The sequence below is a fragment of the Crocodylus siamensis genome, chromosome 14, assembly GCF_052110815.1.
Source record: "Crocodylus siamensis isolate JL-2025a chromosome 14, ASM5211081v1, whole genome shotgun sequence".
Taxonomy (NCBI): domain Eukaryota; kingdom Metazoa; phylum Chordata; order Crocodylia; family Crocodylidae; genus Crocodylus; species Crocodylus siamensis.
In genome coordinates, this window is record NC_143408.1 from 21,180,367 (window position 1) to 21,467,207 (window position 286,841).

Sequence of the window (286,841 nt, forward strand, 5' to 3'; positions counted from 1 at the left end):
CGTTGTCTAACACTATTGTATAAGCCACAGAAAAGAACAGACACATGAGCCAGTCCATAAATTAATGCCTGGCATAAAGTAGTTACAGGAGCCAAGTACAGTCTCCACTCGCCATTCCTCTGAGAAGGGGAAAGGGATAAGGATGGTTTTGGCAGGCCAGCATTTCAACAACGGATGGGCAGGCCAATCGCTTTATTAGCCCTAATTGCTGCTTCAATACCTTACCCATGTCTCCACGTAAGCCTTCATTCTGTGGGAAGTTGTCAGTTCAAATCCTGAATGGGCAAGGTTTGTTATCAGCAAGCAGTTTACAGCCCCTGGGCTGTGCATTAATTAGAAAGGCTTTGTGCCGCGGCTAATTCATTAGCACGCCGCTCCTTTAATCATGCCTCTTCAGCCACCAGGACAATCTATAAATCTCCTCAAATATGAAATAATGAAGTGGAATGGTTCAATTTATTACAATGTAATAAGTCAGGATAATGTGGGGGTGGACAGGGCGGCGCCAGAGCTGTCTCCTTGCCCAGTCTTCCTATCTCATTACCAACGGCAACCATGGATCAGAACAGCAGAAGGAATCCAGACAAGACAGATATCTCTCTGTGCAGCAAAGAACGATGCTTGCCTCTGGTACCGTGCATTGCTGGCACTGATCCGCCTGGTCGCCAAGGCACTGCAGGGGGTTTATAAGGCTCCTAGGGGCCATGTAGAATTGATTTTGTTCTGGGGGAGCTGGGAGAAGTTAGGCTTCCTAGAAGCCATCCCAAAGTATTCCTAAAAATGAGTCTGTTGTTTTAAGGGAATGCTACAGGTAGGGACTGACATAAAAACCCTAAGGTAGTATTTGCGGGGTGAGTTGGGGGAAGGAGACCCTCCCCTGACAAATATTAACCCCATCTAGCCAGCCCACCTCCATTTGCTTCTTTCCACATTGTTTTAGTGCTCTTCAGAGGTACAAGCATCTCAAGTGACTGGTATTGGTAGGCAGAACTCAAGGCAATAAGGACCTTCCCACTTTGGGGAACAATGAAGCCCCAAAAGCAGCCCAAGTAGGGGGACAAAAGATGGATGGCATCTCACATCCCTGAAGAATGAAGTCCTCCGATTACCCATAAAGCAGGCACAACCCAGGAAATCATCCCACACTTGCAGCTGCATCCTTTAAGGCTCAAACAGGACCCCTTCTCTAAGGTCTGGAAAAGGAGCAGAGTCTTTCTTCTTGGTGAATACTGCCTCCCTAATGAAGCTGCCAAAAAAGGTGTGAGGACATCTGAGACAAGGACACCAGGGAATTGGACTGAGACCAGCAGCTTATTTCCCACATGCCACAGAATAGCTGCCAGGGAGTAACAACTCCTCCAGATTGGGAGCAACACATTCATAGCAGAAAGGCTCCTGCTACCCACACCTTTATCTTCTACAGCTAGCTGGTCTCAGCCCATCTGCACAGATACATCTGAAGAAAATGCTTACACCCAAGACCTAAGCCAGAAATCAGACTCCAACCTCACAGCTCCTGCATCTTGCTAAAACATTTCCAATCCAGACCCGCTTTCTGACTCTCCAGGTCAGGACTGTCATTAGAGTGACGGGCTAGATTCAACTCCAACATTTGACTGGGGCAGACTCAAGAGCTATGATGGGGAGGCAGTGGACAGAAGAGAGGACCTCCCCCACCTCTACCCCTTTCTTTAAAAAAAATACTGATGAAAATTTTCCAGCTGTATCCCAAGGTTGCAAAATTTCCCATGCCACTCACACATGCTCCACATCATAGCAATCACCTACTAGTCCTGAAGGAAGGAATCCCTGGTTTCTACCACATACAACAATACCTTATCACCACCCCACGCTCACCGTACAGACCTTTCCATAAAACAAATCACTTCCTAATTCTAATAGGTAGCCCAGACACTGCAGATTGCACCTGCAGACCACAAAGGGTTTTCATCAAGGCATGAGATTTGCTTGATATTTTAAAGCCAATTTGTCAAAACAGAAACTGTTCACAATACAAGATCACTTCTGATGAATTTCCCATTAAAAAAAAAAAAAACCCACAAAAAATCAAAATGGCTTGAACATCCCATTTTAGCATGTTCTAAATCAAGTGCTCCATTTTTATTTTTTTTAGCAAAACGACTCATTTCAAATTTAAGTTAAATTACAGTAAATAATATTTAAAAAAAAAAAAAAAAATAGATGAACCCTATTGAAACTCCTGGCTCAAAAACAATTGACTGCCACAGCCCCCATTTCTTTTTCATATTTTCAATTTGCAAAACCTTTCAAGGTTTTGGCATTCTGGCCTGACGCGGGATGAGGAATCCTGTCAACATGTAACTGGCTCTCACAGGATGGGGGGAAAAAAATCATTTCCTGCCCAGCTCTATTAAGCGTGTACGTGCCATTCAAAAAAACGCAGGCCCTTAATATTACCAAACCACTAAGCTGATAATTTATCAACATGGCACCTTTCATCTCAAAGGTTCTCAAAACACTTTTCATGTACAAGAGTCATTTCTCCTGCCACAGCAGCTATTTACCAGCAGGCAACAACGCGGCACCTCTCTTGTTTAGACTCCCCGCCCCCCCCCAGGAGTTCAGATTAAAGTTTGAGTTTGTTTGGGTTTCTTTCCCCGCTTCAAAGAAAACTCCTGCAAAATGATTAGTGACTAACCAGTGCTTAAGCAAACAAGTTAATCACCTCCTTGCTTAAACCCACTAAATCCTAGGCTGGTCCTGAAAATGAGCAGCATGTTGGGATCCTTATCGCTGTAATTCGTTATAACAAGCATTTTCAAAACCTTATCACCACCCCGCGCTCACCATACAGACCTTTCCATAAAACAAATCACTTCCTAATTCTAATAGGTAGCCCTGACATTGCAGTTTGCATCTGCAGATCGCAAAGGGTTTTCATCAAGGCAATTAAGCCCCGCTAATACAGTTTCTAGTTCCCTGCGAGAAACTTTTCTCAAGGAAATACTGGATACATTCAGTTCAATGATTTAGCAGGTGTTGGCTCACCCAGAAAAATTTACATTTCTTTTTTATGAGACAGTCTAAAATAAGCTTCTTTCCCAAAACAAAAAAAAGTTTTTTTTTAAATGGTTTTCAGCCATTTTCTGGCTTTCCCCCCCCCACTGGGAGAGGATTTTCAACCGGCTTTAGCATGGGTCACGTTACGAGGGGAGAAGGTTCTAGACCAGGCTGATAGGGAGAAAGCAATGGTCTCACACTGAGGACACCCATGGGCAGCCCCAGGGCGAGCGCTCAGCCCCGGCATCGGAGATGGATTGGCCTCAACTGCCTCCCAAGCACGCGCACTTTGACTCGAGGTGTGAGGGTCCAGAGTGGCCGAACTTTCACCTCGATGACAACACGGACCTACTTATGTCGACAGGACATGCGCAGCACCGGTCATTTTTGGCGGGAAAACTGCCCGAGGTAAAGCATCGACTGACAGATGGAGGGCTGTGTGCAGAACGAGAGTGACGAGTGCAGAGGTGGGAGAGAGGTGTGCACAGCGTTGCGATTGGTGGATGCTTTGAGTGACAGCCGGGGGGGCATAGAAAAGGTACCTGAAAGGCGGGTGCCGACTCTTTGGGAGACTATTTCGTTGCGACGTGGCATGAGGAAGAGCAGTGTGGAGTCCTCTGTCCTGGATTTGGTTAGTCGTGGGTCTGAGCTATCATTTGTGTGAACTGAGTGCGATGTGGATTCGGCCATCATGGACATTACGGCCTGGAAGGGATCTTGCGAGACCATTGGGCCCAGCCCCCCTGCCATAGGCAGGAAGTCTGCTGGGGGTCAAATGATCCCAGCAAAATCAGCATCCAAACCATGAACACTGCAGGGAGGGAGCACAGCAAGCTCCTGCAGGCAGTGGCACTGGTGGCGGCAAGCAGGGAGCTCCTGCAGGCAACCGCGCAGCGCTTTTTGCAGGGGATGCACCGCCACGCTCAGGGGGTGCACGTGCCCCTACGTGCACCCCCATGATCCAAATGCCTTTTCAATGAGTCCAGAGTAGGTGCTTGCACCACCTCTGGGGGGGGGGGTCTGTTCCACACCCTGGACACTCAGACTGTAAAGAAGTTTTTCCTTATGTCCAGTCTACATCCGTTAAACCTTGTTATCCCTTGGGGAGCCCTGGTGAACAGATGTTTTCCCAGAACCTGATGCACCCCCCTTATGTACTTATAGGCTGCCACCAAGCCCTCTCTCCTCCAGGCTGGGAGACTTACCAGACCTGAGGAGAAGTGGTCCTGAGTGACTGCCCACCCATTCTTCTACAGGGGATTTGGTAACATATCACCTTATGCTGAATAAGTGAAATACAAAGGACCAAAGCAAGGGGAAAGGCTGACAAATCCTCACCAGCTCGGTATCCCTCGAGGGGAAGAGATCTGGGACAGGACAAGTCGCTACCTCTGCTGGGCGGAGGTGGTTGTGGTGGTCTTGTAGATCTATGTTCTTACTGGTTGCTGTTTGATTAACACATGGGCCAGATTCAGTCTGCCAAGGGATTTTGTCTAGCCCACAGTAGGCCCCTTGGCCCCATCCAGCCCAGGCACAGGGGGCAGGCTGGGCTGTTCTGCGTGCCCCTCGGGTGCAGCAGCAAGGCTGGGGTGGTGCAGCGGCTGGGCTCACTTCCCAGCACCCCCAGCTGCCACCGCCACTGGACCTGGCCTCACTGCCTGGGCACCCTGGCCCTTCTGCCCCACACCCGCTACCAGGGGCACTGAATGGAGTGGGCCAGCAGGCTCTCTACAGAGACTGGCACAGGACCTGCGCAGGCAGGGTGCACTTGGCCAGGCAGGCAGGGATAGGGCCGTGGATAGGCAGGGAGCGGCACAGGCAGGCAGGGCCTAGATTGGGATCAAAGTAGGGATCATGGGGTGGTGACAGCCTGGGCCACGGCAGAGCCATGACTTGCACCCAGCATGTCCCTACAATGGGCACCAGCTCTGCAGGCAGGGGCGTACAGGAAGCAGATCACTGCTCTGCCCCAGCCCTGTACTGTTACTGCCCCGTAATCTCAGTCCTGCCTACCCATCCCACAACCAGACGCTGTTCCCCCCACCCACCCACCCGTAGGCCTCATCCCATCTACCTGGTACACAACCTGCAGCTCACCAAAACTCCCTAAGTGTCCTTCTGGCTCAAATAATTCCCCAATCATGAACTAAGGGGAGGTAAGGAAGTCTCAGAGGGGGAACGGAGGGCTCAGAGAGAGAGAGCAGGGGATAGAGGATTTGGAAAGAGAGTGGAGGGCCTGGGGAGCAGGTGAGGACAGGGTGTCCATAATCTCAGTGGCCTAGAAGCAGAGTCAGGGCTCAAGAGGAGCTGAAGGGCCACAGCCGGACACTGGTGGGGCTGGAGAGCCTATCAGTCTCAACTGGCTGAGGAGGGGGACCAGGGTCTAAAGAGGACCAAAGGCCAAGAAGGCCAAAGCCAGAGACCGAGGGAGCTGGAGTGACCATAAACTAGAGAAGGGCTGGTGTAAGGATGAACAGAGCCAGGAGCCTGTAGCCCAAAGGGCTGTGTGACATCTGTGAGGCAGGGGTACGGGTACTGAGGAGGACAGAGCCTATGTACTTAGCCCTTCAGGCAATGATCACGAGCACTTGTGTTCATGAGTGTGAGACCAGGCGTGGAGATCCCTGGGGCAGCCTCCCATTTTCTAAAATCATAACAACATCAAGGCATGGCAGATGAGGAGACAGGGAGATTGCCCAGAGACAACAAAAGAGAGCGAAGCTGATAAGGGCTGAGGGGGCTCCAGGCACATCACAGCCACCCTTGGAGCGGCACCTTGTTACACAGCTCCAAACATTCACACTCTGGTTTTGCTGGAAGAGATGATTCCATAAGTTGCTAACACTTCACAACAGAGACTGCCTGTTACTGCATGTCGGCACAGCACCCAGCGCCATCCTGAGGTAGGCCCCTGGGTATTTGAAGACAAAAGACAGAAAGAAAACAACTCTGACTCAAGTCATCTCCTCAAATGAGCAAAGAGGGACCGGGTTATCTCCCTCCTCCCGTAAACTGTCTCATCCAGCTTTCTTCTCACCAATTGATCTGGGAAATTGATCTGGCTTCTCCTTTAGGGAACCACATCTTTCCTTCTGTTTGAATAGCACTAAGCCATATGCAGCCCAAGTCACCTTCAGATACATGTGCACTGTTCCTATTGACTAGACTGGGAGCGACAGCTGTGGCCATAGAGTTAAATTTTGGCCCACGGTAGAACAAATATGTTCCCAGCAGGCAGTAAAGCTGAGTAAATCAGAAATGACAATAAAAGTATCTGGGAAATTCTCTGTCTGGGAGACGGAACATACTGAGCACAAGGTTCAACTTTAATTTGTTAAGAGACCTGTGAGCTCAAGAGGTTAGCACATGAATACCAGTGTAAATGATATCACCATGGGCACCAAACAGGCAGCATGCTCACAAACCTATTAACTGGTAAACACCAATCTTCAGTAATTCCAGCTATTAAAAACAGCTTAAAGAGAAATCAGATCTCATTTCGCAGGGAGCGTAGGGTCTCGACAACTATTTTAAAAGTTTTCTTTATTTGTTGGAGTTGACAGCCTCTGACTCGCAGATGCTCAGCTCTCATGCCGCTCCCAGGTTTATTAAACCTCCAGGCAGAGAGACAACAAGCTGGTCTTTCTTCTTTCAAAGACCCCCTGGAGGAAAGGAACATCTCTCAGACATCATTCTGAGTCACAACTGGGGAAAATATGAGGCCCGGAGGCCGTGTCCCATGGATCCACATGGAAAAACAAACAAACAAACAAACAAAACAGTATGACATTTTCTTATTGGAAAAAATCAATATATTTATTCCAACGTAAAGAAAATATATTTAGAAAAAAACCTCTCTGGATCCTCTGTTAAAATAGTTAAAATTCACAAATTAAAAAGAAAATTATCTTCAGCCTCATGGTACAGTAAGGAAAAGGCTAGCAAATCAGTTAACAAATGAGAAATACCGGGGTGGCATATATGCTGTCTTCCAGCTCAGATCCTCAGGAGTCCTATGATTAACCTATCAATCTCAGGTTCTCACCTACCCCCGTGCCCCCACCAGTCTCTCTGCCACTCCCAATTGCTAATTGCTAATCTTCATAGCACCCTTGTGAAGTAAGGATGTGCAGGGCTGGATTAACCCTTTATTGGGCCCTATGCAAACAAACTTGGTGGGCCCCGGGCCAGTAAAGACCCCTCTCCCTACCCTGGTGCTGCAGGCCACACAACATGAAAAAAGCTCCACCAGAGCTCACAGCATCATTGGCAGACAGTGGCAGCATACTCTGTTAGGGACTATGGGGCCCCTTTACATTTGTGCTACACCTATACCCCATCCCAGGCTCCTGAGCATACCCTGTCCACAAAGGGATCAGCTCATTATTCTGGGGGCATTACAGAAAAAGGATTTTTAGGAAAGATCCAAAAGTTGTGACAAGAAGGGTTCAGACTAAAATGACAAATCATGCGGATGGGGGAGTCCAGGGGAAGATACAGAGAAAGTAGGGTAAGGAAATGAAGAGGAGACTCAAGAGGCACCAGTGAAGAGGCTGAGGGCTGAGATGCAAGCTGAGGCTGTGTTGCACTGAAGCAGATGTGAAATTTAAACCTGACACAAAAGACAGGAAGGGCCAGATAGGTGGTGTGGAAGTCATGGAACAGCAGTGGTGCGGTCTGCGGAGAGAGGACACGTTAGCAGAAGTTTTAGGCAGACTAGCTAGCAGGTGATGAAGGTATCGGAGAGTCGAGTGGGCAAAGCAGGTTTAGACTGTGGACAAGCTTCTGAGCTGTCTGGGAAGGCAGGGAATGGTTGGATTTTCAACAGGCATTTCGGCAAGATGCAGGAAAAATCATAGTCGAGATGGGTGAGGAAAGGAGTAGAAAGTGGCCTTGGGAGGACTGTGAGCCCATGTGAAGAAGGCATAGGACAACGGTGTTAACAAAAGCAGTGGAGCAAGGTGGCAATGGGAATGCATTGGAAAGAGGAATCAGGAGCCTGAGGAACAGCGCCACTTCGTCAGCCAACAGAGCTGGAGGAGAGGGATGGACATAAAACAGTATCAGGACAAACCCACTAATTGGGCAATCTGTTCTGCTGAGGAATGAGGTGGCTGCAAAGCACTGCAACTCCAGCTATTTGCATTTGCAATTCTGCTGGAAAACGCACCCTAGGGTGCAGACATCTTCTCCTGACCAAAGGGAGGTGCCAGAGTGGGGCGCTGGGCTAATTTCTACAGTTCTTCACTTCTCACCTCTGTGCAGTGGATGGACTAAACCAAAAGGCAGCAACCTACTCAGGGCACAGATTATCAACAACTGTGATGGCACTGAAGGCAAAAAGGGATTTCTTTGATTTGAGAGATTCCCGTGAGGCTACGCAGGACCTGCCTGCAATACCAACTCTCAGGCTATATCCTGTCACCAGCTGGAGCCTCAGAGATCCTAGTGGTGCTGGAGTCATAATTTGAGTCAAGCAAGGTAAAAGCATGGAAACATTTCTTAAAAAAATATCCTGCTGCTATGTAAGTGCAAGATGTTTTTCCTGCTTCCTCTGCCCTCTCACATGTGGCAAGAAAACCTGCGAGAAGGCTGCCTACTTCCATTAGGACCAAACATCTACCACACAACACCAGAAATCAAAGCTAATAAATAATGAAGCAGTGGCCTTATGTGTACTTGGATATTTCACCCATGACTGTAAAAAGGCAAACAGCTACCACCATGTTTAACAAAATGGAAACCAAGGCAGAGATCAGCGATGCCATTCACCCAAAGTCAAAATACGGCAGAGAAGAGACTAGACCTCCAATATTAAGGATTGAGTCCAGTTTTCAACATACTTTCAAGGCCCTTGGACTCAGTTTACCTACTTTCTATAGACTGGTATAAGAAACATGTCAAGAAATCTCTCATTACCACTGCAGGTAGCTAGCACATCCAAGATGAAAATCAGAGAACAGAAAACCAACATTTGATAAAAATGACAATTTGGTTTCCACAGACAATTTTGATTTTGTATTGAAATACTGTGCAAATATTCCATTTTTTTTCCAATGAAAAACAATGCTTAAATGGAAAAATAACCTAGCTTCAAGAAAACATTTCTGATCAAAACAGGTTGGGTTGCTTATCCAAAACCCTGAAAACTTTGTCCAAACTATTTTTTTTTCTTTTGCAGCAAAAAATTGTTTTGGAGTGAAACTGTTTTTTATCCAGGTCTTGAGAAAAAGTCCCACCTTTGTTTCCGTTTAGTGTTTTTTTCCAGTAAGACTCTGCACACAAAGAAAAGATGTTTTATGACCCTGTGGTTTGTGTGACCCTGGCATCCTCCAGCTTTCACTCAGTGCTCAACTCAGTCAAACCAACAGTGACTTATGCGAATGGATGGGCTCCTTGGCCACCAGTAATAGGATTTAATGGTGCTAATTACAGCATGATACACATATTCTCTTTCTGATGTCCATGCAGGACTCCCATTCATTCCCTGGAGAGTTCCTGCGAGCAGTGAGAGTGGAGGAGTTACCCTGCATTATGACCTCGCTTTATACTAACCATTGACTTGCATTGTGCCTGTTTATGGGGTTTTTTGCTTAGTTTTAAGTTACTGGGAGATTAAAGCCTTTATTGTTTTCTAAACTATGTGATCTATACAAATATTTATGTTAGTAATCACCTGAAAATTTTCAATTAAATGTAAAAAACCAGAAACAAGTAAATCTATTCTCTCTTTTGACTGTTTTATTGATTAAAATGAATGTCTGAGCTGCAATCACTGAACCATGAAAAGCAATCTGTCTTAGATGGGTAGCAGATCGTTAGGAAATCATTGTGCCGAAGCAAGAGTAGCCATGTATGTACACATGTATATGTGCATGCGACCCTCTGCCAACAAAGTTCCACTATTAGAAGGTCACTAATTGAAAGTCAAGATGTTATTCTCAGTTGTGATCATGGCAGTTTTCAGGGCTCCTTCTTGAAGTCCCCAACAACTTTTTCAATTAAAGTTTGATTAAAATACCCATCCAGTCAACCTGCCCTCTTGTTTGAAAGATGCACACAAACAGCAAATGTAAGTGCACAGTCAGGGGAAAGTGTGACGCTGCCCATACACAAAGTGTGGTCAGCTGCACTTCACTACACGTAAAAACAGTAGGTAAAATGTTATTTAGGCTGACCTGTGATTTATTTTTATTTATTTATTTTTTTTACAGGCATGGCAAAAACAGAATGTTCCAACCTGAGCTCTGCCCTTTCTGGTGGAGAATTTGAGGTGAGCTGGGATTGCTGTGGTTTCGTGATTGCTGTGACTTCGTGATTCAGGCTGGAAATCAGCAAGGGCTTTGTGGAAGTGTTCTCCAGATGCAGGTTATACCTTCCCCATATGAGGATTGTTAGACCTTCCTTGGAAGCATCTGGTATCAGCTGCAATAGATGCTGCACTAGATGGACCACAGGACTGGCTGATATGGGAATTCCTTTGTTTCTTAGGCAGGCTATCCCAAATCCAGGTTTCATTTCATCTCAGCCTCCCATATCAATTAGCTCTGTGGTCCATCTAAAGAAGTAAACTAAAAGCTTCTATTTGTAACCCACCTTCATTTCAAACATGGAGGATGGCTGTGATTTTTTCCAAAGCATGGGGAGATGTGGTTTTGGTTTCTGAAATACAAGTAAATTAAACCTAAGCAAAAAACCCACTTCATGCAACAGACTGGTTGTTGATCCCCTGCATCTTCATAAAACACACATACGAGTAAAAACAACAACTGCAAGAAGTTGGGATTTCCATCTAAACTCAGATGCTTTTCCTGTAGAACAGGAGAGTCTGCTATTTCAGACAAGGGGTCAAGCTGTCCAAACCACCTAAGGGGCTTTGGAGCCTGGACCACTGACATTCAATGGGACTTGGGCTGGTAAACACTTGAATCCTCTTTGGCAATGGGTGCTTGGACTTCTCAGTCATTTAGACGCCTTTGGAAATCTTAGCCAAGGCCTTCCATTTTCATCTAACACAATTTAGCAAGATGGGCTGTTTTATACCACAGGAGTGCAGGGGGGTGGCACCACCCATGCAGACTTCCCTGCTCTGAACTGGGTTAATGTCCAGCAGGGAGGCATTTGCCTTTCCAGCTGTGGAATTGGAAAGACTGAAAACATAACAGCAGGATGCAAACCAAGAGGAAGTACCCTGCTGGCTGCTTTCACCTCCGGAGGGAGGGGCTCTGCACAAGAGATGGAGATGCTGGGAAGAAGTACTAATAACTTAATGAAGAAGACACAAGGGTGGGAGCATTCACTGAAAGGAACATTGCTAATGAACTTTCAACAGAAACAGGCTGTCACTTCAGATGGGGAAATATTTTCCCCCTTCATTCCTCACTCATTTGCGCTGTTTGTTAATGGGAAGGACACGCACAACAGCAGATTCCTCCTGATTCACATTCCTCCTGCTGTTTGCATTTTCATCAGGCACTTTTTTTCCAAGTGTGTTGTGCAGCAAAGCACACATGAGCAGACACCCTGTTCTTCAGCCACACACAAGGCAGGCAGATCAGGGAGCAAGGCGTCATAGACTGCACTTCCCCCAGGCCCTCCAGTCAAGGGCTGCACAGCACCAAGCAGACAACTGTCAACTCACGTGACACCCTTATGAGCACAGCTGGGAAGGCACAGGATTTTCCATTTCACAGGAAATGCCGTGACACTGAAGGCTTGTTCTTACAGCAGAGGAAGAGTAAGATTAACTTCCTTGCTTCAGTGTGTCAACTGGTCACCAGTGGGGTCAGGAAGAAAACTTACACACATCCAGCATAGAGCTGTGCACTGTCAGTGAAGTGCTTATTGAAGGACCTTTCCCTTTCCAGGGCACGGTGCAGCAATCAGGAACAATCAATCCCTTTTCCCACAGAGCAATTCCCATGTCTCAGACCCCGTAAGCAGTGCAATGCATTATTTATAATTATAGCACTGCTTGTACTTTAGGATAATTTTGGAATGTCCTTATGTAAATTTAGAGAGCTAAGTCTGGTGTTTCAATGCATTTCAGAGGCTAAAAACTGAATTGGGGGAGTGACGTGTATATATAGTTAATAACCATGAAAAAGGATTTCAGCAGGTGGGGGCAGCTGTTATGAAGTCTGTTTTAAGCATCTCTGCCAGTAATTTCTGACAATAAGAATATTCAGAGCAAATGTGGATGCAGAGCTGTGCTTTGGAGATCTTCCTCCCACCACCCGACCCTCACGTTTCACAGGTTTCCTTTGTTCGACACAGTTTATTTCCCAGAAACATGGACACAGTAGTAAACTTAATCCAATAGCACCACTGGTGGGAAAGCTGTTTGCTTTCCCTGTGGAAAACTGATTTACTGTGAAAATCCCCAAACTGGAATATTTGTCATGTTGCGATTCAGTTTTTCACTAAATGATTTTATTTTGGTAGAAAATGCCTTTTTTTTAAATCTGAAAACTAGAAGTTTTCAATATCCCATAAAAATATTTAGGGAATCATTTTCCGATGCTTGATAAACGTTTAAGAAATGCCCTTGCCCTCTCCCCCTCGCAGTCTGCTCTGTGTACCATGTTGCACAGATCATGGCTCCTGTTGACCAGACCATGATTCATTCTGTGGGTGAAATCCTAGACAGCCTTCATCTACTCAGTCTATTTGGTTGTGAGCTCTGAGCCAAGGGCTGTGACATATTTTCTGTTTGTACAGTGCCCAGCACAGTTGAACTTCCTACCATAATACAAATGAAGCATAGTAAGGAGAAATCTATGCTAAATACCCAAAAAGCACCCAAAAAGAATCCTTCGGCAGCCTATCATGTGTGCACAAGTAAAATAAATGCTTAAGAACACACTTAAAGTTAAGCAAACTTAAGTGAGGAGCAATAATTAAGTAGCCTCAGTGGTGCATACTGCAGTGACTCTGAGCTAAAAAGCTTTGGTCTGACTTCTAACTCTTCCAAAGTGCAGTGGAGTTTGGCTTGGGGCTCTTGGTACCACAACTCAGAAACAGGCTTATTGCAAACGGGAAAAGACACATGCAGTATGTGCAGACACGTACACAGAAGGCAGCGCTGAATGGGTTAGTGACTTAGATGCTTTAATATACTTTCCCTAATTAAGCCGTTCAATTCTCCAGCTTAAATAGCTGCCAATAGCTGCTACAAATTGATTTATCTTTTGAGGAAGGTAAAATTTGCTGGTAAAACTAGAAGCAAACAATGCATGGGTTTGCTGGGATTAAATTACCATCTATTGTGTTAAAAGCTGAACAAATTTTGGAGACAAGATGAATCTTTTTACACCTAAAATTGTTTTATACCATACGTGCACCTTTTTATATAAACAGAACTATCATTTAGGCTTGCATCTTCACAATACAGACTAGGAAGAAGCATGATGTACTTGGAGCCAGATCTCCTCATGGGTTAAGCCTGGACATACACGCATAAAATAAAAGACAGTGACCCCCTTGCAGCCATTTCTCAAAAACAGCTACAGAAAGCACTGGTGCACACGTTCTATGTGTAAGAGGTACGAGCAAGGGCAGTGCTGCTGACAGGTCACAAAAGTCAACTGGTGCGGTAGCGAGTTGCTGAAAATGTTATTACTTGCAAAGCAAAGAACGCAAGATTTCCAGAACACCTCTGGGGTAGCCAAAAACTTCAGTGTTTTTGTGAGGTCAGCCACCATAGCTGGAAGAGTGCTTGCGCTGCGTAGGCTCGTCACTAACGCTATGTTTACCCTTCTGCAGGAAATGTAAAGAGAGCACAACAACTTTGGTTTTGAATAACCCCAAAAGAATAACAGCGGAGTTTCCCTGTCTGCAATGAGAGGTTTTCCTAGGAAGAAGGGGCACTGGGAACAAGCTGAATGGAATAGGCAAAATAGCATGTTCTGATTCAAAGCAGCAACAAGCAAAGGACAAGGCTTTCAGACAGCCAGTCTTGGGTGGAGGGAGGCCCATGTTGGCCATGCAAAGATAATCTTACTCTTCCTCGCCCATTTTGGGTATATTTATTTTGTACATATGAACATGCAAAGGTGTTAACATAATAAATTGCAGGCACATGGTAAATACATTTAGCCATATACCTTCTCTGTGTATCACTAGTATGACTGACATCTGCCTGCTGAAACAGTCCCTCAAAACTTATCCTAAGTTACATTCCCAACTTTTCAGACAGCAACATTGGAAAAACAGCAATCTGCACACCTAGGACTGGGAGTTCTCCATTCCAGGGACATATCTGGCTTCTTAACATTTTTTCTAAAATCTGGAAGAATTTTAAAATCCAATTATAGGTTTAAAAAAAAAAAAAAAGACATTCTGGAACTCTTTCTATCCCCACTACCATTCTACTTGCCTGTGTTACAGCTAGAATTGCAGACCCCGATTCTTCAGTCCAGGGGACTGTCTCTCATTGTCTATATACTTTGCACAATGTGGGTGGTGCTCCGTGTTGGGAGCTCACTATTCTACTAGAATACAAATATCTGGAGCTGAACTAGAACTGGATTTTACATTTCATGGGAAATTCAGTTATGTTTAATATTTTTTCATTGCAAAATAGAACAAAAAACAGAAAAAGAAGTTTAAAAAAATTTCACGTTAAAGAAATCTTGTTTCTAAAAATCAAAAGATTTCAGTCTCATTACCACCTTTTAGATTCTTTAAAATACAAGAGGTTTGTTTCCAAAATGTATTTCAAAACAAAAAAGAAAAGTTCAATTTTTCATCCCTAAAATGTGAAAATGTGAGCTCAGGCTTTGTTTAAATTCAAGAACAGGAGATTGAAAGGAGAAATTATTGCAGTTTTCAAGAATTTCAAAGCCTGCCATGAAGGAGAAAGAGAAGAAATGTTTTCCCTTGCTACAAAGGGCAAGGCACAAAGCAATGATTTTAAATTGCAGCAAAGTAGATTTAGATTAGATCTCAAGAAAAACTTCTAGAATAGTAGGCAGTGGAATAGACTGCCTAGGAAATCTCCTTCATTAGAGGTTTTAAGGAAGAATCCAGGTAAGCCTTTGATAGGGGTAATTTAGGAAAAACATCCTTGCATCTGTGGTGGGGGTTATATGAAATGACACTGAAGTTCCCTTGCCAATTTGACCTCATTAAAACAATTCAAAAATATTCAAAATTGGCCCATTTAAAGTAGTTGAACTTCAGCAAGTACGGCATTTTTCACTGAAAAATTGGTTTGATGAAGCCCAGTTGCCCAGTCCTATGAATCCTATAAAGCAGGAAGGTATCCAGGTTGTAGCTATGTTGGTATAGTGCAGGGGCAGGCAATTGTTTGAGTCTCGGCAAGCCATCGAGGACTGCATGACAGGCAGCTCAAGGCAGATTAATATGAATTTGCTAAATTTTTTAGGGGCCCCATAGGCCAGATAAAATGGCCTGGCAGGCCACATCTGGCCCCCAGGCCACATTTTTCCCACCTGGCAGAAGGAATCAGGACTTGTGACAGAAGTGATATCATTTATTAAACCAACTACATGTTTGCAAAACAAATTCTTTCCTTGCAAGCTTTTTGGGAACAAACACCCTTCTTCAGGCATTGAAGAAAAGACTGTAAGAGTTCTCCACGGTAGAAATGAAAATTCGTATTTCAAAGGAGATGAAGCTATGGTAAAAGCTCCTGTTTGGAACAGTTCATTTGATGAAGTATGAACTTTCATTTCTACCCAGAAAAACGTCCACAGCCTTTTCTCTGATACCTGACGAAGGGTAATTTTTTTTCCAGCTACCTAGTTGATCTAATAAAAGATACCCCCTCTATCATGAGTCCTGATTCCATAAAATGGAAAGGCGGTGATGATGCGCAGGGAGAGCTCCGCTCTCCATGGTGCTGACCAATGGACTTGTTTGCCCAGGCCTGTGCTGTTCCTGGTACTGAATAGACTTCATAACTCCTAACAAATCCCAGGAGCACTGCAGGTTGAGGTGGAGGCCAGATATGAAATCCTCTTTTGTATGGGAAATAAGATAATAGCATTCTTGGCGTGTTCTTCTAGACTACATCGCCTTCCTGTTGCAAGAAACCTTCTCCTCTGCCACCTCAAAAATCACCCCCCATGTCTCTCTCTGTCTTGTTGACATTATCAGTGTTTCAAAACTCTGCTGAGAATATCTCCTTTCTTCCTTGACTAACTGCCTTACATCCTTTCCCTAGCCATTATTCAATATTTAACACTGTGACTACATTATTTAACTCAGCAAAGAGTTTGGGGATACAGCTTGCATGAAAGATTCTCTTTAAAGAAAGTTAGACAGTTCCATTTTTTGCAAGCAAGTAGAAGGATGCATTCAGAGATGACAACAAAGCAGCAGCCAAAGCCTCAACTATCCAAAATTATTCGTAGAGAAACCAGCCTGGTACTTGTGAAATCACCACTCATGGAAACAAATCACCAAACTCTGATGTTGGTAATTTTGTGACGCATAAAATTGATTCGTAGTTACAATCAACATGCATTTCCCTTGATAATGCGTGCTCGACATTTTAACATAATTATTTGTACAACAGTTTTAACATTGGCTGTCTTCTGTGGCTGTCAACCTGGAAGTAATAAAAAATAAAAATTTAAAAATACTCTTCTCCAGAGACAGGATTTAAAAAAAAAAAATCAATCTCAGAGCAGCCTCCTTTGTATTTTGTTGTGACAAGACTGAATTTAAACAGCCTGCAAAGTCAAAACAACAGGAGAAATATCAATACACATTAATTTAATCAAGAAACACTACTCTGCCATTCCAGTCTAAACTCAGATTTATTTCCACAGAGGCTTCTGTGCGAACTTTTGACATCTTGCTGTTTTCTCCACAGCAATCAGTAGGGGCTTGTGGTCCTTCAAAAGGTGATGATAATGCCTCAGAGTCCCTTCATCATTTGCATGAATCTTTGTTACATCAGTTTAAAAATGCGAATGCATGCAAAGTAAAATACTACCGCAGGCACATCCCTGTTGTCTTGTCTTCATAATCCCATCCTAAACACTGGTTTAGATAGTAAAATCCTCTATTCCCTCTCCCCTTCTAGCCCTGTATACCTATCCTGCTGGAGCTTCATTGTCCCCTGTGCAGTGAAACCCATTTTCAAAGGACAGCCAGTTAAAAGGATAACTATGTTCACACAAAATATATATTTACCACAACTGGTTTCATCAAATCCTGTGTGTGCAATGTAACACTTTGAAACAAGAATCTCATTAAGAAGGGAAGAGTTCAAAGGATAATGCAGAAATCAGATTTACGTGACCTTTCAAATGAATGTACATTTTCTGACTGACTGTTCCTGTCAAAGTAATTCAAGCAGACACCTGATAATCCTCTTAGAAGACTAAATTTTTTATACTGTATTGAGTACAATTCATTGCGATCTCCAGGAGGTCTGGTCTCAGGGGGTGGTCCTAGCTCCAGTACGGATTTCTTGAGACACATCAAAGAGGATGCCTCACTTCTCTTCAAGTCAGGCTCCCCATAGGTAAAAGTGTCACATTCTGACACAAGTGTTACCCTGATACTAAGCAATATAGGCTCCCTGAGTTCTTACAGGGTATGGGGGTTAAGTGTCATGGTTTCCACACACAGATTCCCAGATCCCGAAATAAAAATGTAGAACACTTCCTTATATCAGGAATCTCAGTTGAACAGCAACAGCCTGTGCCTTATGAACAACTTTAACTCCAGAACTGGCTCCTACAAGAGACCAAGGCAAAAAACAGATCAATTTGCCTCTTCCCATCACCTTGTAGAAGCAAAAAAAATTGAGTGCTGCCATTGTGCGACTTCCAGGACTAAAAGCTCCCACACACAAAGAAAAACATTTGAAACGTTCCCAAAAGCAGCACCTAACAATGCTGATCCTGTTTCAGACATACTGTGCTCTAGAAGTGGGATGCGGCTATACCCAGTTAAGACAATTATGCTATGGTCTACCAGGTACGTGAAACTCATGGATGATTTTCCGCCTGAGATCAGGCCTCCCTGAGATCAGCATAAAGTGAGGGACTGTCCCGGACAAACTGCTTACAGCCAACATAGACAAGACAGAGAAGGGAGGGGTGACCAGAATTACTACCCTCCGCATTTTACAGACAGGAAATTAAGGTAAAGGGAGAAACAAGGGTTTGCTCGAGATCACACAAGTCCTTTGCCAAAATAAGCCCAACATTCCTGAATCTTAGCCTAATTCTTCAGTAACTTGAGTCCTACCCAGGGGCTGGAGTTCATAAAGCTGGGTGGACATACAGTACATTGGAAAGCCGGGTTACTGGGGGTCTAAACATGGGTTAAGGCATCTGTCCTTACCCATCCACTTGCCAGAATTTTGGCTGTGTCCATTGGAAGCAGCTTGCGATCCACCAAATACTTGCACATGGACCCTTCACTCTCAAACTCCAGCTTTTCTGATGTAATTCTACTACAGGTCTAGACAGGGAGGTGCAAACAAGAAGGCCACAATACCTAGCAAAACTTCCTGTAACCAAAGGGGAGGTGAGAAACCAGGACTCCCAGAACTCCATAGGAGACTTTGCTCCACTAATTTAATTAAACTGGAGGTGGTGGGTGCTAATATGATATCCAGAGAGAGGGAGAAGAGGAAATAGCAAGCAGGAGGCACCAGGAAAAACAACAGAGAACTACTCTGCTTGCTCATCTTCACCAATACCTCATCCCCTGGCTCAACAATAAGGCTGTAAAAGTTTTAGTGCCTCCAAATGCGATTGCCGTACATCAGACAAGTAGAATATGGGCCATTCTGCTACGCACAGTGGAAAGGAAAGCAGGCGGCTGGGCAAGTTGTATCGTTTATTGCTGGAGTGGTGCTAAAATTTTCACACCTAATTAATCAGGCCTGCTCTGTAATCACTTTTCTGCCTGCAAAGTTGGTGGGGATTTTTGTTTTTTTACAGCTGCACTTTTAATGAGCCACCGTTTCCATTCTGACATTTGGAAATTTAATCTGGAGCAGTGATCCGATGGCTGGCAAGCGCCTTTCATTTTGCATGTTTATCTGAGCAGCATTTGCAGACCTCTGTGAACAAAAAAGGGTCAGTCCCTGCTTCCCAATCAGCGGATATTAATTACAAGCCAATGACAATGTGGTTCCTATAGAACACTGCTTTACTGGTGCCGTTCACGCCGAGGTCAGTGGGGCTAATGATGATTAATGCTGTGGCACTGGAGGCCTGTGAGATGAAAAAAGTATCAGCTGCCACCTATTTGCAACGTGTCACCCGTGGATTTAATTGCACAAAGGAATGCCCCATGCCTAACCACCCCCTGGCTCTGTTGTTTGCCTTGCTGCTGCAGTCAGAGATAGTAGGGTATTATGGGATGGGAATGTGACTCAAGCCCTGGCAAATGTGTTTGCAGACCTGGGGACATGGCAGTCTCATTGCTTGAGACCTCAGCCATTCATCTGAGAGTGGATTGGTAAAGCTGAGCAGACAACTCAGTGAACATCACCACTCTATTTTTATGCGAGACCCAGGAGTGTACAAGTGTGCAAAAGGCACACGGGTGGGGAGAAAGGCAGAATGCCTAGAGCTTAACTCAGGGATCAGGAGATCCAGTCCAAATCAGACTGAAGGAAGTGATTATTCCCCTCTACTCAGCCCTGGTGAGGCCACATCTGGAGTACTGTGTTCAGTTTTCGGGCCCCCACTATAGAAAAGATGTGGACAAATTGGAGATAGTTCAGCGGAGGGCAACAAAAATGGTTTGGGGGATAAGGCACATGACTGATGAGGCCAGGCTGAGATAACTGGGCTTATTTAGTCTGGAGAAGAGAAGACAGAGGTGGGGATTTAGTAGAAACCTCTAACTGCCTGCAGAGTGGTTGCAAAGAAGATGGAGCTGGACTGTTCCCAGTGGTAGCAGACAACAGAACAAGGAGCAGTGGGCTCAAGTTGCAGCAGAGGAAGTTGAGGTTGGATATTAGGAAAAAACCTGTCTCACTAGGCAGGTACTAAAACACTAGAACAGGTTATCCAGAGAGGCTGTGGAATTTCCAGCCTTGGAGGTTTCCAAGACCCAGGTAGACAAACCTCGGGTGAGATGATCTAGCTGGGGATGGTCCTGCGTTAAGCAGGGGGTTGGACTAGATGATCCCCCAAGGTCCTTTTCAACCCTAATTTTCCATGATTCTATGAAATCTCTGCCCTGCACAGACTTCCTCTGTGATCTTAGGCAAACCATGTAATGTCTTTGTGTCCCTGTCTCTTTCAAAGGGGTTTTTTCAACACTCTTGAAGACTGCAAGGGGCTTATACATCAGGGTAACAGGGACCTAGAATGCATATTTTTTTTCCCAAAAAGTAACTGTTGGAAATTGTACTGTGCATCATATGCAAGAAATATGGCAAGAGCAGTTTCTGCTGGTTACCAGGTAAAAGCCAAAGCAGAACCTGTATGAGACTCACAGGAAACAGAACAATGAGCAGGCTTGGCTCCCTCATTGCTGTTACTCAGTTACCTACTGCATGAAAAGATATTTTTTTCCTTCAGTTGGTCTTCCAAAAACAAGGTGCATATTTTATTTCAGGGTGTGATGTATACAATAAAGTTGGGTATGTACATTCAAAGATCAACCCCTGCCCTGGAGAGACCAACCAATGCTGCAACAACTGGCACATGAGGAAAGGGAACCAGCACAGACACAAAGGGCACAAACCCAGCAGACCTCATACAAAGGTCTGAAGGGAGAGGAGCAGGGAGACGCAAGGACTCTTCCTCCACTTTGGATAGCTCCTGCCTAAGCCCACCCCAGTCCCTGCAATCAGCCTGCTCCTGCCATGTGCCATGGGGCCTATGCCCCTTCCTGCCCAGGCCTTCAGCATCATATGAACACAGGGACTAATGCAGCCTGTACTCTCCCCTCCAGTGACCCAGCCACATCCCCACCAATGGGAAGGCCCCATAAGTTATATCTGCAAAACTGCATCTAAAACACAGAGCTGCTTCCTGGACTCAATTCCCAATGCTGTGATCAGAGCAAGAGTCCAGGGGACTTCTCAGAAGTCCCCATGCAGATTCTCGGCATCATGAGAACATCTTGGCTCCTGCCTTCCTGGGCAGGCTGGAGACAGTCCCTGCACCTCCCTGGGCCTCATTTCCCTTAAGCTGTAACATGGAGATGATGATGGTAACCAACCCCACCCTCACCAGGCATGTGGGACCTTCATAAAAAAATTCTACAGAACTGCAAAGCACTGGCAGGCCCAGGTTTCCTGGGGCAAAGGCACCAAGTGTTAATTTATGCCTGTGTTTATGCACAATTGTTTGAAGTGACAGACCATTCAGTGACTAATAACACTTTAGCTGCAGGGAACAGCAACATCAGCAGCCTGGTATTTCCAGGGAATTCTGCCTGCGTTCCTTCACCCATCAATGCAAAACCAGGAAACCCAACGGCTTCTGACTGATTCTGTAGCCAAGTAAATCACACACACACGCGCGCGCGCGCGCACACACACACACACACGGATGCAAACTCTCTCCCTGAAGAGCATAGGTGGCTGTTGCTCAGGCCCCACAGAGCCCACGCATCAAAATGCAAGCCTGGTATCAGATGGCTTCATAGCCCCTGGCTAGCCTGCCCTACCTATTCCCTTTGAGCTCCCCTGAATGTAATATTAACTGGTTAATATTTGTTTAGATCATTCCTGCCACACAATGCAGCTCTTTTCTTGGGTTTCCAGCCAAGGCACCAAGAAACCCTGACCATCCCTTTTGGAGCAGCCAGAGCCACGGGTGCTTGGCACCATACAGGCTCATGCACGCGAGTGCCCATCACTGCAGCATCCAGATTCCATCGCTGAAAGGAAGGGCATGAGCCAGGAAAGAGGCCTGGTGAGTACAGCTATTCCATATACAGATGAGGGTACAGCTAGCAGCCCTTCTCTCCAGCTACCACTGGGGCTCAGCAACGAGCCATGGCAGTGCAGATCAGATCTGCCAAAGCCAGGCTGATGGTCAGCATGAGCTTATAGTGCCTGTGCTCCATAGCATGAGAAAGAAGCAAAGAGCCCCTGGGGCAGGTCCTGCTCAGAGCCAGCCCAGAAGACTTTGCAAAGCTTTAACCCAAACCTGGCAGTGGCCTGTGGAGGGTTAGGAAAGAGGTTGTGTCCTATGCAGAGAGGCGCTTGGAAGTGGGACTTGCCCTCACCAGCACCTCAGCGAAGGAGGACACCTCTATCCAAGCTCCTCTGCCTTGCCCAGGAAGCTACAGAAGCAGAGCATTCAGAGCCAACCCCAGCTCCCAGGCTCTGACACGGCAGCAGCACTCACTACTCACATCCAGGCAAGCCTGGCTCCTGGTTTGCATGACCCTCCCCTCCAACTGCTCATGAAGTGTCAAACACCCTGTTGGGGGAGGCAGGGAGAGTCCTCATTAAGCTAATGGAGTGCTAATTCATTTGCAGGCGAAGGGGAGGGATCCGAGGCGCTGCCTCATTTGCTCGGTGGAAGTGGGTCATTAAAGCAAAGGGTGGCAAGCTCTAAAGATGGAGTGGGTGGCTGAGGCTGCCAGCTGCTGGAAGGATGGATGGACAGAGAGGCAGCTTCCAGGGGATGGCTGGGGTTAGGCAAATCTGCCTGAGCAGAGCGCAGCACAGGCCTGTCACAGCAGCAGATATCAATATACCTGCCCACTGGGCCTGGGCAGAGCACTGCCAGAAAACCCCTTCCCTGGTACATGGAGCCTGGGGTAGAAGCAGACGCAGACCAGAGACACAATGCAGCAGAGTGGCTAAAGCAGCAAGGAGCACAAGGAGCAGTGGCTAGAAGCAGGAACCAGAGCTGCCAGGGAGGAAGTGGGATCCCCACTCCTGCAGCAAAGCAATATGCAGGCTCCTGTTCCTCACGCAGCCCTTCACAGATCACGGACACAGGAAAATGCAAGCAAACAACCCTCTGAATGCAAGACACATGAGCCTGAGCAATGGTACAAGCTTCCTGAGCCACTGCTGGAAGCCCCTGGAGGGGGCCAAGGATCACACTGGGGAACAGCTCCCCGTGAAAACGCACTAGATGGCCTCGCAGAAATGGAAACCACTAGGCTCAGTCATGCCACTGGAACCCATGGCATCATGGAGACTGTCTCTGACAAAACAGATGCTAGAGAGGAAGGAGGAGGAATCCCCACAATGGACACTTAGGCAATAAACTCCTGTCCAAGAAAGGTGCTTCCTAGCTTGGTTTAGGACCTGGAGCCTGAAATTTTCCCATGTGAAATGCGAGGCATTCAGAAAAGTGATGATTATGCACAAATGGTACCCTTGCCCAATATCTTGCTGTCTCTGGATGGTTACTAGTACTTATTGAGTTGACACCTGGAGAAAGAGCCACGGTCATATTGCCCTAGGGCTGTGCACACACCTGAGCGGGCCGTACCTGCTGCAAAGGGCCTGCAACCTATGGGCTTGCTGGGTGACAGCAGGGGGGTATAACAGGCCAACAGAAGGTAACAGGGAGCCAGTTATGATCAGCGTAATACGCAGCAGTCACAGAACACCAGCTGTGTAGCCACTGCCAAGATTTTTTATGGGCATTACAGCAGAGGTGGGTTTTAAGGAGAATAATGGAGCAGCTTTGCAGGTGTTTACAGGGATCTGCTGGGCGCCGGGGAGGGGGCACAAGAGAAAGCTGGGAAATCTAATGGGCAGTGAAGAATGGCACCACAAGCAGAGGTCAGCAGCTTAGAAATGGGCACAGCCACACCAGGAGAAGCCACAATGGGGAAGGAAGGAAGTTGGTGTTACAAGTCACTCACGGTAGCCCTGCAGAGGCATGGGACAGAGGGCTAAGTTCCAGTCTGCCTCCCGTGTCACTAACATCAGACCTCTATATTCCAACCCAAGGCTGTAGGATTTCTTCAATAATGCTCATGCAAACCTTTTGCTGAGGTCGCACGGGTATAACGGAGGAGCAGACTGTGGCCACCAGTATGGTTACTACAGGGAATGCTGCATGAGCCAGGGAGCGCCCCCAGCTTGATATTCAGATGCTCGAGTGAGTTTGCAGGAAAAAAAATAAACAACTATATCATCTGTAAACTAAGCCACCACATTTGGGAAGCCAGTGAGGCACAAACATGGAACCCCCACGATGCCATTTCTGCAAAAAATCACTTCCCAGAGTGGAACTGAGCTTTAAGGATTAGCTGCAGCAGGGACAACTCGATGCAGCGTTATTAATGTCTATTTTTAACAAGTGCTCCCATTCCACCCTCCTCTCCCTCTTTTTTTTTAGACCTTCACTTTCAAGTCTTTCCAGTCCAACTGTGCATTGTGAAAGATTTTTGTTTTTTAAAGGGAAAAATATTTAAAAGCTTTAAATCTAGTTCTCTGGTCTCTGACCCCCCGAAGATTCCAGCACAGCAAATAAAGTACTTAGCCACCCTCCTTAAAAAGATTGAATCTATTGTATTTTCAGAGCTTGTGCGATTAAACCTCACTTCCATTTCCATTTCCAGAGCTGCTTAAAAGGAAAATGGCACAAGCCAATCTTCTTGCACTACAAACTGTGCAAACACACACAGGTGCTGCAGGCATCCCTGGCATCAAGTGTGTTACCAGAGAGGGAAATAGCTCTTCCCACAAAAATCCAGGCCCCAATTTAGCCTTCCCACTCGTTGTTTAAATTGAAGGGGGAAAAAAAAACCAACCAAACCCAACAACAATAAGAGCTGCAATAGACCAGTGTTGTATTTGCTGGACTGACATTTAAATGACTTGGTTGATTAGAAGGCAGTTCTGTCAGCAATTAAGTTTTCATACCCAAATATTAGCTGCACTGAGCCCAGAGCAGCAGAAGAGTTAGAGCCAGGCAGCCACAACAGGCAGGAGGACAAAGCTCCCAGGAGAGCCAGGGCGGAACAGAAAAAGCATCACGTCTAAAGCCCAGGTGAGACAGGGAGAGCGCAATCTGCAGACAAGAGTAAGAGGGCTGGGAGCAGGGGCATGGGGCACTGGGAGTCAAAGGGACCCTTCAAAATGGAACAATTTGAGAGCATGCTGGGAACAAATGGGGTTGACTGGCCTGGCTTAATTGCACTGTCAATGCAGCACCTCCTGATTTACCTGTGGAGCCTGCTGAACGGAGCCGCTCCAACCACTTGCTTGTCTTTGGCTTTACATTATTATCCACTGATATCAAGCCGTAAATATGAGCATACACAGGGCTGCCAAGGAGAACCTGGCCGCAAAATGTTTGTGAAAAGAAGGGATGGGATATTAGCAATGAAATGGCTAAATAAATAGCTTGTTATTACCGAACTAACTCCATGCAAACACTGCCAATGTCACCGGGTCTCGGTGTTTTATTATATGCATGGAGATTGTAACAACAAGGCTATAAGTTTATTGAAAACCTAGGGGAAATCGACTTTTCAATGAGACATGGCAGAATGACCTTCACCTGCTAATAGCATGGAAGGAGTTCAAGACCAGCTCTTCAATATGTCCAGAATCCCGACTAAGCAGCAAAACACATCATTGCTCAAACTGGAGATAAACCTTAGGAGAACAATGCATCAGCAAAGAACAAGATAATTAACATAATAAGTGTCTGTAGCACTTTTTCCAATCAGACAATTAAGGTCTAAACCCAACTGAAAAAAAAATATATATTCAATTTTTCTCTCCATTTTTTCCCTAATAATCTCATGACCATTCCTTGCCATTTCAAACATTTAAAGATCAATTGATGCTTTTGACCTGCCAAACATTAATTATTCCTTACCAGACCCGGGCAAGCAGTGTAATCATCTAGCAGTAATCAGAAAGCAATTAGTATTGTCCTCGGAAATTAAAACAAACAAACAAAAAGTTAAAAACTGAAAAAAGACCATGATACCATTTACAATAAAGTCATGGTGTTAACCATCTTAGTTTTGTTTTACTTTGCTTTTATTTTTTTAAGAGTTTCCCTGAAAAAAAAAATCATGTAAAAAGGCAATTTTTGGTTTATTAAAAAAAAAAAAAAAAGTCAACCACATCTATAATTATCCCCAAAGAATGGGAACACTGTGACTGAAGATGAAAGCTGACATTTCCAAACTTAGCTGGGTAAGTTAGTCACTCGCTGCCACTTAAAGTCAGCCTGCTTTTTTCAAAGGTGCTGAGCATGTTCCTTCTCCAGAAGCACAGGGCCTCGCAAGGCAAACTAGCAACGTCTCTGCTACCAGGAGAATGTCTAAGCCACGCAGCTGAGCATAAGCAGAAGCCATATGCCCACAGTGGCTGTACCAGGAGTTGGAAAGAGCGTCCCTTTCACCCCTACCTGGGTGGAATCCAGCTTAGAAGTAGCAACAAGAGCAGGTTAAAATGCAACCAGCCAAAGGAGGAAACACATCTATGACCTGTCTTCTGCCCCAAGGCAACTTTCGAGCAGAATGACTGCCTCAGGGATCTCTCCCAAGGGCGCCTGAGGAAACCTTTCTGTCCTTAGGAAAAGAAATACAGGGAGAGACTAAAAGGAAGAATGCACACACCTTGGAAACGGGCAGAGAAACTGTCTCCAGCCCAGCAAGTAGCACATAGCCATTTATCTCCGTTTCTTTTACCAATACTTCCTGGAGCTAAAAAAAAATGTGAGCTGCGTTTTCTGGTTCTCAGTTTAACCAGATACACAGGCAGCACAAAAGCTCCACCAAAGGGGAGCCGAGCAGACAATGCTCCCATGCTTCGTCCGAGTGAAACTCTTCTTGGAGACTCGAGAAGAGACACAGCGAGGAGATTTTTAAAAAATTGTTATTATTAATATAATTCCTGTTCCAGGTCAAATGAGCCAAATCAGTTCCAAATCGTATTGACTGAGCAGAACTCACTCAGCCCAAAATCTATATGGATTGAGCAGGCAGAACTCAACCGTTCCAAACACCACGTGTGGTGCTACAACCGGCGAGCAGCCTCCATCCCAGGCTCTCACCCTGGGACTTCAGATATTCCCAAATCCGTTGGCAGGCATCCTATGTGCAGGCCCAAGCCCAGAGCTGTTGGGATTCGGATACCCCCAATACCTCCTTATAGGACACCTCCTGGGAGCAGTAGCTCCAAGCTCCCTTTGAGCCAAACCATCTTCCTCACAGTGAGCAAGAAGGACAGGCAGAGAGGCGTTTCAAGAGTGACATTCAGAGGCATCCCTTCATTGTACAGGTGCAATATTGCAGCTACAAACCCCAGAGTGTACATCTTCCACCTGCAATTAATAGTGGGTACAAATGGCAGCATTTCCACAACTGTCTGACTTCAGCTGTATGCACATCAGCATTGGAAATCTAAACACTATCATTTGCTCTTGCTGTTAAACTCAGCCCTGAAATTAAAGGCAAGACTGCAGTCCTTTTAGAAACCCTTAATACGTATATGTTGCTTCCCTTTAGAAAAATCACTGCATTTGTTATATTTGGATTACTCAGATATACAAGCTTGCTAATGCCAATCAATTTATTGTCTCCTCACTGTGAATAAACGTGTCTGTGTGAAGAATTAAAAAAAAAGAAAAGAAAAGAAACGTCATAGTCACAGACACAAAAGAACCAAAGGGCAGTAAAATGCGGGATAAATGAACAGGTAGATGCACTTTCATTAAAATCGCTGCATTTAAATTACTCACAGACGAGATTGAAGACACGAGGTTAAAAACTTAATTGACTAAATCAGCTGAGACGCCAGGCACTGATTATATCGTTTAAAATAAATGTAATATTGGCCATCAAAAATTTCACAATATATTATTACATATCAAAAGCCATTATTCAAGAGGCACAAATAATATTCTCTCAACTCCCTAATGGATTTAAGGAAGACAATATCTCACACATTTTTATTTGGTTGTTTTGCTTCCCTTGCTGAATGGATTGGAGCAGCAGATGGTAAAAGTGGTTGAATAAGAGGAATTCTCCTTCCTGAAGCTGCACTCCCTCCTCACCTCACTTTTAAGAGGCTGGGAAAATTAACTTGGCTCTAAGGTTCTTGCACCTAGGTTTTACATCAGGACTGGGAAGAAAGGCAGCAAGACTCGGGACCAAAATCGAAACACTTTTAGTCAGCTTTGAAGCATCTAGATTTGGTCACTGTTGGAAAGGAGCATCTGACCGGACGGATGGTCAGTTGGTACTCGAGATGGCAGCTCCAAGGTTTTAAGGCCAAAAGGGACCATTCTGATAAAATAATCTGACCTGCTCCATAAAGCAGGGCCATGAGCCCCATCCAATTGTTTCTGAAACCAAACCCATAACTTCTGTTTGAGTTGTGGTATCTCCTTGAGCAAAGCCCCAGTCTGAATTAAAGCCTTCAAGTGACAGACAATCCTCTGCTTCCCCAAGCCAGTTGTTTCAGCCAAAATCCTTTTCTTCATTTAAGGGCTGTTCCAACATCAAATGCACATCTGGGCCTGAAACCAGGAAATGAACTCACCTTAGTGATGGACCCGGCTCAAAACTCTGGAGCCCAACACCCCTTTGAGGAAGTTCAAAATCCCCACCCAAATGCATGAATATGTTCCTGCATAAAAAGCTCATTTTGGTTTGCAGCTGTTCATAAAGTCAGGCCATTTGTGAGGTTTTGGTCCGTCACTGTAAGACCAAATGGGAAAATAGCGTGTTTGAGGTCACTCTGAATAAAGGCTCTGTTTGCTCGCATGTGAGAGGCCTGCAGTTCAGAACCGAAAAAAAAAAAGCAAGGTTTGATCCCTGTTGCTACTTGCTTTGGGAGATGGGCAGGGAAGATGTTACATTCATTATTCATGTGCTCTCTATTTCAAAAAAGAAGCTCTCAGCCAATCAAGAAACATAAGCATCACCTTGCAATTCAGGTGACCATCCACAGTACTGAAAATAGCAGAGGCTGTCAACAGCCCATAGCCTGAACAATAAAGACATCTTAAGAAAATCCAAATCCATTCACAAGTGATTTGCTAATCCAGAATGGGAGCTAAATTCAGAACAGACATCATCAGTAATGAATCGTTTGACTGGCTCTAGACTCGAGGGCTATAATTTTATTCGCATTGGCTCACTCGGCCCTGGTCAAAACTAGATCGCCCCCTATTTTCTTCCCTTTCTTGCAAAGTGTCAAGATTGAACGAGCAATAGTTTAATCCACTCCAACAGCAACTAAAAGATGCACAAAATGGGGGGTGGGCGGGGGGGAAGGGTAGCATATAACCCAACAAGTCTTGATGTGACGTTAAAAATATGCAAATCAGCCCCAACAAAAGGCCCTGGGCTCTCAGTTACACCAATTACATTATAATTACAAGCAGTGCCATCAAGGGCTTTTCAAAACCCACGTCTGTTCTTAAAGAATCTGTCAGGGAAAGGTTTCTGTACAGCAAGAGCAGTACATTAGTATGCACGCACTTTGCAGATGGAGGAAAGAGCACAGCCGCCCCCCGCACCCCAGCATGGAGAGCTGCGATGGGAACTGTAGGGAATACTCAGGGGGCAGGGTATTTACTGCGTGCTTCTAGAGAAACCTGCCACAGCCCCCTTTGTAGTGCTGAGCTTGGCCAGGCCAGCCAGCCCACGCTGGACCACTTCTCCTCCGACCCCTACTCCAAGAGCACCGAGTCAGGAGAGAAGTATGCAGTTAGCTGAAAGCCGTGTGCAGCACCCGTGTTATGAGGTTGTATCCTGCCTCTTCCAGGGGATGGGCTCCATGATGCACTGGGGCTTTTTGGCTCCATTTCCTTCCCCTACCCTATAAAGGGCAAATCCTCAGTGCAGAGACCACCACTGAAGCTTGACAGGGCACCACCAATCTCCCCAGAGCAGGGACTGTGGTGTGACAGCGGAGCCGTTCCACGTCAGCTCTGCCAGCTTAATGGTGGGAGCTGCTCCAGCCACATGAGGAGAGCACAGGCGGGTGAGGTACAGCAGCAGATCTCCTGGCCTCATGCCTCATCACTCTCTGCCCCTGCAGGAGGCATGGCTCCGTGCTATGCAGCGGGTATGCAGCCCCTTGACACAGCCGTTGGGAATCCTGCTCCCCAGCACCCAGCAATTGTCCCAGAACTAAGATGCCTGGCACCCTGGCTCTCAAGAGTCTCCGATTCCCAACAGCAACATCAACCTTGTTTCTGAAAGGCAGGGTGAACAGGTGGGGTGAGTCCTGCTGCTGATATAGTGGAAAGCAGAGGCCCTTGCTTTCAAGCCCTGATGCTCGAATTGCAGCCCATGGCTTTGGCCTGCGGCAGGAAGCTTCTGGGAACACAGGGAGTTATTGGAGAGGGCTTCGGACAACCTGGAAACCATTCTGGCTCACCTGGCTCAGGTAGAAAGTGTTCCCAGGGAGGCCTGAGCAGTGCACAGGGCTGGGGATAGGAGGCAGAGGCGTTAGCTCAGAAAACCCACTCCCACGCTCTGCTTTCTGAACCGCAGCTCCTGCGTTGAGCAAACTCATGCCAGCCAAGCCTGTGTGAAAACCCAACCCTTCCCCTGGGCTCCTTGAGGGGCCTGGCCTGTGGCCGCTGGTCAGGGTGATATAACCACTGCCCTCCCATCTTCTCGCTGATGCCCAGACCACCGAATTCAGCTCAGTCCCAGTAAGGGGACTATATTACAAGGCCGATTTACTGAAAATAAAAGGAAAAATGCTCATATAAAATGCCCCAGAACTGCAGGGTTTCTCGCTGTTTGGCTTCCTCAACCTGGATGATGAGCACTTTTCTAAACCGGGGTTCAGTGCGCCTCGGGCACCCCACAAGGGAAGCAGTGCCCTCCACTGCCTCTCCCACTCCCCTGAGCCAGCAGGAAGGGCTGCTGTCAGCCCTTTCCTCCCTCTGGCTGCACAAGATGCTCCTGCTCCAAGGCTGCACAAAGGAAGGGAAGCCAAGCTTCTTTAGGGAGCTCATCCCAAAAGCAGAGCATGTGCGGGGCCCATTTCATGCTACAGCCACCTCCCCAAACTCTGCAACCACAGCCAGCTCATGCAGAGGCAGCAAGGAGAGCAAAGCAAGGGCATGAGCAGCATCTAGAGGACTAAACACACCTGGATTGCCTTTTTTGTTGTTCTGCTTTTCCTTTCCCGATAGATAACACATCCCAGGCATGGATGCAGCTGGTGGGCCTAGGCCAAACCCACAGAGAGGTCCAGCCTGGCCTGGGAGCCTCCCTTGGACATCAGGGCATGGATGCCATTGGCTCACAAGCTTGTATATTCTCTCTACTGCCTGGAAGTTAAGGGAGTCTGCGGACCTGGCTCTTCTTTTCCCGACTCGTGCTCTGTGTTTCTTGACAAGTCAAGTATTTTCCACCCAGTTTCCCTATTTGTAAAATGGAGTCAAATCTATGGCACTTTCCAATGGTAGTCTCTGCCACCACCCCCAGGCACCAAGGCACCCATTGCATCTGCAAACAAAGAGAGAGGACAGAGAAGAAAGGTTCAACATCCCGTTTCCAGTCCTGTAGACTCCTCTTGTTCCCCAAACCATTTCTCAAGTATGAGTATGTCCTATTGCACATCAAACCCTGGAGAAAACTGCCTTCTCTCCATGCCCCTTCATATATAGGGATCTCTGCTCGTTTCTCTTATAGGATCATACAACTGGAAGAGACCTCAAGGGTCTAGTCCCATCCCCTGCACAGATGCCCATCCAGCCACTTCCCGAAACCCTCGAATGAGGGAGATTCCTCAACATCTCTGGGCAGTTTGTTCCCCCGCCCAACGGTTCTTGCTGCTCAGATTTTCCTGAGATTTGCCCTAAATCTGCTTGGCTGCAATTTAAACCCAACACCTTGGGTCTGGCCATCTGTGGAAAAGGAGACCGTCTCTTCTCCACCTCTACGGCAACCTTTCAAAGACTCGAAAACTGCTTTCGTCCCCCTTTATTCTCCTTTTCTCCAAAACAAACCTACCAAGTTCCTTCAGCTTCTCCTCCCATGGCTTGCAGTCTAACCATCCCTCAGCTCTGTCCTGATCGGGACGCATCACAGCACCACTGGGACCCAGCAGAGGAAATGGACCCCGACATCTCAGACATGCCACGGCCCCCAAAAAGACTACCACGACCTTGCCCCAGCATGCTCAAGAGCACATGACAAAGGCCCCTCGGCTCGATCCAGAATATAAAGGTACACGGGGCTGGCCCACGACATCTTCCAGAGAGCTCCTGTTCTGTCCTCTGCCCCCCGCTGTGCTGGCATGGTCCCCTGCCTCAGCCCCAGGTCAGGGCAGGCAGCGGGCAGGCTGAGAAGTTAAGATTCCTGGCACGGGCGGAGAGGCAAGAGCTCCAGCATCCTGCTGCAGCGCGAGCTAATCCTACCAGGTTAATTCTCTTCCTCAGTTCATTCCGGCTTATTAAAGCCAGCAGGCACCCTGCAGAGGATTCATTACCTGTGCCACTCGTCGGCAAGGCTCTGCTTTAATGAGCTGAGGAATGTGGGGGGTTCCTGGCTCTGCTGCAAGTCTCAAACAGGTGCATTTGTCCTGGAAACAGGGAAGCCCCCAGCCCCTGGGGTACACGTTCCCTTGAGTGGAGCAATTGCAAACAATAACAGCGACAACAACAACAAAAGAACAGGCAGGTGAGGCTTGCGGGGAATCATCTGGCTCCCTAGCCATCATGCTGGGGATAATCTCTCGCTCACACACGCCGACTTCATCCGTGCCCGGCTCTACATCAGAGCACGCAGCTCAGAGGCAACTTGCAGCTGATTTAAGGCCGCGCTGTGCCAGTAAATGTCCATTCCCCTGCCCTGCAACTTGACCCATCTCCCTATATCAGTAAGCACAATGCCTCTCTCTCACACATAGTGCCCTACACCTGTGGCCAGCCTTTATTTATTTATTTGCACTAGGGGTCTCTGTAAATTACCTGAGGGGGACGAGGGCAGGGAAGATGGATTTCCAAATAGGTAAGTGAAAAAAAAAATAAAAATTGAGAGAGAGAGAGAGAGAGAGAGAGAGAGAGAAGAGGCGGCAGATGCTGCTGTAAGTCTTCATCCCTTTAAATAGTTCCCAGCCATCCCTCTAGAGCCAGGCTGACTGCATAAAAGAGATCTCCTCTAATTAATCAAGTCCAGTCCACCTCTGGTGAGGACAACCCAGAGCTGGCAGATCACATATCACAGGAGCTAACAGAGGATGGCAGACTTGGGCTAGTGAGGCAGAAAGCAACTTGGTGGACTTCATTTGGAGGGGTGCAATTATTTTACCACCATGCTAAGCCTCTATTCCCATCACTGTCTGGCACGCTCGGGCTCCAGCATGCCTTTTTGATCTGGGTTTTATTTTTTCCCCCTTCTTTCTCTCCAATTCCCTTTTTCTCCCCGGGTAGCTGTTTAATTTGTTGTATTCCGTCTCTTTCCTTTCATGCACAAACTTGCATCTGCACTTTCTTTCTCCAGCTTCATTTCCAAAAATTTTGGTTTATAAAAAGAATGAAAAGGGGGAAAACGAGCAAATGCAAAAGCAGCCGGGAGATGAAAGCTGCTTTTACATGCAGCACGAGAGGGAGGGGTGCAAAGAAGTCAGAGGAAAGAGATGCCACACACCACGGCTTCTGGCATGAAAGGAGTGAGGGCTGAGTGACCTCAGCCAGTCTCCAAGGGCAGTAACAGAACCGCAGCTAAATGGAAACGTTCCTGAGAACGCAGACCCCGGCCTTGCACGGTAAAAAACCCCCAGAAAGCTCCGAACAGCTGGGAGCAAATCATACTGGAAATGCTGCTCGAACACTGTTCCACTCAGCTCTGTGCCCAGGGACCAGCACATGGCTGGCCTCCCACTCCCTGCCCCTGCTCTGCCGAACCTGTCTGCCTACCAGCTCTCTCCTGCCACCCGACTAACCAGCTCTGCTCGGCCCACTCTGCCCATCCACGCAGCGTGAGCTCTTCACCCCCGGTATACTCCACTCTGCCAAATCCACTGCCCATTTGTGTGCCCCAGCTGTCTGCTTCATGGAGCGGCTCACACACCTCCCATGCCCTTGTAAAACAGAGGTCCAAGCTCATCTCTTTCCAACTCCAACTCCCCTGCATAACAGAAAGCCAGCAAGCTCTCCGTTCACCAGAGCCCTGTGTGGACATGGACCGCAGCAGCCAACATCCACACCTTCCTCTCCATCTGCACCGATAGCCCAAATGAGCTTGCAGAGACACCTTCTAGAAGACTCATGGCCTAGGCTGGCTTTCCTTTGGCCTCGATGATATTAGGGGCAGCGCACTTTTTGGCAGCTTGGTTTTTGCCATGATGTCAATACACCTAGGCTCCTTGCAGGTGAGTTGCATCCTGTACAGACCCAGGCATGCTACTGGTTACCAGGGGTAGGCAATTATTTTGAGTGGAGGGCCGCTTACTGAGTTTTGGCAAGCCATCAAGGGCTGCATGACAGGCAGCTAGGGGCAGATAAATATTAATTCTCTAAATTTTTCAGACAGAATGGCCCGGTGGGCCACATCTGGCCCCTGAGCTGCATTTTGCCCACCCCTGGGTTAGACCAGTCCTTGAAACAGGTCCTGAAAGAAAGTGCTGTGATGCCGGGTATTTTTTTTCCAGGCTACACGGATTGTGCAGGAATATTCTGTCCTATAGAGGGTCTTGCGCTGGCCTTAGCACCAAAAAAACAGGCCTCCCAGTAGCGCATTAAATGACATGACTAATATCTGCCCTGTATTAGTTCTCTCACCCTGGGCCTGGAGGGAAAACCATATGCAGTGGCAGGTCTCCTGTTGGATGTTTATGACAGCTATATACAGAGGAACATGCACATCCTCCTATACTTTATGGACTGTAAGCCAGAGGCAAGCCCCTTGTGGAAGGGGTAAACACCAAGTGAAAGGGGATGGATGGGGGAGGTTTGTGACGTTTTCTAGACCTTTTGGGGAACTCATTCCAAGGCTGGGTCTAGCCCCCGATAAAGTTCTCTTCCCTGCAAAGGCCAACTTTGCCAACTCTATGCAAATAACAGCAAATATTTGAGGAAGAAAACCAGGACAATGTACTTCTATCTTGCAGAGCGATCGCCACGCCAACTGCATGCCAAAACGCTTTGCAGAATTAAATCCTACAGCGAGAGAGTCAAAGGGAAAGTCTGCAGAGTGAAAGAGAGAAAGAGGTGTTAGCAGGGGAGAAGAGAGACCGTGCAAATTGATGAGGAGGGAAGATAGAGGAGGGCTACCGCAGTCAGCACGGGAGCCGCAGCAGGGAGGGATACTGCAACAAGCAGGCACGTACGTTTGGTGATGAGCAAAAGGAAAAAGGAGCTCGTGACAGATGAGCAGGGAGGGCAGGAGGAAACAATGAATGCAAGATGAAAACAAAATCCCAGCACAATCCTCAAGTGAAACAAGGCGGCACAGTCTGCCACAGCGGGGGGGCCAGGCTCGGGTGAGGAGACCCTGGGTGGCAGGCCTTGTGGATGCTGGAACTGAACGCAACCCTCTCGTCCAAGTGGAACCAAACCTTCCACGCCCTGCCAAGCTGGAAATCCACCCAGGAGGCTGCTCAGGACCCAGCCCCTGCTCTCAAGCAAGTCTGGGAACAGGTGCTAGGGTTGGGACTGGAGCATGTTGGATGAAGGACTGATTGTGCAGTGTCATCAGGTGGCTGGAACATGCTCAGCCCCTTCCTCCCTTCCTAAGGTGCACCACTGATGAGATGGAGACAAGCCCCTGGGCTCTGCTCCCACCCCTGCCTCACTGTATGACCCAAGGCAAGCCACTTCCTCTCTCCCTGAACTGGACTCTTCTCCCTGCTGCCAGTTTAGAAGGGAAAAACCCTGTAAGGTTGCTGACACTTAAAATGAGATGGCTGAACCACACCCAGCAAAAGAGGGTCCTATTGCAGCAGAAGCCACCAGAGGAATCTGCAATACAGATGCTCAATAGGCCCAAAAATGTTCTGGGTCTGATGTACTTTGGGGGGACCCTGCCCCCCCCCCGCAGCAGGCTGCAAGCGAGAGCCCAGAGAGAAGCATCCGATACCCAGGATACTCCTGAAGGCTTAGCAGTCACAGCGGGGAGAAATCAGACCATCAAGGAGAGCTCATTTTCTAGGTGAGCTTCCAACGAAGAAGCCAGGCCTTTAAAAAATGGCCAAGCAGCCAGCAGCACAACAGAAAATCCCCTCCTTCAACCCCACTCAGGGTAATGGCAGCGGTGGGGAGCCAGGCACAGCAGAAACCCAGGCCTCTACTGTGGATGCTGCTCTCATTTAGGAGTCTGGCACCAGGCGGGAGGCCGTTTTCTCAGAACCGGGTACAAGCAGCGAGAGATGGAGCGAGGACTGCTGCCACGGCTGGACTGAGGTCTGGTCTCAGGGGCTGGGACTGCAGGACAGAGCCAGTGTACATGGAAGGGACTTGGAAATGTTTGAACTGGGCCTGCTCCGGCAGGGTCGTTATCTGCAAGAACCAGAATGCCTTAAAAACATCCTTGCCGGCGATCAGACAAATGGAGACAACAAACAGAGCGCAGGAGGGATGCAATCAGTCATTTAAACTCGAGCAAGGAATCTGGCTGCCACATCAGGGCTCTGCTGATGAGAGTATTTAACGATCAGTGGGAAGGCTCCGCAATACATACAGGGCCAAATTCACCCCGGGCGTACATGGCTGCCACTCCACCGCAAGAAATGAGAGTCCTGGCTGCTCCTACACCAACAGCCAATTAGGCCCTCAGGCGTTACAGCCAACCTCCTGGCTTTTTTTTTCCCCCTTCAGTCTTTGAAATGAGTATATATGCAGCCTGATACACACAGACAGACACCCATTTGCACCTCATGTTGCCTCTATTAGTGCAACGTTCGCATTTCCCCAGGTCTCTACAGGGTTAAAGATGACATCATGAAACTAAAAAAACAGGTGACAGCACCACATAAAAGATCACCCCACACAAAAGAGTTTGAGGGCTGCCTCGGAGACAGGACATGGAAAGAACAAGCCTTGCTTGCTCTTTTGCAATACCTACAATCTATTAAAAGCTCCTTTAGCCTCCTCCCTGGGTGCCCCTCCCCCAGCCCAGTTTTGTTTTTAAGAGCGTGCTACAGAGCTGGGACAGTGCTCAATTATCTCAGGGGCAAGAGATCATGTTTGCTTTTAATAAGTTTGTCCACAGGTCTGAGCGGCGGCATTTAGAGCCTGCACATCCTCTGATCTCGGCTGCACTGACTCAGTCTGGAGTAACGGCTTTGCCGCCCATGGAGCTCCTCTGGATGTAAGCCACCGTGCTCAGAGAGGAGAATTTGGGCCTGATCTGGGCTGTGCTGGCACACAGATCCCTCTCCTCCATTCCCTGGGAGGAGAATCAGACCTTCCCTGCTGCATTTTCTTCAGTTCCCAGGCAGAATCCAACCTGGCCTGTTGCCGTTGCATTTCTTTTTCCTCGGAAAGGAGGTACTTGGCATTTTGGTACTGGCTCCTCTGCTGCCCTGCCACCTCGTGAAGCTTGCAGGCCTGTCACTCTCTAGATCGGGGTGGGCAAAATGCAGCCCATGGGCCACATGCGGCGCACCAGGCCATCCTATCCTTAAAAATTTAGAAAATTAACATTTATCTGCCCCTGGTTACCTGTCATGCAGCCCCCATTGGCTTGCCAAAGCTCAATAAGCGGCCCTCCGCCCGAAATAGTGGCCCATCCCTGCTCTAGGTGGTACCGGCATTATTCTCCATTTAGCCAGGGCCACATTTCTCACTCAGGCATTGCCCATGTCACTGCAGAAGGATGGCTCTGGCCTGCGCCTCCCTCTGGAGCAAAGCAGGAGACAAGACTCAGTAATGCCAGAGGCTGCGCAGCAAATCAGGATAGCATGGACGTCAGCGCTACCCAGACCCTGAGTGTCCTGAAAAGAGGCAGTCTTACAACCCAAATAGACAATGTAGACTAACAGCGATGAGGAAAAATGGGCAGGGGAAAGCAAAGCGACTCCAACAAAACCTCAAGGTAAGAACAAGAAATAAAACAACCCAGCTATCCAGGGTCCCAGGCCACATGGCCTCCCACCTTGGCTCTCCTCTTGACTTGGTCCATCTCCACCCTAGCCAGCTCTCTGCTCAGGCTCATCACAACAGGGAATCCCAAGCCCCAAACCACAGAGCAAAGAGGGACCTTTCCATACTCAATCATCACAATTGCTTGGTTCAAAGGAAGAACAAGCTCTGCTGGCTTCCCAAGTGATTCCTTCAGCAAAGGGACGTGATCCAGAGCAGACACCTTTCAGGCACTCTTGTCCTGCACAGAGATAACAAACCCAATCCAGGTGATGCTTGCATCGTTGGCCAAATTCTTCACAGGCACAGCGCCATGGAGTGAATTTGCCCCTCAATCTTTCACTGTTTAGAAGAAAGCTGCCATGCTCTGGGCTCTCTTCTCTCCAGAAGAGCTGCATTCCTGGCAGCTGCGCTGGGACAGCCCTGTCAGACCACTGTCACATCCAAAGCGACGTATTCATCTGAGCGTGTTCCCTCTGGTCTGAAGGTTGAGGCTTGTCCTGCGAGTCTCAGGGTGCTTCAGAGAGCTGCTGACAGAGCCCATCTGGTTCTCGACATTAGTCTCTCTGTGCCTGTGATTACTGCTCGCTTACTTGTCCTTGAGGGAGAACATCTGTTTCTTCTCCTCTGTGCAATTCTTCTTTGCCTCACCACTGTCCCGCATCTAGCTGGCACGTACACTACAAGCATCACTCAGGAGAGCAGGGAACGCTATGCCTCCGTCAGCCATGCTCAGGCAGCACTCCCATCTCCATGCTGGAGATCGGACTTTCTAGAGCTGGTTTGACCTGGGACCAGTTTGCTTGGAAACACCGCAAATGAAAAGGTGAAATGAAAGACCGACAGAGCATCAGGCTGGCAAGGGTAGGAGCATGCCCGTTTCCAGCTTGAATGACCAGGTGCCCACTTACAGCTGGGTCCATGTGGAGCAGCCTCAAACTCACCCCTCCCGAAGGGTAGGAAACCGCTCGCTCACGGGTGAAAAGCAGCAAAGGTTTTGTCTAGGATTTCTCCTCCCTGTTTATGCCGTCAGTCCAACAAGAGCCACCTGCGCAGTGTGCAAACCCACAGCCTCTTAGGACATTGCATTTTCTGGCTACTTTTGGAGGCGTGTGAGCAAGCGTGCACAAGCTACATGCTACACAGGAGGCCTGGGAGAAGCGCGCTGTCCAAGTAGCTATCAAACCCTCAAACAGGACAGAGTCGAGGACAGGGAGAACGTGCTACCCCAGGGAAAGCTTGAGAATTGGCTCTCTGGAGGAAGAGAGACTTCACTGTGCCTCAGGAGGGCAACTGGCTGCTGGTAACCAATTACCATGAAACTTGTCTGTATCATCTTATTAAAATTATAGATGCACTTACATCTATATCTACACTGTGCCTAAGTCCTTCCTGCCAGAAACAATCACGTGCTCCAAACATCATGGTCCTCTGGTTCCAGCTGTCTAAGGCAATTGCTAGGCATTAGGAAGATTCATTAGGACACTTCCAAAACTACCGGAGTTTCATTACCAGCTCCTCTCCTTCAGCTTGCGAAAGCCAGTTCTTACATGTCAAAGTGTCAGCAACTGCTGGTGGTGTTTCACCTTGACCACATGACTGATCAACCTCCATGCACATGTACATACACACATACAAGATACAGCAAAAGAAGCATAATGCAAAGGAAAACACCTGTACATTCAGAAATGCTGAATCCTGGTTGCCTCTGGCCCCCAGGAGACCTGCAAGATTTCTGTAGGGCAAGGACCTACTTAGCACAGGTCCAACCCAACCAAGCACATGCAAATGGCACTATAACCACGGCATTATAACTGCCAAATCTGGGCGGATTTCCAGAGAGAAAGGCACCTCTCTGACCTCAGGACGATTGTCCAGACATTGGCCAATTCACACTGTAAAGCACAGAGGCTCTAGAGCTTTTTAAGCAGTTACAGGGAAGTGTTATCATTGGCAAAACCATCTATTTTTGCTTAACCTTGGGCTCAGAAATGGCCGGAGCATTTCTGCTGATATTTTCTAAAGAAATCCCCTCAGCCTGAGGCAGAGAGCAAGCCCAGACAATTTCACCCTGAAAGCCAGAAACTGGGACTTAGATTGGAAAGTATTAGGCACCTTTAACTCCAGGCATTACCAGCAGCTCCACCTGCAATTTTAGCAAGCAAGGGGAACGCTCTGATTAATTTAAAGCAATTTCACATTGCTTGCTTTGCTCTCCGAAAATCCCCAGCCTTTGGACAGATACCCAGGCACCGCAGCTGCTGACACGCAGGCATGAAGTACCTCAACCCACCAGGGTTGTCCCTCTGGTAAAGCGAGTTAGTGTGATGCCCCTCGAATCTCCCTTCTTCCAGTTCTGTCCGTACAGTATCTCAAGCCCAGACCTTGTGGGCATTGGTGTAGGCAAGCTGCTCATCCAGGGTAGATGTATGGTACTGGGGCTCTTACCAAGGGAAAACCCCCTTGTAGCACTAATAGAAGGTGAAAGGTCATTTGTATACAGCAGGGGTTCTCAAACGGTGGTACTTGTCCCCCTGGGGGTACTCAAGACATCTCTGGGGGGTATGCGGAAGAACTTTTGTAGTGGCGGATTTAATTTTCGTTACAATAATAATTGATATCGAAGTGCAAATATATGCTGGTAGGGGTACACGGACAGTCAGTAAATCTAGAAGGGGGTATGCAATAAGAAAACGTTTGGGAACCTCTAGTATACAAGACTGCACATCACCACCCAGGCAAGAGGCTCTTGCCCAGGCAAGGTTTTTTTTTCCCTGACCCACCCTTTGCCCTGTAGGAAAGCAAAGCGTTTCCCCTTCTCCTGAACCTCAAGCAAGCTACAGCCTTTCAGCTCCACCACTCTGGACTGTCTGCCCAGGCCAACGACTCCAAGTGTAGAGGTGGGTGGAGGAAGTCACTAGCCTAAGCAAAAACTGTTTGATTGTCCTACCCACATATGTAGAGAAGAGACCATCTGCTCCTTTTTTGGAGAAGGGAGAGGGCAGGATGGAAAAATCCAGCCTCCCCATCTGCAGCCCTCACTCTGGAGAGGCTGTGCCTGTTTCCCCACACATCTCAGTCTGAAATGAACCTCCACATTTCACTCTAAGCAGCCAAGGAAACAAATTAAACAATGTTTTGTACCGCGTCCAAATGTGGCTGCTAATATCACCTGCTTCCATCCCCCCGCTGCCAGACGCATCTGCTGGGAAGTTCAGGTGAAAGGCTGGCAATGCCCTCAGTGGGAGAAGTTGCCGTAATTAGTTTGCAGATGCAGTTCCTCTGGTGCCATTATTTCCCGGTGCCCTGAAGGTCGTAGTGCTAGTTGAACTGTGACCAAGTTCTCCCTCTTCCCTTGCTCAGCTCACACCTTCCCTTCCCAAAACAATGTAAGGATGTGCACATTTCAGATCTGCCCCTAACCTAGCCCTGCTCTGCTTGCAGGCTTCTGGCTCTACGACCCAGCAGTCGGTTGTGTTGTCAAGTGCAGAGCTACTAGCTACAACACACCACTGTGTCCCTCTTGTTCTTTCCTGCAGTATAACACCTAGGGGCTTACAGCTGTGTGCAGCCCAACTGTCTGGCCTCCGTTCTCTCTCCAGCAACATCTGGGCAGCACAGCCTCACTGCCCCATCATACGGGAGCATGGGGAAACTTACACAGCTGTGAGATCAGCCTCTGCTTTCCTGTGCAGTGGCAAAAGGACCCTTCCAGTTGGGAGGCACAGCTGTGCGTTGCTTCTGCTAATCCACGCAGCCCAGCAGCTGAGAAACAAGCCTTTATCAAGTGCCACTTCCCTGCCATACAGAAGAGGTAAACCCGGAGTGAAAACCTAGCTCCAGACCTGATGTCTGGAGAGACTAATTCAGGCCCCTTGCATAGTTTCGCTTTTCTGCCTGCCATTCAAGAAGCTTCCAACTACCAGAAATGCTCGGTGCTGCTTTTCTGCGAGCACACAATCCCACCGATTCCTTGCTCTCAGCACATCCCTAGATTGTGATGGATGCGGCATGCAAGGTCCACAACCTCCACTCCACCACCCTTTCTGGAGTCAGAGCATCCCAAGAAAGGCTGATAACCAGCTTGGCTCCCCATCAACCTCGGCAAGATAATGACAGGACAAGAATTTTAAATTACGCCACCAGTGTCTATCAGGTGGATCTTAAGTCCCCTGGAAGGGAGCGGGTGATAAATTCACCCACAGAATCACAGGCGCAGCACACAGGGTGACGACTTATCCTTCACATACATACAGATTTATTAAAAATTTAAAATTGCTACATAGATCTAAAGAGCTGGGTTATTTATTTTTGCAGGGGCTGATCAATCACCTGCATCCCCAAAGGATACCAGACCTTTAACTACTCATCTGATTCTGTCTGCTGTATCTGTGTCACTCCAGCCTTTGTGCTTAATATTTTATCTGAATGGCTCCCAGGCAAAGCTGGCGTGGAGTTGGATTTTCTGAGAACCGGTATTGGGCTGGGGGGGTGGGGGTTATCCCGCTCTCTTCAAAAGGGAGAAAAGAAATCACTTCCCTTTGTCCACCCCTGCCCTTCACATGGTAACCACAGATTTACTTCAATAATCACGATCCTAAATATAAAGGGCATTAAACTGCAAGCCTGACATGTGCTCTGCAAACCTTCTGCAGAGTTTAGCGACTCAGGTAAATGATACTGCGGGGGCAACTTTTAGCACCTGTGATGCTGTCCCTTATTTCAGCCCTGGGACTGTGCCGCAAATCAGGAGTGCTGGTAATCCAACCAGGTTTAGCAGCTCAGCTCAGCTGCGGCAGGGCAACAGGTAAGCAGGCTGCTCGCTATGCCTTTGGGGGAAAAACTGTTGGAAGGGCAGGTGTTTGAGCATAGACAGGCAAACTGAGCCAACAGGGAGTGGGAAGCGACTTGCTTGATGTCACGTAGCAAAACCACAGCAGACCAAGGAAAGGAGCCCCGGCCCTTGCTCCAGCTGTTCCAGAATTTCCCTTGAAAGGAGGCAAACAGACCCAGATAATCCTGCTTGCTCACCTTCTACTCACTTCTGTCTGCCATCACATGCTCAAATCAACTGCTCCTCCAGGTAGGCACTGCTTTTCTACCATGCATGGGCACAGCAGCCAGCATATGAGGGTCCCAATCCCCATCTGGGGCCCTCTGACCTTTACCACAATACAACTAAAGCTATTTCAGGCTACAAAGGGAAATTACTAGGGTTCACAGTCACTGTCAAGGGATAATGCCGATCCTTGTACTCTAGCCTAGGGTCCCCCTTCTCATGACCACACTTTCAGACGGAGGACAGGATTTCCCCTGCAGAAGGTGAGCGGTGTCTGCTAACTACCAAGACATGCAGCACATCTCAGGAAGAGCCACGTTCCCTCAGCAGGGTGCTCAGAACAGGACAGAATGGCTTTTAAGTAAAGGCCATATTATTCCAGTACATCTCTTTTGTGGGCCTGGCTTAATTGAATGGTTATGGCAGTACTAAGCAGCCCTTGCGTTCCAAGTCCGGAGTCGGCTGCATCTTTGAAATCATGTAATTTTTTGCATGACTGAGCGTGCAGATGTAATAAAAAGGGGGGAAAAAAGAAAGGGGAAAAAAAAGCCTACCCTGGACCGTAAATGAATCCACAGCTGACAAAGACAAATAGGTAAAAGGAGCTGAACAACAGACCTGCTGGTGTTGGAGCCCTACCCCTCTGCCTGAGGAGCCAGGAGATGCTGCTTGGATAACCCAGACTCGCATCAGAGCCCCAGAGCAGAGGTGAGGGGCACCTGTACGTAAAGTTGTGCTTGGCTCTGTAGTAAGCCAGGACCCCTCAGGGAAAAGAGGAGTCATTAAATTAGTCTTCGACCATGACACACTGTGCGGGGCCTGCCCAGGCATCCAAGGAGATGGGGTGGAAAGACAGAAAGCTCTCAAAGAGCAGAAGGCAAGGCCCATCTGACTGAGAAGCCCTCCACTTCTCCTCAACGCTCAGTGATGCATTTTTGACTACGGAAAGGAAAAGAGTTTCAACATCCTGTGCCTTTAAATAGAAAGCTGCCCCCCTTCTTCCTTGCAGAGATAGGTAACCCCTCAGGGTTCGGTTCAGATACAGGGCAACCTAAAGGAGTCACAGGCGCTGGGGCCCTTCAGACAGATTTTATTTCTACTCTTAGCTGCATGACATGCTTAGCCCTCGATTATGCTCCAGAAGACCATCAGACTTTCAGTCCAGTAATTAAGCTTTGGTTATCTCTGCTATCAAGGCAGGGCTTTGTGGGATGCATGTGGCACCTATAAGAAGCCAATTTATAGCTTCATAGAAGAGCATTAGCCCATGAAAGTAGGCTCCTCACCTGGCACTGCATGGGAGAGACAGCACGTTCCCATCTGGCTGGGGGACTGGGGAGGACAGAAGCTCATAGACTGAGCTTCTCCACTTAGTGTAGTTCCTTTTAACACTCCTTAAAACCTCCATCTTCATTCATTAAACTCAGTGGTGCGCAACGGATCTGCTCTCATGGGCTGGATGAGTGCTGTGGGGCCAGTGTGCAGGCTGGACCGACATGCGGTGCCAGTACACAGGTGCAATCTGCTAAGTCGACTCAGCCCCACCAGTGGATCCAGCTGCAGAACGACCCCATGAACTGGCCCAGCTCCATGGAACAGCACAATCCATGTCCCTGGGCTCCCCGAAGGTCCAGACATGTGGCGGTGGCAGGGGTGCGGTGGCATCGTTAACTGCCACAGCTCTAGGCTCTGCCGCAGCAATTAAATGCTCCCACTACTCCCCTGCTGCCAAATTTCCAGATGCACGGGGAGCTCAGAGAGCCAAATGACAAGCTTGGAGGTGGAGATTGAGCACCACGGTTTTATCTCGTTCCGAACACTCAGTCACATACACATCATGATAGAGAGGTGCAGCCTAGAGGTCTCCAAGCCCAGGAGCAGTAAACAGTAAACTCTCGAGGTCTAATTCAGGCTGGGACACTGACTCGCTCAGCATCCTTGAGTAAGTCACAGTCTCTCTATACTTCAGCTGTAAAATGGGAAAGGCAATGCAAATTACCAGCTTCATGGGAAGGGAAGGGAAGGGAAGGGAAGGGAAGGGGCGTGAGGTGACAAGACCACAGAACTAGCCCTCTGTTTTTATACCTGCCAATTGGTGGCACAAGAAGCAAAGAAGATCATTTTGCTGCTGCAGTTTAGGTCAATTAGACTCCTCAGCACCTGGCTTCCTCCACATACCTGTTATTTAAATCCCTTATACTTGTAAACACTGGTGGGCGCCAGCCCGTGCCAGCAAACACGCAGGTGTTACAAGGGCAGGCAGAGATCAGATCAGCCTGAAACCACCCCCCTCCACTCATCTTAAGTGCAAAGCAGAGCAGCTTAATAATTATACTTCAAACACAACAGGTCCCTTACAACTATCTGCATGAGGAGGAACAAAGGGAGCATTCAAAAAACCAGCCGCCTGGCTAAAGATTTATGCATTTTATTCTTGGCGCACTTTAATTGCACATATAAATTAAAAATGAGCTAATTTTGGACTGTGTAAAGTGGTGGCGTTCACCTCGAGAAATTGCAGTTCATCGTCTCATTCCGCTCCAACGGCACACGTGCCCGCCCGGGGAGAGTGCCACGCGCATGGGGCCCTCCGCCGCAGCCACCTCGTGCACGCCGAACGCCGGCTGTCGCCATCCCATTCCGCCTCTGTTGCACACATACATTTTTAAAAAGTTACTGCTGTGCAGTACAGAGTGACATTAATTGAGTGTTAACGAGCTGTCTGATCGGCTTCCTACTGTCCTTATTATGGGACGTCAGGGTCTCAGAGATGTCCCAATTAAATGAAATCAAAGGGTATTTAATATGCAGCAAACTGGTTCCCAGCCACTCGGACAGGTTAACCAGATGTCTCCATTATCTGGGTTCCGATTAAGTGATATTGCTTTGTCCGTATTGCGCAGGCTGCTCACCGTGGAAAGGAGGATGGTACAACCCTAGATGGCCAGGATCTGATTCAGGAAAGCATCTCTGTTGAGGAGAGCACTAAAAACACCAGCTTAAGTCTGTTGGATGGATGCCTGGGCTTAGTAATGCACTGGAACGGGGCAACAGAGAGAGTGCAAGAGAGATACAGATCCTACAATTGGCCATTTTAAGAGGTTTCAAGCTGCGTGCCCACAAGCCACTCATTGGTTTCGAGGTCGTGGCTGGCACTTTCTAGGTATCAGCACTAATAGCCAAATGGAACAAATGGAAAGGAATGCCTAGGACTGAGGAAAGAAACCACAGGAGCAGACTGATTCTTTGTTGAACCAGCCCCCGAGACCACATGGGCCCAATCAAGAAGCCTGAAGTCCTAGGAGGTAATGCAGATATCCCTTTCCCCTGCAGACAACTGGCACATGATCAATAAGCCAGGAAAAAAAATCACTGACCCCCCACCCCGCTTGCAGCAGAAAACTACTCTGCAAAGAGCTGCAGGGACTATGTAGCGGGAGCTTGGGGGAGCAGGAGCAGGCCCAAAGAAAGGATCAATTCAACCACAGGAAGAGTCACCCCAGGTTGCCATGAAAGCTTTGCGCCCTGGGAATTTCTCACTGTGGTAGCAAAAAGCCTCCTCATCAGCCAGGTGAAGGGAGTCAGATGGACTGCTGATGTCTTGCTCACCCTCATCCAGCTGGAAACGATGCAAGTGCCTGGAAAACCTACAGGAAAAGAAAATGCTCAAGATACAGATGAAAATCTCTCCCCCTCAGACCTGAGCAATTCCCCTTCCACCGTAGGCACAGCTCTTTGCCTTCTGTCCTCCCAAACAGCGGCAATTAGCCAAAACAGAGGGGTTAGCTTAGTGCTGGCACGCCGACAGGGGAACTGCCGATTCACAAGTTTCACAGCTTTGGAAGCTGCTACTGTCGAAGGCGAAGCACACGGAAGAACTCAGGGAAAGGCAATCAAGTCGTCTCCTCATTATTAATCCATCCACAAACACACAACTTTGACACCCCTCCCTCCAGCTGAACAGCATCTGCCCGCTTTGAGAATGACTCCCATTCTCTCCAAGTCATTTGCGTTCTTTGAGAAGAGCCGGTCAAAAATGCCAAATAGCTTTTCTCAAAAAAAAAAATTGAAAATATTAAACAACAGATCCTACATGAGGGCAGGAGGGCTGGACCGGGGGTGGGGGGGAGCTTTTGGTAAATTGGAAGGGAAGTGGGCAGCGGTTTTCTAAATTATTTTAAATAGAAGTGTTTCCAGTTTGGAGCATTTTTCAGTTTCAGTTTAAAAAGGAATCAGGATTTTTGGCTTGAAAAAGCCGTTTTGGATGGAAAGAGAGAGTTGTGCTGCTTGTGCAATGTGGAGTGAGCAACTCTTCTGAAAAACATAACTCCTCGTTGCCAGCTCTGCCGGGAAGGAAGGTCTCCGCAAGAGCACCGTGGAATACCTAGCAGCACCATGCCCGATTATGGGAGCCAGGACTTAGGGAGACTCAGTTTGTAAGAAAGCCACAGAGTCAGTCTGTGTCCTGCAGCCTTGATGAAGAACCTTTTTGTATTTATTTACAACCAAATCCCATCCCTTTCCTCCATGGAGGGGCAGCACAGCAGAAATCCCCCCCGCCCCCGTTGCCCTGGAGAGAGAGCCCCACGCAGAGAAAAGAAAAAAAATGTGGCCTCACACCACCCCAGGCTCCTTCTCCAAACCGTCCCTTTTGATACAAGGCTCCTGCCCTCTAGCTGCCAGCACTATCAAAGTCCACAAATGATCCCTCCCACCGGTAGCACACCTCGATGTGACAACTGAGAGCCGCCCCACGAGGAGGAAGTGATAATACTGAGCGGGCAGCAGATTCGGGTCTACTGGCAACAGAGAGCCCTCGTCACTTGACCACCCGACTCCAACAGGCCCTACGGCAGAAGGGCAGGGATGAAGGAGAGGATGGCATCCTTCTTCTCTAAGCTCTGCCACAGAAGGATCGCTAAAGCAGCCACTCCAGACGAAGGAGCGCCAGCGTGCCACGTGCCTCGCTGGGCACTTTTTAGCAGCCGTGTCTGACGGAGACTCAGGCAGTGCCTCCAAGCTCCTCGATGACACTCTTGGAGATAAAAGAGAATTTAAGGTACAGAGGAGAACTAAGCAGATTCGTGTAGATTGGAGCCAAACAAGATAAGGGAAAAGTGATGAATATAGACACATTACACAAGGACAATTCACAGCACATGGGATTTTGGTGCGCGGAGAAAAGATTCAGCGTAATGTACTTACAGTCCCCAGGCGATTTCCACAGGCACCGTCTATGTGTTTCCTGAGCAGACATGACCCAGCCTGAGGCAGTCATGCTCCAGGGGGCAAAGAAAACCGCCTCCTAAACACTGTCAAAACTCAGGCGCTCTCAGGAGAGAAAGCATGGTGTGTTAGCAACAAGGAAACTCAGAGAGGTTTGGGGTTTGGACTGCAGCGGGACACAGCTCGCATAGCAACACACATACTGAATGCACACAGCAAATGTTAAACTGTCTTCGCAACCTCTTCCACCTTCCCTAAAACAAGGCAGTCAACTAAAATATTCCAGCCTAGTTAGAAAGCATCCACCTCAGTGAAACAACACTTTTTTCCCCCCTCTTATTTTATCCCACTTTTACAGATATGCAAACTGAGCAGAGGTACAGGAAGAACCGCACAGGGCCAGACCAGCAGCACCAGCCTGTAAATGGGCTGGGAGCCACCAGACGATGCTATTACAGCATCTTATCATTTCTGTTCAGCTGAACGTCTGGGAAGTCCAGCTTTGGAGAGATGCTTGGGGAATAGTTATGGTGCTGCTCCTTCCATCAAAACTACCTTCTTTGTCTGGACTCTCCATCCAGACCAATTCTGAGCTGCAAAATTGCCGCCGTTCAGGGGAAATGAAAATGTGCTACTGTGCCAGATCCTTTCCAGAATCAGGTTAAAACTCATATGGAGTCCAGTGTTCAGTTTTGGGTTCCCCATTACAGAAGGATGTAGACAAATTAGAGAGTCCAGTGGAAGGCAACAAAAAATGGGTCAGGGGCTTGGGGACATGACTTGTGCAGAAAGACCAAGGGGACTGGATTTATTTACTCTAGAGAAGAGGAGACTGAGGGGATTTAACAGCAGCCTTCAACTACCTGAAGGAAGGTTCAAAAGAGGATGGAGTTGGGCTGTTCTCAGTGGCGGCAGATGACAGAACAAGTAGCAATGGGCTCAAGTTGTATCAAGGGAGTTTAAGGTTAGTTATTGGGGGGGGGGGGCGGGGGGGAAAAACTCACTAGGAGGATAGTAAAACACGAGAACAGGTTACCCAGACAGGTTGTGGACTCTCCATCCTTGAAGGTTTTTAAGACCCAACTAGACAAAGTCTTGGCTGGGGTGATCTAGTTGGGGCTGGTCCTGCTTTGAGCAGGGGGACTGGACTAGATGCAACCTTCTGAAGTGCTGTCCAACCCTCATTTTCTACGATTCTGTGACTTCCCAACTCCAGGCTTAGTCCCGAGATCACCCTGCTATTTGAAAGCTCAGATACTTATCCTAAGTATAATTAAACCAAATAAACCCTCAGGAGTCTGGCAAGCCCATAGAAACAGCCTTTCAGGTTTTATTTTGGCACTTCCAGTCTCGAAAAGAACCAGGAAGTTCAATAAAAAAAAATTATATGCCTCAGTGTATGTATCTATATAGATATCTCTATCTATCTATATATAAAAAAAAGGGGGACAAAATGAGCTAAGCTTTGTCCAGACACCTGGATACCATCTTGTTCCATCAATATCATGGAGGTGGTCAGCTTATAAGTGCAACTTTACATGAACACAGAGACTCAAGCCTCAGAAAAGCAGCTATGGAATGAGATAATGCTTCCCTTTCTCATTTTTATATTTGATGGCATCTCCAGCAGCTTGGGTGCTTACTGCTGTGCATGAATAAAAGAAGATGCCAATCACTGATGTAAATAACCTCTGTGTCTAACACAAGCTGCAAATACTCAGGAGAAACTTTATCCCCCGACTTGTCTGCGAAGTTTCACCAAACCCACCTCCCTTCTATGCTCTACACAGAGGGGAAAAGAGCACTTCAAGACAATTCTTCACTAACGGAAAGAGTAATCTCTGATTCCTATTATTCCTAGGTCATAAAACATTCCCCATGTGTCTATCAATAAACCCATTTCATAGATAGGGACCTTGAGACTTAAGGAAGGGCAATGCCTTGCCCACTGTTACACAACCAGCTAGCTTTAAAGCCAAGAGGAGAGGCCAAACCTTTGCATCTCAAACGAGTTTTCTATTGACTAAGCCACATTGCACCTTACTTAAAGGCTGCCTCTGGGTGCAGTAAAACTAACCTTCAGGTCACAGCCACCAAAAACTTTGCTCACCTGCAGCCCTGTCAGCAGCTTACCCAGCACCCTTGGGTCATTGCATTGTGCATGAAATCCAGCAGACAACAGCTGCCTTCACCTTCACCATGGACAACACACATCCTGGGCAGCAATGCTGGTCCAGCCTAGTATGTAAGGCCTACCAGAGGTTTTCACTTCTGCTAAGTAGTCTGGCCACCATGTGGCATACTGGACTGCACTCCAGATTTCTTGAAATGTGATGTGGGCAACATTTTGTTCTGACACTTGCTCTGCAGAGCAAGGAGTGCCCTTCATGAAGCCTGCAGATGAAAGTCGAGTCCTTCAGTCAGTGGTCCCCTGGTGAACCCAGGACTTTCTAACCTTAAATAACCCCTGATTAGCTTTAAAGAGGAGGAAGTAACAGCACAAAGGAGACCCACACAAAGCACCATTAGCAGGCTCCACTTGGCTGCGTTCACCACAGAGGTCAGAGGCACTGAGACAGCAGCATCACAGGAGCAGCCCCATGCTCTCAGCAGCATGTAGGAGACAGTGAATCCTGTTGCAGGGGTCCCTGCACCCTGCGGGTGCCCTCCAAGCGTGGTATCAGTGCACGTAGCATGGAGACTGGGCATGGAGCCCAAGTGGGAACTGGTCCATGCAGAAAGTAGTCTCTGCTTCCTCCCTCCTCCCATATTGTTTCAGCCACTGGCCATATGAGATCTCACTATGCATGAAGAGCATCTCCCTACATAGATCCATGTCCTTGAATAAGGCAGCATTCAGGTCCTCTGAACATCATGCCAGGTCCAGCTAGAAACATCTCCCTGGCTCCTGCATTCACATTCTCAGAGACAATACCCTGTCCCTCCGAGGTCTCCAAGGCCACTGGCTGTACGCAAAGAAACCTCTGCCCTGCTCTGGGATCTCCAGCAGGGCTCCTCTTCCTCCAGGCTCAATCCTTCCATACCAAGTCAGGTCATCAGGCCCACACACACACCCTTCCTAGCATAATTTCATAGTTAGTAGGGTTGGAAGGGACCTGTACAGATCATCGAGTCCGACCCCCTGCCATGGCAGAAAAGAGTACCGGGGTCAAACCACCCCAGCAAGGTGTTCATCCAGCCTCCCCTTAAAGACCCCCAGGGTAGGAGCCAGCACCACTTCTCTTGGACGTTGGTTCCAGACTCTAGCCACCCTGACCGTGAAGTAGCGCCTCCTGATATCTAACCTAAATCTCCCCTCTGCCAGCTCGTGACTGTTATTCCTGGTCACTCCTGGCGGTGCTCGGGGGAACAGGGACTCCCCCAGTGCCTGCTGATCCCCCAACTAGTTTGTAACAGGCCACTAGATCCCCCTCGGCCTTCTCTTGTGGAGGCTGAACAGGTTCAGGTCCCATAGCCTCTCCTCATAGGGCCTGCCCTGCCGCCCCCTGACCATGCGAGTGGTCCTCCTCTGGACCCTCTCCACGTTGTCCACATCCCTCCTGAAGTGCGGCGCCCAGAACTGGACATAGTACTCCAGCTGCAGCCTGACCAGCGCCGCACAGTGGGGGAGGATCACCTCCCTGGCCCTGCTCGAGATGCATCTGTGGATGCAGGACAAGGTGCAGCTGGTTTTCCTGGCCACATCCCCACACTGCCGGCCCATGTTCATCCTGGCATCAGTGATGACTCCAAGATCCTTTTCTGCCTCTGCCCTGACGAGAAGGGAGTTCCCCAGCCTGTAGGGATGGTGCTGGCTCTTCCTCCCCAGGTGCATCACCTCACGCTTGTCAGTGTTGAATCCCATCCTGTTCTTGTCCGCGCACCCTTGTAACCTGTCTAGGTCCGACTGCAGCCTGTCCCTCCCTTCTAGCATGCCCACATCCCCCCACATCTTGGTGTCATCAGCAAATTTGAACAGGTGCTTTTTACCCCCTCGTCCAAGTCACTGATGAAGATGTTGAACAGCGCAGGCCCAAGGACCGAGCCCTGGGGGACCCCACTGCCCACATCCCTCCACGTTGAACATGACCCGTCCACCACCGCTCTCTGGGTGCGGCTCCCAGCCAGTTGGCGACACATCTGACTGTGTGGGTGTCGACACCACAGCCCCCCAGTTTCTTAATGAGAACTGGGTGAGAGACAGTGTCGAATCCTTCCGAAAGTCCAGGAAGACGATGTCCACTGCTCCCCCTGCATCTAAGGATTTGGTGACCTGGTCGTAGAGGCCACCAGGTTGGTCTGACAGGACCTGCCACTAATGTATCCGTGTCGGTCACCCCTAAGCATGACCTCCCCTGCTGGACCCTCGCACACATGTGCCAGGATAACTCTCTCAAAAAGCTCACCCAGGATCAAGGTAAGACTAATTGGCCTATAGTTCCTGGGTCCTCCTTCCTCCCTTTTTTGAAGATGGGAACCACACTGGCCCTCTTCCAGTCCTCTGGCACCACACCAGAGCCCCACGAGTGCTCATACAGCCATGCCAGGGGTCCTGCAATGGCCTCAGCCAATTCCCTCAGCACTTGGGGGTGGAGATCGTCCGGACCAGCTGATCTGAATACATCCAGTCCCTCCACAAGTTCCCGGACTAGATCCTCACTGACCCATGGCCTGGGTGCACCTCCCCTGGGACCCACGGGGGTCCCAGTGGTGGGGGAGGGGTGACCTGGTCCCTGCTCAGGAAAACAGAGGAAAAGAATTGTATCAACACCCACTTACCCAAGGCAAGCCCTTGCTTTAATGCAGAGATGCGCCTACCACTTGGCAAGTCCCATGTGGGAGGCCAACTCTCTGGTCAGCTTTTGGGTGACATTGGCAGGGCACCATGAAGTTCCTGGGTTTCTCTTCTCCCTTTGCCACTCCCCACCCCAAAATGCTGGATCCTTCCGATGTGCCGAAATGTATTCATGTATTCATTTAAAAGTTCTCTCTGTGCTCAAGCGGGTGCCACTTGTAATTGCTGGCGGCCAAAATCTGTTCTGTTTTTTCTGGCTGAGGTACCAGGCAATCATCAGCTGTAATTATTTCGAGTCTTGTTACAGATGGAACTCGGAGTTTTTCAGTCTTAAACAGAATTCATTATTCAAATTCAGACTCCAGCCTTCTGGAGCGGGCTGGGGACGGGTGGCTGTGGAGGACCAGGCTCCGTGGAACGAAAGCAAGGAGCAAACGGTAGAAGAGAAAGGCAAGGGGGACATGGCAGGATCTGCTCAACTAATCCAAGCCCCTGGAGGTTTCCTTGACTCGCATACCGCTGCCGAAGCAGGGGAGGCAGCTCACTCAGTTCTGGGTGGAGGGGAAATGTGCACGCTGGGGAAGAAGCTTCCTCCTGGCCCATTTAAAAATGAGAGCAGGGCTACTGAGAGGTGACAGTGATGGGAGTCACAACACGTGGGTTCTGGGTCTAGAGATGGGGAAACTGAGCCTAGTGATTAGAGCAGATTGCCAGCCGACCGGACTCCTGGGCTCTGCCACCAGCTCTACCTGACTGGCAGCACATCCATGTCTCAGCTTCCCCATCGGCAATATGGGAAGAACAATTCCCTCTCAGGCTGGGGGTCCCCAAGTTAAATGAGCTGAAGCTGGTAAAGGACTGGGCTGCCAGTGCCTTAGGGGATGGACTGATGAATGCAAGAAGGCCACGTGCCTAAAAGCCCCCTCCCCCATCAGTTAATGTGAACTATAGGAGTAATTACCCCTCTCTGATTGCCCCCGATTAATCAGCTGATGGTACCACCTTTTATCCCCTCCAGTCCCAGGATAAGACATGCACACAATACCCATGCAGCACAATCATCGTATAAGGCTATGCAGCACCGTCTGGGAAGGACTGATGTGTCCTGTCACATATGATCCATTCCCTGTCAGAATATGATCTGTCTTTTCTGCAGTCCTCATTCCAAAAGAAATCTTGGGGGAGGGGGAAAAAAAAAGTCATAAAACTGTCCAAATGTCCTGTTATATTTTACAAAATGAGAAACATCAATTCTGTTTGAAAACAAAAACAAAAACAAAAAACAAACAACCACCTTACTTTATTATAATCGACTTGGACGTTGAAACGAACGGTTAAACTACACATATCAAAGTGGAAGCAAAACATTTTGAATGTGTCAGCAGGAAACATTTCAACTGGTCTGGCCACATTTTGGGAAGAGAATTGTTGATTTCTGAAATTTTCTAACATTTCAATTTTTCAAACACAATTTGAAAGTAGTAAAACGTTTGGGAAGCTCAAAACTTTTTCCCCAGGACAGGAAAAAAGCCCACGTTTCCCATGCAGCTCTAGCACGATTACCTGACACCTCCATGACTATCTGACAACTCCAGGAAAGGACATTAACAATAAAACAGGGATGCAGGCTGTAGCCATATTCGTCTACCGACAAAAGGAATCAGAACTTGGGGCAGAGGCGATATCTTTTACTAAACTAAACTAGATAGTTGCAAAAAAATGTCTTTATTTGCAACCTTTTTGGGCGCACTCACCCAGAAATATGATTTTCATTTCCACCAAGGAGAAGTTTTACAATCTTTGCATTCTCCCATGCCTGAAGATGGGTGTGGGTGCCCAAAAGCTTGCAATGAAAGAATTTCTTTGCAAATATCTAGTTGGTCTAATAAAAGACATCACCTCTGCCCAGAGCTCTGATTCCTTTGACAATGAACAGGCATTAGAGATATTACTGAAAACAGTGCAACGTTTCTTTTTTTTCCCCCATCCTGACAGCCCAATAGATGTGAAATAATGTCTCCTCCCAGGAGCCAAGAAGGGCATCCTCATTCCCATGCTACTGAAGGAACTAAAACAGGATCCAACTTGCCCAACGTTAGTCAAGGAGTCTACGGATCAGTCGAAAATCTTAACCACAAAGCCAACCTCCTTCCTCTTTCTTGGTGTACTGTGTTCTGGCTAGAAGCAAGGAAGGAGGTGGTACTTTTCAGTGTAAACTGGCTTCTGACAGATATTCACAGAGGAAATGCTACTGCAGGTAGCATCCTAGTCATGTGTGCACAAACCAACTTTGGGATGCCTTCAAACCTTTCTCCATAATCCATTCAGGCTGCAACATCCACCATCTCAGCTCCCAGTCCCTACCTGACATGTGGATGACTTGTTCTTTTTTTTGAGCAATACTGGCAAGAGGCCATTTAAAAGGCATATCCATGACTGCTTAAATGTTTAAACAAGTTCTCCTGGCTTATATACACACTGCTTGGGTGTTCAGTTCCCACCGATGTATTAATTATTTAAAACATTTTCAGAACCCCGACTTTTAAGGAAATTTGAGTTTTGGAGTCTCACGTGATCAGGGAAGAACGAACAGGCCTGCAGTCAAAGCACTGCACTGGGTCACAGACCACAGTTCAGTCTCCCTGGTCTAGGATAGACATTGCATAAATTGGTTTGAGCCAAATCAGATTGAATTTTATTAGTGGATGTTAAGTGTCATAAACCAAAAAGATGGCAAAGCCAGTAGGGAAATACAGAGTGCCTGAGCAAGGGATTAACATAAAAGGGATGGGGGCAAGGAGGCGAATGCAACCAGGTTACAGAAAATACAATGTTAGCCATCTAAGCCCCGGGGTGGGCATTCAACCAGGTTTATCTCAAACTGGTTTTGGCCATTTTGAAACTGGTTTACGTGCACTGAATGTCTGTTCTGTTACAGATTTAAACCAGTTTCTGATCACTTCAGCCAGTTTGTATGTAATATCTGTCCCTAGCCCTTGTGAGACTGTAGCAAGACACCCAGTCTCTCCGTACCTCAATCCTCTGGCAAATAAGGAAAATAATGCCTCCCTCTCCAGCACAGTGCACCCAGGGTAAACCTGGCACCACCACTTGTATGCTATGGCAATGAGAGTCACACAAGGAGAAAGGCCCCTGACTTCAAGGCTACAGTTGCCCAACCTGCAAACAGAAACACACCCCGAGATTTATAGGGTGCCAGAGATGCTGAACACCTTCAGTCTTCATCGATCTCAACTGACGTCGTGTCTGCTCAGAGCTTTTGAAAACCAAGCACACGGGGGGCCCAATCAAAAGTAAACTCCATGGAGTAACTAATGGCACCGGTACAATCCACAAAGCAAGAGTCCTCTCCAGAAATAATCCTGAAAACCATTGCAAAACATCCTGAAAACCATCCTGAAGATCATTGCATGATCCTCTCAAACAGATCATGGACGGGTAAGTGGCACCGTTTGTAGAGTCCGGTATCACCATGCAGAACTTGTTCAGCTCTGTTAAGAGCATCCATTGAGCTTTGCAGACAACCGGGAAGGGACAAGTTTCTAGCCCCAAGGAGCTTCCAGTTGAAACAGGCCAAAGGATGCAATGAAGCAGGAAAGCAAGAAGTTCAGCCCCTGCATATGAGCTGCCGCACTGCTGCTGGGTTGTGCTTGCAATTCACTTAAATTCAGTTGTGGATACGGCCAGTCAGAAAACCTCCCGCACATGTCTTTCTGCAATGGAATATTGGGTTTGCGACAAAAATGCAGATTTTTCAGGGGAAGTGCCTGCTTTCCTAGAAAATTTTCGGTTTTAATTGGGGGGGGTGGGGAATTAAAAACCAGGTTTTGGTTTTGGCCATCTTCCAGCCAAAACCCTTCTCAGTTTCTTGAAGGTAATTAATACAAAGTCAAAATTCATTGCGGAAAATGGCAATGCAAAATTAAAACTGTTTCACTTTGGTCAATATTTTCCACGTTGGAGGGAAAGCAACATTTTCAGCCAGATGGGAAGTATTTAGAAACTTGTATCAGTATTAAGTGGAAAGACCACTTCCTGTATGGATTTACATCCTTTGTTTTTAAAATCATTTTAATCTCCGTTGCCTCCTGCCACTGTTTGTACTGGTGTGTGCCTGGTTGCGTGTCTATTGGAAAAGCAAACATTGTTGCATCTTCCTAGGGTCCCCCCCCCACCACATGTATTCATTTTGCTTGGCAGTTTATATTATTAGACTCCAATTCTGCAAACATTGAACTGCCTGGGTAATTTATGCAGGTGAGAGAAGTGTGCTAAGCTTTTTCCGGATTACATTTGATTTTGTTTTAAATAGTGGGTAGGAAAAAAAAAGTCTCCTATTTTTTGCCGGATGCCTGGTTTGTTTTTCCCTTCCTTGCCCATTTTAAAACCTCTTTAGCCAGGAAGATTTGGGAGGCAAAGATTGCCCGGACATCTCAAACCATTTTGTTTTACTTCCCCATGTCCTTTCTATGCCTGTTCTGCAGGTGGAAATACAGAGGCACAGACTGAGAAAGCGACATGTCCAATGTCTCGCAGGGAATCCGAGTCAGGACCGGGAATACAATGAGATCTAGTACCTGCCAACTCTGAGCGATAAGCGCTCGAACATGCCTCCCGCTCCCTGCCCATCAATGGTAACAGCAGACACTGGTCATGGGCAGTGACGGCCATAGGGAAAGGCAAACCGGGTGACTGCCCAGGGCCCCAAGTGTTTGCAACAAATGTCGAACTTGCTTATAGGTCATCAAAAGTACGGCTCTAAGGGGCCCCAAATGACTCTCTTGCCCAGGGCCTCGACACCCTAAGGCCACCCCTGTCGTGGGACACCAGAGAAGCTGGGTGAAGAGTGACCACTGCCAAGCTCTTTACTGACCACCTTTTGGTCCTGCTATTTTACATCTCCTATCACTGTGGGGTGGTGGCCTACGCCTGTGGCTCACAGATGCTACCGAGATATCAACCACAATTAGTCACAACGGGACAAATTCTGCAGTTTCCTTTTGCTCTGGAACAATGGACGAGATGGTCTTGGGGAGGCATTTGCCAGCTGCCGAGATGCTGCTGACCAGCCCCAGCTAAACAGTGGAACCAGACCTCACAATCTCCTCATTCACCCTCTGATCGGCCACTCTCAAGCCTCACCACTTACTATAGTTGCTTCTTCCATATGCTCCCAGAGCCCAAAACCTCCCCGTCCCTTTTTTAATGTGGCTGTTCAGCTATGTCTCGCTATAGGCCCCGATTCAGCAAAGCAGTTCAGCACAAGCTTCAGATCTCTGCTGAGCAGAAGCCGTGCCCGCTCTGGCCAGCTGCCTAATGATGGTATAAGTGGCTCGCAGCTGAGACACAGCCCATTAAGGGTTGCCACAGGACTGGGGCTCGCCAGCAACAGCTGAGCCAAAGCCTTTCATCCTATTGACAAATGCAAGACAGAGCTATACAGATGTACCGCTCATGAGCCTCCTTTGAACCTTGCGGTTCAATGCCGCTTCTCAGCTGGCACTGGGACGACGCTGGAAAACTTACCCCAGGATCCCTGAAAAACAGTATCTTACTTCTCTCTCATGAACACCCAGGGAAAGGGAAAGCTGGTGAGGGGACAAGGCGAGGGTCAAAAAGGTAAAAAATAATGAGAGGCATCTCTCTGGACAACACCACAGCCCACCTGCCATCACCCACCAGCTTTCCCAAGAGCCGTGTCGTTTGGGTGAACAAAAACCTCGTTGTTTCGCGATAACTGGAAACAAAGGCTTTGTTCTCTGTCCAAACGCGACAGAAAACTTTCCCTGGCTCAAGTGAAGGTGTTTTATTTAACCACTATTGAAGTCACTTTTGAATTTGGGTCAGTTTGGCAAATAACCCAGTGGACAGGATGCTGCATTTTTCAGTGAGTAAGTTATTTGGTGGAAGAGTCTCACCCAGGTCTAACCACCACCCTCCTTTCTTTGACCTTTCATATGATTCACTCTCCTCCGGCCCAGGGGCCATTTCAGCTCTCCATGCATTTAACTGCCCAAGGCATCTATAGCAGGTCAGCTCCGGGGTGGCAGAGAATGGACAGTTTTAAGGCATTAAACCATGTCCACAGGCACCAGACTCAGGTACAGACAGGGCAGCAGTGAGGAAACACAGACTCATGGGACAAGAGAAAACATTATTATCCAGTGCATGACGTACGTGTGGAAAGTCTCTCCAGCTGAGGTGTGTCCAGGCTCTCAGCAAGCACGAGGTCATAGAAATGCCCTCCTCCCTCTCAGCCTGGGCAAAACAAGGTCAGCACAGCCTCTTGGGGTGCAGAAGCAGGAGGATGTGCTCATGCAAGTGAACCCACCTCTGCCTTTTACCCAAAGGACTCCCTGCCCCACGCTGAGGCTGGTACATCCCAAGGACAGCCTAGGAGGCCATGGGAAAGTCTGCCAGGAAGAGAACAGGTGTTTATACCCAGCCATTCACACATGCAGGTTACACTACATTGAGAGCGCACCGAGGTTAAAAGGTGGTATTCTCAAAAGCCAGAACATAGAAATGGTGAGGCAGCTTCACATTCCCCTAAAGAGCAATTACACAAGTACATACTATTTCTTCCACGCTGGCATCCCGATACCAACACTGCCTGTAATTCATTTACACGGGCAGTGACCTTCCTTTTCCTCGCAGGCACCTCTCTCTATCCTTTCACCCCAACAGTGCCAGATATGCTGGACCTGGCTGTCCACTGCCCTGCCCTTAGGCTGACAATTACACTGCAGAGAACAAGCATGAGCCATTGCTATCAGTGTCTTGTTTGCACTGTGCTATTGGTGTCTCATTTGTACTGCTGACTGCAGGAGGTGCAGGGCAATGGAGAAATGGGCTGAGGAGTCAGTCTGTGAACACTGAAGTCCACAGGGCTTTTGCTATGTATTGTCATGGGAGGAGACTCAGACCCAAGCTGTTAGCTCAGGGCTGTGTAGGCTGTAACGTGGTTCAACAGACAGGATACAGGATGGAGAATGAGAGGCTCTGGGCTCCTGCTGTGTGAGCTTCCTACTACTGACTTCTACTTCTTTGGACCTCACTGTAAACAGGGGTCACCTACCTCTGTAAAGTGCTCTAAGCTTGCTAACAACAACCCCTGGGCAAATGCTGAGGGCAAGGGTTACATGTCTACTTGGCTAGAGGCCCCATTCCCCTAAAAGCCAAGGCAAAGGAGGCTGAAATTAGAAAGGTACTGATGCAGCTGCACTCCAAGAGCTCAGGTATTAGATGATGTGCCTTTGCTTTAAATAGTATATCTAGGGAAGGGCACGGAGATGCAGGTGATAGTGATCATGAGTTACTGTCAGTACAGACTCTGAATGGTAAAATGCATCCAAAATGAAGGAGGGACCTTTTCAGTTATGGCTTAAACAATAAACAGGACCTCACGGCTGTTCAGTGCAATGCACCTGGGAGGCCAGGAAAGCTCTGGAGTTGAGGCAAGCATGAGACTCCAGCACTGCAGGCACACGTGGTAGTGAGTTGCTTTGAAGGGGCAAGATCCTCTGTTAAGTCAAAGCATATACTTCACATGCACACACCCTTCATGCAGAAGAAAGAGGAGGGTGAGAGAACAGCCCCATCCTGGACAGCAGAACTATGCTAGGATTAAAGATGGCTCTTGCAGACCTGGAAAAATCAGCTCCAAAGTGAGTGAATCCCTGAGAAATCATTTATGGAAGTAGCACCTCAGAACCCAGAGAAGGCAGGCGCAGGGCACAACAACATACACATGGTTATAAGCATCATCTCCTGCCATTCATGGAGTTCATTATGCAAGACAAGAAGCTGCTACTCACTCCCCAAGCCTCCTCCATGCAAACTAGGTCTCCCTGTAACAGAGGCAAAGGCAGAAACTGGGAGGTTTTATACCTGGGAGTGTGGGGTGACCTCTGACCTTTGTCCTGCAGCTGGATGGGAAATGTAGTGAGGTGGTCATTTTGCTGTATGTAGTAGTATTGGTTCATTTAAAGCCAATTAGTAGGCCTTTGGGAATTCCTGCATTAAGTGGCAGTAATGACTATTTGCATAACCTGTGGGGATAATTAGAGTGGGGAGGGAGTTAATGGAGGAAGAGCTATTAAGGATCATAGATAGCAGATCAAAACCATGATCCTGCAACATGCTCCCTGCAGGTGACCCTCTCTCTGCTCAGAGTCCTGTGTAATTGGGTGTTGGACCCTCCTATATATCCCCATGCACTTTGCCACACTGATCTATCTCCTCAGGGAACAGCTATGCCACACAGAGAAGCTGATAAGCTTGCCATAGCCTGGGGTAACAGCGTTAGCTTTTTCAGCTTAAGCAGCAGCACTTCAAGTTTCTTTCTAGGGTCCTGGTGGACCTCCCTACCAGGAACACTTGCAGCCTTGATAACGATACACCCGCACAGGCCCTATGTCCCTATCTGCAGGGATGACTGAATGAATGCAAGTCTTTGCTGGCAGAGAGCAGTCACTCCTATAGGTAAAGTGAAAGCAGGTAGAGACTGGAATAATAGATTTCATAGATTTCATAGACATTAGGGCTGGAAGGGACCTCGGGAGATCATCGAGTCCAGCCCCCTGCCCAAAGGGCAGGAAGTCAGCTGGGGTCATAGGATCCCAGCAAGATAAGCATCCAATTTACTCTTGAAGGTGTTCAATGTAGGTGCTTGAACCACCTCCACCGGCAGACTGTTCCAGACCTTGGGGGCTCGGACAGTAAAGAAATTCTTCCTTATGTCCAGCCTGAAACGGTCTTGCAGGAGTTTGTGACCGTTCGACCTCATCATCCCATGGGGTGCTCTGGTGAACAGACGATCCCCCAGATCCTGGTGGTCACCCTTGATAAAATTTATAGGTGGCCATCAGATCACCCCTGAGCCTGCGCTTTTCCAGGCTAAAGAGTCCTGTGGCTCTCAGCCTGTCATCGTAAGATCTGTTTTCCTGATCTCTGATCGTGCATGTGGCTCTCCTCGGCACTCTCTCAAGCTTCTCCACATCCTTTTTGAATTGTGGAGCCCAAAACCGGACGCAGTACTCCAGCTGCGGCCTCACCAAGGCCGAGTACAAGGGGAGAATGATGTCCCGGGATTTGCTCGAGAAGCATCTATGGATGCACGCCAGCATTTTGGTCGCTTTACTAGCCGCAGCATCGCATTGGAGGCTCATGTTCATCTTGTGGTCAATGATGACCCCCAAGTCATTTTCTTCTGTAGCACTGCCGAGCCTATAAGGGTGCTGCAGGTTTTTCCTCTCAAGGTGGAGAACCTTGCATTTTTCAGTGTTAAACACCATGAGGTTCTCATCTGCCCATTTGCTGAGCTTGTCCAGATCAGCCTGGATCACCCGCCTATCTTTTGGCATGGATGCTTTGCCCCAAAGTTTGGTGTCATCGGCGAACTTGGCCAGTCCACTCCTGACTCCAATGTCCACATGGTTAATGAAGATGTTGAACAGTATGGGTCCCAGGACAGAGTCTTGAGGGACCCCACTGGTCACAGGGCACCACGATGAGTGACTGCCATCAATCACAACCCTCTGGGTCTGACCATGAAGCCAATTTCCCAGCCAGCGGATCGTGGTGGAGCCAAAGCCACAACCGGCCAGTTTGGCCAAGAGGTGATCATGGGATACCAGATCAAAAGCTTTTTTGAAGTCAAGATATATGACATCAATCTTTTCTCCCTTGTCCAGGTGATAGGTCACCTGGTCATAGAAGGAAATGAGATTGGTCAAACAAGACCTACCCACAACAAACCCGTGCTGGCTGTCCCTTAGGATGTTAGCCTGGACCAGTCCCTCAAGGATGGCCTCCTTAATAAACTTTTCTAAGATCTTCCCCAGGATAGAAGTCAGGCTAATGGGCCTGTAGTTAGCCGGATCCACTCTCCTCCCTTTCTTCGAAGATCGGCACCACATTGGCCTTCTTCCAGTCTTCGGGCACTACACCAGAGCGCCAGGAGTTTTCAAAGACCCGTGCCAGGCGCTGGGCTATGACGCTCGCCAGCTCCTTGAGTACCCTGGGGTGCAGGTTGTCAGGGCCGGCTGACTTGAAGGTATCCAGCTTCTCAAGGTGTTCCTTCACGAGGTCAGCATTGATGGAGGGTAGGGGATCCCCCTCACCCAGATTTCCCTGTCCCATAGCAGGCATGGGCATCCCGTGTGACTGATGAAAGACTGACGCAAAGTACCTATTTAATAGGTTTAATAATGTTGTCCCCAGGCATTTATCGAGCATTTCTTGGCAGCTGGAAGCCTCAGCTCCTAGCCTCAAGTCAATAGAGGAGAAAGCACTTCTAGTCTCTTGTTTTGGCTAGGGACAGACATTACACATAAACCAGTTTAAATTATCAGAAACTGATTTAAGCCTGTAACAGAATAGGCATTTTGTGCACATAAACCAGTTTCAAAATGACTTAGACTGGTTTGAGACAAACCTGGTTGAGTGCAGTATCAGACTTAACTGACTTGGCTCAAACCAATTTCTGCAATGTCTGTCCCAGACCTTCTAGGCTAAGTACAGACAGACAAAAAGCCCAAGTTAGTCTATGCTGGAAAGGTTAAACTGAGAGACAACTGGACAGACATTTACTATTGATTCAGGAAATTCAGACACATACCTGCAGTGGCTCAGGCCAGAAGCTGGGTAGGCTCTACAGCACAGATCTCTGGCACATAGCCAGCAAGGGCTGTGTGCTCACTTCCTCTTCCTGCTGCTACCAAGGTCAGAGCAGCAGGACTCTGCAGGGCTGCTCATGACTTCCTCTTCCTGCTTCCAGGTGCCTCTGGGATTTGTAGTCCATTTGTAGTCCACAGCCAGAAGAAGTAAGTTTCCTTACATTTAGCAGGGCAGGCCGCTCTGTACTTAGGGGAATGGGGGTTTAACAGGGGGCAGGAGGGTTTAATCCCCATCCCCAGCAAGGGTTTCCCTGGGGGAGGAGTAGTTCCCATCTCCCCTCCCCCCACAACACTTCCCTGCTGGAGCAGACAGCACAGCTGAGCTCAGGGCTGGAAAGCATGCTGGGGACTGTGATTCAACTAGAACCATGTAGGGGTCTGGCACAGATGTTTTGTAAACTGGTTTGACCCAAATCAATTAAGTCTGATACTACATTTTGAAACTGGTTTATTTGCTGTCCCCAACCTTAAGGGAGTTCCAAGACATTGTATTTGCAGAGAAAGTCTGAAAAGGCTCAGAGGGCAAATGAGAAAATGCCCCCAAATTAATTATTTACAAAAATCCTATGATCTTCTTTCCCATGACGGGCCGGTTTCCTGCTTTGATGGGATCCGCCTCATGAATTTTGAATACCACAACCTAGGAAAAAGCTTCCAGGCCAGAGTTGGGATACTCCTTTGTGTCACAAATTAAGAGCTGCTGATCCTTAAACATGATGGTGAAGTTGTAGCTCTGCCCAGAACAAAACGCCCAAGTTCTGCTCTGAGAGATGGAAATCTTCCATCCTTGCCTAGGAATTCACTCTGCAAGGCAAAAAGGAAGCCAAATGGGTGTGGGGTGGAGTGTCAGGGCCATCTACCTTCCCAGTGCTCGCAATGAAGAACAGCTTTAATCTTTTCTGGCTTTTGGCCGAGTTTTCCCAACCCCTCCAAGAGAGTGACACAAGTAACAGGGTGGCTGGGAAGAGGTGATGTGAGATTCAGTCATGCGTCCTTAGTAGGACACAGCAGCTCTGTGCTGTCACTAGATTGAGTACTTCTCTCTTGCTCGGTCTTGGCAATGCTGCTGCTAACCCGCTGTCTTCTGCTGGCCACTTTGGCTTAACTTGACTCCAGTCAGCATCCAGGAAAGGGATTTACATAGGAGACTGCAGGTGTGGGGGGAATCATAGCAAGACCTCAGAAACAGAGGCACAGCTAATAGTGGCAATCATCTGAGACTGATGATTGTGTCCCTGTGTAAGGGACACAATCTGGGCACAAGTTGCTGAGCACAGCCAAGGAGAGACCTTTGAGCAGGGCCAGCATGAAGTCAGGGAATGAATCCCCTCAGGACCAAAACGCCATCCAAAGCCTTCTGGTCCACATGCAGAAAATGCTTCTAATGACTCTGCCTTCAAACCCACAGACCCCGCAGCAGAGCAGAGCTTCAGTGCTCTTGTATTGTTTCTCCCTTGATTAAAAGAGAGAGACAGACAAGAGGGTAGAGAGAACAGCGAGTGCCATTAGTCCCATTGCTGACTGCACCTCTGGAAGGGGCTGGGATAACAGGACGGCCAAGTGTAGGTGCAGTAAGACGCATCTCCCTCATCATCGCTGGACTTTTGCCACTAAGAGCAGGTCCCAGCTCAGGAGACTGGACTGCTGGAGAAGTCCCAAGAAAAGGACAAGGACAGCAGCTCCTAGCCCTTTGCAAACTACTGGACCTTACTAGAGCACCTTCCAGAGGCAGTGATAATACCTTGGACCTACTTCCTAAGCACTCAAGGAACTTTGCCGGGGTTAATGAATAGCAACATTTCCTAGAGCACTACAGCCTAATGCCCCCATTTTACAGAAGAAGAAAGTAAGGCAAAGAGGCGTTACGACTCCAGGACTCGTGATCAGCTTGCCAGCACTCTGACATGCCAGAAAACAAGGTGCTGTCACTCAGAACCGGAGCTGCCTGGCACTGAACCCTCTGGGCCGGAGGGCTGTTGTGGGGACCATGATAGTGATCAAAGGTGCCCAGCAGTACCACTGCCGGCATATTTGCAAGCTCCACTGAAATGAGACTGGCAGGGACTTTTTTTTTCTTTCTCCAGTTTACAACAGTCTTTGTCTCCTGGAAAAAAAAAACAAAAGCCCTGAAGAAATGCAATTAAAATATTATAATTATTTGTAGTGGAGTATTTGCTTTTATCGGCTCCTATTTAAAAGATGCAAATGGGAGCAGTGTTAGCATTCCAGTCAGCCCCGCTGCCTCCTACAGGGATGGAAATATTTGTTTTAGACAACTTTGTGTCGATGTTGTTATTTTTCCATGCACATGCATATTCCTTCCCAGACCTCCAATAATTCAGCTGTTGCAGTTTCTCTCTCTTCTCTTCCAGTCCCACCCAGGCTTAGCGACAAGCAGAGTGTATGTGAGAGAGACTCCAAAGCACCCAGGTGAGAATTTGGTACGTAGAGGGGCTGTACGTACAGCTTCAGATGCCCCGAGGGAGCTAGAGCCATGCAAAGACCCTAGGTACAAGTGCAGGAGGTGTGTCTGGAAGGTAACAGAAGGCTCATGTCAAGACTCCTTGGAAATATAGTGTCCGGTGCAGGAGTTGTGTGCATATTAGTCACAGCTGTGCTGTTGGGAGAAGAGCCGCTATTACACTGAATAGCTCCTGCTAGGAAGAGCTTGGGCCCCCGGTGGGGCTGAAACAGAGAACGAGAAAGGCCTGAGGAGCTAGTACAAAGGCCCTGAGAACTCCTGACAAGCATCAGGTGGAGTGGGTGAGACTTGTCATGTGGGACCTGGGATTTGGGGTTCTCCCGTGCCTCCTGTCCCAGTGCCTTCACTGCCTGGGAAGAAGGATCAAAGAGCTGCCAAGATCTTTGCTCACCCAGAGACTCTGGCACGGGGACAACGGCTTAGTGGAGCTCACACTACCAGCCCCAGAGCCCTTGCTGGTGCATCACACACAGCGCTTTTCCTTAAGGCCCACCCACTCATGAAACCACCGCTTCAGCTCCGCTGAGCCTCCCAGCATCTAAAGGGAATCATGTGCTACCACATCTCATCCGAATGCCCCGACTCAGCCATGCCAGGCTGGCTCCTGCCTCTCTGCATTTAAATGGTATTAAAGATTAAAAAGCAAATTACCAAAGCAAGCGCACGGAATCCACTTGTCTCTATTTCGCAACAGCTCCCGAGCAGTTTGATATTTACTGTCAGCTGGCATTTAATTACCATGCCAGATTTGCAGACCATAATTGACAGAGTACCGAGAACTAATTCTTGAAAGGGCTGCTCTTGCCATACTAGCACGTACTGGCTAATTGAAGCAAATATCCCTTCTATAGAGTGGGGAGAATGACTTCAGTCGGGTAAGCTCCCTCCTTGTCCCTCTTCCCCATCCACCTAAATACAGTTCAGCGAGTTTCAGCTGAACTGTCGGCCAGATGGCACAGGGGCTCAGGAATGGGGAACCAGCCCTAACCACCCATTTAGAGCCTGGCTGAAGGCAACATAGGGATATTGAGAAGGACAGCAGCAACTACAGGTCTCAGCCAAGGTCAGGGCCTGACCAAAGCAATGTCCAGATATAAGCAGAGAGAAGCCGGGTCCTGGAGAACAGGAGGTGCCAGAAGGGAGACACTGTCACTCCCCTCTTCCTAACATCATGGAGCTGAGGCAGAGAGAGGTGAAGTGACCCATGCCAGGGAGTGCTGTAGCCATGTCAGGATCCAAACCCAGGTCACACAACTCTTATTCTAGTGCTACACCACCAGCCTTTTAGTACCAGCTGCTGAGGGGTTTGTATGAAACAGGGGCACAGTCTCTTCTCCAGTGAAAACCATCCCAAGCAGCAAGTACCTCAGCAGAGAAGCCCAGGGCTCTGGACACCAAGCTTTCAGTATGTCTGAGGGGTAATGTTTGCACAATGTTTACATCCACAGTGCCTGCCTGTCCTGATCCCCACCGAGGAGAGAGTAAAGGTCTGTCTCTTTAGGATTTCCTCCCAGCACTCAAGTGCAGGAAACCCCTCAGTCTGGGATGCTAGGAAGCATGGGAGCCTGTCACCTGAGCCCTGCTCCTTCACTGAGTTCACAAGGGTAGCTACACCATCATCGGGTGGCCGACATGGCTTCCTGCTGGTAGCACAGGGTTGTAAGGCCTGTTTCTTCCATCATGCCCAGAAATAGCCTAGCCTGAGCCTCCGTGAACGGTCCCACTGCACTCAGTATCAGGCCCTGGGCAGAACAGGAGGTGCTGTCCCTTAGCAGCTGCCCCAGGATGTGTGATCAGGGTTTTAATATTGATCTTGCATCTCTTTACACTGCAAATTGACCGTTTTCATGTTTGCTGCACATTTGACACCACCAGCACCCTGCTCTGTCTGCTGATCATAGAAATTAAGGGCTGGAAGGGATCTCAAAAGATCACCAAGTCCAACCCTCTGTTCTGGGCAGGAATACTGCCAAAATCAAATGATCCCAGCAAGGTGTCTATCCAGTCTCCTCTTGAAGACTTCCTTCACTGGCACTGCTGGCATTTCCAAAGGAGCAAGAGGAAGATGCTGCTTATTTCAGAGACAGGACTCGGTGAGGGAGGAAGGACAGAGCATGACGCAGCTTTGTGATTAAGGAGCTGAGATGGGGCTTGCAAAATCTGGGGTCCAAACTGCTTTCTGCCACAGATTTCCTGTGAGAACTTGCATAAGTCACTTCATCGCTTTGGGGCTTCCTTCCCCTCCCCTGCCAGAGAGTTGGAAAGGTAACTGGGATGCACTGTGGCCATAGGGAATAGAAGTGCCAACATGCATAGGATTCTGCAGAGGTAACAATATGATATAGGCACTGTCAAAAAATGTTACCCCTGTGATTTAGGAATGCAAGCCCCATTTTCCAGGGTGACATAAGGTACTCTGGAACCTAAGTCTCATGCAAAGCCTGTGCAATTTAAGCTCCTAAATCACTTACTCACTTTTGAACATTTTACTATGGTATATTGTAACTCTCTTCCAGCTCTGACTTGCATGACTATAAAACAATGCTCAGAAAAGGCCAGTCATACAAGATATTGTTTTGCTTCTACATACAAAACTTTAAACAACTACCCCTTTCCTTCCCATCCATGTGCAAATCAGATTCCAAATTCTCTGTCAGCCCTCCTGGTATATGACCAATTCTTGGTGACAATATAGGCACACTGGTGATACAATAATAACTACAGTTTATCTCTACTTAACACAAAAGAATGCCTCATGGGCTATGGGACTCCATCATCCATAACAAAATAGTGGACGCAGCTCTGTTCCTGCTCCTGCACACAGATGCTTTAAAGGGTCTGACCCGAGTAGTCCCATGGGAGTCTGCTCTATAGGAGGTACTCATTGAAATCGATGGTGTTGTTCACCTACATAAGTTAAGCATGGAAAAAAGCATTTGCCACTGACACAGTCTCTAAAGACAGGCCCTGATCCCACAAACAGAAGTCTTCACCTTTCATTCAACACACAAAGCAGCCCTTGTGACAGACGCAATACAACCCTTATTATATACTACTTAGCCAACAAGACGAAGTACTTGTCTGTTGCAATGATATAGATTTTTTTTGTGTTTGTTGTTCAACATAACACTGTTCAGCCTTCATACAGCAGTAAGTACTACTTAAATTGTTACAGGTGGATCTTGCCACTACAGTCAGATTTTACAAGGGCATCACGTGAGGGCAAAGCATGGAGGGAGCTTGCAGCACTATGACATAAGTGATGACTATGCTATACCTCTTGATTTATGTTTAGTACGGTTCAAATGAAAATAACATTGCAGGCAGCAGGAGTGGGGTGGGATGTTCTGGTGGACTGACAACCTTGAACCTAAAAAAATATGTAATATTGGTGCCACTGCACAAAAACCAGGAAACTGACAAGAAATAAAATGGGAAATTGATTGGTTAGTTTGGTTTCACTCTTCTACCCTGGGAACTTGTAAGCCATGAACACTGCATTTTGCAAGATGTTAGCACTGATTTGTGGGACTTGGACAGAAAACACAGTCCCAATAGCGGGGGGGAGGAGGGGGGGACCGGCCTATTTTAAAGCAATTCCCAAGTCTGGGTGGCCACCTGGAGATGCTGTAAAAGGAGTTTCAATTTCAGAAGTGAAAGTACATGACTGAAAAATCAGGCCCCAGCTGACAAAAAAAAAAAAAGAAGAAGAAAGAAAACACCTAAATTTTTTTTGAAAAACCCAAACCAAAAAACAGGTGTTAAAAGCTGAACACCAAACGTCATTTGTCATTTTCCACACTCTCAATTTGCCATTCTTGTTCAATGGGCAGAAACCAGCATGGAGGCTGGGTGCCAGGTGCTGCGCAGCACTAAGAGACAGCCGCATTAAGGTAAAATGGCAGGTCCATCACCCCACATAGATGAAGGCAAGCGACCATAGAGGAATCTCAACTTTTATGTGCTTCAAGACATCTGGCTACCTTTCACGGACAGCAGCATTCCCGCTGTATGTACAGAGGCAGTGGCAGCTACCACCACTTGCAAAAGGGCAAGAGCTGAGCAGATGATCTGGATGCAGAAAGAAATTTGGAGGATTAAGCATGTGGATCAGCTCCAGCTAGATTTCCAGCTGCACATTTGCAATTACTTATCCTTTGCCTGCCCTGGGCATCCGCTCCTGCTGTGCTGAAGGAGCGACAAACTAATAGCTACTTGTCGGTCAGACGTTCTCCTCTGGTCAGTTTTCCCTCATTTCTCTTCCCCCACAGCCCCCAAGCTGCAGCAAGCTTAAAAGGGACGGTGCTGAGTGACTGAAAATCCTAACCTGTTGTTGCTGTCACCTCAACCTGACAACCCCAAGGATGGTCCCCCTCAGCCAAACTATCTCCTGCTTACTTCTTACAAAAACCTTCCCAAGTCTTCCAGCAGTGGGACAATACAAACAAATTAAATTAGACCTTTGTTTTATTGATTTCTCACTGGATTGCCATGGTTATCAGGGAATCAATATCTTAACCCTAACTCTCTCCCAAAAGCAATGACTTGCTTTACAAGCAATAGGGCTGTACAAAACCCCCATGGTGAACCCCCAAGTCTGCTTCCAGCACCCTTCATTGTTCACGTCATTTCCAGGTTTGACAAATCCCCAGCTCAAAAAAAAATAAAATAAAATACATAAATGCTTTTGGCCCTTCGATGGCCATTTCCTCCTGGCCACTTCAGGAGCAGCAAACCTGTCCATGGGACAGGCAGACCTCTGTGGAAATGTAGCAGACAGATGATACAGTTTGCATCATGTAATCTTGGGGAGAATTACCCCAAAATGATAAGACATAACATTACACCAGAGTAGACAAGGTCTGTCCACAGCATATCACAAGGTAGCTGCTTCTTCAAGGCAACAGATGAGGACTTGCTCTTAATCCAACTGTCAGGGTGTTTCTCTCCATCCCCATGACACCATCCCTGTGGAAGCCGAGTCAGAGATTTACCTGGGACCTTCCTAGGTAAGTAAACGTTTCCAGTGGAGTTTGGAAGACAGTTTTCTTGCTCAGTTATCTGTGGAATATAAAAAAAAGCTATTCCTACTGCAGGTCAGTGCCTAAGCGACTGGCCCGGGGCTACAGCCTTTGGAAAGAGGACGAAACTGAATTCAAACTCCTACCGAACCAAAAGGGATATAGCAACACTGACTGGGAGATGTCCAGCAAGAGTCCACATCGAAACAATGCTAGATAAAACAGGCTCCCACAAGGAGGAAAAACAAAACCTAAATCCATAAACACAAACCTTGAAATAGAGTCCTTGTTTGGGGAATTTTAAAGTTATATTTAGAATTAAATACAATAGCGCTGGATAATTATGTAGCCATATGCATATATATATTTATACAGAATCTACATATTAAAAGAATCCCCAAGAGAAATCAGACAAAGAAGCTGAAATCTGAGTATGGAAACAAGGCAGTGAATAATGAATATGTATTAGAAAAATAAAATATATTCACTTAGGAAGCAGAGGATATGCCGAGGCTGCTAAATATCACTCTGTAAAAAGCAAATTACAGTGGAGCCTTGGTTTGTTTAGTTTTGTGTGAGGTTTTTCTGAATGCTTAGCTCCAAAACCACTCATCAGCTCAGCAAATGGAGTTTGCCATTATGGTTTTGTAGTGCTGCAACATTAACGTGTTGTGAGGTGTGGGGGGATGTTTATTTTACCACATGACGCAACCGTTTCCAGCTCGTTTTGAATTTTATGGAGATAAACAGGTCCATTAGAAGTTGCTTCTTTCGCTTCGGCCTGGGAAAACCTGTGCTCCGGGGAGAGCCAGGAACCAAAATGGATGGAGAGAGGAAGTGAAATGAGCTTGTCTGTTTTGATGCTCCAAACACGAATAGACAGTCAAATAGACCACGAATAGACAGTGGTTAAAAGTAAAACTAGAGGCTCTTTCTTGGGAGCTTTAATAATTTAAGCCGGTACTTGCAATGCAACTGTTTGAAACAAAATCTTAAGAAAAAGGAGAGAGGTGAGGCCACGTCTTAAATCTGGACACTGAGAAATATCAAAGCAAGGCATTCATCTGTAGATCCAGACCCTTCCTGCCTCCATGACCTCCAGGCAACATGAGCGCTCAGCCATTTAAAAACACTGACTCCTAAGTTGTGGTGCACCGTGCAAGCAGTTTTGTGAACCCTCACAAGTTTATCGCAGATCGCAAGGTACTTGGTGCTTTTCTCTGGCCCTGGAGTCGTGTGACTGGGCGGGATCCACCCACACATCCAAAACCACTGATTTCTCCGTAACTATTCGAGAAGCATAAAGAGAAGGCTTGAAATACACACTGCTCAAATGAACCTTAAAATGCTCAAAAATAAATAAGGGAAACAACCACAAATCTTTAATTAAAAAAAAAAAAAAAGCAAACCCACATGACTTTCAGGCCAATACGTCATCATTTGTGAGGTCTGATTAGTGAGAGAGATATATAGATACATATATATATAGATACACACATACTTCTTTTATAATGAATCTGATGGCAATACAGTTAATAGAAGGGAAGGATTGAGCTGTCAAGGATAGTGGAAGAGGACAGAAGAGGATCCTCCGAAAGACTATCACAAGAGAGACACGAGCCGTGTCTTGAACCAAGTCCTGAGGTCAGCTCAGACCATTTCAAGCGTGTCTTCCTGCTAGAGACCATCTCCTTGCTCAGTTTGGAGAATGAGATCACCTAGAAAGATGATAAGAAGGATTAAAAATACACGTACACACCAAGAGAGGAGCCCTCGTGCTTCAAGGTATCAGTGTCTGGCTAGGCAGGACCAGGAGGAAGCGTTTCCAAAGGGCGAGATGCTGCGGCAAACAAGCACTGGATTGCTCGGCTCAGTGTTTGAACCAAGCACTGGCTTCAAGCTGGAGGTGGATTTACTAGGCCCTACATTCCCAAACCCAGTTTGCTGTTCAGAGCCCCCATCAGCCTCAAGGCTTTCCCCAAGCGGTCATTAAGCTGTAGGTAGTTCTGACTGTTGGCTGCACGCAGGATCTCCCCCCAAGCTAGAGGAGCAAGGCTGAGGCTAGTGCATGGCTACCAGTTTGCTCCATTAAATGGCTTAATAAGCAGACAGAGCAGTAATTAAGTCAGAGAGAGCTGAACAAAGGGAAGTGCCACATCCCCCAGTCAGCCCAGTGCAAAAGAAGAAGTCCGCTCCAAATGCTTAGAAAGACCTGTCAACTCCAGCAAAGCAAACACGGCTTTTGCACATTAGGCGAGGAGTGGAGCCGGACTCCCAGAAACACTCGGGAGGGTACCTGGGTGCACGCAACATGGGAAGGAGCTCAGGCGGGCAGATGCTCGGAGGCCCGGCGTCTGCTAGGAACAGGCCCCGTTGCTGACAGCCGGTGGCAAAGGTTCCCCCGCTGCTCCTCACCTGGCAGAGGTCCGACGCAGTTCTGGCTCTGAGCTTAATCACAGCCTGAGCCTTTCCAACTGCCATTCACAGGCTGCACACAAGTCACCAGCTGACAAAGTGGGGGTTTCAGCAGCGGTTAAGCACTTGCCTACCCTGAATCCCATTAGGAAGTGTGCTCGCCCTTGGGCTCTTCGGACAACTCCCGGGTTGAACGGCTGCCTCCAGACTTCTCTGCACCCTACCTGGTGGCATGGGAGGCTTCTGCTCAGCTGTGCTCCAGCTCACTACCTTTTGGCCATCCGCAAATGCTTCATTGCAGGAAGCAAAATGCTACAAACAAATGTCCATTTATTGGCTTTAAGGAAGAGCTGCCACTCAAGAGCCCGCTATTAGGACCCCACTGTTATGTCTGGGCCACCCTGTAGTGATACGACTTGGCTAACTCCCTCTAACTTTGACCCTGAAGGAAACAGCCTTAAAAGTTGCCATGGTTTTCCTACATTTACTGCAGCTATAACATTTATGTTACAACAGCTTCTAGTGGTATCAAATGATACTGATACAATTATTACACCTGTCTGAGAACATCCCAGTTTCAATGAACATTTCTTTGAGATAAAATAATTGAAACAGGATTCTTTTGAGGTCAGAAACTCAACACGCTCCATTCTCTTTCTAAACAATCGCTTCAGTTATTTTATATTATGCTGTTTTAATGCTTAAAAAAAAAAAAAAAAATCAGAAAGACTCATTTTAATTTTAATGGTATTTTCCTTCATTGACCCAAAAGGAATCTTTTCTTCTCCTTCAGAATTTTGTTTTGTGGGAATTCTCAGATATTTGGGCTTTGATCCGTTTCAGACTAGAATAATTTTGACTGTAGGAAATTCCTGTGAAATGGAAACACATGTCCCCAGCCTGACCTGGAATGGAAAAACCTGCAGAGAAGCTGGGTTTTGTCTTTCCAGCACATCAAGCCCAACTTTCCATACCCAGCATTCAAGTCGCTGACAGAGGCAGTGGGAAGGAAAGAGGATACCTGCGTATTGTGGGGGTAACATCCTGGTACATGAAGAGAGAGAATATTTAGGAGCTGTGCTATCAGCAGTGGTGGTTAAAGGCTACCCATAGCTCTCCACCAGGGCCTCTGACAGAAGAGGATTCTTCCACAGAGAAGTCAAAACCCTGGTCATTAATCTTATGGGACATCCCAGTAAAATAGGTTATTGTCCCATCTGATGAGGGTACAAACAAGTCCTCAGCTTTACACTGGAGGAAATAATGTCCTGACCATGGCAAAGCTGAGACACAGAACTAAGTTTCAGCACAACAGGATGTGGTCCTGTGGCAGCCAGGAGTCTTCTTCCCTGTGGAGGTGGAAGCCAACAAGGGGCATGGAAGTTCAAGGTTGTTAAGGCCGCACTGGACAAGACGTGTGTTCCCTCTTTCAAAGGGCACAAAAGCCAACAACGAAGCCTGACCAGCCCCACCGCAATCTTACCAGCAGCTTACCCTGCCTCTTCCCCACTACAGTCAGGCGCAATCATGACAACCCCACAAGCTGGGTCTCAGCGGATGCAGAGTACATGGCAGAAGGCAGCCCTGTCGCATCATAACCGAGCTTGTATTTGCAGCGCAAATCCTGCAGGCTGACAATGCGCCCCAAAGGCAACGCTGCTTTTTAGAAGCTAGCGGAAAGCACCAGCCCTCAGATCCACACGGAGCATCGTGGACCCTAGTCCGCTCCACGGTGGAGTTTGGCTATTGACTTGAATAGGGACAAGGTGACCGTTTTGCTGCAAAGCCAGATAACACCATACTGGGTTGCATTATTAGGAGCGATGCCGGCAGATCAAGGGAAGTGATTCTTCCCCTGTATTTGGCTCTGAGGGGGCCACCTCTGGAGTAGTGTCCAGTTTTGGACTCCCCACTATAGAAAAGAGGTAGGCAAATTGGAAAAAGTCCAGCAATGAAAATGGTGAGGGGGCTGGGGCACATGCATGATGTGGAGAGACTGAGGGAACTGGGCTTATTTAGTCTGGAGAAGAGAAAACTGAGGTCCCTGGGAATTTAATAGCAGCCTTCAACTCCTTGCAGGGTGGCTCTGAAGAAGATGGAGCTTAGTGCTTGGAGGTGGGTACATCTGAGGGTGGAATTTAAACCTTACTGGCTACTGCTCCCATAATCTCTATAATTTTCACAGGCACCCCCAGGTGAGTCTATTTGGTCCCATGCAGTTGGTCTGGATCTGCCAGTCCCTGCTTTCACTCACGCCTGGACTTGATGAAAACCCTAGCAAAACAGCTGACGGAAGAGAGGTAAGCCAAGGCCATCTCCAAAACCACCTTCAAGAAACAACTTCTTCTCCAACCCCTGCAAAGCTGATAGTAGAGGAGCTTTTTGTGTTGCTGTTGGGGAATGTAAGGGCAGATCTGATATACATAAATCAACATATTACTCATTTTCTAGCATTGCAGTCTGACAGCTGTTACATGAGCATATTGTTAAGAGCTGTCAGGCAGTGATACATAGTGCCTTTTACAACATATGTTGACTTTTATCTAATGTTGTTCCATAATTAGCCCCAGGGACTTGGAATCTGGGCTTCCGGCTGGCTGTGTGATCTCAGCTAACCTTTCCTTCGACTGGGAAAAAAGTTAAGGCAGGGAAGGGCAAGGCCCCGTGACTTGGCCAGCAGAGGATAACGGGGAAGCAGGTGAAAGTGGGCGCTCGCCGTTCTCCGCACTGCAGCTCCCGAACGGGCAGCTTCCAATTTCCTCCCCCGGATTCTAATCAGCTCGGAGCCCCCTGCAAGCTGGAGCGAGGGAACCAGCGGCTGGCATGTCTGTCCAAAGAGCTGGGATGGAATCACGTCTTGCTTCAGTCCGGGTTTGCTTTCAACATTTCTGAAGAGGCGCATTTGGAAGAGACAGGAGGCTGGCAGGCAAGCAGGGAGGCTAAGCGGCTATTTTGCATGGGACTACAGTGCAAGAGGGGCCCGTTCCTAGCGACCAGTTGCATCCGATTGTGGACTGTTGAGGAAGAGAGAGAAAAATCTTTGCAAGAACAAGAGGAAGCCTAGATAAGCATGGAGGTCCAAGCTGCCTGCCACAGCAGCCCTGCTGACTGCCAAGACAAGCAGCCTGGCCAGGGGGAAATCAATAGCATAGGTATTTCCAGTCTCTACATTGGTTTGAAGGACACTGGAAGAGCAAAGATGCTTGGCCCTTGGCTAATGAATGGGATGCTAGTGCCTGTGTGCACTGCTGCCCTCTGCTAGATGGGGTCAGAGCTGTGGGAGCACGGCACTAAAAGCAACTCCGCTCAAGCTCCCATCCCTGGCTACCAGAGCGGGAGAGTCCGAGTTGCACCCCTGCTGCCAGTGCAAGGCGATGTGTCGTGACAGCCATGGAGCAAGTTTGTCACCAGCCCAGCTGGTCATTTCAATGGTGCAGGGAGGAGGAGGCTGGCTTGGTATTGGGTTACGGAGCCTTTCTTCTCCATGCTGCTGGTTCAGATCCAGCCTGGAGACTGCAGCAACTGACCTGCAGCTCCTGTGGCCCTTTCTGGTTGATCCCTGCTCGCTCCAAGTCGCTAGGAGTGCAAGAGCAGTGGGAAAGCCAAAGTGAGCTACTAGGGATAGTCACAGGGAATGATGCACGAGCTAGGACGCGGGAAGGAGCAGTGGGACACGTGCGTCCCTGCCCCAGCCTTCCCACTGAAAGGAAGGCAGCTGGGGAAGTGCAGCACAGCAGACCCACAGGGCTTGGGAGGAGGAGGGAGGTCACCCTGGCAGAGAAAGCCCAGGGTGAAGTGAGTTGGAGGGAACAAAGCCAGGACCAGAGACCAAGGAAACTGGGACTTCAGGGGCCTTTCCAGAGAAAAAAGAGAGAGATAATATTACCTTGAAGCAGCAGGATTTTTAAAAGCTAACTCGAGGGCCGGTTCCATTTGAAGCCCTTTCCTTTAACATTTTCCTTTTAAAAATAAAGGGGAAAGAGGATGGGAAGTTTCTATAGCCAGACAAAAACTAAGCACAGAGCACGCATCACCTCCCTGGGCACGGCCCTCATCCAGAACCAAATTTAACTGACCCACTTTCCAACTCGGGCCAGTTCCACGGGAGTGCTGCGTCATCGAGTCCAGCCCACTGCAAACACGCTCACACCTGGGCTCTGCAGCCAGGACTGAACCCACAGAAACGAATGCAGAGGCACACCAGGAGGTGGAGAGGGTAAGAAAGTGAGCCTCAGCCACGGCAGTCAGGTGCCAGTCTATCTGTTCTGGCTGCAACATAGAGCATCCCGAGTGCAGAAGTTCATCCATGCCTCACAAGTCTGGACAGACGGCACATCTATATGGGAGCAACTGGCATCACGCTGATGCAAGATGTAGTGGTGGATAAACACATGCCCTTCAACCAGGGTCACTTTGCCCAGTCCACTGGGGACCTGCCTGTGAAAGAATGAGGATTAAAGCATCACTGGTGGCAGCGACATCAGTGTAGGTGTTGTCTGTCCACATGCATCTTAAGTAATCGTTTGCTAAAGCCCAACAAGCCATTGCCCGTTTCCCCAACACCCAGTGCCAAGGCCCAGCAATAGCCCCCTACTTTGTCAGCTACCCCAGGGAGCCCCACGTCTGCCCCTTCCCACTCCCAGAGCAATTCACATCAGCATGAAACCCTGGTAACTGATACCAGGGTATGTATCCCTCTGTCTGTGCCCCCAAGGCAGAGTCAAGCTACTGTACCATACTTGGCTCCTGATGCACGGCCTTTATTCCAGGAGTTTGAGTCTCTGGTCAGAACCACAGGCGTGTACATCTGCAGGTGTCATTCCAGCCCAACGCTGGGATGCGAGAAGGAGCACAGCTGGATTTCTGGATCCCGCGTGGGATCTTCAGAGCCGAGAGCTAGGAAACGCATCTGCTGCCTTGTCAAGTGAGCAAGTTTGCTTTGGAAGCTTTGGAGAGAAGACTGCAAGACAAATGCCCCCGGGAGGATGTTGAAAGAGAGGAACTATGAACTACACCTCTGATGGAGACCTGTGCTCCTTTGCTTCCCAGCCCTATCAACCATTTTCCACCATGCACCTGGAAAGTGCTGGTGGAGGGGGCAGTGGAGATAGCTTTGCATGAGGTCAGCTGGGCCTGAAATCACTGCATGCTTCTAAGCACTTACACTGAGCAACAGCTTGGCCAGCTATGCATGGACATCCAGGGGCCAGAGTATGAACCTTTCCAGTGGGAGCTAAAGGACCAAGTGCTCTAGAAAGGAAAAGACAGACCCATTTTCTGAGGGTCAGGCCTTACATATTTTAAGGAGGAGGATTGGCTGTGTCTCCAGGTGCAACATGGTTTGTGGATAGAGGCGTCGCATCGGAAAGGGCACCGATGCCACCTCTGTGTGAACCTCCAGACATTTCCCTGCACAAAGGCAGCACAAGGCGGGTGCTGGAGCAGCTCCAGGGAGGCTGTTCTGGCTGGAGGGGGAGCAACAAGATAAGGCCACTATCATCACTCATGGCCAGAGCCTCCTGGGACCACAGCTAAGTTCACTCCTGCAGAGCTGGAATGAGAGGGACGTGCCTTTCTAACAGGGCCACGTAGTTGATTCCTCTTGTTACCCTGGCTGATGGGGCACAACTGGAGTTGCGTAGGATGAACGAGAGGGCGAGTCGTAGAATCATAGAAAATTAGGGCTGGAAGGGACCTTGAGAGGTCATCTAGTCCAACCCCTGCTCAAAGCTGGGCCTTCCCCACCTAGATCATCCCAGCCAAGGTTTGTCAAGCCAGGTCTTAAAAACCTCCAAGGACGGAGAATCCACCACCTGGGTAACCTGTTCCAATGCTTTACTACCCTTCTCGTGCGAATTTTTTTTCTAATATCCAACCCAAATTTCTCTTGCAGCAATTTGAGACTGTTGCTCCTTGTTCTGTCATCTACCCCCACTGAGAACAGTCCAGCTCCATCCTCTTTGGACCCTGCTTCAAGCAGTTGAAGGCTGCTATTCAATCCCACAGCGGTCGTCTCTTCTGCAGACTGAATAAGCCCAGGTCCCTCAGCCTCTCCTTATCAGTCATGTGCTCCAGCCCCCTAATGATTTTTTTTGCCCACCCCTGGGCTCTCTCTTATTTGTCCACATCCATTGGGTAGAGGGGGCCATAAAACTGGAAATAGTACTGCAGGTATAGCCTCACCAGAGCTGAGCAGAGAGGAAGAATCACTTCCCTTGATCCACTGGCAACACTTGTACCAATGCACCCCAGGATGCCATTAACCTTCTTTGCAACAAGGGCACATTGCTGGCTCATATTCAGCTTATTGTCCAGTGTAGCCCCCAGGTCCTTTTCTGCAGAGCTGCTGCCCAGCCAGTCAGCCCCCAGCCTGTACCGGTGCATGGGATTGCTCCGTCCTAAGTGCAGGACTTTGCACGTGTCCTTGTTGAACCTCATGAGACATTTGTTTTGGTTCAATCCTTCAATTTGTCTAGTTCTCTCCAAATCATAGCCCTACACTCCAGCATATCATTTACTACTCCCCCCTCCCCAAGCTTGGTGTCTTCTCAAACTTGCTTAGGGTGTGCTCTATGCCATCATCCAGGTTGGTGATGAAGACGTTGAACAAAACCAGCCCCAGGACCGACCCCTGGGGCACTCCACTTGATACCAGCCGCCAACTAGACATTGAGCCATTGATTACTACCCTCTGAGCCCGATGATGGTCTGGCCAGTTTTCTGTCCACCTTACAGTCCACTCATCCAGCCCGTACTTCCTTAACTTGCAAGAATGTTGTAGGATGCTGTATCAATAGCTGTGCTAAAGTCAAAGTATATCATATCCACTGCTCTCCCCACATCCACAGAGCCCAGTCATCTCATCATAGAAGGCAATCAGGTTGGTCAGGCATGACTTTCCCTCGATGAATCCAAGTGCTTAGAAATGGATTCATTGGGGATCTGTTCCTCAGTTTTTCCAGGCAAAGAGGCAAGGCTGCCTGGTCTGTAGTTCCCTAGATACACCTTCTCCCTTTTCTTAAAGATGAGCCCTATATTTGCTTTTTTCCAGTCATCTGGGACCTCTCCCGGTCACCAAGAGCTTTCAAAGATAATGGCCAACTTGCCTAAATAGTCCCTGATCTGTTTTTTAACCACTGCTCACCTCCTCCCCAAACTGTGCTGCCAGGTGCAGTAGTTTAGGCGCTGACCTTGCCTGTGAAGACAAAGGTAAAAAAAAAAAGGCATTAAGTTCTTCAGCCGCTCACCTCAACCGTCACTAGGCTACCAGCCCAATCCAGTAAGGGATCTACACTTTCCCTGGTCTTCCTCTTGTTGCTGACATACTCGTGGAAACCCTTCATGTCCCTTACTAGCTGCAACTCCAATTACACTTTGGCTTTCCTGATTTCATCCCTGCATGCACGAGCAATACTCTTATGCTGCTCCCTAGTCATTTGTCCATTTCCACTTTGGGTAAGCTTCCTTTTTGTGATGTAGTTTACTGAAGAGTTCCCTGCTTTTCTGAAGCCCAGGGTCCTTATTCTGCTGCTCTTCATCCTTCCTTTCCTCAGGATCCTGAATTCAGTCATCTTGTGGTCACTGCTGCCCAAGTTGCCATCCACTACTGCAGTCCCCACTACTTCATGCCTGTTTGTGAGCAGCAGGTCAAGGACAACACGGCCCCTAGTTGGCCGCTCCAGCACTTGCACAGGAAGTCGTCCCCAGCTCTCCGAAATCTTCCTGGATTGCCCGAGCACTGCTGTGCGGCCCTCCCAGCAGGTGTCAGGGTGATTGAGGCCCCCCATGAGAACCAAGGCCTGCGATTGGGAAACCTCCGCTAGCTGTTTGAGGAAAGCCTCACCCACCTCATCTTCTTCTATAAGAAGACACCCACCATAACATCCCACTTGTTCCTCTCCCCTCTTCCCCCAACCCAGAGACTTCAACAGCCCTGTCTCCAGCTTCATACCGGAGCTCTGAGCAATCACACAGCTCTTTTACATAAAGCACAACTCCTCCTCCTCTTCTCCCCTGCCTGTCCTTCCTGAACAGTTTGTACCCATCCATGACAGGACTCCAGTCATGCAAGCCCCCACCAAGTCTCTTATTCCAATAATGTCATCGTTTCGTGACGGTGCGAGGACGTCCGGTCCTTCCTGCTTGTTTCCCAGGCTCGGTGCATTTGTGTACAGGCCCTGGGGTACCTGGACGACTGCTCTACTTTGTCAGGGAGAATGAGGACACCTCCCCTGTTGCCCCCTCCTGCTTGTGCTTTCTCCAGGTCACCCACTTCCCTCAGGGCTTTGGTCTCCATCCCCCAGTAAAACTTGGTTTCAAGCCCTAGGCTAGCAAGCCTGTCTGCAAAGATGCTCTTCCCTGCCTGTGTCAGGTGGATCCCATCTCTACCTAGCAATCCTTCTTCTTGCAACAACACCCAGTGGTCGAAGAAGTGAAAGCCTTGCTGGCATCAGACCGCAGTGTCCTTGGGCCCGCAGGAAGGTACGCCGACACCAGCCTTGGCTGAGGGGATGCAGCTGCTCCAAAAGCAGCAGAGGCGCAGCTATGGGCAGGGAGAAGATGGGTGAGGGGGGGAGATCCTGTCCGTAGAGACAGGGACTGATTTAGTGACTGGAAGAGAGGATAAATGAAGGAGCAGATGGTTGAGTTAATGAATGGAAAGGAGAAATAGATGGACCGAGAGACAGGGGGTGGATGGGGGGAACGCATGGCTGCTCTTCTCCCCAGAAGAGGACGGACGTGATGACACGTTGTCACGCACCCGTTCCACATGTACGAACATGCAACAGTGACCTAGCAGCTGTTCCAGCAGCAGCCTGCTACGCCCGCCTCCTCGGGCATCTCTGCTGTAGCGCAGGCGAGAGAGCCCATGGCTTCGGGCTCCGGTCCCCGCCCTCAGGTAACTGCCTCTGGGGGCAGTCTGAGGGTCCAGGAGGCCGCACACGAGAACAGTCCCGGTCCCGCACGGTTCTTCTGAGACTCGCCTTGGAACGAATTCGGTGAGACTCGGCAGAGCTAAGAAATGCAGGGTTTGCTCCTAAACCGCGTGATGCTACTGGGAGGGAGTCTTCCCATTGCCTCCATTTACTCTGGATCCCATCCACAGAAGGCACAAGTGCCAACTCCCTTGACCTACCCCAAGACAGCAGGGAGCCGCCCCACCAAAACGAAGGACAGACACCTGGACAGATAGATAAACTTGGCGGCCGAGTACTTTGGGCCAGGGACTGCCTTTTGCTCTGCGTCCTTACAGTCCCCGCACCGCAGGGTCCTGGACTCACTCTGAGCTGCGATCGCTACGCAAAGAATGATGATAAAATAATTAATAGCAATGAGTGTATAAGCAGATGGAGAGAGAATTTGCAGCCAGATAACTGAACAGCAATTTGACAATCCCCAAGTACCTCAGCTTAGCAAAGATTGTGAACTAGACACCCTCCCCCCCACTTCCCTTATTACAAGACTCTTCGCAGCCATCAAGAAACTTTAGCACCAACTATTTCCAGCAAAGCTCCCCAAAAACGTCATTCTCCCAAAGCCACTGTCAAAAATATTCAGAGGACTTGGGTTATTTCAAAGTGGTTGCCAGCTCCTCGCGATGTCATGTTAGAGCTGTGGCAAATCTGAAGGGATTAGCTGGTAGGGAGAGAAAGAGATCGACTCAAGAAGCCTACAAAAATCCGTGGGCTGTTTTCCCTCTTCAGCTGCAGCTGGATCGCGCGTTTTCAAAAAGGGGGAGATTTAAAAACAAAATAAAATAATATATATATAGCGATCAAACCCGAAGAAAAAATACCCTTTCCGGAGCTGGCTGCTTGCAGCAGATTCCTCTGGCCGTGCCCCAGTGGCTGCATAATTCATAGGCTCTCTAGTAATATGCAAATCCAGCAGCTCCCAACAGGCTGTCCCAGACAGGCTTGTCTCACTCCTTGCTAGGAACCACAAAGTTGAGCGCGCACAACAGGAAACATGGAGCTAGTTGGCTGAGCCTTAATTGCGAATTACGCAGCGCTCCCCGCCTCATGAATTATACACAAGGCGTGGATACAAAGATGTCGTTCAGGCGATGGACTTGTTTATACGTTCTGCTTTGGTGGCTTTGAACTATAGCTTCGACTTAACTGCTGCCGCCTCTGTTTTTCGGCAAAAATATAAATACATTCCCCTCCCCTGCGCCACTTCCAAGCTTCCTCTCCTCTCCGAGAGCAAACGCACGCAAATCTTAGTCTCCTGCAAAGTCTGGAAGTGACAGGAAGCCCAGTGTTTGCAGCAGCTGATGTGCTGGCTGCACAAACTACATTTCAAATACAGCCGGCTAAATACTTCCTTGCTAGCCACAGCACCGATTGTCAGGCTGGATTCTGAACATCTCCATTTCTTCCTTTCTTTCTTCTTCTCCTCTTAAGCAAGTGAAAAAAACTCCTAGCCCAGCTGGCGATTCCCTGTGAGAGATCCCCTGACCGCAGGGCTCAGCGCCAGTCGTGGCTCCCCGGTCCGGCATTCTGTGCCCAGGCACCGCCGCAATGGCCCACATCCAGTTGTCCCAAGCCAACAACACCTTAAAGCTCTCCAGAGCGACACTGCCACCATCCCCAACCTGCTCGAAGCCTCCACTGCTGTCCAAAGGAATGAATCCCAGCCACAGTTCAAAGTGGCTTTGTAGACCCAATCATGACAGTCGACAGGTGGGAGCCCAACCCTACGTGACCCTGCCTGTGCATCCAGCCCATACATCGTTCAGCATCAGGTGCCAAACCCCATCCACGGGTCCTGAGCATCTACAGCCATCAGTTCTGTACCGAGTGAGCAGCAACCTGCTGGAGATGGTGTGGTTTCTTGTTGCTGCCGTTGTAATCATCCATAGGGGGAATTTACACCACCAGCACCTGAGAGAAGGGCCTCAGTCAGGTTCAAAGTCCCATTCTGGCTCTGAACAAATACACTGCAAACACATGGCTCATGGTTACAGGTCCTGGACTGGTAAGATGCTCCAGGCAGGCACCATGCCTGGGCAGAGCCAAGCGACTCCCCAAGGTTTGCATGGGTGCAGGGACCCACATGGAGCTGACAGCAGGGGCAGAGCCTTCAGCCCGTGGGCAGCTTCCCCACATCCAGCCCTGGCTGCCCAGTCATGCCCTTCTTCTCTCACAGCTTTCTGCTAGCTCCTGCAAGGGTTTTCTACAAGAGCAGTAGAACAAGACAGTGAAAGAAAGGAAATGAGGACTTCAGCACACCAGTACTCCACGGGCAAGAGACTATTCATTAACACCAGGGGTTACAACCGAACGGAGACAGGTTGCCCATTAAGAGAGGGGGGAGGGGGGGCGCGGGGGTCAGACTTGATGATCTGTTGAGGTCCCTTCCGACCCTAACATCTATGAAAAACCACAAGCCCTCTTGCTCAAGGCACATGGTGGGGTGGCCAGGAAGGTCTCTCCCATATAGCCAAGCCAGACTGGGAGTCATCCCAGCTTTAATAATGCAGTTTCCCCCTCTGCTCCCTTCCTTCTCCCCTGTGGCTGGCAAGGCTATCTTTGCCCAAGCCAAGCAGAGTGGGCTCAGGATGGTAGCCCTGGAGCCTGGCATGAAGAGGATTGGCAGGGCAGGCCAGGGACAGGCTGTGGAGCCGAGAGGGACTTAGGCTACACCCAGTTCACAAGGGGCTGGGAATCACCTGGCAGGGTTACGTGGGAGGCTCAGATACAGGTCTGGTGCTGTTCCTCGTCATCTCCACATACAGCGGAGAGAGGGGCTTGGCTGCGAGCTCTCTGGGGCTGGGCTCGTGTCATGTCCTGTGATGCTCTGAGGAGCATTCACAGCAGCTATATAAATGATTGATCATTAAACCAACTGCCTTTAGATGCAAGGCAGCGTGAAAAGGCCTCACTAGATTTCCAACATCCCACTTCACCCATCAACAGAGTCCACTGTTACCACTTACAAAGCATAACAGGCTATTACCATAATCAGATCAGATGCAATTCACTATAATTAGAATCTCTGCCGCGATCCCCCAGCCCTCATTAATAAAACTTGCCTTTCGGTCTTCTTTGTTTGCTTCCCACCTAACTGAGCCTGGACTCTGCGACTTGCAAGCATGCACGTGGCAGCATCAGTTCTCATCACGGTTACTGTCACCAGGCCATTGACTCTTGCTTTTCTAGACTGGGAGGTAGCATCAGCATTAATACACTCTACTCCAGAGGGGCTGCATTTCAGACCCGGGCACAGGGGGTTTCTTGCACACGAAGCGGTCACTCTGAAATATGCAACTGGCTTTCATTCAAATCAGTGAGGGGTGTGGGACACTGCAGGACCTATAAACGTATGCCCTGCCCCAGTGACACACCTCGGTGTGAGCTTGCACCCCAGCACATTTAAGCAAACACTTAGGAGCTCTGCTGAACATGGGCCACAATTGCATTTTATTTCTTTGGAGACTGTCACAGTCTCCTCCTCTGAGTAGGGAGCACAATACCACTGTCCTCCCTCTTGGCAGCCCCCTGGCAGAGCCCAGGCACCAGGACCCCTTCAGCTGCTCTGGGGCTAGCTAGGAAGACTATTGGAGGGGCCCCTGCAGCAGCTGTCACTGCCAAGAGGGGCAGGCCACTTCCATGAAGCCCTGCTGCCGAGGGGCCTTCCCCACTTTGGGGCCTGGAGCTGCTGACCCTAAAGGCTCTGCAAGGTGCAAGCACTGGTCTTGATCAGACCCTCCAGCTTCCTCCCACTCGGTTGCTCACATCTTTTACCCTCCACATCCCAACCTCCTTCCCCACATCATAGCCCCCATTCTCCCTTTACCGCTACCATGCCTATTGCACCGCCTTCCCATCCTCCGACTGTTTTGCTAGTGGGCTGTTTCCTCTCCACCCCCAACTCTCTGGTTAGGTTGCAGATCCTTCAGGTCGGGGACAGTCTTCCCTATGCTTGTACAGCACCAAGCACAGCAGGGTCCCAGTGCTCCAGGTTGGATGGCATATAAGCAAGCTCTTGGGAAACTGGCTGGTGCTTGGAGCAGAGCAAGTACCCTTTTCTCCAATTTCTCTTCCTGATGCCAATGTGGGAGAGGGAATTCGGGTCCCGCAGGAAGACAGCCCTCCCCATGCCCACCCTAACCAATGTCTGCTTTTATCTGAGGATTGGGGTTGTTAAAAAGGAGGATTTTAGGAGGCATTTCCTTTCAATCTTAGAGACAAACACAACAGCGAAGGAAAAACCTTGGGTTAAGACCTTGAGGGAATCGAAGGGCAAAATCCTACATGTTTTTATGAGAGATTAGGGCAAACTTAGTTTTGTCTTAAGCCACTAAAGGCTTATAAAAGCCCCAAAGAATAGACTGCACGCCTTGGAAAAGCCTCCCAGGGCTTAGAAAAGAAAAGTCAATTTAAAGTTAGAGTGCAGCCTGCTTAGTTAAAGAGTCAGGGTCTGAGAAAGTAAGCAAAGCCAACCCAGCACGCACAGAGTTGGGAGATGTAACTCACTTCACCCGAGCAAAACAGCAAACAGAGCAGTGCTCCTCTGGACAGGCCAGCATTAAGATATGATGTGGCTTTTATACTATTCAATGCTTCAGTCTGCACTGCGATGTTTCCTTTGACCCATATAATAATTATACCAACTCAATGCCCAGGGTGGGCAGCTATAGAAAGGTGCCTTATATCAGAGTCATTTAGTCCCCTTCCATACGAGGCTAGCTCTACAAATATAAAAGCACCATAACGGTCCCCACAATAAAATGGGGACAACCACTTAACTTCTTCATTTCTAATGTAGATGAACCCTTTAAAGAGGGGAGGGAGGGGAAATCTAGGACTGGCTTCATATGGTCAAAAGCAACCTGAGTTGCATGCATTAGATAGGCAGCACCAAGCACATTTTGGTGATGACCATTGCTGATATCAGATCTATCTGGAGACCCTGGCAACCTATAGCCCCAGATCCATAGGGGACTATGTCATGAGTCATTCCACTGCAACCCAGGGGTGACTCTCATGCCTAAAGGCAAACTACTGCCACAGTCCCCACAGTTTAGGCTTGAAACCCAGACCCAAATCCTCTCTAGAACAGAGATCCAGGGGCCAACAACGAGTTAGACCAGTGCCGTGTGATGCAGAACCAGACCGCTGGTCCACTCGGACTGGAAACAGCCGTTGCAGCTGGCTGCTGCATCCTGAACTGTTCCAAGGCCCCAAATCAACGTTAGAAGGATAAGCTGGATGGAGGTTATATATGTTCCTATTACCCATTCAGTAAGCCACAGGGACTCAAATCAAGATTTATTCCAAATTCCCCCACCCTTTCCCAGCCCACTTCTCTGTGCCCTTTCATGAAACTTCATAAAAACGACTCTTCAGGGTTCTCTACTTATTGTCTCAGCTGCCAGAGCAATGACAATAAATCTTGCTGGAGCCCATAAAAGAGAAAGCTTTCTAACTATCTGTGCAACTCTGCCTCGCGTGCGAAAGGCAAGCTGCGTTCTTTCTTGGCCTCTCTCGCGCACACACGTGCCAGACCACAACCCAGCTTGCCTTACTGAAGCTCTGTGGCCAGGAAAGGACCCGGCCAGAATAACTTCTTGATCTAGGACTCCAGCAGCCTTGGTTCGATTCCCATTTCCTTTGGGATCTGGGGCAAGCCACTTGACTCTGTGCTTCAGTTCCTCATGTATAAAAATGGGGATAATAGTAATTCCCTTTCCTCAGCCTGGCCTAACTGGCTCGCAGGCCATTTGAGCCAGAGACGTCCCATTATCACGTCTGAACGGTGGCTGTGTCAGAGGGCCTTGATCTTGGCTTTAGAACGAGGGGCTCCCGTAATATTAGTAACATTGCAATTGGGAAAGTATTTCATTACTTGGGAACTCATTTACTAACTTACTTTAAGCTGCATATGACTCACATGAAGGTAGATCAAAGTCGTGAGGAAGGAGGCGCCACATTTGGACTGAACAGTCCTTCATCATCACTATGCACATGGGTGTTGAAAGGCAGCCTCCCTCTTCCACCACTAAATCAAAACTGGAAGCAACCTCAGGACTCTCAGAGAGGATGACATGTAATTTTCCGGCTGGAAGTGATGATGCTCTTCAAGGCAGTGATGCTCAAGCATTACAACTGGATTTTAATCCCACAGTAGGTAGGAAATTTAACAGGAGTGAGTCACAGAAACTGAAAACTGGTTACCGAACCAGGTAAGTGGCAATGCTCCCCTCCTGCTTGTCTTCTCAGGTTGCGGGGGGAGGAAATTGCTGGGACTCCCAGGAAATTTAAAAGCACGTCCTTGTCTCACTCTGCTCCGGCTTGTTTCCCTTCAGCTCTTCCCTCTCTCACTTACCTCCGGAAGAGGGGACAGTCCTGCAGCTAGGAACAGATTAGGACTCAAGAGATCAATGTTCCAGCTTCATCTCTGCCACCGCTTCACTACAGAGCCTCGGGCGAGTCAGCTCCCCCCTGTAGACCTCAGTGCCTGGTCTGTAAAATGGGTTAATAATTCTCAATGTAAACTCTGGGGCATCGGGCTGTCTCTCAGTTGGTGTTTGTGCCTATCCCAGTGGGACCCAGGCCCCTGGATAAAATGGTAAAACAAATGACTATGCTTAGCTGACCCCACTACCAAGAAACTACCGGACAGGCAGACCTACCTAGCCTCTCCTTACAACATCTGCTCTCCCTAGCGCAGCACAGCAGCCAGCTCCTTCCTTTCCATTTATCCCAACTGGGGAAAGCAAATCTGAATGCAAGGACCCAGCAGTCGCTCCCCGCTCTCCACGGCTGCAGCCCCGGCACCAGGCCGGTTGGGAACGCTGATGCCGCCAGCTCCTGGCTCGGTGGAGCACGCGGAGCATCCCTGCCAGCCCAGCTGGGGCTAATTTAAAGACTGTTAGGTGTGACAATCAGCAGCAGCAGGAGCAGCTGTGTAAAACGACCTGCGACAAGCTCCTCGGGCCCTGCTGGGTTGAAGCTGGAGAGTTCCCAGAGGCTGTGGCTGGGAACTGGGCTTCCAGCCTGCGAAAGGGGGAACTCTTCGGCTTTATCCAAGCATCCTTCATACATCCCCACTCACTCCTCGCCTTTGACTGCAGGACTGCTGGGAGGTGCTAGGCGTCCAGTAGGCAGAGCACTGGACTGGAAACTGGGAGCACTGGGTGCTACTATAGGCGCCGACATTTAACGTAGCACATGACCGTGGGGGGCGTTGAGTCACTTGTCTCTGTTAGGGCTGGTGGCACTGCCCCTTCGCGGAGCAGGACCCTGCACGGGTGCCCGTCTCCACAGCCTCCAGCCTTAGCAACTGGTCCCGAGCTGGAGACAACAGGGGGCTCTGCCTCCTGCCTGGAGAAATGGACTATTTTAAGACCCACGTCCATTTTCCTGCTGTGAAGTGACACTTGTCCTTGAGGAACCATCAGCCTCTAATTAAAGCACCTTCTGTTGATTAGGTTGGAGAGAGAGTCTTTCACCTCCGGGAAGTTGATTTAGATGAGTCACTCGTCCCACTCGAGGGGCTCACCTTCAGTTTGCTGTGAAAGGAGCACAGTGCATATGATTGAAGTCAATCTGGGCGCCTGGACCAGTGCTGGGTGCTGTCAGCCCCCCGCCCAGCTACCCAGCAGACAGGCACGACGAAACCCAAAGTCAAAGGCTCCAAACCCTCCTCCCACCTCGGAAACAGCCCAGCCCGGTCCCAGCTGGCAAGGAAGGCGGCCGCAGGAGAGCGCTGGGTTAAGACCAAGACCACCACAAGCGAGGAGTGATTTTCAGCAACCACCTTGAGGCATCTTAAAGGAGCCAAGATTTGGGGGGGCAAGTGGAGGGTGCACAAAGGCAGTGGGTGAAGAGGAGACCTCTTTAAGAGCCCTCCATGAACACTTCCCCCAAAACCGAGGCACCCAGAATCATAAGTCTCTGTTGCAAACAGTGGTGCAGACTCCTGCAGACCTAGAATAACAGAGAGAGCTTGAAAGAACGGGACAGGAAACCCGAGCAGACAAAACCCAGAGCCCAAAGGAGCCCAGAGGGGCAGCAGCAGAAACAAGACACGTCTCCCTTGTAAAAAAGGACGCCAGACACTTCCCCCAACATGCAGGGATGATTTTTAATCTTCAAAATTGGCAAAAGATGCAAGATGCACAGAGAACAATCATTAGCTCCCGTCATGCCTGAAGGAGCCGACAAACTTTGCATAAACAATTTGCCTTCCCTCTGACGTGGAAAGGTTCCCAACCATTGGCCAGAGGCACCCCTGACATCCGCCGCCCCTTGGTTTGGTGGGGGTGCTTCATAGTCCTACAAGACGTCCCACGCTGCAATCTCCAAGCACCTCCCTGAGCAATGCTCCTCCTGCTGCTGGTGAAAGGAGTGCCTGCCATTCAGGCCATCCTGATGAAGGCAGCTGCCAGGCACAGAGCTTAAAAGCATCTGATGCTGCAGGTTCAACCCACAGAAACCAGACCTTGATTCAGGCAAGCAGACGGCTTGCTAGAGTCTGATTTCAGGGTCAGGACCCATGAGTCCATGCAAGGTCCCCCAGCAAGTGACCCAGCCATCCTAACTTCGAGAGCCCTGCTCCAACTACAAACATGGGGCTAGACCCCAGGAGCCTTGACACGTTTACCCCACCTTCTGGTCACTAGACATATTGCCACCCACGTCCAAGAACAGAATCTCAGGCCAGAGTCAATCCACTACCAAAAATGCAGACACTTTGTTTGATACCAGATATTTTATTAACCAAAGAGCAACAGCTACTGAATACTTGAATGGCAGATCTGAGGACCATCTGTTACACAAGACCCCTGGCTCCTGATCCGGTGGTCTAAGCACTAGACACTTGAGCCAGGACTCAAGGTCCCAAGCCAGGACCAGGACCCAGGCATCCTGATTCAAATCCTCCATGTCTAATCATTACATAACACACTTGAACCCGAGTATCCTGACTCCCAGAGATGGGCACAGTCTGTCCTTGTCTGGTCCTAGGTTGTGCCCTGTTCCTACATAAAGAGGTTCACTGAATAAATCAGCTCCCTGCTATTCAAGTCCAGAGCGCTCCCTGGACTTTTTCGCCAGGAGACGAATACAGGACCATGGTGGAATATTAATATCAAGGAGGGAGCAGTCTGCATTGGCCAGGCACTAGCTTCAGCACAGGAGAGAGATACCAGGAGCTCAATTTGTGTTTGCCTGAGCCAAGGGGAAAATCTAATTAAACATGGCGACTGGGCTTGGAGGAGCTGGAGATGGGGCTGGAATATAAAGAGCAGCTGCTACCCACAGATCAGAGGGCAATATTAATAAACCCATGCAGGGGGACTGGAGGATGAGCCAGTCATATTGATAAAATGCAAAGCAAAGACAAAGCGGCCAGGGAATATTGGATGGTAATGCTGATAAAAACGCAAGGACGACTGTATCGACAGTGGCCGGTGTGAGCATGCAGAGGACATCGGTGTCCCGCTGGCCCTGCCCGAGGCCGTCAGCTGCCACTCCACCAGGCCTGTGCCACAAACACCTGCATGAGAGAGCTCCTGCTCCCTTTCCGAAGGGGCAGCAGCTACACACATCTCCAGGCCCTTATCAACATCGTTAAATGACCCAGAAGTTGCCCAGGGCAGCAAACCCTTGTCTGGCTGGGCAGCTGGCACAGTTCAGATGAGCCTGTCTCAGGCCCCAGCTATCCTGAAAGGGACTCCGGTGCTGTCACCATGCTCGTTCCTGTGCCCGTGGCCTCTGCATGATACCTGAGTGATGCCTCCTGTTTTGCTGTCTGCCTTGCCCTTTCCTGCTCTCCTAGACTTCAGCAGATGCTCTTTCCAGGGCAGAAGCAAGACCCCTATAAGACTCTGTCCCAGCAACTCCAAGCACTTTTTTTGACTTTTTCACCAGCCCAGCACTGCTGGTTTCTGATTCATCACCAGTTGCCCTCTTCCAAGACCTGTCAGTGCCCCTCAGCCCATGGTACCACACCGTGCCACCCCACACCCCACCTGACAAACGCACGCAGCTCCACAGCGAGCAATGGATGCACGCTCCATTCAGGCAACTGGGCCAGCACCACAAAACTCATCACTCAGATTTGCAGCCCTCTCCAAGCATAACAATAACCTCTGAGCTGTGCAGGCGGCCAGTGAGGGCTGGCACGTCAGCACTCAAAGGGCACCGAGCTCTTCAGTTGAGGATGCTCCAGGCAGGGGCGCTTCCAGTCAGTGCCTTTGTCAGGTGTTTGGATTGCCAGCATTTACTCCCAGCCACAGAAAAGGGAGGTCAAGGGAGCTGCTGCCCTGCTCTGGGTTGCAGCTTTGATAACAGGATTTGTCAAGAAGATACAGCACAGGAGGGGGAAAGAGGCTGGAACGGAGGAGCTGCTAAGAGCTGCTTTGTGTTTGCCTGGCCCTTCCCTGAAAAGGACTTTTGCTGGGTAAAAAGTATAAACAGCACGCCTGGCAGAGTGACCCCAGAGCTGGTAATCACTGAAGAAAAAGGAGCGGGTGCCAATCCACCCAGCCTGAGGGCCACCTGCGCTTGCTGGGGAGATGGGTGGTGAGCCCTGTCCCAGGGCATGCGGTTGAGTGGAGGGGAGATGTAGGGACGGGGCCAAATGGGATGAAGGTGGGGTCAGGGGTGAAGGGGAAACAGGGCAGGTATCTAACACAGGGCTAAGGTAAGCACCGGACACAGAGCTCGGAGCAGAGAGGAGCGGGCGTCAGAGGCAGAGGGGATGCATCAGCCACAGGGTTGGCGAGGGGCACGGACAGATGGGAGTGTCTGGCTGAGAGGTCATGGATCAAGGGAAGCCAGGGTCAGGCAGTGGCAGGGGGTCCACGCATGGAGGGGAGGCACTGGCAAGGCCACATTAGGGGCAGAGTTGAGCATCTGTGCGGCCATGGCAAGGCACAGGCCTTTGGAGGGCCGTGGGGCTGGAGTGAACAGGGGTCAGTGTGATGAGTGATACGATGAGGCCACCTACCTCTGCAGCCCCTGCTCCATCAGATCAGCACATTTGCCTTTCCCAATTGCCTTTAATCTTGCATCTGATCTTAAGCGTGAAAGACGAAAGTTTATTTTCTCGCGCTCTGCACGGAGGCCGAGCGCGATTCCTCTGACAGACAGCTCCCCGGGGCTGTGCGCAGTGCAAGAGATGCCACCCAGCTCCAGTGCTGTGCCTGGGAGGGTGGGGAGAGGGGGCACTGCTTGCTGTGGCAGGGATTATAATCACACTTGACGGCTTCCGTGATCTTTGTTTCCGTCAGAGGAGCAAGTGGGGAAAGATCCCTCCGTGCTAGCAGAGAAGGAACAAGACAGCTCCACATTCAAGGGGAGAAGACAGGCTGGGGCCTGGCTGCAGGGTGGGGTAGTGGGCAGATGAAGCCCACTGCTTTATGCCCCTGAGCCATGAATGATGCAAGCCTGGCATAACCCCCCTCTTCCCCCATGTTACAGCAAAGCAAGGTGCAGAGGAAGGGAGATCCCAGGAGCAGGGCTGGAGATGGAGCTCATGTCCTGGCTCCATTTTTTTGGGCAAAATACCGCCCGCAACAAGGACCCCTTCTGCCCAGGACTCTCCCTTCTGGGCTGGGGCAGTGCATTGCACAGAGCTGCTGCATGAGTAAGGAACTACAGGGCAGGTGAGTCTACCCCTGCCTCCTGTCGCCCCAGGTCCTGGATGTCAAATGCTCCCTTGTGTCCCTCGTGCTCAAGGACCAGCTCATAGGAGCTCCTCCAGATGCTGAGGAGGTCCAGTCTGCTGGAGTGCATGAGGCCCAGCATTCAGTCCTGCCCTCCCAGACCCTTCCCCTGGATGCAGGGGGCTGACAGCTCATGCAGGGTCCCAGGGAGCTGTTCCAGGGCTGCAGGCTGGCAGGGTCTCCAAGCCTGTAGGTTAGCAGTGTCTGTGCAGGGAGAAAAACCTGAAGCATCAGGCCAAGGGCTTGGGATGGGAGCTGAGGGTGGAAAGGCCGGGGATGCAGAAGGCTCTCAGAGCTGGGCCAGCAGCGCCATCTGGCAGCCAAAGGGAAACCAGAGGAGGCGCAGGCCTCCAGACCTTGCACAGGTCTCAGCAACATAGGCTGCAGAGGAGGTCGCACTGCCCTGCTCCCCACGCTGGCCTCCAGCAGTCAAAGCCCCTGCAGGATCTCCAAGGCTGCCGGGAGGATCCGAGAGGGCTGCTAGCTCAGGAATACCTGCTGCAGCCAGCAGCTCTGCTTCTCAGGCCCGGCAAAGCTGTCCAGCGTGGGGACCAAGAGCCTCTGGGAAGGAGACGATGCTTTCTCCAGGAGCTGAAGCCATACCACGGAGCAGACACCACCAAAATCGAGGGCCCCTCACAAACCTTGCCACTTTTGCTCCAGGTGCCAGGACCATTTCCTCAGCCTCAACCTAAGCACAGAGCAGCATGGACAGATTGAAAAGCAAAACTTCCCCTTGCAAAAACACCCCGCTGCCTAGGCAACACCCCCATGGGACAAGGGGATGGACCGAATAATTATAGTGTATCTCACAGCTGCAGGAGGTGCCAAGATATGAAGGGGTGGAGGGTGGCATCAGAATTGATATCGCACAGGGTGGAATCGCTTCCCTGGCTGGGTTGCATTGTATGACTAGGGAAACTGAGGCAGCGTGAGAAAGCACCAAGATCACACAGTAAGTCTGTGGCAGAGCCAGGAATACAACTGAAGTGGTCCCGTTCATTCTCCAGTACAGATCTCTGCTCAACAGCCCAGCCAGCAGCCAGGAAACACAGTACACTAGTAACTAGTTTCCTAGGTATGAAATTAGTTTGCTGGGTCTCAGCACACCTTGCAAGTGTCCCCACAATCGGAGCGCATAGTAAGCGGGTTGGTCGGAGACTGGAGGGCTCCGTGCCTTAGACACAAAATGCTGAACTTTCAGACTAAGGTGACATTTCAGTCCTGGTCAGGGCTGCAATAAAGATGCACATGCGGATGCTGCACACTGCTGTCCACACCCAGCTCCAAGTGCACTCGCCTGCTGGCCATGAGACCTGTTTCTGCCCAGCAAAATCTCTGCCCTGTTATTATGCTTATGTCAAACCCACTGCCCTGCCTGCTGCAAGGTGGAAGGACCTGAAGAGGCAAGTCCTGTACAGCGAGCCCTCTCCAGCCAGCTGGCCCAGGCCTGAGACCCTCATCCACACAGCTCCAGAGTCATCACCTCTGCTCTCCACCGGCCCCCCAGCACCGCCACAGGGAACACACAGAGGGATGGGATCAGGAAGAGCCGCCGAGCATGCGTTCAATAAAAGAGTGCGTGTTTCCGAGCCGCTGGAGTGATGATTTAAACATGAAGTCCAAGCTGGTAATGGTGTTGTCAGAGCCGTGGTGTTAACTCCGATCAATAAGTCACTGTACTGCAACTGTACCTCTGGCCACGGTGTCTGCCAGTGGCAGCCACTGGGGCTTCCCTTAGAAACATTCCCACCTGGCCCCAGGTCCGGGCATCGAGCTGCAGGCCATGGGCTGGGCTACCTGCCACAGCTTCTCGTTTCCCTGCCGGCTGCACCTGGGAGGAAGGGACAGAGGCCTCTGGCACTCAGCGATTGGGCCCTGGGACCCTAAGCCGCCGGGACAAATGGTAAAGTAAACATAAGCCCCAGAGCTGTAACACAACAGCAACAGAGAAAGCAGCCCTCTGTCCCTTGAGGAGGCCAAACCTTCTTTACCTTGGGGCTTGCAAACCTCCCAGCCTGGCTGCTGGTGAGCTCCCTGAGCCCCCGTGTTCCCACAAGCAGCTAAGTGATCGGACCCGTGTCCCTGGGAGCCTCTCCTGGGCAGGAGCGCCTAACCCCGCAGCGAGCAGGGCTAGCCTGGCTTGCCAACCCAAACCCCGGACACATGTACTCCCAGGGCTCTGCCTGCTTCTGGTCAGGGAAGCACCTGGGCTGGTTGCTAATTGCCTCGTGAGCCCTGTTGCCCTCTCAACCAGGAGCTGCTGCCCTGCCTAAGCCTGTGGAGCTCCCTGGCTGGGGTGTTTTTACCTTCAAGTAACACAGACCCCGCCAGGCTCCCTGTTACACAGTAGTACAGTGGGGTCACAACTGATGCTTCCCTTGACTGAGCTGGAAAGAGCTGGCAAAAAGACGAAGAGATGCCACTCTCCCCCCTCCCCGATCCAGGCCCCCTCTGCTCCCATGCTTCACACCTGGCACTCAAGTCCAGCCTCCTCCATGCAGCAGAGCTTGCTCAGTGCCCAGGAGCCCTCTGCCAGTCCTAAGGAACTTGGGTTAAAATGTGCATGGACGTAAAAGGCCCCATGAGGGCCCTACATGCCCCCAGGCCTCTGCAGCGATTCACTGAGGTGCCCAAATAACATCAGGGTGCCCTGACCAACCCAGGCCTGAGGGCTTGGCCCTGCACAGCACTCAGATGAGGCTGCCCTTGGGCCCTTCAGCATCCCCCTGCGCCCGGCCACACACAGGCCTGTGCCCCTGCGAAATCCATGATCCCAAACACCTTGATTAGCTCTTTCAGCCCCATTTAGCTACACAAATGCCTTGGTCATGGCTGAACAACCTCAAATTTGCCACTCATTTCGCTTTAATTCAGCGTGAATCGGTGCCCCCTGTACTACAGGTGCAGCTGGCGGATTGCTTCCAAGCCCCCCTCCCCTTCCAAGTGGCTTAATCATGCATGGAGCAAAGCTCCATTCGAGCCACTTAATGACTTTGTTTCTGCCAATGTCTTGGAGACGCTGAGCCGGTAATAACAATGGTAATGGCTTTGCCCTCACCTTCTCCCTTGCTCCGTGTTTGCCATTGTTGCTTAACAAGCAACAGGAGCATGGGAGCAGGGCCGGCCCTTTCCACAGCAAGACCTTTCTGTGTTTCTTCCAGTGCTGCTCTCACAACAAGGCCCGATGGCCAGGACAGCCAGGAACCATGTGATATAGGTGTAGGGGTAAGAGCGCCCTCCTCCATGCCCGCTTTGGACTTGACACTCATCTCTCAATGCAGCGATTCTCTTCTCGCTCCCGTTTCTTCCCTGAAGATCCCCAGAGCCCCTTTTCCCAGCATTCAGAATATAAGCAACATTGTGAAGGAAAGTACTGGTACACAGACGCACAACTAACGCGCCGCGGGCCAGCAGCTGCTTGCTCTTCGAGATGGACAGCTCTCCAGGGCTGGGCCTGTGTCTTCCTGTGGATCTGCATGGCCCAAGGCACAGCGAAGCCCTGCTCCCCGAATACGGCAGGCCTCTGGCCATTGCCACAACACAAACAACAAATGCACAGAGGAAGGTGAAGGCAAAATCTCTGGGGAGAAACTTGCACATGCGTCACAGGCTATACCGGATCTATGAGATTCACCGGATCTAGGATCCTACGAGATGGGAAATGCAATCTCACAAGGACGGTCTCAATACCACAGCAATGAATGGCCTCTGCGGGGGAGAGGGCAGGTGGGGGATCATTGCTAGCCCTAATCCCCTTAGCAAATCTGCAAGTCCCCACCACCTCTCTCTATGCCTGAAGGTGTTTGTGCACAAAAGCTTGCAAAGAACACTTTTCCCAACTATTGAGTTGGTCTAATACAAAATATTACATCTACCCACAGAAACTCGTCTGCCAGCACTGCCCCCCTGCCTTCAGGGCACGGACGGGACTTGGATCAAGAATCGCTCCAGCTTTGCCCACGGTAAAACAGCCAGCACTGGGGCAGGGAGCATCCATCCCTTCTTGAAGCATCTCAGGTGCCAGGATAAAAACCAGCCGGTTAAGTAGAGACTGAGGGACAGACAGACAAGCAGGCGCTGGGCAGGGCAAGTCCTCTGGCAGGCGGGCATGTTCTCTTATTCTTCCAGCTTCCCACTGTTTCTCCGGCCGCCTTCACTCTTCCTCTCCCTCTCCGCACGCTGCCATCCTGCAAGCAAACACTCCCATCTGCCGGGAAGTCCTTGCCAAGCAGCTCGGACAGCCGCACGGAGCTGGGGCCGAGCCTGCTCAAGAAGCAGCAGGGCTCTAGGACGCCTTAAACAACTGTCTTTATTTATTCATCTGGTTTGGGAATCAGAAGAGAACTATCACCCCAGCCGTGCTTCCAGCCGATCTGCTCTGAATTGGCCAGAAGAACCTTTGATACAGGACAAGAGGAGGGTTAGTTCAGCGCTGAGCCAAGAGGCAGGACCCTGAGCAGAAAGGACATAGGAGTATCTTTCCCCGGGGACCTCAATGCACTCAGTGGAAAACTCCGGTTTACCCAGAAATGCTGCTGGTCGAGTGGGGATTTGGGCAAAGGGCACCCCTCCCCCTCCCAGCTGCTCATTGGGTGACTTGGGATAAGTCAGCCTGGTGGGGCCCAGAATTGGCCTCTGGTTTCTCCCCCTAAAACTGGCTTGGATGTCGATACCTTCTTGGAGCTGAAAGTCTGACACCAAATATTGCCCCCTCATACTGGGCCCAGGCATATCCCCAGCTCAGGAACGGGAGTGGGGGAGCCCATTGGGATGAACTGGAGGGGCGCAGGCAGGAGGAGTGATGGAGAGAAAACCCAGGGCTGAATAAAAAAGCAGCATGAGTTCTTCCGCAAGCCCTGGTAGAGCCAGAGCTCCTGCAGCCGGGCTGCCGGACAGCCCCAGCTTGTCAAGGGGCATGGCAGGCTTGGAGAAGCTACAACAACCTGCCTCTCTAGGAGGGAGCTGGACTCCTTGTCTCAACTGCTGTACCTGACCCGCTGCCTCACCTGCTGCCTTCAGCTTGAAAGAGTGGCCCGGATGTCAGTGTTCGACAAGTTGTCCTGCATAGCTTGGATCATGAGCTGGGATACACTGGAGGAACAAGGAGTTATGGAGGGGTCTGCTCACTACTGCACTGGGGGAAACAGTTTCCTTGGTCCACCACTGCACTGGGGAAATCGCAGGGCTTGGCCCACCACTGCAGAGCGGGAACGCTGCCAAGAGCTGTTGGCACACTGCTGCTTCGCTGCAGCATCCAGGCAGTGGCCTGGCATCGTGACACGATTGTCCTGTAGCGGAGATTACTTAGGGGAATCTGTGGTTCAACCCCTAACGGGTAAAACACCGAGAAAGCCGATGCTGAAAGTGAATCAAGGGGTGATGAAGTGATGACAACGGATGTGAGCTGATGTTGTCCAACACTGTGGTTCCCAACTTTTTTTGTACCAGGACCCATTTGTAAACATCGATGGCCTGTCCCAACCTAGTGCCACCCACTCCGAACCTGCTGCCCCCAGGTCCTAGTGTGTGAGGCAGAGGGGTGCGTGTGGGGCCCCAAGCAACCCCTCGCAAGCTGGGCCTCTGCCAGCCCACAAGGGAAAAGCCACGGCTTCCCATGTTTTTCTTCTTTAAAGATGAATCCATTTTTAAAAGTTTGATCTGTTGCTTAAATTTGTTCGTGGCCCTTTCATATATTCTTGCAACCCACTTTTGGGTCACAACCCCCGGGTTGAGAAACACTGGACTCTAACAAGGCATGCGGAAGAATCTGGAAATGGACACAGGGGATGAGACCCCAGGTCCACCCGGCCCACTTGTCTGACAGCTGCCAACTCCAGGGGCTTCAGATGAAAGTGCAGGAACCTCGCAGGAGGTGGCTGTAGGGAAATCTGCTGTCACAAAGGTTCGTCCTAATGGCCAGAGAGCAGGCTGAATGCCTGGAAAAGGGAGATTTTTAGCCTCCCCCCAAATGCTTGCTGTTTCACACTAGTTGTTATAAGCCTGAATAACCTTCCAGTCCACGTAAATAGTCACTCCTGGAACCTCTGCCTTCGATGACTCCCTGTGGCAATGAGTTTGATGGTCTAATGACCTGCACCTACTGCATGAACAAAGCATTTCCTTTGCTCAGGTTTGACTCTGTCCCCTTCCACCGACAGCGCCCTTGTTCTTGTGATGTGCCGCGGGGAAGGCAGGTTGAACACCCAGCCAGGAGAACACCCGAGCTAGCAGAGGGTTGATCTTGGTTGGGCTCATCCCTAGCCAGTGAAGATTGGTTACCTAAGGCACTGGAAAATCACCCAGTTAGGGGTCTCAGATTACATTTCCAAGAGCAGGCACAGCTGGAAGTAGCAAAAGCACCCAGGTTATCCCCCTGCTAAGGTACTGCCTTTGCTGGATCCTACCTGGAGTCTCTGCCTTCTCATTGTAGGCTCCCACCTTTTGACTCAGCCAGCACCCAGTGGGGCTGTTCACCCTAACAACAGGTTAAGGGCAGGGTGCTCTGTGCTAAGACCACAAGCTCTTTGGGGCAGGCATGGGGACTCCCCATGGTGGTATCCAGAACCAGCCCCTTTGGGATTTGACCTCAGTTGGATCAAAACACATCGGCCTTTCCCCTTCTGAACCTGGCAGGCATTGCAGGGCCCTGCTGGAAGCATCTCACCTGTTCTGGATTTGATCCAGCCGCTCTTGCATGGCTTCCTCCCTCATGTCACTCGAGACACGATAGACCTGGGTGCGGCTGCAAGGACAGCGGGCGTCTAGTCGGACACGCTTCTTGACAATTGTTGCTCGATTGCCAAGAAGCGGCCAACCATTCCACTCCAGATGAGCACTGGGAAGATCCCCAGTCCCTACATGAACCCTTCAGTCTGTAACCGAGGTACCGCCCCAATGGCAGGACAAGGCACTAACCTAGGAATGACCCAAGAGTCAGTCTGTGACCTCCAAAATAAGCAGGCTCCTCAGCGTTGTGTTAAAGCCTGATGGAAGTCCTGCTAGATCCCCGGAGGTCTGAGTTGCTGTGTAATGACTGAGTGGGCATGACTGCTTCATGCTATGGGAGGTCCTGGCTTCTCCCTCTCTCTGTCCTAATACACTGTTTTATAAGGGAGAAGTTAAGCTCCTGAGCTCTGTGATGAGCCACTGCCTGCATTGGGCATGATCCCTGACCAGTGGAAATCGGTACAGCCCCATCAAGCTCGTGGTGCTGATATGCACCCCTGGAGGAGCAAGTCCTTTGGTCCAGTCCCAAGCCCATTCAGCTCCCAACGAAACTCATTACCTTCTCTTTGCTCTCCCTCACTCCCCTGGGGGAGCTGGACTCCAGCACAGCACCTCATGAGCCAGGCCAAAGAATACAAGGACTTTACCTCCATCGTATGAACTGGACCTTTGTTCTCCCCTCCGAAAGAGACTGGTTAGAGGCCGCCGACTCCGGCAGTCTGGTGTTAGAGACTTGAACCATCTAAGAGCAAGAGGGTAAAGCAAACCCAGTTACTGCCGGCAGCATCTCGGCCTGATGGGAACGGGGATGAAACTCAGCTCAGTCTTCACCAGGTAGACAGCCTGCTTTACAGCCTACTTTCATGGGAGGTTCGCTGCACCCTCGTGTACTGCTTTCATATTCCAGTTACTCAGAAGCTGCTTGCCAAGACTGCATGGATCATGCTCTGGAGCACAGGAGATGCCAAACCTCTGCTCCAACAGCCTGGTATTACACATGGGAATGTAAAGCCACTGGTGCTTTATGTGCAAGAAAAGCCATTTCTTTGCCCCTTGTGTCTCTAAAGGCCTGAGGAAGAGCTACTGAAGTCAACGGGAGCCTTTCGCTTCACGTGCAACAGGCATCCTGCTATGGGATGCTTCAGAAGAAGAGAGGGAAACAGAATACAACAGCTACTTTGAGATAAAGCTGCCCAGGCAGAGAGGCTAGTCCTTCCTGGCCCAGTCCGATCAGCCTGTCCCCTTGTAGAAAGATGACTGCTTAGCCCCTTAGACCTAGAGCCAAGACGAGTCCAACCCGACTGCCAAGGGCCAGGTTTCCCAAAGAGTACAGCCCACAAGCATCCTGCTAAGAGTGGCTGGGGAAGGGGGTGCAAAGGGGACACATGTGAACATATAGCCGTCCCCAAATGGAAATACCTGTGACCTGGTTGTTCCTGTATCAGCAGGGCCCATCCTGTTTTCTGTCCCGTTTTCTGACCTGGTTTCTGCTTTGCCTTCCAATTTCTGCTTAAAGATCTTGGAAGCTTCTTCTTCGATCTGAAAGGGAAGCAAAACCAGCCATGCCCTTTCTGGGCAACTCGGCCCACAACTCACCAAGGGGGTCAGAGCCTAGGACACACTGGGCTCAGCTACACGTGGCCCTTTCATAGCAGGATTAGCCTAAAATCGCCATTTCTAAGGAGCATTCAGGGAGCATATCCAAACGTGCCTGCCCTGAATGCGCCTTAAAAATGGTGATTTTAGGCTAATCCCACCAAAATTTGATACAAGTACCACATTTAAGCACGATTAGCTAAATCGCATTAACCCATGTGTAGATGGTTAATGAGTATTAACAGTGTGTGCATCAAGGAACACACGCTGCATTCATGCGCATTAGCATGGCTACGCGTGGACTAATGTGACTTAGCTATGCGAGTCTAAATTTAATGCACCTTAATGCGCATTAGTGTGTCTGTGTGTAGACATGCACCTAAACGGCCTTAATGCGCCTTAAACAAAGGCGCATTAAGTGTAGGCGCACATAACTACACATGCACACACTCCCACTGTGTAGGTTGAGAGACCCTCGCGGCTAGTGCACCCCCAGAGCCTGAGACTGGAATCGGAGCCTCCTGCTTACTGCCAGGTCCCATCGTAGCTTGGTAACATAAAGCAGTGCGACTTGCCAGATCAGGACCACGCACAAGCCTTTCCTGGCTAGCATTCAGCTGGTTGCCCTGGAAAGTTTGAATTGCATTAAAGGCTGTAGTCCCAGCCCCTGCACTGCACTAGCCCGGGGCGGGGCATTATTCTGCCACAACCGTCTTTCGCATAGTAAAGGGTAGTCACCAACGTGATGCTGAGCCAGATGGTTACACCTTCCTGTTGTTGGCCAACTGCCCGGGCCTTACAACCTGCTCCACCTCAGCGCCCACCAGACACCTTGGCATTACATCCAGTTACCTTCCCTTCTAATGAACAGGTCGGGCTCAGGCCTTCACCCCAGCGCCCCTTGGATAAACGCCTGCTAAATCTCGGTCTTGTTCCATCCTCCCCCAACATGAGCACCAAAAGGCCCAAGCACCACACAGAGGGGCCTCTGCTGCTCGGCTTTCTGGCACCCAAATGTTGTAACAGGCTCCCCTCTGCGAGCGTCCTGGTATCTGAGCATTAGAGGTCTGTCCCCGATTCAGCATCCGGGCGACGGACAGCTTTCATGGGCTTTGGCAGCCTCGCTGCAGATGTACCCTGCCTGGGTGACTTGTTGAGGCTCTCCTCACCTTCCTCAGCCAGTGCTCCAGCACAGACACCGTCTCCATCTCCATCACTTCAGTATCCTGAGAAGAGCGAGATGGGGTGAGTCTGGCTTTTACCCCCGCGACCCCCCACCAGGGCCCTACAACACAGCCAGACTGTACTCCTCCGCCTTTTCACCTGAGTCTTGCAGGCTGGGAGCGGGAAGCCAGCTACTTTACGGGCCATGATATATGTGGTCCACAAGGAAATAATCATCCTAGCGCACCCTCCCGCAGGAGGCGAACCCTCCCTCAGGCCACCTCTCCCCTGGGCACCGGTGCCCGCGGCAGTGAGAACGCTGGTGTCACGGCAGCTTTGTTGCATCACGTGGCTCCAACCCGCAGCAACCGCCGATGAAGTAACAATGGCACAAAATACCTCACCAGCCCGTCTCCTCCACTGGCGTGGCCAGGCAGGGAGGGGCAACCCAGGCGTTCACAGCAGGAATCCTCCTTTCTGGCGCTGGGAAAGGCTGGGCCTTTTCCTGGATGTGCCCCTCACTGTGATGACTCTTGGGAGGGGTCTTGAGAGGTCACTTAGTCCATCTCCCAAGAAAGGAGCAACCGTGTCTAAACCATTCCTGGCACTTCTCTCAATTATTGTTAAAACACTCTCCTGTGATGGATACTCAGCGGCTCCCCTAAGTCACCTGTTCCAGTGCTTAGCCATCACTGTAGATGGAAATATTTCCCCGATGTCTAACCTGAATCTCCCTCATTACAATTTAAGCCCATCACTCATGAGCCTGTGCCTAGGGGACATGGAAACCGCCTAGATAGCGTTGGAGCACCAACCTGGTATTCAAAGGATGCTGAGCCCAAAATGAATTTCACTGGCACACGGGGCACCTGTTTGGAAAAACCATCCAGTCTGGCAAGGTTGGCAGTGTTATCCCCCATTTGGCAACCCCTTTCATTTTGGAAGTGGAAGGTGACAGCCTAAGGGCCTGCAGCACTCACTGACCAGCTGGAGACTGAACACAGGTCTCCCGGTTCTCACTGCACAGCTTTGGGGTCATGAAAGTTTATAGAAAAAAAAAAAATAAAAAAAAACTTTTCAAGCCGTGACTATGGCCAAATCGCCGATTCTACGAATAGGCACCAAATCTTCAGGTTCGGCCAAATGGAATCAGGGACAGTGATCTGAATCAATGAATCAAATCGCTATGCCCGATTTGAGCCAAATCCAAATCAAACAGGGCCTGCTTTGCACACCCCTACATGAAACACCCCCGAGCATGCACGTTTCCCGTATTTCACCTGTAGCTCAGCCCAGGGGTCCCGTGCACAAAGCCGGCTGTAGGGAAAATGGTGCCCTGGGAGAGCCTGTATATTGGTGCTGCTCCCAGTCAGTGGCACTGCTGCAGGGTGGACTGCAGCAAGTGCCATCCTGCCCACGTGTGCCTGGCCCGCTTCCTCCCAAGTTGCAGTGGGGTGCCAGGGGCTGCTAGAGATGCTGTCTTTACTCTAAGCTCAATAACCAGGGGCTCTGTTTCATAAGGACTCCCATACTACTTTACACATCATTTTCTTTCTCAGTTCCCAGTTTCAGTCTAGCTGGCATGCTTCTGAGCTCCCCTGTACAGCGTCACTGCACTCGCCTCCTCCAAATCTTTGCTGGGGTTTCTATGGGATTTTTCACTTCCTGTCCTAAAGCATTGTGCAGGATAGCTGGGCATTGCTAGCCAGCTGCTGTGGGCCACCTGAGAGGTAAAGTCATTGCAGTAGAGTTTGGAAAGATCCTCGGGCTGCCAGGTTAACTGCAAATTAGGCAGTCCTCTAAATTCTAGGGGCAATTAAAGGAAATAATCTCTTCTTTCATAACCATTGACACAGGTGGTACTTGCAGATTAAAAACTGCTCAACTCTAAAATTCCAGTATCTTTTTTTAAAAGCTGTATTTGAGACACAGGCAAGAAGCAACTACTGCTGTCCTAACACAACTGAGGCTGGCACTGGGACTGCTATTAAGACCAACGGTGGTGTCGCCGCCTTATTTCATCTTCAGCAGCCATGCGAAGAGCGACTTTCAAAAGGAGCCAAGTTCTGCACAGCCCCTGATGCCTGGAGGATAGGCCGGTTTTCATACGGCCCCAGCACCACTCCAAGCCTGGTCTGGGAGCACATGCAAGTCAGCAAGATAGGATCATTGCCAAACTGTACCTTTGTTTCCAGGGGCTGCTGCACTTCAAAGGGGGACCAAATTGACTACAGCACAGGGGACACACATGGGACCTTGACCTGTCCCCACTCTAAAACTAGGGGTCTGCAGCAGGAAAGAAACGGGACCAGCTTCATACATCCAGGAATTGAACCTTTTCTTTTCGTGCACCACGTGGCATCATCTGCTCCTGGCACTGCAAAGGCAACAAGGCCAGCAAATCGGGATCTGCCACACCTGGACAGCACTGACGGCAGTCGCACAGAAATCAGGGAACAGCCACTCGTCGTCACCCAGCATCACACGGCTCAAACACGAAGCAAAGTAACAATGGCATGGTGTCGGCAATGTGCTGCAGTTAAAAGGGGAATATCTCACCCGCCCGACCTCCCTCGCTGGCGTGGCTACTCAGTGAGGGGGAACCCATGTGCTCGCAGCGGGAATTCTCCATCCTGAAGCCCTCAGTCCTCCAGGCACAGTGACGGGCTATCCCGGGAGTCCCAGACAGAGATCTCCACGAGGATACTGGAGGGATTTCACAAGCACATCTGACCCCAAAGGACAAGACTTCACGAGTGTCCATAACACGAGTCACGACAGGCAGAAAGTAAAACGAATGCCGCATGCCTCCGGTTTATTTTTTAACAAATGTTTATTTATATCAAAATACAAAACATTTCTGAAGCAGAGTAATGTTACATGAGGAGCAATTAAATGTTAAACTTTAATCAGTTCCAAAATCCATCATTCTCCTACAGAATGGCTAGTTTTACGTAACATTGCAACACTGCCATAATTTCTTAACTGGGTACATTTTTTTTTTAATTGTTTTTTTAAAAATTTTCACCTATGAACATGCAATGTTACTGGCAATGAGTTGTTTAGTACTCAGCAGCCCATAAAATACCAGCAGGCAAAGGTCTAGGGACAAAACACTCCCATTTAAGGCAGGGTTTCAAATTAAATTTTCCTCCAATTTATGGTCATGTATGGTTTTAAACTGGCAACAGCCCAAGTGCCTAAGGGGCCAACATCCTTGGCAGACAGAGCGGGTTTATTGCTTGGAGCCACCAAACCGGACATGGCTAGGAGTTGCCTCCAGTGAACGCCCATCGGGTTCGCTCTATGTTTTGGATAGAGGTGGAGGGGCTGAGACACGGCTGGGCAGAGAGAGTCAGGCAAGGTCTGGGTTTGCACTGGCCAAGCAATTTGGCTCAGTTGGAAGATTTTCAACCAGTCCTTGAAGGGCGGATCGGACAAATCTCAGCTGGGTGTTTTCCCATGACAGCTAACGCGCTTCAGGGGACACCGTCAGCTTCCTGGCTGCTCTCTGCACAGCTGGTTTCCCGGCAGGGGAGGAGAGCAAGGAGCTGTTCACATTCCCCGGGAGGTTACAGTCACTTGCCGAGAACAAATTAGCACCCAACCGGTGGGGCGAGGGTGCCCCCGTTCGCTCCTCTTGCTACGAAATTAGAGACTGTAGGCAAATTTGGGCCGTGCCTCCTCCCCAGCCCCAAATGCCCTCCACGTAACAGGGAGCCCAGAACAGGACGAGGCCTTCCTGGGGCTCCCCCGTGACAAAGTACGAATCCCAAGCCAGGTTTCAGTCTTTACTGCCCCTGCTGGTATTTTACAGGTCTTCACAAAAACAGAGGCTGAGAGCAACAATACAGATAGAGAGAGATTATATAGAGCGCAGAGTAAGTTTCTTATAAGGCTTTGGTACAGCACCATCATGTCTCAGATTTATTTCTAAATCGTTTACAGAAAAAAAAAAAAAAGCTTACTGAAAAAATAGTGTTTTGTTTTTCTTTTCTTTTTTTTTATTTTCTTCTTTTGAGTAGCATACCTGAAGTTCAAAAAATTAACCCTCTAGTTGCCACATTCAGGCTCTCACAAATGATTTTTGCTGTGTGCATCTGTGCAATTTAAAAGCGCAACGAGTCAAAACCAACCTATTGTTAAAGTGTTACACAGCCAACTCCCCTTGCCATAGCCACCACACTGCTGTGCCCCGGAGCGGCTGAGAGTTTGAATTGCACGAGTCAGTAATCAATACCACAGAAATTCAGTAGTTGATCACTACGAAACTTCATTTTATATATATATATATATATATATATATAAAAAAAAAAAAAAATCCCAAACAAACCCCAAACCCAAAAAGAAAGAAACCCTAAGAACAAAAATCACGACGACAAACATTGAGGAACCAGTGGAACTAATGTTTCCTTTATTGTTATTGTTAAAAAAGTCAGTTCCACCGGCTACTGTTGAAACAGCACCAAAGAGCACCCTAACGTGTGTTATACATTGTAATACTCAACATTCAAGAAACAGAAACGAGGTTGAATGTTCTTTGAGGGTCAAAGGGGTTCTTGAAATCAAAAGACAAGAGGCTCTTTAAAAAAAGGAAAACCTATCCGACACAGAAAGAGGATCAGCTGGAGTTCTAGGGAAGATCCCACTTCATGGGAAAAGTCCTATAGGTTTAACAAGAAATCAAACCAATATGGATTGATGGAAAAGTCAGAGGGTTTCATAGATTCTACAAACCTAGCAAACTATGTTCGCAAGAAAATGATACACTTTTTAATCGGCATTTGGAAATCGGCTTACAAAATTCTATAAGCAGGGCTAAATTCTCTATGAAACCCCAGATGACGGCCCAAGGACCCTATAGAAAAAAGGTGATCGTGGGCTCTTACACTTCTACGGGCTTTTCCCACGAGGGAAATGCAGAGAGCCCACACAGTTGTACAGAAGGTCCCAAGTTATCTTTATTTCAAACGCTAGGACCAAGAGTGCTAATCACTTCGTTTTTGCCCCGAAACATGATTGTTCTACGAGAAGCGTGTACAGTCACAGACCACAGGGGAGCGGGGTGGGGGTGTCTGTATATGGACTAAAGGCAAACGAATGCCCAAGATGAGTCCATCCTGCGTCACCTTGCGGCCAGCATACCTCATGCTATCTACCAGCCTCGGTGCAGCACTGGGAAGCAGAGGTTGAACCGTTTCATGAAGTGACCTGAAAAAACAAGGTTGACCTTCAAGCGCACCTGGGATGGGGAGGGCACAGAAAGGATGGAGGTCTCAATACATAGCCCCGTGGTACAGCAAAGTGAAAGGAGGGCTCAAGACAATCCGCCCCTCTCCTCTCTGATCTTACACAGGCTAATATTTAGGGTCACGGGGGACACTAGAGGCTTGAAGCATGGCCAGAAGGCCTTTGTAACAAGAGCACCTCGCTCTCTTGTCAGTGGAATCGTCAAGATTTCCCTTAATTACCAGAATATCCATTCAAAGCAAATCCCCTTAATGTTTCATCCTGGAAGAACTGAAACAAAACACAAGCACAAGACAGAGACCAGGGGCTGCAGGTAAAAATGACCAAGCAGAGACCTGCCGTCTCCAAGACTGTCCCCGTCCCTGACAACGTCAGAGGGGAAATGAGTGGCTGCTCACTTTAAACTGGCACCCAGAGGGTTAATATTACTGTAGAAAGTGTGCTTTATAAACATCCTTTTCTCCACCCTCCCCTTTTCTGTGAGCCTAGTGATAAAGGGTGGATGGGGAAGCAAGAAAGACGCCAACACTGCACCAACTCAACGAACACCCCCACACAACCAGCATGGGAGCGCCCCAAGCTCAGGGTGGGCTCAGCCGCAGAGACTGAACCCAAGAGATGCTGAATCCCGTTCACCTCTCGCTCCACCTCCCCCACCTTTCTATCTCTTGCAGTCCTTATGCATTTAGTTCCCATCATCCCAAATTAAAGGTTCTTTCAAATATGCTTTCATCTCAACAATTGGTGCTGAACAAATCTCAGCATGAAATTAGAAACAAATCTTCTTAAGGTTTAAAAAAAAAAAAAAAAAAAAAAAAAAAAAAAGAATCACAAAACAGCATGGGTCAAACCGAAGAAAGAAGTTGTGCCATTAAGAAGGGTATGGGCACCTAGCACCCCCTACCTCTACTTAACAGGTTACATTCATGTTTTAGCTGGTTAGATTTGCCCTGGCCCAGAAAGCTTGGTGTGGGGGTGGATTTGGGAAAGGTTGACAACAGCAGCAGAGGACAGCTAACCAGCTAGTTCACTCCACCCCAGCACTTCTTTGGGAACCGAAGAAAAACTTTCCAATGTAAGCTCTTGAAAGAGCAACTGGAGCCTTTTGTAGGTGGAGACAGTCCATGGCCACCTCCAGCCTTTGCTCCATAATATTTACTTGTGTGCTGTTACAGCACAGGAAGGGATGACAGGAATTCGGGGTCATCACTCTTCCCACCACGCCACCAGCTTTCCCTTCCCTAGCTAGGGAAAGTTACAGGTCAAAAAGGTTGCTGAGGTCTACAACAGATTGGAGAAGTAGGAAAGGAAATTGTTTTTCTCAAGTCCTTCTCCCTTGCTGATGCCCACTCTAATATTCCTCAGACGCCGAGGATGTTTCTGGGGTGGGGAGGACACAAGAGGCTTCTCTAACAGCAAGTTATTGCTCGTCAGGTTAGCCAGGCTACTGCAGCTGGCTGGGCTCTAAATGCCGCAGCCCAGACTTCCCCAGGAGGGGCAAACGAAGCGGTGAGGGCTGCCCCCGTCACCTGTGTGAGCAAAGAGCCATGACAAACGTGACCTCTGACCACGTCTGGAAGGACACGAAGGGTTTTGCTGCCTTTGGCTGTCTCGGTGGCCGAGTAGAGACTAGCACGCGAGAGGCAGGAGGACAATAGTTTAAGTGGCCTCATTCGGGTTTCAGATCAGGCTTGCGCACTCATGACTGGCCTGGTTTCTGGGAAGCCAGACACCCCAGTAGGCAGCATGCGCTGGCCAAATCCAGTGGAAAGAGACCAAAACTTCACAGTTCACAAAGAAGGAGGCTGGGGAGTCCTGTGGTCACTCCCTGCGAAGGGAGCTCCTACTCTTCCCTTCAGTGCTGGAGTGCTGCTCAGGTCTGGAGGGCAGCAGGGGAGGTGCACAGACAGAAGCCACTCCAGGCAGACGCAAATTCTGTCACGTGCTCATTTCTGAGCTGTGCCTCACTGTCTCAAGTGAGTGGCGAGAGCCTATGACCCAAAGCCCAGCACCACGTGCACTCCCTTTCTCAAACTGAGACCATCTCAGGGACCTTTGGGAGCTTCTGACCAAGCTCCTGACTTTATGGCACACTGGAAACAGTAGCAAATGCACCCTCACTACTTATTTAGGGGCTCTCCTTGCTCCCATTAAGTCCATGGTAAAACTCCTATGGCCTTCAGGGGTGTAGAAGCAGACCCCTATAGGATAAAGTATCAGAGGTAGAGTAGACCAGGAGTTAGTAACTTCTAGTCAAGAGTAATACTCCTTGGGACTTTCACAAGGCCGCTCAGCCTTGGAGAACTGTACAAACAAACATCACTCATTCGTCCTCACCATTGTGAAGTGACAGGTAAAGATTATTCCCATTGTACAAGCCCAAGACCGTGTTGGTAAATCCATGCCAGAGCTGAGATTACAATGGAGAGTCCTTGTGCATTCATTCCTGCAGGTAAAGCATACATTGCTTTAGGTCTTGAGGGAATCTAGGCTGATTCTTGGTCTCAGCAAAGTCTACAGGAGTTTTTTTTCCTATGGCTTCAGTGCAACCACAGACTGGTCCTTTAGACTCAGCTGGGAGGGTACGTGTCTGTTTGCTAAGAACCCACCCATCACACCAACAGCCCCTCAGCACTGTGAAACACTCTTACCTGACATACATGAGACAGCTCAGATCCTCCACCTGCAAAACCTGTATGCAGAAGGGGTCTGGCAGCAGTGAGGCCACACAGCAGGAATTCAGACAGAGGATCCCCAGGGATTGGTTTTTTCTTTAAAAGTGAAGAGTCTTACAAGCCGTCCCAAAGTCCCCTTCGCCTTTGACACCATCTCTACCAAGTCCTGAGGAGTCAGGGTTTTGCTTAATATTGCTTTGAAGAAAAAAAGAAAAACCTCAGGCATCATTACAATTACACTTGCTGCAGAAATGTATCAGTCTTGTCCCTTGAAACTCCTCCAGGAAAGGAGCTGGTTTCTGTTTCCCAGCAGAAGTTGTATTATTGGATTGAATTCACCCTGCAGGGCAGGATGGATTTGGGAAGACCAAGACTATACTTACATTGTATGCGTGCCTTTACCAAAGGCATGACCCCAGCTCTGTCTAACTGTTGAAAGACACAGGCAACGGCAGCCCCAGAAGACCCTTCTAAGGCTTCAAAGTCAGCAGTCCTTTTAGGAGAGGTATATATATTCATAACTGCCTAGATAGATGCAGCCTTAGTATATCATGCAACCCAATTCCCTGAATCTATACGAAACCTACAGACGACGCACGTGCAACCGAGGCTAGCCAGAGGTCAGGGCCTTCCCCAACCTCCGAAAGCTAATGACAATCCACTTTAAGCCTTGTTTTCATGTTGGATCCCCTGAGAAATGGAGCCCCAAAGGGCACAAAACCAGTAACTGCTGCCATCTGTTCCCTAGGAGGTTTCTGAAAGAATTAGACTCTTGAATTACAGCTGCAAGTCCCCAACTTCCACCCACACTGTTATTAAAGACCCTGTTTCTCTGCAGGTCTGGCAAAGGCAACAAGAATTCATAAAGACAGAAGGACTCGGCGGCTTTGTAACCAGTGGAATCCATGGAGGGGGAATGGCATTTGGCAAAGGTCAGGAGAAGTCCAAAACACATCAGCAGAGCCGTGTCATCTGCCACAGTGCCAAACACATCCTCTCCCTTTGCGCCTTTCCAGACCCAGATGTTCCAGTGCAGAGGTTGTCCTTTGGGGCACTGGAAACAACCTTCACAGTAATGGCAGGGCCATTGTGGACTTGGATCTTCTGAAGTTACAAATCAAATGAACAAAACTTTACATTTATTTCTTACTGAAAGTATGCTTTGTTTTTTTTTTTAAACTTTACCATTCCTTTGTCTAAAGCCGAACGTGAATGCAGCCTAGCACTATACCTACAGCGATAGGCGCCCTCGTCTCATAGCAACTGATCCTAATTCATGCTAACAGCCCCTCATTTCTCTTTCCTTCTCAAAACAGGGACCTCTTCTCTTAAAAGAGATACCCCCAAGCTGGCCTATCAGTTCAGGAAGACTGAATTCGGTTCTGCTGTGCACAAATACTGTAATGCGGACTGCAAGCCCCGGCCCAGCCTAGACCGATATGGCGAATCTCAGCATTATCCTTCTACCTCCGCTAGTTTATTTGTTATTTTAAATATCCCCCTCCCATTCCCACTCCCTCCCACTTCAATTTCTAACAGAAGTGATAGCACACACCAGCAACAACTCAGCTGTGTTTCACGGACCAGATAAGCTGCAGAATAGGCAGCAACTGCAATACGCTAACACTCAGCAGACAGACTCAGTGCACACCGTACGCAAATCAGACCAGCTGTGTCGCCCAAAATCCAGCAAAGATAAAAGATCACAACAATTCACAACAGACTCTGCTGAACCAAAGACCGCATTCAGTTGTGACCATTTGTTTGGACTCCACAGAAGATTTACTGCGGCGCAACTCACCCAAAGATACTGTATTGCTCAAAATAGCTCTAAGCATGGGTACAAATATAAAGCAAACTATATGACTTGTGTGTGTGTGTGTATATATATATATATATTTCTATTTATATATATAATTTGTCTCTTTATATTCGGATGGAGAAGTGGAGAACTCTAAACGCAATGCAATCCAAAACGACGTGCTCTAATCCTGCTGTTTAGATTCTCTCCACCTCTGACAGCCTCTCTCGAGCCTCATGGACGTTTCAGACACATACTACCAAGATATTTTCTTTTAAATACTTTGTATTTATCCCCCCCCTTTAAAATAGAACGTAAATATATATTTATTTTATTTACAATGCAGCTTTCAATACACAAAGCTCATGTCCGTATGGGTTTGTACAGATGCTGGGGCCCACCTATCAGGTCATTTTTTGTTGGTGCCTGGTGCTTCAGAAACAAGAGGGGACACACTTGTCATTTTAGACCCTAGGATCCACTCCCTCCCATGGAGACTAACTTCCTCTGCAGCATGTTCAATCCTCAGGAGGAGTGTCTTGCCCCCTTACCCCCAGAGGAAGAGGAAAGTGGCCCCCTGGCTTTGTTGAAAGAAATCTTGGGCCAAGCTCCCTTCTTGGTTATACCTGCAGAGGCCAAGTGAGTAATCTGGGCATGCTGGGGAGGCAGTCCCAAATCTTGCAAAGGAAATTACTGGGTCTATTGTGGAGCAGAAAGTCAAATTGTTACCCAGCTCCTTGGCACAAACAAGCTCGTCTGCACGGTCTCATACGGGCCATGATCCCATCCCTTGTCTCCAGGCCTCTCCAGAGCTCCCAGCCATTCTGGAGGTATTTTATTGCCCTGTGCCAAGCACTGGCAGCAGAGGGACCAAATCTCACGAGCTGATGGCTGCCTGGACTTCCCTGGAAGTCAGAGCTTGCCATGGCTCAGGGACTCTGTCCTGAAGTAAACAGCTGGCAGTTTGCCCCCCGTTACTTGGGAGTTACCAGAACCCCCCACCCCATCACGCCCCATTTTTATTTACTTAAAAATCCTTACACGTCACTATAAAGCATGCTTGCAACATCTGAAGCCCCCAAACCCAGACCAACCCAACCTTCCTCCCCTTTCTTTCCCCACCCTCTCCCTATATATAGTTCTAAATCCATGCATGTATCCAACCACCCAGAGCCCTCGGGATTGTGGTGGGGATGACCTCTCTGTTGCATATGTCCTGAGGTTACCCAGCTTAACTGGGCAAGGTGCATATTAAGTGAACAAAAACCAGGAACAGACACTCAGACAGTGAAGAACTGGGCAAGCCAAAAGACACAGGGGAGGAAAAGAAACTGCTTTGAAAGGATTTGCTGATGGAAAGAGAGCTAGCAAGAAGTGCTGTGCACAAGAAGTAAAGGGCAAAGGAGAAATGAGCTCCCCTTTTCACTTTCCCTCTCTCATCCACATCACATGAAGGATCTAGCTGCCTTCAAGCCTTTTTGCAGAAAGCAGGACAAGGCTTTATGGGAGATTTCTGTCAACAGCGTGTGTCTATAAACTAGTCGCAATTAAATGGATCTCTCCAGTTTACACACGCCTCTTGCATGCGCCTTACATGGCAATGCCATCAAAGCTTCCCCAGCCGGTAAAGGTCCTTCAGCATGCCAGGCTTCCCTTTCACGCGAAGACATTAAGGTATTCCACGGCATCACCTTGCATGTGAGGAAGCACACCTAGAGAGGCACAGAGAGGTAGAGATGCATGCAAAGTAATACAAGCAAGTCAATGGCAGAAATGAAAAAAGAACCCAGGTATCCCGACAGGGATTGTGGCTGTCCACCCCCATCACCACCTCCTTTCTCTTTACGCACAAGTCCACCTGCGGCTCTCCTTCTTGCAGAGCCTGGAGACGAGTGTGCACAGTAAACACCTTGCAGACGGGGCATGCGACAACAGACCACCACAAGGACAGCAACTGTGGGTATGTACAAAGCATGGTCAAATAACTTCTCAGTTATGAGCGGTCTTTGCGACTACTTGTAATCATGGCAGGCACAACGCCACAGGACAATATAGTGTTCAAATCGGCAGTCCCTTAAAACCACCGGGTTTTGGATCTTGGCGAACACGCTTACCAAGAACTCAGTTCTGTTCTTAACTACACAGGTGTAAATCCTGCATAACTAACAAAGTCAGGTGAGGTATTCTGGATCTATCAAGAGACGCTCAAAAATCTTGGCCTCGCACACAATGCAAACGTCACCGTGCAGGTGGCGATGCAGGTTTGCTTTGGCGATATTTATACTTTCAGACACCCGGTGAATGTTATACTTGCTATTCCCCTTCCAAAGAGGTAAAAGGGGAGCCAGTTCACAAACTATGATGACAGGATGGCTGCAGTGCGACAGAAATGGCCTTGCCACTGATACAACAGCGCCCAAATGTTATGACATCACACCAGCATGGCATGGTGCATTGCAGTGGTGGAAATGTTACAGCGTGACATGTTTGTCAGACGTCTGCTTTCAGGTTACAGCCCTTGGTTGTGTTGGGGGTGGGAGTCTTGAGCGTTGCACTCTGCAAACCAGCAAATCAATCTAAAAACCCAGCAAGAGCCCTGCATGACAGGTCTTATTGGGGTTTTCAGGCTTCCCTGAAATGTCTAGCCTAAGCCACCACAGGAGGAAATCTGACGTGGCAAATGCCACGTTTTCAAAATCAAGGGATGAAAGAAAAAAAAAAGCCTTCCCTTTTTTCCTCTGAGCCAAGTTGCTCCAAGAAAGAACAGATGCAGGAGTAGTTTGTCTCTGCAGAATAAGTAACAAGAGAGTGAAGTCCACAGGAGGTTTTGATTACAGAGCTTGTGCGTTTGCTTTAAAAAAATGTTCTACGAACTCAAAAGGAAAAAATGCAGTGCCAATGAACACCGTAGGAAAGCATTTGTTATAGACAGGGCTTTTACATGAATGCACTTTTTGCCCCTCTCCATGTCTGTAGGCTTGCTGCAATTTTAAAAGTCTTTGAATGCTGCTCAGACACAGGCCATCTACTGAAGGAAGCAAGATAGACAAGAGATCAAATTAACAGATGCAGGGAAATGTAGACCTAACATAAGCAAGTATAACTTCACTGAAGTCAAAGGGAGATGCACCAAATTTCTGGTTTGCCTCTTGCATCGGGTGATGCAGATCTGGAATAACTCCACCCAAACCAATGGAATTACGCTGGATTAGTATCACAACAAGACCAGAACCAGGCCTTTCATTCCCAGTTCAAGGCCAAGAGTGGTGGTGCGATTCCTCATTTTCACCAGAATAATGGACTTAGGATCACAGGAACATAGGGTTGGGACGGACCTCGTGAGGTCATATAGTCCAGCCTCCTGCTCAGGGCAGGATCATCCCTGACTAAATCATTCTTTCTGACAAACAAATCCAAAGCACTTATCCTGAAGCAAATTCGGGTCCTAACACACCAAGAGAGACCAGACTCTCCTCCTATTAGAAACAGATCTGCCTGAACCCATAAACATCACCTGCACACACCTCCATGTGCATATTTGGGGGTTAGTAATATAGATACACACTTGTTCTCATACACTCCTGTGCATATAGGTCCCGACTTGACTGTACACACTGCATGCATATGTGTACATGCACTCACAGAGCGATACTGGCTGCTATCAAAGAAATCCTGATACCTCCTGGTCAACTGACTTGGCTACCAGCAATGACCCACAAGCCTTGCCCACCCACAGGAAACTAGGTGTCCTCCTTCCCCTCTGTAAGAACTACTAAGATAATGAAAGAAGTTGCCAACTTGCATTAACAAATGAGAAAAATGCACTAGCAGTCCACTGTCCAGCACGGCCACTTGGAGAAGCGCACACTAAGCTACCAGTAACACGCACACAGCGTTCCCGGACCTGCAGGGAAGCAGTCGTGCCAATCACGGCTGTGGATGCTGTAAGCTTCAAATCTACCACGAGCCAGTTGCTAGACAGCAAAAAAGCAAGAACCACTGCAGTCTACATCTCAGGCCTGGCTGAGATCACTTACTAGACCTCAATTCATTCACCATCTTCCGGTGAGGAAACCCAAACACCAGCCGAGTAGTTTTTGCTGTATTCACCCCACCTTTTTCAGTGGCCCTCTAAATATGCCAAAGCAAATGAACCCAAGATATGGGGGGAGCTGCAGGCCTGCATGTTCCTACCAGGACCCTGGGTGTCACGGGACCTAGGACAGCTCCGGAGGAAGTGACCCTCCTCCCTGCCTACCTTCCAATCCTTCCTAACCTTTTCCAAGCAGTTCCCTAGTCTGCCCGGACAAATATACCCTACCTGGGAATCCAGGGGTACGAGCTATGCAGAGACAGCACAGATGGGACAGAGCTGGGTGGGACTCTGCTCCATCTCGTAGTAGGCAGCACTGGCCTCGGCAGGGAGATTAAGAGAGATTCATTTCGACCCTTTTTGGTTCAACAACAAAAACGTATGACCAAGAGCAGGTGCGTGCCCAGGGATGGCATATACACAGAAAGGTCAAGCCTTGGGAACGTGGAGGAGCCCAGGGCGATGCTCCACACCCATCTGTTCCCACACCCTGCCCAGGCTCTCGCTGCTTCTATCCCCTTCCCCCCCCGACGCTGCCCATCCCTCCCTTGCTTTCTCCCACCCCAACCCCTATCCACCCTTCACATTTTCCATGTGACAGTCAAAACATCCCCTGTACATGCAAATATTTCAGATTCTTTTGTATACTTCTACCTCTTCCCCTACTTTTCCCTACAGATTTATACGTCTCTTATGTACATTTTTTCCCAGTTCCACAAAAATCCTCCTCTCCATAAATGATCGGACACCTGCCAGCCTGCAGAGAGCCCGTGCCGAGAGGCTCAGAGGAAGTGCAAGAAATAGAAGACACCATGGCTACTTGGTCCAAGCACTACAGCCTCCAAAGCAGGAGTCACGCTTGGATTTGTACCTGAACTGCTCAGAGCTCAGGATTATTTGAACCCCAGAAGTGGACCTAGACTAATCTCTCATGAACACAAAGGGACATATTACCCACATCTTCCCTCCCCTCCTCTGCACTTTGTACGATCAGACTAGCAACTGCTGTCGGAGAACCACGAACAGCTGTTGACCAGGGCTGGGATTACTGATGCTTGCCAGAAATTAAAAAGGAAAAAAGGTATCTTTGAACCTTAAAATCCAACACAAAATTGAATAGCTTCCAAATGTTTCAGTAACAGGAAGAAAAGCACACAGCTGCAAAGGGCGTTTGTTAAACAAGAGGCAGGAGCTTTTACCACTATTCGCCTCTCTCCTCTGAACATGAAAGGCCAGAGGAGTTCAAGTTCTACAACAGTGATTCTCGGGTCTGGAGAATGGGATCTGCCAATACAGGATTAACTCTGTAATTAATCATCGTAAATGAGATCACTAGCCAGGCCCCTCCACTACTCACACATTTTCCTTAGTCTGCAGAGAAAAAGAAACAAGTGAGGAGAAACAAAAAACCCCAAATGGCCCCATAAGGCCCCCAAAAGCCAGCTACCATAGTAATATCAGAAAACCATCATGGAGCATCTCCAATTGCATCTAGTGGGGAGTAGAAGCCAAGTCTTGCCACTGAAGGTCCCGCTTCTGATCCAGGGACACCTAGCAAGGACGCAGCAAACGTCAACCCACCTGCCGAGACAAGACAACGTTTGCAGAAGTTCACAGTCCAATAATTTTAACTTAAACCCGAAGTTAAAACTCAGAACAAAACAAAAAGGCCAATTTTGTCCTGAGAGGGATTAAACAGCAGCAGTTAAAGCACTAAAATGAAGTCACTACATGCAGAGGCCATTAGATGAGCACAAGTCTCTGCTCGAGAAACCTAAATATCTCCATCCTACCTCCTCTCTGTCCCCCTCTCCACAGACTCTCTGACCCCAAGGTTGGGCAGGGATTTGCTGCATTTCCCTCCCTTGATAGCAATTAAGCATTTCCAAAATGGTGTCCCCCCCCAAATAACCAGCAACTAGAGGACAAAATCTAACTCACCCCCTGAGAAGCTGGGTCTACCTGTGGGGTAACAGCACGGCTGCAGGGGAGTTACAGATGAGCTGGACTTCCACAGAGGCATTCGCTTGGGGGAACAGCCTTGCAAGAACACCGATTCCCCAAATACACAGTCTCACTAATCCCTTACACTATAACACCCGAGCAGCTACCATGCTGTACACCTCAATGCAGCTCAGACTTAATGCACTCAAGACGTACAATGCATATGCATTAGATACCAATCAACTAACTCTTCCGGAGTTTTTACTGAAACGTATTTGTTGCTTAACGGAGAGATCTAATGAAACAGTCATTAGATCTCACTCAGCACAGATGGGTCTTTTGGATTTAACCTGATGCCAGTCCCCCAACAAAAGGAGTTTCCATATGACCATCCTGTTCTTAAATTATACTTTTGACTGAAATCAATAGAGCGATTTCGGATGTATACCACTGCAACTGAGAACAAAGTCTGACCCCTTAGGGAAAGCAGTTTTCTTCAAGAATTTCCCATCCATGCCGACACCTCTGAAAAATGCTTTCCCGCTGCCAGCCACTGAGTCTTGCATTTCCTTACCACCTTGTAAGGGGTTGCAAAGAAAGGCACATGTGTAAAGTGTAGGGTCTTGTCTGCATAAGGACACTGAACCAATGGATTTTGTTAAGGGAACACACCCCATGGTTCGGGTACTTGTTTGCTTTAAAAGTGCCCTGAGACAGGGTACAGGAGACATCTGCACCGGTATATCTCAAAGTGAAAACTTAACCTGGGGTGGGGTACAAGAGGCTGCCTCGACACTGGCATTCCACAAATTGGACAAGCTTATTACTGTGTCATTTAAACCTAGGAGGAGAGCATTTAACTAAATGAAAATAAGGCCATTCAGTTTAAAAAACCCAATTTGAATAACAATGGTGCAAAAATTACTTACGCAGACAAGCCCTTCCAGAAGTTAAACTCAGAGGCAATTCCTACGTCTCCCACTGGCTCATGTATGCATGGCTTAGCTAACTCTTCCAGAACAATACATTTGATTTCATTTAGCTGATTAAACCCAACATTTCAGTTCTCAACCAAACAGCTGCCTTTCCACTTAGAACATGGATCTGAAATTGCTAATAAAAGGAAGAAAAAAAAAAAACAACACGCAAGAAGCAGGAAACAGCATCTTTGCCTGCCACTGTACTAAGAATCATGAGCCAGGTTTGCGGTGGGAAAAATTCTGATTTGGGGGTATAGCTCAGGTCCTCTGCCAAGCCAGCAGCAGTGGGAATAGAAAGCCAGGATGATCTTCTAGAGCCAGCCCAGGAGCATCACGGGCCAGCTCGGTTACACCATCTTGCTGAACTAGTATCTCTATACAGAGGTCTATCAGGGAGAAAATCAAAAGGTAAACGTTCAGAACAGACGCTCAAATAGAAGACTGATACATAGCATCTATAGTGCTTTTCATCTTCAAAGGGCTTTACAAACAGTCACTAATCAATCCTCTCACAACACCCCCGTGAGGTAGGCAAAAAAAACATTGTTATTATCCCCATTTTGCAGATGAGGAAACTGAGGCAGAGAGGTGAAGTGACTTACCCAGCCTCAAAAGGGAACCACTGGCAGACATGGGAAACTGCATTTGGATTCCCAGCTCCCAGCCTTACGTTCAAACCAGACCACTCAGCTGCAAGCAATGTGATAACTTCATTTATCAAACACCAATGATATGTGGTTAAATAGTTGCCATCAAATTATTTCCTGCAATTTGTATGGGTAGCGGCTGACTGAGCTTTCCCTCTAGCCTCAACCAAACACAGGATTATCTCCAATCCTCCCTGAAAGGATGGCTCACAACATAGCCCATTATCGGGGAGATACACTGAGACCTCAGAAACAGTTGCAGTGCCTTCACCACACTGAGGACAGCCGTGAACGCAGAAACAGGAAGAAAAGTAACCAAGGAGGTACCCCATCTTCTGTTCGGGAAGACAATTCCTCATACTGCAAAACTCATCGCCTATTCCCAAAAATAGGATTTTCTGCATTATTGAAAAGCTGGAAAAGTCAATTTTGGAAACAAAAGGAAAGGGTGACCAATTATGGATTTATTATGGGAACATGCATTTATTATTATGCATATTTATTATGGGAATGGAGCTCATCTGGTACTTGAACAAATAAAGGCTACGTAGGTATCCCATAATAAGTATTTTGCACCGATATCCTACGAATTTTTAATGTACCCAACACCGTGGTAGCTGGATGCCACATACATGCAGTCCTGGTTTCTTTCCCTTGCACTACAAACCATTCATGACTAAGCCTCATAACCCGTCTTTGAGACTGGGATAAAACTCCTACCCAATTTTATAGACAACTGAAATGCAAAAATTAGATGAATCATTCAAGATCACAGAGGAAATATGTCACTGTGCTGAAAACAGAATGCAGGTCTCTGATCCCAGCACAACATCAACTTCAAACGCTATTCTTCTTCCAAGTGCCCATCTGTGCACCTAAATGGAGATGCATGAACTAGAACCAGGCTCTAAAATCTCCTCACCCAACTCAGTGCAATTTTATGTTCAAAAATATAAAAGTAGGGGGGGGGAAAGTACTTTGCACTGCCTTGAAGAATTTGGCTTAAATTCATTATTAGCAGGACTGGCTGCAATGTCATGCAAAGCTTCCATCCTGGATAGTGAGAAAAATATACCGTCCTTTCACGCTGCAGTTTAAAATCAATGCTACTATTGCCCTCATAGTGCAAAAAGCCCTTTGCAAAAAACAAAAAGACTTGTACAAGAGGGCACCTCATTTCAAATGGATTTCTACTGCACTGTCAGATTCCTAAATACTGTGGTTAGTCAGAAACGGTGCAGTTATGATCACACTTTTCCTGCTTCTGTCAGCTGGGTCTTTTTCCTGCACGGTGCTCTCTCAAAAACCTCTGCAGCAAAATGGCCACGCTGACCCTTCTCGTTCTACTCCCCTCTTCCCCCCAAATATTCCTGTCTGTCTGACTACCACAAGCTATTGCAACAGGAAAAGTTGCTACATCAAAATCTGGGGACTGAAAAAAATCAGGAAAAAGCATTGAAAGGTTATGGTGGGGAAGAATTTTTAGATAGAAATGTCATCCCAGCTTGGCAGGGAATACATCTCCCTGACAGTATCAGATTGGAGGGGTCTGATGTTTTAACAGCATTGTGTTACATTCCTCATGAAGCAGGAGTGCCCTGCAGAGGCAAATGAAAGACATTCCTGCTGCCGGTGATGCCTCACAGTCCCTGGGAAACAATTTTTCACCATCGCTTGGGATTCTCTCTTTTTTTTTTTTTTTTCCTTCAGGCAACTTTTCTAAGTCACCTGAAAAAGTCCCCTGCCATTCTTGCAAAGGAGGAACTACAGTGTTAACGATAAACGGTAACCTTTCCACTTTGGACAGATTAGCAAAGTAAAAGAATTTGGCCCCAGGCATATTCTTTGCCACATAAGTAAGCAGCTGTGTTTGCAGATAACCAAAAGGAGTTTCAAAACTGGGATGAAACGGGGAATAGCTGGCATTGTTTGACACAACTCAAATGTTCTGGGTCCATGAGGGGAAGAGAAAGCCCTACAGGAGCAAATCAAAGCCAGGCAGAGTTGTGAGAAGCAAGAATGTAGCTGTCAAAGAGCAGAGGCTATTTGCCGAAGCACAGGCCAGGATTTGGTAAGATTGCCTCTCCAGAGGGCAGTCGTTGTGGTTGAAAACAGCCAAAATGCTTCCTTCCTTGGCCAGCTTTTCCCTCTCCCCCTCCCCTGCCAAAAAATCATTAACTATGACAATAGCCAAGGTAAAGGAGATGGTGAAGAGACTGCTGTAAAGAATAAATAAAGTTCTTTCAGAAGGATCCGTGAGGCTCACTGGCTGGATTTCCCATCCCAGGGTCCTATACGGGGTACACAACTGAAAGAAAAGTGGAGAGAGCTGCAGCTCCAGCCTTTAAAGGTTGAAGGCCAAGGAAAGCAGGGACCACCTGCTCAAAATGCCTGCAAAGTAAAAGCTTGCAGAAAAAGCATTTTTTTTTTGGTGATTTTTTTTATTTGGTCTAATAAAAGGTATCATCTCTGAACCAAGAGCTCTAGAGTTTTGCATTTCTTTCTGTCTCAGACCAACACGGCTACCAATATATCCCTGCAAAGGAAAACAAAATCGTACATGACTGACCAAGTGAGCTGCCATATTCTGACAGTCTTCCCTACATCTTAGTTCTCTAGAAATATATAATCCAGGAGACGTTCACTTCAAGAGCCCCGAGACATGTACCCTGTCAATATGAAGGGCTACTGCAAATAATTCAGAAAGCATTTAGGAGGCAAAAACGGCTTGCACAGAGCTTTACGAAGTAAGCGAAAAAGAAAGAGGGGCCTTTGCCAATAGTTGTCTTATATGGAAAGCCAGTACAAAAGCGATGCACCTCTTCCAACAAAAAAACTCAGCAGGACATTTTCATGCCCCTCAGCAAAGGGTTGAATTTCACCAATAGGTTGGTAGCAGGAAAATAAAACCTACGTCTGTGCAGCGCCACTGGCATGCAACCAGTCTTGTGACATTTGCATGCATGCACGCACACATACACACACGAGTGAAGTTTGCCAAATGGGACAGGACCTCCAAAGTCCAAGGTTCCCAGGAAAAAGTTGAGTCGGTACCTACCAGCTATTCCCTTCCCCTTTGCCAGTCGAGACATTTTATAAAGCAACTGGCTGGTCCGACGTGACCAGAAACTAGTTTTTCTGGTACCAGTCTGTGAGCTGACGTCACAGAAACGGAGTTGTCGCTACCTAGCGTACAGTGATACTAGATCCAGTCCACATCTTAACGGAGTCTATGGCAATCCCTAAAAACGCACTGAAGCTGAAGAAATAGTTGAGCTGCAGGCAAAGCTGGATTCCCACTCGGCCAGTGGATAATATAGTGTCAGGGATGCCAATTAGACACTTGCCCAAATGCTTTGATCCATGCTTGAGGTATTATTCAGGATATCCTTCCTCAAAACAGAATCTGTTCAAGGTATTTCTGGCCTGGATGAAAAGAACACTTCATCTCAAAACTTACCGAAGTACTTGACCTGTTGAGGTGGCTAAATCAAAACTGCTTTTTTTCTGGCTAACCAGGACGCTAGGATTTTTCTCCCAGCTTCAACCATTAGCTAGAATAATAACCAACCAAATCACCAGGACAATAAGACTGGGAACAATTTCTCGGCAATGTTACTTGGGACCGAGGTAGGGCAGAGGGCAAGGGGAGAACGTATGCCAAGAAGAGCCCTTGTCCTCCTAGGAATCATCTGAGGCATCTTCTACATCCTCGATCCACTTAAAACAAAAACTTCCATGCTAAATTCTTTACTAATGTAACCACTTATTCCCAGGCAGGCAAAAATCTTGGTACTCCACCACAAGGGAAGAAATGTGCAAAGACTGGAATACAATATTCAATCTCGCTACTTAAAGTGGCTAAGTATTTATGAATATAGAGATACTATTTTAATACTACTCAGCACTTTTAGAGCACTTCTCATTTGTGGATGTCAAAGTGCTTTGATAAAGGTGCTTAAGTACCATTTACCCCCGTTTTACAGACAGGGAAACTGAGGCACAGAGAGGTTAGGTGACTTGCCCAAGGCCACACAGCAAGCCAGTGGCAGAGCACAAAAATAGCACCCAGGTGTCCTGACTCTTAGTCTCATACTCTGTCCAGCAGAATGCAATTGTCCCTCTTATACAGGCCTGTGCAATCCAGAAGGAAGCTGACTGACAGGTGAATCTGCCTTAATATAATTTGAACAGAATACGCTCTGGTGAGAATTTGGAATGGCACTGTCATAAAAGACTGAGCCATGGGAGTGTTAAAACGCAACACAACATTCAGTCCAAAAACGGTGGGAGGTAAAAAAGGAGGGACACAATGAAACTTTCAGCAACACTTTAGAAACTTGAGGACTGATGCAAGACGATGGGATTTGTTTTTACCAGCTGCCCCTAGAAACGACTATTTCATTCTACGCATCAGCACCACTTTTCAGAAGCTCTCTGAGATGCTGCTGTGCTCACATTGATCAGACATGGTTTGAAAGTGCAGACTGAAAGCAATTCCAATACAGGCTGTTTCTTGGGGGGGCGGTACAGAGTCAGATGTTGTTCATTTGCACTCGACAGACAGAAAAGTCTGTTCTCACTCCTCCCCTTTTTGCAGCTAAGCTTAAAGAATACAAAACACCCTTGTATTAAGCTCTCATTACTACCAAGACTTCATTAATTCCACAAATTGTACTACAGGACATTTACTAGTACCATATGAAGCATCATCATAAACTAATCTAAACCACTCTCATCAAAATCAACAACGTAGAGCTTGGAATAAAATATCCTTGGATTTTAAAAACCATGCCTGTCCTTGCTCATCTGCCAATTATTGTTAGTACACGTTAACAAGGTTCCATATGTACAAGTTCAGCTTTGCACAATTCCACCTATTTGCTTATCTTGAGGGTTTGTCTGTGTTGGGGCAGATTAGGAAAATTTCACGTGTGTTTTTGTTACCATCTTCCTCACAGAAAAAGATGTGGACAGGCAAGAAGATTTTGCACAACCAGAATTTTCTGTAGTGGTTCTTTAATCTTTTATTATAAAATAATCAGATTCACTGGGTCATCAGTTCCAACCTGGCGTGTTTGTTTCATGTCACTGAATTGCATCCTGCGTAAACCTAATTATTCCTGTCATTCACGGTCATTTGTTTGCTTCCATGTTCCCTACCTTCAGTACGCACCGTATAAATACGCAGTCTAATTTGCACCTATGATTTCCTTAATCAATACATAAATTATTGAAACCAAGAGAGAAAAATCTCATCCGCCTTCCAGGGCTCATAAAACTGAAGCTGTAACAGAGAAAAGTGGATTCGAGGAACACCAAATTCTTACAACAGTCCGAAGTTTGAAATCCTTTCACTCCTAGCATTGCACTTCCCAGCCTCACCTTTTCCTGCTTCTCTAAAGAGAGGCCAAACCTTGTGGAGGGGGCGGACAGGGAGGAGTAGCACTTTCCTCCTTGTTTCAAATATCCTTCCTCCTGCCCCCTCCTTGAGTAACTTTAAAGTAGAAGCTCCCCAGAAAGGATGGGGAGTCTCTCCCTGTAGGCAGAGACTGGATGCTGGTTTCCTGTGTGTTAATACCAAAGAATATGTGCATCCAGTGTGCTCAGCCCACTGGCATGAGAGCCAGACCTGGAGATCATCTCCCATCTCCGCACCCCCAACCTCCTCCCTCCCCGCCCCCCAAACCTTTTCCCCTAATGTGTGTAGTTGTTGAGATCTCTGCTCCCTCCTCCCCCACCCCCCCATTTGAACCTTCTTGGGCTGGCACTACGCTAGAGTAAGGTGGCATGCCCGCTGGAGTCGTCGTGGTCCACGCTGTTGAGAATAGCTGTCTGGTCTTCAGGAAGCTGCCGATGACAGAGGTCATCCTTCAGCGCTGAGAGGCGGGCGAAAGGGTCCTGACGAGGGTGTCTCTTCTTCTTGCGGAGGCAGACAGCTTCGTCAGGCCACAGTACCTGAGAGTTGGGAAGTTGCTGAACCTGGGAGGCAGAACCATCTGGGGAGGGGGAAGGAGAGAGGAGGGAGACGGACAAGTAATTAGCCACTTTCATTTCTTCAGGGTACCACGAGCAGGCGTGGCATTTTCAAGAGCTTGCAAAAAAAGTCACATGGAATTCAGTCCTAGCTTGGGCCGAGAAGCTTGCGCCCCAACTAGGATAACATCCCAGCCAGGTGACTTGGCTGGGGAGGGGGTTAATAAAAAGGAGGCCCCGTGAAAGAAGGAGGATTTTTGAAGGAACTCATTCAAAGGACTTGAAGACAAGGTTGCTCCAATGGCAAGGGGGCATGGAGGGAGGGAGGAGAAGACAGAAGAAAGAGTCAGGAGAGAAGTGAGGAGAACACAGGAAGCTAGTTGGGATGCAGGGAGAAATGAAAGCAGAGATGCAAGTAAGGGGGGTGGGGAGCAGAATTAAGGCAAGGATCAGGAGTTTAAAACTTACAGGTCAAAGCAGGCCTCTGAAGGGGCTGGAGAGGGGTCATTTCAAGACTCCCCAGCTGGGCAACTCTAAGCACTCCGGGCTATAAGGGAAGTTACTGCTTTCCATTTTTGGGTTAAGGTCAGGGAACCATTGCAACAAAAACTAGGAGTCTTCATTTTGACAAACCAAAGACGCAGGGGAACCCCAGCCGCCTAATGGAAAGAGCCCGATTCCTCGGAAAGGGACTGCGGAGCAGGGAAATAAAACACATTTCCTACATGAGCTCGGGTAGAGACCGGACGCTGGAATGAACTCCCGTTCAAGTCCAGACTAACGAGCAGGATGGGGAGTCTAGTGGAGAGTCTTGAGATCCTCACACTCACTGGATTGTTTTTTGGATTTCGAGGAGCCCTTGGATGACTTTTTGGGCTTCTTTATCCGCTGGTATTTCAGAGCTTCGAGCCTCTCAGGTGCAGCAGCATTCTGGGATGGAGATGGACGTTTTCTAGAAAGGAAAAGCAGACATGCGCCATCAATGGCTCTCTGCCACACTCTGGCCAAAAGAGCTGTCCCAGGGAAGAAGGTGGCCAATCTCCGCCAACTCTGCCATGGAAAAGGAAAAAGTGAGAAGCCCTGGGCTGATGAAGCAAGTTCAGCTGGATGTGCCGAAGTGGAACACGATGCTGAAGGAAATATAACGCCCTTGTATTGTACTCATCATCTCATGGACAGCTACAGTCCACCGCCCCCCACCCAACTGTTGCCCTCCCTCTCAAACCCTTGGTGAGCATACTTCAGGCAGAAACAGGCAAAGGTTACAGAGAGGTGTTGGACTCCAGCCCTGGCTGCTCCTGTGGACAGAATCAAATGCTTACTGATATCCAAGCTGCAGAGGAATTCAAAGAGCCATGCTAAAAAAACAACCGGCACCAAGGCTCAGGTCTTAAAATCATTTGTTTCTGTAACTGTAAAACCATTAAAATGAGCGTAGGGGGCAGATTCTATGTCCGACAAGGCACTTCCGGGAATTGATAGCAAATCCCTTTAAATGAAAGGAAAGAAAAAGGCACAAGGAAGCAGGACAGCAGCATCCACATGTGCAGAGCGGTGCACACTCCAGCTCTGGTGACAGTAGCCCAACAAACAGAACATAAGCAGAAGTCCTTCCCTTCCCCAACCCCTCAGCAAAAACAGGGACTGTACAGCAAAGACCCACGAAGACTTTGCAAACTAACACAGCTGGAGCTGGCTAGCTGGTGCTCTACTCCGTGAGCGCACAGCCATGAACAGCAACAGAAAGCCGATAGTACGGGAGCTTCTTACACCACGTCTGGTTTCTTAACCCTTAGACGTTGGCATTCCTTGCTCAATAGGACAGGATGCACCATGCCTTCGGTATTAAAGCGTTTACAAGATGCGATTTCTGGGGCTATGGCTGGAGAATCTGTGGTTTCCCAACATATGATCTTCCTTCAAGGGTTCATTAACATTTGCTTTCAACAGCCCATTTCACTAACTTCTTCCCTGACTGGATTATTCTTTTACCAAAGAGTGTAAGAGGTCGAAGGCCAGAACTTATCCCCACTATTGAATACCTACATGGACTTCCTTTCCCAAGTGTGATCCTATTCCATCCTCGACCCTGAAAAATCAGTTAATGCAAAAGTCTTCCTATCTGCCCCCTATCTTCTGTTTCTGTGGCTTTCTCTTAAGGCAAACACATTGGTATGTCACAACAGTAGGTTCATTGATGCTTTCTCCCCCAGGGACACGAGCAGTGTAGCATTGGATCAAATAGGTGACATGGGATCAGGCCCTAAGTATTTTCTTTCAACTGGTCGGTAGCTTTTACTTGCCTGTCTTTGCCTGTATAGATACTGGATACTACAACTTGCAGAGGGGAAAGAAGGGGTCTGTGCATTTAGGAAAACCTACACCTGGGACAAAGTCATTACTGTGCAACTATGGATCAGCTTTCCATGATGCTTCCACCCATTCTGCTGTCTTTCTTGTTCCTTCCTCCTTCCGACTCTGCTTTCATTTCTCTCAAAAGTGCAAAGCTGGCGCTCACAAGGGTAAAAAGGTCTTTGCTAGGGCCAGATACCCATGTGAAGTGCTCTCCCAGAGCCTTCACACAGTTCTGCTCACACCTCCCTTTTGTCCTGCAGCTCTCTCAATCCTTGATGAACTGTGCTCTGCTGGGCTTAATGCCCATGCATGCAATACGCCTGGTGATGTGAGCATGTGCCCCTACACAACTAAGCCAACGGCCACCCAAGAGCATTCATTGTGACAAAACCAGTATTTGGACCCAGGTTTCCACAGCTTAAAGGATTGAGAGCTCAGCCATTGAGCCACCCATATATTCCCCGTCTTTATATCTCACTTTTTAAAGTAGGAGAGTACATTTGTTTGGTCTCCTAACACAGTCACAAGAGACTTTTTACAGGGGGTGGTTAACAGCGTTTTCATAACTTACAAGCTCTTGGTAGGACCAGTAAATGTCAGCTATTTCCCACCCCCTGATAAACTAGGGGTAAAAGCTGTGAACCAACAAGAGTCAGTTGTTCCTTATCTCCTGGCAAACACACAAGGGTAACCAAACTTCACTGACAGCTACAAGAGAAAGAGGAAAAGTAGAATCACAATTCTTCCCTGGGCAGTTGTTTCAAAGAATTAGATAGCAGCAAGCAACATGGCATTTGAGCCTCCCACCCACCAACACAAGTGGATTAAAGGATCAGGGACTGAATTCACAGAGCAGGAATGGGGTCTTTATCGGCCAGATACTGTGCACAATCAGAAACATTCCCCTAAAAGCATTCATCTGAACCCAAGGAGAAGGAGTAACTCATCTTCTGCACACAGTTTGTTTTTCTGCATTTCAGGTTATCCAACAGCAGTCCAGCTTTCTGGGATTTCCATTCCCTCCCATCTTCAACAGTGGCAGAAACTGAGATGGGACTGATAAGCTTGGCATTGATGGGAGAAACTGTGCTTAAACTGAGGTGAGATTTTTTTTTTTTTTTTATGTGCCTGCTGCATTGCAACCTATGGTAAAAAAAGTGGGGATTACTTTACTTTTTTCTACATAAGGATGCCACTGCAGACAAGAGATGGAAACAATAAACATGGTGGGGCTGAAACAACAGAAGCATAAAAACTTCCAACAAAGACACTGGTTATGCTGACTGTTATATTTCTCACAGAAATGGAGCCCTTTGCTGGGAAAATGGAGACGGACCTAAAACGTTTGCAGGTTTGCCTACAAGTCCGCAGGGAATCTGCCTCTGCATCATCAACGACCCCAAACCGAAGGGGGTCTCCATCAGTCACTGCGTCATTTGGAGATAAGTCCCAAATGAAAAGGGAACTTCCTGTTCCAGCTGGAATGTGCATTGAAACACTAGTCTCTGACCCAAAAGAGCAGCAAAAGGATGAATTGCCTTACCTTTTTTTTCTTTTAGAGACCGCGAGGGAAACAAGATAACTACAAGACCCACATTGAGGTTAAGTGGCTAGAATTTAACCATGAATTTAAGATGAATTCAAAACCACAAGATTCCCAGAAAAGCCCAAGGATTTGCAAAACCCCTGAAGGCTACTATCTGGGTGTAAGCAGATCAGTCTAGTGCTAAACTGGTCTGGGGAGGATTGAGAAAAGCAGGAATTGGACAAAAATCTTGGATAGGAATTTCTACTCTGGCACTCTAGGGACTCAGCCAAAATACTTTAAGCTCAATTTCCCCAGCTGTAAAAGGAAGATAAACCTCTCACCTGGAGTTTTCAAAGTTAAAAGGAGTTAAGGTGTGGGAACTTTCTTTGCTTCCATAATTTTTACTTTGTAGCACTTCATTGTAGCCAATATTTGTGCTGGGAGATAACTTCCTGAGTATTTAACAGATTTAGACCCTGGGCTTCCCATTGCAAGGCAGCGTCCCTCTTTAATGACTGGTGCAAAGTCCACAGTACGGTGGTGACATTTTAAACAGAGAATCCCCTAAGGGCTTCTGTTGCAGTAGATGCTTAGCCAGAGAACTACAGGTCAGTGGCTTAGAAAGCTTTCAAATACTCTTCGGTAACTTGTAAAGCTTACTGATTCTGAAAACGGCACTGGCAGTACACAGAACATCCTGAATAATTTGATTAAGCAGCTGGGACCCAGCAGATGCAACTGAATCATAAGACATAGGGTATAAGAGATCCCCTTTCATGTTCACCACTCATACGGACATCAAGGCTTGAATAAAGTTCAGAGAAAAAGATCTTCAATCCCATTTAAGATGGAAGAGTTGAAACGCCCCAGGAAGCAGGTGGCTTCCACTCAGCAGAAGACAAAGCCCCTTTTTAAATGAGCTGCTTCTCCTACTTGTTGGAGGCATCTAAGAATTTCATCTTCCTAGCTAGATCCAGGATGTGTAAGAAGGAAGGGCCTATGGTTAAATTCTGTCTTTTAACACCACTTTCTGCAAAGCAAAAATATTTTCCAGCTGGAGGTAGTAGATCCAAGTTAAAGCTTGAATTTAAAAAGGCAGAGGTTCAGTGTATTTATCCCTCTTTAGTCTTCCCTATGATTCATATTGTGCCACTGAAGGATTACTAGCTGAGGCCACTCTGATGGTTGCCATCTTCTGCACCAAACATGCACACATGCTACCACCACTCCCCCTGCCCCACTTTCCCCATTTTTAATGTGCAGTTACTAAACTTTCATTCTTGGATACAACCTGCATGCGGGCCAACACTGAATTTCTCTAGCTAGAGCTGCCAATTTAAGTCAGGCCTGACCAACAGCAGCTTTTCTTATACCAGCCCTGGTCTGCCCTTCTGCTCTGCCAGGGCCGATAACACAGTTTCTGCTCTTTGTGCCCTGCATCTCTGAGCCGCTCTGCCAAGACTCCTCCGTCCTGACCCACAGCACTCCTGCTCTTGAACTGCTACCACACGGCTTTTCCAATACCACTCAGCCTTGACTTGCAGTAGCCCCTGTTATTTCAGCCAGGGGCCTTTTGCAGGAAGGTACTACCACCTGTGACAATGTTATGAAATTAGGCAAATACCCGCTAGAGATCAGGATGCAACGGCATCCCATTTGTTTCCATTTGTTCTCTAGAACAGGACTTGCAGCCACGTTTTCAGAGATCAGCAGCAGGTGCATTAAACCCATGTATCACTGTCACAGAGACAATGAGTAGCTGCTGGAGGAGGACATGACATCTGCTCACCAACAAAATTACATCCTTTCCACACACTCTTTCTTTCTTCCCCAAATGCAAGTGTTTCTGTTGTAATTTGTTACCAAACCCAACGAAACATGGCCCATTGACCCTGTCCTAGGACAGTGTTTCAGGCAGTTGCCTATGCACAAAGAGCACAACGAACACCAATGGGTTCAGAGAAGCAGAGGAGCTCATTCACCCGGGAGTACTGAGGGCACAGTAAAGAAAGGGAACTTTAAAAAAATGCAGGTGGCTTTCTGAAGTGAGCTTCCCTTGAAACGCTATAAAGCATCAGGGTTGGATCAGGAGGACCAATGGATTAATTCTTTGAGTCTTCAACTTAACAGCACCTCCAAATGAGCAAGGACCAGAATCATATGGACCAAAAGTTACTGAAGACACCTCAACACGACTGAGGGACCTCACAGGGTAGCCAGCACCTGACAAAGGGAAGGGAAATACCTAGAAGAGAAGAGTTACAAAGGTCGCATGCCCCGCCATTCCTCCTTGGGGGAAGCTGAAACAAGTCTCCGATACTTGTACCACGGAAAAGCTACAGGACCAGGTCCTCTAGCCCCGTCCAACAAAGAATCTCCCTCTTACTCTTCAAACTTCTTTCCAGGAAGGGGTCAGGAAGAGCAGGGGACGAAGCCTAGGGAAGTGCTGCTGATCTTTTACCCCAGAGTGGCAAGCCAAGGGAGAAGAGCCAGTAAGACCCTAGGGCGTACTGTACAAGGTCTCAGAGAAAGGTCTCTCCACAACACACGCATTACCTGCCCCTCTCCTCTTGCACCAAATGTACAGAGAACTTCAGAAACAGCTTAGAGACCTAAGCATTAGGTGCATCCTAGAGCCTGCAGGTCCAGTCCTAGCCAGGTTTGCTCAACCCCTCATCCTTCTGAAATTATGAAGCGAACGATCTACATGGTTTTATCTTTCTTGTAAGCCGAGGTCTCTTGCATGCTGCATGGACGCTCAAGTTCCCGTGAGACGCTTGTCACAAGAGTAGGACTCTCCCCTTCCCCTCCTCTCTTGGGTGCAACTGGCTGTTACCTCCACCCTAGAGGAGACTGTAAATTTGCAACTTGGAATCAGGCTGGGGTCCTTCTGAAGGAAAGATGCTAGAGAAACATAGCAGTCATATGCCCTTTCCCCACAGCACAGAGCTGCTGCTCAGGCACCGCTGCCGCAATGAGATAAGGAGCTGAGAATAGCGGGGAGCACACTGGAGAATGGCATCCCTTCTACAGGTCTTCAGACAACACAGGTCATCTACACCACAGACTTCACCATGCTGACAGGAGAGGACCAAGGGAGAGGAAAAGAGGGTGGGAGAGGAGGAGGTCGAGGGGGATTTAGAGGATTTAAAAAAAAAAAAAAAAAAAAAAGAAAAGAAAAAAGAAAAAAAAAGATAAAAATCAGGAGTGAGAAAAACTAAATGAGAGAGAGACAAAAGGGAAAAAAAGAGAGAGAGAAAGCAGCACTCAGACAAGGGACTCACAACTTCTCCAAGCGAGAGTGGGCGTGAAACGCATGCACAGGATCAGCACAAACAGTCTTTAAAGGGGAACCTGTTTTCTTTCAAACTGAAAGCGAGGAGCCCTCCTTCCCCACACAGGCACGGGGCAGTCTCCTCGTCTGCAGGATGGACGTGGCTGTGCCGCTCGTACCCGGAAGGTGCCTGAGGCCTTAAGCACCAGGCATCGGCCATGCTGTCCAAATGAAGGGGAGGAGCACCGGACAAACCGCGGTGCAGAGGAGCACAGGTGCTCGCTCACCTCCGCTGTGGTTTTTGGGTTTCCCACTGCAGTGAGATGACAGAATAAACTCTTCCCAATTAGGAGATACATTCACGCCACATTGGGTTCAATTAAAAGAAAAAAGGAAAGTTACTCGTGCTAATTTGATAATAGCATAAATTATCCAGGCTCTTAAATAAGACCTGCCCGCCCTTCACACAGCGAGAGAGATCACAAAGTCTACCCACTTCAGGCTTCCTGAGGGAATATGAATTAACACTTTGTGGAAAGAGTCATTCAGAGCCATTTGCATTTCTAGCTCCCTGCCCCCAGCTGCCCCTTTCTTCCAGCCTCATCTGCATGCATCCCTAGTCACGCCGCTAGCGGTGCCCCTAGTGCTGATCTGGAACCATCACAGAGCGTGTAAGCCGCTCCTCTGTCTTCATCCCTCTGCTTTCACTACTGTGGTATAAAACCTGACTGGTCTGATGTAAAACTCCAGTGCCTCTCATCCACTGACAATTTTACAACCTCAAATCATAAAGGAATTACTCGACTATACTCTTTATTGGATTTTTTTCTTATTAGAGCGAAGGATTTACTATCCCTTTTTGGGATAACTGTCATCTCCTCTTTGCTGGGGGAGCACCTGCCAATGAACCCGAGGTCCTAATCCTTCATCACTGTGAGTTTGACAAAGATGTTTTCCTCCTTTCTTCTCCTGCTCCTGGGTTCCTTTCAGCTCAGCCTGTGTGTCCGTGCATGATGGGGAAGAGTAACTGGCTAGCATTTGCCAGTGGCAGAGAATGAGGGAATCTGCATTGCAGCTCCCTTCAAACTCCTCTGAGCAGAGCTGCCAAAAGATTTCTGAGCCCTAAGACACTGGCTAAAGCCATAAACCCAGATATGAATTTGTGATGTCTTACGTCATGCCAAGACCACCGGTTTGGTTTCTAAGCCCCTTGGCTAGAGAAGTGCTGCCGCCTTGTTCAAACTCCAAAAAACAGCCCTGCTGAGATTTCGGAATATCGCTCCAAGCTGAACCTGGTGTCTGGACTCGAGTGGCCTTTGGCTGCCAGGGCCAAGAGCAGCATCCAGAAAGGTAAGCATCCGACACCCGATTCTGCCAAAAGGATGGAAGCGCTCTCTTCGCGCCCTATGAAGGCAATGCTTCCGATGGACACAGCAGGAAAAATGGCATCCTCCCACTACTGGCCGCATCCTTTGCGCCCGCCACCCACCTAATGACTTTCACTCTGTCCCCATGTCTTAGGCACCGTCTGAACTCTAAAGAGCCCCCACCATTCGGACCCTTCAGTCTCTCCTCTGCTTGAATGTCCAACCTCTGTCTTGGCCTTGCAGCTCCTACCAGCACACAAACCTCCCAGCCATCCCCCTCTTCCTCTCTGACTGCAGCACAGTCATCCGCACGGGCCTGGGATTTTATTACTTTGGACACCAGTCCCAGCTGTTCAACTCCATTCAGCAGGGCTCTCCTTCAGTCCCGCTGGGCTCCAATTCAGGGCTAGAACCTCAGTCCTACCTGTGGATAAATGGCACAGCCATTGTGGCTTCAAATTTCTGGAAAACTGCTGCCATACAGGCCTATGCATCATCACAAAGAATAGCAACAACCGGGACTGGAACAAGACAGATCGGCCTCAAGAACAATCTGCTTAATACTGGCCTTCATGTTACTAGGGCTGGCCTTGGCTTCTGGGCTTTGTAGCTAGCTTGTAGTTGGTCACATGTAGCTTCGGGCCCTTGTGCGGTTTGAATGAAAGGAGTAGGAAGAAAACTCTCTCAGTTCCTGGCAAGGGGTTTGAAAATAAACTTCCAGTTATTCTATTCCATTTCAGCTCCAGTAAAACCCACCGCCATCCCTGCATCTAGGCTCTGTCCCCAGAAAGACAGTCTCTGAAGAGCATTTCCTCAGTGAAATGCTCCAAAGTTTGGTTGCGTTTGAAGTTGTCAGTGTGTTTGAAGCCGTCTTTGCAAGAATCCAGAGAGGGAAGCCGTGCAGATACGGAGCTCTTCTTGCCATTCAAATCACTCTCTTTTAGAACAAAGATGAGGCATCCCACAGCACACGCTGTACTGCCAAACCCTGAGAAAGAGCCTTCTCCCTTCCCCCTGCACCTGACAAGACCCTCCTCCAGCTTCACACCATTTTGGAAGAAAAAAAGCCTCCCCATCTACCAAAATAAAACTGCACCACGGTTCTGAAATATAGTCCTGAATTCACAGAATGAGATCACTGGTCCAAAATAACTTCGTGCTAGCGGATGCCGATTAGAGAGTTATTACTAAGTCTTGCTTATGGAGCACCATTTTTAAAAATTATTATTCCATTATTCAAATTGGTTTGAAGAGCCCAAATTGAAATATTTAAAGGCCTAATTCCCTAAGGTATGTAGTGCGTCACAATCTCAGACTCCTCCGTAGAGTCCAGCGAGATCTCCCGCTGGCCAAAAGGAGGGAGGGCAGAGAGGCACGTAGGAAGCAACTTCCCAACAGGGATTTTAGGACTCTGCGGCTGAGCGGAAAGCAGGACCCCCGCACGTGTGAATCCCAGCCCATCAGACCATGCACAGCTCTACACAACAGAGAAGGAAGAGCTCTCTCCACCTCACCAATCTTACCTTAACAAAAACTAGAAGCTGCCAAATGTTAAACCTGCCCCCGATGCAGAAAGACCTCTCTGCAGAAATGAGAATATCTACATGCTTTTAAGTGGGGAAACCCAAAAGCCACAGAGACTATGCGCACAAAGGTTTGTCCTGGTATTTTACAAATCCTTATTCCCCTTTAAAGGAAGAGATGGTATTGGAAAAGCCCCTTCCATGTCCCCTCCCATGCCACGCTCCCCGCCACCCACCACAGCCCCCACACCATCCTTTCGGACATGGATCACCCTTACCTATTGAGCTGAGGAGAAGCTTGTCTCGACAACACTGCCCAGATAGCTGAGATTAATCAAAAACAAAGCAGTTATCAACACCCGCAAGGAGCCGAGCTCCGCAACACATCAGCACGTCAAAAACTCCAAAGGAAAAGGAGGAAAAGGAACCAAAACAAACAAATCGTTCAAACAAGTCTGGAGAAGAGAGGGGGAAGAAACAGAAGACAAAGAAAAGGAAATAAAAAACAAAGCGAATGAAAACACTGCATAAAAGCACAGACAACAGTGCTCTGACACAGAATTGTCCTGTGACGTCCCCATAGCTGGGGCTCTTCAGGGTCCCCTGCCTAGGTGAGATTGGAGACGTACAGATATGCGTGTATATATAGTTTTGAAAGCCTCAACAGGATTGGTTTGGGGCAGAGTTTGCTACGGTGGGTCCCAACTCCTTAGCAGAAGCACCCTTTCATCCCACTCACCCTGGCGCCTGCAACCAGCAACCAACAACAGTGCTGAAGGGGTTCACTGGGTTTCTAAGGACTTAAAAGCTTCCAGGTACCAGAGAGCTGAAGTGAAATGCAGGGAGCATTGCAGGATGAAAGTCTGTCTGCCACCCCCAAAGGCTTCCCTGACGTGACATTATCCTACGCCTCAAACAATGCAGGCTCCGAGTCTGACCATCAGCCTGTCCTCGCCTGCCCCAAACTCTTCTCCTCGCTGAATTTAACTGTTCTGAGTTCAGAGTTGGCTTCGATTCATTAAACCTTACGTTCCACCAGCTGAGGGATCAAGGGGTTAAACCCCACTACGTGAAAAATAAGCATCAAGGAAGACGAAAGGATGGAAGGAAAGCACGTCTACAAGATTCAAGGTGCTGCGAAAGAGACGGAGGGAAAGAGGAGAAAGACAGAGAGAAAAAGACGCTTTGCCTGCTGCAACCCTGGTACCTGGAAAACCAGCCGCTAGAGTTTAGCGCAGCGCCTCCCTCTTTGGGGCAGGACCTGAGAATGCCGGCAGCTTCCTGATTTCCAGTCGGGACTTTTTCCTCTCCTTACATGCTGAGCGTGTGGCTAAGTCCTCGTTTTCTCTCCCTGCCCGAGTCTTGGGGCTGCAGCATCCCTTTTGGAGATGGGGTGGCAGGGTGGCTTTGGCGGCTGCCTCTGTCTTGGGGCACGGTCAGACTCACAGTAAGGAACAGATAGAAGACGAAGAGGCACACGAGGCTGAACTTTCCGGGGAAGCCAAGAGCCAGGAACTAGAGAAGGAAACTGCCAGTGATGCTGGGACACTCACCCAACCAGCACAGGTGACTGAACCCATAATCTAGTTCCTTACATGCCTCTTCATGGACAGCACGCATCCCAAGACACGGAAGGTCCCAAATCGCAAGGAACTGTTGGAGAGTAACATACACCGTGAACACACAAGCGTTTCTCTGCCTAGTTCACCCACTAGCGTTAGCAGTGCCCATCAGTACCAAGCTGAGCAGCAACAGTAGCATGAGCCTCTTCAGAGCAGTGTCCCATCAATGCCAATGGGAAATCATCTCCAAAAGGGATGCTGCAGGGTGTCCAGACAAACCCTATAATATCAGTTGATGATGGTGGGGGAGGGAGTTGGAGGGAGCAGGTGAGGTGGGGTGGGGGGAAGGAGAAGAAGGTAGAGGGGAAACTAAAGGTTTCACACACTTACCCCGAAGTGGATAATGTTGTCGATGTAGGCTCTGGTCTGAGAATCTCCTCCCCAGCCCTCCTCGGAGAGGGAATTTCTCCAAAAACATCCATGCTGTCCACGGGCAGGGAGGAGCCCTGGGAGGAGGGGAAACCAGTGGCCAAAGAGGTGAAGGCCCCAGCAGGTCGATAGCTGGGACTTCCTCCCCTGCTGCTCTGAGCTGGGGATCCAGTTGATGGGGTGGACTTGCGGGAGAAGCTGACCGCTGCGGGGGGCTGCAGGGTGATCTCCGACATCTCTGCCTGCTGGATGAGGCCCGGCCGCGGTCTGGCACGTGCGGTCAGCTCCGGGGAGCTGTTGCGGGAGCTGAGGGGGCTTTGGGTCAGAGGGGAAAGCCTTGAAGGTTGTAGCACCACCTGATGTAAACTGGGCTCAGCCCTCCTGACTTGCCGAGGGCTAGGCCGAGGTCTGGGTTGGGGCTCATACCACCTGGTGTCCAGGCTGAATGTGCTTGTGCCGCTGTGGCCGACTGACTCGGACGGTTCGTGGTAAGGCAACACGGGTATGCCCATACCTTGACTGGTATGTCTTAGCTGCCCTTGACTTGCCATAGGTTGCATAGGTTTGTCCTGCCATTTGGTGGTGGTGGGCACAGAGGGTTGGCTTCTGCCAGGTGACTTGCCAGTCCAACTCTTTGGTGCCTCCAGGGGCAGAATGCCAGGGTAGGACGCCGGGACCTGGAGGGAGGAAGGGGGCGGCCCCCTAGGAAGACAGGCCTTCGGCTGTACACTCTCGGCCACGTTGCACTGCTGGAGCTGGTGAGGGAATATCATGGGAGAAGCCTCCAGGCCGCTGAACGGGAACTCGGCCCTCCCCCACGGCTCAGGGGATCGGCCCCCCGTGGGCGTCTGAGTCAGGGGCAACGTGCTGTTGGAAGCATTCTCCCCATTCTCCTCGGGGATCGTCGGGTGTCCAAAGGGCCCCTCAGGGTGCAGAGGGGGGGAGGACATGACAGAGCTGAGAGGGCTGACTTCTGGCATGTAGAAAGGTGGAGGGTCCATCTCCCCAGGACTGCTGCTGCTGAGGTAACCGTAAAACTGGCTGTGGTGAAAAGCCCGGGGGGCTGGTGGTCTGGTCTGGCCGGTGGCCTGCAGGCGGCCCTCGAGGGCCCCTGTCCCCTCCAAGCCCCTGTGGAACCTGGGGCTGTATGCTGGTGGCTGAAGGTAGGACTCCTGGCTGGAGGACAGAGGGGTCAGCTGGGATTTGAGGGCTGTTACAGATGAGGGCATCATGGGGTCATCGTTTTCTTCGTCCGACTGGCGGAACTCGGGGTACATGTCCGTCTCCTCCACGAAAGGGAAGCCCTCGATCCGGCGGGTCTTGAGCGAGGGCTCCATCTCGGAGGGGTCCATCACAAAGCGGCCATCTGGCCCACGGCTGATGAGCTCAATAGGGGTGGTAGCCTCAGCTTCGGCCTCAGCCTTGGAGACGCTGTATTTCTTGCTGCTAATGGCCCTCTTGGTCTTCTTGTAGAGAGACAACTCTTTCTCCTTGCTAGGGCTCAGCATTCGTTTGCCCGGCGGGCCTTGATCGTCAGAGGACTCGGAGGGGGGCCGGAGAGTGCGGATGCTCTCGGGACTCACCTTGCCGGAAGACAACCTAGACCACAGAAGAGAAAAAGCCAAAAAACAAAACAAAAAAGGGGACGGTCACAGAGAGAGAAGAAAAATCTGGGGCTCGCATATCAGCACAGCTGAGCCACAGGCCAACTGGACCCAAAAATCAAAGCCTTAACTGTTCTCAAAAGAGAGTCCTGGAAGACGACAGTGCAGAAACCATTACGATGGAAGAAGCTTTTCTCACTTTCAGCAATGCCCGCGTGGTTGCGCAAGTTGTGAGGAAGTGAGAATAAGAGAAAAGGAGCAAAGAAGAACCACATCACCCCCCATGCCCCATATTCCCGAATGGAGAAGTGGTCTATTCTTACATACACCCCCAAATGCCAGCAATATTGGCACTACATTTCCTTCAAATTAGCTCCAGAACCCCAGAGAACTAGAGACCAGTGAAGACAGGTCTAGAGCTTGGCTTCATGTCAAGTACTCAAAAACGGTTATGCTTGTTTGAACTATCAGAGCCTCTTGCAGATCTAGGCTGAGAGTTTTCCAACAAGTTCTCTCTCACGCGATTCCTAATGCTTCCGCTTCCAGATAGAAAGGAACATGATAACACATTCCTCTTAAAGGATTTGGGCACTTCTGATTCCAGCTCAACCTAAGAAGTGGAAAGAGTGTCAACCAAACGGAGTGGAAAAAAGTCATCCTTCCTCCCAAGCTTAAGGGAGGGGGCTTGACAGGTATGCAGAGGGAAGCAACTGCATTATGAAAACAGTTCCTCTGTTCCCACTGAGAAGGCTTGGGACATAACAAGTTAAAGGCAGAAGTGCAGCAGATCCAAATGGTGAACCCGAGATAAGGAAATTAAAGCGGATGCCAGCCAAACAAGATTAAAAACACTGGGGTGTCCCACATCTTCCATGATTCTCCTGAAGCCACTACGGGAGGTAACCTGAGACTTATGATCACATCAGGAAGAAGCTCTGTCCCTACCAACTCTTTCGGGTGGATGTCCTGAGTAGTTCCAGTAGGTTCTAGGAGTTGTGACAAGCATGGCAAATGGCAGTGATCCATAAGTGCGAAGAGGAAGCTAGAATAGGGGAATAAGGCAAGGCATCATTCTACCCTCTAAGTTCCCCATTGAAAGAACATGCACACACACACAGACATGCTCACACCAGAAGGTGCAAGATTTCTAGACACCTAGCTTCCATTAAGGTTCCCATTTTCCCTAGGCCGCCCCTTCTTTTTTAGCAACCACTTATAATACTTCTAGTACAATTCCATTCCACCTCTACTAGGTTTGCACTGTGCCCTCGGGTCTTTACGCAGGTTCGCTGAATCTGCCTCCTCTCTCGTCTGCTCCAAAACCATGTAGTGTCTTGCAGGTTTTTGGTTCCAAAGAGTTTAGGAATCATCAAAAGCAATGTTAGTCATTTCCATTTCCCACAAGCAGCATCCCTACAAAGAGAAGTCTCAAAACCACTTGACAGATCCCAGCCTAGGTGGCACCTCTGAGTCAGAGATACTTACGGAGACTCCAGACTCTTCCTGCAGTGGGTAATCGAGAGAGGAGGGTCTGGAAGAGAAAAAGGGGAATGCTAAAGAGGCGCAACTAGGCAGAAAGAGGCAACAAACTTCTTACATCAAGAACACCAACAAAAAAAGACACTCAACAAGAGACCAAGGTTTGGTAGTTCTAGTGCTTTAATGGTTGCTGACAACAAAGAGCTCCAGACAAGTTCCTATCAATCCTGTTGCCACAATCTCATGCACCTGAGATGAACAAAGTCCATGGCCCCAAGTCCCCAACCAGTGTAAATCTGTTGCAGGTTTTCTCAACTGATCTTTCTCGTGTGGTTTGTTCCAGTCCCAGTTTTATACAACTGGAGCGATGGGACTTCCACCACTTCCTGTGTGCAATTCTTCTACAGTCTAACGCGGCAGTTCATAGGCTACATGATCCGTGCAGCCCCAGTGGTCTGCGCAGCTGTTCTTGGTGGCCCGCTCAAGGGATTGACTTGAGAACCAAGCACTGGGGGGATCTTAGGAAGGGGAGTGTCTGAATGAAGAGTCTTCCCTTTTCTTGCCAAGAATGAAAAATTTCATTCTAAACCCCCCTGGTCTAACAGTTATCGCCATGCAGAAGATTCCCTCAAGCTCCCCGTCTGCAGTTGCTCTCTGTTTCATCTTCACCTCACCCTGCCTCTGCCATTTCTGATCACGTTTTTAGACAGCAACAGAGAGAGTATAGCCTGAATACATCTTTTCTTTGGCACATAAGCACTTCATTTTTCTCCCTGAGCTGTAAGAGGCTAGGGCCTTTTGAACATGAGCTCTAGATTGCCATACACGTCTCTGAGGCTTTATTTTTAAACCATCTATTCAGATCATAGATGAAGAGGGGAAGGAGAAAAAGTCACGGCTGAAGGATGGAGGTAGGACAGGCTTCATCTGGAGACACTCAGGGGTGAAAGAAGAGACAGACAGGGATGAAGATCACAACCAAAACAGAACAAGATCAACACACGCAAGGAACTAGCCTCACCTTTCTTACGCTTGAGCTTCCGTTTGCGTTGTTTGTTGACAAAGCAGGCAGCTAGCGTGCTGAAGAGGATGGCAGCAGCCAAAAAGCAGATGGTGGCAACAATGCCAGCCAGCACCGGGCGAGCCAAACCATCATCTGTTAGGTCAGGCTGTGGGAAAACATCTGGAGAAAATAAAAAGGAAAAGGAAACCCCTCTGAATTACCAAAACATACTGCAGGATGCAAGGAAGTGGGAGAATGTGTCAGTATAGCTCACATGCATTAACTGAAGCAACTACCGCAGAACTGGCTGGCTCATAAGACTGCTGAAAGGAGCACAGGATTGGAATTGGAAAGGAGCGCAGGATATCAGGGGCCTGTTCCCTAGTCAGAGAACAGGCCCCTGATATCACTGCCATGTGCGTGACAAGCGTTTCTCTAACAGGGTCCAAAACAACACTGACCCTAGCCTGCATTGCATATCATACAAGCAAAGGTCCCAATAACAAAGAGAAAATCCCTACAGTGTGCCAAAGGGAGAGAGAGGGGCCAAGGCATCACCAATATCTTGGACTCCAGATATGACAGAGCATTTCACGCCTAGGTCACATCTGTGTCCAGCCCAGCCTGACAGTAAATCCATCCTGCTATTATGAGGCAGGTAGGTGGTCCACAGGAGGTGGGCTTTAGGCTCTCAAATCAATAGCCTAGCGAACCAGCAGACACATCCCAATAAAGCAAGGATGCTCAACTCCCAGTCTGAGGGCCAAATCCAGCTTACAGAGCCACGTCATGTGGCCTGCGGGGCTCTCCAAATGGCTGGAAATTTGGCAACTGGAGAGCAGTGGTAGCATTAATTGCCTCTCCCCTGCTGCCAGATGTGGATCCGTGGGGAGTCCCCCAGGCCAGATAACATGGCCATGAGTGCTAGACTGGCCACATGCTGGTGCAAAGCCAGGTGTGCAGGGTCAAGCTGGCAGGTGGTTGCATCCAGACCTATGAGGTGATATCCACACAAGCAAAAGCTACCAAACTCCAGCACACAAGCTCCACAAGAGGAAAGGAAAAGGCTTCAGCTTGCATCAAGCCAAGAGTTTCTGCGGAGCACCACTTGGGGGCAGAGCAAGACTAGATTTGCCCTCTCTCTGCACAGCAGAGACAAGTTACAGCAGATAGCTCGGCCTCCTGTGCCCTGAGCTGATGTAATTTAGGCTCACATCATTCTTATTCCTCACTCTCCTTCTATGGATTATGTTTCTTTCCATCACAACGTGCTAATTTTTGAAACCGGGGTGAGGTGAGGCTTCTCTTGCATCCTGTTCATGAGATGCTCTTCTGTGTTGCGAAGGGGGCTGAACAGTGCTTTTTTATTTTTGTGCTGCAGTGTGTTGCAGTCTGCTACGTGGAGCTACAATACCTTTGCTTCTGCTCCGCACTGCAGTGCTGCATTTCCCAGTATGCAACTTGCATTTCCATTTCGATGCTGTGCAGCTCCCGATTTGGATCAATGTTCTTGGTGCGTTTGGCAGAGCTAAGATTCACAGCAACTCCCTGGCTTCGTCAGGCTCTTATGTGGTACCACACTGTGTTGTGTTGATATATTATGTGCTCTGCTTTCGTACTGGTCTGTGTGGTATTAATAAGTTGCATTGTTTTCTTTCCTGTTCCAATTAATGCTGTTTTTTGCTGCTTGGAGATCCATGATGACTTTCTAGTTTTTGATCCTGGGAGCAGCAGAGCACTCAATTTCTACTGAAGTCCGTGCACAGACAGCTTTACACCTCTGGAAGGATCTGGCTCTCCCTTGCTCCTTAGGGAGCAATAATGCTTCCCACGTGCAACTCTACAGGAACGCCTGCATTGTGGCGGCAGCATATCACACCAGGGACACTACAGAGCATTCTGCCTGCCCCCTCGCCCCCACTACCTGCTCCTACTAATATTTCATAGACATTAGGGTTGGAAGGGACCTTGAAGATCATCAAGTCCAACCCCCTGCCCCAAGGATATGTTCCAAATCCACCAGAAGGACCACTCAGGCATTGTCCCAGGGGCAGTTCTCAAAGACAGGTCTCAGGAACAGTGATAGAGGGATGTCCTGGTGCTACCTCAACAGAACATTTCTGGATTTGGAGCAGGCAGGCAGGTGTGCTCAGCAGGGTCCTGGGTGGGACTCAGCAGAGCAAACACAGCCTTTGCAGTACAGGCAGGTCTGGAGGCATACTGGAACATGTGTAGACATATCCGAGTTAACCTTAATCCGGCCAGTTTCAGTGGCAATTGCTATCCAAGCACATACCCAAGTTTCCAGGCATCTTTATACATCCCCCATTGACACACCTCAAAACCATGCAGCCCCAGCCATGCCATTGCTAGTGCCTGTATTAGCTCAAAGAAGACTAGCCCAGCTGTGCTTATGCGCATCATGATCACACCTCTGGCTTCAGTGTAGACTTGCTTTAAATTACCAGTCACTGGAGGAGAAATGATCACCTACCTGTACTGGACACACCAGCTATGTTACTGGGCTCGCTGATGAGATCCTGCATGACAGCCAGAACTCTGAACTCATACCAGGTGTCCTGCAAACACGAAACAACATGTGCTACTGATGAGAAACTTCCTTCAAGAGCAAAACACACCGGGAAGCTTTTGGCAGACCAGCAAATGGAGCTGCCCAACCTTGTTTTAGAAGGACCACCCATCTCTTGGGCCGATAAGGGAATTCCTTTGGAAACCAAACCTGTCCCAACTATGGCAACAAGCAAGAGAGATGCTAAGAATATACCCAGGAAGCTCCCGCAGTGCTGTACTACAGCTGACGTAGCGACTGGGGGACCCCGGGAAGGAGCAGTCCATTGCACAGCCAGCCTGCCTCTGCTTACCTGAGACAAGTCCTTGGCAAAAAAGTCATTGTCGCTTCCCAGGATGGCATCATCCAGTATTTCCCATCTCTCCCCTACACGGAACTCCATGATGTAATGGTCAATTGGAAAGCTATGATTGGCTGGAGGAAGCCATGACAACAGGACTCCTTGCTGTGTCCGATTGGCTGTTAGGCACCTCGGTGGGGTAACTAACACCAGGGGCTCTGGAGTTGTTACAGGGAATGCTGAAGACACACAAAGTGGGAAGGGGGTAAGGGGAAAAAATGCATTTAATGACCTCCAGGAAAAAAGTAGCTGGCTCCTGCATCCAGGCCAGCAGCTTCACATTAATGAGCGCCCATGCCCTTCCATCCTCTGCGCTCACACCTCCTGCAAAGGGCCAGTGCTATCTTGCCTTGATCTTGCGATCAAGCAGTCACCTGATCCCAGCTGACTTCCCACCTGTGGCAGGGGGGACCGGACCCGATGATCTCATGAGGTCCCTTCCAGCCCCTAATGTCTATGAAATCTATTAAATGTGGACTTGTGCCAGGAAAGAGTTAAGCCGTGAGAGTCTGCGACCCTCTCGAGCTCCTAGACACACATCATCTACCTGCACTGGAGAGGACCGCACCGCACCATGGAAGTGCAATAAGGGCTGTTTTATGACTCTGGGTATGGACAGACAAAACACCACCAGTTTAGAAGGAGAAGCTACTTTGCACTATTCAAGCTGATCTACTGCATCTGTTTCACATGCCATTCATCCTATAGTAAACGGAAACTCAACTGCAATAAGTTAGCAGCCATTTCGTTCTGGGGTGAGCTGTCCCAGCATAGCTTCCAGTTACTGCAGGACAGGCACAGACGCACAAAACAGTTACAATAGATCAGCAGACGCATGCTCATGAGCAGCAATTCTCCCCTCCCCCATGTCTGCCGGTATAATTGGTTCATCCAAGCATAGTCTTTCAGAAGCATTAGGCACTGACTGCAGGCTGAGACAAGGATGTGAACTAAAGAGATTGTTAGTTTGCTTCATTACGGCATTCGTTACTATTCTTCAGCTGCAGGTTTAAGACATGCATCCACGCACGTGCCACCAGCAAGGTCTAACGTCTAGAAGACAGAAGGGATCTAAGGGAAGGGGAGCAACTGAAGATGCCATGAGGCTAGGAGGAACAAGGGACACAATATTAAAAATGCCAACCAGCTCCCTGGTCTTTCTGCTGAAACTGCCCCCAGGGGAGCTAGCGGTGCTGGTCATTCTGCGGTGTCACCTGGAGCAAGATATGGCGCGCGCTGCAACCAGCAAGTTGTCTCCCTACTCTTGGGACTCTCAGTCTCGGCCCATCCCCACGCTGTACCAACGCACCTAGAGTGTTCACAGTGACCACCTCACTGAAGGAGCTCGTGCCCAGTTTGTTCTGAGCCAAGACACTGAACTGGTACGCTGTCTCTGGTTCTAAGGTATCCACCAGCAGCCAACTAGAACCTGATGGCACTGGAAGAGACAGCCAGTCATGGGGTCCAAACTGTGCTCTCTTCATCCTGCCAAGAGAGAAAACAGGCAACTCAAGCGGAGGTGCTTTTGAGAAAGAGAAAATAGTGCGAGTCAGTCTCTTAAGCAATCATGGAACAGTTCAAAAGATGGATTGGGCTTCACGCCAGAATGTGTATGGACATGGAGCTGAGAGTCTGCCACCATAGAGCATGCACCGAAACTGGGCTAGGGGAAAGACAGAAACCAGGACTCATGCTGTTCGCTGGGTGCCCTGGAGCTCTTCCCTTGGCTCCACCCTACACCCATGCAGAGGGTACATTAACAGCACTCCCAACCCTCCCTCCTGCCTTACACCATACTCTACACAAGCAGCTCTTATACTGCAGTGGGTGTATCTACGCATGCTATTAGCATGGAGCAATAAACTCTGGTGCATAATGCACTGGAGTTTATTGCTCCTGGGTGCCGCGTTTACACGTGCATCTAGGACCACAGCGCATTGAGGTGGGTCGGCTCGGCCCCAGCTGGCAGGGTGCCAAAGGGGTCAGTCTGCCAGCCCAGGGCTGCTCTGGCCCAGCTCACTGTGCTGAGGAGGGGCTGGATGGGGCATGAGAGTGCTACAGTGTGGGGTTAGCTGGCAGGCAGCCCCTGCACTGAAGCACCTTGCTGCCCCAACCAGCCCCATCAGCATCTACACGCATGTTGCTGCGCAGTAAATAATGCCACCACAGGGTAGTACTTCTATTTATAAATACTGACCTATGGCAGTGCTTCTTAGTTTACTGTGACCTAACAGGGTCACACGTGTAGGCACAAGAGATTTTACTGTGGAGCCAATTAGGCAGCTCCACAGTAAATGTCTCAAGTAGACGCGACTGGTTTTGGCCAATATAGAGCCTTGTAACTCAACAAACCTGCCCCAGAGTATCCAGAGCCAGATCCTTACTTCCAGCAATGACAAAAGCAAATGGACCACACTTTTTACTGCCTGTTAAAATTGTAGAGCTGTGGAAGAGCCAGAATAGACTCTGGCTTAGTGTCACCAATGCACTGTTGCCAAAACAGGATTGAATTTTGTTCTCAGCCCTTCCAACACCTGTCGTCCCACTGGAGACAATGAACCAAAGTAGGATCTGAGTTGCAGCTACACAGTAAGGACGCTCAGAGTCTGGAGCATTCTGCAACTCTGGATATGTGCTGGCGAGGGGAGAGTCAAACGTAAGACCCCAGGCTGGATCCTCACATACAAAGCCCTGTTTATAGTGTCCGAATAGTGAGAGAGGCTCTGAGAACAGAATCAATTTTATCTGCACTGCAGAGCAGCAGAAAGGAGCCTCAGTGTAAATGAGAACCAAACCCAACAGGTTTGCACACCCATTACAGAAACTGCTGCTGATAATCCTCATTACTGCTAATGAAAAATAGGCCAGATTGAAAATCAAGAAGAAATGTGATCCAAGGGATGCCAGTCTGGCAGCTTAGGGCAAAAAAATCCCCCCACCCCAAATTTATATTATATTTACTTGGAAACTAAGTAGACATGTTTGAGACAAATAAAGGAACAGATTGATGCACTTTAGGTAAGTTTAGAGCAGAGCTTCACGTTTCTGGTGCTCTCCCCACTCATTATAGCTGCACTTTAAGAACATAGGCAAGCAAATTGGTTTAAAAAAAAAAATGGAGCAGCATAACAATGCTTTGAATAGGTCTTTCCCTTTTGGTGCTTTTATCCTTCAGTGGTTTCCTGCCGCTTCCTGCAAACTGAAAGCCTGTGGCTGCAAAGTATACAGACTTCTATCTAGCCCCTCAGACTCGGACATGGGTTTCCAAACAGTGAAGAGCTACGTGTGACATCCAAGAAATATGAGACCTGATAATCCCACCAAAACAGCAATGAAACTGGGTGATCCTAGAGAATTTAGAGACTGAGAAGACGACAAAGCTCAGTCAGTACCTGGGAAGATGATGGGATCCTCTTATTTCTCAATGACCATTTTTGCCTATTCTAACTATCACCAATTCATTCCTTCTGTTAGCTAATGGGTGGCCAACATACTAAGAGGGATCCACAAAGAAAAGCCTGTGGTAGTTCACAGTGGTATCCAAAATAGCACTGTCTGGGAGCACTTGCAGAGAACTCAGCATGAAGAGGAGAGGGACAGAAGTGAGCCTTTGGGACAGGAAAGCCTCAAGGTTTTTTTTGTTAGTCTCACTCTCTCTCTCTCTCATGCACACACAATAAACAAGGTGAGCAACAATTCCCAAATGCAATCTCTAGACTCCTGACTTGCGAGACTTCCTGCCAAGCCAGAGCGACACAAAACCATGAGAAATATCATGATGCAAAGACTCCAATGCCTCAAAGAAGCATCGCTGCAATGCACCATTATTGCCAATATCAATAGGTATAACCTCTACGCCTCTATTTGGAAGATATATTCTAGTGATCACTCCCATAGACTGCAGTTCACAATAATGTCAGTAGAGTATTTAGGAGGGGTTACCGTAGGTTGTGAGATGAAGTGGGTGTGTGTATGTATTTGAGAGAGACACATTACAGTGTAGAGGCCAAATGGAAAAGCCACAAGCTTCGCTTTTAGGCAACTCCATGAGGCAGGAGGTAAAGGATGGGGCAGACAAAATGGGAGGGAGAAAAAGAGGTGGGAAAGGAAGCATCAAGGGGTTGAAATGAGCAAGTGGGGAAGACGGCAGTGCATGTGCACAGAGCAATGCAGCATAAACCGGACCAGAATGAGCTGCAGAGACACGACTGCAGATAGGAGTCAACACCCTGACCTAAAACCTACAGTCCCCAGAATCCTCTGTCCCAAAAGCCGGTGTTTGGAGTCAGGGGAGGAGCTGCTGTGAAAGGAGATTTGTCCGATTCAGGTTTCCCATAAGCACCAAACCATGCTGCTTTCACGTTCCCTTCCACTGGCTCATTATGGATGCGTGACCCAGGCCTCGAAGCTGTCAATCTCGGTAAGGCAGCCAAGTAACTGGAACTGCCTGACATTGGGGGAGGTTGGGAAATAAATCCAACACTTACCACCATCAAGTATGAGAAAAGCTCTTCCATGACGAGACTGCATGAACCAAACCAGGATGTTCCAGTTACACAGCTGTCTTCCCAAGGACTCTGCCTCCGAATATCTCCATGAAACTGGACCCGAATTCAGTCCCTGCTCGTAATTACCAAAGGAAAGTCTCGGCTACGTGTGGGTCCCAACCGTCCCGCTAGCGCACGGCCCTACGACCACAAGTGCCTTCTAAGGGAGCCAATAAACTAGCAGGAACTTTGACAGCCTTAGGTGGAAGAGACAATATAAAGGAACAAAAAGATTCATATCAGAGATGCCGCTCCTCCTCTTCAAAGCAGCAAAAGGCAGAAGCGAGAGAATTACTCAGGCAGAACTGCAGCCTCAGGGTGGTGGCCAGTGCTCCTCTCACTCCAACAGATTATAACATGCAAGGCCGTAAGTGAGAGCTGTTGGCAGCTACCTCATCTACTACATCCATATTCCAGGCATGATCCCACTTCAAGGGCCTCAGGTATGGGAGTGGCTGCTTAAACCCCATTCATTTCTAGCCTAAAGCACCATAGCAAACCAGAAGTAAGCTAAACTGGTTTGCGAGCTAAACCTGGCAGACTGGGACGAACTCTGCAGCTCTTCGAATCTTTATTCCGGCTGGTTGAAGACGTTGCCATTGTAGACAGTGGTGACAAAGCGCAAGCTCAAAGCCTCTTGATGCTCTATATTCTACCTCCCCAGGTGCAACGTTGCCAGCATTAATAGTGGGAGCTCAGTCCAAAGAGAAGAAAACGTCGGAAGGATGTAGCTGTGTGGAAGGCCAAGAGGAGAAAGGGCAGACCGCAAAGGGCTCAGCCTGAGGAATGTGCTGCTTGAAGAGGACAGTATAAACACAGCAGGGAACAAAATGCATCACCTTTGGCTGGGTACAGATTTCCAGACTGCAAATAAGATCAGAGAAGAGGGCGCAAGGGCTGACGTTGATAAGTGAACGCCAATAAGAAAGAGCTGCTCGGCAATGCAAAGCCCTTTTTCACCTTAGCTCCCCAATCCATCGAGCGCCTTATACCACTAGATTCTCCTTGCTGGCTCTTTCTGCGACCAACTAAAACTCGGAGGACTAACTGGCCTCAAGCAAAGGGTCCCTTCCTTTCTCCCCAGTGTGCTGCCTAAGGTCCAACACCACTGCAGTGATCTTGCACCAGACCTGAGCCAACATTCACACCTCTCCCTGCCCAGTCTTTCCCTTGCATCATATTTCACTTGGGCTCTGCAAGCCACGGGGAGAGTTGGGGAGTCCAGGGTTTTCAGGAATGCAATGAAAACCAGCACAGGAAGTTGGCAGCACGCAGCAGCAGCTGGCATCCTCCACCAAGGCACATCTCCCAGGGAAGGCTTAATCATTCCTTTTCAAGGACAGTTTAATCAGAGATGCAGCCAGGTGAATTCTTTGCCCGAAGCCCATTCCCTTGCTCAGGGCTCTTTTTTCACCCTCATTTTTCTCTCTCTCTCCTCTCAATTTCTCCTTCTTTTTGTTGCCTTTCCTTTGTCTCCCAGCACAATTACCCAGCCCCCACTTTCTGAACACCGATACTGTCCATGATCTAAAGCTGAGTAGAATTTATTATGGAAGGCATGTATCCAATCTCCACTCTATCAGCAGACTCCATCTGGCCAAATTAAGGGAAGGAAAGTGAGCAAAAAGAAAGTAACAAAAAAAAGAAAAGAAAAAAGAAACCCCCCCAGCGAACCAGGGGTGGGGGAGAAGATGTGGCTCAGAACGGGAAGGTCGTTTTCACCTTTACATTTCAGTTGATGGATTCTCTGACAAGAAGCAGGATGAGAAAAAGCTCAGAGGCCGAGTGAGAGGCTGGCCAGTTCTGCAGCCTGTCGCAACTGAGGAAGCCAAGGGTCTGCTGCAAGAGCGCTGCACCGCTCCACTTCTTTACAGGGGCGCGGGGGAGAAAGCCAGCCAGCTGGCTTAGGGAGCAGCTACAACGCAGGGGTCCTGCCACAGGCAGAAATTAGTAGCGTGAATCCCAGGCAATGCTATGTGGAATGTGAATCCTGGCACCCTGGAAAACTCAGGCCTGAATACTGACACTAATCCTGCGTGTGCAAATCCCACTGTGTTAAAGTGGTGGATGTGCAAACCTTGACGTCACTGCTGGTGTGCATGGATTCAAAGATGCCAGAACGTGAGGTTCACTCTGAGCAGGTTTTAAAAGGCTTTTTAAGGTTATCAGCCTTCTGCTGCTTTGCCCGGTCATTAATTTAAACCAAAGAACGCTCCAGATGAAAAACCAGAAGTCCCCATCATTGCATCATTTGTTTCTACTAATCATCTATCTTCTCTCACGAGTTCTTTCAGACTGAAGCTTTCATTGTCCTCGGAGCCAAGGGTAGCAGGATATGGGCTTTATTAATTGTCCATCTCGATTGGAAAATTAGGGCATTGTGAGCCAGACTATAGGGCCTCATCCTCGCCGCACGGCCAAGGACCGATGGAATTTACCTGGGACTTCAAGGAGAGCTGGATCACGTACGGTCAACATGCCAGAGAGAAAAAACCAATGTATTGTCTCAACTGTGCAGGCTCTGCGTGATTATTAAATGCAACTCCCATCTGCGTCACCAACATGAGCAGATACAAGATCTACATATAACAAGTCCTATATCGTATTCTGAGGACTCTGAGTACCCCGCAAGCAGCTGTGGAGTAAGAGGGGGCCACTTTGACAGGGTTGGTTTTTTTCACCGTTTATTTTAAAGCCTGTGTTTTCTGTCAGTCGTGTGGCTGCTAACTGTTAACACCACACGTTTCAGCTGACCTCTGTCTAGGTGCAGGTTCCAGTAAGTTACATTAGCGTAAAAAAAAAAAAAAGTATATACCATGTATTGTAAGCAGGGGCTGACCTAGCAGATAAGGAAAGGGGACACATGGCAAGCCTGCAGACCTCTGCAACAGAAACACAGGCAAGGACAAGGCGGTTGCCAGCTATACTTGTATGTCTGCCTCCCGGATCAAATGACAGCCGTGGAAAGGAAAGAAGGAAGAAAATACTCTACCAGGATAGATGGCAGCCTTGTGTTCACACCTTTCTCCACTGCTCTGGGACAGCAGATTTGCAGTGAAAGCCCATTAAAGTCAATGGAGCGAAGGCGATTTACGCAGGGTCAGCACCTGCCCCCAGCCTCCTACCAGCTGGCCTGCCCTCACCTTTTGCCCACCCCGACTGAGAAATGGCAGTGTGTGCCTGCTCCCAGCTCTGGCTGAGAAGGAAGGAAAAGAAGCAGAGAGCAAAGCATGCTGGGGTGACTCACAGAGGGCCGTACCAAACTGAGAATGTCTGCTCATATCCGCCATCATAGCCGGGCTCCCAGGAGACATTGGCAGAGGTCATGGAAACCACAACGCGCACGTTGCTTGGGGCATGAGGGCTTGTGCCTGAAAACAGAGAGAAAGCTCCATGTGTGAAGGCAGCAGAGAAAAACATGAAGGACCCAGTCACCAGATCACCCAGACAAGAGGCAGTTCCTGGACTGGGGAACGTATGGCTGCTAAGAGCTTGAACACAGTTCGGTGCTTGGAGCGGAAAGAGACCTTCCCCAGACTCCCTCTGCTCGCCAAGGACTCGAACAGACAAAAACTACCACATCGAGACAGGGCAGTAGCACTGACCACCTCCGCTTGCCTGGGCTAGCGATCTGCTTCTAGGAAACGTGCAGGGCACACCTTGCCTCCCCCACCAGGCCAGACCTTAGGAGCCCAGCAGTGCAGATTTTAAAAGATCAGTGAGTTGGTAGGATTAAGGGGGTGGGGGTGTGAAAATAAAGATTTAAAATAAACTGTCCCTTGGCTGTGCACTGGCAGGGGGAGATGCACTTGGCCAGAGAGGAAAGGAGCTTTTCAATCTGCCTGGGGACATGGCCTAAATAAAAGGACAGAGATTTAAAGACAGCACCACTGGAGTGTGAAATTAAAGGAAAATGTTGCTCTTCTTTTCATGGGGAGTGTTTCTGGCTTGTGCCTTTCAGACATGCAGTTTGGTGCAACACTGTACAGAAAATATGAGCCTCTCCTCACAGGGAAGCACATACTTGCCTTCAAATTATCCAGCAGTTAATCTCTTTGCAAACTGAAAATCTAGGTAACTCACCCCTGCAGCAAACAATGCCACCAGGGAACCAGACTTGGAAATCTGGGAGACCCCGGAGATGCCAGGTCCCAGATCAAATCAGAACCCAAAAGCGGGGTGAGGAACGGTTGGGAGAGAAATCTAAAGGGATCCACCCTACCACATCCACAGAGGCATGGGCCAACATACTTTGCAGAAAGCAAGAAAGGGCACTCTCCTTCATTCGCTCATCAACCCTTTATTTCTCCTGCATCTCTCCCCTCTTCCTCCCCATCCACAACTTATTATTTTTTCTCCATTCCTATCCTCCAGAATGGACTCCATTCTTCCACCTTCCAGACCATGCAAGCCCTTCCCCTATATGCCCCCAATACCCACCCTTCACAATTCCCTTGAAGGTCCTTCTCCACAAGGCCAAGCCCCCTCCCTCTGGCCCACTAGAGCAAGCCTTCCCATACCTACGACTGTAAGATGAGTGCTGGCAGTAATGCTTGTGACTATGTTGGTAGCGACACACTCCCACTCCCCGTGGTCATCCTTACTGAGGGATCGGAACTGTAGGCTGCCACTTGGAAGAGTGTTGTGCTTGCTTCTACTGGGCTTCCCTACCTTGGGCAAACAACAGAGAGAGCAGAGGGAAAGAAAAAAAAAACACAACTGAGAAGCACATTGCAAGGCAGGGACAGGAGGCAGCACTATGTTAGCCAAGTTCTACTTGCAAGTCACAGAAAATACTACCGGGGCTAGCAACGGCTCCAGACTCTTCAACATGTGTGGCTGGCTACGAGAATCATCACATGGCAGCAGGTTTACTGAGTTCTCATTTAAACAAGCCAGTAAAAATGGCAAGATGACTCAACATACACATGCAGAACAGAGCCCGGTTTTACAACTTAGATACATAAGCATAAACGCACACGCATACAGACACCACAGACTTCAGAGGAGATGCAATCTAGGACCGTCAGCATCCAAAGCGCAAATTTCTCTAGGTCTCCAGATAAAGGAACTCCTTGAGCTCCTACTTCCAGGCTATGGTGGCCTCTGGTGTCAACCACAAAAGGGAAACATGACTGCACTAAACCAGGGATTAAAATAAGACAGAGTGCTTGGTTTGAGTATCTGATTGCTTCTGACACCATTTAGACATTCAAAATAAGAAGCCTCTAAGGACTCACTGGAGTTTTGAAACACAGCGCTGGGCACAAATCTGCCTTATTTTAAAAAGAACTGTGTGTCTGTTTGGTTCAATTTTGTCCACATAGCTGTATCAGCTAGGATCGGAGGCAGGGGAAGGAGGGAGAGGAGAGAAAAGAATCACACCCTATGGTCAAAGCAGCCATGCTAGGAAAACACCTAGAGCAGACACAGCTATGCCAACAAAAATGGACTTCTGGAAGCTCAGTTAATGTCATTGGGAGAGACAATTTAAACATACCAGCACAAAACTCCACTAGAGGGCTCTACCAGCACAGCTACAGCAGCAGAGGCCTGCAGTGTAGACAAGTCCCGAGCTCCCAGACTAGTGGTCAAACCCTCCTCAGTTAAGTGTGGCAACTGAGAAGAGAACAGGGTTGGGTACAACTGTTTTCAGTACACTCTCTTTAGGAGTAAAACCAAGGGTAACTGCATCCGCACCACAGCATTTGGGCAATCCAGGTCCAGAAAGATTAATTCTACAACTGGGCTCCTACGTTTGGGAATCGTTCGTGTCAAATAGTCTAGGTGCTTCCTTCTAATTAAACTGAAAAAAGTGTGGGCTCTCTCGTGATAACTGAAACAACGGATTTCACAACAACTGGCAGTTGTGGCCATAAACTGGAGCTGTATGAACCCAAAGCTGCTCTGAAGACATCACTAGCACGTGTGTCAATAGCACATGCAGAGCTTCTCATGGGTTTATTACACATAGCTAGGCTGTGTTTTATTGGCCGTCTTTGCAATGCTATCAGTGAACCACGGCAGAGTGGCTCTACGGGGCTGGATTCCTTTTTTGTAAGAGGCCAGTGGGATAAAAGCTCCAGCTAGCAACAGTGAAGCCAAAGTCCTCAGTGGCCTCTCACTGAAAGACAGGCCTGAAGTGGCAGTGGTGTCCATGAGCTTGTAGGGAGCATGAATCTTTTGTCCTAATGTTCATTGGGGAGCCCATTCAAGTCCTGACTGATATCGCTGCAGGATGACATGACCAGACATAATCGGGGCAGAAGATTGGGGGAGGGCAGGGGGAGCGAAGGGGGGAGACACAAGGACGACTGAGAACAAAAATAGAGAGAAACACGAAAAAAGAATGAAGGGAGGAAGTCGCATGGAAGGAAGATACAAGTGTTCTAGAGACCAGTGAACTACTCGCCTTGAATTTGTACTAATTTCTTACCAGCATCCAACGCAGTTTGCACTTGGGCCATTTTACCATCGTCCGCTTTGACCCCAGAAAGATTAAGGGCAATGCCAGCTGTGCATGGTCCTCCAAGGAAGTGGGCACCCCTGCACTGACTGCCCCAAAATGTGATAGGCTGCTTGTCCTGGTTGGAGACCTTTCATCTCCAGCTCCATTTTTCCAAGGTTAGATGTAGCACAGCGTATGGAAAATCCCACCCCTACAGGTCAGATATATAGTGCTGGCCAGTTCCACAGCCAAAATAAAATAGGGTAAGTGAGGAGTTAGTCTATGAGAAGTCTGGGGTAAGGGAGAAAACCCGGCAGCAGGGATAGGGCTCAGCATGCCCCACAGACGTCTTTGTTTGCCTCTCAAAGGAATAGAGGAAGGAGCGCACTGGCTGGTGGGGGGACAGCCCAAAATGAAAAACTGATGAGGACTGGCTGATGAAGAATGGCTGCCCTGGTACTACTGGCAAACAGGACACTCCTGAACGTGGGCAGGAATGAGACTTAACTCCTCAGCCCGTGCTGCAGGACTGCGTAGTTGGGGGAACACTGGTACCGTTCATGTCAAGCTCCGCCGGACTATGGCAGCCATAGTCCCAGATGCGTCTTATCAACTGAAAAGGTCCTCAAGTCTTGCAATGAGATGTGGAGACATGTTCCCATCCTGCCAAGGCAGGGTTGCACATCAGGGGCACCTGCCCCAATAAAAATCGAGGCAGAGTAAAATACCTCACGCCTGCGAACAGCATGTAGAAGTAAAGTAACAGACTGGTTCTCCCCAGCGTGCAATCCACGCTGGGTGGACGCCCAGTCTGCACGATACATTTCAGTACGGCGTGTGAAAGCAGCAGCAGGAGTTCATTAAAGAAGCTGGTACTGAGCAGCGAGGGACACTTCCAAAAGTGCTGCTGAGCCCTGACAACGCAGCATCTGCAGCTGCAACACGAACACGCTCAAGTGCTGCACGGCCGCAACACTGTAGTACGAGGGGGATATTCTGGCAACTATCGCAGAAGGGATGGGAAGCTCAAGTAGGTGTCCCTGCAGTTGATACCAGTGTGGAGCAGCCAGAGGAAGAGGAGTGGAGGCAGTGCTCAGCTTTGCAGATGCTGCTGTGACGGTTTCATGGTATTAAACGCTTTGTTGCCGGGAGCTGGGTTTCCCCCACCCACCTGCGGGACAGGACGGCAGTGGTACAGCCCAAAGCGAAGCAGCTGTACCTGCAGTTTGTTCTTACCGGGACAGAGTGTGGCTTTTCTGTCTGCAATATTCATCAAAAGCCAAAGGCACTGCAGATTTGTCTGGCAGGCCGGGTACCTTTCTCCAGGCGATGACAGGAAAGGGGTCTCCTGCAGCAGCACAAGGGATCAACAGCTCCCTCCCTGCCTCCTGTCTGTACTCCCAGCCTGGTAGCACCGTGAAATAGGGTGGGTCCTGTAGCCAAGGGAAAACTCAAGTAACTGTCAAAACACACACTTATACAGAGTGTACACACATGCGCACGCACACACTCAAAGAACCGCCCCTTGAGGATCTCTTCACAAATCATATTAACTACAGCGTTTTGATCCAGAAAAATAAATTTAAAGCAGCTTAATTTGCATCGCTGATTTAAAACAATTGGTTTATTTTTAAAGTATGAAGTCGAGAGCTTACAGAACTTATTTGAAAACATTCACTTCTGCAGCTTTCAGCTGAATTGCCTTTTCCCCCTAAACAATCACTCTGCTAGGATAACTTATTTGAACTATCTGCGACAATACAGGGGAAAAACGCCAAAATATTGGACAGTAAAGGCCCAGTCCTGCAAAAATTTAAATGGGGTGGGGTGGGGGTGTTATTGGTTTAGAAAGCCTTACCAGGTTTTCAAATCATTACCATATAAGCGTGAGAAAGAAAACGTTAAGTATTAGAATCATGGTTTTACTCCACCTCACACTGACTTCAGTGGGATTCCTTGTGCTCTTCAAGATAAGCACGCACATAGGTGCTTGCGGCATCAGAGATTCAAATTGTATATTTATTAAAAATATAAGCCACGATATCTTTGCTCCAGATCACCACATATACTCATTTCAATGGGAGTGAGACATGTTAGTGCCCTAGAAAATCTGGGGCTTTGTCGCATCAGAACAAAGCTGTTTTCGTGTGAAGAACAAACACTTCTTCAGGCTCAATGCCTTAGCAAAACCTCTTCTTTCTGCACACACACTAGCCAACATTTGCAGATGAGAAATAGGCTCCTAAACCTGTATTTAGGCAGTCACTGGCAAGATTTTTCTAAAAGTGCCTAAATGGGAAGTGTACTTCTAAGTCGTATGTCTATACCTATATCTCTATCTAGATATATAGACATATATCTAGATACAGATAAGACTCAGAAGTACACCTCCCATTTAGGCACTTTAGAAAAATCTTGCCAGTGACTGCCTAAATACAGGTTTAGAAGCCTACTTCTCATTTGAAAATATTGGCTAGTATGTGTTTGCATACATGACCTACATACATATGTAAACCCTGAGGGTGCTCTTAGGAAGGTTTAATATACTGTTACATATACAGTCTCGTGTACTCGATCAGCAATTTAAGGTATGTCCACACTGCAATCAAAGTATGATAGCAGAAAAGGTAGGCATACCCAGGCTAGCAGCACTCGTTAGCTAAAATATCAGCTAAGATGCGGAAAGCCAGACTTCAGCACTGGCAAGCATCACAGGTGCATCCCCAAGGTCCCTGGAGGGTCTGCACAGCCCACTCTGCTGTCTTCACTGCTGTTTTTAGCAACGCTATCTAGAGTTAAGCTAGTGGGCAAAGCCTACCCATATCGTGATTGCATCGCCACTGCAGTGTAGACATGCCCCTTCATGTTTTGAGCTTGCACTGCTCTTGCAGTAAAGATGTTACTGAGGCCTTTATGCTTGCCTTTTTCAGCATAGATGAGCACACTGAGTGGAAAAAATCCCTAAATAAACCTGTAATTCTACTAAACAATAAGGAAGCTAACTAAAGAAACAGGTACAAAACATCCACTTCAGCAGCTTATGACTATGGAATGGGAAGACAGAACTAGTGACGTGGAAATAAAAAATCATGAAATTCTTCTAAAAAAACCCAAGTTTTTTAAAACTAAGTCATGATTTTTTATTTATTTATTTATTTTATACACACACACACACACACACACACACACACAGATGATCCAAGCAGTGTGCAGGGCCCAGGGCAAATCAGCCTGTGCAGGGCCCCACCCCCAGACACAAGGAAGCCGGCAGCAGATTCAACAGTGGAGGGGGGGAGTGGGGTGCCAAGCACTTGGATGTAAAGTCGGCAGCAGCACAGAGTCAACGCGGTGGCTCTGTCTGGCTCTGCAGGGGCCCCACGAAGCATGAGGCCTTGAGTGGCTGCCCTGATTCTCCCCGCAGGGATGGCCCTGTACACACACACACACACTCTCAAACATCTGTACTGGAGCACCAACTGCACCCTCAGCCCCGAAACACTTCTTTTTTTAGGAACAAAATCATCCCACTGAACTGAGAAAACCCTGAACATCTTCTCTGAATAAGAAGAGATCTAAGAGCCATGTTACCTTCAGTACCAGTCGGGCAGGGGGGGACTGGCCCATCGTACCCAGGGCGTTATAAGGCACACAGGTATAAGTGCCGAGAGCTTCCTCCGTTGCCTCCTCTATTCGGATTGACCCATCTTCCATCACGTTCCACCCAGAATACTGCAAGGGCAAGAGAGAAGGAGTAGTTATGCAGTATCCTGAGTGCCAGAACCTTAACTAAAAGTTGTCTGAAGTGTTTTGGCTCCTGTGCTATTCAGTTCTCAAGTTTATGCATGATAATAAGGCCCTGCACGAGCAGCACTAAAAACTATTGAGTGGGTCTCTAAGACACCTCCTTCCCATTACTAATATGTCACCTTGGAAACATCTCCAGATGCAGTATAGCATCTAAACCGCAGCCCCATCTCATGGGACCCCCCCAGAGATGGAGCTATATACCACTTCCATGGACACAAACTGGGATCTCTGCTCTTGCCAACCTTCTATCATTCCAGGACCTTTCCATTTTAACTCCCTGAATATACTACTAGATTATGAAAAAGCATTGCCAAGATGTCACCCAAATGAGTATAATGGCACCATCTGACCTTAAAGGATAGTTACATATCAACCATGTTCCTCCCTAAGACTGGCATAAAACAAGCCGGCTCAACAAATTTCTTTGTTAAACCTTCAGAAGCCAATACTCAGCAAGGAACATCCAGAGGGCTGTTCTCTGTGCTATGAAGCATTCAAGATCACCTTTATTCCTATAGCTTTATTCCTGCGGGGCACTGAGGCCAGAGTAGACTACTTGGTCAGATGATTAATTTTATATTCAGAAAAAAACCTCACTTCAGAGATAGAAATACCATATTTACTTAAATACAAGTCAAGGTTTTTTCCTCGCAATCAGCATAGGGACAAAAGCCATTCAATCTTATATTCACAAGCAAGGAAACTGCATTGAATGCACTGCCTGTCCAAACTGCTGTCAAGAGCAGCATGTGCTTAGTAAGAGAAACCAGCTATGAAGCCAATTAAATGCAGCCAACACTGAGCACGACTACAAAACACACGGTTAAAAAAAAAACAACAACAATAAATGGGTGGATGTTTCTTCCACTGGGATCTGGCACCGGGTCTGGAGATGCCACAACACCAGTCCAGCACTGGGAGGGCCAGAACCAGCCCTGACATCCTCCCTTTGATGCCAAAAATGCTTGATACATTATATCATACATATTCCCATCACAACAGCCACACCACACACCCACATCCACATGACCACCACAGTCACAAAAACATACAACCTTTCCCTACATCCTAAACTTACCCTCTCTCAGTTTGCTTCCCTACTCTTCCTTCCCCTAGCTCTTCTATTTCTTTTCCATACAGATAAGGTAATTCAAACCCACTGAATAAAATACATGGTAGTGGCCAAAGTGTAGTCCCCCCTCAGAACCTACTACATTTCAAGTCATGGTGAGCCACTACACTGTATGCATTTCACTCCCTCTTCAGTCCCATAGCTGAGCTGTTACTTTCTTTCCTATTTCCACTGGCTCTTGTTTCTTCACCAGCCTTAAATATTTGGCAAATATCACCAAACAGGGCCCCAAACAGCTCACCCAGAATCCCTCTGTCAGCCCCTCTCAGCCTGTTACATACGATTAGTATGAGCTATAGGGTCACTGTGGCTGGAAATGCTGTTGATTCTGCTCAATGGTTCTCCCAGTGAACTATATGGTAAATCATAAGCTGTTTCCTTTTGGACTAATATCATGTATAGTTGTACTACATATAAAGTAGGTGCCCAAGTGCTGCTTAAAAGTGTTTTTATGAAGTACCGGTGCTAAAACTTGCAAGTTTCAAAAAAGGCAAAACACATCAGTTCTGGTTCAATTAAATCCATGGGTACTGTATGCAAATCAGTCCAGGTGTGTTTATTTCAATGTCAGTATTTTCAAATTTCCTCCTTGCTTTCATGTGCTTTGGGAGAGCAGGGTCTGATTGTATGGAAGGGCTGCAGGTGGAAAAGTGTTGCAGAGGCTAGAGGGAAAAGGGGCTATTAGACCCCCCCCCCATTTATTTTCCCTGCTGTAGGGGGGTACACATTTCAGACAAACCTCTGATAATCATACTATACTTGGAAAACCACACAAATTTATAAGTTTTCCATGTATAGAGTCTGATTATTGGGGGGGGGGCATCTTATAATCAGTGTTGTCTTATAGTTGAGTAAATATGGTACCTACTGTACCATATTTACAGAGCCCAAGTGAAGGATTGGCAGAATCCCCAGTAAATAGCCTTTCTTTCTCCAATCTATTGTGCCAAGCAAGACAGCTGCCAGCACCTCCATTGTAGGACTGCTCCATACAAATTTATCTTGGTATCTATAAGTTCCTCCCCCTTAGGACATGGACAGACAAAACGATTATACCGAATTATGGGGGCACTTTATTCTCTACTGATCCACAGTAATATTTTGTGTGCCTGCTCTGTCCTGCAATAACCAGAAGCCAAAATGCGGTAATCCACCCCAAATGAAATGGGTAAGTTATGGTAGCTCAGCTTCTACTTCCCCACTGGACTGTGGAAGATGCGCAAGACAGGTACTGTGCATCAGCCAGTATATGGGGCGTTAGCTTCCTTCAACTTGGAATAATTTAGTCTGTCCACACTTAAAGTGCGCCACCCCCGCAGCCGTGGTGCTTGCTCTCTTGACTTTCCCCGATGGTCCGCACATTTCCGAGTGAGCACCCTAGCAGAGTTTGAATCCAACATGACAGCTGCCAGAAACCATCTCAGCAACTGTGTTACAAGCAAAAGGCAGGGGAGCGCTTTATTAAACTAACCCTCTACTGGAACATCAACAGATAAGTAACCAGGCACAAGAATATGGGAAGGGGCAGGAGCTGACAAGGATACAACTAAAGATGATTTATACCGTGTTTACTTGGTGACAGCTGGCACCAGAATGATTAAGCCCATCACTATGCTGCCGGTGGTGAGTTAATAGTCAAGGGTCAGCTCTTCAAAAACAGTACAGAAGATTCAGACACAGTGTTGATAATTGAAAAGGCATGCACCTCAATCCCTTGCACCAGTTTGAAAGGGTTTATCATATTGCATTTTAAAGCTGGGTGTGCTGTCACTGTGCCTTACTGGGCTATATCTTAGCTTAGGTGTAATTTTCTGTCGTTTGTTATATGCTTGAAGTTGCAAATTGCTATGCTCAGCGAATGCTCTCTCCAAAGAATGGACTATTCTTGTTCAAGCATTTGTGAATTCAGTGCCACTGCCTGAAGTCTAATATTAAATCTGGTAACAAATTCACTCCCAGAGCATCCCAGGATGCTTTGCACCTCCACCCCCAAACTTCCCCTCGCAGGTTGGAAGGGCTAGCCTTGGCCCAGTCTGCTCCAGCCAAGCAGGAAGGCATGCTTCTCGCTTTGAGCCTGGATGGCTGCAGGCATGTACCTGCATTTCTGGAATCAAAAGTGAACGTCTGTTCACTTGCTTAATCAGTTCAGTCTACACAGCTTAAGCAAACCTGTGAAGATCGAACTGATTCAGCCTCAGACTTTTTGACTGTCTGCTGCGTTTATAGCGATACCGATGCTGTGTTTAGGAGGTTCAGACACTGCATGGGTAGAAGCCACAAGCTCCATATTAGGACCCAGGATAAGTTAACTTAGCACAGAGTCCTTTGATCCAAGTCCAAGTTTAATTGCCACACACAGCCGAGTCTTTTTTTCTTCTTGGTGAGAACAATGGATTCTGCAAAGAGCTGCAGCATGTGCTCAACAACATTTGCAAAAAAAAAAAAAAAAAGACAGAGCGTGTCAGTTGAAAATCCCCACAAAAACTAGACTACCCACCCGTTCAATCAATGCAGGCTTTTTATTTTTCAGGGGCATGAGGTTTATTGCTAGGCAAAACCAAATAATAAATTCACATACTTTCTAGGGAGTCAAGCACACACCTTTCCCAGTTCTGCTCCTTCCCTCTACTTCTCCTTTTCAGGTTCGCTTCCTTCAGTTAACATACTTTTGTCACCATTTGCCCCCGTTTTGAAGAATCGCTTTCCTTTACAGCCTCCATGATCTTCCACGCCCCCTCTCCCACTCATTTTCAGCATTTCTCCCCTACTTAATTTCATTACGTTCAGGGTTCTCTTTCAGTGAGATTTGCTCTGCTATACAAGATTAGTACTTTCCTTTACCAGTGAAGGGGATACTATTGAAGGAAGGTGGTCCCAAAGTTTATGGAGGTGGCAGCATTTCATTGGGATGACTCTTTAGGAATCCAAGTCATGGCACCTTAGAGCTTGAACGCTTAAAACTGACCCTGCAAAGCACTTACTTAAAACTCTTCTTAGTTTTCTGCAAATCTGTCCTGTTGACTTCACTGAGATGGGCTCATGTGCTTGAAGTTAAGCTTGAGGCACTAGGGTACTCTGGTGGATCAGGCCTGGAGTACCCTGTCCATTCAATTCAGTTTTTTGGAGAGAAGCATGCGGGGGAAACATGCAACCTAGCCGCTTCCCACTCAACAGGAACTGCAAGTGATGCAAGAAAGGACTTCAAGCTCTGCTCGCCGGCAGATAATTGTCGCTCTCCCTGACGCCATCTCTGCTGCAGGTCTCAGCACCACCTCCACCACAGCAGCCCATGCTGAATCAACTGCTTTTGGAACCGTCTCCCAAACTCATTCCTCTGGCATCTTTGCCCGAGTGGCTCTCACCTGACCAAGAGCCACATATCTCCCCCACCGCTGGCTCCCAAGAGCATCCCACTGACCTGCCACAGGCATCCAAACTTTTCTCCCACCTACTCCCTATGGTGCCCATGTCCACTGCCTCGTTCCTCTCCCACCCAGCTCTTCTGAAGTGGTTGCAGCTGCGTGCAGGGTGGTTCTTAGACAAAGACCAGCCAGAAGTCGGTCTTCCTCTGCACCCTGCTCACTTCTCTGTTCTCCCTCATGCTCCCCCCTGTGCTGCCTTGGTTATGGGGTCTATTGCTGTCCTACTCCTCAGGCAGCCCTCAGCTCCCCGTCCAGGGGCATGTGGGGGAAACGATCCAGATTCTCTTCTTCCTCTTGCAAGCTCTCAGTGCAGCACAGCAGAAGTGAATGCAGCAGGTGCTTGGGGGAAGAAATAGGGGAGTGAGTGGTTCATCCCATGTACACATGATGGAGGCATCTGTAAGGAGAGTGGCAGCACTGACGTGTTTCAGGGAAACTGTGTCATCTTAAGTGACCTAGACACTTGAGGCAGGGTTGAGGGGATGTACTTTCCCCTGCAGCTCCCTGTGACCCAACCCATTCACTCCACACCAGCGGTCACATTGCCAGACCCTTCTAGGTCCCTTTGGTGCTCATCCGAAGAATAGTGGGGCAGTTCTGGAAACACTTTACCTTTTCGATTCGCAGGGGACGTCCATCTTTGTTCCACTTGATGAGGGTGACTGGTGGCTCTGCCTCAACTGGACAGCGGATGTATCCATGTATCCCAATGGGAACGTAAATGATGGGTGGCATGTTCACCACACGGGCAGGATCTGGTAGAGCAGGATAAAGTTATCGTGCGGAAAATAGGCCAACCTTTCCCTTCCCTTAACACGAAGGAAGCTCCAGGCTTTTGTTACTGCATCCTGGTGCAAAAGAGTCAACGTCATTGCTATAATGGAGTTCAAAACCCAAACGCTAATCCTGCAGCATTCATTATCCCCTGATGCTAAAGACTTATCTTCAGGCCCATCATGCTCTCTAAATCCATTATAATACTAAGCATATGTATGAATGTTGTAATGTTTTTACTATCCTAGCCTAGGCCCATGGAAAAATTTTTAAAGAGAAAAAAATTTCTCTTTTAAAATGCATATACAACGTAAGTCTTATCCCCATGCCTGCTTTAACTCACTCTTGATCCAAAAGGTCCTAGATCTCTCACTCAGTTTCAACCAATCTGGCCCTGTGGCTCACAAAAACCGCTGGATCAAGAAAGGGAAAATTTCCTAGTGAAGTATGCTCTGCTGAGACAGCTCAGAGCCCAGCACATGCACCGTGGATAACAGTGACATGGAAAAGAAGCTGCAGAACAGGGAAACCCCAGGCTTGTTTTCTATTTCTTAAAGCCTCAAAAATTCTAGCCTAGGAAGTGACCTTAGTAAATTGGAGAGCTTTTTAAATGATCCCAGTACCAGAGCCTCAAAAGAAATGAAAGCTGGAGCAATTAAGAATGTAAAGAATTTTTCAGGCAAGTTATTGCAAACTATTTGCTTGCTGTTTGTTTCTGGAATCACTCAACGTCCTATTAACACTCAGGAGAAAGGATTTCTCTGTTAAAGATTAAACATCTCCACCCTTTCAAAGATGCGAAAGCTCACAATATGGCTGAGATTCTCACCCACCCACACGAGTCTTCCAGCAACCCAAAGAACAGATTTCTAGGAGATATTTTTTTTAATTCAATGTGGGTGGGGGAGGGAACTCTAGACTTCCTTTAGAAGGAAGCAAAAAAATACCCAGTTCTTTTAAAGATATTGGCATTAACACAAAAAAAAGACAAGGCGTCTTGAAAATGTATCTAAACAGTGACAGCATCAACCTCACGCAAACTCTGAACGTGAACACGCTGCATCTGCCCAGACCAGGACTTGTACGCATGAGACTTTGCCCTTGTAACTTAGTTGACATGCTAGAGGGTCAAGCCCCTCTATGCAGACTGAAGCACAGAATAAAAAAGAGCAGACAAACCATTTTCCAGGTGTGGCATTCAAGGCACAGAGGGCTTCATGCGAAATGCCTAATGTCACACCGCAAATTAAATCTGAGCCAAAAAGTAGATCCCAAAGGACCACAAGTCCTTTGTCACATATGTACTTGCTCCTCTTTAAAGTTTTGCAGAGATCCAAAGCTTATTTAGGCCAATGGGAGTCTTTGTATGAATATCAGCAGCCTTTGGATCAAGCCTTCTATCCTCCAACTTCACATATGGAGGCTCCGTCCCAAAAGCATGAGTGTAAATCAGGGGCCAACTGGTGACTCCTGCATTTTAAACAGAGGGGTGAGTCAAGCTGGGAGTTTCAGGACATCAGACTCCCTTCCCTCTGCCTCATCTTCAGGGGAGGATTACAGTGGAGAGCCACAAAAACAATGTTACTCTGCAGTGGCCACAGAAGGGACTACACAAAGGTTTAGAAAGAGATGAAAGCCCATTTTTGTTCAATTTCAAGTGATTCACATGGGGGTAGAAAGCCAAGAACTGAGCGTACCTGAAATGAAACTACTCCAAAGGAAGAGGAATTTTCTGTAAAAATTACCTACATCAAGGACCCACATGCGCCCATCCATCCAACATTTTGGAGATGCTATTTAGCTATTTCAGGCCCCCACCTGTAGCAGCAGCATACAAAACACAGTAATTTTTTTCTTCTTGGAGATCTGGTAACCAAATCACTTGTCTAATTCTCAGTTATATCCTCCTCCTTGGCCCCATGCTGCCTCTCTGCATGGTTAGACAGAGAGGAAGAAACAATTTATTTCCCTAAATAAACTCAGAGTGATGTTACGATCCGGCCATTGTCAAGGACTAGTGATAGGGGGAAGGGGAATTTATTCTGTGACGGATCTCAATGCACACAAAATTGCTAAGAAAGAATTAGTCTGTGTTATGCTGGTTTGGGGGTCTCTTTTTTCCTGTAGGTTTGATGGCCTGCCACAAGAGAAAAACAACAACAACAACAAAAGTAAAATGAAGAGATATTAAAGACTGGAAACTGAATTATTAAAGTCCATACAAGACCTTATGCTACTAGCTCCCAAACACAGCCAGAAAAACCTTCTCCCCATGAATTTTGGGCACTGCTATTTGCAGAGCTGAAGTTCAAGTTGGTGTATGTAGGGAGTTGGGAGGGGTGGGAGCTAGGTACAGAAAAAGCTTTCACTTCCCCAACCTCCTACCTTGGACATTTTGAACCCCAGTCATTTTCTCTAGCCCACCAATGAGAGTTACTGAAGTCATACAATCCTGGTTGTGATGCTGGAACATGGACTGGAAAACCCGGGCACGTGTGGAATTGTTCTACCCTCCAAACTCCAGGGAAATGTATTAAGACAGACTGGATGGCTCAATGGATTAGTGAAGGGATCCATGGCCCAAAACTTCTAGATCACTGGCTGGCATCGAATCTGGTTTGGTAACAGCCAAATGCATTCAGATCCTGCTATACCTATTTGGTGCCCAAGTAGACTTCGGAGCCCACGTGTCATCTTATTCTGCCCTACTTTAGTCCCTGGAAATCCATTTGACCATCTAGTAGAGACTCCCTGCCCACAGAAGGCTGTTCCTGAGAATACATTTACCAGCAGTACCCTACTCCAGAATCAGTTGGCCTTCAGGACAGAGTTTAAGGCCCATGGCTTTGTTCCAACTTTTGCTTCCACTTACTAAAACAAAACACTTCACAGTTTTAATAGCAATAAGGTAAAATAAGGGCACAGTCAGTACTGCAAGATGTAGCAGTTTGGGTCATTACTGAAGAAAGCTGTAGGAGGAGCAGAGATGCTACATGTGAAGATGCTGGGGGGGTGGACAAACATTCCCTTCAGAATCTGCTCTCTTCGTTCTGTTTACACCATTTACCTGCTTGAGTTTAACATTTTCAAAATGCAAATATATGCAGAGGAGGCAGCAACACTAACAGGGTTTTACAGTTATACACACACAAAAAAAGATAGGCAGACATATGGTATCAGGTGTCACCATCTGATATCCCCATATAATAGATGCAATTTGCTAGTAATCAAGGTTAATAAGCAGGCAAGTCAGACACTGTTCTAGAAGTGTCCAGCCTTTTATAAGCTGCAGTAATATTTCTTTCTGCCCAGACGTGGTAAGAGGAAAGAAGTCCCAGTCTGAGGCATTTCACTTACTCCCATCACCATCTAACCTGCGCCCAAACCCCAATAAGACAGAGCCTCATTGAGCTACCCAGAGATGATGCTCAAAGTAGGCTCTATTCTGTGCTCCCAGAGATGAGCGGGTTAGACATCGCCGGCCTTTCAACTCATCTCAACATCTTCACCAGTGCCAAGTGGGTGTACAATACTCTCCTTTTGGTCAGATAGTATTTACAGCCTTTCACACTGGCCTAGATAACAAGACAAGATGCAAAGTAGTGATAACCCAGGCCATGGGGAGAAGGTCTGGGCTATTCTGTATGTGAATGCTGAGTTGAGTTTCTTTGCCTTTGGTTACATTGGAAAGCTCTGGCAGAGAGTTGGGTCAAAACCTTAGTCTTCAGAGCAACCACGGCTGCGAGTCTCAGAAGTGCCTAGCACAATACAGAAGGGCAGAGGGAATCTGACCTACCCTTTATTGCAGTGAGCTGTTATCAGTGATTTCTCAGAAGTATTAACCACCCTCTAAAATACCAGATACTGGCAGTCCAATGTACTCAAAGCATCCGTTGTCTGATCCAATATGGCAAGTGTCAGGCACCGCTGCATCCAAAGTAATTAACCCCAAGACTATGCCAGACAGGTCTCAGCAGATCCAGCAGTCTAATGCCATTTTAAAATCACCTTACCCCCCACTCCATGTTTCTTTTACAACCACCTGACGTGCAGAGTCCCTGGCAGTGACACCAACAGGAGAAATTCTTTACAGCGAGGGTTGCCAAAACATGGAAGGGGCTTCCAAGGGTGGTAGTGCTTTCCCCTACCTTGGAGGTGTTTAAACAGAGATTAGACAAGCACCTAGCTGGGGTTACTTGACCCCAGCGCTCTTTCCTGCCCAGAGCAGGGGGTCCGACACGATGATCCAATAGGTCTCTTCCGACCCTAGGAATCTATGAACCAACAAGCCAGCCAGAAAGCCTCTAGGCCTAGATGACACTGACTTTCAGGCCACCTACTTCCCACTGCATGCTGTAGCCTACTGGCCCCAGCCCATTCCTCTCCATGAGAAGTCCAGGCTCACAAGCCTCTCTGCCTTCCCGTCTCCACTCACACTGCACTGTCAGGTAGGCAGAGGCGGATGGTGAGCGGCCAAGGCTGTTGCTCGGGATGCAGGTGTATTTCCCAGAATCCTCCGGTTTGACCCGAAAGATGATCAAAGTCCCGTCAATCAGGATCCGAACCCTCAGTTTCAGGTCACTGCAGAGAAGAGAAAAAAAAGAAGGGAAAAGATGCGTGGAAGGGCTAGAAGAGAACCGGAGCGAGGAGTCAGCAGTCCCCAGCCTACCCCAGGGGAGATACACCCCCCATCTGCTGCAGGGACCTGGCAGGGTGCTCCCACCCTGCTTGGGACAGGAGGCACGTGGTGCTCCTAGCGCCGCAGAAAGATGCGCCAACCTGGCACAAGCCGGAGAGGCCGCTCTGGAAGGGTAACCCATCCAGCACACGGGGGTGCCCAGAACAGCAGCCCTGCTCCCGTTCCTACCAGGGAGGCATAGCATGGACCGGAGAGCAGTAACCACTCTCAGCCCGAGCCAGGTGACCGAGACGCAACACCGAGCTTACTTCTTGAAGTAGACATTCTCCTCCTCCCAGTACCACGTGTAAGTCAGGTTGCCCGGATACGCCTCGGCCTGGCAGGTGAACAGTGCGTCCTGGGAGATGTTGACGGTGATGTTCTCTGGAGGGGAAACGATGAACGGGGGTCCTGGGGGAGAGCAGGAAACAAACAGTTGCTTCAGCAGCTGAAAGGCAGCGCTAAGCGTACGGACTTGAACATGCAGGCAGCTCGAGGAAGGACAGGCTGCAAAACACCCTCTCTGGGCAGAGGCAGGATCCTGCTCCCTCCTCTCACAGGCTCTGCCACTTGAATGCTATCTCTATTACCTCTCTGTATTTTCTGTTCCTTTTAAAGGTTATGCATCCCAGAGCAAATCGGCCAAAACTAACTCCAAATGCAAGAGTCCAGAACCGTAAGTGGTCCTGCTACCAGCAAACATCCTCCACCTCATCTGGGGCTTCAGATGGTCCCAAAAGCTTTGGGCGGCATCCTACTTGCAGGCCCAAGCCCAGAGACCCCCGAGTTTTGCTTCCCCTCAGCCTTAAGGCCCTCAGAGCAAGCTAGGGAGAAGACTCCTATTTCCATAAAGCCGCTACACCTTGGCGGGTATTGAACCACACCAGAAGAGCCATTCTCCCCGAGTGTGCTTTAGGAAGACTGCCTTCATGGAGACAGATGCATGGTATTTCCCCTGCCAGGTTAAGAACTTGATCTGAGCCCACAAGATGCCAAGAAGTGATACATGAACAGGCGCTACGCTTGATCTACGCCAAAAAGGTACCTCTCCATATATTCCAGCTGGCCTGAATGACTGCCATACTGGCTCCCCTGTGCGCACGAGCTTGGCTCCAACCCAGAGCTCTGCCAACACAATTGGGTCAGTGATAGAGCCCTTCACTCCGGAGCAAATATGTTTAGGCATGGCCCTCCAAGAAAAGAGATAAAAGGGTGGCTAGCACTATACAAGGGAGAGATGCTGTACCTTTAAAGGAAGCAGGGAGGGACTTTGAGCTCTGTTGTAAGACAATCATGCAGCAGCAGTAAAGAGGAGGGGAAGTGAGCCTGGAACAGGGTTAAACTTTAAGCAGCGTAAGCCTCCAAGCTGTCTGGACGGTAGGACAGCATGTTCTGCTAGCAGCTCTCCCCCCTCCCGCAGGCCTCTGCAGAAGGGCAGAGTTCAGAGTATGAACTAAACACTCAGTCCTTAAAGATGGAGAAGAAGGGAAGGAGCAGAAGATGAGCTCAAAGGAGGCAGGGAACACAGGCACCTGAGCAAGGCGGGCTCTCGCCACACTACCTGGGCAGGGGTAACCCGGCTGGACACCCACACATCTGCTGCAGCTGCCATGCTGAAGATACTGCTCATTACCGCAAGAGACACCGTGCCCTCTGTTCATCTCCCCATGCACACAACTTGCTCCCACACACCTCTCCTTCAGCCTTGCATCTTTCCAGCACCCAGCTCAGCCGCTTCTAACTCCAACGTCAGCCAAGGTGAAAGAACGCTTTCCTGCATTGTATTCCCTGCTATGAGGCCGCGTGATCTCACAGTCGGAGCAAAACTGGAAGTCAGGACTCCAGGGTCCTATTTCTGATTTTGCCACTGGGCGAGCTTGAGCACTTAGTCTCAGTTTCTCATCTCCATCCCTGCCTTGCTGGTCTATTATCGGCTACACAAGTGCCCCAGCATATACTGCCGAACACATCTGCTAACACAAGGCATTTTCCCAGTGCAGTTATGGCCTGGGGGTAAAAGCCAGAGGAGCAGCAACCTGCCCAGGCTGTGGCAAGGATTAGTTAATGTCTGTTAAACCCTTTGAAGGTGGATAGAGCCGTATAAGTAGAGTGTCACCCAGGGGTTCAATAGGTGTGAAATGGTAAGCTCCCTTCCCTTGCAGCAAGGACTGACCCAGCAGACTCGCACAAGGAAACAGAAGCAGGTTTCCTGGGGAAAGGGCCCTGCATGTGTTGCTTTCATTGCACGCAGCACTTCATGGCCTTTTAAAATCTCTTCATGCTTCTTAAACAATCAATCAACACCTCTGTTAAAAAAATTGGGACAACTGCTTAATCAGGATGACAGGCTGTCCACTGGGGTGTCCCAATTAAGTGGATTTTTCTGTGGTGTGAAAGGCTTTCGGAGCCATTAGGCACTCGTACAGCAGCTGTGTGCCCCACGTAGACACAAGTGCACACACAGCTCTTTCTAAGCAGGCAAGGGCTGTAGGTTCCTTTCCGGCAGCAACACAACGCTCGTTAATGAGCAAGTGTGGAGCCCTCCGGAAAGTGACTGCTCCGTCCCACGGTGACATCCTCCGTACAGTAGGAATTAAAAGGACGCGAGCCTGAAACAAGTTCTCAAGCATTTTCATAATGTGGATCACATGTGAGCCATGAGACTAAATGGAAGTGGGTCATCTCTCTCATTGACATAACTTCCCTTTGGCAACTACAGCAATTGCTTATGGGAAAGATAATATTAGGAAAGTACTTATTTGTCTTTAGCATCTTCTAATACAATACAGCAGCTGGGAACGAGAAGGACCCAGCACCATGTGATCAGCCATGTCTTCCCTTAACACCAAGTGCTCTATTCACCACAGGTTTCAACACAGCTACCCTAGGAGACTGGCAGTGGCTTTCTACTAGCACAAGGCCGTCCCTGTTGGGGAAACGCACTGCAAATTATAATTTTTAAGAGTTTCTGGAGCAGGGGTGCTGATAAAAGATTCTAGGGTACAATGACACCTTTTCTCCCCCTAGAGTTTAACCACGCTCCTTTAAGTTACAGGATGGACAGTAAAAACCTGTAGGTGTTGTGTGCCATTTTCCAGACAGGTTGCAAGCTGCTGGCCTGCCTACCACTTGGGGGACCATCCTGATTTTGTCACCTTCAAACCTAGTCAGTCCAACTGTGTGTCACATTAACCAGAGTCCGTAGGGCAACACACAATAATAGGTCCTCACCTTAAATGCACCCCTCAGCTAGAATGGCAAGTCTTTCATAGAAAAGGGTAAGTGCCATTAAACCTATTTAGACAGGGAAATGGATGCCCGGGGAAGGTGTGGCCTGCCCAGCATCACAAAGGGACTTGGTTGCAGAGCCAGAAATAGAACAAGGGTTCTGGCTCCCAGCTTGTAATCTGCACACCACAGCATATTGCCTCCCACAAAGGGCACGGGGCAGACGCAATGGGACACTGAGCCCCAGCAGGACGATTCAGACCCTCTCCCTGCATGATTCAGTGGAGATGATGCCAGCCAAGAGAAGGAAAAACATGGGGAAGTGTGCAACACAGACAAGCAGGAGACCATGAATCCCAGGACAAACCCCGCTTCAGCCAACAGCCCAGTTGCTCTGACACTAGGCTCCTGGCTTCGCTATAAGCCGAAACATCAACCCCCAGGTTGCATTTCTTGTTCTGGTCAGATAAGCTGGCATCCTTTGATGTTATTTAATCATCTGGGGTTTGGGCTTAATTTCCTTGTTTATTTATGGATGGGGTTTTTAATGGAAGGTTGGGAGAAGGCCACAGCTCTCTTGCAAGAGGCCACACAGCAGCCTGCTGTGGACCAGACACGATGGGCTAAACTCAACTTCTACCCCAAAGCAAGCCTGCCTTCCCCAAGCCACACACTCCCCTCCCAGGCACGTAGTGGGAAATGCCGCCCACACCCGCCTGTAAAGCACGCAGGATGCCAGGGACCATGCATTTATTGTTTTTGCTTATCCATCTGTTGGCAAGTTTGCTCAGGGCGGGGTGCCCTTAATTAATGAGAAATTGTTTTTATGGATGCTTAACACCACAAGTGTGTTTGTGGGAGTGTGGGGGATGCTTTACAAATAAAAATACTATTTATCACGCGTTTGCGTGGCACCAGCACAACAGGACCCAAGCTGCTTGAAACCCTTCAATATTCCCACAGCATAGGAGTGTGTATATATTAAAATCAGGGAATACCCAAATTAACAACAATGCTAATGCTACCCAGAGCTTCCTTCACATCTTTGGGGAGGGGGAGTATGGAGGACTCAGGAGTTTTGCAGTGCCTTTTTTACCTAAGGCTCACAAAGCTCTTTGGAAACGTGCACTCACTAAGCTTTCCAACCTTCAAATGAGGAGAACCACCTGTTTCAGAGAGCAAAACTGGGATTACTTGATACTTGAAAGATGGTTTACTTGGCAGTGAGTCCATGACAGAACCTGGAACAAGCCTCAGCGGTCCTACCTCCCAACCCACTGCTCTCGCCACTCACAAGCTGCTGTACAATAACCCCATGGAAGAGAGTCTTCATTAGAAGCCCAATACCAAGGCCACAGCAAGCTCTTACTTTCTCCATCTTGTGACAATATTCATCTTCACCCTTTAGACTCGCGAAGCCTGTAGAGACTCTGTACCTACATCAGCAACAGACAACTGAACACCATTATTTCTCTCCCTGCACAGCTTAGGATGGCAATGATAACGTAGGGATGGGAACTCCCTGCTAGTGAGACACAGCCTGGCCTGAGGTCCCATAATGTCTGCCCCCGGTCAATACCCATTAAGGCTCTGTAGACGATCGTTTATGGGGCTGAACAGTCCAGATTCTCCTGCATGTCTCTGTTCCTGGCCTACCTTTCTGGAGATGCTCTCATTTCAAAGCTACACTCAGCTGAAGCACACCAACAATAGGAATCCCCCCCAGGAGCCTCTTGTTAAATGCGTTACCTTGTACAAGCAGGCGAGTGGTATGCACAGCCTCCCCCTGGATGCTGTAAGCCCGGCAGGTGTAAGCGCCTCGGTCTTCCCGGCCGACAGAGATGATAGTCAGACTCCCATCGCTTACCTAGGGATCAGGCACGAGGGAGAAACTTCAGTGCATGTAAGAACAAGATGCTAACACCCCCTTTATGACCCCTGGACACCGCTCACATACCCCACTAACCAAGCAGAAAGCAACTGCCCCCTCTTACAGCCTTACTTCCACACACTGCTTCAAAACTCACTCGCCCTGGGCTGCCATGCACACCTCTGAGCTCACTGTAGACTGCTCAGCCTTGCCATCTGCCTCAAATGAAGAATTTCCCTGGCCATCAGCAATAGGATAGTGATGAGAGTCTGAAAAAAGGTTATGTGATGGTCCACTGACAGATCAGTCCAGAGGGAGCCCGCTGCTGACAGCACTATGGAGACAGAATTCTTCTCTCACCACAAAGCACGCCTCGCTCATTCACTCCCACTCTGCACACATCAAATCCTGGAAGCCAAATAACATAACACAGCTGCCTTACAATGGCCCTGAGTGCATGCCATTAAGCACATCCAAGAAAAAGAGCCTACAAGCAGCATGGGGAATGCACTCAGGGTCACTTGAAGGAGGCTGCATTGCCTCATTTGTGGGGGTCAGAGCGTGCAGGGTGGGAACAAGCAGGAGTGCTTCACCGTGGCACTCCCAGACATAGGGCACAGACGAGGTCTGCTACGCCTGTGGCATTAGAAGAGCTAGTCTTACACGCTGCTGGGCGCATTCGGAGCAGGTTTTATGACCCAAGGGTACCAAGTTCTTCCCATCTGCCAACCTGAGATCACTGCGTGCAGCTGCAGCTGGAGCCCAAGGGGCACCAAGTTAGCTACCAGGTCCTGTCAGGTTCTCCAGCTGAGCGTCAGGAATACATCCCAAAAGGAGGGCCGGTCACAAGCAGGGCACACAATGGCTTTCCTGTCCAACAAAACTCCAATATCGCAAAACTGTTCTGCTCCCCAGCCAGGGGAAACCAAGCTCTTTCAAACCAATTTTGTGGGAGGACAGAGACACCCACACATCCTAAACAGGCACATCCCCACAAAACGTTTCTAATTTCAAGGATTCCCCAAAAAAAGTTTTGCAGAAAAACCTCCAAGCAACCCCCACGTTGCAGCTTTGGAAAGAGGCCCTGAAGTCAAGGGCTTGCTCCAGACTTTGGAGAGGTCTGATCCCCATAACCTGCCCTAACCACACTCAGCCCCAGAAGGGATCTCCCCATGGCAGCAATTCTCAGCTAGGGAGCCGCAGCACGCTGGGGTGCCACCAGATCCTTTAAAGAGTGCCAGGAGGCTTGAGGAGATGAGCGTGGGCTTAGGCCGATCTCTGCCAGGCCTGCCTCCCACCCCCACTGCACCCCACCCCTCTGCAAGGAGGTAAGTGCTGGAATATGCAAGTCTGCTCTTGACATTGGGTGCCACTAGACTGTCACGGAGGGGTGCCTCGAGTCCAAACAGGGCGAGAACTGCCCCGGGGCAAAGTCCGCTGGCGTGTGCAGCCCTGCTCGTGCTGTATGTGGGTCACAGGACTTCTCTCCAGAGCTGCCAGCACAGCACTTTTCACCACAACCCGAGAGGCCAAATTCTTTTCAGGCTTAACTTGGCCCAGCTCCACCAGCTCCCAACACAGAACCCGCCCCCGTCAGCCTATGCCAGGCTGTGACGTCCGGACTTGGATTGGCGCAAGTCAGGCACACGTAGGTATTTGTGGGCGACAACCCAGATATCATCATCTGTGGCTGCAGACTGATGCTCACTACAGCAAGCCAAGGTCCCCCTTCATTCCCTTCCCTTCCCTCCGAGTCAGGATGGGGGCTGTTTGCTCTCGTTAACTTCTGGCAGGTAAGAGACTGCTTAGCCAGGAGCTCTGGTTGCTCAGCAGGGAAGGAAATGCATCAGGGCCATCCTTTCAACCCCTTCTTCACTGCCCTGACTCCTCCCTTCTTCCTCTAGGCAGGCACATTAGCACAAGCCTGTCCCACAGGGGCTGTGGTGTGATCGACAATGTTGCATAGAGCCATTACCAAGCCGGCTCCATTTCCCCATGCTCTGCTTAGCAGGGCTGAGCTTTTTACTCTGACAGCAGCAAGGGCTGGAAGGGGAGGGGCTGAGCTCCAGGACCCAGAGAAGCAGGGAGAGGAGGATACAGCTTCAGTCACTCACGAGGAGGAAAGGGAAGCACACGAGCAGTAATGCACCCCCTCGCACAGCGAGAACATCACCCCACTCTGCTCCACGCCGGCCTCCCTCCCAGCATTCACTTTGCCTCATCCTTCTATTTCAATTAGTAACAAATGATTCCTAATTACTCTCATTAGTGCCTGTGCTGATTCCAATGCCTGATTTACCAATTACCACTCTTATGGAATTGCTGGCTGGGGTGAAGCACGCAGGCTCCCTGGGACAAGGAGAGGGGGTTAAGCTGCTGGGAAAGGGAAAACACCCCCCACTTTTTGATCCTAATGTACCATGTTGAGTCTAAGGGACAAGGCAGCAGAGCACTTGGGGATTCAATGCAAACCCTGTGTGCCTCCCCCCACACAAACCTAAGAAAAAAACTCCCTGGAGCGCCAGCAGCAAGGGCAAGAGCCCTGATGTGAAGTGCACGGATGACGTCCCAAGCATGCCCCCCACCCCCAATCAATGAAAAAAACAACTCCCCACTGACTTCACTGGGGCATGGCTTCTCCAGATCTCAACAAATCGAGGCTCAAGAGCTGGGAGAGGCCCAGAAGTGCTCCCGGGGTGGGTTGCAGAGGGGACTGGCGGTATCCAGAGCTATATTGCAGAATGAAAAGCACCAACCTCAGACAAGACCTGGAGCTGCAGCTGGACTAGCACCCTGGCATCACAACAGGGAGCCAAGCAGGGGAGGGGGGCAGGCAAGAAACACTTTAGTCACTTTAGGAAAATTCACTAAGCAATGCTGTGAGAGGCAAGGCAAATTTTCAGCGAAGTCATGGCTTGGGAGCAGACATAATGCAGAGCGAGAGGCGAAATCCTCCACATTTCCTAATGTTCCCAATTTCTGACCTACACTTAGTAGAAAACTGGAGACCTTAAAAGGGAAAAAAAAAAAGCGGGAGGGGTGGGGGAGAAGAATAACACACACAGAACAGATGGACGTGCGGAGATGAACAAACACAGGGAAGCATCAGGCATTGCCCGTCTCCAACCAGCCCTGCTGCAGCAGAGGAAATAAGGTGGAAGGCTCGACACTCCCCTCCACCAGAGCAATTCGACAGTTATTCCTGATTTACATCCAAGGTAAAGGAAGTGGAGTTTAGCAGCTGAGCATTTTCTCCAGAGCCCGCTTCTCAGCCCCTCCTGCCACCATCCGGAGAGAAAAGACCTTGAGCAAGTCCCAGCAGTTGAATCGGGGGAGACATCTCAGTCCATGGGGTACAGAGCACTGGAGCGGCCTGGCACCTCTGCACGGGTTAAGCCTTGCCAGAAGGAAGATGAACCGAAGTAGGGATTGGGGAGGGCGAGGGAAAAACAGGCAGAGGAAGGGAAATGAGAGCAAGGAGACCCTGGCTCTGGAGCAGGGAGCTGCTTGCCTCGCTCCCAGGAGCCCTCCCAGCTCTCACAGGCAGAAGGGAGGAAGATCAAGTGGCGCCCCGTTCCCCCCGGTTGCCTCCAGCAGCTCAGATAGGAGGAACAGAATTGCTAAGGCAGCCAGGAAATGGACAGAGGAGGGAAATGCTGAGGCAGCACCAGCGGCTTCAGACATAGCAGCAACTTCAGGACCGGTGGGACCGTCTGCAGAGACCTCGACTGCACTGTAGTCAAAGCAGCCACGTGGGAATAGCGATGCGTCACAGCGAATCGACAGCGCCCCCAGACTGACAGCGAGATCTGCTCTCCAGGGAGCTGGGAAGGAGTCCCCGTCAGCCTCAGGGGGCCCTAGTCGATCCAACACAAAGCCAATGAATGCATGGACGAACTGCTTCTCCACTGAAGTAGAAGACCCAGCAACCCAACCCACCAGTGATAAGTCAGGCTCCTGATACAGAATTAGCCAGAGTTAAGTTTCCAACCACCCCACAGGCCAAGAACTTACCTTGTATTTCCCACCAGCACCCAAGAGGTCTCCTTCTTTCAGCCAGGTGACGATAGGCTTGGGGTTCCCAAAAGCCATGCAGGTCAGAGTGATGCTGCTGCCTTCCTTTGCCTCTACGTACTGCGGGGGAGTTTCCGTGAAGGTGGGGGGAGCTGCAGGGGGCAGAGACAGACCAACGTGACCCTTGCTGCAAGGCAGCAGTCCACGCAAGGCAACAACATCCTTGTCCAAATGGGCTTTCAGAGCCGGGTGTGCTACACTGAACCACCACACGTGTACCCGTGATGTCGAGCACCAAATGTAATGCAGCCACATACGACAGCCCTTTCGCTATAGCAGCAGCGCTTAACAGTTCCTTCCCCTAGAGAAGCTCTCACCAAGACAGTCAGCACTTCCCAGCGTTTGGCTGCTAATGTCAGGAGCCTCCGTTTTTATTCAGATACTTTGAGAGCCCTCCACAGTGCACCAACAGAGCAGATGAAGTCACAGGAGCTCAGATTGCCCCCCCACATCACCCAGAAACAGAAGCACTCGAAGATCAGTGGCCCCTTTTGAAAAACCAGCCGCAGTGATTAACACCCTCTCCCCCCCCCACTCCTGTGAGCACTTCTGGCCCTGAGGGAACAGGGAGGTAGAGAGGTAAAATATAACTAGCTGGAGGCCACGCAGCCGCTGAGCCGCATGGCTGGTCTAAGAGCCTCCGAGCTCCCAGCCCTGGGCTCTGGCATGTTAGTGCACTCTTCAGCTCTGTATTTCTTCTCCCATTATGCATTAACTTGCTATTGTCACAACACATGAAAACACTGCAGTGCAGATCGCAAGTCTCCTTCTGATTAAAGAGGCTGGCAGTATTATAGTACACTCCTAATTATCAGGAGCTGCTAAACCCGCTTTCCGGGAAGAGACGGTGGCAATTTAATCAGCTCCGAGAAGAATTAGATTTTCTTTCACCCGAAAATGAATTTTGTCCCCCATAAGAAAATGAAGTGGTCCAATGTGATCTGGAAGGGCTGAAGCCCGCCCTCAAGCTCATTCTGCTGATACTGGACAACTGGGAGAGGTTATTAACATTATTATTTGGCCACTGGTTATTGAGTGCTCAGTGCTATACAGCCCCAGAGGAGGACAGGGAGACACAAAGCTACTCAGTATGTAGGGGACCCTCTGTGAGGAAAGCTTATCGATTATCCTAGCAAAACAGATTGCTTTTAAAGCACAGTGTGCAAGGGAAACTATGGAGCCTTCCAGGGCCTGCCCTTCACTCTTGAAGGAGAAGAGGGTCTCATCAGACTTAGCCATGCCACCAGGAAAAAGGGAGAGGAATTAGCCCAGAAGCAACTTCTATTGGTGCTACAGGATCTGCAGTCAGCAGACCTGAAACCTCATTAGCTGTCGAGTATGACAAGACAGACTCCCAATGCCTGGGGTGATCGAGCCAGCTACAAGTTGGTTTACTTTTGCACTCTATTAGGTTCGGACAATGAAACAGCAGTGGTAAGCTTCCCTTCCTTGTTCTGGTTCTCATGTACAGCCAAGGTACTGTGGGGTTTGGACCATGCAACACCTTCTGTGTACACTGAAAATCATGCAGCTTTGATAGTAGTTGACAGTTTTATTCTTCAACACTCTCTCAATCTTAAGCACACCTCCAAACAGCTCCATAACCAGATTATTATGACCCTCCCAAGATTTCCTAGACCTTAGGGCTGGAAGGGACCTCAAAGATCATCGAGTCCAGCCCCCTGCCCCAGGGGCAGGAAGTCAGCTAGGGTCAAAGGATCCCAGCAAGATAAGCATCCAAGTGATTTCTGAATGAGTCCAGAGTAGGTGCTTGCACCACTTCTGGAGGGAGTCTATTCCAGGTCTTGGGGGCTCGGATCAACTCCCACGGCTTTTGTTTTAAATTTCTGCAAATGGAAGCAAACAAAGCCAGGCAGGTACGAAATGAATGGACAAGAATGATTTCAGGGATGAAGGCACCCCACAGGGAATATGGGCTCTGAGTTGCATCAACCAGAATACCTTCTGATTTTGGGTACCTTCCATTCTTGGTTCCCAGCTTGGAGGTGTGGGTCACTCCCACAAATCAGTCAAGCCCTAATCATTTTAAGCTGTGCCTGTAAACCCAAATGCAGAACCACCTGGACTGTGAAGCCAAACCAGGAAGAGCCAGCCTTTCATCTCTCTGCTTCCATCCTCTCCTCCTCCTCCTCCAAGCAGGAATAGTTCTAGTGCCTTTTTCAGTACTGCAAGAAGCTGATCTAATTAGAGCCGAGCTCTGCTGTCGACTGTGCCTCTGAACTCAGCTGCTAGGAGCAGCACAGGCCCTAGGAGCACAATCTGCCCTTTGTGCAAAAGACTCCAAGGCATTTGGCTAAAAGGTGTTATGCAAACGCAAGGGGCTTATTAACAAAAGCCGGACAGGCTGCTCTGTTCCAATGATCCAGCCCCCAAGCTGTGCCGGGTCTCTTCTATAGGCAGCAAAAACAATTCAAAGATGCCACTACCTGCCCTCCCCTAACATCTTCCACCCAGTGATGTCAAAGCATTTCACAAGCCATCAAGGAATTTGGTGTTACAACAGCCCAGGGAGATAAGATCGCTCCCATTTCACAGCCAAGGAAGCTGAGGAACAGAAAACCAGCTGCAGAACCAAGAACAGACTCAGAGAGCCTTGGCCCCAAGTCTCCTGCTCTAGTCATTACGTCCAAAATGGGCAGACAATCTCAGTGTTACTTATTCAAAGCTAAAAATAGCCCCTCTCCCGATGTGACAAATTACAAACTGCTTTATAATAAGGTATGAAGGAAAAATAAGAAGTCCTTTCAGTAAATTGGAGTTAAGAAAAATAAAGATATGATTTTCTAATTTACTGAAACAGGCAATTTTCTCCTGACGTGTTACTGATTCCCCTCCCCCCTCTCTTTCAAGTTCTACATAATTAAACTGTAATTACTAATAAAAGTTAGTCTGTTCTGTAAGTAATGCTCTTATTTAAAATAAAGCCTGGATTTTTTTTTTTTTTTTTTTTTTACTCTTTAAAAGATGAAGATGTAATTGAGGCTACTCTCAAGCAGAGATTAAAAAGAAATTCACACTGGTATATATCTCATTGCTGGAGTGACGTGCCTGGTGCTTCTGCTTTCCTTGCTGTCTACTGGACAAAACGCTGAAGATGGGCTCTTGTAGTTCTCGGCATCCCCTTGAAGCTTTGTCACCGTACCTCTGTACTAAGCAGTAAGTACATTGGCAGAAACTATTTGTTCTTCCCAGCTTCTGCTATGCAAAGAGGAAGGTTCCTCTTAGAGGCCGGGTAAAACCAGATTGCTACTTGTTCTGGGAATCAGACTCAGATCACTCTTTCCAATGTTCACGAGGAACAAGGTACTGCCCTTATTTCTCTCAGCTGGGATTGTTAACCAGGGCCAAGAGCTTTGCAGAGGACCAAGCAAGCCTTTGCTGCTTACCTAATATTGTGTTAGGGGATGCTCAGCAGCAGGCAGGAGATATTAAAATAGGATCCCAGTCACAAGTGGTCCTTAAGAGGTGCTGGGGGATCAGCACCTGCTCCTCAGTGGTCCTACAAGGCCAAAGCAGCACCAAGCAGGCAGGGGGCATGCAGGATTCTTCCAAAAAGACCACAGCATCCCAGTCTGTCCCCAGCTCCCTGGTGCATCAAATCCTGATCCCCATGTTATAGCAGTCCAAGGCTCCCAGAGCTGTACCACTCCCCCTCAGTCCTCACCTGCCCCATTCTCTACTCTCCACATGCAGCCTCCCCCACATCTCTGCCAGCCCCGACTGCAGCAGCCGGCGGGAAGCAGCTGCCAATTCTGGACACGCTTGTTACCTCATCAGGCCTCAAATCCACATGCTCAAGGTGCACAAAAGCAGCCTCCTATGCTTTAGGCTGCAATAAAATCCAGCAGGACCATTGATGTTCAAATGGCCGGAGAACACGCTAGATGCTCAGAAATTTAATCACAGCATTAAATGCAAGGTCAGAGACCAAACATGTGGGAGGGTTTCTAGAAACCCAGGCAGCCAGATTCCAGTCCCCTCACCCATACGGCATCCTGCCTTCCTGCATGCAAGTCTCCTCTGAAACCAGAGACTCCTTGCTGCAACAGAGCTGCCCAGCATGTGGTACAGGCTGTGCTTCATGATCATGCTGCAATGCACTCCCTCTACCTTGCCCTGCATGCATCCCGCTGGCTCCAAATGAATAGGGGGATGAATGGAAGCACATTCTTTATCACACTCTTTTCTTTCCATCCACTCAGAACTTGGCATCCAAATCCCCAGTCTCAACGGCTCAGCAACTGGCTTTTTATCCCAGGGACCCGAAGAGAAGGCCTATGAAATGCAATGCACTTGAACTTGCAGTCTCCAAATGCTGCTTTTAAAAAGACTAACAGAGCCCTCAAAAGAAAGCAGCTTCTCAGAACCATAATTAAACCATAGCTCTGAGCTCTTCTATAGATGTAGCTTCAGCTGAATAAAAAAAAAGTCAGTTCTCAATTTGGTTTGGTTAAATTCGAGCAAACTTGTGTGGACAGTTATTAGAAGCCCTGAGACATGCTAGATCCCCCCTGCTGTCAAGGCATCTGCTAGCAGCCCTCGGGCAGCTGCCTCCCCACCGCTGTTTCTGGCCCAGCTAGAGAAAACCCTCGAGTTACAAAGCAAACGCCATGCAGTTGACCACAGGAAAAAAAAAAGGTACCAAGCAGACAACAGGGCTGAAAGATGCTATGCATTTAAGTAGCCGATGCACTAAGCCAATGTGCAAACTACAGGCCCCAACAGGTCAATGCCCCTGCCAACTTATTGTTTAGCTGCTGGAAGCTAGCAGGAAGTATGTTTGGAGCCATTCTGCTTTTTGCCCCCCTGAAATCCTCCTGTGAAGTTAGCTAAAAAATCAAAATCTCAGTCTGAGCACCTGTTCCCATCTGCAGAATCACTTTCTATTCCATCCCACTCAGCCCTGTCAAGTATGTCCACGCTCCTTGTGCTAACGAAGCACCAGGCTGCTCCAGCTTCTGCACGGCCACAGCCTGGCTGAAAAAATAAGTCAGATCTTCCACAGCTGGGTTACTCCCTGGCTCAACCGACTAGTTCCTGATTGCTCCTGGCTGGTAGGTCACTTTACTGTCCAACCTTGATCTAGCCCAGCTCGCCTTCAATACTCCAAAGCTAGCTGTTCATCTTTAAAGGTGATTGATCCATCTTCCTCAAAAGGGAGTAGGAGTAGGAGCTCTCCCCCCCCATCAGCAATGAGCTTAGAGCTTCTTCCCTCCATCCCCAGGGAGATTCACAACTACAGCACAAGAAAGGAAACCCAGAGGAGCAGAAAATGTAACCAACAGGCTGGCGGTGATTTGCTCTCGGCTCTGCAGGTTTGGGCTGTGACCAACTGTAGGAGGGGGAAGGAGGCTCTTCAAGGAAAGGCTGCATGCAAGGAAGTACAGAGGGTGGTGCTGCTGACTCCAGAAGCATTCCCTGCTGAATCAGTTTGGGGCCCAGAAAGCTTCCTGGGCTCCACGGCCTGCCAGGCTGCTCACTAGCCTATTTTTCAGATGAGATGCAAAGGATTAGGTCCCGATCAGCTACAGTCACTAAAGCACACCTAGGGCACTGGGAAGGAGTCAGGGTGCTCGCCTGGGTGCTCCAGGGACCATCTTTTCCACTGCCCAAACTCTCTCAGCTGCCTAACATTGGACTCTGCCGCACTTCCTAAATGCTCACACTAAGATGCTATTAAACAGCTGCAACTTCCACCCCCGGAGCCGGCTGCATTGAAAGACTGAAGGTAGAAACAAGTGTCCTTCCCTTGTTTCGGAAGTGTAGGAGGCTTAACCAATTAGTTGGCGGTGGCCTGAGTGGATAGTGTTGCAATATCACACAGGAGGCCAGCTCAGATGGGTGACCTTAGGTGGGTCACATCATGGCTCTGTGCCTCAGTTTCCATATTTCTCAAATGGGGATAACTGCTTTGAAGGATTTTGAGATGTATGGAAATGCTACAAAGTGGAGAGCTGGAGCCCTCCCCCCATAAAGTCTCCACTGAAGATCTCCCCCCAGCCCAACTTTCGCCGTTTGTGCTTGGTTCACTGGGCAGGATCTCAGAAGTGGCAGCAGATGGGGCCCTGGGACATGTTCACAGTGGATGGCTCTTCTCCACCTACCTTGGGGGATGGGGCTTGTCATGGGGGACAAGAACCGCTGGCTGCCAGCTTCAGAAGATCTCTAAAGGAGCTGGGACACAACTGGGGCAGGAGGGGCTCTGTGACTCCAGCCCACCTCCACGTGCCTCACAGGTGCACAGTGCAGACGTGGCACAAGACAAGAGCCGAGCCCTGGCAATTCCCGGGACTCTGCCCAGCCAAGCCCAGAGGGAGCAGCCAGCCTCTCTCTTCCCCCCAAAACACTTACCATTGACTGTGAGGTGAACCCAGCTGCCATTGTGGAAGGTGTCGTACTGCTGATCCAGCATGAGCACTTTGCACTCATACCAGCCCTGATCCTCAGAGCGAATCTGCTCGATGCGCAGAGACGCCTTGTCGTGAAGGCTGGCACGGCCTGGAGAGACAAGAGCCACAGGAGTCAGCTTGTCCTGGGAAGAGGCACTTCTCTGGGGTCTTTCTGCCGTGCCTCTGCCACCCACCCTCCCAAAATATCCTACCAGGGCATCCCACAGGCCCATCCTCCCCAAAACCCTGGGAGTGCTCCATCTGCCATACCCTCCTGCACACACAGACCCCAGCTCAGAGCACTCTGGCCTCTGCCCTGCACTTCCAGCTCAGACCCACTGTCCTGATGGGCTGCTCAGGGCAGCCTGGATAAATAAGCAGCCAGGGAACAAGGGGTGGCTCAGCATATCGCCCCTTCTTAGCCCGCTGCTTTTGTGGGGAGCTACTGGAGTCCCACCTCCTTAGCTGCAAGACAGGGCAGAAAGTAGAGCAAGAAAACTCAGGAGCTGCAGCCTCGTCCTCTCCCCCGCCTCACCTCCATGCCAAGGTTCCCATTGCAACTAGCTCCCCCTTGTCTCTCCTCTTCCACTGGCAACCCCAGTCTCCCAGCAGCTGAGTACCCGAGGTGCTGTAGTTGGCAGCCAGACCCCCTGCCCCCTTCCTAATCCCTGCCCAGGGAGTGGGATGTCAAGCCATCTCTAGGCCAGCACTCCCTGGACACCCCTCTGCCAGGCAGTTTAGGGGTATGCTGCCACAAACTGTGTGTGGAAACTGGCCCTCACCCTTCCAAGCGAGGGTCACCATCACTGCCTGGGACCTTCAGGCAAGCAGAGCAGGCTCTGGGCCCAGAGGAACCAAACTGGTCTTCAGCATGCTTTACCTTCCTCTGACGTGTCACCATCTCTCCCCCTTGCTGGGCAGATGTTGCCCCCATTGTATTGAGGTGTGCAGAGAAGCAGCAGCTGCCCCCAACTTGAATAGCCAAGAGGCAGAGAGTGCAGGAGCTGTGCCTCCCTGCTGAACCACCCACCTCACTTCTCTCCACTGAAGCCCAGTCCTGCCACTGGGCACAAGACCAAACCTTTTCACAAGGCGACAGGGATTCTCACTCTGCATCACCTCGGTCCCAATTTTCCGAGGCAGCGAACACCCACAATACCTCTGCCAAGTCACAGGCTTGACCCCAAGAGCCATGCCCTTTCTTTGAGCCAGCACCCATAGCCACAGCTAAGAGAAGGACAGAGACTGGCAGCAGAGAGGCCAAGGATGGAGCACAAACAGCTAAGTCCACTAGCCAGGACAATCCATCCAGGGAAGGCAGGGCAGGCCTGCCTGGCTCTGTCCGAGGGATGAGCAGGACATCGGTCCAGCCCAGAAGCTGTGGTATGATCAGAGGAAGCCTAATGGACCAATTAATATTCTTGAACAAGTCGAGACACTCCCAGCAGCCTATGGCTACAGCAAATCAACTATCCAGGCCTGGCGGCTGCAGCAGACTGGGAGCATGCCAGTGAGCTGGGACCGTGGAAACAGCAGCACGCTGAGCGGGCACCCACCACCCCCACCCCACCACTCAGCAGTAGGAGGGATGCTGCTCCAGCCAGCCAGCTCCCAAGCTGGGGATTTCCAGAGACAGGAGTGCAGCCTGGAGCTAGCAGCCCCGGGCTCTGCCCACCGCCCCAGCTAGAGACAGGGAGGGAGAGGAGACATCCAGCAGCAGTACCAACACTTGCAAAGCGGGGCTTATTCCCCTCACACCAAGTCAAGTCTGTGGGGCTCAACTTGGCAAGGCCAGGGCTCCCACCCCCAGGTAACAAACCGCTCCCCTCCTTGCGACTGCAACAGTGCACTGTTTCAGCGGAGAATTCAGTGCAGCCAGGAAATGGCCCCCACAGCAAAGTGGCAGATAGGAAGTACTCCCTAGGGATGTTCCCCTGGCATATCTGCAACCCTCTCCCCCTAATAGGTAATGGGCAACTGGCCCTGCTGGCACCATGGAAGATGAACCTCCTCCACAGAAAAGCAGCCTACTGAACTAAATGCCCTTTTCAGAAGTTACTCTGGGGTGTAAATCCCCACGATCTGTAGGAAAATGTGCCCCCCCCCCGATTACCTGGCATGTGTGACAGGGGGCTCCTGGCTCTAGGAGCTGTTTTGGAAAGTTGACCCATGCCGGTCCTTCCTCACTACTGAATTCAGCCCTCCCACCTGGGAGGGAATGAGAGCAGTAACTGGAGCCAGGGCTCAAAGCACTGGGCAGGATCCCAGCTTTGCCAAGGCCTCTGCAACTCCCCTGCGATACCCAGCCTAAGTGGAGACCAACTCCTCCACACGCTGCCAGCATGGTGGGGGGGGTGGGAGAAGGAAACAAGGTCATTTTACTGCCTCCTGGGATTCAAACTCTGGCCTGCGCCAGGAAGGGCTGGTGCATTAACCCAGTGACCTGCTCCACTCCCCCTGCCGTAGGAGCGCTCTCTTTCTGTGCACTGTGCCCCCATTCCCGGTGCCCGCTCAGCGCCCAGGGAGCCTGCTGCCGAGAGATGACTCAGCCACCAAACCCAGGCTGCTGGGAGGAATAATTGCAGAGACAAATGCAAAATCAGGCAGGGTTAGCCTTCAAAGCCAGACAGGAAGGGAAGAGCTGGCCTTACTGGCCAGAAGAGGAGCCGAAAATCCAGCCAACTCAAGACCATCGCTTCGCTTCTGACCAGACGGGACAAAGGCCCCAGCGAGCCACCAGCTGGTTTCCCTGGCAGACGCCACCTGAGGCCTGCCAGCCCCCAGGGCTGCCGCTGGGACCTTGGGCCTCTGCCCAATTCCCACTTCCCCTGGGGAAGGACAACTCTGCGGGGCCAAGCCAAGTATCTCAGGTTCCTTCTCCAACCCCAAACGCATGCTCACACCTCCCCCTTCCAGAGGCTGGTGACCCAGAAGAGGGGGAAGCCTCCCTTAGCTCACCGCTCCCTGGCACTAGCCTCTAGGCCTCCTGCCAAGCACCACACAGGAAAGTCTCCCAACTGTACAGGACCCCCACCTCCTAGCCAAGTGGCTCCACATCCTGGATCCATTACTCATCCCATCTCATGAAGAAGTCAGCCAAGGACAGGTCTGTCCTCCGCATGGCTTCTGTTCTGCGTCTACCCTGGGATGGGATTGAAGCCCGCCCGGTTTCCAACTTTGGGGCATGCCATACCCCATGGCCCTCTCCGCCCTATCCAGGGCTTTAGGCCACCGATTCTGCTTTATCATGTCTCCATTGACCCCTGTCCCCTAGTACCCAAGCCCTGGGAAGGCAGCTCTGCCCAGCACATGCAAGTAGCAGACTCTGCTGCTCAAGGCTCCTTGCCCCAGCTGCTCCCAAAGGCAGGCCAACGGGAGGTGTTTAAGGCGATGCCATGGCCTCTCTCACGCACATGCTTCTGTCAGACAAGGCCAGGTCACAGCCAGGAACCACCTCACTTGCACCCTCTCCCTTGCACTTGGATGGCCACCTACTTGCACCTGGATGGCTTGCAGTACCTCTGAACTGAACTGCCCTCCTCTGAGCTGCCTGTGGCATCCTAGGCCTATGCACCATGAGCCCAGCCCCCGTCAGATGGCAGCCCCTTCACAGGATGGCCAAGGGCAGGGGAGAATGGGGAAGCTCAGAGGAAGCGTGGGAGGATGGGTGGAGACCCAGAGCACAGTCCTCACTTAACCCAGGCCCCTATGGACAACACCTACAGAAAAAGCTGACCGACAAGTTGCCTTGTGCCACCTGCCCTCCCTTCCCCAGTCACTCCACTTGGGCCATGCCAGTCTCCGGCTCCCCAACACATTCGCTCACCTGCTTTGCAGAGGTGTCAGTCTGGCTGCCCCAGTGCCTTTAACCAGAGCAGTGGGCAGAGGGCAATTCTGAGTACGCCAGGGTGCCCCTCACCTCAACAGGCCCCGAGCTCCGGGGAGGCCCAGATGCTGCAGCTTGATGCCACCCCCCCTAATCCCACGCAGCTCCCTTCTCCACCATCCCCAGCAGAGGGGCATCCACCTGACCCTTGCAGCCAGGCGGAGGGGTATGGCGCAGCCGGCAGACAGCCTCACGCGCTGGACCAGCGGGAGGTGGCAGCGGCTCCGCCGTCGAGGATGCCGAGCGAACGCTGCGTCCCCACCAGCAGCGCCCCAGGCTCTCAGCTGTTCCAGAGAGCAGCAACTGCTGCCGCCAGCAACCACGGTTTCGCTGCTTTGGCTCTTCTCGTCCTACGCAGCCCAGCTGGCTTCTCGATGCTGCCGCTTAATTAAAACCAACCGGGTGGAAAGAATGGAATGAAAGGGAGAGAGAGGGAGAGACGAGCTCCTCGAGGGGAGCGGGGTTGGATACGTTCCTGGGCCGAGCAGCCGGCTCACAGCGGGCTCCCGGGGAGCAGAGAGGCCGATTCCTAATGTGCCGTTGAATGCCGGGGAACACTAAGAATACACCCTGCACCCCAAAGGGAAGGAGCTGCCCCCCGTGCCCCCCGCCTCTGGGACCGGGGGGGAAGGGGCCAGCTGTGCCTCACAACTAAGAAAGTTGAGGAGCTAGTTTCATAGTTTCATAGTAGCTAGAGTCGGAAGGGACCTAGGTAGATCATCTAGTCCGACCCCCTGCCTTAGCAGGAAAGAGCACCGGGGTCAGATGACCCCGGCAAGGTGCTCATCTAACTTCCTTTTAAAAATCCCCAGGCTAGGAGCCTGCACCACTTCCCCTGGAAGCTGGTTCCAGGCCCTAGCCACCCTGACTGTGAAGTAGCGCCTCCTAATATCTAATCTAAACTTACCCTCCGCCAGTTTGTGACCGTTATTCCTGGTCACTCCTGGCAGCGCACGGGGGAACAGGGACTCCCCCAATACCTGCTGATCCCCCCTGACCAGTTTGTAGCAGGCCACAAGGTCCCCCCTTAACCTTCTCTTGTGGAGGCTAAACAGGTTCAGGTCCCGTAGCCTATCCTCATAAGGCCTGCCCTGCTGACCCCTGATCATACGAGTGGCCCTCCTCTGAACTCTTTCCATATTGTCCACGTCCCTCTTGAAGTGTGGCGCCCAGAACTGGACGCAGTACTCCAGCTGCGGCCTGACCAGTGCCGCATAGAGGGGGAGGATCACCTCCCTGGACCTGCTCGAGGAGCGAGTCTTGGATTCTGCCAGAAGAACGCAGGAGCGTGCAAAATCCCTCGTGGCTCACCAAAAGCATCCGGGAGCGTCTCCTGGATAAAAGGGAGGCGCACACCTGGCAAGGAGGGGCCATCCCCAGGGAGGACTATACTGCGGTTGCTCAGGGATGCGGGGGCGGGGGGGGGGGCAGGAAGGCCAAGGCAGAGATGGGACTGGGACTAGCTTCCCAGATCAAGGACAACAAAAAGTCCTTTTTTAAATACATAGGGGGCAAAAAGGTAACGTGGGGCCCCTGCAAGACGTCACACCAGACAACAAAGCTAACCTATTTAACGATTTCTTTGTCTCCATTTTCCTGAGCAGGGACCAGATCAGCCCCACACCAGGCCCTCCTCTGGCCCCAGGAGAGGTGCACCCAGGCCATGGGTCAGTGAGGATCTAGTCAGGGAACTTGTGGAGGGACTGGATGTATTCAAATCAGCTGGTCCGGACGATCTCCACCCCCAAGTGCTGAGGGAATTGGCTGAGGTCATTGCGGGACCCCTGGCACGGCTGTACGAGCACTCGAGGTGCTCTGGTGTGGTGCCAGAGGGCTGGAAGAGGGCCAACGTGGTTCCCATCTTCAAAAAAGGGAGGAAGGAGGACCTGGGAAACTACAGGCCAGTTAGTCTTACCTTGATCCCGAGCAAGCTTTTTGAGAGAATTATTCTGGTGCATGTCCATGAGGGGCCGGGGGGAGGTTATGCTTAAGGGCAACCAACACGGGTTCATTAGAGGCAGGTCCTGTCAGACCAACCTGGTGGCCTCTATGACCAGGTCACCAAATCCTTAGACACAGGGGTAGCAGTGGACATCATCTTCCTGGACTTTCGGAAGGATTCGACACTGTCTCTCACCCCGTTCTCATTAAGAAACTGGGGGGCTGTGGTGTCAACACCCACACAGTCAGATGTGTCACCAACTGGCTGGAGGGCCGCACCCAGAGGGTGGTGGTGGTGGACAAGTCCTATTCAACGTGGAAGGATGTGGGCAGTGGGGTCCCCCAGGGCTCAGTCGTCGGGCCCGCACTGTTCAACATCTTCATCTGTGACTTGGACGAGGGGGTGAAAAGCACCTTGTTCAAATTTGCTGATGACACTAAGATGTGGGGGGATGTGGGCATGCTAGAAGGGAGGGACAGGCTGCAGTTGGACCTAGACAGGTTACAGGGGTGGGCAGATGAGAACAGGATGGGATTCAACACTGATAAGTACAAGGTGCTGCACCCGGGGAGGAACAACCAGCACCATACCTACAGGCTGGGGAACTCCCTTCCCATCAGGGCAGAGGCAGAAAAGGATCTTGGAGTCCTCACTGATGCCAAGATGAACATGGGCCGGCAGTGTGTGGAGGCGGTCAGGAAGGCCAACTGCACCTTGTCGTGCATCCACAGATGCATCTCGAGCAGGTCCAGGGAGGTGATCCCCCCCCTCTGTGCGGCGCTGGTCAGGCCGCAGCTGGAGTACTGCATCCAGTTCTGGGCGCCGCACTTCAGGAGGGATGTGGACAGCATGGGAGGGTCCAGAGGAGGCCACTCGCGTGGTTGGGGGAAGCAGGGCAGGCCCTACGAGGAGAGGTGACGGGACCTGAACCTGTTCAGCCTCCACAAGAGAAGGCTGAGGGGGGATCTAGTGGCCTGTTACAAACTAGTTGGGGGATCAGCAGGCACTGGGGGAGTCCCTGTTCCCCCGAGCACCGCCAGGAGTGACCAGGAATAACGGTCACCAGCTGGCAGAGGGGAGATTCAGACTAGACATCAGGAGGCGGCACTTCACGGTCAGGGCGGCTAGGAGCTGGAACCAACGTCCAAGAGAAGTGGTGCTGGCCCCTACCCTGGGGGTTTTCAAAAGGAGGCTAGATGAACACCTTGCCGGGGTTGTTTGACCCCGGTACTTTTTCCTGCTATGGCGGGGGGTCGGAGTTGATGATCTGCTCAGGTCCCTTCTGACCCTAGAAACTACGAAACCCATTGGTTGCTCCAGGTAGAGACGAATGGAGTAGTGGGTGAAGAAAGCCGATAGGAAGAGCCATCACACCCCCACACCTCTCTCAGCACAGAGCCCAGCCTGCCCCACTACAAGACTCACCTGCATATTCTGGGTCCACATGGGGAGGGTAAAACCCAAACTTGATGAAGATGGGAATGGGGACTCCGAACTTGAACCACTCCACCACATAGGGAGGGGGCTGCCCTGTCACCGGGTGGATCACGTCACATCCCAGAACCACGCTCTCACCAGCACGAGCCGTCACAAACTCGGGTTCCTCCCTTGAGCCGTGGGCACCTGGAGGAAGAAGTGGAAGAGCCAGGCACACTGTCAGCAGTTCCCATCATAAGACCACCCCATAATGACTGCAACGAACTACAGAGACCCCTTTGCCAACAGCCAGGGCACAGGACACACCAGAGGTCAGGGGCCCCAGGACCAGAGGTAGCAGGAAGTGGCCCGAGATGCTGAGATATGGAGGATGTCCAGATTGCACATTAACGCAGTGACCCGTGAGGCCAGGCTTGTGAAGTGCAGCCAGCCAGCAGCAGTGCCCGCTGGTGCCACTGGGTGCAGGAAGCAGAAAGGACCACAATGCCACATGGGGCAGGCAGAGCTAGAAGGATGGCCCTCCCCATGGCCACTGCTTGCCAGAGTTACCCAAAGGCTCGTGCTGCCTTCCCAGCAGCCTGCAGGCCTGGCCCAGAGTCAAAGCAGTGCAAGGGCTGCGTGCTCCACATGCCCCAACACTCAATGCCCAGCTGGCAGGCAGGCCCCGAGGGCTGCCAGAACCATGCCCGGTGCCAGCCCTGCCAGGCTCTCATCAAGATTTAAAAAGCACTCTTTCCTCACCCCAACCTGCTCTCCGAGCCAACAGCAAAACCCCTGCCCTCGCTGCTCCCAGAGGAGCCAGCTTGCCTACCACTGCCTGGACAACCAGTGCCAAGCCCATTGGTCATCAGAGCCTGCCGGAGCAGGAAGCTCCGTGAAGACCAGCTTCCATCTGGGGATGACTGGGTGGCTGCTACACAGCTGGATCCAGCACTTGGGTTCCCCATTTAGGTACGCAGCCTCAGCCTGCAGCTTCCAACGAGCATCCAGGAACGGGTGCCTGGACCCGATTCAGAGCTCAGGAGCAAACCCCTCTCCTGCAACTTCAAGCTGGGAACATGGGCAGCTGTACTGGCTGAAAGGGGAAGGACTTACCACAGGTCAGCTGAGGGTGCAGCAACTGTTTCACCTGTCCAGTCTATCCCACAGGAAGTAGAAGCTAAACCAGAGTAATGCACCAGGTGCTTCATTCAGGGGTGAGCTACTGTGGCCTGGCTTTGCTCCCTGTGGGAGAGGACACGTGAAACAGCTGCACGGGATCGGCAGACCCATGTTCACAAGGGGTGTATCCTCTGAAGCAGCAGGATTGCTAGTGTGCCCAGTCTGAGGCACAACTCAACCCTGAAAGGCTCCCAGCCAGCCACGCTGCAAGGGTGCAAAAAAGGTCTGGGACAGGCACCAAGAGCCCCCAAAGCCCGCTGTGGGGCAGTTCACCAGCCCATCCCTGGGACCAGCAGCATTAAACCAGCAAGCCCAGCAGCTCTGCTTGTGTGCTAAGGCCACAGTGCGGGCAAGACGGCAGCAGGGTCTGTTCTGCCAAGCCCCCGAGCACGCAGGCCCCACTCGATCAGCTCCCCACAGTGCAGAGGCTTTCTGCAAAGGCTCAGCTGCAGAGCCGTTTCCAGCTCAGCACATGGAGACTCCCTCCAAGGTGACCTTCCCCCACTGGATTCCCCACCCCCAGGCCCAGGTGCCCTTCCCTCCCTCCCTTCCTGGCAGAGGAGGGGCGCCGGCAGCAAATGCACAGCTCTTCTCACAGCTCCGTGTCACCTAATAATATCTTTGGGGACGTCTCTCTTCCCTGCAGCAGGGGAAACATCCATTCATAAACCCACTCACCACGCCAGCCAATTACCGCGCGGCGCTACAACCCCCTGGAACAGGCATTTCAAAGGGAAAGCACTGACGCAGCTGGGGCTGCAGAGCAGCGAGTGGTGACAGTGTCATGCAAACAGCCGCACAATGAATTAGACTCCGCGAGGCCCGGGAGCGGGAGCCCAAGTCGCACACGTACACACCTCCCTGCCTCAAGCCACAGGGCCCTCTCGCTGGCCTACCCCCACAGGCCTGCAGCCTCATCTCCTGTGGGCACAGCCAGGGATGGACCCCATGTTCCAGTGCGCAACCTGGCAGGACAGCCAAGCTTGGCCTCGTCGCTGCTGGGTAGAAGAGTCAGGTGCTGCGGAAAACTGCAAGTTAACTGGCGCTGCAGCAGATAGCACTCTCACTGGAGGCTGTATTGGGCCAAAAGCCCCAGAGTGAGGCCAAGGGGGCAGATCTCCTGAAGGCGCAGCCTTTCCAGTGGAGCAAAGGACCTCATGGCTTGCATACCAGGGCTCTGGCCGACATCTAACATGGACTCACACTGCCGACATGTCGAGCTGAACAGCTGCAATGTTCCACCCCAGCAGAGGCTGCATTTCAAAGGCAGGTGAAATGCACCTTGTCCACTCACCCCCAGCTCCTTCCATCCCGGCCTCTCAGAGCACTTTCCAAAGATCAGCACCCTTGTCACCAGCTTGCAGACGGACAAACCACTGCAATGCGAGTTCTCAGCCAGCGCTCCCCATAGCACCTTCTGGGAAAGGGCTCCAAGGCCTCTACCAGCAGCCTGCGGCAGCCAGCACAACGCCTCAAAGCAGCCGTTGCTGCAAAGTGCCATGACTGCCATAGCTACCAGCTCCCTTGGAGCTCCCTGCCCTATGACCAACACCTGCAACGCAGGGACAGGGCTTAGGGAAGAGGGGGAGCCTCTTCCAGCCACCGTTTCTGCCTCCTACCACCCAACAGCCAGAGGCACCAGATTCATGCACTGCCATTTGCCCCGGGTTTGTCTATCGATGTAAACACCCCAGGTGCTGACCAGCTCATTCCAGAGGGCAGGTTGCTGTTCCTGCCCACCTTGTAGCAAAGAGCTGCAGGTGGGGGCTATGTTATCACTTGAGTCAAGAGCCTGAAAAGGATCAAAGGTGAGAACACGATGCTAGCACCACCGTAACTTAGCCGGGGTTAAGTGATGCCAGTCCCTATCCCACAGTACAGCGACTACCTCTCGTGTAAGGCTCTATACTATGCGTCCACTCCGCCTTTGCCTTAAATTAAATCCAAACTCCTTTGGAGCAAGAGCCCTGTGGTGTCTGCACCCCATGGGAAAAGGCCAGCACTTAAGTAGTTGCGAGCTCCCCCTACAGCAGCTGTCCAGCAGCATTTGCTGGGGCAGTGCCCGAGGGACTTGGAGCCACTGGCATGAGCTCAGCAGGGCTCGGACAGAGCGGAAAGCCCCTTCTCGCTGCCAGGCATGAAGCTGCATGGGCTGCTGCCTGCTCCAGCCATGGCTCTTGAGGGAGGCATGTTCCCGGCTCCTTTGCTCTGCTCTTCAGGGCCAGTGCTGATTGGCAGAGGGTGACATCACTGTTTTTCTACAACAGGAGTGTAAGAGCACGGGTTATTTTGGGCTCAGACATGCATGTAAACCAACCAATGGCCCCATGGGCCATACGTGGCCCTGGCAGGCTCACAATCAAAGCCCCTTTGGGGGCAAGGGAGCCAGGTGGCCTTGGCACCACACCGAGCAGCAGCACGCTAGCAGAGCACACGCAGCAGCCAGCACTGCTTTCCTCTCTGCACGCTGCGCCAGTGCAGGGAAAGAGAGGCCAGGCTGGCAGCTCAGGGGACGGGGCCCATCCCAGGACCCAGGGCTCAGCTGGGGCAGTGGGAGGAGTGTAACCAGGGTGCTGAGCATCACAAAAGCAATCAAAGTGCATGTCACTTGTGTTTGCAGAAAGTGGGACATCCAGAGACAGGTTCCTCGAGAGAAGCGGGGTTGGAGATGTTCCTGGGCTGAGCAGCCGGCTCACAGCAGAGGGGGCCAATTCCCAATAAGCCGTCAGGTGCCAGGGAACACAGTGCGGCTACACCCCAAAGGGAAGGAGAAATCACCCCCTCACACCCCACCTCTGGGACAGGGGGGGCAGCTGTGCCTCAGGACCAAGGAAGCAGAGGAAAGCAATCCCTGGAGTCTGGCAGAAGGGGACATTGGCTGCTCCAGGCTGTGCTTGGGGTAGGTGGTATGTGCCCCCAGGAGTGCCTAGGTGCTCGCTGCATTGCCTGTAGTGCACACAGTCCCTAGAGAGCCAAGATGCGCACCTGCCCCTGCAGAAGGTGCGAGGTCCATGTCCGAAGCAGGAGGGGCGTGCAGCAGGGCAAGGCAGCCTGGCCCCAGCCCACCAACATGCAGGTGCCGTCCCAGCACCACATGCAACTGCCACCTGGCTGGGCCTCATTATCGCTGCATCCCAAGGAAGTCAAGGCTTTCACGCCTCATCACCCGATGAGATTACACCATTTGTCCCCACCCCCCAATCTTGAAACCCAGGATGCTTGAAAGCAGTTCTGGGTGCCACCCTGCCCATGGCGGGATCCTGGAGACATCTCCTCCGTGCCCCAGTGTAGACAGTGAGGAGTCAACAACATGGCCTTCCCTACTCCAGCCCTCTGACTGGCTCTACAGACACCCCTGCAGCAACATCTGGCAGAGACCCATCAGGGCATTGCTGTGGGAGGGGTGGGGGCTGTGCAGAGCAGGGCAGTCGGTGCACACCTCAGCCTCAGCCAGCGTCTACTCAACCTGCCTGGGAGTCATCCCCAAGCATCCATCCCTCCCTCCAGCAAAGAAAGCCCCCAGGGCTTGTCGGGAGGCTTCCCTAGCTCCCCACTCCATAGGTCCCCTCCCATGCAGGCCTGAGCTCCTGCACAAACCCCTGCAGGACAGCAAGCTGTAGAGGAGCCAAGGAAAGCAAGACAAGCACTAGCATGCCTAAACCAGGGCCCAAACCTCTCCCAGTAGCTGTAATGGGGAGAGCAACAGAGCAAGAGCTGCAGGGCTGCTCCAAGATGTCCCAATCACCCCATCTGGGGCAGCAAGGGGACGAGAAGGTCACTGCAACCTTTCACCTCCAGGGAGGTATCTGCAGGAACCACTTACCCTGTTCAGAAACACAATGTCAAGCCCAGAGCCTCTGGCCACTGAGGCCCTGCCACTCCCACACCCCGAGAGGAAAGAGCCCGTCTCCAGCCCACCCGGGCCAGCCCCACGTTCCCCAGCTAGCAGCTCCTGCAGCGCGGAAGCTCGGAGCCGGTCCAAGCCCTCGCCAGCACGCAGCAGCTGCGGTGTCTCCCGAGCATGCAGCTGGCGGCCTGCCAGAGTGCGTAGGACTTGATGCGCTTTGGCACAGCCCCAGCCCTTATCACCAGTCAGCACCAGGCCCTCCATTCACCTGCAGAGCATTCAAATTTCAACACCGCTTGCAGGAGCAGAGGAAGGGCAAGGGGCAGGGCAGGGGAGGCCTGGGCCAGTCTGCGGCAGCAGCGCTGGCCAAGCACGTGCCACTGCCAACACCGAGCCCAGCAGGCTGGCGAGTGAGACTGCCAGGCCTGAGGCACGCCGCGCTGAGGGGAGTGCGAGGTCAGCCAAGGGGAGGCCAGGCTCTGCCCTACATGCATCCAACACGGCCAAGGGCCGAGGGCACAGGCCAGCAGGAACCAGCTATGCTCAGCATTGTGCAGGATTGGGCCAGGAGACAGAAAGCACAAGGAAGGCTAGTCCCCTGGTTTTCACAAGCCCAGACACTTGGCACTTGACACCGACAGCTCTGCCCAGGCCACCATGGCCCGTGTCTCCCACCCCAGGCCCAGCAACACGCTGCCAGGTCCACATTTCTCCCCACCCCACACATCTCCATCTACTCCAATAAACCATGTTCCCATCACCCCAAGACAGCCCCCGCCTCGACCCAGAGGGAAGCTACAATTGTGAGGCCACCCCTGGCAGTCCAGCATGGCTCAGGGGGTCTGGCTCAAAACCAACCCCTGCTCCCCACACCAGACAGGAGCCAAAGCCCTGGCCCAGTGGCAGGAAGCATGGAGCTGGGGAAAGGCAGTGAACCCGGGAAGTCGCCCAAGCCCAGCAGGTGATTGTGGTGGAGACAAGGGGGCAGGATGAGAAGACAGCACAATGGTAACAGAGGCAAGGGCTGGCCTGGCCTGGAAGGGAGGCCAAGGGCTTTGTTTAGACAGGCAGTCTTTCAAAGCAAGGCACCCCAGCTCAGCGCCCAGAAGCAACTTCAGGCAAACACGGAAAGGCCCAGCACCAGCGTCGCCAGCCGAGGCGGCTTCCTGAGACTCCAGACCAGCTGGGAGTGCTCTGCCAAGCCGTAGGCAGGCTGCCGAGTGTGCAAGCAAGGATTGGGCTCTCTCCGGTAGGGCCCAGGGCACACGCAGGCCCTGGTGCCCAGGCTCCCAGCATGCCTACTGCACGGAGGTTGCCTGCAAGCTGCTCCAGCTCGTACACTACAACTGCAGCCTGGCCTGCCACAGAGAGAGAGGCCCCATGGCAGCTTAACGCCAACCAGCTTAAAGCAGTGGCTTAAACCAGGTCAGAAGACAGCTCCTCCCTACATGGGCAGGGCTGTAGCTCTGAGCAGCACACGTTCGGAGCAGGCCTGAAGAGTCCCCACGGGAGCAACATCCTCTGTAGTGAGCTACAGCAGCAGCAGCCATCCTCCCCAGCTCGGGACACCTCCAACAGCGCCCCCAGCAAGCACAATGCTCTCCTCACTCTGGCAGCAGCAGGGCGAGCTCCTCCACATCCTTGGACAGCATGCACCACTCAGGATGCACAGAGATCATCCTTAAGGGCTCACTGACAGCAGACAGCTTGAATATAACCATGCAGGAGCGACTAGACCAATGCAATACAGAGCGAGGCCTGCAGCCAGTGCATCGCACCAGCTGCCCACCATCCTGCAGGAGCAGGGCATGCAAGCTGGCCATCATGAGGGGCCATCCCAGTGTCACCACCTGGAAGTAGCTGGCTCTGCTTGGATCCGAGCAGTCCCCTCCAGGCCTGCTGCTGCTCAGCTTGGATCTGAGAAGAGCACAGCCCAAGGTGGCCTGGCTGCCGGGGAGCAAGGGCAGAAGAGGGAAGAGGGAGGAGGAAGGAGCCCTCCATCTGGCTCTAGCTGTGAATGAGCCTCTCTCAACCAGGAGCTGAGCCCCCACGTGCCATCAGGCCAGACGCCCGATTGATCCCCATCCTAGTCATTCATAGCCAGCCTCTGGGTTTCTCTGCACTATTAGCGACTTTAATCTGCTCTCAGATGGATTGTATTTCAAGGCCCTTCCTCACAGGCCCCGCTGACAGGAAGGAAGTCGGTAATTCAATCTTGGCTCGTGTCTTTAATGGCTTTTCAGCAATAGGGGGGATAAAGATAACAGCAGTAACTCCTCCATGCAGCCTATTAGGAAGGGAAGTGGGAACAACAGCTCCTCCCAGGATGGATACCCAGCAGGAGTACCCACCAGCACGCCCCACCAAGGGCACTAGCCAGGAAGAGCAAAGCAAGGGCTGGAGCAGTTGCACACCTCCTAACCCACACCTTGCAGTGCCTCCAGCTGGGAGATGCTGGAACTGCAATGGTTGCAAGCGCATCCTGCACCGACAGCCCCAGGCAATCTCATGCTGGGAGCAGCCTGGGACCAGTCTCCATGCAGGGAGCACGTTGCGGCGCCCAGAGCGGCCACAGCCTGGTGGTGCCAGCTTCCCGTCAGGAAATCTGCAAATCACCTCGGCAGAAGATGGCTTCCTCCAAGACAGCTTCAAAGAGGCTCTCACATGAGAGATAAGTAATTCCAGGTGTGTTTCTCCAAAGCACCCGATGATATTTGCTTGGATGCCAGCGAGACCCCATCCCTGCAGGCACCCAGCTCTGCAGAAAGAGCTCTTTGCAGGCTCAATACCAATGCATTTCATGTTTAGCCCACCCCAAATTGGCACTTCCCTTCTCAGCATGCCCTCAGAGTGGGCTTCTATGCAGGAAGGAAAGGAAAGAAAGAAGGGAACCACTGCTCCTGATGCCAAGGGCCAACATGACCTGCATTTCCAGGCTTCAAATCTCACCACCCCCTCTACCTGGCTCTCCCTGCTCCTACCTGCCCAAGCCCCAACAGGTCAAGCAACCTCTTACCCACCACTCCTGCCAGGTACTCCTTGCCCTTCCTTCTCAGGGCCTACCAAGGATAAAAGGGAGGAAGAGGAGCACATCGCAGGCTAATGCTCCAACTGAGGACACTGATCCTTACTGCAGCCAGCTCCTTCCTCCTTGCCCTTGCTCAGGGTAACTCCTGTGCCTGGAATGACCTCCCTCTTCCTATGAGCCTCCCTTGCTCCTCCAAATCCAGCCCCGACACCCCTCTGCACTCACCCAGCGCTGCCCCATCCCACCCCAGCCTAAGTCGCTTCTTAGCAGCACCAGCTCTTAATAGGATTTGCTCGCACCCTGCCATGCCGCACATTACCCTTCACTGCCCTTGGTCTGTCTGTGCCCTCAGCTGGTCTGAGCCTGCCAACTCCAGGAGACAGGGGCCGCCTCTCAGCTTTGATCTCTACGGCATCTGCACAGAGCCCTGGGCCAACTGGATGGGAGGACACATGCACACATCCAGCCATTCCCATGTGCCCAGACACTAAAGGTGACAAGGCCTATGGGAATCTCTTCAATAAAGGGGTCCCTGAAACCATAGAGCCAGCCCAGCTCTTTAAGGCATACAGCCACATCCTTCAACTGCATGCAAAGCCCCACCACACACCTTTCAGAGCCACTCAACAGCTCAGCTCCTTAGCCCCGCAGTCTGATGGCCAAACAGGAGGGTTAATCCCAGCCTTCCCCATCGACAGGACAGGCAGATCTGCAACAACGGAGCCACTGGGCCCACTTTCCTGCTAGATGCAGGGCCCCTCCAAAGAGAAGGCAGCCACTGAGCCCAACTGCTCCCACCCCTTTCCTTTGGGGAAAACCAAGCTGAGCAGATGAGGCCTGCCCCACAGGGAGGGAAACCTCTCCTTTTGCTCCCTCTGACCTGTGCTGGCCACAAGCCCTTACTCCCAAGGAAACTGGTGTCCACTAGGCAGGAAGATTCCCAGCCAGGCTCGACTCTACCCCCATTAGAAACACCTTGCTAACTCACACAAGGGGAAGGGGAACAAGATTGTGAATGGAGAAAAGGCACTAACCACAAAAAAAGCATGAATGGGAAAGCAGATGAAAGAACAAGTGAGCAAGCAGGAATGGAAGAACAAACAGAGAACGCCCAGGCAAGAACACAGGAGGATCGGAGACAAAACTGACAGCCAGAGACCAAGGGGAAGGAAGAATGAGCAGCGAAGAATGGAGGGAGAGACAGAACAAAAGGGATGCACCAATATAGACATTGCACAGGTAAGAACAGGCAGTGAGAGGCATCCAGATTTAACCGCTGATGTCCCTATTTCAGACACCACCAGGATCCAAAGTCCAGAGTCTGGACCAAAATCTCTTGTACGTTCTGCCAGGGGAGCTGCCCAAAGCTGAACACACGTGGGGAGCATGAGGTCCCATCCCCACTTCCCAAAGGGGGCAGAGGATGGCTCTTATGGCATGGGCAAGCTGCTGACCCAGCAGGAGGGCCCAGGTCCAATCCCTCTCACCTGTAGCACACGTGGAGCCCCCTCCTTGCATGCGTGCAAATGCACACAAGTTTTGCCACTGGAGATCACCCAGTCTCCAAGTTCACTGAATATACCCAGCAAACAGGGCATGGGCAGCGTGCCCGCACCTAGCTGCGGCCTCTGGGAAGGAAGGAAAATCCTTCACTAGGATCCCAGGGAAGGAAAACAGGTCCATTTCTGGCAGGGCTGGTACGTAAAGGAAAGGCTAGCGGGGTAAGGACACGCTCGACTACACTTCGGCTCGACATGAGCACAGCTATCTGGAAGCCAGGGCAATTGCAAGCACCCAGCTCTGGCAGGGATCGCTGCTGTCCCCACACCTCGCTCATCTAGCAGCCCCCCCCCGCCATCCACACCCCAGACTAGATGCCCCTCTCTCCAGCGAGATTCACTGTCTGCAGTGCACACTAACAACTTCTACCTAGAATTAAGCTTCTGGTATAGTAATTTCCCCTCTTGGGAAGAGAGCGGGACTCCTATGTCACAGGAGCTGCCAGCACCCAAGCCGTTGTGGTAGGGGCGAGAGCAAACCCAACTGGGTTTTCAACTTCAGCAGTGAACAGGGGAGCCAGCTCTGTTATATCCACCTGTGTCAACCACTATGACCTTCCAGGTGAGAGGAGAGAAGTGGGGCTATGACCAGAAGGGTTCTGGGGTCACTTGAAAGAAGCCGACGATGGCTGAATTTTATAGGCACCACATACAGACATTCCCCATCCCCAGCCCTCCAGAGCCCTGCTATTCACAATGCACCTAAATACCGACTGACTGGCATTAGAGACCACTGCTGCCAATTCCTACAAGTCATGCTTCACCCTGCTCCACCTCAAAATAGTTCACAGCTTTCTTAAAGCTCCTGATGGAGAATTTGGTGACTGTTTAGTTTTCCTTTAAAAAAAAAAAAATATATAATAGGATTCTAGCTCTAGGATTTGCAAAGAAACTGGGCGCTGTACTGGGATGAAGCACGGCTTTGCCAGCGTAGCTGCAAGAGCACTAGGAACGCTTCGCCAACACTGCGCTGCTGCTCCTGAATCAGTACAGCACTCTTCACGCAGACTGGGCCTTGCCAGCTGGAGGGTCTGTCGGAGCAGCTCTGGCAGTTGCCTTTGCATCAGCATTGTGAATTGTCTCACGTCAAGGCATGAAAACAGGCCTCTGACTTCTTACAGCTTTGGCAGCTCTGGCCTCACTGCCCCAAGGTCTAGACCTAATGGACACGCATCTTTGGCCCTGCTGTACCAAAATCAGAGCTCCAAATGATAAGCATCACCCTTCGTACACAGGCAGCCACCAGGAGCTCTGCTAACCTGGGCAAGAGAAAGAGCCGGGGCAAGAACGGGTGCATCCTGAAGCTCAACACCTGGATGCGCAGGTGGTGTGGCCAGCAGGGCTTTGGCTTCTTTAACCATGGGATGTTGTTCCAAGAACAAAGATTGCTGGGAAAAGAAGGGATCCACCTGATGAAGAGAGAGAAAAGCATCTTCACGGACAGGCTTGCTAGCCTAGTAAGGAGGGCTTTAAACTAGGTTTGCTGGGGGATGGAGACCAAAGCCCTAAGGTAAGTGGGGAAGCAGGAGGAGCACCGGGAGAAGCCTTCTCATTCTTCCTCAGACGTCAGGGCAATCAACTAGTTACCTCAGGTGCCTGTATACGAATGCACAGGGCCTGGGAAATGAGCAGGAAGAAGTGGAAGTCCTTGCACAGTCATGGAGCTGACGTGATCGGAATAACAGACGTGGTGGGAGCTCGCATGTCTGGAGCACTGTTGTGGATGGGTACAAACTGTTCAGGAAGGACAGGCAGGGGAGAAGAGGAGGAGGAGTTGTGCTTTATGTAAAAGAGCTGTGTGATTGCTCAGAGCTCCAATATGAAGCTGGAGACAGGCTTGTTGAAAGTCCCCGGCTTAAGGTTCAAGGAGAGAGCAACAAGGGTGACGTTGTAGTGGGTGTCTGCTGTAGACCATGAGACCAGGAAGAAGTGCTGGCTGAGGCTTAATTCAAACAGCTAATGGAAGTTTCCCCGATCACAGGCCCTGGTTCTCATGGGGGACCTCAAATCACCCTGACATCTGCTGAGGGCAACATGGGAGCGCACCGCCAATCCAGGAAGATTTTGGAGTGTTGGGGACAACTTCCTGGTGCAAGCCATGTAGTGGCCAACTAGGAGCCATGCTCTTCTTAACCTGCTGCTCACAAACAGGGATGAATTGGTGGGGAAGGTGGTAGTGGATGGCAACTTGGATATCAGTGACCATAGCTTCATAGTTGGTAGGCTTAGAAGGGACCTGAGCAGATCATCAAGTCTGACCCCCTGCCCTGAGCAGGAAAGGATGCTGAGGTCGAACAACCCCGGCTAGGTGACTGTCTAGCCTCCTTCTGAAGACCCCCAGGATAGGAGGCAGCACTACTTCCCTTGGAAGTTGGTTCCAGCTCCTAGTCACCCTGACTGTGAAGTAGCAAGTTTATAGAAGTCCACCAGATCCCCTCTCAGCCTTCTTTTGTGGAGGCTGAACAGGTTCAGGTCCCATAGCCTCTCCTCATAGGGCCTGCCCTGCTGCTTCCTGATCATGCGAGTGGCCTCCTCTGGACCCTCTCCATGTTGTCCACATCCCTCCTGAAGTGTGGCGCCCAGAACTGGAGACAGTACTCCAGGTGTGGCCTGACCAGTGCCACGGGGGGGAGGAAATCACCTCTTTGGACCTGCTTGAGATCCATCTGTGGATTCGTGACAAGGTATGGTTGGCCTTCCTAACCGTGACCCCACATTGGTGTCCCACGTTCATCTTGGAGTCTATGACACCAAGATCCTTTTCTGCCTCTGCACTGATGGGAAGGGAGTTCCCCAGCCTGTAGGTATGGTGCTGGTTCTTCCCCCCCAGGTGCAGCACCTTGCACTTGTCAGTGTTGAATCCCATCTTATTCTCATCTGCCCACCCCTGTAACCTGTCCAGATCCACTTGCAGCCTATCCCTCTCTTCTACCGTGCCCACTTCTCCCCACATCTTAGTGTCACCTGCAAAATTTGAATAAGGTGCTTTTCACCCACTCATCCAAGTCGCTGATGAAGATGTTGAACAGTGCAGGCCCGAGGACTGAGCCCTGGGGGACCCCACTGCCCACATCCCTCCAGGGTAAAAATGACCCATCCACCACTACTCTGGGTGTGGCCCTCCAGCCAGTTACCGACCCATTTGACCATGTAGGTGTCAACATCACAGTCCCACAGTTGTTTTTTTTTTTTAAATGAGAATGGGGTGAGAGACTGTGTCAAAGGCCTTCCAGAAGTCCAGAAAGCTTCTACAAGCTCTTGAGTGCTAGAGGATGCCACCCACCTACTCCCTCCAACTTCCACCTCACCAGAGACTCAGAGACAACCCAGGCTTCCTAAAGCTCTACCCCAGCCAAAGCAGCTGGCCTAGAAGCCACAAAGACTACGAGCGTGAGCGGAGGGCTCCAATTCTGCATTCAGTGGTTTGGTGCCACCTGCCATCACTGCCCTGCTGTGACGTGACAGCTTCAGCTGAATGAAATTCAGACCTAGGTCCTTCCCCAGTGCCAGATCCCAACTCTGGCACAGACCACCCCACCCCAGCCCCTGCTCCATGCTCAAAGACACAACAAAGAGCAGCAGGTAACAAACAGGTTTACAAATGCCCCACCTCCAGCTTTGCCTCCCAGCTGTACGCCAACACAAAGCTGCTCCACAGACCATGACAGATGAGAAGGGGAAGACTGGCCACTCGGCTGCAAGTGACACCCTTATTTGACCTTGTCATGCCCCCACTTCACTGGGTGGGGCTCTGGGTACCTGGAGCAGAAGGGCCAGGAAGGGAGCAGGCCCTAGTGATTAGCGAGGAAACACTGGCTTCTTGATCCCAGTCCAGATTCCAATCCCAGTGCTTAGAGCAGGAATGTGCTTCTTAACATCCCAGGGTCACCCCTAGCTCTGACAGGGCAGATCTGCAACCCCTCCATGCCCCACTTCCTTGTGAAAAGGAGAAGATGCTGAGACGCAAAACTACAACTCAAGGGCAGAAGAGGCTCCCCGTGATATTTCCAGTTCAATTGCTACAGGTGCTACTTGTACATGGCCAGCAAGTGAGGGCTGAATTGAAGGTAAAAAACCCCCGCTTGTTGCCCCACAGCAAGCAGCACCTTGGCGCTTGAATGATACTGCAGTCAGAGGAGGGCTGGGCAGGTCAGCGCGACCAGGCATGGAGAGGATCTGCAGACTCGGGCAGGCCATCCCAGCCAGGCAGTCCTGGACAGCTCTGTGGGTCTGAGCCTTCTCTGCCCCAGCACCAGGTCCCCGGAGCTGCCAACAGCCCTGTCTGTGCTGTTACCCTGGGAGGCCATGCAACAAGCCTGCAAGGTTCACCCGAGGTCACAGCCAAGCCTGGCAGACACAAACACCCCATCTCAACAGGGCCTGGCGTGCACCAGCCACTCTGCTACCAACATGTGCCCGACTGCCATGCTGGCAGCCAGCTGGGAATGGGAAAACAGCCCTGAGAGATGGCCACTGCTGCCTATCGGGGGTCCCACAGATCAGTAATAGAGGCATAACCCCACCAATCAGCGCCCTTGAAGCCTTGACCCTGTAGATGCTTGATCCACTCATCAAAACAGAGGTACCACTGACCCACTCCCACTCCTTAGCCTGGTTGCTTCAGGTGAAAGCAAACATGTCATAGCCACAGAGCCCTGCAGAGACCCAGCGTCTGACTCTTGCACTGCACTGATTTACCTGGCAGACACCTCAGGGCAGCAGGGCCAGCCAACTGCAAAGCAGCCCAGAGAAGGCCTTGACACCTCCACCCACTCTGACTGGGAGACCAAATCCAACTGCACACAGTGCATGCCCGTCACTGCAGGCCCAGTCCTGCAGAGGCTCCAGACACAAGCCAGCAGCACTTCCCCAGGGGCAGAGGGTCCCAGGCCCAGGGGCAGAACAGGACAACCAGCTCTGGGCAGAGATTAAGAGGGCCAGGCTCCAGCACCTGTTCCTGAGGAAGGTGGCAGAGAGCTGGAGCTGTTCCACACCTTCCCTCCCCCTCCCCACTCCATCCCTGCCGCCCCAGATCACTTTGTATTGCTCGCTGAACATGACAAGCGTGCATGGCTCTGCTCAAGCTGTGGGGGTTTGCTCAGCCAGTCAGAAACTACACATGACAAAGCTGCAATTAGCTGCTCAGTCATCTAAGAAAGTACCGAGGAAGCTGACCTGATTCCAGCTAACCCCTCCCGCCCCCCAACCTGGCTGCTGACAGGGTATCTGCATCACCCAGAGATCAGCTGCCCCTGCTTGGATCCACTGTCTGGGAAAGCAGCCCCCCAAGTTTGGGGATCAGTCGCCCTCATTCTTCCCCTCTTCCTTCCAAGCCCCCAGCTTGGCTCAGCAGCAGCAGCAGCTGGGATTGCTGCAAGATCCCTGCTTTTTAGACCCGATTTTCCAGGTGACTGGCTGAAAGACACATAGGCCAAGTGCCTCGCCTCAAGGTCACACGGCAAGAGCCAGCGCAAGAGTGGCAGGCCCTAGTGGACGCACCTGCTTAATGACCTATGCATTAAGTTCAGAGTCACCAGATGCTCTGGACCTACAAGTGCAAATCCCCCTTCAGAGACCAAGCAGCACAGGCCGCTCCGCACAGGCAGCCGAGATCCCAGGCCCCTGCTGCCCGGCGCTCCAGGGGGAGGTGTCGGCCCTCCCAGCCCCGTGCTGGACAGCAGCCACCTGCCAGATCTGTCCGTGGTGCTGGAGCCCGGATCTGTCCGTGGTGCTCCTGGATCAGCCCTCCTCTAGCCTCGCACCTGAGCCCTGAGTTCATCCCTAAAGACAGTGACGAAGACAAGCCAGGAAGAGTTGGAGGTTGGGAGGGGAGAGGGGTGGAAGCCAACCTTTTTGCACCGCTGGAATACCAAGGGGCCTGAATGAGACCACAGATGTACATACCCTGAGTGCGAGAGAGGCCCTCCCCCAAGGGCCTGCCATTGAGATAAGCAAGATAAAGGCTATGACTTGCCCAAGGTCGCGCAGCAGGTGGGCAGCAGTGCAAGGAACAGAACCCAGGTCCTGGCAGCCCGTGCAGTGCCTGGGCCACTAGCCCATGCAGCCTTCTCCATGTTGAAAGCTTCACTTGCCAAACAAAATGACACAGCCCCAGGGAACACTACCCTTCCTAGGCAGCCGTGCCCCCAACACCAGCCCCCAGGAGGTATCAGTGCAGAGCGCCCTGTGTACAACAGGGCTCCTCCATGTAGGCCGGCTATTGCCCTTTCCCTGCGTGAGGGCAATGGGACATTACGAGATATGGAGCACTGCTACCTAAGCACCCCTTGCCCTGCTGGCAGAGTGCTCCCAGGGAAGCACAGGCTGGGTGCACACAGACAAGCCCTGCAACCAGAGTGGTATCCAGGGTCCACACGTATGAGAAGAAGCTTCCTGCATACAGAGTGCAAGAGCCTAAAAATCAAGAGACGAGCATCCCCTGGGAGCCATCTCCACAGCAATGGGACTCGGAGGAAGCACACAGCTGCCTGCGTGCTGCTGGCATGTGGCGCTCCACCAGCTCCCAACCCCTAACACCCTCCATGCAACTCAGCACACATCAGCTGCAGCAGGAGACTCAGGTGGAAGCAACCCCAGAGTCAGAAGCCAACCAGCCAGCTGCCTGCTGAGCTCTGCAGCTCATGGCCCACTCTGCTCAGGCCCCATCCCAGAGTCCTGACAGGCAAACAGACTTGTCCCAGCCTCTGACGGACCATCCTTCATCTCCAAGAGCACCGAGTGATTGAGCAGGACCAGGCAGAACATGCACTGCAGGTACTATAACCAGATCCCACTGACTGCACTCCCTTAGCCAGAGATGTGCACGAGCTCCTGCCTATAGCCCTACTGGACCCAGCTCTTCTTCAATCCTCAAGCTAATAGCTCCTGTGCATGCACTGTGTGCACTGACAGCCAGGACATCCGCCAGCTGCCCCGAGCCAGGCATATCCAGCTCAGGACCTTCGAATGTCCACTGGGCTTGGTTCCTCAGGAGAGCTGCAAGAACAGAGCTGAGAGCCAGAGCTACGTTCCTGGCATCCCAGAGTGGGGGATGCACCTCCAGGTCCAGCTGGGGCATGCAGTTTGTTCCCACCTGCTCTGAACTCGCCCTGTGTGGCAGCACCCAGGCCAAGGAAGCAGGAGCAGCAGGGCTTCTCAGCCGCAGGGCCAGGAAGGGGAAGGGGCCTTTCAGCAATGCTCAGGCCCCAAAGGTTGCTCTAGAGTCCAGCCACCAGCAGCCCCTCCCTACAGGCCAAGCAGGGCTCCAGCACAGATCCCTTTCACTTGGGGTCAGGCAGCTACATTTCTCCTTGATCAGAGGCAGTGAAGCACTCAAGGTTAATCTGATTCATCTTTGCCTCCCTGCCGAACCTGGAGGACTATCACTCCCCCATCCAAGAGCAAGGAGTCTGCCAAGTCTCAGCCAGTGGTCAAGTCCTGCTACCCTTGGCCATCCACCATCATTGCACATGCCAATGCCCACAGACCTGAAAGCTCCCCATTTGAAGTGATGTTTCCCTTAGATGGGCTTGCCCACGATACAGGAGGTGCCAGTCCAGACATCCCAGTTGCCAGCTCACAGACAGCAGGCGGAAGCAGCAGTTTTTCAGCTGGCAGGAGCCAGGATCCTGGAGCTGACATGAGCCACCCAGCTCCCACATGATCCAACCAGGCTCTGAACCAGCCTGGGAGAAGGGGTGGGAGCCCTTGGGAGGAGGGTGCGACAGCAGTCACGTGGGGTGAGAGCAGCAGAATTTTATTGCCCATTGTTCCCCACAAGGGCTGGAGAGAGATGGAGCCACTGAGGAACGGACTGTACTACACAAGTGGTGATCAGGGCTGGGCAGAGCCATGTGCACCCCACAGGGCCCAGCAAGCTCTGTTCCAGGACCCAGCCATGGCACCCATGTGCCCTCACTGACCCAGAGACCAAGGGCCACTGTTGAGCTTGGAGTGACAGAAGTGATTTCCAGAAGGGCGAGGGGGGGGCACCACCACCACCCAATCTCACAAATCTGCCTCCAAATCAGGACCCCGCAGTGCCAGCCACAGCCCTGTGCCCAACTTGCCAGCTGGCCACAGCAAAGACACTTCCTCACTCTGTGCCTCAGTTTCCCCATCTAATATGGGGGCAGCACCACCCAGGTGTTGTAAGTCCCTTTGAGGCCTCAAAGGAGGGCACTGGAAGAGGGCCAAGCACTGCTGACCTTAGAGGTAGGTGCCCAGCCTGTCCACTGCAGGCACGCATGAAGGAACAGAAGACACCTGGGAAAAACTCCCTCATCTCCACCCTGCAACCACAGGACAGGAAAGGAGGAACCGAATGGCTCCATAAGCACAATGGCCACAGGGATGCCGAGGGCCAGCCTGTGCTTGCTTGGCTTATCATGAGTCGTCACTACTCTCCAGACCAAGCACGGTTGGGGGTGGGGAGGGTCACAGGAGACTGTGCAAGTCCAGAGACCAGCAGCAAACAGAAAGGGGGCAGGGGGAGAACTGGCAGAGGCAGCAACAAGGACTTCACACTGCCCTTAAGCATTCAGATTAGCAGCTCCACAGCACTGACACTTGGCGAAGGGAATGCTAAGGTCACACGAGATCAACGTCTGCTGCACTTGGCCAAGGAAGAGCCATCAGCTTTAGCGACAAGGGTCGTGCATATGCACATATCGCCCCAGCGTCTGCATATCATCCATGCACCAACTCAACTGGAACCCCAAGAGCACCCTTATCCCCAACCTCCTCAGGCCAGAGACAGCGGAGACGTTCACAGCTCCCAAAGCTTCTGCCTGTCCCAGGGAAATAACATGGGACCTGGGGATCACATGTCAGCACTGCAATCCCCACTCACCCCACCAGGAGGCACTGCAGGGGGCAGTGCAGGGGTGCCCCTGGGGGGCAGCCCCAACTCTGCCACCTCCGCAGAGACCCCGCAGGGGACAGCAAGGGAGCTCGCATGGAGCACCTGTGGCCCCCACTCTCCAGCAAGAGCAATGCAGAGAAGGGTGCTGAAGCCCAGCAGGATCCGACACTACTCACAGCTCGTGGGACCACTGGGGACGGCCCGACCAGCACACGGTCCCCCATGCATCTCAGTGCTACCCCAGGCACTGGGAGCAGAAGCTGCTGCCAGTGGCTCCCTGCTCACTCAGACGATGTGGAACAATGGCCTTTGCCCCGAGCCCCTGGGCGCGTGCCCATGGGCAGGGGGTTCTGCTGGATCTCGTAAGCACATCTGTGATGAGAGGACAGGAGGGCCCCCGGGCCCCCCACACCCTGGCTTCTGGGCCAGGTGGGCTCAGCCCCTGCTCTCCAACTTCTGTCACAGCAAGCTGTCTGCAGTTCACCAGCTCCCTCAGAGAGCCAAGACCCTGCACACGAGGGTCTCATCCTGCCCCTGGGCACCCAGGTGCAGGGTACAATCTTCCAGTTGTCACTAGTGACGAGGGCTAGAGCAGGGAGCTGCCTGCTGAGATAACACTGCCCTGGTCTCCAGAGCCAGGATGCCAGCCAGGCTACTTGCGCCACTGCAGCAGGTGATGCAGCCATCCGCAGACAGTTCCCTGCTGCTGCCTGAAGGGAAAAAAAAAAGTCATGGATGTTCATCTGAGCTTCCAGCCAGCCCCATGCGCTCACCCACGTTACACACAGACTCACTGTACACGCGCAGCCCACGTGCCTACCCCCCCGCTACACAGAGCACCCTCACAGGGGACTCGCACAGAACTCCCTACCCCAGTGCTCGCCTGTAGTGCTCACCCCACGCATGGTGTACTCACTGCACACACCCACGCATTATTCATAGTACACTCGTTCAGCACGTACGTGATACTCACTCATCTCTCACACACACACACACGGCCCCCTACACACAGTACACTTACTCATGACACCAGCCCCCTGAGCAGCATCTACACACTTACAGCAGCTGGAAAATTTCTCCCTCCCCGTGTCTAACGTACGAGCACCGACCGCCCCAGCTGGGAGCTCATATCCCCTACAGCAGCAGCAGAGCAGCGTAGCTGCCTGGCCCAGAGCAAATAATTCATGCTATTTCCAAGCAAAAGAAATGACCAGGCACTCATCTTCCCTCTTTACATCTCCCCAAGACAGAGGGAGCTAAGCAAGGTGCTAAGCAAGGGGGAGCTCTGCCATGGGTGGAAGAGGCCTGGCCATCCCACCCCAAACATCCTCCTGCATCCCCAGTCCAGACCAGACCAGATCAGACCTGCCCAGGTCAAGTCTTGCTCTTCTGAAGGGCAGGGGGGGAGAAGGATTGGCAAGAAGAGGCCGCTATCTCTACAGAGCTCTTGTAATATTTGGCCCTAAACTCTCTCAGGATAAAGGTCTAAGAGGACCCCACCTGCTCCCTGTGTGTACCCACCTGTATGACTGCACGGGTCTCCAGCCAGAGACCTGCTCTGCACTCACTGGCTTGCTCATGCCTGGCCCAGAGGCAACTGGTCCAGGACTGGGCTCCCAGGCACGACCATAGCAAGCCCTGAGATGCCATTAAAAATAACCAGTAGCCAGCTGCCTCAACTCTTTCTTCCCCTAGGCTTAGGGAGCCACTGGCAACTACCATTTGCCTACAGGGCTACAGCCCTGGGATCAGGCAGGACAAGGACACCTAGCTAGATGCTCGTCTCAATCAATCAATCTCCTTTCCAACAACAGAACGCACCGAAAAGGGCTACAGGAGCCCAGTGAGACAGGAGTACCAAACATGTTCTTTCAGCAGCCCACCAGTTGCCTTCCCCTTATGAAGCCACTAAATAAAAAGGAACACTCCCAAGCAAGGCGCCAAAAAGAGCAATCACAGCATGCCCCGATAGCCACTTAAGGGGATCCAGACACCTGGTGGGACTTCAGTAGCCACCTGGCTACTTCACCTGTGACTGCTGCCAAGGGAAGGCGGCTGGATGGCCCAGGAGCACCGATAGGATAAGGTGTCAGCTCTGAACCAAAAGCAGACAGAGTTGAGAGCAGGAAGCTCAGCTTACCCTTGCAGGTTAGCCCAAGGGGAGTGCGACCAGGAGCCGACAGAAGGGAGTCATGACCTGGCTTCCCGCAGGGCACTGGGAGCCAACACTTGTCCAAGGTTACTGGAGACTTGATAGGACCCACAACGGCATGCCTCAGTCTCCCCATCCGTCGGTGGCGTTAACGCCGCCCCCTCGAAGCGAGCAGGACGCCTTACTCTGAATGCAAAGCACTCGGAGAGCAAAGGACAAAGGGCACCGCAGAACCGCGACTCACCGAGAAGGACTGACATCGCCTAGAGAAAGAGGGGCTACAAACACACATAAACCACAGGGAACCCCTTGGCATCGGTCACCACCCGCTTGCCCCGACCCTCGAGCAGGGCGCGCCCTGGGGACAGGAGACGCTTCACCCCGCTCCAGGTCTGGGTCCCCCCACAGCCCGCCGAAACCCTTCAAAAGCAGGCGCTGGGAAGCCTGCCTCCTGCCGGCCCACACGAGCCACGGCCAGCCTCCTGCGCCCCTGCCGCCGGCCCGTCGCAGCCCGCCCGCAGCTCACCTCCGCCGGCGGGCGGGCGGGCGCCCCGCAGCCCGGGCAGCCGTCCGCTGCGCAGCGCTGCGCGCCCCGCAAACACCCCTTCGCGGCGGGGGGGGGGGGGGGGGGCATCTCAAACCAGCCCGGAGGCGCCGGGGCACCCGGCAGGCCCCCGCCGAGGCAGCAGCCGGGGGCACACGCAGCAGCCAGCCCGCGGCGGGGCACGGCACGGCACGGCACGGCACGGGCAGAGCCCGCCGCGCTGCCCGCCGCCAGCAGGCATCGACCGGGGGAGAAGTTTGCCTCTGCCCTCGAGGCAGGGGCGCAGCGCGGCCGCACTTGGACTCACCTTGCGCGGCCAGCCCCGCGGCGCCCAGGACACTTGCAATCAAAGCGGCCGCATAGCAAATCATAGTACTACCGCCCGGCGCCGAGCAGCATCTTCCCGCTCAGCGCGCCGGGCCCCGCGGAGCGCGCATGGCCGAGCCGGCCGCCCCCCGCTCCCGCCCGGCCCCGGCCGCGGCCGCGCCCGCCATCCCGCTCCGCGCTGCTCCGCTCCGCTCCCGCCACAGCCCGGCGCAGCGGAGGGCGGCGCAACCTAGCCTGGCTCTTTAGGGGCTCCGCTCCGCCCCCGCGCGGCGCCCATTGGCCGCGGGGGGAGGCGGGGGGCGGTGATTGGCTTCAGGCGCTGCCACTGCCCGGGCGGGGGGAGGAGGCCGGGCCGGCTTCAAGGTGGGTTGGCGCGCGCAGTGCACAGCGCCGCAGAATCATGCGCATTGCCCGGGCGCGGCCGTCCCCCCCCGCACTGCACGGGTGTCCCCGCTCCCCTCCCCGCACTGCACGGGGCCCCGGGGCCGCCCCTCCCCGCACTGCATGAGCATCCCCCACCCCTCCCGCACTGGGGCTCGCCTTCCCGCACTGCATGGGCCTGGGGGTTCCCCTCCCTGCACTGCATGGGGGGGTCCCCCCACTGCACGGCAGACTCCTGGGCTCGGGCACTGCTGCCCACCTCCCTGGTGCCAGCACGGGCCCCCCTTGGCTCTGCCCCCGGGCGGAGGGGAGCATCCCCTAGTCGGGGGGAGCTGGTAGCTCTCCAGGGCGGTGGGGCAGCTCGCGCCACTGCCTGCTCCCCGTGCCCCCTCGACAGGGCTCTGCTCTGCTGCCGCCCCCACCGGCTGCCCCACCCCGGTGTAGGGGCCTAGCTGCTTCCGCCTGCCCCCTGCCCCTCCTGGAGAGGCGGGAGGGAAGGGGCTGGCAGGGCCCCCAGGCAGTGGGGGCTGCAGTGGGCGGAGAGGGAGAAGTGCCCAGGAGAAGGGACCGTGCGCGCTGCTCTGCCCCTGCCCCCGCCCCTGCCCCCTCCCAAAATCTCCCCCGGGCTCACACGCCGACTCGGACCCCGGTGTCTGCCAACGTGGCCTTGCCCAGCGAGCTGGGATGGCATCTTCGGCTGCACGATGGCACGTTGGGCAGAGATCAGGGCAGCAGTTACGGGTTGGAGAGGGGCGACTGAGGCAGCTCTTGGCTCTGCCCCAGGGAGGCAAGTCGCCTCCAGCCAGGCTTTCCAGGTGCGCTTGGCACCCCGCGGCTCCTTCCCGGGCAGTGTCAGAAGAGCCGTGTCTCTGGAGGAGCTGACTGCTTCAATAGGGACCAAGCAAAAACTCTTCCTCTTTCCATCTCAGTGCCCTGGCTAGGAAAGGGAGGTGACAGCCCGTCCCTTCCGACACCCTTTGTCCCTCTTGCTTGTTTAGATTTTAAGCTGTTCAGGGCACAGACTGTCTCTCCCCAGATGCATGTACAGCTCCTAGCGCTGAGAGGTTCCCCTAGGCATGACTGCAATACAAACAACCTGATCGAGGGAAATAAAAGGAGCAGGAAGGGAAGCAGAGAGGTGTGTAGTGGAGAGGCAGGCATCTCACTAAGGGACACGCTCAGGGGCCACGTCCCTTTGCACATTTGGTGGAAGAGAAGGGAAGTAGGTCCATGAGGAGATGCCCGTATCCTCTGCTCCCTCCAACCCTGACCCTAGGCATGCTGGAGCCCGTAGGCTGACTTGCCTGCCTTTGCCCACACCCTTAAGCGGGTCAATGACCTTCCTCAGAGAACAACTGTGGCAGCTGAAGGGAGAAGTCAGGGGGAAGTGGTGAGAACATAGACTTGGGGAGCCCCTCGCCCAGCCTGGGAGGAGCATGACTGCAGCTCCCTGCCCTGGTCTGAACACCAGCTTTCTGCCCTGTGGTTGCAGTGCCCATGCTGGGCACGTGGACACCTTGCAATCAGGTTTGCATTGCAGAGGCTGTTCTTGCAGTTTTTCCTCCTCTTGTGATGCTGGAAACAGGCAACGAAAAGTTCCTTCCAGACTTGTCATTGCATTTTGAGCGCTGAAAGCTTCATCAGGCAGGATGGGGTGAGTACAACATATTTTCTGCTGCTGCTAATCCTGCTCCTTGGGATCCGAGCACCCCTGTGGCCTGATGCTGGCTCTACAGAAAGACACCCCCAGGCCAGCAGAGACTGACAGAGGCTTCCTCCCAGCCTAACCCAAGTTTGCATAAACTTCTAGGCCATTTGCTTTCCCAGCAAAATCCGAGCCCTTATAAAAGTCTGACTCAGCTCTTTGTCCCAAGGGCTGAAGTGAAAGCTTGCAAATATGCTCGTCTCCAGCACCGAGGGGCTGATCCACAGCTTATCATGGTCGATGGGGCTCTCTCTATCGACCTCAGTAGCTTCAGGTCAGGCCTGGAGTGATTTAGCTTTCTGCAAGGGTTTCTTGTCTCCTTTTCCTACCCTCCACACTACTGATTCAGCTTAGTGTCCAGTACAGCGTGGGATGGAAGTGCTTTGTGCACATGTTTTACAGGGACAGTTCATGCCACTGGAGGGCATTGGGCTGCCAGCAGCCCTGGACTCGGATTTCAGGAAGTGAAGGACTTCGCACAAGGTCAGGGATGCTCTGCACTTCGGACGGCCTGGCTGTCGGCTCCGAAATACATAATGCCTTTAGTCCCCTTCCTGCTTTGGCACTGCCCTGCGTGCCTACTGTCTTCAGGACTGTACAAAAGGCCCCGGACTTACAACAGTAGCCGATCAGATGTTCCAGTCTTATCCAGCGTCTTTCCTAGCAACTGTTCCCAAGCCTGCTTCGGCGACGTAAACACCACACTTCCAAAGGAGACGCCAAACGTGCAGAGAGAAATTCCAAGGCATGAGATAGGGGGGAGCCAGAAGAGTGCTGATGCTTTATTGATACTGGCACACATCATTAGCACCACGATAGCCTGTTGCAGCATCACTCGGAGAACTTCTTTCCCCAAAGCCGGTTCCTCTTTGCATGTTCACTTGGGCTCTTGTCCCTGTTCTCACAACGTGACTGCCAGTGTATTAGTGCAACCAGAGCCAGGAGGCAGCAGGAGAGATCTTTAGCCCGTGATAGATGGAGCCGGCCCAGCCCTGCTCCTGGTGCGCAGCTCTGACCCTCATCATTCATCAGGAAAGGGAGGCTCCGTCCCTTGGCTTGGAGAACGGATGTCAGTTCATAACCTTTGTTTTTCCAGACTAATTTGTTGGTTTTCTGAAATCCGCTCCTGGCAGTTTTCACACCTCTGGCTCTCTCCTTATTTATAGCTGTTTATTTACATGGGAAGGACGGGCCGCAACACTGCGGCTGGTTCTCGAGGCCAAGCTGGAAGCAGATGGAGCCAGCGGGGCATGTGGCATTGTCCAGGGGAGCAGCTCCCAGCATTACCGTACCAAAGCCCCTTTGGAGCTGCTGTCTGGCCAGTCGGGATGAGACTCCCCACAAACAGAATAGGAAGGCAGGACAGCTGTGAACTCCAGCCCGGGCAGCCGTGGTCTGGTCTAGGGGGAAAGGCAACAGTTCCAAGGACTCCAAGCCTCTCGCAAGCAAATCCCAGAAGGGCCCCGAGCCGCACCAGAGAAAGCAGGGGAGGCAAGGGCTGAGCATGCGGCAGGGTCTGGCCCCATGTGTATAGCCCTAAGTGGGTGGCATCGGTTTGCTTCATGTGGGCTGGGCTGGGAGAGCCATCCCATTCGGAGGACCGCAAGGACTTAGGTACCATTTACATCTCGGTTAACCCCGCAAAGAATGGAGACCTGGCAGCAAGACTTTTCAGACCTGTGGTTCACATGGTGCCTGTTTTACTGCTCCTATGCCTAGAGACCGAGTATTTGCTCAGCGCTGTATGAAAACAGAATGAAACTGTCTGTGGCCCAGGAAGTCCTGACAGGGTCATTGTGCAGGCAGGGGTTAAGCCACCCACTGCAAATGGAGGGTCAGCCCTAACGGTAAGTGCCCAGGTATCCAGCAGGTAGGGTCATGGGACTGACAGAAGCATTACTGAAACCAGTGATGGGTCTCTAGTGCCACTGGAGGCTCCACATGCCCCTTGCTCTGTCTTCAGTTTGGAGCCAAGCTTATGCAGGAGAGACCTTGGGTATCAGTGAGGGAGCGGGCAGGGAGCTCTGAAATCGGTGCGACTTGCAGCAGACGGAGAAGCCCAGCTCTTCCCTCATCCCATCTGAAGCCACTGGGGTTACAGGATGAAGTGATGAAGTGATCCCAGAAGTGGCACTGGCAGCGCTCAAGGAGGTTAAAGCAGTGGGAAGCCCTCAGACCCAAGAGTGAGTACCTCTTTGGTCTTCAAAGATCCCTTTGCCCGTACCTGTGGATGCACGAGTCACAAGAGGCCAACCAGAACCCAGGGCTCTGAGACACTACCTCCCCACTTCCACCACCCAAACACCTTGCATCTTGGCAGCTGTCTTGCCATCATGGCCCCACCATCCTAAACTGCATCATCCTTTAAATGTGTCCTACAAAAGGAGGCCCAGGCACTAGGCTCCGAAGACCCACCCAGAGGGGGGACCTCCAACCCACTGAGATCAAGAGGCAGAGGAAGGCACCATGGCCCTGAAGGGATCACACGTTTGCCCCTGAAGCTGGGGGCTTCCCTGCCTAGCAGAGCCCGGTCACCCTTGCACATTTAGCCACCTCCTAAAGAAGTGAGTTTTGGCAGCACAGCAATGCTTGTCCCAGCCCCATCGGTCTTTCCTGTGCACACCACTGACCTGGGGAGCCCCGCTGCCTCCTCTGGACCCCTCGCCCACTCATCTGTGGCTAAATCTGCCTCTCAGGAGCAGTAAATCCTTATATTATATTCAGAGTCAGTGGAAGAAGAAAGAGATCACACCAGAACTTAAACTCCAACGCCTTGGCTTTTCCCCACTGCGTCAGCCCCACCACCAAAAATAACCCCAGGACCCAGCACACCAGTTACAGCTGAGTCCCTTGGGAACTGCCCACCGCTCCACTGAAACCTGCTTTGAGCAACAAGAGTTAAAAATATTACCATTGGGAAGATTTTTTTTTTTTTTTAAATACAACCAAAACGCTTAAAATAGCTTGAGCAGCACAGCCTTAACGTGATATCAACAGAGCTCTGGTAGCATCAATAGAGCTGCATGGACTTATCACAGCTGAGAAGCTCTGGAGCCAGTCCTCCATCTTACATAAAGAGCGCCCAGGGATGGACAGGGCTCTCAGGAGACATGCGGGCTCCAGCTAGCTTCCCGTACGGCGCCCCCTCTCTCCAAGTAAAGCAGGGAGCTGAACGCCAGCAAAAGAGCAGAGCAGTTCTAGCCTGCATAAACTGGCCAGGATTCAATTTAGGCTGGAAATTGAAGAAAGTTTCTTACCCTCTGGGCAAGGGGGTTCTGGAATCTCCTCCCAGAGGGAACCATGTGCCAAGAAGGGCACTCATTTTAAAGATAGAGCTCATTATAACTCCAAGCCAGAGATGAGGTGGGTACACTACACTAGCAGATGCCCAGGCTCAGGAGGCCCCTTCCAGCCCTACATCTCTATGACTTCGGAGACAGCTACGGGCAGAGAGGTACAATAAGGTCAGCCTCCCTTCTTCCCACTCTCTGGTTTGGCCAGGGCCCAGTTTCTTTTCTATAAAGTGAGCTATGCATAGCTGAGGCTTCCAAATTAAATTCCCCCTTCACCCACTTGGTTTATTAATGGGCTTACAGCTCCACTCACAATAAGCCTCTAAACCCAACCACCAACCCAACCTAACTGCTTCTGGAGGTACCCAGAGGCCTGCTCGATACAGTCCCTCCAGGCAGTCGCATGACCTCTACTCACCTGATCCCCCATCACGTCCTGCGTGGACATTTTCCAGAACCCCCTGCTTTAAGAGTGCAGTCTCTGCAACAAGTTTCTTGGGTCTTGCAACAAGTTTCTTGGGTCTTGCATAGGACCAAAGAACAGGTCTCCTAGTACTGAGGAAGAGCAAGCACAGGCCTGGATCCTGCAGGTGGTTTGGCATTGAAACAGGCAGCACTGCTCAAAGGGCACAGCCCACCTGGGTACAGGGCTGGCACTAAGCCACCTGCAAAGAGCTGAGGGTCAGGGACCAGGTCTTAAATCAGGCACCGCTTCTTCTCTGACACCCCCATACCATTTTGCAACTTCTGAAGTTAAGCTCCCAGCTGTTCTTAGTCGTGTGTCTGTAGTAAGTATGAGTAATCCAGCCCTATCATAGTTTGAATAGAAACAGAAGAATTAGTACACTTGATGTAAGAACCATTCGTGACTCATTAGAAAAAAAAGAATCAGCCATTCTGGGTCCCTTCGAATGCCAGGGCCCAGGGCCAAACTCTGCATCTGTCCCTGGGGACATCTCAACTGAGCCTGCTACTTAGGCACAAAGAAGAGGGCCACCACAGAGGGGTGAATTTCACTGCATTCGCATATAATGGCTCCCAGGCAAAAGTGCCAGGTGCAGTCATGGGTGTTCTGGGGCAAGTGCTCCTCCAGACCACACCAGGGGCTGCTACTATGAAGCATGGGGCATCTGCTCCACACATGCGAGAAGGGTGCACTGGAGGACTGGCAGAGGGCACGGGTCAACAGGCACACCCAGGACAGCACACTGATGCAACAGCATTGCTCTCAGGCAGCCACATCATCCCCACTCCAGGGCTTTGCGTGTGGGGAGCAAGCAAGCTGCTTTTTAGACATACCCCTACATCCCGACCTCTTGGGAGACGCAGATCCCACCTGTCAGGGGCCAGAGCCCCACACTCAGGAGGTGGGACACCATGTCCCCCAGCATGTCCCACAGGACCTCACCACTTCCCCTGCACATGCAGCTCTGAGAGCACGGAGAGACTGTTTCAGAGCTGAACGCGCTTCTTCCAGCACACGCACAAGCCCCCTGAAAACCAGAGCTTAAAATGGAAGTGCTGAGCCAGCCGGCACTGCCACTGCGCATTCAGCAGGGCCGTGAGCTGCAAAGCGCAAGAGCCCCTGGACTGGACAAAGAGTCGGTCGGGCTCTGCTCTATGTGGCCTGTGTCGAGAGTTTGATCTCGAGTCCCTTGCTGTCTGATCCCTTGCTGGGATCCTATGACCCCAGCTGACTTCCTGCCCTTTGGGCAGGGGGTGGACTTGATGATCTCTCGAGGTCCCTTCCAGCCCTGATGTCTATGAAATCTATGAAATATGAAATCTATGAGTGAGTACTGACTCCTTGCTGGCTCCTGGGCACAGCTGGCTTGTGCAGACATTTCTGCCCCCACCTGTTCCCCTACGAGGCCATCGCAGAACAATCCACCTGTGGATTTCTTAAAAAGATACCGTCACTGGTACGGAGAGGATCAGTTGAATCATATTAGCAACTTTCCCTCCCCTTAGCAGGTTTCCAACATATTGTATTAGTCATCAGCCCACTAATAGACTTCCTCACACAACACTCACCGTATCAGGCGGCAGCAATTGTCTGTCGTGTCTTATTAACCTCATAGAAGGATGCACCCCGGGTAATGGCACGCCCTGGCCTTATCTTGGCAATTACTTTTCTAACAAAACCGTCTCCAAGTTTCCCTCTTCTCTGCGTTTCCACCCCGCCTTGCCACGCGGGGAGGAATTACCTCCCAGACGCACGTGTCGGCTGCTCAGAGGAGGAGGAATCAAAGCGCAGTTGGGCTCTGCCCTGCCTTCTTCACAGGGGGAGCTCCTCTCACAGAGAAAGCACCCCCCGGTTCAGAGCCCTCCTGCCTTACTCACGTGAGTAACTACACTAGCTCCATGGAAGTAAAAACTTCCAGGCCTGGATTAATTTGTCCCGGGGTGGGGGTCAGACATAGGGCCTGCAGGCCAGATGCATCGCAGGCTGAAGTTTTAGGGCACAGCAGTGCCTCCTTGGCAGCGACGGGGAGGTGGAACTCAACATGGAAGGGGCACGGATGCCTCAGTGTGGCGCTGGGAGTGTGCCAATGGGCCGGATGGGCCCCGTGGTCTGGCCATGGGTCAGCTGCCCCATTCCTCCAAGGGCACTGAGGCAGCACACAGAGGACTGGCACTGCCTCATTCTGCTTGTTTCAAGGCAAGGCCTGTGCTCCCCCACGCCCTGCAGCCCCAGCAGGAGCCGATGCCCTCGGCCTGTCCTCTGGAGCGTGCAGCACTGACAGACGTGTTAGCAGCCTCACTTGTATTCACGGCGCGCGACCAGCTGCGTGCTGCACCAGTGCACTGGGGTGCTGAAGCTCTGCGGAGCCTACTGCGTGCATTGCCACAGCACAGACCTTCGGAGAAGCCAGCCCCTGGTAGCACAGGGCAAGCACTGAACATAATGTATCAGTGTCTGGAGCACGACTCCCTTTCTCCCAGGCTGGCGGCTGTGTTCTAACTAGCCTTTCTTCTCTCAAGTTCCTCCCAGTTAACACATGGGCCAGAGGCGAGAGTCAAGCTCCCAGCAGGAGAATCACGTAACAGCCCTTGAATCAAAGAAGCCCGGAGCTCCGCTTGGGGAGACAGGGTTTTTGGAAGGGGGAGCTAAGATGTTCTGGAAATGCTGTGGGTCCCACGTCCTTGGCATCTCACCTGGGCAACCTGCTCTGTGACGGGCCAGCTCCCAAGTAGGTGCCAGACAACTCTTGAAATCAGTCGCTATATTCTCTATTGCTCTCCATCTTGGGCAATGTGATGCAAGTGCTGCCTTCTGCCAAGCCAGTTGGTACGGGTATAAATGACAGCGCAAGGTCCAGCGCAGTGAGGACTGTCCCAGTGTGGCTCCACCAAGCCACAGAGGTTGAGCATCCTCTGAGCTATTCCCCTTCCTCTACAGCTTCCAGCCTTGCCAGCACAACTCTGCCTGGGAGTCCCTCACCCAGGACACGGCGCCCCCGGCCATCTCCATGAGCCAAGGGGCACCACTGAAACTTAGATAACACGTGTTTTGTTCTTTGACATGAACTGCATGGCAGCAGATACAACTGTGTGATGCTGGAGGGATCGTGTACTTACAGAGCCCCTGGCACAGCAACATGTGCCACCTACAGAATTACTCATTGGCTCCTTGTGGCTGGGAACACGTCAGTCCAAACCTTGGAAGTACAGTGCGTACAAAGCTCTCCCCAGCTTGCATGTGGCAGCAAGCATGGCTTGCTTTGTCACCATCAGGAGCAATGGCACCTAGCACTTCACCACAGAGGATCTCGGTGACTAAGCAGGAGTGGACTGGGTCTCCTGGTACCCCTGGCTCCAGGGACCAACATGACTCCCAATTTCACTCAGAGAAGCAGAAGCCTTATCTTCCAGCATGACTAGCTGCTGGGAGCTCAGCTGCCCCTATTTTGGTGCCTGGAGAGTCTGGATCTGTCCAGCAAGGAGAGTTGGTTCATTAAAGGCCATCCAGGGAGCCTGCTTCAGAGGTGGCAGGAGGGTGCAGGTGCTCTGTCCCGTGGTCTAACCTCTAAATTGCGCGTGCCTACCAGTCCCTAAACCTGGGACATGTGATCAGCCATGGCAAGCTGCTCACGTTCCCAGATCCTGAGGCACGAGCCTCCGGCAGCTGCCAAGAGCAAAGTCCTCCACCACTTGGCTGCTTCTTCTCACAGCCCCTGCCCTCAGAAACATGCCCAGGGCTTACAGCACCTGCAGCCCCCACAGCTGCCAGACGTCCACGCTGCTCCTAACAGTCCAGCCCACGGGGCGTCCGCGAGGAGCTGCTGCTTGTGACTGCCCCAGCTCTCACCCCAGGTCTGAGCTGGGCACGGAAGTGCTGAGTCCAGCTCCACAGTCCGCATGCGCTGATGTCCCACCTGCTAGTCCAGGAGAGAGCACGAGCCACCTGGAGAACAACAGGCAGCAGCCCTGATGGCTCAGCCTCTGGCTGGGAGAACAGCTGGACAGTAATTCAGAGCCCTCAGAAATGGGGGAATGGTCTGGGCAGGGCTGACCTCGGTAGTATGTGCTGTAGGGTCGCTGGGAGCTGAGCCTCCTTCCTTGGGCAGATCTTCCCCTGGCCTCACGGAGCAAAAAGAGCAGGGCAGGCAGAGCAGGGCTGAGGGCAAGTGGGACTGGAGGGCAAGTAGGTCACCCCAGGAAGCCAAGATCGAGTGCGGGCAGCACCCCAGGAGGGAGTGGGAACACCAGAGGGCACCCCACCTGTTGCTGTCTCTTTGGCCTCCTCCGTCACAAGGGTGGCATTTGCTGCATGGTCCTTGTGTGGGTGGTGCTAAAGGTGCAGCTGCTGGTCCAGAGAGCTGAATGCAAAGAAGACAATGATGGGCAGGCAGTGTTGTCTCCCTCAGTCGTGCCAAAAAGGCTTCTCCTTGATCTGTGCTTGCCTGGGTCTCTGTCCTTGGGCATCAGGCTCCTGGACAGCAAAGCAAGATTCCCCCTGTGAGCACCTGTCTCCTTCCTCCTCCTCCTCCTCGTGGCACACGTGGGCGAAAGGAATGGCTGTTGCCTGATGTGGCCTTGGCTGCTGTCGCTCCCACATCTGATGCCACTTCCACTGGGCTGCACAGCTTTAAGGGGTGAGCTCAGATCAGAGGAAGCCAGGGGTTGCCGGGCTTGGCTCCTCTCTGGTGTTGCTTAGCCTGGGTCATTAAATGGACTGGACAGAAATTGCCCCCACTGCCCACCTCACGGGCTGGGAGGAGGAAGGCAGAGCTCTGCTCCAGGGACCAGGCCTTCCCACAGGGAGGTGCAGGCTGGATTGGACTCACCTGTCTACCTCCCCTGCCTCTTGGAGTTTCTAACATACCCATCACAGGCACCAGAGTCAGGGAGAAGTCATGGCAGGGGTTACAGAAAGAAGATGCATTGCTCAAGCTGGCAAAGGAAGGGCTGGGGAAGGAAAGGTAACAAGACAAAGGAGAGAGACGGAGAAAGCTGGGGTGGAGAGAGAAGGATCGTATGAAGCAGCGGAAGAGATGGGTGAAATAGCAAAAGGGAGAGATGGAGGAAGAGACGACAAAGAGAAAGGGCAGGGGGGAGAAGGAGGACGGGAGAAAGCAGCAGGTGGGGAGGGAGCACGTACCTGACTGCACAGATTGCCCCTCCATTCAGACCCCCCCGCAGCATGACGAAGCCCGAGGGGACAATGCAAGCCAAAGGGACCTCTGGCTCCTCAACCCCCTGTTCAGCATCTCTGGCTCCATGCTGCAGACCACAAACACAGGGCCATTGTTAGAAATGAAGTGTGTCACTGTGTGCTCTCCAGTCCCTTCCTCCCAACAGTTCACCATCTGGGAAACCCACCCCTGACCCAGTCCAGGCTACCCTGTCCCTCACTTCCACGCAGTGGGTGCTATTAGCTCTCCACTACCTGTCAAGTCCTTCGCACTGCAGCTCCACACAGCCTCTGGGGCATGTTCGGGGACCCGTAGAGGCTTTCTGCTCATGTTGGAGCTGAGAAAAGAGGCCCTGGGCCTATGAGTAAGGGAGGCTGGAGGAAGTCGGGAGGTGGGGAAGGGTCTTCCCAGGTGGGGAAAAGCAATTCAGAGTGATTGGCAAGCATCTGAAGACTTCCAGTGCCCTGCAGACAAAGCACGCCAACCAGCCTAGGGTGGAGATGCCCCCAGGAGGGCTGGGACCAAATGCTGCCTATGAGTGAACGATCCTGAGATCACGTTGGCTTGACTCTGCAAGGAAGCCTGTTAGGAGGGCCCTAGCAGCACCGCCGGGCTGTGGGCACGGAGCTGGGGGAGGGAGCCCATGGACGGGGGTCTGGCTCCAGACAGGCTCCAGTTCCTGGCAGGCTCCCAAGGTTATTCAGGGGACAGGGATGGTTCCTGATGCATTCAGTGGGGAGGGGGCCTGGGGCCAGGGTTTGAAAAGAGCCTTTGCTGCCAGACAGAAGGGCTCCCTTGTGTGTGCCGGGGGAGCACAGGCAGCTCAGAGGAGCTTTTGTGAAGGGGCTCAGAGGCAGCGGCTCATGGCGGCCAAGGGGCATAGTCCTGTACTTCCCAGTGCACAGGGAAGGGAAGGGTTAACCCTGCCCTGGCCACCTCTGTTGCCCCCTCAAGTCCAGCTCCATGGGGGCCCGTGAACTGTGCTACTTGCAGCTGCCTGGATGGGTCTGTGGGGTCTCGCTCTAGTCTTCAGCGTGGCTGATGAGCAGCTAGCGAGAAAGGAGTCAGTTCAGGGCTGAGATGGGATGAGCTGGCTCGGTCTCAGCCTTGCCCCCAGGCTACATGCGTCTCACCCGCTAGCACAGCCAGCACTAACCTCATGCCAGCTGCTACGGAGGAGCGAAGAGATGCTGGGCAATGAGATGGAACTGGTCTGACACCGCTGGAGCCAACCCCAGGCCGGGGGGGAAGGCAGCAGTGGGACAGGCTGGCTGCAGGGCACTCCTACACTGACCCCGCTCATGGATAGCAGGGGCACCCGTCTCTTGGGCTCCCCGTGACTCCTCACACCAGCCATTCATCTCCCCCCCATTGCTCTTTAAAGAAAAGGAGCAGATCTCTTAGGCACTTGCTCCCCTCCCCCCTACGCCGCCGCACAGAGATGCCAGCCAGCTGCTCCCTGCTGCACAGCTCCGTGGCACAATCGCTCCTTTACCCCTCTTAAATTATTGCCTAATGATCTGGAAATCCACCTGTAACAGGATTACTCTGAGCACACAGCATGCCCAAGCTGTCAGCACTGCCCCAATGTGGCACATGAGCCTGGAGAGACAGAGGGACAGGAAAAGCAGGGGGGAATACCTCCAGTGCCAAGTGACAGATGGGCTATTCCTGCCCCTCGAAGGTGCCCAGCTGCCACAACGAGGGACATCAAATAAGAATCAGAAAACAAAACCCCCAGAAAAGAGAGAAAACGGCTAGTGGGAAAAAGAAAAGTGGCGCTAGGTTGTGTAATATTCAGCAAACAGTGGGCACTCCCCAGCTACATCCTGTTCCCCCTCCAGGATGACAGGAAACTCAGTCCTCATCTCCTTCACATTTCTGTGCAGCCATCCAGTTCCAATACTCCTGCCATTGCCATTGCCATTGCCATTGCCATTGCCAAAGACTCAACGGTCCATCCTCACGTGGGGCTGTGAAGCCAGTAACCTCATCAGAGAGGCAAGACGGGGTCATGGATCCATGGCCAAGCCCCCTGCCTCATCTCCAGCCCTGGCCATGAGCTCACATTAGGAAAGCAGCTGTTCAAAGCCTGCTGGCCACTCACTCCCCTCCACCCCTTGGTACCTGCCACACAGCAGCTCCGCAAGGCGCCACGTTTCTACACGTGAAGGACTGTTTTCATCACTCGGGACCTCTGGTCCCAGGGCTGAGGGCACAGATGCTGCTCTAAGAACTGGTGTCTGGGCCTCGGGACACGTCTGCAGACAGACAGGGACAGGCTGGGTGTGTGCCTGTGGGTGGACCAGGAGCCAGGCCCATGCACCAGTCCCCGGTGTAGCTGCCCTGATGCAGCCCTTACAGGAACATGATGTCCCTCTGAAGGTCAAATCACAAGACCTGCCTTTCTCTAAGGTGAGCTTCTATCCAGCACCATGGGCCAATTCACGCCAGGTGCAACTCCCACAGACTCGTGCCTGTTGTTGCTGGGGTGCGCGCTTGGCCCCAGGCAGCACCGGGCACCTAGAAACCCCCCTTGCACGCTCCTTGCCAGCGCCATGAGCCAGTGGCCAGCAGGTGGCGGCAGCAGGAACCACATCCAACTAATAACAGTGATAATGGGAGAATATCCATAAATCACGAAGGGGAACTCAGCAGCCGTGACCTTTCGCCTCTTCCTGCCTCGGGGCTGACCAGTGGTCTTCCTCAAGGAGCTGGGCTGCTGCCTGCTGTTGTCCAGCCAGGGAGCATGCATGGTTTGGGGCAGGTGGGGTCCTTTGGGGGGAGGACACGGGAGCAGAGGTAGGGGCAAGACAAGGCAGCGAACGGGGATGGTGCCAAGAGAAGCAAGGTGGGTTTGGCCAGACTGGTCTATGTGGGTGGAGGGCAGGCTGGCGAGACCGCAAAGCCCTTCCTCTGGGTCCCTCGTTTTGCACAAGGAGTTGGAGGTCCTCTAGAAGCTGGACCAGCATGTGGACAGGCAGTGGAGAAAACCTCTAGAGACCTCTTGGGTGAGGCTACAGCAAGCCAAGCAACTCTCCCCCAGACACAGCCTAGGACAAATGCATGCAGAGGCCCAGCTGGGCTGTCTGGAAATGGGAAAGGACAGTTTAGAGCTGGGCTGCCTCTGCTGGGGCGTGCCCCCAGCCTGCAGATGGGAAACCAGGAGGGGGCACTGGGCCCGACTTCCACCCCATATGTGGGTGCTGCACCAGCTCTGAGCCATGGAGGCAGGGAGGCAGAAAGGAGCCCCCTGTTCAGTGGGGATGGTTTCTGCAGTGTTTCCCTCTTTGGAGCTAGACTGACACCCTGCTGCAATGGGCTCTTGAATAAACTGACTTCAGAGCAGGGCTTGGCAGCTCAGAAGTCCATCTAAAGAAAGAAGGAAGAGAAGGACAGGGGAGTGCTGCCCTGCCAGGAGAGAGATGAAGCCATGTCCAAGTCCCAGATCAGACCCCACCTCCAACCCCACTTGGATTCCAGATGTGCACAGCTGTGGGCAAGCCATCCCATGCTAGGAAGGTGCACGGGGGAAGGAAGAAAAGAGGGAAGGACGTGGACAGTCCAAGGCAGGAACAGTGGTTTCTCACTGCCCTACAAATATTCCCCCAATTTTCAGCACCATTCCCCCTGCTCAGCCTCCTGCCCCTTCATTTTTCCTGGTTCATGGGACCTGAAGCTCTTTATATTAAGAAAGAAAATTTCTCATGTTCTTGCCCTCCTATGGGGTTCAGGCATCACCTCCTTTAAGGAGACAACATGACCTGGGTCTGACAAGCGAGATGAGTCTGGGGCTCTCAGCCCAGATCCTGATGTTCAGGGGTCACCCGCTTCAGCAGAGGTCACAAAGCAGGGCCACTCCTGAACCCCCAAAGGAGTCTGAGCATCTCAGCACAGTGGCAGCCAGCAATGCGGGGAAATTTGCCCTGCTGCCCACCCACCCCTGCCCAGGGGGTGAAACCATCAAGGAGGCTGACACACTCACTGCAGCAAGAAGCGTGCCTGTTCAGGGCACTGGCCTTGCTCAGGGGCTGGAGCTGTGGCATGAACCCACCTTGGAAGCCAAGGGCTTCCCCACCCCCCTTTCTCCTCCAAGGTCTTGGACCTGCTTTCTCACAGCAGGAGGCAGCAACATGTGCATTCAGCAAAGCCCGAAGCCACTCAGCACCACGCGCTCCCTGCACCCGCGGGTGTCCCCGGGGAGCGCCTGGAAGAACGCGCGCCAAGTGGCAGATGTGCCGTCCTGCTGCCTGATACGTGGCTCAGAGCATGAACGTTGCCCAAGAACCAGGCTCGAACAGGCCTGCGGGAGCAGGCGGCAGGAGAGGGGGAGGCTGCGCACGAGGACGCTCCTTCCCCAGCCTGAACCATCAGCACTGCAAGGTCGCGGCTTGGCCCACCCAGGCCCTGAGGTCTCCCACGGCGCACCCGTGGCAGAGGCTGGGCTGGGGCAGGCTCCTCTTCAAGGCAGGTGGAGGAATCCAGTCCAGTCCTCCCTGGCAAGGGCAGCCAGGCCAGAGTGCTTGAGCCTCCCTGGCTGCCCCAGCCACCACTGTGTCACGCAGAGCAGGACCATGGACAGTGCAGGGAGCAGGGGCCGGGGCCCTGCAGAGGAGACCAAGGGCTCCGCCCAGCTGCGGCCTGCCCTGACTGGGGCAGGAAGGTGCAGAGCCAGGAGGAAGCACCCTGTGGGCAATGGCCCGGCCCACCCCACCCGCAAGCGGCCTGGCTCGTCAGACCCCACCAGGGGCTCCGGGTCTACCTGCTGCCCCGTTGCTGCACTTCCAGTCCTAACACTGGGCCTGCTCCCAGCTGTCTGAGCCTGCAGGATGTGCACACCGCCGGACCCCGGCAGGCCTCATTTAAGTCGGTCTTATCCTGTGCCCTCTGAGCGCATCCTGCTGGCTGCCTTGTTGCCCCTGGAGCTCACAGGGGCAGCCTGCATGCCAGTGGCTCAGCCTCGTGCTCGTCTCAGAGGTGCCCAGGCCAGGCGAGGCAGCTGGGCAAGGCTTCTGCTCTGCCCAATTCCTGCAGGCCTAGGCAAGGCCAGTGGAAGATGGCTTAGCTCTTGGGCTGGCAGCCATGTGCATTCTCCCCATGATCTAGGGCACGAAGATGTGGCATGGGACACTGCCCCTGCAGACTGCCCGGCCCCTGGCATGCAAGCCAACAGCCCTGCCGCTCCCTAGGACAGCCTGACCTGCCGCCTGGACCCTCCCTGCTGTGCAGAGTAGCTAAGCACCAAAGCAGTTCTTGTTCATGTGCTCTTACAGCACTTGCTTGTTCCCAATCCCTACCTCTTGCCCCTGCCAGGATCATGTGGCCTAGAAACCAAATGCCACATGAATGCACATGAGCAGGGTGCAGAGGGGACCAGCCTAGAGCAGCACTGCCTTCCCCATTTCATCTCTTCCCCCCCACATCTTCCACTGAGTCTGCTCAGGACCATCCATGCTGCCCACAGGGGAAGCACGGGAAGGTCATGAGGCAGCTGATAACATGCCCATTTCAGCTGCCAAGTGCCATTAAGGCCAGCCAACAAGGGGCCCAGGCAAATGGCACATGGCTACCCAGCCAGCAAGCTGCACACACACATACACAGGCACTGCAGCTGCCAGAGAGATCAAACACACATGGGGTCAAGGGGGCAACCCAAGAGCTGCTTCTCCCAACACACCGCCCCTGCTACTGCTGCAGAAGTGTCCTTCGAGCAGGCGGTAGCATAGCAGTAGCGGGGGGAGGAATTTCCACCTAGGAAACCTCTGACCTGTGCCGTGGTCCAGGCAGGGATCAGCCTGGGTAAGCCAAGAGCCTGTGGCACCAGCTTGGACCTGCAAGTCCCTCATGGAGCCACAGCCAGCACGGCGTGGACACCAGTCAAGGGAGCCTGCCACTGGCCATGTGTCTCCTGTGCCAGGCCCATAGAAGCACCAATCCAGTGTCATGCCTGTTTGAGTTCACACAAGACCAAATCACAGTCCTGAGCCATGGCAAAGACTTGTCTGGGCAGCTAGTCCTTCCAGCTAGCCCCAGGCTTGGCCAGGAATGGGGCTTCCAAGCTCCCCCTGGCACCGCCAGAGTCTTTCTCCCGTAGGGTCTTATAGGCCACCACTCCCTTATGTTTCAGGGCCCAAACTCAGCACTTCTTGGCTGCTGGATTCCAAGCACTGTGCCACTGCAATCACACCAGTCAGTCAGCAGTTATGCCAGCATCACGCTGGAGTCCCTGCTCCAACGAAGAACCCACAGCGCTGACTTCCCTGCCGCAAGCCACAGGCGGATTTGGCCTGGCACACAGTGCTTCCGCCCCCCAGGTGTTAATCAGCGGCACATTCAGCTGCGTGATTGGAGGCTTGAGAAGAAAGATGATTAGGCAGCAAGTCAGCCGGTGTGCGGGCTGGAGCAGGGAGTGATTGCACATGTGTGCAATCAGCCTGCAGCGTGCACGGGGGAGCAGAGGACCTGCCATCAGGAAGGGACTCAGCAAAGCAGAGCCGCCCCCAACTGCTCAGAGAGCCCCCGTGGTGGGGAGTGTGGCTGGACCCCAGATACCACTGAGCTTTCCTGATGGAGAGTCCCATATCTGAGACATCACCTACCCTTCCTCAGCCCCAGGGGAGGACCCCTAGGGCACCCTTGAGTGAGAAGAGGCCTGACCTCCCAATGCAGATCGGCTCCGAATCCAATGTGGCATGTTGACAAGCCCCCAGCCCTTGCATGTCACCAGCCCCCTGCAGACAGCTCAGCCCCTTCTCATGTCCGGGCCAGGTGAGCCGCCCTGTAGCTGGAAGGCCTTTCTCCACAAAGCAGGGGCAGGCTCTGGCAGCAGCTTGAGCACCAGGCAGGCACTGCCACTCCTGCATCCCCTCAAACAGGATCTGGAGCTCTCTGCTTGTTCACCATTAAATCCATAGCCCAGCAGTGCTCAGATGCTCCAGATAGGACCTGGACTCTATCATCACAGGTGCTGTATGGACAGACCCAGTCTGCCCGTGCCCCAGACACCTAATGAGACAGACAGCTGGACAAAGAGGGGCACAGGAAAGTATTGGCATCCTTATTTGGCAGTTGGAAAACTCCAGCCCAGAAAGGTGAAGTCATTTGCCTCAGTCCCCCGGTCGCCCCTGGTACCACTGCTGGGAAGCACAAGCTGAGTGAGGACCGTTTCCAATAGACAAGTTCTTGACTGAACAGCATGCCAGCTCTGGGCAGTGGTGGCCTCAGCACCCAGCACAGCACAGCCCCGATTCCTGACTAGGTTGCTGTGATCCAGGTGAGAAATGAGTCCCTGCTCCCTCCAAATACACAGCTGAAACCACAGCCATCTCATCAGCATTTCGTCTGCCCCAAGTGCTTTCCATCCTCATCTCTCAGAGGGGTAGACCCCACATGCAAAGCTCAGCATCTGCAGGGAAACTTCAGGAAACCTGGTTTCCAGACTAACCATTCTGCAGCCACAGGTCCAGTGCGGGTAGCCCTCCATCTGGACCCAGGCCACTCAGGGATGCTTCCCTAGGCACAATTTAACTAGAGTCATCTGGAACAAAGCCGCCTTGGCAGGAACTGAGGAACAAGACCAGCTTGGAAAGAAGAGCTGAGGAGGTCCTGTCCAGCAGTGCACATATGGACTACTCCAGTGCATATGTGGCCTGTCCCTTTGATCCATGGGTTCTCAGCCTGGGGTCACGAACCAGTGAGTGTCAGACATGGGACCAGACCCAGAACCAGAGGTGGGAGCAAGCAGAGAGATGAGCTCAAGGCTGGAACTGGAGGCAAGGCAGAAGTTTGGCATGCAGGCACCCAAGGTCTGGAGGAGACGCTATGAGCAGGCAGCAGGGCACGGCTTTTATGGCTGGCTCCGAGGAAGGCCCATGGCCACAGAGAAGCAGGGCTTCCTGCAGGGTGCGGTGTAGCCCAGACCTGCTGGAGGCATGAGAGGTTGGAAGACAGCACCCTGGTGCGAGGTGGGCTGCATCTGATGTGCGAAGAGCCACCAGACTGCAGCCCCTCTCCGCTTTAATAATAACCCAGGCAGCATGACAGCCCAGCTCTGAACCAATGAATTCATTACCAGGCCGGCTTTTACACAGCACTTACTGGACGACGGCAGAATGGATACAGGCGCTTAATAGTAAGTAGTACTAATCGGTCTCTATTAGCTCTTACGTGGAGAATGGCCTCCTTGGGTCTCTCTCCTCCCCTCACCCTCCCATCTCTTGGCTGTGATGGGGAAGAGCACAGAAAGGAGCCCTCCACCCTCACAAGGGTCTTCTGCCTGGATCCCACAGGAACGCACCCCCAGTGCTGAAGTTGCGGCTCCGGATTAGATTTGCCACTGATGGGCCTTTGCTCCAAGATGCAGCCCCTGACATGGGTCAGATGCCAATGCTCTAGGGAGAAGGCAGCCCAGGGCAGTTGGGGAGTGTTACCCATGCAAGTCTGGGGCTGGGGTAAAGACCCCCTCATCTGCCCACTCTGGCTCTCAGTGTGTGCCCTGGAGCATGACGATTCGCTTACCCCCATCTTAGCGTGTATTGCCACAGCTGTGATTGCCCATGAAGCCATCTGCTGCTCCTGGCATCTCATCGTGCCCCCCCTTCCTCCATCTCAGGATGAGTCTCCAGCATGTTGCTAATGCTGCCTGGTGACATTTCCTTCCCAGGATCCCAGTTATTTATAGTCTTCTCGACCTTTTCCCAATTTCCCTCTTCTTCTTGCCTCTGCTACAGCCCCAGCTCCGGAAACCCCCAAGTCCAGGCAACCCCACCATGTCCATGATGCCCAGCCATGGACTGGGCACTAGGTCCCCCCAACAGCACAAAGGGCATAAACCCTCATTGAGCCTGGGAGATGCAGCTTGGAGCTGAAGGCTTGCCTTCCTGCTCTTCAGCAACCCAGCTGGGCTGTAATTCTTGCTGGGGAGCATCAAACAGGTCTTTGCATTGAAGCCCTAAAAGCCAGAGCTTTGGGAAGCAGCCGCCTTTTGCTGCGTGGGTGGAAATTTCCAGGGAGTTGGGATGAAAAGGGAAGTGGGGGGGCCTGAAAAGGACTTGGAGCACTGCAGCTGGTTTCTTTGGTTCTGATTTGCATGGCTGCAGTGAAACTCCACACAGACATCCCGAGACCTCAGGTGATGTCCCCTAGGGTGCTGGCATGCCTGGGCCAGAGCAGTCGTTTCTGCAGCCCTCGTACCCTGCACAATGTTGGCTCTGGGCTGCAAAACCCTGCTCAGCTGGGGGCTCCCTGTCCCTGCAGGCACAGCTGAGAGGAGGAAAGGTGACCTCGTACTAACAGTCCCACTTTGGGAAGAAAGGTCTCACCCCCATGGGCAACCCGGGCATCCGGACTCCTGAGTTCTTTCCCCAGCACTGCCACAGAATCACTTGGGGTAAATCACATCCCCTGTTGGTGCCTCAGTTTCCCCAGCTGTTGAATGTGGGGTGGGTACCATTTCCTGCCTCTCCCAGGACAGGAGGAGGAGAGGTAGCTCACACATTTCTGTGCTGCTATCTGTGCACTGGGAGTAAAGCCTGGGAAGGAAACAGACCTGCTGTGCTCATCACAGCTCCTGGCAAGAAGGCTAGGACTGGGTCCTTCCCAATGCCACGTGGCATGGCGGATACTAAGGAGGGACCTGTGCTTCTCGCAGCCTGCCCATCTCCATGCACTTGCAGCATGTCACAGTCCCCTGGAAAAGGCCCCTCCAAGCCCGGTCCTCCTCCTTGGCCCCGAGAGCCAGACCTGTGGCATTTCATCCTGCAGCGCAGGGAGCTGGTGTGTGCCTGCACACGGCCGGGGATGGGCGGAGACGCGGGCTTAGCCAACCCTGTCCCCACGTTAATAACTGTCCAATTGGCCGTGGACTTCATTAAGGAGCCCCTCTCGCAAAACCTGGCTGCACACCGCCTCGGCCGCTCTAATTGCTCCTCCCGCATGCCTAGCAGCGGCCCCTCCACCAAATTACAATCGATTCCTCGCTCCTCCCCAGTCGATGGCATCGACTGCTGCATCAGGGAGACAGATACCCCTCACGGCCTTGGGAGGAGGCCGTGGCCTCCCCAGGCTGTGCCCACAGATGGGGGCTTTCCACCCTGGCCTCTGCAGCTGCTGCCCATGCAGCTCCCCCAGCCAGGCCTGGCTGTGCCGTGGTGCTGGAGCTGGGTACAAGAGGAGGCTGAGTGGCCATCGCTGGGAGAGGGGCCGAGACCTGAATGCCTGCCTTAGAAACACCTCCCGCCCTCCCGGTTGGTCCCATGGAGGGGAGGCAAGGAGCGGCAGGACAGAACTGGGCCCAGAGCCGTGCGGCATGGACCTCTGATGCCGCCTTCCTCCCCTCTCCTCCTGGCAGCCAGCTGAGGACATCATCCTTGCCAGCAAGTGGGGACATGGGTAGCAAGGCATGCCGGGGCCCAGCCCAGCCTCCCACAGCACAGGGCTGAGACTGTCCACAGAGGAATCAGCAGACAGGAGAAGGGGATCTAGGAAGAGACAAGTCAGGGCAAGAGGCCCCCTACAAACCAATGCCCGCAGGGTACTTAGCATCTGCCCTCCAGCCCTGGGTCACTGTGCCAGGGGGCAGTGCTAGGGTGGGCAGGCGTGGGACCCGGCCCTGCCCCTCACTGCAACTCCCAGCTCCAAAATGCTTCGGCTACAAGGCAAAGGAGGCTTCCGGCACCTCCAGCTGGACACTCAGGACAAGCTGCGTGTTGTTGGCCTCATACCAGGGTAAGTGTAGGGACTCCACAGGCAGCAAACAGGGAGGCACAGGAGGTATCTGTCCCATAGCTCACTCTCCCGCAGCTATGTGGGCGCAGGAGCCCAGCTAGCAACGAAGCCTGGCAGGCCCAGGGGGAGTAGATCTGGAGGGCAAAGAAAGGCTGTTTCCCCATGGCTTTTCCAAAGCCTTGGTCCTCATGGGCTTCATTGTGAATCCAGCTGCTTCCCCCATCATGAGTCCCACTGGTTTACCCACAGAGAGGGCAGCTACGCTACTGGAACTGGGGCAGCTGCTCACCGAAGACAAGGCCTCAGCGTAACCACGATCTCCACCGCCGCGTACCCCAGGACTCCTCCATTAAAGCTGGGGGCAGTCCCTGTCCTTTCATGCTCGCTCAGTGCCTAGGTCCTAGTGCTTTGCCAGGCTCAGGAAAAACAACTCTTCAGGATGGATCTGCCTAACGTGGACATCTGGGGTCAGGTCCCAGGACCTCGGCTGGCTCCGTGACAGCCGAGAGCACTGGAAAGGTGGCTTTGAGGCCAGTGCTGAGATGGGGGCTTTGGAAAACCCAGTCCTGTTCAGCACTTCCAAGCTGGGCTCCTTCTGGGTCCCTGTTAAGAGTGCCCTGGAGTTGCTCTTTGGTCGGCCTCGGGACTTTCCATCCAGGCACTGCAGGCAGGATCCATCTCACAACCACACACCACCATCGTCTGCCTGCCTCACGACAGGGTGGGGGGCAAGCGTTAGCCCCATTTTGCAGAGGGGGCACAGGAGACGAGGCGCAGGAGTGACTCAGCCAGAGTCCCACAGGGAGCCAGGAATAGAGCCCGGCAGTCCCGACTCCCAGCCATGTGCAACACCACGCTGCCTCCGAGATGCCATCTGCTGTGGCACAGCCTGACTCTCCTCCCTTCCCGCAGCCTCCCCTCTGCCTCCCTTCGTCCCCCCCACCCAGAGTGGCTCACAGAGCTCCTCCAGACAGCCTCCAGTGTTGCTCGAGGTGTGAGTTGTCACCAGCTCTTGCAGGAGAGGAGCTGACACACGGGGAATGCAGGAACTGCAGGCCGTGATGGGAGCCCAGCTACACCCTCCCAGCAGCAGCCTGTGCACCCCGGGCTCTGCAGAGACACAGGGACCCTTTCCTGCCTGCTCCCCAAAGACCCTCATCCCTTCCCCCCAGTCTATCCCCCCTTGCAACCCAGACCCTCCATCTGTCTCTCCCTGCCCCATATCCTGACTGTCTCTGTTCAACACAGGTGCTGAGCCCCGGCGAGGGAGGGGCTGTCTCAGCTCCCGCAGCGGGAGGTGTGAAGACATTTCTGCGCCTGTGTTCAGAGACAGCTGCCGGTTGTTCACAGCCTGCTCCTGCGAAAGTGATGAGGCAGCAATTCCCCCCGTCAGCAGCGCTCAGCATCTCTACCTGCACCAGGTGGGCAGAGAGAGAAGTGAAGCTGGGGGGTGCCCTTGGCCATGCTGAGGTGCCCGGAGCAAGATGCACAGAGCCCCAGGCCTGGACAGAGCTCCAGTCCACACACCCTAGGACTCTGGGTCAGGACCTTGTCCAGGCAGATGGCAGGGGACTCCCTGTCTCATGGCACGAAGCTGCCCCATCCATGTGGTACACAAAGCCCAGCACCATCTCCTCAAAGGACTGCCCTTTTTCCCCATGGCAGCAACCCCAAAGAAAGTCCCAGGAACAGAGACACCCATGTCCTCCAAAGCATCCTGCCAGGGGAGTCACAGCCCTGCCCCACTGCACCCCGGCACTGCCCAGGGAGCACTTTCGCTGCAGGAAGGGGCTGCCCTTCTCACCCCAGCTCTGCCAGCCATAGCCTGACAACCCCCCACTGCCTCTGCCCACTCCGGGTGAACCAACACAGGAAGAGGTCTCCTGTCTAGAACCAGACATGTGCAAGTGCACACGCACCCCTTTTCTCTTATCAACTCACTTGCAGCGTTGAGCTCTTTCCAACAGTTCACGCAGCCCCTGGGCAAAGCCAGGGCCAGACACTTCCCGCCTGGGTCTGTCTGACTGGCAGAGGTTCAGAAGCAAAGGTGCCTGTGGCCGTCACCACACCTGCCCAGCCCCCATAGCAGCATGGACAGGTGAGTTGGCTGCCACACTCACCTGGCACAGGCCGCAGGAGAGCTCTGCAGCGCTGAAAGCAAGGCCGTGGCTGTGATGGCAGGTGCTGCTCTTCCAGCCCTTGTCTCTGCTTGAGGAGCCAGAGGGGACTGCGCTGGAGGGAGAGGAAGGGACCATCCGGCCTCATTCTCTAGTAGAATCGTTGGGCCAGATTCCCCACTGGTGTAAACTGGCACAGCTTAGCAATGTCAAGGGACTGCTCCCATTTGCCCGGATGAGGATCAGGCCTCTCCTTTCCTGCACATGCTCTGCAGAGCTGCTACAGATGTGCAATGGGCCCAATTCTGCTCTCACCAGCTCTCACTGGCAGTGCCTGTCTGCAGTCATGCCTCAGCCCTGAGCTGGAGAAACTCCCCAAGCCTGAGAGGGGGCTCAGTCTCTTCCAGGACACTGCTGCAGTGCGGCAGCCTGGGCTGGGGCCCAGTCTCTGCCCTGAGAGCTGGATGCATGCAGCAAAGTCCCTCCTCCACCTGCCAGCAAGCACCCACCTATGCAGCACCTGCTCAGTCCCGAGTCCTCTTCCGACTCACCCATGACTGCCACACCACTGCTACCAGGGTCATGGCAGCACCTTGAGGCCCCACCATGGCCAACGGCCCACTGTGCTAGGCGCTGGACGAATACAGAGGAACAGCCCCAACCCCACAGAGCTCACAGGCAAGACAAACTGACCTACCCAAGCCACCCAGCACGGCAGCAGCTCTGCAGAGGGGCTGGGCACGTGAGTAGGACCGATCAAGTGGATTAATGCCTTCTCCATCGACTGGGGAGGAGGACCTTGCCTGGTAGGGCTGTAAACTCTCCTTGCTCACGTGCTGTCTGTCCCTTCACATGCCCGGAGGCTGTCAGCAGCTGCAATGAACGGCAGCTCTCCAGTTGCTGGCCTACATTTACTGTACGAGCCAGCGTCTCGCTGGTTTTTATTTATAGGGCTTGCACTGAGGGACTCTACGAGGTGAGGAGACACATCGGATCGCTGCCGTGTGATTTGTGCATGCCTGAGCTCGTTGGCTGCAAGCTGGAGAGGGCCCAGAACCGGCCACGTTCCCCACCGAGGCGGAAGAGGGGCAGGAGGCTGCCGGCAAGGCTTCCTGCGTGCAGGCACAGCCAGCACGGAGCAGGATCGAGGGCCAGCCTGGCCCACTGCCCTTGATCGCACCCCAGTCCTGCCCGGCTCTCCGGCCTCTCCCGTAGTCCACCTAATTCCAGCTCCCCTGGAATTCCCCACGCCCTCCAACAATGCTTCACACCCTTCCTCCCCCGACTTTGCGCAGTGCCCTCCAGTAGGGGACTCGTTTGCCCTTAACGGGAACCAGATTCATCAGCCATTCTGCTTAATAATCAGGATGCTTCCTAGGGAATTGAATTAAGCTTTAATGATACTTAATAGTGAGGGCAGCTGATGAACCAGAATGAGAATTCTGCTAAACGGCGGAGCACAGAGGTGATTAAGAACAACTCGGAGGGGCGAACCCGCCGCCAGGATGCTCCAGGCCAGACAAGGCTTTCAAAGACTTTGGTCAACGTTGCTTCAAACGGCCTTGCAGCCCACGGAGGCAACAGAATCTCCCAGACGAGAGAGTGGCATTTGGTGCGGGCTTTCAAAAGGAAGCAGACGCTTTTCATTTCAGCTAAAAAGGGTTTTAAAAAAAAGGAGAAAAAAAAAAGAAGTGTCTTCTCTAGTTGTGGGCGAGGGAAAACAAAAAGCGTCGTCCCCGTTTTCCCTTTTTCCCTTGAAAGGCGAAGCAGAGCTATGTGAACTGTCGGAGGCAACATAGGGGCTTGCTGCAGTAAGCGCAGTATGGGGAGCTTTGGCTCATTGGGCAGGAGGTCAGGAGAGATCAGCAGCATTGTCCTGCTGGCCTGAGTCACTGCTAAAGACCATGTTCTGGGCACAGAGATGAAGTGACGGGCCTGGGGCCACAAGCTTTTGCTGTGTCTGTGTAGTGCCCAACACAACGGGCCCAATCCCAGGGCTGCTTTGGGGACCAGCATAGAAGTGGTCACTTCAGGTTTACCTTCTTGTCTCACAGGTCCCTTCATCCCTTCTTCCTCAGGCAGCACCCACCAGCCTGGTGCCCTCAGCACCTGCAACATGTGTTCCTCTTAAGCCCTGCGTAGGGAGAGGGGAGCAGGAAAACAAGAGTGCCAAGCCGCCCGGCCCAGCCCCTGAACACACAGAGCCTCTTCGTTGCTGACCCCAATTCCCTCTGCTCAGCCTTCCCCCTCTTCCAGGAGCCATGAAAGGGAAATCAAACCGGGTGCTGGGGTTATTACACTGAGTAACCACAGCCGACTCTGCAGCAGTGAATAATTCAATCGGTGAATGTACGAGGGATCGGTCACTAAGCCTCCATCCCAGCTGATTGCTGTGCAGATGGGCACTGCACACCGATCCCCCCAGCACTCCCCTTTGAAACTGCTGGGAGGTTTCTCAGGAAGCAGATTATACCCTTGCACTAGGAAATTACAAGGAATTTGCAGCCATTGTGTCTAATCCACAGGGGAGACATAAGAATCCTACAAGGAGCATTTGGCTTCTGGGTACAGCAGGACTTAGAGACACGCAGAGACATTAAGATCACACAAGGGGATTAAGCCAGAAACTGGAAAGGAGGAGCATTGTGGGGAGCCAAGGGGTACAGCATGAAGAACTAGCCCAGGGGGAGCAGCATAGGCCTGGCTGGGCTTGTATCAACTGGCTTTGGATGATACTGAACTCTACCCCACAGAGAAGATAAGAGGCCTACTACTGCAGGCAGGAGGAGCTTCTTTTAGCTCAGTTGATAAGGCTCAAGGCAAACTTTCATCCCAAGTCGCAGGTACTTAGATGCATCACAGGCAGGGCTGTATGTAGCACAATGGATGGTGCCCAGGAGGGGGCAGGGGTGCTGTGAAGGCAGTGGGCACCTCTGGAGAGGTCTGCATGGCAGTGGATGCCCAGCTAGGAGGTGGAGGCATAGCAAAAATAGGAACAGCAGTAATGAGAGTGAGTAGCTGCAAGGAGGGAAGAGGCCAAGAGAGAACCCTCCAGTCAGTGCCAGCATCCTCCCTGCGAACCCCTGCTGACGTGTGATTTCCCTGTGCCAACAAACTGCAGCCAATACATATATCTCTCTACAGCCCTTCAGCTTCCTCCTGCAGATTGGAGTACCTTGATGAATGCAGCTCTTTCCTAAGCAGCGAGTCCCTTCTGCTCCGGTGCATAGGAATAGCCTTCTTGGCATTCAGTGGCATTAAAGCCATTTCCTGCTCAGTGTCAACTGGAAGCCGCTGCCCCCTAATAACCCTTCACGTCAATTCATGCCACACGGCAGCATCAATTGCCTGATCTTCCAGCTGACCGACCTGTGCAGCTTGCACGTGTGCAGAGGCACCGCCTCGCCTGGGCCACGGCAGCTGAACCCCCAGTACGCGTCTGCACAGCACCCGTGCGGCCCTGAGCCAGAGGACTGCTGTACCGAACATGAGAGTTTGCACGTGCCGCTGCTGCAGCTGAGGCCTCTGGCAGCTGAAACAAGATACTGAGTTTTGCATCCGTTCCTCCGGAAAAAGAAAGGTCCCTGGGTTCTGACTTTGACAACAGCCAACGATGGCGACCTCTGAGAGCAGGCCAGAGACAGCTTCTGAAAACAGGGATCTGGGAGAGCACTGGTGATGAAAGTATTGGCAGGTGGTGGGAGAAGAAGCCACTGGTAGGGCCATGATTATCAGAAATGCTCATGATCTCAGGTCCCCCCCATTTTGGGGGCACCAGAAAGGGTCCTGATGGTCAAAAAATGGGGGCACCCACTGCTGAAAGTCAGAGTCCCCCCAGATACCTCAGGCTGGGCGTCCACAATCAGGGGCCACTTCTGGACAACCTCAGCCCCAACCCTCAGTGCTGATTGTGACCTCAGGAGGAGGCGAACACGACTACTTGGGGTCACTAAGGTGCCATCCCTAATCTGACCAAGGAAAGGTCATGACAGGAGCACTGGGAGCCCCAACCTCCTCAAATGCCCACAACTCCCCTTCCCTGCACGCCCTCTCAGGCAGCTCCATCCCCACCAGGTCCTGGCTGCGGGAGGGCAGGAGCCCTGGTGGGTTCAACAAGGATACCCTGGAAGCGCCCCTCGTCACTGGAGATTTGCTCTCATCATCTCTAATCCTCGGCCTCTCTGGCTGAGTCTCCCAATCTCATTAGCTGGGTTTTTAAGGTCATATTAATCCCACCTTGATAATCTGACTTTTATTGGGTTTTACTTTTAAACTTTCGTTTCATTAGTAAGAGCAGAGGCCACCTGCCCCATTTGCACAGGCAGAGTCTTTCCCATTCTGCTCTCCTGGGTGTTTGGGGGTGAAGACAGGCTCAGATAGCAGGACGGCCTACCTGGTCCTGGGGGTGCTGAGCCCCTCAGGGACCCAACCGCAGCTACACACCCCCTCTCTGTGCCTATCACACCTCTTGGCAGCACAGCCTGGCTCTTCCGCTCATGCTGTGGAGACTTCTGCTTTGAGCAGAAGCCCCCAGGGAGTAGCCACCACACCTGACCACTAATCAGCTGGTGGTCTCCCCACAAGACCATTGTAGGACAATCTGGGCCGATACCAGCTTCTGGGCCGGCTCTGTCAGCATAGCTCAGTTCAGACCTCTCCAGGAGCCCCCTCCCAAAGCACGCAGCACTGCCCAGAACCTCCCTCCTGGGTCTGCCCATGTCCCTCTGGGCCTTGCATCCCCTGCCCTCTACATCCGCACCCACCGTCACCCGCAGCCCTGCCCTTCATTGCCCTCTGCTATTTCAGTCCCGGGCCCCAGCTCATTTCCACCGTGGACACACACAGCTCCCACCCTCACCCCTGACGCGGATCATCCTGCCGCTCGGATTCATCCGCGCGGGGATTTTCCCCTCGGTGCTTCCTGCACAGAAGATGCTGCCAGGAGCCTCCAGGCCTCACAGCACATCTGCAAGCATCACGAGGATCTTAGCACATTAGTGAGGCCAAAGAGATCCCTGCCTTCAGCACCAAGCCGCCTCCAGGCAGGAGGGCCTTCCAGCTCATCCAGCCATTTCCCACTGCTGGGTTTGGGGAGCCGGGCGCCCGCCATAGGCTGATTAGAGAGGATCCATTAGCAGCGAGTCAAAACACCTTTTCCAAACGAGCTTTGACAAGATTGTCACACAAGATGTCTCTGCATCAAGGGAACGTGCAGCCTGCCGAGCGCAATTCAACATCATTTTGACAGCTTACATTAAGGCAGCTTCAGACCCCTCCGGGAAATTACCTCCATGTTAAATCAAAGAGCTTAGGAAATGAGATGCCTCGGAGGCAGGGGAAAGATGGTCCATCTAAGGTGGTGCCACACTCTTGGGGGCTGGGGATGGTATGGCAGGGGTGTAAGACAGGAGCCCTCGGGGGAGGATTCGCGAGCAGCTGGGAATCTGGGCCCCAGGTTCCAGTGGGACGGGACATTGGTAGGGCTGGGCCATACAGTCCTTTGTTTTAGGGACTTTCTCTAGACTAGTAGGCAAGCCGTGTAGTTACAGCGTGGCTTGGGAGGTCGGAGATCAGTGTCTGTTAGTTCTTTAAGAGCACAGGGATGTGGGGCAGCCTCAGCAGTGAGGCCAGGCGGACAACAGGTGCATCCTCCTCCTCGCAGCAAAGGATGTGGGCCCCAGGGCAGACCCGTGACGGAGCAGCCTGCAAAGATGTGGCTTGAATTCTTTGCCCCCCGCCCCCCGACCTGTTGCACCTCCTCACCTGTGCAATCCCTAGAGCCTCCCACAGAAGGCAGTGTGCACTGATGGGGCAGCCGGCAGCAATAATCACCAGAGGGATCAGTGGTGGAGGGAACGGAGAGGATGCCGTCAGGCAGGGCGTCACCGAAGGGGCCTTGCAGAACTCACAGTGCTCCTTGACCACACAGGGCTGCTCCAGCCCCTGTCCAAGGTCTAACAGACCACCCCTGTGTAATCAGAGGCACCGCACAGCCCAGCCCAGCAGCTGGCTCCAGCAGCACACATCAGGACCTTCATGCGGTCCGGGCCAAGTGTCACCGTTTGCAAGTAAAGTACAGCCTTACACCCTGGTAATCTGTCTAGTAATGAGAGCTAGCCTGCACCATGCAGCCCCAAAGGGGCCTTGTCTGATACAGCTGTGCCACCTCCCAAGGCTTGCCTCTTACCCTGCCCATCCAAGACCTCCCTGTGTAATGCAGTCAAGTCAGTGCCCCCTTATTTTTCTCCCCTCTGGCTTTTGGAGAAGGCATTGCTTATGCTCTGCTGCCTGTGACCCTGAGGGGACAGCCTCTTACAGCCCTAGGGCTGCCCCATGACAGTGCTGGGGTCTGCACACACCATGCCCCATTGCAGATCCAAACAGAATCTCTCAAAACCTGGTGGGAGCTGCCAGGACACCTGCCCAGAGGCGCTGATTTGCGGCCTCCATCTTTCCTCGTGTCATTTGGGATCCCCTATCACACCCATAGCATGGGAGCACTGCTTGCCGACCTCCCACCCAGTAACTCACAGGGTCATGAATGAACTCAAGCCAATGAGGCAACCTCCCTGCTCTCACCTTCCCTTTGCATTCTCCATCACACGTTCCTTTTCTGCATTTCCCTGGTGCTGGCGTGCAAGCCCCCTCAGACATCGGCAGTGCATTTCCTAGCCAGCCTCCCCTGCCTGAGTCATTGCGTGGAAACTTTGAAAGCCATCAAGTGCTTCAGATCCAGCTATTAGCAGGAAGGCGGCTGCCTTTGCTCTGCTGCTCCGCAGCAGCCCTTGTGTGTGAAAACAGGCTGAAGTGCTTTTCAAGCCTTCTTCAGTCGCCCTCCGTGTTTCCAGGGAACTTAAATCTCTCGTGGGACTTTAACCGCTCGTGGGACTTTAACAGCCGCTCTTCTCCTCTGGACGTTCAGCACATTCCACTACAGGTAAAAGTTACTCAGAGCTGTAAATCCCACGCAGACTGCCCCGTTCGGGGCCTGAATTCGAAAGGATCAGCGCTGCTTGGACTTGCGTCGCTGCACAACACTGCTGGTGCCCACCAGGGCCTTTTAAAGATACAGTTCCCGGCAGAGAGGGCTCAGAGCTAGACAAGTAGCTTGTAAAAGGGCACGGAGCTTCTGAATATTCATGAGGCTAATTAAGCAGCATCTAATTGGAAAATGCTAGATGCAATGGAGACCTTGGTGTCTAACATGTGCCATAATTGCTATCATCTAACAAGCAGATCTGGCACCTCCTTGCTCTGCTTCGCCACCCGAGTAATTTGGGAACAAGCAGCAAGATGGGTGGGGGGGGAGCTATTGGGGAAGGGAAGACAGTAGGTGTCAGGCTCCTGAGGCCGGTGCCTGAGATCTCAGAGATCTGCTGTCATGAGCAGTGGAGGGCCTGTTGACAGCGCCCCGGGCCCAGCCCTGGACCAAGGCCAAGCAGCCTGATCCATGTCGCCCCAGCACACGCTGCATCTGAAGAACGAGGCACCAGGAAGCACACCCAAGAGCAGTGCAGGGGCACGGGCTCAGGGCTGCACTAAGTCAGTTATATTGCCTTACTGCAGGGGCAGCACCCACCAGCCCAAGCCACTTCCTCGCTCTGTGCCTCAGTTTCCCCGTCAGTGAGATGGGGTGTTGACAGCAATGCACGCCTGGTGGGAACCGTGGCTCAGACTGGCTGGCATTGGCAAAGCCCCACGGTCCTCACCGCACGGATGCGTGGAACGGAAACCGACTGGCCACGTCGTAGCTCCTTCGTGGGACTGTCTGCGTGTGGGCCCCCATGATCTCCCACCATCCAGACTTAGCAAAGGTCCAGAAGTGAGCACCAGTACGACACCACCTCCACCCCGCAGGTGCTGCCACCGCTCACAAGCCTAGACAATGCTACTACCTGCTCCCTCCCGGGCACTGGTGCCAGACGCCTGCAAAGTCTCCGAGCGCCTGGGGTGAAATGGGAGACTCAGCCCCTGCCTCAGCAATGCCAGTGTGCTAAAGGTAACAGGCCTGCTGCCAGCCCATGTGGCCCCTGTTCTGCCTTTCCCACCCCAGAGAAAGGGTGGAAGGGGAAGGGGAAGGGGAGGAGAGAGATTTATTATCTATGTGCTGCTTGGAAAATAACTAGTTAGCACTGGTCGTAGGAAAGGAACAGCAAGTATAGCCAGGACAGGGGAAAGGGTCTTGTTTGGTTAATACATCCTTGGAGGCCCCTGCCGCCCAGTCAGAAAGGTGGCGCTGGCCATCTGGCACACCTGGAAAATGACAGGCACCCACCAAAGCTGCCAGTCAGCCAGCATGAACAGGCCTGGCTTCAACACCACATTGCCAAGAGTGCCCCCAAGTCAGAACCACCCCCTGACCTTCCCCTTCCCAGCCCCCCCGATCCCAGCACTGAACAACAAGCATGAGATAGCAGCAAGCAATGATGTAGCCCAGTGACATTCCTGCTGCAGGGTCCCCACCCCAGCAGACAGCACCCCTGGCTGGACATGGTCTCAGCACAGCAGGGATCCATCTGCAGACTCCTATTCAGCCTTAGGTCTCAGCTCCCGGGGTGGAGCTGCCCCAGCTGGGGTTGCAGTGCCCGTCAGCTCGACCAGAGGCTGGGCTGAGCCGGGCGTGAGGCTCCCTCACTTTTTAAACTGAGCAGCGGTGCGGTGCGGTGCGAGAGACCACAGGGCCAGGCTGGGTGTGCAGAGGGCGCATGGCAATGGAGTTGGTCGCTGAGGCTGATGCAGGGAGAGAGCTTGCACTGAGTGGGAGCTGGACAGAGAGGCCGAAGCACCTGGTTAGAGGGGACAAGGCTGGAGGGAGGCACCAGGGGCTCCTGCTGGTTCCTCCGAAATGCAGACTCCTCACTATGGACAGCAGGAGGCTGAGCAGGGCCTGGAGCTCAAGCCACCTTCTCCCAGCAGCCGCACCACTCCCCAGCTACGGAGCCGCAGCCATAGCCGTGCCCCAGGATGCCTCCCTCCAGTCCTGCAGCCCCTCTGTCCCAATCCACCTTGGCTCCTACTGCCCCAGCTCCACATCTCCTGTCAGACTCAGCTCCCAAAGCACCTTGATGCTGGCCCACAGCGCGCCATCCTTCCCTCCCTCACATCCCACCCCCGGGGAACTGCCGCCTCTGCCAGCCCTTCCCAAGCAGAAACTCCTCGGCGCATATTAGCTTCGAGACAGCACATAACCGGCATTCCCTTCTCATTACAGCCAGCAGAAAAAGGCTCTCCGAGGGTCTGGCAGCTTGTGTAACCCTGGATACGAAGGGAGAGATTAAATCCACTGATGAGAAATGGGGGCAGGGAGCAGAGGAAGATGGAACGGAAGGAAGGAAGGAAACGGCAAACGAGCCCACGGATCGTCGGGGAGAGGATAGTGGGGGGTAGGAGGGAAGGGGGATCCTCCATCAGCTCAATCAGAGGTTTTGCAATTAGAACCCAGAGCAGGAAGCAAGAGCCCAGGGCTGACACCGGCCCCCTCCATGGCTGACTTTGTTTATTCCCCCTCCCCTCCACCCCTGCTGGCAGCAGCCGCAGCAGAGTCGGGCCTGCATGACATTAAGAAGGATCTCCTGGCAGCTGGGGACATGACAGTGATGGATTCCTCTCTTCCGGGGCCTGTCACTTTTCCTAACCACTGTTATCATCGCACTTAACTTGTTATCAGACACTAATGGCATATGCAGAGCCAAAAAATAAAGGCCCTGGTAGGCAGTAGGGCATGGGCAGATGAGAGGCCTGGGCACCCTGCTGGGCGAGAGCTGGGAAACCAGCTACCATGAACCTACTGGTGAAACCTGGAAAGGAAAGGGGGCTGGAGGGGTGAGGAGACTAGAGAGAGATGGACAGCTCGTGGCTTGAAGCCACTGCTCCGCAGCCTGCCCCTGACAAGAGCAGTAAAGCATCTAGCGTGTCAATCTTCCAACGACAGCTCAGTGATCAAGAGAAGAGGCCGAGTTGGGGCAGGCTGCTCCCCTGCTACGTGCCTCAGTTTCCACCCCGTGTGAGCTCTCCCAGGCATGGATGATGGCCTGTTAACTATACAGCACCTAGCACAGTGGGGTCCTGTTCTTCCCTACAGCTGCTCTAGAGGCTAGTGTCATGCCAAGAAGCTGCTGCTCTCTCTCCAATAAAGATGCCCACCCTCCATAGGTGCTGAGTATCTGCAATTCTCATACACAATCTTAGACCTATCCCAAGCCCCCTAAAGGGTCATTACGATCCCAGCTACATCCAGGCCAGAGTCCAGCTTGGCCTGAATGCCAGGTGCATCATGCATTGAGCTCCAGGTGACTGGAGAAGCTCACCCAGCTTCGGTCTCCCGGATGGGGAATGGGGCTACACTCAAATGCCTTTTGCTGTCTTGTCAAGGGGATGTATCCTCCCCAGAGTAGATGGGCCATGATGCCAGACATGCAGGGCGAGCTATGGGGGCTTTTGGCATCCTTTAGTGCATGCGCTGGGTGGGAGCAGGCACTGGAGGGAAGTGAAACAATGCTAATACGATTGAAAGGCAAAGCATGTGCCGCTATCCCGAGCAAAGACCAGCGTCTGAAAGGGATTGATCAGGCTCTAATGGATTCTTCCATCAACAGTGACATGGCTAAGGAGGAGAATATAAATCCACAGCTCAAGCTGCCCCACTGGCTGGGGGAGAGACAGTTACCCTACTGAGCTGGAGCTTCTCAGGAGCCAGCTTGTGCGTACACACACCCACACCCACCCACCCAACCTTTCCATCTATAATGCCTGTGTACTATGACACCCTGTCCTGTCTCACTTCCTTGCAATAAGAGGACAGAGAGAACTGAGCTCTGGACAGGGCCCTGGCAGACCTGCTGCTGTCTGAGCCTGGACAAGTCCCTTGGCCTCCCTGTGCCTCTGTTTCCCCAGGTGCAAAGGGAGGATAGAATAATAGCCATGACCTCCCTTGCAAAATGCGCTGAGACCTGCTGAAAGCACCTCCATCCTGCTCCTTCCAGAATGAACATGGGCTCTTACAAGAGCCCTGTACCACCAAGACAGGCAAGGCATTGTCATTACTGCATTATAGCAGTGCCTACAAGCCCCATCCGAGGGTCCCATCATGCATCCATCACTTGAGCCACGGCAGACAGGGCAGCATGGTCCCGTCAGCATTCCCTGGAGCAGAAGCTCAGCCTGGTTGTCATGATCATTACCGACTGCCATGCTGCCGCCTTGCACCAAAGATGGGGGCTCCCTTGCACGCAATTCTCCTTTAAGCTGAGGGAATGATACCAGGAACATTTGTGAGTGGCCTCACGCCAGCTAGGCCCCAAGGCGCTAGCTGCACAAATTCCTCTGGCTGTGAATGGAGCCCTTCCCCGCTGCCGCTCATTCTTCTGCTCCGAATGCATTTCCACACTGCCTTGCCATCTGGGCTTGCCTCCACTAATTATTGAATGGATATTTACCTGCCAGCTCCCCAGCCCTTGGGTTGGAAGAGTAGTCAGGGCAGCTCCATCACTGATCAGGTTCAGCTCGTGGGGGCAGCGGGGAACGCCTGCATTCCCCGTCACCTGCAAATCAACAGCAGCATTGGCTCCTCCACGGTGCTCTGTGACACTTGAAAGCAAAGCAAACCGCTCTCTCTCAGTCCCCGAGTCATTTCCCACTTGCACATACTCTTCAATGATAACTGATCCACCTGACTGAGATCCTGACCACTCACAGCCATTAAAGGTCCCAGGGCAGAGCCTATAGCAGTGTCTCTCAACCTTTTTTGTACCAGGACCCATTCGTAAACATCGACGGCCAGTCCTGGCCCAGCACCCCTCACTCCTGACCCACTGGCCCCTGCGTGTTGAGCAGGTGAGCCCCAAGCAGCCCCTTGAAGGCTGGAAGTCTGCCAGTCTGCAAGGGAAAAGTCATGGTTTTTAAGGAAAACCCATGTTTACAGTTTATTTGGGACCCTTTCATATATTCTTGCAACTCTCTTCTGGGTTACAACCCAGGGGTTGAGAAATGCTGGTCTACAGGACAAGGAGTGTCCTGCCCAAACTCTGTATTCCTCCTCCATCCATTCCTCCCCAGCAGTTTCAATCTGCGCAGCTATTCCTGTTCCTCACTTCCCGTCCTAAGCCACTGTATGGGGCCTCTCAGCAACAACTGCTGGGTTGCAGCTTCAGAGGCAGCTGCCCTATGTTGACAATGTAATACCCAAGCAAGCAAGGAGAAACCCTGCTCCTGCTGCAGCCAAGAGGAGTGTTGGCACCGGCTCCAATACAGCCAGGGCACCAGCACTCGTAGTGCTCTGAAATCCTGCTCCAGGGAAGGCAATGAACCAGGCTTGACCAAGATCACCCCATGAAAAGGAAGTCCTGTCCCCTGCATCTACACGGGCACCGAAAACAGCAGCCATCCTCGTCACTTAACTGATGTTGCACGTTGGAGACCAAGAGAAAGCAAAGGAGACTGTGAAGAGCAGTTGCAATTATCCTGCTGCCTGACACTTGGCTAATACAGAGCCCTAGATCTGGGTGGAGGGGGAAGAAAAAGGTTTTTTACTGTATTTTTAGCTCCCAGTTTTATTTAAGAGCTGACAGTTTAATAAGGCGGTTGTTTTAATTGGAACTGGAGTCACCAAGGAAAACACAAGCAGTGGGAGTAAACATATAAAAATAGTTGAGTTTGAGGTTTGGTGGTACCTGCCTAATTAAAATGAAGTGAGTTTTAATTACAAGTGAAAAACCAGGAAAGAAAGAAAAAAAACCCACATCATTTTACTGCCTTTTAAAAAATCTTTAGGTATTTTCCTATGTTCTGAGAACCACTGATACTGGCTTTGGGGGGAAAAAATGTTGCAAAAAGGCATGGTGGTGTTTGGGTTTGGTTCTAAGCACCCCATCTCCGAGAAATAAAAAGCATCTGGGGCCTGGGGAGGCTGAGGAAGATGGAAATGGGTTGGCTTAGACTGAAGGGGGATAAAAAAAGGCAAATAAAATGAGGACTGGAAAGCAGGAGAAAGATCAGACTTGTTAACTTTCTCTCCCCGTGAAAGAAGGGGCCATTCCCTGGAGTAGAACGAGAATGCATTTCCATTTCTTGTAGCGTGATGCACAGTGAACCCGTTGTAATGGGTTTGGAACCCGTTACAACTTATTCATATTCTGTTGAGCTGGGTATTGCGATGGCTACTCCAGGGCTGTCCAAATAATGGATTTTTTTGGTTCACTGGTAATTCTCACAAAAAAAAAAAAAATGCCTTAAACAAAACGTTTCATTTCAGATTTGAGCATGTCAAAACCACATCAGTTCAAATAGAGAAATTAAGGTGTTTTGCTTAGAAAATGTCAAAGCAAAAATGTTTTGACTTGCCCAGCGTCTCCTCCTCCATCACGAACGATTTGGAGAAGCGGAGATGAATTCACAAGAGGTTTCAGTGTCACCAAACATACAGTTTGTCACCCAAAAAAAAGAAGCCAACGGGGAAAACAACAACAGCTGAAATACAAAAGTGTCTAGCTGTAGACTTCTGCTGTTGCGTTTCCTCTGTCCTTTATTGGTTTATTGCTTTTACCACTGGTCACAATCGCCAGAGGAGAAGAACCGCAGATATCAAGCCCAATACGTGTGCACAAAAGGGACGCACAGAGCACACGCTCAGCTTCACAGAGGAGAACCACATCCGTGTCTCCCAGTAAATGCTTCAGATGTCATGCAACAGCTATTTGCTTTAATGCTCCAGCGCTAACCCCATTCAGGAGTTTGAATTGGTTAGGGGGTCCAGGTTCAAAGACGTGAGCGGAGGGAACTAAGAACTGGGAAGACTAGATTTAAAGGTAGATGTTAAGGAGAACAGACTAAGACCCAGCAATTAGAAAGGAAGAACAAAACAGACCTGCCAGTAACTTCTTAAACCAAGCCTCAGCAATAGGAGCAATGTTTAAGAGACTTCCCACTGGTCATGAGCACCCAAAGAGGAGAACCACAAGTATCAAGCCCAGTCAGACCTAGCTAGTAAGCACAGGCAATACATCAGCTGCTGGGACACGGAGGCTGGTCCAAGATGGGGGGGTGGGCTGTGAAGCAAGGAAGGCAAGAGTCATACAGGAGTGGGGGCACTCGGGGCCAGAGAAGGTGGTAGGGAGCAGCTAGCTCTGTAACAACGACAGACGGGGAACTCGCTGCCACAAGACAGCACCGGAGCCAGAATCGAAGTAATCACACATTAGACATTGGCCTGCATGGGGCGAGTTACATCAGGGAAGTGCCTAGAGAACAAGCCCTCCTGCCACTTTGGTAGCAGGCTAACAACTTAGGCAGATGTTTCTCCTTGTTGGCCAATTCTTCACTAGACTGTTCCTTCACCAACAGATGACACCGGCCACCACTGGATAAACTTTGGAGTCAGATCAGCGGGTCGGACCTGATGATCCATTTTGGTCCCTTCCGACCCTAAGCACTACGATACTATGATCAGCATGGGAGTTTCCATGTCCTTATACTGAGATACAATCACCCCTGGCTTTCTAACCACACACTAGCTTGTACCTGCGTGACCTGATATAGTCAGAGGCCGCGTAACCAAGAGCCCCCTGCTCCGAGCTTTCGAGCGTCCCGCACCCCCTTCTGCCTCAGCCACCAGCTGCCAAAGGAGCTATAGGTATAGCTCTGTCTGACGCGGGGTGGAGCCGCGCTCTTCAAATTTGGCACGAAGAGTTATGTGCGTTGCAAAACAAGATGTGTTGTTTTTAATATGTTTTTCTAACCCAAACAATGTGTTCCTCACACTCCGAGCTGTCCTCCATTTAGGATTGCAGTTTGCAATCGGCTCTGCCAAAAGAGTCTGTTTGAAAGCTGTTGCCACAAACAAAAAATGCTGGGTTTTCTTTTTTTTTAAACCCACACTGGAGGGAGGTTCCATCAGGCCTGAGCCACGGCTCCCCCAGCCCGACACAGCCTGTATTTCTCCGCACCAGCAGACCACTGCAAGACATGCTCAGGGGAACAGGACACAAGACAGACCGAAAAGCACCAGGTTAAGGGGAAGGGAGTTTGCAAGGGGTCTTTCACCTCCAGTTCAGCTGAGCAAGGATCCAGTTACTGAGGGCATCATAGGGAAGGATGGTTTTCTGCATAAAAGGCACTGGAGGAGATTTGGGTTCATCCCCCAGTTCTCCGGGCCCTCTGTCCAGTCATTTCTCCCTACGGCTTAGCTCATCTTTACAACGGGAACAACATACCTTTCTTCCCATGCATTGTCTTGCCTTTTCAAAGCACAGGCACATTTCTAAGTAAAGTCTCTCTTTTCCATGTGTTTGTACAGCACCAAACACAATGGGTCTGACCTCAGAGGCCTGTGGGAGCCGCCCTAATACAACCAGCAATGACTCTAGCTCTCCTGGACCCAGGTACCCTCCTCACAAAAACTAACACTACCCCCACTGGTACTGATAAACCCCCATTGCTCCTGATCGCAGTCGGGATGGTGAGGACTAAGCTCCCCTGGAAGGACCTGGTTTCCAGTGATGCCCGGCCAAGGCATTTGCAGAGTCCCTGTTCTGTGACAAGCCCAGGGACCCATCTCCTGGGCTGCTGTCGGTCTCCCAATGCATTTACACTCTCCCTTGCCACTGGGTCTTCACTCCAGGTCCTCGTTAGCAGGAAACTCATAGGAGAATTGTCAAATGGAAATGCTCCAACCCTTCCCCCACATGCTGCCCGGCTCCTTGCAAGGCTTGCAGAAATGGACATTTGAATATGCAAGTGTTTCGTGGTAGGGAGGAAAGAGCTTGTAAAGCACTTTGTAACCCATGCCTGTTAACAGCATGAGAACAGGCCTAGATTTACACTTCCCGAAGCAGGTGGCGGCAGTGCTCTCGCCCCCTTCTGAAAGCATCCCTGCAGTTTCAGAAAAGGCTTGGACATTGGCGCAGCTAAAACGAGCCATGTGCACCCCAGATGTGTTGAACAGAGCAGAGGCATGCTGTTCAAGTGCAAGGAATCAGCCAATGGACTAACAACAGCTCTGAGGCTACTCTGCCAAGCCAGGGTAATTGCCGGCAAAGCAGAGCCCAGGGCAGCCAGGTGGGACACACTTCCATAACACTGCTTAGTGCCAAGGCGTGATGATCCCTCTAAATACCAGGTTGCCCAGCACTGCAGTGCAGCAGCCCAGCGACGCTGCCACTAGCATGCGACACCTCCATCTAACAGGACCATCCCACAGCATGCAATGATACATCACAGCCGTGACACATCTGCATCCCAGCAGGGTGCTGCTCTGATGCTCGTTTGAGGGTTTTACTCTGCAGAACGCCACCACCCACGCCATCCCGAGCACTCTCAATCCCTTGCTGTTACTTGGACCAGCCGCCTCCCACCTCTAGCACTGCCTGGTTTTCTGTGCCCAGTCCTCTGGCTGATGCCAGTCTGCTTCAGCTGTGCTAGAGGATGCCTTCTGCGGAGCAGAGCAAAGGACACAGGCATCTCTTGTTCAGCAAGGGCCCTCAGCCTGTGGCACCACTAGGCAGCAACAGCACCTTGAGGCAGTGGGAGATGCTCAGGTATGTGGCGAGGTCAAAGAGTCCCCTTGAATTCTGCCTTGTGGCAAGCCACATGGAGCAGAGCCCTTGGACAGTTAAGCAGGGCTTTTTCCCCCTGGCTTTATTATGTGGAGGGCTACAAGGTGCCATGACCTGAGAATACACCAGACTGGTGCCACCACCCCCAACACGACACTTAGATAAGAAGGCAGGTGCAGGGAGCTGGTGACTTCCACAAAACCTACTCGGGACCCGGTGCCGGTCTCCTACAAGTCTGCCAGCCCATGCTTGCATGCCAGCGCTCGCTCCAACAAACACTCACCCCTTGTCCATGGGGGCCACAGGGCTTTAGAACTGGCCTCTTGCCCCCAGGGTCCCGGTGCAGAGCACTTTGTATCTGCTCCGCTTTTTGGACAGGACTTCATCCTGCTTTCTCTCCCTGTGCTAAGGCGCCATAGAGAAGACAATTAATTCTGTCCGTCTATAAACAGCTACCAGCAGCTTTTTAGCAAGTCTACGGAAAAAGCTAAGCCACTGGCTGGTATGCAGCTGGTCTGGAATCCATCAATACCCCGTGACTGCCTCACTCCTTTCCATCCATCCATCTCAGCATTTACTCCTCATGCATCTCCATGAGATCTAAGCAGCTCACAAGGTGGTAGAGGAAATCAGATTTTACTGCAGATCTGAGGGAGAGGGGAGGGGGAAGAAATATAATTTCTAACGTGCCAGACAGGGCCCCAGGTTGGTGGGCAGGACCTCACAGCTGACCCCCACCTCCCCCATTACATCAGCCACATTACATATGAGATGGAAGGGGTTTTTTCCTCCCCCACCCCAGAAATGAAATAATTACTGCAGAAGAGCCATTATGCAAACGGCCCAGCTGCCTGAGCCCAGCTGCACACATGTGTGCACCCCATTTCCCCAAACGTGACTTCAGACAACGGCTTACAAAGCAAAAGCCTCTTGGCAGAGAGGAGCATGACCTTGCCCCCAGTCCTCATTGCAGCATCACAGGCTTGGCCGAAGGCTGCTACAAATAACAGGGCCAAGCTCATTTGGCCAGTGCTCTCCATCCAGGTCAGGGCAGGTGTGTGGCAAAGCCGAGGGTGGGGAGGGTAGGTGGGGAGGGCAAGAGGGCTGGGAGGGGGCATGGCCATGTCAGGAGTCCATGGAATAAGGACCTAAGCCAATGTCAGCTTGACATCTGGTGACATCTTGGCACCATAATGACCATATTGAATTTCATCAGCTAAGCAGGACAAGGCCTGGCTGATCAACGGTCCAAAGACTTGCCAAAAAAGATGCTGGAGATATCTCCATGCTCCCCACATTCACATCAAAAACAGCGTCTCAGCAAGATCACTGGGTTAAGGTTTTAGCCCTGCAGACTCACGATAACATCAAAGTTACATGGGCTTTCTATTACAAGGGAGATGTCCTGTTCTGAGCAACAGGATCCTGCTCTCCAGGGCCTACCCCTTCCACACGGCTGGACAGGCACCTTGTGCTGGACCAGCCTTGGGGACCCAGCCTACAGGACGTGCAGCAGGACTCAGAGTGATGCTGGCAAGAGAAGTGAAGCCATGCAATGGGTGCCTCGGCAGGCCCTACGGACACTTGGCTGGTTATTTATAAAGCTTCCAAACAGCGACATACAAAGCCAACCAAAGAAGGCAAGAACCTGAAAAGGATGATCTGCAGTCCCAGCCTCCCTCCACCTCCTGCTCAGCCCAGCTGGGGGGAAGTACACACGCAATGTGCCCCTCTACCGCCAAACAACAGGGATAGAGAGAAACCTCCAAGTGCTTTTTAAGCACCCTTTGCTGTGCTCCCCTGGCAGACACCTCAGACCCACACACCACTGGCACGTCAGCCCTCCTGCTCCACTTGCCCCCATGTGACCTGAAGTCGCTGTGCCCCCCAGGGTAGGTGCCCTGCAACAGTCATCTGAGACCTGCCATGCGGCAAGAGCTGCACTGTTTGATGGCAGCCCCAGTCTGCCTGTGAGGAAATGCTCCGTGTCCTCATGTTGGCCGGCTGGGGGCTGTCTGGGGGCAGGGTGGGGCAGGCAGCGGCTGCTTGGCACTGATCCTGGTCCTCCCTAATGTAATCCCACTGAAATCAAGAGTGCGGTCCTCCCCTCCAAAGCAGGGCTCAAATTGTGTCCCCCTGGAGCCCTCTCCGCTCACCCAAAGGACCCATGCCAAGCCGCCCACTGTGGGTATGGGGGCCTCCCCTCCCCAGGTCCCACCAGCAACGCCCTCGAATGAAGCAGTTCAAGAGCAGGCTGGGCGAACCGCTGCCCCTAGACTCTGCTGCCCGTCCACATGGCAGCTGGACCCGAGGGCTGAGCTCCTGCAGCTGCCACGGCCTTTGCAGGAGGCTGCCAGGCACAACACGCTCCACAGCCGTGGCCCAGTGCATCTGAGGAGCTCAGGCATGCCCTGCTAGCAGCACTCAGTAGCAGCTCAAGACGCAGGGTGAGGTCCAGTGCAAGGTGCTGCTCTGTGGGAAAGGGCAAGGAAGAAGGGATGAGCTGGTGCAGCGGGCACTCCTGCAGCTTCCTGCCCATGCCAGCAAGAAGCAACCCAGACCCAGATATGCCCAGAGTGCAGATAGTACATGCATGGCAGACACCCAAGACAGCTGTGGACACATGGCACATGTGTACACATACTGGCATTAACATGGCCACAGAGGACTGGCTTGAGCACATGCTAGGAGCCCCCTGTTACTAGCCAAGCTGCTTCAGCTGGCTGCCTGGGTGGTGCAGGAGGAGCTGGCAGAAAGCAAGGCCTGGACTTCACTGGGTCAAAAGCCATCACAGCAAGCCAGGGCCAGGATTCCCTTGAGCTCGCTGCCTTTGCACAACCCCACGCGCTCAAGCAACAGCTGCCACATGCACTTTACAGACACGGGGCGACCGCAAGAGCTCAGGTGGAGCTTGAGCAGGCGACTTCTGAAATGCCTTACCTAGGCTCTCCCCTGGGCAGGGCTGCTACGAGCCAAGGGTTATGCTCTGGTACGAGGCAGGGAAAGGCTCCTTCAGTCTAACAACGAAGCCCAGAGATTCAGCTGTGGAAGGCAACATAGCTCCGCTCCTTCCACCTGCCATGAGCCTGGCCCATCGCGCTTCCAGGTATTTTTAGACTTCACTGAAATAGGTGTTTGCATTTAGTGCTCCTCCGCCCCCCGGCTCTGCAGACACGCAGCTTGAGACCGATGCCAGAGCAGCCTAGCGGTACAGTCGGGAGGATGGAGTCTGGAGTGCGGAGAAAGCCAGTGGGCGGGCGGCCGTCACACGGGAAGCAAAAATAGATCCCGCAATAACATTCTTTGGCTTTAGCAACAATGGGAGGGGATTCGGCCCGTCGCCGGGAAGGAGGCCCTTGAATGGGGGTTATCGCTGGCAGCGTCTCTGCAATACCAGACCTCTGGGTGTTCGTTCCAGACGCCAAGTGATCTGGGACACCACAGTCGTATCTGTGGCATGGCTGACTGAGGCTGCATAATGCTCTCCCGCTGCTGCAGTACAAACAAGCCATCCGAGGCGGAGGTATTTAGAGGCAATGAATTGCTAGGCAACTTTGACTTTCAAAGCAGGAGTCAATGCCTTCGTGTCTAGCCCCTGGAGCCAATAGGAGGGTTTCTGGCCATGACTGGGACAGCTCCTGATCCTATACCCGGGCCACTGGGTGTTCGCGCTTGACCAAGAACCAAGCACAGGTCTGAGGCTTTGGCCCTTCAGCTGAAGGGACTGGGAGGCAGCATCATTGCTGCACTTCACAGGCTGGCACTGGCCCTGCTCCAGCGGTTGGCTTCCTTTCCTACACTGTTGGGCCAGACCACTTAAAGTCAGACCTGCCTTCAAACACATCTCCTCAGGTCTGATTAATGCCAGACCTGCCTGGGAGCATGCTCTCCCTGGAGGAAGGGCACAGCTCAAACCCAGAGCCAACCTCCTCAGGAGACCATGGAAGCCAGATGGTGGGGAAATTGGGCTCTAGCCCAGGTCATCTCCCCTCAGTGCCCGTCACCCCTGGACACTGCGCCTTGCACGCAGGGCCCCCGCCCTCATCCTCATCTCAGCCAGAGGTCCTAGGTACTACCACTAACTTCACAACTTCACTTTTCTGGTACATCCAGTTCCACGGCGGCTGGCCGGCAGCAGAGCTGCCCAAAGCTCCCCATACCCTAGAACTGCCCTGCAGATCTGCAGTCCTGTTTGGGGCCCAGCTCTTGTCTGCACTAAACTGCAAAGCCACTGGGACAGGGACAGCCCCGTGCCCTTGGCTTTACCCAGACAAGCGTCACCCACCCCCTGCCTGGGCTCCTCCAAAGTCAGCCAGAAACTGGGGAAGGAAGGGAGGAAGGCACACTCCACAGGGCAAACCTGTCCATCAAGGGAAGCAGGCCACCTTCACACTCCTCCCACCCAGCCAATCTGTTTTTAGGGCATTTGCTCCCAGCCAGAACATGACAGCCCTCTATCCTGCCTATGTGTAGTAGGCACCTGTCATTCCACAGTAATTTAATTACACGGTATTACGCTTCATGCCATTATGCAGCATCCTGGGCATCTTCGAATCGGTGTTAACATAAAGTGCTATTGTTCTTAATCCTTATTTATATACCTGCAGGGCAGTTCCCTCCTGCCAGGGCCTCCAAAGTAGGAGCCACATTGCTTCCTCGCCAAGTCTTGTGCAGGCATATAGACCTGCGCAATGCAAGCATGGGATGGAGGTAACACACCTGCATCTGGCCAGGCACGCACCTTGCACCCCTACAACAGAGAGGGTGCAGCAGGTATGAAGAAACTGATGGTTGATGTTCTTATCGTGCCTAGAAGCATCAGTCATCTGCTGCTCCTGGGGCAGAAGACAACACTGTGGGTCACCTTCTCTGCAAGCGCGACCTGCCACCCTGCCCCTTAGAGCAGAGCCAGCACCGAGTCCTGCCACCGCTACACTAAGAGCGGGCCTCAAACAGGGCCTAGTCCAAGGGTTAGTTACTGGGCAAGGGAAATGGTGAGCACAGGCTACCCAGCCTGGAAGCAGGACCCTAGGCTGGTACCCACCGATGCATTTTCTGAACCAGCCTGTGCGCAGCGAGCTTGATGCTCATGCTCCCCAGACTTGCCCAGGCCAGGAGCTACTGGCACAGCTCCTGCTTAGAGCTGATGGTGCCCATGAACTCCAGAGGGAGCACGGCTCTGAGCAAGCACCATACAGGACACTGAGGTAGCTCCTGCCTGCCAGAGGGCAGTGGCTCCGCTTGCAGTTGCCGGTGCTGCACCCAGGCTCCATCCACAAGCAGAGAGGGGGTCTCCGATGCCTGTCTGTCAGACAGAGTGTAGAGCTCACTAGGACTTAGAGCAACCATCGTCTGAGGAGCAGAGACTGGCAGCCTATCCTAGAGACTCCCAGCACCGGAGAGCCCGCAGTCATCTACACTTCCCGTCCCAGCTGGCATGGCTGTATCAGCAGGGTACCACCTTCCGCTGGGCTGAGCCATTCCCCCTGGGCACAACGGCCCATGAATGAAGCTCTGCTGCTCTCGGCTCAGGAGATAACCCCACGTGGTGCAGGTGCAGGTGCAGTGCGGCCACCCCCAGGCAGTGGAGGCAGCAGGGTGGGGCCTGGCCCCACAGGAACGTGCGCCGGCAAGCTCTCTAGGCACTGCCATGTTTAACAGCCCCGATCCAGGGACCCGGTGTGACTACCTGGAATCAGGAGAGCTGGAAGTGGGTCTGGGACTCTTCCCAGCCAGGCCAAGCTCCTCTGGGCACCGTTGCCAACTCCTTGGCCATCTCTGCAGAGCAATGGGACCTGCCCTGAGTTCTCTGCTCAGTACCCGCCTAGCCTCTTGTTTTACAGTCCTGCTCCAGCCTTTGCAGTCCCCTGGGTTGGGTCAGTCCTATACCTCTGCCTCCCTTTCTGGGGAGTGGAGCAAAGGGGCAGGGTTTTGTTCTTAATGGGATCCACCCAGCCCCTAGGAGTTTTCAGCAGCCCACTGGCATGAAATGGGGAGGTCCTGTATAAGCATGGAGCCTCCTGCTGGCCTCTTCCTTCTAGGTGCCACCCAGTGACCCTCCTCAAGGCAGTGGGTCCTTCCCAGGGCTCTGCGTCCCCCCACGACCCTTGCCAAGACATGACCCCTGCTACTCTCGGTTCAGTGCCCCCACCTGAAGAAGCAGCAGGGTGCTCCATGGCTTTCATCTCCCGCACCCCCAACCTCCTAAGTTGGCTGGAACTCCATTCACGCATGCACATGCAGAGGGAAATAATAAGATCAAGCTTTATTAGTTTACAAGGATAAAGTCAATTAACAAAACTTATTGGCTTCTCAAAATCTAATTTGTTTTCTGCCGAATCTCCCAGGGTCACGGGGCTGCGCTTGGGTAATGCTTTGCATGGGGTGTGCCACTGGGTGAAGAGATCATATCAGTGGGCTGCACTAATGCCGGGGGCCACGTAGGACTGCTGTGATGTAGGTAGCAAGGTGACGTGGGTGACACTTGTCCCCTGGCAGCATTCTCACACGGTGCCTTTACTGCCGTGTTGCTATAGCCAGCGCATGATAATAGCTTGGAAGCTCTCAGCATGATGGATGCTGCTGCAAGAGTGACAGTTGCTTAGGCAACCGGTGGGCGGGGGGGAAAAAAGTATCTTGGGCTCTGATCAGATTGGCTGAGATAATGTATGAGGTCCCCCCACTTGTGCCAGCCAGAAACACTTATTGGTAAGAGCTCTGCATTACATGCTTCATTGGCTTCGTATGGATAATTGGGCTTTTAATTGCTTCAGGGGTTGCATATGTTTGGAAGCAGTGCAAGGGGCTAGGAGTGGGGATGTCTGAGCTCTGCACCTGGTTGTGGGAGGGAGCGGGGTCTAGGGGTTACAGCAGGGGCTGGGATCCACAGCCTGGAAGGAATATTACCTAGAGGTTAGTGCAGGAGAGAGCCAGGGCTCCTGAATGGTATCCCTGGCTCTGCCACTACCTCACTGCACGGCCTTGGGGGAGTTACTGCTCCCTCCTGTAGGGGAGCTGGCTGCATTTCTTCCCTGGCCTTGGGGCAAGTGATGTGGTTTCATTCACTGGGGACTATAAAGCAACACAGAGGAAGGGATGTTGCATCCCCTGGGAGAGGAGCCAGAGCAAACGGCCGCAAGCTTCGGGCCCCCACCAGGCCAGATGCACAGACATCAGCACTACCCCAGTTCTCCCACACCCCAAATGGTTGGGGCAGATCTCATTACCCAGGACCAATGCTAAGAGCACACCATGTCTGTTGGCAGCTTCCCTGTATGGCGACTGCTCCTTGGGGTAAAGGAGAACCACGAGTAGGGCCAAATGTTGCCAAACTCTGATCCAGCGGCATGGGTCTGGGTCATGGGTGAGCCCAGCAGCCAGTGAGCACTACTTCACCCTGGGCTACATTGCTCTCTGGAGTGCAGCAGTGCTGGGTAGATGCACAGCCCAATGCCATGTTAGATGCCCCGAGCACACAAGGCCCTGGTTATGCTGCAATCAATGGCTTCACTCCCCAGCCCCAACCGAGACTCCCACTGCCACACACCCCGTTTCTCCCCATCGCCATGTAGCGTGCACTGAGCACCAGCTAGCCTAGCACCCCCAGCCCCTGGAAGCAACCGCAGCCCATGCACAGAGCAAGACCCTTCCCACACCAGCAGCCCCTCCTGTATGCCCCTTGCCAGCTCCTTACTGCCCAGGCCAAGAAGAGCCAGCCTGCCTTGGCTCAGGCTGGGTCACAGCCCGGGAGCACAAGCCCCAGATTAGGAGACAGAGGAAGTAATAAGCACTCACCAGCACCACAGGTGAGTTGACCAGGGCTGCAGCCATCAGAGCCTAACTCCCCTCGGCCAAAAGCAGCATATTTAAAGGGCCAGCCATGCCAACAGCATGCTGGGAAGGGCCTCTATCAACAGTAAAGCCAGACTAGGCAGCAGGTATTTACAGCTGCAAAGGAGACTGGACTCCTGCACCTGGGGTGAATGGGTTGGGCAGGACAAGCTGGGAGGGGTTTGGGCTCCTTGCTTCCTCTTTCATGTCATGTTTTTGCAAGCCCAGTCTAGGGCAGGCTCTGTCCTCCTGCGGTATATCGTCACAACCCTGACATTGCTTCAGCAGAGAATTGGGCCCTGAGCTGATTGATAGGCATCAGCTGTTTCTAGGGCAAACTGCTCAGCACTGGGGCAGACCCGCTCAGCACCGAGGTCTCGCTGCCCACTCCCACCCCACCCCCCTTGCGCCCAGGAGCAAAGGAAGGTGGCCCACATTTAGGTGGGTTATAGCCTGCAGCACTGCAAGGGGATGAGGTGGCATCGTCATGTTGTGAGGTCTCCTAACCAGCTGCATCCCAACAAGGCACAGACAAAGGGAAGCCCGAGCAAGCAGCAAAATGCATGAGACCTCGAGACCCCGAGGTTATCATAGTCCCCCCTTACTCTCACTAGCACCTCCCACCCCAAGCAGCTGCTATAGAAATGGTAAGGCCTCCTCAGGGGATCATTGGCATTGACAGAGAGGACCCTCATGCCCCCAGGCTGCTGGCTTGGCTCCAACCTGGCCCAAAACCTCTGACAGCTGCCCAGGGGCCTACACGAATTGAGCTGCTGGATCTCAGCCCTGTGTATGGTGGGACAGGGAGAGCCTGTTAGGCAGGGGTGCAAGGCTGGCTGGGGCAGGTGCCCTGGGTGCTTGCTCCTGGGCAGTGCTTGCTCTCTGGATAAACTACCTAAGTCTCTTACTGACACTGCAGCCATAACAGACATGGTCAGGGCAAATGCTTAGAAACAAATGAGCTTTGCACTCTCTCCTGGGTCCCCCTTGCCCACCCTCCAGACAGGACAGGACAGCCATGTTTCCTTGGAAACAATCCCCACCCTTCCCCGCACTAGATCTTGCACATCCTGACTACCAGAAGCCAAGGGAGCAGAGCTGTGACCTCCCCTTCCCTCCCCAAGGTTTAATGGATGCCGATTATTTTGCTCCGTTAATAAGCAGATTTTGCTCTGGAAGCTGCTCCCGGCTCATCTTTCGCCTGCAACTCCCCGGCTCAGTTCCATTAGCACCTCAATCTGTATGCTGATGATGCCTGATCTCCCTGAGTTAGGCTCGCAGAGGACTGGTGGAAAAGACCTTTAAGCCAAGAGCAACTGGGAGGAGACTGCTCACCCAGAGCATTTCCGCAGAAGGCGAGGCAGAGCTGGCAGCCCATGCCAGCCCCACTGGGCTTGCAGAGCTTATGGGTTTGGGAGCCTCCCTAAGTCCTTCCTCCTTAAAATAATACTCCAGATTTAAGCCATCGCCTCGGCGCTTCTGTTTCAATGCAATCCAGTGTCCGCAGGGCTCCAGCTTCCCCTTCCCAAGGTGACTGCAAAGGGAAAGCGTCTCACTGACAGGCACCACGGGGGCTACTGCTAATCTGCAGGCCTGGGGATATGTTGCGCTGCCAAAAGGCATGAAGGGTCCTGGTTTCAGCAGCATTTAACAGGTCCTGGTGCCGTGCTCTGCAGTAGGGGAAGGGAGTTGGCACTGAAGCCTGTGTATATGGTCCCAGAGCACAGGACACTGAGGAATCGCCTTGTCTACCGGGGAAGGCTGCACTTGTTCAACCTGCATTTGTACAGATTAGTATGGGGGCCGGGGCTCTGCCTCCTGGCTGATTCAAGCTTAACCGAAACACATCCAACTCAACGCATCTGTGCTGGGCTTTGCATGGCAGCAACCGCACTGGTGTTAGCTGCTGGCCCTCAGCGCTCCCCTGCGAGCAGGCTGGACACAGCAACGCAACAAGAACAAGCCCGTGGCAGGGAGGCGAGTGTGGCTGACCCCAGAGTCCCTGCTGCATTAACCCTGGTTCTGGGTCGTTACCCGCACCCGCTCCTGCGGGTCCCCGGGCACCGAGTCAGCCACCAGCCCCATGCTCCGGCTGTCCCGGCTCGCAGCGAGGAGCTGTGTTTGCGTCTGTGTCAGCCGTGATGGGGATCGCCTCCCCGCGCCGCAGTGCCCGTTCCGCCTGGCAGCTCCCTGCCCTGGAGTGCTGTCACACTGAAAGCCGCACGAGGCCAGGACAACTCAGCTGCTCCAGGGCTGCCGCTGATGAACCACCTCCAGCACGGCCCCATCCGCAGAGGGCCCGGGAAGGCAGCGGGAGGTGGAGACACCGGGTGAAGCAATGGCTGCGTGGGGAGGCTGAGCCAGAGATGGAGTTAGGGACAGAACTAGGAAGCCGGGGGAAGAAGAAGAAGAGAGACCAGGAGCCACGCATGCTCATGGAGGGACTGGCCTACACACCCAGCCTGTTATACGCATGGAGGAGCCCAAACCCCAGCACCTGGGAGCCTTGATCTGTGGGACCCTATGAGAACAAACTGCTCTCCACATACCGTCCCTGCCCTTCACATGCCGGCATCCAGCCCTGCTCAGCCCAGCACTTCAGCTAGGGTTGGGCAGGTGCCTGAAGTCGAGGGGACTTAAGTCCCTGGGGAAGGGCTCTGCGGACCTGCACCCAGCTGTCCCCTCTCAGGCAAGAAAGCTTTCCCCGGAGCAGAGCTGGGTGATGCTGGGAGTGGGGCATGAGCCAGAGCCCCGTTGCCAGGCTGACTGCAGCATCTCCTCCTCCTCCTCGGATTAATCACCTCCAATTAGCCTCTTCAGTGAGCCACGGGGCTTCGGAGCTGCTCCCCTCTCCTCCAGCTGACGCACGGGCCCCCCCAGCCCTGCCCTCGCCCCGCGAGCCAGGTGATTGCATTGGTGCTGTGCGGTGACTCAAGGCTGCCTTACCTCGCCGTGGGCCGCGCTCGGCTCAGCCTGCGTTCCCATCTGCTCAGCAGCGCGGAGCTTTGTCACCCGCGTGAAGGCCTGGGGCTGGGGGAGGGGGGCTGTCAACACCCGGTGCGCAGAGGAATCGGCCCCTTTTGATGGGGACATTGAGTCATGTGCTGTTCTGTTCCTCCCCAGCAGTGAGTAACGGTGCTTTTTTTCCATCGCTGGAGGTGGGTGGGGGGTTGCTGTGTGAAGCAGGGACCGGGGCCTGCGGAGCTGGCTCTGATGCTCGAGCCAAAGCAAGCAAAGAAGAGGTCGGACCAGGCAGGCACCCCGCTCTCCCTGCTTGTGCTCCTGCCCCAAGCAGGGTGCCCTGGCAGTGGCTGCCCCTCTGCTCCTGGCACCCCTGCCACTTCCCCTGTTTCTTCCTGCGCACCTGAGCAGGCGCAGGTGAGGCTCCTTCAAAGGGCCCAAGGGCAGCCTTTCACAGCTGGGGGTGGGTGAGCATCAGGGGATCGGCCCCTGAACTTCCCAGGGCAGTCCCAAATCCCAGGCAGGGTCCCCGGGTGTCCGAAGAGCCCCAGCCAGTAGGAGCAGCCTGGTCCCGCTGGATGACTTCCAGCCCTGGTGGTCAGCGCTGACCCTCAGCAGAGCTGAAAGGGAGGGGGCGCTGCGCCTTTGAGACAGCTGAGCCACGATGGCTTGGCTGGACCTTGCCAATGCTGCAGGGCTGGTGCTACACGGGGCAGCTGGAGCACCTGGGCATGCCCTCAGCTGACAGCTCAGCAGCCCCCATGGCTTTGGGATACTTTCGCCAGGACCTCCCAGTCAGCCTCGAGGTAGGATCCCATTTGCTGAGCAAGAGGCAGACTTCCAGCTGTCCCCTCCTTCACATACATAGCCTATGCCCTGTCTGCTTCAGGACTGGCACTTCACAGGAGCTTCTTGCTGAAGGAACCTGCTTTTCCTTCAGATCGTCATCATCCTCAGTCCTATTCCCCCATTGCTGTGTGTGAGTATCCAGCTGTCCCCAGTACCTTTCAGCCAAAGATCAAAAAGCACTGGACAAAGGAGCCCAGGATCATTGGGCCCATTTTGCAGACAGGGAAACTGAGGCATGGAGAGGTAGTGTTTTGCCCAAGGCAACCTAGTGGCAGTGGTGGGGGTGATACAGGGGACCCAGAGCCCCACAGCAGTTCCCTGTCCACAGAGGGAGTGATTGCCTCAGGCTGAGAGAAACACAGTCACCAAGGGTGAGTGCCCAGCTCTCTACCCCCACCGCAAGACCAGTGGGGGCTGAAGTCAGCACTGGTCTAAGCAGGTGCAATTTCACAGACACTGATGGAGTTGCAGCTTATCACAGCATCCCTAGGCCAGCAGGCAGGCAGGTGCCCTTCGCCACAGCCCCGGGGACCCCTACCAGGGAGCTCCTGCTCCTTCCCAAAGGCCAGGCAGAGGCTTCCAGTTAGTCGTGGGGGCTGTGCGCCCCATCACTGGAGTACACCTGCTTGCACACTCACTCCAGCCTCGTTCCTCCTCGGGGAAGAGTGTGACAGAGTCAAAGTTCCCCCTTTTTGGGTTTCAATTAAACATGAGTGGATTCTCCCCAGGGGCATTGGGAAAAGGAAGCACTTTCTACTGCCGCGATGGGGATGGGGCAGGAAAGCAGGTGCTACAGACAGGGGGAGATGAGAGGTAGCAAAGCCCCTGAAGCAGGCGCTCAGAGCCAATGTGGCTGCCCGGGAGCAGGTGTGCGCATGGGGGGTGGTGTGCAGGAGCATCTGGGTATCCGGCCCACGCATCCCCACATGGTGCATGGGACCATATGCGCAAGTGTACATGCACACGTGTGCTCACGCAAGCCCATGCATGTGCATGGTGAAGCAAAGAGAGGTGAAGTCAGGCCAGTCGCCTGGGCTCACGGCTCCCTGCACAGTGGCAGGCCCATGGAAATGCAGCTCCCGAGCGGGTGCCATGGAAACGCCAGGTCTTCCAACGTGTTCAGTAATGCCTTTTTTTAAGTAACTAATTGAGGTGTGAAAGGTTTGGCACCTGCCGAGCAGCACTCCTGGGGGCTGGGGAGCTGGCAGCATGGACGCCCTGCGCTGGGCTTGGCTGTGTGCAAAGGAAGGGGCCGCCTTGGCTGGATCGCAGCGTGCATGCATAGGAGTGTGTGCGCACGTGCACAAGTGCACGCATATACTGGTGAGTAAGTGAGCAGGGTATGGGGACGGCCTGGGATCCCAGGGCAGGACAGACAGGCACAGAGCTGCAGCAAGCCCATGAGGCTCCTGCTGACTTGGACTCAGAGCTGCACGTGCTCAGCAGGACTGAAACTCAGTCCCTCCAAACCAGAGGCCGGATCTTGGCCCATGCCTCTCCCCAGGCAAAGCTGCAACCCATCCTCTTGGGCACCTGGGAGAGGGACCCGCCCTCCCAAGCACTGGCCCCCTCCCGGCTGCAGCACGGCAGAGGGGCGCAGGCCCCGAGGCTCGCCGAGAGCCGAGGAATCCCGGGGGAGCTCAGCGCACTCCTTCCTCTCCAGCTCTTAGTCACTTGGCATGCGAAGGCTCCACGCCGCCTCGTGAGGCGACAGCAGCCTGGGCTGGCGCCCGTCGCGTGCTCTCACGCCCACGCGGCAGATGGCAGCCTCTCGCTTTGCAGGAGTTTTTAGTTCACGCTTGCTATTTTTACTCACTTTGCCCACCCCTCGCGTCCCTCGCCAAGCACCAGCGGAGGGGCGAGGTGGGGGAGGGAAACGCAACCCGCAGCTCGTGAAGCTGGGGAGCGAAGGCGCAGACCGTCTCATCCCGTGGTAGTTCTGCTAATCGGCCCCAGCCCTACCTTGCCGGGACCGCCCAAGCCAGAAGGAGAGGTGCGGAGCCACCTGAACGCAGGCCGAGGCCAAGGGACCCTTCCTCCTCTCCCTCTTGGAGTCGCGTCTGCCTTCAGGGCTCCTCCAGGAGGGGTGTCCACATTTGCAGGCTGCCCAGCTTAAGACATCTGACAAGGGTCTAATTTGCAGCACCTGAACAAGGCCAAGGTGAGTCGGGGCTCAGTCCTCTCTGAAACACCTCTGTAGTGTCCCCAGGGCCTCCCTGCTCTCCTGGTCAAAGGCCCGTGCAGTCCCTGTGGTGTGGGCTGAGTGACACTGCTGTCCCCAGCCCCTATCTAGGGTTTCTTCTCATTACTCCGCCATTGGCATCTAACCCAGCACTGAAAAGACAGCCGCTCCTGTCCCTTTGCTCCATCTGCTGGACTGAGAAGCAAGCCTGGACCCTTATTCTGCCACCTGATCCAAAGACAGCCATCTCATCAGCTTCAGTCTCCAGTCCCCAGGTTAACTCTTGAGGAAGGACGCAGTTGTGGGAGGTCCCTTTGCAATGTAGGTCCCCAGGTTAACTCTTGCACCCTGGAGAAGCCTGCAAGCCAGGACAGGACACAGGTCACAGACAGAGCCACCTTTACTGGTCTCAGTGGACAGTGAGCTGGGCTGCTGCACATCCAGCCGATCTCCCGTGTTCGGGAGACGGGGGAGAGAATCAATGTCCAGCTACAGCGTCACCAGGAAGGAACTCATCACATCAGCTAACGGGTCGCTGAAGGGCAAAGCAATAAATAATCATAATCATCATCACCGTCCTCAGCTAGGTCATTTATGCCTGGCAAGCTCCCTCATTTCAGCCTCTGGTATGCTACAACACAGGTCCCAGAGGACACCAAGAGCCAATGCCACCTGAGGGGTCTTGAATGACACGAGTTTGGCGAAGAGACAAGCAACCAATATCACAAAACCAGCAGGAGAGCTGGTATGGACTGGCCCACTGGTGGCAGTGCTAGGAGGAGACCAAAGCTTGACTGACACAGGTACAGATTATCCGCTTGTAGGCTCATAGTTTAAAGCCAGGGGAGACACGGGCTTATCCAGCCTGACCTCCCTGTCATCACTTGTTCCTCAAAGCACTCTACATGCCACCCAAAGCCAGGGTACAGCGTGCACAGCATAGCACCAGGGCACTGAGTCGCAGAGTGCAGGCTCCGTCTGAGCCTTGGAGTCAACGTGAGGGCACAGTGGTCAAGCAGGCAGGGGAAGCGGCAGCGAAGGCCTCGTGCTGTTACTGTCTGTGCTGCCCCTGCTCTGTGATAAACCCAAGCCTGCTGGGCTTCCAGTCCATCATCTCCCGTAGCCTGGGGTTCCCCCAGGGCAAACCTGACCCTGTGCAGGGGGGCCAGCAGGAGACCTGCGACTTAAGTCCTTGAACGAGAGCATCAATGGGCATGCTCCACCTCCGTGACTTGAATGAACCCTGAGCTCCGGGCCCGAAGTCAGGCACTAGCCCAGTGTCAGGGTCAGGCTGTGGGGCTTTGAGAAGTCAAGGGGCCTGTGTGAGTGCGCGAGCTGATGCCCCTTGGGCAGGAGATGGGCAACAGGCACACAGGACTTGCCATGACAGCATATAATGAAGTCATTAATATGCCTGAACGGAAGCCAAGGACAGCAGCTGAACTGCACTGTGCAATGGCCAAGCCATTCACGTTCACGCAGACACAGGGCTGCGCATGTGCGGGCTCCCTCCCACAGCTGGCCACCATCACAGAAGGGGGGAAATCCAAGACCAATGCTCCTACAAGCTTGCGCACCTTCGCCACTCAGGACTGCAAAGCGCTCGGTAGCAATGGCAGCCACTGCAGCCTCACGGCCGGGAAACTGGACTGGGGCTTGAGAGCCTGGGTTCAGCTCCAGCCTTGGTCCCTGCTCTGCTGGGGCAGCTTGGGCGAGCTACTCAGCTCCATGTGCTTCTAAAGGGGGATGACGACCCAAGCTCCTCCCTAAGGTGTTCTGAGGTCTCTGGACAGAGGCAGGCCAGCAATGATGTAAACCCAGCAAGGAAACACCCTACAGACCCCACTACCCATGGAAGTATCTTCACCCACTGCTGGAGGGGAGCATGACAGCTGTTTGCCAGCGCCGCGCAGCAGTCCTGAGCTCTCGCAGCGGTGGTTACCGCGGCATAAGGAAAGGAGAACAATCCTCCTTCTCCCACTGGAAATGGCTCCTAAGGAGCAGTCCTGTGCCCTGGTACCATCCCATTCATGCTTTCTTCCTCCTCAACCCCATCCCCTCCTTGTATGGTTATGAGGAGCAGCCAGTACTGACTGCCACCTTCCTCCACTGCATCAGCTACAGCTTGATTTACGGGAGATGGGTGGGGCATCTCTGGAGAGCCCATTCCCAGAGGAGATCCAGGCCAAATCCTGACCTGGGTTTCACCTTGGGGTTGGAGAAGACATGCTGCTCTGGCCAGGGGTCTCTCTCACTTGCAGGTTGAACAACCCAGGCTGTGGTGCCTGGTGGCACCATCTGGCCTGGACTCCGCTACCACGAGTGGGGCTTTTGGCTGCCATGTAGTTCAAGGGGTCTTGTACAGACCTACGTGACAGAAAGGACACAGCTGTGGGGGGGTCCCTGTGCAATGTAGGTGCCCAGTGACATGCAAGCACAGGGTCAAGAGCCCATTCCAAGTTCCTCGACTCGAACCCCATCTTCTGCTGGGGTGAGAAATGGACTCGTTTCCCTTGACCACTCAACCCTGGCCTTCCCCGCCGGCTGCTGGGACTGTTCAGCCTGGCATCAGAAGATCACAAAGCCCGGGGGGAGAATCTGCCCCCAGGCCCACAGTGTGGGCAATACCCCTTGCAGCTCCCAGCCCGTCGGGTCAGATCAGAAGTGTGAGCAGAGTGGAGCAGTGACCAGGGCTGACCCCCCACCCTCTGCGCAGGCGACCAAAGCATAGCTCAGTGCTAGCACAGAGCACAGCGATGAATCCTTCAGATGCTCCGGAGTCGATGGCTCTCCCCCGCCCCCAAGCTGCTTCCCTTACAATGCCCGAGTGTAGTGGAGCCAACAAAGAAGCATTTCCAAGATGCAAAGAGTGCAGCAGCTCAGCTGCGCTGTAGAGAAAGCAAGAGCAAGACAGCCTATAAATAAACCGCCGAGAAGTGGGAGGCAGCCGGCACAAAAGGCTTTGTGCACTTGCGAGAAAAGCAGGTGCATTTCGGATGTGGCATGAAGAGCCTTTACGTGCGTCTCAGATGCTGGGGCTTCCCTAATGCCTGAGCCCAGGGTGGGGTCGCAGAGCGGGGAGCAGAGACACGGTGTGGGGGATCCTCCCCCCCTTGATTATTCAAGTTTAAAACAGTCCCCAAGAGCAAATATTTTGTGGAAAAGGCAGGAGCGTTCCCGGCTGCAGAGAACAAAGGCAGAGGATGAGAGAGAACAGGCATGGAGCTTGTGAGACATCTGACAAACAAACACGTCAGGCTGCAGGAGAATGCGAGGACTGAAAAATGGACTGAAAAATGTCAATATTAACTCTGCACGGCAGCAGGCCCCAGGGGGAGCTGAGCCAGGGAGACAGAGACAGAGCAGAGAGAGCGCTCAGCAGCTAATTCAGCACTCGCCTGGGTGGATAACGAGGGATATTCCAGCGGGCCCAGCCGGGGCAGGAGGTCCAGCACGGTACCCTGCTGCGGTACCCCGCTACGGGCGAGCAATGCTTACCACTAGGAGTGTCTCCAGGGGGCTGCTGGATTTTCCCCCCATCCACACAGAGCCTCAGATACCTGCAGAAATAGAGCAGGGGAGAGGGGGCCACATGCACGGTGACTGCCCCAGCCTAGCTTCACGCAGGAACCTCTGTGCGACACCCCTGCTTTCTGTGGCAGCGACGCTTGGACGACCTGCGCTCTGCAGGGCGTTGAGAAGTGAGGCACAGGATGAGCGGCGATAGCACAGATGCCAGGAGCGCTGAGGGCTCAGTCCGTGGATGCTACGGGCTATTTGGAGGCAAGATACTATGGTGATGGGCCCAGGAGGGAGCAGGGCTGCTCTGGCCTCACATCCAGCATGTCAGTGAGCACTTTCCACTGAGCTTTGCTTCTCAAATCCTGTGCTTCCCCAGCCAGCCACTCCCCCACTCGTCTGCTCCCGGAGCACAAACGCAGTGATATTTTCTCATTAGCGGCCCGAGCTGATGTGTCCCAATTGTGAATAGAAAGAAGGCAGCCCTGGCAGCACGACAGGGGCCTGGTCAGAGCTGCCCCCCTGCTCGCCCCCACGTGCGTCGTGCTCTGGGCTCAGGGCTATAAATCTCACCACCTATAAAGCTGCTTGCAGCTGAGAGCATCGCTAGTGCGGCAGCTGAAGCCACGAGGGGCTGCCGGCATCATACCCTCTGGGAGAGCGGTGAAGGGGCAGCCAAACCCGTGGCTTGGGAAGAGCCCAGAGATGCATCACCACTGCAACCAGCTGGAGGAAAGCTGATGGTGGCTGCGCCCGGAGGCAGCAAGATGGTGCCGAGGGGGACCCTGCCTCGGAGCTGGTTATCCAGGACGCCGAGCTGGCCCAGAGGAAGGAGAAATGGACCCGAGTCTCCACCCAGAGTCCAGCCCTGGCTGCGCTCCTCACACAAAGCCTGCATCCTGCTAGCCAGCAAAAGGCAAAGCAACAAACGCCCTCACTTCAGGCCATCCCTGCCACCCCCCGCATCAAATCCACTGGAACCCCCAAACCACAGTTTTTTGGCCCAAGTTCCAAGCAACCTAGCCCGAGCCTCCACCCTAGTCTTGGCCAGCACCGCATTTGCTCCTGAACCCAAGCACAGATTTCTGCTGGGTGGACGCAGGGCACTGTGGGACGAGAAGCGCTCAGGAGGATGACGCCCCATGGAGGCCCCGACCGATACAACAGCTTGCCGACAGACAAAGCTCCATGGAAAAGCTCTTTGCCCCGGTGTTGCTGCTGTCCCTAGGGCATCCAGGCCCAAGGCTCTCGGCGTCTCTTCTGGCGGACGCCTCCTCGGGATCATCGCCCCTTGGGCAGCTTGAGCTCACTGCAGCCACTGCAGCTTGCGTGCCTAGGCGAGTGTCGTCAGCTGTGGGCACCGCAGTGGGACTGGGCACAGAGAATCCCACCCGTACGCGAGGGAAAGCAGAGACGGGAGAAGGTAAGAGCTGGAGAGCAGGAGAACGACAGATGGACGGCAATGGAAACATACGCTAGCTGTGAGGAAGTGGATAAACAGCAGGCGCGGAGCAGACAGGCTTGCATATGCTCCTCCATGCAGCCAAGCCCAGGCAGGTTCCCCACTCCTGGCTGCGCAGTCACTCCCTGACGTGGGGGAGCCCGGCGCTATGGGTAGGAGAGGAAGCCCGTGGCAAAGGTGGCACTTGGGGCCTGGCGGTCAGATAGGCTCGGTGCACCACGTCCCTGCCGCGGTGCCCAGAGCCCGAGTGAATCTAGGCAGAGGCCCTTGCTGGGACCAAGACCCTGTGGGCTTCATGCTGGGGTGGGAAACCCACAGCAGGGAGCAAAAGGGATCAGGGTGAGCAAGCCGGTCTTTGCTGCAGCTGTAGGGACGCAGGCCAGCCCCTGCTCACTACTGTGCCTTTGGCTATGCTGAGAACAGCAGAGCAGCCAGGGAAATGGCTACCCCGTGCGTCAGAAGGGCGCAGCAGGGCTGGCGATGCTCCGTTTCGACACGTGGGATGGGGCCCGCCGAGCAGACCGAGCACGGAGCAGGGGCAGGAAGGTAGCACCGTGAAGCCCCACCTGGAGGGCAGAGAGCAGGGCCTGGTGCAGCCTGCACCAGGGCTGGCTCCAGATGTAGGTCGCCGCGGAGGACTCAGGCAGCTGATGCAAAGGAGAGAAAACCCAGGGCAGCCGAGACCCTCAAAAGTCCTTGAATCCTGCAGCGCAGCTTCGCGGCTAATTAAAGCCCTCCCACTCCGAGCCCCTTCTAGCTGATGTCATCCCTCAGACGAGAAGGATGGGGAGGGCTGCGAGCTGCGGGCAGGCCAGTGCAGACACCAGCTCCTTCGGCTTTCGCACCTGCCAGCGCTCTCACTGGGGGACCAGGTCAGCGCCGGCTGTCCGGCACCGTGGCCGGCCCGGGCTGGTGGCAGTGCTGGGGCAGGGGACGAGGAGCCTTTAGCTGCTTGTGGAATTCAGCATCTCAAACCAAACCGCTCGGCTCGGCTGGGGCTGGCACCAGCTGCCGTGCCCCGCTCTGCCCCCGCTCTGCCTGGGCCCGGCCCCGAGCCCACCAGCCACACTCCCAGTCAGGCAGAGCCCACCACCCCCATAAAGCAGGAGCTGAGCACTGAGTGCACCCGGTCCCCTGCCTCTACCCCAGGCTCTTGATTTCCCCCACATGCACCATGGGCTGGGCGTGGAGCCCACTAGGGCTCTTGCTCTCCCTGCCCTCCACAGGCTGGTTGTGGCACCCACCCCTGGCTCCAGCATCACTCAGTGGTTCTCCTCCTTCGGCATCCCCCCAGATGGGTGCTGGTCTGGCCCCATGCCACTCAGTATCTGTCCCACCTGAGAGGGCACCGACCCTGCAGAGCAGCTGTGGCCGGGGGCAGCTCGGGAGGCTGCTCCCGCCGGAAAATATCCCAGTGCTGCAGAGCCCTGGTCTGCGCAGGGCTCGACTTGCCTGGAATAATAAGCAGCAGGGAGCCATGCAGGCCTGGAGATGCTCAGCCAGCACTTGTGAGCCCAAGGCACTCTCATTCCCTTGGGAATATCAGGACCCTGAGTAATTGCTCAGAGAGGTGCCTAAAGGCTATACACCCACGCAGCTGCAGGATCCCCCCCAGTGTGCATACGCGCACACACACACACACAGAGCTGCCAGCACCCCCCCACCCCCTTGCAAAGCCTCAAACACGGGTGTCGCTGGTCCCCAGGTACCTTCCAGCCACAGCCCAGCTTCCCCCTCCCGGCAGGTCAGGACCAGAGGCACCAGCACGAACCTGTGCACCAGCCACACTCTTCCCTCCCCACAAATCCCTGACAGTTGCCAGAACAACCTGCATCTCTGTGCTAGACAGACCTGCAGCTCCAGGGACAGTGGCGCGGGCCCCATCTGGCGCAGAGGGACGGTGCTCAGCCCTTCCTAGGAGTCTCTCCTGGCCCTGGGGCACAAGCACAGGCCCATCTCTTTGCATGTGGCTGCTCACAGCCCTCAGGCAGTCCCAGAGCCTCTGCCCTGGCCTCACGGTGCTGCATATGTATACTCATGCTCACAACCCCCTGGGAGCTGGGCACTGTGGTGCAAGGGAGCCAAGGGGCAGAGAGGGACTTGAACTCGAGTCTTCCACATTAGCATCCCAATCCCCGCAGCCAGCGATCTTCCCCTCCCAGTGCAGAGGGCAGGCAGCCCCAGGGGCCATCCACCGGTGAAGCCGTCTGGCGGGACAGGACAAGGGGGATGCTTGCTCCGTGCCCGACCACCTGCTGCCCAGGCCCAGCTGTTGCCCCACCAGTGGCCTCCGTGACGGCCCCACGTCCAGCTGCGGGCGCGCAGGGGAAGCGTGCGCCTCCGCCGGGAGCTGCTGCCAGGGGAGCGCAGACAATGGGCGGCAGTGTGAGGCGGCACTTCCCCGGCCAAGGGCTTAGCTCGGCCCTTTGTCAGGCCTATAAATAGAGCTGGCGTGGGGCTCCGGGTGGCTGCGCACAAGCGCTCGCGCTTCAATGGAGCCTTTCAGAGGCAGCACGGCCCCTTGGCCTCCGCGGCTATGCCAGGCCCTGAACTTGGACACGCAGCATCTCCTGCCCTGCCAGGCCGGGGCTGCTCAGACCCTGCGCTGCCCGGTCTCCCACTGCTTGCAGCTGCTTCGGCCCTGGACTCCTGTGCCAGCTCCACCCTGGCCCGCAGCTTCCCCCCCCGGGCCCCTCCGGACTGAAACCAGCCAGCTTCCCCCAATCCTTGGGGCTTTCTGAGCTGTGGACACAGTCCCCCCTGGGGGCCAGGCTGAGGCTGGGCTTACTTCGTGTCACTCGCGTCCCATCAGCTGGCAACAGGGTACAGGGACCTGCCCCCACAAGGTGGTAGGGCAGGGGTGCAGCTTGGGGCACAGGCCACCTCCCCATCAGGAGGCCTGGCTCTCAGTCTTTAATCCAGTCCTAAGCCAGGGAGCTGCCCCTGCCTCCACCCCTTCTCCTGAGGTCCCAAAACAGGGACCCAGACATCCGATTCCAGGGACGAAGCCTGCACTAAGCCCCAGCTTCTCCTGTCCCCACTGCAGCTCCTGGGCACCAGAACCAGAGCGGCTCAATTCCAGCTAATGACAGGAGCATCCCAGGGATGGGAGGAGCTGCAGAGAAAAGGATGGAAAAGGTGGAATGGACTGTGGAAGACTGGGATAGATATAAATACGCCTGCAGAACCCTGCCCTTGTCAGGACGGGCACCAGCCTAACCCTTGTGGGACCAGAAGGACGACCGGACTGGTGCTGGCACAGAGCGGGAAGGCTCATAGCAGCTGGATGGTGCCCTGAATGGAGCTCGGGCAGCGGCAGTGGCGGTGGGAGGTGGTCCCTGGAGCCAGATGTAGAGAGCACAGAGACGGAGCAAATGAGGAGTCAGAGGGGGATAGGGAGGAAGGAAGTGCAGGGCAAGAGCCGCTCCTGCTGGGGCATGGAGGAGAGGGGTGCTGGAGCCTGGAGGGGATACAAAGGGACAGCGCTGGGTGCAGAAGGGCCTGCCTGGGGGCTGTGTGGAAGCCCCCAGCATTGGGTGCATCAGGGGCCAGCTCAGCCTTGATCCCCCAAACCCACCTGCCTCTGCCCAGCCCAGATCAGTGCGCCTGCAGGATTCATCCACCTGCTGCTTGTAAACCCTGGCTGCTCCTGGTCCTGGTCCTGCTGCAATGCTCCCAGAGCAAAGCCTGGTGCGGCGAAATGAACACTAGTGACCTCTGGTTAGATCAGCCCTGAGGTCAGCAGGTCCAGGGAGAGGCCAGCAGGGGAGACGCCTGCGCTGGGCTTTGCCTGACACTGGCTTATCAGTCCCATCCCAGGCCCCAGCACCCACTGTATGGTGGCTTTCTGCAGTGCTCACGAGCCCTGGCAGCTCAGCTAATTCTGGGAGCCCCAGGCCTCTCACCCACCATGTCCCAGTGCAAGCCCCACTTCCCTGCCCCTGCAGGGGCTGCGCTATGCAGAGCGCTGCACAGAAGGCTCAGCGCTGGATGCTGCTAAGGATGCGTTTAGCCCCTAATGAGCCTGGCCTGCTGCTGCAAGATGCTTCAGCAGCTGCTGCTACTACAGTGACTTCTGAACATTTCTCATCCTGAATCAGGCCAGGAAGATGGGAACTGCCATAGACCCCAAGTGCTCACTGCAAAGCAGGGGCACTAGCTGTTTCCCCAGCCCAAGGGCACCTGGTGGCTGAAACAGCTCCGATTCCCTGGGACTCACAGCAGTGATGGAAGTGGCCTTTATTTCTCTGGGCTTGTTGGGGAACAGGCAGGGGGGCAGCACCTACAGCCAGCCAAGTCCAGGAGCTGCAGGGATTCTTGCACTACCTGACCCTGCTTTCCTGCCTCTCAGCTCCCACGTGCAGATCCAGGGAGGCCCAGGCTACTTGGAGATCCAGGGAGCACCGAGCAGAACCAGCCCAAGCTGCCAGCACAGCACGGTGGGTCCCCATGCAAGTGCCCCACCAGCCCCGGGCAGCAGGACAGCAGCTTGGGCAGGGCTGGGCGCTGGCTCCCAGTTGGTCAGCTGACTCCTCAGCCAGGAGCAACCGTGCATCTGCAGAGGTGACAAGGGACCGTGCAGGCAGGGGCAAGCAAACCCTGCCTGGGAAGGCTGCTGAGGACATAGCAGGTGGCTCGTTTGTACATCGGCTGCCCGCTCTCTGGCCTTCCCATTACTCTAAGATTAGCTGGAGTGCAAGAGATGCGGGCGGTGTCAGATCAGATCAGCCCGTCGGTCTGCCAGGACGCTGCAGAAGAGGCAGGACCGTGGGAAGGCAGGGATCCATGACAAGGCTAGTCAAGGGGCTGCGGGGGCCCCGTGCCCGAGTGCCTGTGCTTCCCCGCGTGCTGCTGCTCGTTCCCTCATGTTCCCAGTCTGGCTGCAGTAGGCACACGCGCAGCCCCAGCAGACCCCTCGCTCATTGGACAGGACCCCACTGCTCGCCCATCTGCCAGGTGTCTTGTGGGCCTCGGGGCCAGGACCAGGGTGTGCGCGGCGCCTGGAGATCCTCTGATCGAAGCAGCAATGTACGGGGAATCCCCCGGAAGATGCTCCCTTGTGGCCTTCCCGCTTCTGGCCCCACAGATACCCAGGAGAGCCCCCCCACTCCTCAAGGCCTGAGCCAGGGTAGGCAACAAGGTATTGGCAGCTGAGGAGGAAGGGGACGGTTCTGGCGGGGAGAGGGGCTTAGTCTTTTCCTGTTACTTGGTTCCCTGTTGCCTTACACTGGGCTCCTCCCAGGACAGGGGAGGAACAGGATGCAACGGTGATTGTAAAACTAGCTTTTTATAGCTCCCCCCACCCACCCCAACACACCCCTGAGGGCAGCACCAGCCCCCCAGTCCCTGGCTCCCCTCCCTTGACTGCCCTGAAGGAACATCCAGCTTGAGCTGGCCCCTCAGAGGCCCTGCAGGACCTCTTTCCCCGTACTCTGCTGCAGACGCCCTGTCTGTCCCCTCGGACCCTGCTGGGTACATGAGAGGGTGCCTGTACCCCACGTGTTGCCAGGCTCCAGGGACACAAGGGGCATGTGCAGCACCTTACACATCCTGATGCCGAGTCTCGGAGGTGGGGGATGGAAGCAACATAGCCTCTAGGGGCTGGAGCAGGATGGTGTCATAGCATGAGGCCAGGAGGGATGGCCCAACCTGCTTTACATCACCAGCTGTTGCGTTTCACCCCATCCCAGGCCCAGAGCAGTTAGCACGCGGGCTGTCGGGGCACTCCGGGTGGGGACATGCCACGTTTGCTCTGGTGTCATTGACTTTGCTCTGGGGCACGCGTGGAGTGGACGCGAGGGTCAGTTGCTCCTCGTCAGTTCTGCTCCTTGCAAACAGGCTCCCTGCCACCTAGCGGGAAGATGCCGTGATGGCACCTACTGCAGCAGCCAGATGGGGTGAGAGGGTCCCGTGTCTGCTGCTCACTGCAAAGCATGGTCTGGGGTAAATCACTGCACAGCAACCAGGCCAGGTGCCCATACCCTCACCCGGAAGCCACAGGAGACCCAAAGACTGCAGGGCCTGCTGTGGCAGGGTAATGGGTAGGTGAACCCAGCAGGCCGCCGAGCTCCAGGCTGCAGGGACAACTGAACCTCCCCACCCCATGGTCCCTGCCAGCCCGAGCCGAGGGAAATTCCTTCCCTTCCTCGCCAGCAGGCCCCGGAGCACGTGAGCAGCCCATGCCAGGCATGGAGCTCAGCAGAGCACGTCTCTGCACTGCCCCATCCAATACAGTCCTGCAGCTGTTCCCCGGTGCTTTGGAGGAAGGCACGGGAGGGGGAGACGGCAGGCACCGCTGGCTGTGGCTCTGCACACCAGGAACAGCCATCTTGCCCAATTCCTGCCAGAGCCAAGTGAAGCCCTGGAGCAAGGGCATTTGGGATAGACCTTGTTTTAGCCCTCAGCTGCAGGTGCTATGAGCAAGCTGAGGGCAAGGCAAGCAGATCTATTCTCTGCATGCCCTGCAGGTCTCAGAGACTCCAGAGGCCAGGTCCTTACCCCTACAGCATACATGCAAGGCTCAGCCCATCCCCCTGTGAGGCTCCCAGTGCTGCTATCAGCATGCCTAGGTGAGCAGAGCCCAGGTCCAGTTCCTGTCCATCGCACACAGGATCCTGCTCCCTGTGCCCACTGGGCAGCCTGCCCACAAAGCCCCTGCGGTGGGCCTGGACTGGCTGGGACACTGCAGGATGGCATGGGGGGGGGAGGGGGCTCAGCCAAGCTGGTCATGGTAAGATCCCCTCTACTCAGCTGCAGCAACTCCTGCAAGGGAGTTTTCCCCTGTGAGGCACCATCATGGCGAGACCGTGGCTAAGCAGCGACTCAGGACCTAAGAAGGTGGCTCAGAGGGAGGAGAGGGGGCAGAAGCAAAGTTTTGGGCCGCCTCCCTGCTGCTCCCAGCCCCGCAGCGCTGACTCAGGGGGAGGGAACACAAGCTGCTATGATATTCTTATCCCCTCGGCTGCTCCGGGGGTGTGTGGCCTGCGTGAGGCAGGATCTGTATTTGGAGCAGTAGCTGGAAAGCAGAGCTGATGCATGGAGTCTGCCCACCTGGCAGAGGGTCCATCACCTCCACCCATGCCATGCTCCTGCAGGCTCTGAGGCCCTTGGTCCTGGGGGCTCTGTGCCTCCAGCACCAGGCGGTGGACACCCATCTCTCACCATCTATGGGAAATCCATGCCTCCCAACAACCTCTCCCATGGGAGAAGAGCCCAGAGCCAGATGGCCAGGCCAGACCAAGCATGCCTGCACACAACTGGGCACGCATAGGAAAGAGACAGATGCATGGCAAACATGCATGCGCCCAGACATACACAAGCATAGGCACACCCAGAGACCTGCACTGTAGAGACCAGCCCTAGGGGGTGCCACAGCAGGAGGATTTCCATCCCCCCCCCACCCCACTGCAAATCCTGCTGTGTCCTTTAACCACATCCCCTGGGAACAGGCTCCCAGCTTTAATGGCCCAGCAAGCTGGCTCTGATCCCACTGGCGCAGCAAGAGAGACCACCACAGAAGGGCTGAGACTTGCCCACTGTCCAGCGGCAAGACAGTAGCAAGCAGGGGCTAGACCCAGGTGTCCGGGTGCCACATCCACCCTGGAGCAAGGCACGTACAGCAGGCAGGTAGGTGCCTGCACTGGCACTCAGCACTGGAGGCCTCATGTCACCGACACCGGGGGAAGGCAGGGGAGACCAAACCCGAATGGTACAAGCCCTTCCCCCACCCACCGTAGGCCTAGCTGGAGCTCAGATCCCAGAATTTTTTTTGTTTGTTTTTAATATTTCATGTTCCAAGTCAGATTAACCAGATCACTTCCAAATTCTTTCGACTGAGCAAAACTCAATCATTCAAACAGCATATGTGGCGCTGCAACCAGCAAGCATCCTCCACCCCAGACTTTTCAGGCTGGGGCTTCAGATGCTTCCCGATGGATGTGGAAATATCCTGCATCCTGCCCAAGCTCAGAGGCTTGGGGTTTGGATGCACCCCTGAGTCCCACTTGCCCTCAGCTAGTTACAAGACTCATAGGGAGTCCTGCCCACATTTGGGCTGCGGTGCACCCTCCGCTACCTGCTGCCACTTAAATCCATTTTGGCTCAGGTATCAGACCAGTGCAGTGACAACACTTGATCCCAGTTCCAGCCACTCCCACCAGCTGCTGAGCCACAGCTGAACTCCAGCCCCCACCTCTGCCCCACCTCACGGTCCAAGCCAGCTGCAAATCCAGCTGTGGCAGCCTCGCCCCACGTTGTCCATGAAGGAGACACGCTTTTCAGCAGTGCCCCCACACCGCCCACTCCCAGTGCTGCCCTGAGGATGCTCTACTCTGGGCATGGGCAATGCCTAGCTTTGCCTCGGTGGCACCAACGAGGCTCACTCCCTGGGAAGAAGGGCCTTGCCCAGCTGCACTACCCTGAGCTGGCAGGGTCTGGCTGAGGATGAGCAGGGGGCCTGGAGGGACAGCGCATGGGGCATCCAGGCTTCTCCCCGAGGGGCCCACTGCTGCAGGGAGATGCCAGCAGGACAGAAGCTTGCTGTGAGGGTCTTCCAGCCCCCTGGATGCAGGCAGGGCACAGGGGCTCCCTTCTCCACTGGGCAGAGACAGGCATGGGTCACACTATGTGCTGTGGCGTGCTCAGGAGTCACTGACTAGAGCCGGCAGCCACAGCTCTGGGTGGGGTGCTGGGGTGCCAGCTGGCCGGCACAGTGCAAGGCCAGGCACAACAGGGCCAGCCATGGCAGGACCTGGTGTATGAGGCAGGGATGATGTGGCAAGGCATGGGAGAGAGGGGGGGACCCTCCAACCCTGGCCTGGCCGCACCTGCAGGACGGCTTCTGGAAAGGGGGGCACCTGCCTTGCCTACCATTCAGTGTCCAGCACCCTGGGGATGAGTTGCTCCAAGCCACTCTGCTGTACTGGCAGGAGGCAATGTGTACTGGGGGAAGTGAGGCCTGCCCACCAGGGATGAGGCAAGGGTGAGGCCACCTGACTCCTTGGAGGCAGGCTACCCAGCATAGGGAGGGACTGGATCCCTGCATCTCCAAGGCCTCTTGAACCCCAGGAGTTGGAGGAGTTAGCATGCCAGCCCCAGTGCCAATCCAGCCATTGGGTGCACTGAAGCTGAGCCCAGCCAGAGAGGCAGAGAGGCTACCATGCTTGTTGTGCCAGGGATGCGGAAGAGCCCTGGGCCTGGTCCTGCCCTGTGGGGGTCTCATGCTGCTTCCAGCCATTGGGACATTCTGAATGGCAAGATGCCTGGCACCGTCATGTTGGGCTGAGCCAGAGGCAGACCCCTCCCCTGCCCCCTGGGAAATCCTGCCTCACAGCACCAAGAGCCTGGTTAAGTGCATTCAAATTATATTTCATTTCAGAGAGGCTTTATTAGTGCTTTGCACACTGGTGCTTCCCAGCACAGCAGCCAGGCCCACTGGTAGGGGGGTGCCCCCTGCTGGGCTGCCCAGGACCTGCTCAAGCGGGACCAGAGCCAGCCGCACACATCTGCGTGGGTGGACTCAGCCCCTGCGCACCCCTCCCCCCAGCTGTCGCTGGACTCGCGCTCTGGGCACCGGACATGCTGCGTGTGAGGGTCGCCCCCAGCAGAAAGAAGTGCCAGGATGCCACTCCTGATAGTCGCACAGGCTTGGGACAAGACAGACAGACGGCAGGACTGCAGCGAGGGCATGGCCGCAGGCAAGGAGAACCGGCTTTCACGGCAGTGGCCCAGGACCGTGGAGCAGCAGCTGCCGCCAGAGGCGCAGACCACAGGCCTGGTGCCGTGTGCCTCCAGCTGCCAGGCTGGCTCGGAGGCACCGCGAGGATGCTGCCTGCGCTGGGACAGGATGTGGCTGCAGGTGCTGCGGGCACCGTGACTGCACAGCGAGCCCCATATGACACTGATTGACCCCCCTCCCCGCTGGGCCCGTCACCCAGGGTCAGCGCTGTGGGGACAGCTTTCACAAGGATGAGAAAGCCAGCACTGCTCAGCCCATGCCCAGGGGGAGGGGGCTTCATGAATGGCCGTGCTGGGGCCAGTCTGCTCAGGGGGAGCTGACCACAGGCCCTGCCTGCCCACGCCGTCTTGCCCAGGAAGAGCGCCTGGCCTCAGCAAGGGGCCCCACACTGTACCCAGGCCAGGCTAGGTAAGACGGCACTGAAATGGGCTTGCTTGGCACTGACGGCACACAGCATTTTAACACCACCCAAATCGGCACACGGCACCTTTGGGATTGCGGCCTCCCTCCCCCAGCTTGGGTCGTGGCCCAACAGCCAGCAAGGGCATCCGGGTAGTTCAAACCAATGCACAAGGGGTGGTGCTGGCCCCTGCGGCAGAGACCTGCCAGGCATCAGCCACCCCCAGCACCATCTACTCCAGCACTGCCACCAGCACAGCCAGCCCTAGGAAGCAGGGGGCATTTTATCCCAGCACAGCCTGGCTCTGCCAGACCCTCAGCTTGCAGGCTCTTCCGAGGACAGACAGTCTCTTGCCGCATGCATGTGCAGTGCCTGGCACAAAAGGCCCTGCTCCCAGCTGTGGCCCCTGCAATGCAGGCACTGGTATGAGGATGCACCCTGATGCTGGCTCGGGAAGAGGCTCACATCAGCTCCAAGAGGAACTCAGCGCTTGCTCTCAGGAATCTCAGACTCTGGCTGCTGCTGTGATGGATTTGCTTCGGTGAATTCAGGCTAGGGCAGCCGAGCAGGAGGCTGCGATGGCCGCAGGGGGGAGCCCACAGGCTGGAAGAGATCCCTGGGAGAGCTGCAGGCCTGAGCTGAGCCCCTGCTCCACAACACTGTCCCCACCACGCGCCCGACACCCACATGAGGCTTTGAGCCCAGCCACAGCCTGTATCAACACACCCTCTGCGAGAGCGGCTGAGGGCAGATACCCCACAGACACCCGTCGGTGCATGGATGGGCAGCAGGGCTGGGGCTCAAGCTGACACAAGGACAGGGCTCCTCATCTCGTTCAAGCGAATCAGCGTCTTGGCAGCAGGTTCAGGCACTGCAGCCAAATTGCAGGGTGGGGGGATGTGATGCCATCCCCAGGGGCAGGAGCTGGGCTCTCTGCAGCACCTGTGCATGCCAGCATGGTCCTAGCCTGCCCTCTTCTCAGCCTCACACATACTGGCTCCCGTCCCTCCACCGCCTGCAACAGGTCACACACACACACACACACACACACACACACACGGACGTGTTTATGTGTTCTTTCACACTCATCTCACATGTGCACCAGGGCAGAGCAAACCTGTCCGGCCTCCAGGTGGGGGACAGCACCCACATACCAGGCACTAGCTGGCATGCCGTCTCAGGCAGAGGGCAGGTTTGGCCATCTAACCCTCCTTCCACCCACCCCCAGCCCCTGCCACCACACTGTGTGCCAGAGGTGCTTACCCCACTGTACCAAGGGGCCTGTGCTCCAATAGCCCCTGGCTTTCCTGTGGACTTCGTGCCTCTACCTCCTAGACAGGCTGGCAAGTTGGGCAGATTGGAACCAGATGAGCTTTAACATTGAGAAGTGTAAAAAGTGCTCCACCTGGGGATGAACAATTCCCTGCACACCTACAGCCTTAGCAATGCCAATCTGACCCTGGCGCATGTGTGAGATGAGGCTCAACATGAGGAAAAGCTTCTTCACAGGGTGGAATAAGCTCCCTCCAGAGAGGGTGCAAATCACCTACCCTGGAAATCTCCAAAAGGAGACTGGACAGTCACCTTGCTGGGGTCATTCGACTCCAGCTGTCTTTTCTGCTTGGTGCAGGGGACCTGGACCCGATGATCTTCTGGGGTCCCTTCCAACCTTATAATATATGAATCCTGTTGCCAACAGGGCTGATCTGGCCTGAAGGATAAGGCTTGGTTGTCAGCTTTTGGTACAAAAAGTATTGCATGGGCAGGTCAGCAGGCAGGGACATGCCTCTTGTGGTAACACACAGGGGAGCTGCTGGCCTGCCAAACCTGACTGGTTCTAGTGCCCACTCAGCCAGGCACAGGCATGGCGAGGCCAAGCCCTCAGTTGTCATGAATAAGCCCGAGGTGCTTTTTGCCAGAGTTGGAGCGTTAGCCCCGCTTCCTGCCTGGCCATGCAGTTCAGCTCCCCACAGCTGCCTACAGAGAAAGGATCCTCTTCCCTCTCTGCCCGGGCTGTTGCTCTGTGCCGTCAAGCAGTGGCCACTTTCCACCCCGGAAGAAGCATATCAGCTGCTCAG

At 52.0% G+C, this 286,841-nt stretch overlaps 2 protein-coding genes and 1 long non-coding RNA gene across 3 annotated transcripts; 1 reads left to right on the top strand and 2 right to left on the bottom strand.

Moving 5' to 3' along the window:
* Positions 1 to 99,390: 99,390 nt before the first annotated feature.
* SPATA19 (spermatogenesis associated 19) lies at positions 99,391 to 104,098 on the bottom strand. Its single transcript, XM_090027235.1, has 6 exons — positions 104,021 to 104,098; positions 103,867 to 103,923; positions 102,521 to 102,640; positions 101,749 to 101,843; positions 101,040 to 101,117; positions 99,391 to 99,466 (listed from the first exon to the last, which is right to left on the bottom strand). Exons 1-6 carry the CDS (start codon positions 104,096 to 104,098, stop codon positions 99,391 to 99,393), a joined length of 504 nt encoding a protein of 167 aa, XP_089883361.1.
* Positions 104,099 to 127,012: 22,914 nt separating this feature from the next.
* On the bottom strand, positions 127,013 to 215,634 carry IGSF9B (immunoglobulin superfamily member 9B). The gene is made up of 20 exons (XM_090027645.1): positions 215,398 to 215,634; positions 193,925 to 194,122; positions 186,634 to 186,780; positions 180,202 to 180,353; positions 176,067 to 176,184; positions 171,359 to 171,500; positions 170,847 to 170,992; positions 166,250 to 166,392; positions 160,865 to 161,005; positions 158,593 to 158,709; positions 155,349 to 155,499; positions 154,076 to 154,199; positions 147,591 to 147,766; positions 146,234 to 146,460; positions 145,846 to 145,930; positions 143,370 to 143,531; positions 142,355 to 142,400; positions 139,227 to 140,864; positions 128,058 to 128,179; positions 127,013 to 127,250 (listed from the first exon to the last, which is right to left on the bottom strand). The coding sequence occupies exons 1-20, from the start codon at positions 215,459 to 215,461 to the stop codon at positions 127,027 to 127,029; spliced, it is 4,323 nt and encodes a 1,440-aa protein (XP_089883771.1). The 5' UTR covers positions 215,462 to 215,634; the 3' UTR covers positions 127,013 to 127,026.
* On the top strand, positions 177,857 to 184,643 carry LOC149853434 (uncharacterized). The gene is made up of 3 exons (XR_016439173.1): positions 177,857 to 177,980; positions 183,247 to 183,438; positions 184,485 to 184,643. It is a non-coding gene; the product is annotated as an uncharacterized LOC149853434 (long non-coding RNA).
* Positions 215,635 to 286,841: the final 71,207 nt, after the last annotated feature.

Bases quoted from the DNA above. Each gene is read 5' to 3' on its own strand.
- IGSF9B (XM_090027645.1), bottom strand. From the start codon at position 215,461: ATGATTTGCTATGCGGCCGCTTTGATTGCAAGTGTCCTGGGCGCCGCG. The intron at 176,185-180,201 runs GTAAGTTCTTGG...CCTGATCCCTAG, and splicing joins GTGCTGGTGGGAAATACAAG to GTAAGCGATGGGAGTCTGAC. The intron at 158,710-160,864 runs GTAACATGGCTC...CCTTGGCTACAG, and splicing joins CTGCCCGACTGGTACTGAAG to GACCCACCCTATTTCACGGT.
- SPATA19 (XM_090027235.1), bottom strand. From the start codon at position 104,098: ATGATTATTTCCTTGTGGACCACATATATCATGGCCCGTAAAGTAGCT. The intron at 102,641-103,866 runs GTGAGGAGAGCC...CTTCCCTTTCAG, and splicing joins TGGAGCACTGGCTGAGGAAG to ATCGAAGAAGAAGCTTCCAA. The intron at 99,467-101,039 runs GTGAGATGCTTC...TTGTTCCTCCAG, and splicing joins CTGGATCAAATCCAGAACAG to TGTATCCCAGCTCATGATCC.